The following is a 284,708-nucleotide window of genomic DNA, read 5'->3' as shown; positions in this document are numbered from 1 at the left end:
AGGGACACGGCACCCGCATCTCCCTGGGCCACAGGGCGGGGCCACGAGACGAGAGCAGGGCCGCTCTCTCTCTCACTCCGCTCCCTGCGCACCCTCCCTCCACACGGGTGGGGGGGCTCTGCACCCTGAAAGCAGGCAGCTCCCCATGGGCCGCCTTCTTCCGCACCAGAGAGTGGGGACCCAGCAAGTGTTCCCAGAGCCCATGGGGACGGGAGGTGCAGGTCAAGGAGCAAAGGTCACCGGACGTGCAGGACTCTGAGTCGCTCTGCCTGGGAGCAGTGAGGACACTCGCGAGCAGCAGCGGCAGCACCTGCCCCACCGCAGAGAGGCCACACGCAGCGGGCAGGAGCCACGGGCTCGCAGAGAGGCCACACGCAGCGGGCAGGAGCCACGGGCTCGCAGAGAGGCCACACGCAGCGGGCAGGAGCCACGGGCTCACAGAGGCCACACGCAGCGGGCAGGAGCCACGGGCTCACAGAGAGGCCACACGCAGCGGGCAGGAGCCACGGGCTCACAGAGAGGCCACACGCAGGGGGCAGGAGCCACGGGCTCACAGAGAGGCCACACGCAGTGGGCAGAGAGGCCACACGCAGCGGGCAGGAGCCACGGGCTCACAGAGAGGCCACACGCAGCGGGCAGGAGCCACGGGCTCGCAGAGAGGCCGCACGCAGCGGGCAGGAGCCACGGGCTCGCAGAGAGGCCACACGCAGCGGGCAGGAGCCACGGGCTCACAGAGAGGCCACACGCAGCGGGCAGGAGCCACGGGCTCACGGAGAGGCCACACGCAGCGGGCAGGAGCCACGGGCTCGCAGAGAGGCCGCACACAGTGGGCAGAGAGGCCGCGCACAGTGGGCAGGAGCCACGGGCTCCCAGAGAGGCCGCACACAGCGGGCAGGAGCCACGGGCTCGCAGAGAGGCCGCACGCAGCGGGCAGGAGCCACGGGCTCGCAGAGAGGCCACACGCAGCGGGCAGGAGCCACGGGCTCACAGAGAGGCCGCACGCAGCGGGCAGGAGCCACGGGCTCACAGAGAGGCCGCACGCAGCGGGCAGGAGCCACGGGCTCACAGAGAGGCCACACGCAGCGGGCAGGAGCCACGGGCTCGCAGAGAGGCCGCACGCAGCGGGCAGGAGCCACGGGCTCGCAGAGAGGCCGCGCGCAGCGGGCAGGAGCCACGGGCTCGCAGAGAGGCCGCGCACAGTGGGCAGGAGCCACGGGCTCGCAGAGAGGCCGCACACAGCGGGCAGGAGCCACGGGCTCACAGAGAGGCCGCGCACAGTGGGCAGGAGCCACGGCTCGGAGACCTGCCTGCCGTCTGCTGTGCGTCGTCCCCGCCCTGGTCCCAGCTGGTGTGGCCCGGCACCGGGGACAGGGTTGGGAGGAAGGGAGTCGGGTTCTGTTTCACGGGGTTTGGTGAGACCACGTTTGGAGGCGCCCGGGCCGTGCCAGTCAGTTCCCTGGGAAGGCTGAGTTCGCCCGAGTCCCGAAGCAGCTCCTTGCGGGGGCGGGGGCGGGGGCGCCGCGCGGGTTAGAATCTGCTCCGCTCTGGCGCTATTCACGGCAGGTGCTTTGCATCTGAACTCATTAATCCAGGTGACGCCTCGCGGGAAGGTAGGCGGCGATGACTCACCGGAGGCCACAGGGGCCAGCGGCGGAGGGTGGCAGGTAGAGGCGCGTTGCCGCACTTTCCGGAGAGTTCTTTTCTCGGCTTGCGGCCTGGCCACCGGGAGGGGCAACTGCCGGGCATCCCTGCACAGCCAGGCGCTCCCTGTCCTCCCCCCCACACCCCGCCTCCTGGGTGGCAGCCTCCTCCCCGTCGGGGCTCCCGCAGGAGGCGACCAACAGACGTGTTTCTCTCTGTCTCTCCCTCCCTCCCCCTCTCCCTAAAAACCAGTGGAAAATGTCCTCGGGTGAGGGTTACCAGCAACAACAAGAGATGGAGACCACCCCGCAGCCCCTCAGGTCCGCGAGTGACTGTCACGGGAAGATGGCAGCCGAGGTAGCGCATTAGCATAGGTTCACGCTCTCCCCGCGGAGCGCCGCCTCCCCGAGCTCCCGCAGGATCACAATTATCGGTAATTAGCGTTCCAGCCTCGGCACCGGGGCGGCTTCCCCTTCTGCTCGGCTGTCAGGGTGATGGCTGTGGCTTTGTTCTGAGAGGGCAAAGGGCAGGAGGGCGCGGGCGCGGGCTGGAGGGTGAGGGCGGAACCCCGAGGCGAATGCTAGCTGCGGCGCCCCCTCTGGGGCTGAACCCGCTCGCTCGGCCGCGCTGGGACCGGAAGCTCCTGGGTCCGAGATCAACTGCGGCTCCGCGTCCTCCCTTTCAACTCTGGGCGTTGACGGAGCCCTCACAGCCCGTAGGTCTTTCATTCCCGGAATAGCGGGGACGTGAGCCCCCCGGCCCCCCACCCAGATCCCCGAGGGTCGCCTGCCTCTCGCTACAGTGAGCTGCAGGTTGGGGCAGAGCGGGAAGGCTGGGAGAGGTGTTAGGAGCTTGGAAGGCGGGCCACAGAGCACGCTGTCTAAACCGCGGCGCCCTCTCCCTCTCCCCAGGGTTACCAGGGTCCCCTGGGCACACGCCCTCAGCCAGGCCCCCGGCCAGGAGTCCACTGGGCGCAGACGGTCTGCCCCTGCCGAGGGCTGCGCTCGGACCGCAGGACTCCAAGCAAATTAGTAGAGTGGCCGTCACAAACCCGGTGGCCGGTTTGCTGCGTCTCGGTTTCTGCGGCGGGAAAGGAAGCGCTGGCCGTTCACGTGCACCTGCCTCTCCGTGTGCACAGCCTCTCCGTGTGCACAGCCTCTCCATGTGCAAAGCCTCTCCGTGTGCACCGCCTCTCCGTGTGCACCTACCTCCCCGTGTGCACCACCTCCCCGTGTGCCCAGCCTCTCCGTGTGCACCACCTCCCCGTGTGCACAGCCTCTCCGTGTGTACCGCCTCCCAGTGTGCACCTGCCTCTCCGTGTGCACAGCCTCTCCGTGTGCACAGCCTCTCCGTGTGCACCTGCCTCTCCGTGTGCACAGCCTCTCCGTGTGCACAGCCTCTCCGTGTGCACCTGCCTCTCCGTGTGCACAGCCTCTCCATGTGCACCTGCCTCCCTGTGTGCACCGCCTCCCCGTGTGCACCTGCCTCTCCGTGTGCACAGCCTCCCCGTGTGTACCGCCTCCCCGTGTGCACAGCCTCCCCGTGTGCACCTGCCTCTCCGTGTGCACCTGCCTCCCTGTGTGCACCGCCTCCCCGTGTGCACCTGCCTCTCCGTGTGCACAGCCTCCCCGTGTGCACAGCCTCCCCGTGTGCACAGCCTCCTGCAAATGCGTTTGCCACGTCTGCTCTGGCCTGGCCGGCGCGCTCAGTGGTTGAGCATTGACCTATGAACCAGGAGGTCACGGTTCGATTCCCGGTCAGGGCACAGGCCCAGGTTGTGGGCTCCATCCCCAGTGTGGGGCGTGCTGGAGGCAGCCGGACCATGGTTCCCTCTCATCACTGATGCTTCTATCTCTCTCTCCCTCTCCCTTCCTCTCTGAAATCAATAAAAAATTAAAAAGAGGGCGAGGGGGAAGCCGAGGAACAAAGGGACGTTTAGGGCACCTCACATCTTCCCCCGTCGCCCGACGGGACATCGCGTCTCCTCAGAACAATTCCCGGGGCTACACCGTTTATTCAAGGACTTACTGAGCACCTGCTCTGCCTGGCTGTGTGCGAGCTGCTCCTGACGTGATCCGAATAGGACCCAGGCCTCCCGGGGGCTTCCTGTCGGGGTGTGTGTGTGTGGGTGGGGGGCACGGGACAGAGAAAGGAGCGCCGGTCACGAACAATGTCACAGGGTCGCCCGGGGCGCCTTGGCTCCTAACGGAGCTTCGACAGGGTCCGCGGCGCAGGAAGCCGCTTGCGAAGGAGCTCATTGCAGTTCCGCACGGCGGGGCCGACACGCGTGTTTCATGAGTGTGTGTGTGTGTCATTTGGGGGCAGCTGGCTTCCGTGTGGAATTAATCCTTGGCGCGTCTCCGGAAGCGGGAGAGCTAGGCGTCCCCGGGGCCTGAGCGTGGCTCCCGGGCGCTGACTTCTGATGCAAAGTCGTCAACTGGGCGTGTTCTCTGCCCCGCGCGTCAGGCTTCTCCTGGACGGCGCTTCCGGGGGCGGTGCGTCCTGCACACGGGCCGCCGGCGTTTCCTTGGGCGGCACATCCGAGGGTCCCCTCTGCGGGCGGCACCGAGTCCCGGTGCTTTTCAGTTGCCGAAGCCGAGAGGAGATTTATGGGTGAGCTGACTAGCGCTCCAGCAAGGTGTTGGCCATGTCTGAGCCGTGTCTGAGGTTAGGAGTCGACCGTGCGGTTCACGTGCCTGAAGCCTCGCGGGGACTATTGTCACGGGCATTGCTTTCAGCTTACGGACGGGGCTGCACGATGGATCCTCGCCACTGGCCAGATCGTAGCATTTCCCGGGACCAAGGCCACGGGGCCGCCGCGCCTGCAGCTGTGACTCCCCACCGTTTAATTTCTGAGAAAATCCTCACCCGCGGACTTTCCCACTGACATTGGGGAGAGGGAGAGGGAGAGACAGAGGGAAACATCCATGCGAGAGAAACGCATCGATGGGTTGCCTCCTGCACGCGCCCCGACCAGGGCCCAGGCCAGGGAGGAGCCTGCAACTGAGGTAGGTGCCCTTGACCGGGATCGAACCGGGGACGCTTCGGTCTGCAGGCCGACGCCCTGTCCACGGAGCCACACCGGCCAGGGCAGGCTTTGATTTTTAGAGTTTTGGGTGACAGGAAGCTCAGAGCATCCCCACACACCCTCCCTCCACTCCTGCCCCCACACTTTCCCTGTTACCACCCCGTGTTTGTTACAGTGATGGACCTGAATGGATGCTTTTGCTAATGGAAGTCCACCCTGGGCATCAGGCCCACTCCTGGTGCCGGAGAGACGGCGACCACCACGTAGCGATTGCTTCTTCATCTATCATCTCCTTTATTCAGGATTCCCGCGATTCCTGAGACTTTTCTAGATGCTTTCCCAACTGAGCCCCAGGGGTCAAAGATGAAGCAGGGGCAGCCCAGAGCCGCAGGCGCTCAGAGTGTGGGAATATCATCCCTGGTAGCATCCGACCGTCGGTTCTTCACGCCGATGACCTTCCATTCCCTTTCCTTCCTGCAGAAATGCGGGATTTCCTGACGCTCCCAGCTGCGTCCGCGTCGGCAGGAAGGGTCTTCTTTCACGCGGGTTCCAGGGACGGCTTATTAGTCACTTCATGGTCATCCTGTTTCGCTTGTACTTCCACGCGACGCATTTATTACGTCTTGTCTTGTGTCTTCAAGCAAGAGACCGCTGACATTTTGTTTGTGTTTGGATTTATTATGTCGTCAGCTGTGAGGCCTTCTTCACGAACGTGGAATTGAAGCTATCCATTGAGCGCAAGTTGCGGCTAGAGGAGTGCGTTACTATACACGGATTTAAGAGTAGTTCCTAACGCAGTTGCCATTATTATTGGCTATGGAGATTTGAAGTGAGTAACGTAGTTGGAAATGAAGTCGGATTCGTAGACGTGAAGAACACTTAACGCGGGACGTGTCCACAGCGTCTCGTTGATAGTCAGGCTCAGGGTGCCTCCACTCAGGGTTGCTTTAGTCTCCCCGGTGGGACTGAGAGAAGTCCGTCTTTTTTCTGGTTAGGAGAAGTCGACGTCGGCTGCCCAGGATGTCACTAAACTCAAGGCACAAAGACTCAGGTGCCCCCTGATGAAATCCATCCGCCTCATTAACAGAGAGCGTCTACCGCTGTTTTAGAAGAGCCGCTGTTTTCACCGGCCGCCGTGGCTCAGTGGCTGAGCGTTGACCTAGGAACCAGGAGGTCACGGTTTGATTCCCGGTCAGGGCACATGCCCAGGTTGCAGGCTCCATCCCCGATTGTGGAGGAGGCAGCTGATCCGTGATTCTCTCTCATCTTTGATGTTTCTATCTCTCTCTCCCTCTCCCTTCCTCTCTGAAATAAATTTAAAAAATATATATATATATTTAAAAGCCGTGGTTTCCCATCAGCGACACGTGGAAAACAAGTTTTCTTTATGTGAAGAGAAAGGGCATCTTTATTCCCCACACAAACATGTAAATGACTTTGACGCTCAGTCGGCTCAGTGTTTGCTTTCTGCTCACAGGGAGCCAGTGTTCCGGGAAACGACGTGGCTTTGCCCGGAAACGGGCTTTGGTGCCTGAATCCCTCTTCCCTCTCGCGGGCAGGGCGCGGGAGTGCGGTCACCTCTGTATTGTGCTGGGTCTGCCCTGCCCAGGGCCCCCCTCCTCTGGGCTCACCGCGCAGACCACACGACTGAGAATGAATCGTGATTTAGAAGTAATTACGTGCGAAGCCGTCACTCCCACACATGTGCCCTGTGTTAGAATCCGAGGTTAATCCTTCAACAACGGCTCGCGTCCCTGCCTTCCCGATTCTCAGTGAACTGGTTACCTGGGTTAAGTCATTATTCTGGAGTGCACATCTTTGAGGACTGTGTTTAGGAAGCTGAACATCATTATACATGTTGAAGAAGACCATTCCTGTGAGGGCTATGGTTGCCACTAACTGAAGAGTTAATAAAGCCGTTTTGAAACGAGTATTGAAAAGGGGTGTTTAAACGCGCCGGTCGGAAGCCGTTCTTTCACAGGTGTTCGCTCTGACCTCTATCGGTGGCTCCCAAGTCTGCTTGCACGTCCGAATCACGTTGCTGAGATGTCAGTCACGGTCGGAAGGGGTGTGAGTACATGGTACTGACCCGTGTTCTGAGCGCTCCCAGCGTGACCTAAGGTGCAGCCGGAGTGGGAACCACCGGCCAGGGTGTCGCTTCAGCCTCAGCCTCTCTTCCTTCCTTTAACAAACACCACTGTTTGTGAAGCTGTTGGAAGCACTTTGATGTTGAACGAAATCTCTTTTACCAAGTGCATGACTCTGATGAAAGGTTGTTATGTTCTCATCGGGCAGTGGGTTTAGAGACTGTTACCTATTGATAATACCAAGTGGGTGAGAATCTGGTTTAATACAGAAAGTTATACAACGAGAGCAGCAATACTTTCCATCACTAAAAAGGAAGTCTAATCGTCTTTGCAGGGCATCTGTGATGCTAGCCAAGAACTCCCTTGAGTTAGAATCTAAACTTCATTTGATCAACTGGGTATCAGCATTGACTCAAAGAGAAAGCAGATTTTAAAGTCTCTGCTTTGTCAGAATGTAGGCTCTGAATTTGAAAAAAAAGTGTAGGAGGGAGAGGGAGAAAAAGAAGAGGAAAGGAGGGAGGAGGGAGGGATGGATGGAGGGAGGGAGGGAGGGAGAGAGCGAGCGAGAGAGAATTGCTATTTACACCAGAGTGGCCAGTGTAGGTTAACTTTTGCGTTAGGCATTTAATGTAAATAACCTCCCTCAGTTCTCACAGCGGCACTGGGAGGTAAGCATCATACACCCGTTTTACAGTTAGGAGATTTGCATAGGTCGTCTCACGACGCCTGCTTTGGGGCGGTAAAGCAGGGATGACGGGGTTACGAGTCTGTTTGACCGTCACAGGAAGGTCGGATTCTTCCACGGCGTTTGTCGTTGTGCTTTTTGAATGGATGATAACCACCCTTCTTTCCCCTGGGACTTCCCATAGCAGAAGGGACTGTGGGACTTCGGGAGGTTGAAGGGCACCTGCTCAGGTCTCCCCAGTTACGGCTCCCCGGGGAACTCTCCCTGGTACTGAACAGCCCCAGCCCCAGCCCCAGCCCTGCCGTGTCTTTCTTGATCTTGTCTTAATGGAACCTGACTAAAGCGATTCTAGCACCACAGTTTCCTCTATTGTCTTCAAATCATCTTGTCTGCACACAGTTTCCCGTCTAAATCCTGTTTACAGTTACGGCCACTCAAACTCAAGTCCTCATCTCTGTGCCTCTGGTCACCCCTATATCCATCAACAACACCCCCCTGCCCCACCCCCCACCTCCCCCACACACACCTCACGCACATACCAGCTAGCTTGGCCTTCCTGGACAAGAACAAAATGAAAACAAAGTTATCGGAGACCTTGCGATCCATTAGGAGGTTGTTATCTGAATGGTGATTTTTCCAGTGCACATTTAAATAAGTGATTTTGGCATTGCTTGCTATGTTTTCACATTTAACTCCTGTGAGCTGTTTTGTCTATTATTTCCTACTAGTGGCCTGGTGCATGAAATTCGTGCACATTAAAAGGGAATTAATTGGAGGAAATATTTTAATATTGCTATTTGCCCCTTCTCTATAAGTGTCAGAGATGAAAGAAAATTAGTAAAATGTCTATGAAAATCTCCCTCCTGTCAGAGTCTGGGGCGCGAAACGGAACCTAGAGTCAAGTCCCCGCCTACCCATGAGCGCCTCGAAATTGCGTGAGACCCAGACCCAGCCGTCTCCACCCCCGTGAAGCCCCGCAGGGCGGGGGGCGCAGCCTCAGGTCCCCCGGCCCCAGTGCCTGGGCAGGGAGTGCAGCCTCAGGTCCCCAGGCCTGGCGCGAGGGCGCAAGGGTGCAAGGGTGCGAGGGTGTGATGACCATTTGCACATTAGCTCTTTATTATATAGGAATAGAGGCCTGGTGCACGAAATTCGTGCATGGGGGAGGTCCCTCAGCCTGACCTGCACCCTCTCCAATCCGGGAACAGACAGTTGGACATCCCTCTCGCAATCTGAGACCTCTGGCTCCTAACCGCTCACCTGCCTGCCTGCCCTAACGACTCTGTCTGCCTGATCCCCTTAACTGCCCTCCCCTGCCAGCCTAGTCACCCCTAACTGCCCACCCCTGCTGGCCTGATCTCCCTAACTGCCCTCCCCTGCCGGCCTGATCACCCTAACTGCCCTCCCCTGCTGGCCTGGTCACCCCTAACTGCCCTCCCCTGCTGGCCTGGTCACCCTAACTGCCCTCCCCTGCTGGCCTGGTCACCCCTATTAACTTTTTAAAAAATCCTATCCCCTTCACACACAATTGTATTTGATTTCCTTATTGGCTTCTCCCTCTCACACAATTTTTCTCTCTCCTTCATGTAACACTTTTTCCTACTGACTCATCATTTATAAACTTTTCTTTCCTCCTTATTTCCTCCTTCTGTTCCATCATCCTTCTTCCCATCTTTCTCCTACCCTCCCTCCCTCCCTCCCTCCCCACATTCCTTCTTTCCTTTATCTTTACCCCTCCCCTCCCTCCCCTTTTCCTTCCTTCCCACCTTAATTTTTTTCTTCACTTCCTCCCTCGGACCTGCTTTGCTCCCTCCCGCATTTCTTCCTTCTTCCCATTCTCCTTTTAAGCTCTACCGGCTCCCCTTTAAAACTTTTCTTCCCTCCCTCTTTCTCTCTCATCCTACCTTTCCCATACTTTCTTCTCTACTTACTTCCACTGTTTTAATATCTATCTATCTACCTGCCTAATTATTCACTATCATTTATCTTTTTTCTTTTCTGACTCCTACTTTTAAAATCCGTCCCCAGTACACAACTATACTTGATTTTCATTATAGCTCCTACAGTTCACTCCCACATCCTCTTTCCTTCTTTAACGCTGCTCTCTGCTGACTCCTTTATAAAGTTCTTCCCTCCCTCCCTTCTTAAAGCTTCCGTTCGGGGTGGGGAGGTGTTAACCCCCAGCCCAGGGCTCAGCCCCAGCCAGGTGTTCACTGCCCCCCCTTCCCTGGCCTCCCCACCACCGTCCTGCTCCCATTCCCTGCCTGGGACACCCAGCCCAGCGAGGGTGGCCGAGGCCCGCGCGGCCCGGGCACTGCTACTGCCACGAAGCAGGAGCGCCTCCGCCCAGAAGGCCTTGGACCGTCCACCACTCCATCCCGGACCCGTGGGCACCTCCCTGCCAACAGCCTGCGCTGGGGCCACCGCCCTCCTCCCGCGTCTGGGCGGGGCTCCCACCCCACCCCTCGCCGGGCACACCTGCTCCACACACCCCCCTCCCCGCGGTTGCCACCCCCTCCCGCGTGCAGCCCCGTGTTTCCTTCCCTTTTCCATTCCTGCGTCTTTTCCTTGTTCCCTTTCTGTATTTGTTTCTCCTCTCGGCCTGTCTGCATGCAGGCCTGCCTTCCTCCCCCCTCCTTTCTTATCCCCTCCTGTCCTATCCTGTCCTACCCCGGGCCTTGCAGCTGCCTGAGCAGAGGGCGGGGATGCAGTCTGCTGATCCGGGCGTGACGTGACGCTGTAACGGATAATTTGCATATTTCTCTATTATTAGTGTAGATTCTACCATATTGAAAGTTTGAGTTATTTGCCGAAACTGGTTTGGCTCAGTGGATAGAGTGTCGGCCTGCGGATTGAAAGGTTCCAGGTTCGATTCCGGTCAAGGGCATGTACCTTGGTTTCGGGCACATCCCCAGTAGGGGAGTGTGCAGGAGGCAGCTGATCGATGTTTCTCTCTCATCGATGTTTCTAACTCTCTATATCTCTCTCCCTTCCTCTCTGTAAAAAAACCAATAAAATATATTTTTTAAAAAGAAGAAAAAAAAGAAAGTTTGAGTTATTTAAATTTCTTCAATCGTCCTAACTTCTTTCCCTTTGTAGAAAGGGCTAAAAATTTTTAAAAAAGGAGGGATTCAATTGTCAAGTAGAAAGGTTAGTGTCATATGCAAATGAGCAGGAAGTTCATGGGGAAACGTGGACAGCAGCAGGAATGTGCCGAGAAGGTAGACATGCGGGGTGGGGTGGGTGATCAGTAACCAGGAGGAACCATGGAAGGAGTCTCCTGGAACTCGGAGGCGGAGCATCGAAGCCGATGAGTCAAAGGCCCACATCCCACGTCCATCGCCGCTTCGGGCTGTCTCCGTCCGACACCGTCTCATCCCATCGGCCTGGCTTGCGCTTGGCATTCCAGTTAAGGAAGAGCTGGGACTTGACAGGCCACTTGTCTCCTCTCCTCTTCCCTAAATGGAACAGGGTTAATTCTGTGGATTCTTCTGGCGTTTCCAGATCGCAAGCAATTCTCTCAGTCCGATGCTGCCCTGTCCAGAGCCAGCAAGGGTGTGCAAAGCACCCGTCCTCTGACCCTTCAGGTCCCAGCGGGCGGCTTCTCTAACCCAGTCATCGTACCCTGCTCCGGGGGGTCCCTCCTGTCTGGAGAGGACTCTTCCTCCCTCCTTCGACCAGTGCCCATCACCGCCGGGAACCGGGCTCCCCACGGAATCCCCAGCCACTAGCAAGCCTCCGTCTGAAGGAGTGGCCTCTTTCTGAGGGCACCACCTTGGTGCCTTAACGCTGCCCACCCGTTCTGCAGGAAGGTACGAATGAGAGGAACCGTGCCACGTCCATGCCGGGGAGAGGACGGAACCCTGAGGTCTGCTCCTGACCTTTGAAGAGAACGTGTCCTGGTGCGACGGGTAAGACGCACATGGAAACACGGAGGCGGAAGTCCTGACTGTGGTGGGACCCGCGTTAAACCCGGTCCCAGCTCGGGGCCTGTGCACCCGGCCGGTGAGAGACCCTCTCTCCGGTGCTTTACCGTCAGGACGGGGGCTCGGCATTGGGTCGTCCAAGAAGCACTTGTTCACTCAGCCAAGTGTTGTAAACCGGCCTTCAGACGCCAGGACGCCATCGTGTAGCCCCTGGCCTGGAGGACAACACAATGGTGTGAGTCTGTCAGTCTGTGCTCATGGACTTACAAGGCAAGCCAGTGTGGGGGGCGCGTGGGAGAGGACCACACAGTCTGTGCGGAGGGCTGCCGCCTGTCGCCTGAAGGCGGCGCACAGCCATCTGTATGCCTATGGGTCATTCTGCGCTTCTCTCTGCACGCAGCATCGTTTAAAAACTTGGGCGTCATTCACACACACACACGTGGAACTTGGCTTTGGAAATCTGACCTCAGGACTTCCTGCCCCACACGAGGCCCGTCGGTGGAGTGGGGGGGTGTCTGGGAGGGCGGGTCTGCCAGCCGGGGGTGCGTCGCTGGCTCGCGTGGGATGCTGCTCCGATGTCGCTCCCAGCGGGCGCTCAGTTTCCAAATCGGCGGACGGTGGATGCGACCCACGTGTGGACCCGGACACTGGATGAAGGGAGTAGCAGAGCTCTGGGCTCCACAGGAGATGCCCGGGGAGGGCTGGGCATTGGAGTCCAGCGTTGGTCTCTGAAGGTCAAATGAGAAATAGTGAAGCCACGTGGACCTCTCCCTCTGAGCGGAAGGCTGTGCATGCCGGGGCGCCACAGGGCTCCTGCTCTTTAGGGGTTAACACACTCCCCCCGGCTCCCCCACCTGGACCTGCTCTTTAGGGGTGTAACACACTCCCCCCGGCTCCCCCACCTGGACCTGCTCTTTAGGGGTGTAACACACTCCCCCCCGGCTCCCCCACCTGGGCCTGCTCTTTAGGGGTGTAACACACTCCCCCCGGCTCCCCCACCTGGACCTGCTCTTTAGGGGTGTAACACACTCCCCCCGGCTCCCCCACCTGGACCTGCTCTTTAGGGGTGTAACACACTCCCCCCGGCTCCCCCACCTGGACCTGCTCTTTAGGGGTGTAACACACTCCCCCCCGGCTCCCCCACCAGGCCTGCTCTGCCCGCTGCCTGGGCCACGGGACTTGGGGTAGGACGGCCACCTTCTCTCTGTCACGTGCAGAGGTGGGTGTCACCGGCAGGGCAGCCTTCAGTTCGCGATATGATTTCTCTGAAGCGATAAATCAAATTCGTGAGGAGGATGACAGCGCGTCCCGGAGGACAATTAACTTGTCAGGAGCCCACATGACGGCGTCCTTCCCTGAGCTATATGCTCGCTGGGTGACGAGCTGCTGAATTTGAAGAAACTTTTGATGTACGGGATTCGAGGTGAGCCTACTTTAGTTAGAACTTCAGGTGCCGCCCCGCCTCGGCGGCCAGCCCGCTGTCCCAATTTCTCCTTCAGGGACGTAAGCACAGGTGACCAAGGGTGCTTCAGTTAGTCTTTAAATAGATACTGATACGTACTACCCAAGGTATTTATTTAATATTGACCGAGCATAAGTTACACAGGAGATAGACATGCAATGCACGAATCACACACGGTTTATTTACCAGAGTTCTGGTGGTTTCCAGACCTCGGCAGGCCATCCGGGGATCCGCGCCGACAGACACACACACTGGACGTTGGACGTTGCAGCTGCGGCTCGGCGTTTTGCTTGAGGCCTCAGTTTCCGGCTCACTGTTTGGACTCACAGTCCACGACAGAGCTTGGGCAGATTGCAGGAAAGGGGGTGGAGAGTGACCGTCTGTGGAGGAGCAGAACAAGCCTCTCTGATCTTTCTCTAGTGCTTTCTCTTTTTATGTGCCTAGATGGGCGTCTTCAGTGTGTCTTATTAGCAGGTCCTAAGAGCCTTGCATATCTGGTTTTACATATGGGGAACAGATCACTTTACTTTTTTTTTCTGCATACAGGCCATTCAGGGGTATTTAATCAACTTGTTTACATTATATTTAATACTTCTTAACATCATTTTTTAATATCACACTGTAATTCCACACTTTAATACTTATTCTATATTATTCTTATCATTATTACTATAACACCCGCGGCCTTCGGCCCACAGCCGGTCCCTCCCTCTGGGGCGGCGTTGCCCTTCCTCTGCGGGCAGATGTTCGGGGGGCTGACAGATGTTCGGGGGCGGGCAGATGTTCGGGGGGGCGGGCAGATGTTCGGGGGGCTGACAGATGTTCGGGGGCGGGCAGATGTTCGGGGGCGGGCAGATGTTCGGGGGGCGGGCAGATGTTCGGGGGGCCGGCAGATGTTCGGGGGGCGGGCAGATGTTCGGGGGGCGGGCAGATGTTCGGGGGGCGGGCAGATGTTCGGGGGGCGGGCAGATGTTCGGGGGCGGGCATTCCTGTCCGGCTGCAGAACAAAGAACCAAACGTGGTGGCTGCAGACGACCCAGCGGACCCTCCGACAGCTCTGAGCTCCACGCCCAGCGGCCCGGGGCTGAGACCGGGCGTCCGTCCGTCCGCAGGCCGCACCCCTCCTGGGGCTCCGGGGTCGGGTCCTTGGCCTCCCAGCTCTGAAGGCCGCCAGCCAGCCCTGGCCGAGCCTTTCCCACAGGCACCCCGGCGCCTCCCGCAGCCGCCCGCCCGCGCCCTCCCCGTCCTCTCAGCGTCCCCTCTCCAGGCCCCCGAGAGTCAGGACCCACCTGGGTAACCCAGGGCGGCCCCTCCGTCCCCAGGCCCGTCGCTTAATCACGTTTGAAGTCCCTTCGGCCACGGGAGGCAACGTTCACAGCTTTCAGAAACGAGGACCTTTGGGCATCGCTGGGGCGGGGAGAGGTTTGGGGGGGGGCCTGATTCCGCCGGCCCAGGCTCCTGGCATCATCTGAGCCTCACGGCTGCGCTCTGAGCACCGGCGCGGAAAGCTAAACCGAGACGGTTCCGTTGCTTGAACAAAATGATTTGCTTTCTTTTCAGCCCAAATTGATTTTATGGATTTATTTGTTTTAACTTTATTTTTGTTGTTGACACTATTATAACTGTCCCCCTCCCCCCTCCCGCCGTCCACCTCCACCCAGTCCCGACCCCCTCCCTCGGGCCATCGCCACACGTCGCCCGTGTCCGTGTTCCCAGGGCTGGTCCCCTCCCCTCCCCCGCCCAGGCCCCTCTGCCAGCTGCCAGTCTGCTCCCTGCAGCACAGCGGTCTGTTTCCCAGCAGCTTCCTGCTTCCTGCGAGCCAGCAGCCAGGAGGCCAACGTAGGCGATGAACACGGGGACCCGTTTTCTACTGTCCCCCCAGATGGCATTGCGTTTTCCCGTTTTAAAAAACGCACCAGGTGTGCTAGATCTCCCTCAGCACGTCCAATGTTTTGTCTTTCGTCCGAGGGGTAGGTTTCCCGAGGGGCGGGCGGGCTGGCAGCCCAGCGGAAGGAAGCGGGCGTGTTCCCGCAAGGCCCTTGGGAAGTTCATGACCCGCTCACGTCCATCCCGTTGCCAAAATAACAGGATTTCAAAGCGCCCGGCGAGTCGCTAAGGAAGTGTCACCGAGATGCGATTGTGCGGCCTACGTGGTGGCCGGCCGTGCGGGGAAGGTTAGGAAAACGTGCCCCCTTCCGCGGAGGCTGGGCCTCCCCTGGCCTCTCCCACAGTGGAGGCTGGCCCTCCCCTGGCCTCTCCCACAGTGGAGGCTGGCCCTCCCCTGGCCTCTCTCACAGCGGAGGCTGGTCCTCCCCTGGCCTCGCCCACAGCGGAGGCTGGCCCTCCCCTGGCCTCTCTCACAGCGGAGGCTGGGCCTCTCCCTGGCCTCTCCCACAGCGGAGGCTGGCCCTCCCCTGGCCTCTCTCACAGCGGAGGCTGGGCCTCCCCTGGCCTCCTCACACCCTCGATCGCGTGGACACCGTATGGTAGCAGCAGGCACTCCATGCAGAGGGTTCCAATGGCCGCTTCTGTGTTCGCTCTGACGACGTCCTTGACAGAGTCACTGCGATAAGGAGAAACATGCTTCCTGCTTGGCCCCGCGGGCGGTATTCCCACGCGTGTTGGCTAGACTGCGGGCGTTTCACAGATCACCCGAGTGGCCCAGTTTCCGCACCCGCGGCAGCAGCATCCACGGGTCTGTCTTCTCTAAATGACGACACGGAAGAGGCCCAGTGCAACGCTGCTGGCTCTGGGCGTTCTCGCAGTCGCCCCCTCCAAGCCCCCCCCCCCCCCCTCCTCAGTGCCGTGGCTGCTGGCGCTCTGGGGTTAAGGGTTTTCATAGAAGCTTTTGCTCGCGTTGAGAACGCTCCCATCTGCTTATGGTTTGTTGAGTGTTTTCATCATGAAAGGGTATTGCATTGTGCCCACACTTTTCCTATTTCTCTCTTTTTAAAAAATATGTATCTATTGATTTCAGAGAGGAAGGGAGAGAGAGAGAGAAACACCAATGATAAGAGAGAATCATTGATCGGCTGCCTCCTGCACGCCCCACCCTGGGGATCAAGCCTACAACCCAGGCCTGTGTCCTGACCAGGAATCAAACTGTGACCTCCTGGTTCATAGGTCAAAGCTCAACCACTGAGCCACGCCGGCCAGGCTTTTCCTATATCTCTTTACATGACCACACGTGTTTGTTTTTTTATTATAATAACTAGAGGCCTGATGCATGAAAATTCATGCACTAGAGGGGGGTCCCTCAGCCCGGCCTGCCCCCTCTCACAGTCCAGGAGCCCTCAGCGGCGGGAGGTGACGCTCCCATCACACCTCTGCTGCTGCCACTGCCGGCAGCGCAAGCCTCGGCCGGCCCTGGTTACCTGTGCCTCGGGCCCACCTGGGCGGCTGGGCAGCCGCCATTGGCGGCTTACCTGCATCTTGGGCCATCCCTGGGAGGCTGGGGGGCTTGAGGGGACTGGGGGACTCCAGAGGCAGGCACATGGAGCGGCTGGATCTGCCTGGGGGCAGGCCCGGCTGTGCCACACACCTGCCACCCCGGTGGGGCTGAGGGGACTGGGCGCCGCCATCTTTGAGGGTGTGGTAGTCAATTAGCATATTCCCTCCTTATTGGGTGTGGGTGCCGCCATCTTTGTGAGGGTGTGATGGTCAATTAGCATATTCCCTGTTTATTAGGTAGGATAGGCTGTATTGCATTGATTGAGGTTCAGTTGGGAAATCCACGTTCCCTTCTTGTACACACTCAGGCTTTAACACGTCAAGCACCATGTCAGTCACCGGTGACTGACACTGTACTTTCTGTCCGGACCACGTCAGTCTCCGGCCGCCAGCATATCGGTGAAATCGGGTATCAGGGGCTAAACGGAAAGGAAGACAACACGGGCTTGGGACTTAGCGTGGTAAGCAGAGGTCCTCGGGCGCGGAGCCTGTCCCCAGCAGGAGCCTCTGCCGGGGCCTGGGGAGAACGCGCTGGAAGTGAGCTGGGCCGGGAGCGCGCATCACTCCCCGCACACGAGCGCCATGTTGGCCGCCTTCTGCCTTGGGCATGCTTTGTGCTTGTTCTCACTCACCCCAAAGACTCCCCAAATTCCCCGTTGGATGTCTTCTTTTCCAACCCATTGTTCTTTAGAAGCGTGTTGTTTAGTTTCTATGTATTTGAGAATTTCCCAAACCTCCCTCTTTTACTGATTCCTAAATAAGTTGTATTCTCTTCAGAGAAGAAAAAACGTAAAGAAACAAAAATGCAGAAGAGTAAGGAAGTGAGGGCACCTAGAGCTACCTCCCCGCCAGCCAGAGCTGAGAGGCAGCTCTGTCACCTCCAGGGCCCCCAAGGGCCGTTGGCTTCCGAGAGCTGATCTCCTTCCAGGTCAAGATTGTGCGCAGCAGCGAGGCGTGTCTGACCCGCAGCCCCAGCCTCCTCCCTCTCACACGCAGTGACCTCGGGGTTTGGCGTGTCTGTCTCCAGGCCATTTATGGATTGAGGAACACTGTGTAGCCCTTCCATGTGTGTTTGAAAGATGCACATAAAAGCACATTTGTTTCTGTATGTTTTTTAAAATATATTTTATTTTTTTTACAGAGAGGAAGGGAGAGGGATAGAGAGTTAGAAACATCGATGAGAGAGAAACATCGATCAGCTGCCTCCTGCACACCCCCTACTGGGGATGTGCCCGCAACAAAGGTACATGCCCTTGACCGGAATTGAACCTGAGACCCTTCAGTCCGAAGGCCGATGCTCTACCCACTGAGCCAAACCAGTTAGGGCATGTTTCCGTATGTTATTACGATTTGCTTTCTCCTATCGACATTCTCTTGAAACATAGATGTTTCTAATTTGTATTGTTGCAAATCTATTACGGTGAGTCTTTCTATTTATTTATTTATTTTTAAGATATATTTTTATTTATTTTAGGGAGGAAGGGAGAGGGAGAGAGAGAGAGACATTAATGATGAGAGAGAATCATTGATCCGCTACAGTTCACAGCTCAGACATGTGCCCTGAGTAGGAATCAAACCGTGACCTCCTGGTTCATAGGTCAACGCTCAACCACTGAGCCAGGCAGGCCGGCCGGGCGAGTCTTTCTATTTAATGGTAATTTTCAGAGGAAAATCAAAATGAAAAGAAGGCACAATCGTTAAAGACGATCAAGTCCAAGCCACGTTCATGCCACCTTTGTGTTTGTGGAAGTCCTTTCACGTTGTTACCTTGGCTTTTTACTTTCCTCTGATTTCTTTTCAGCCTTGAGATGGACACAGTGTGTAACTTTGAAAGGCCTCTAATTATTGGGATTCTTGAGAGGTTGGTGTAACCCATGAGTGAATTTCTCAGACGACTGAAATGTCTTTCTGAAATAACATCTTAAACACATCTCAGCCTTAACACACACACACACACACACACACACACGCCAAATACATGGAACATGCTTGTTGAATCCCATGACTGGTTATGCAACAGTGGATTTGAGACCTTCCAGGTGCAGGGCTGTTTCTCCCCGCTGGACGGCTCTGTGTGGTCTGAATTCTCACCTCCAGGTTTCACGGTTTCCCTGTCCATTTACTTGTTGTCTGCGCTCACCCAGTGAAGATTCTGGAAGCGGCTCCTTCCCGCCCAGCCTGCCCCCCGGCGGCCGCTCCCTGGAGATTTTGAGTGGAAACGCGTTGCCAGGCTGGCTGCCTGCGGGGCGCCCTCACCGAGGCCGCCGTGGGGTCAGAGTCTCTTTCTCACGGTTGGTGCTCGGTTATGTCCTGGTCAGGCCTGCAGATCTGAACTTCTCTGAGATCTGATTTGTAAGAAACAGAAAGAAAGATCTGGAAGTTAGGGTTTTTATTTTTTAAAGTTTGTGTTCTCATCGGAGGCTGTGAAAACGTGATGACGCGCTGGGGAGCAGTTGGCATCACACACCACAAGAACTCTTCCAATCGCCTCCCAGGAAGCAGCTGTCTGCGGGCCACCATTTCAGACGCGGAACCTTCCAGAGAGAAGGGGCGCCAGCACGCCCTTCTCGGGGAGAGAAACAGACAAATGGCATTTTCAAGGAAAAAAAGATGATTTCTTCTGCCCGCGGTAGAAAGGACCAGATATGCGTGTGCATGTTTTAAGGTAATCATCTGTGCTGTTGGAGTAGAAATAAGTGAACGTGCGTTGATTGGAGCCAGCAGTAATAGAACATGGCAATTCGGGGGAAGACGCGCTCACAGGCCGCGCTGCCCATCTCAACAGGCGATCGGGCCCAGAAATGAGGAAAACAGAGCGAGGTCGGTTGAGCTTTCACGGGTCCTTCACCCTGTGATTCATTACGGGCCGCCTTGGTCTCCTGGCCACCCAGTAAACCAGGGCGGCAGGATCTGGGGCCACATCTTTCTGGGGGCCCTGGATTGCATTGATTTGGGGTCATGTCTTCCTTGGGGGCCCTGGATTGCATTGATTTGGGGTCACGTCTTCCTTGGGGGCCCTGGATTGCATTGATTTGGGGCCGCGTCTTCCTTGGGGGCCCTGGATTGCACTGATTTGGGGCCCTGTCTTCCTTGGGGGCCCTGGATTGCACTGATTTGGGGCCGCGTATTCTTGGGGGCCCTGGATTGCACTGATTTGGGGCCCTGTCTTCCTTGGGCGGCCTGGATTAAACTGATTTGGGGCCCTTTCTTCCTTGGGGGCCCTGGATTGCACTGATTTGGGGCCCTGTCTTCCTTGGGGGCCCTGGATTGCACTGATTTGGGGCCCTGTCTTCCTTGGGGGCCCTGGATTGCACTGATTTGGGGCCCTGTCTTCCTTGGGGGCCCTGGATTGCACTGATTTGGGGCCGCATCTTCCTTGGGGGCTCTGGATTGCACTGATTTGAGGCCGCATCTTCCTTGGGGGCCCTGGATTGCACTGGGCATGACGAGAAGAGCAGGAACGCATCGTGAGCCCGCCAGCTGCAGGGAGTGTTACTGTAAGAGTTAATCTCTGGGTAAAGAGTGGGCGCACGGGGCGGGAGGACCCTCGCAGGATGAATGGGGGCTTCTAGGTGAGGCCTGGGGCACCTGGCGGGACAGACGGGGTCCCGTGCGCTGCTCCCCCCTTTGCACTTCCTCTTGTGGCTCCAGTGGTGACATCAGATGGTTAGAGATGGGGTGACAGGCCTGTGTGCTGGCGGCTGCCCTGAGAGGGACACGGAGGATGGAGGACGACCTGGAGCCCAGCTTCAAGGTCGATGCACAGTTTCAGAGCGGAGGTGACGAGACTCCAGGGCGACAGTGACACGCCCCGGGAGGACAGGCTGTGTGTGAACGGAGGGCGGGTGGGGGTCCAAGGCAACGCCATGGCTCCTAGGGCGGAAATTCTTTTTAAAATGTATTTTTTATTGATTTCAGAGAGGAAGGGAGAGAGAAAGAGACATCAGTGATGAGAGAGAATCATGGATTGGCTGCCTCCTGCACGCCCCCCACTGGGGACTGAGCCTGCAACCCGGGCCTGTGCCCTGACCGGGAATCGAACCGTGACCTCCTGGTTCATAGGTCGATGCTCAACCACTGAGCCATGCCGGCCGGGCTTCTAGGGCAGAAATTCTGAGCAAGGTCTTCAAGCTCCTGATTCCGACATAACTTCTTGCAGCAGAAGACTGGCTGTTACATGTAAATACTTGCACAGAGAACATTCTGGAAGGATACCAGGAAAAGGGTTTTATCCAGGCAGCGGGTGGGGAGACTGGGCTGAGAGGGAGACTTGCGCTTTTTATTTCAGACCTTCCTGTGTGTTGGCTTTCTTCTGTACTAGAGCGCGTCCTGGGTCCTGGGAAAGCTGGGGTCCCCAGGCGACGGGGGGACTCCCTGCCAGCGGACCGCGTCGAGCCCCGCATCCGTCCCGAGGAGAGAGAAACGGGCATTTCCTGCCGCGTCCGCGGTGAGATCTGCCCGCTTGTCCTCATCGGGTGGCATTGCCGTTGTCAGGCTGCCTGGCTGCGTGCTGCAGAGGAGACAGGAGACCGGGACCGGCCAGGACTCACTTCCGAGTGAAGAACCTGTTCTCTGGGGCTGGGGGTCCCCGTTCATATTTCGGAAATGGCACGACAAGGACCGAGTCTGGCTCACGGCGGGGGTTAGGGGTGGCCTTCTCCTCGGCAGGAGTTGGCGTCCGGCGGCCCTGCCCGTTCTCCGGGCAGGTGCTGCCATCGCCCGTGTTCGTGTTCGACGAGGACGGCCCCTCCCGAGGCTGCGGGCTGAGGACGTGGCCGCGGGCTTTTCTCAGACACGAGCCCCTGGCCGCTCCCTCCCTCCCGGCAGCGCCGACCAGCTCGCGGGCTGCCCACCGTCTGCTCACAGCGCTCCTGTTTGCGTTTCTACCGGAGCGTGGCTTCCACGACCCTGTGCTCCCCGCGGTTCCCACGGCGGACGAAACACGGTGAGCAGCCGGAGGGGTTCTCACTGTAGCTCCACGCGGGGCAGCGCCTGGGGTCTGTGCAGCCAGAACCCCGAGCCCCGCTTCCCTCGCGGAGACGGGCGCGTTCCCAGCGACAGCCTCACTGTGGGGCCCAGCGACACGCCACCGGGGCCAGGCTCCTCCCGTCGGCGACGCTGCCCTCCCCCAGGCGCTCTCCGCTCCGAAACTCCCCGCGGCCTTTCTCAGAGAACATTCTGGAAGGATACAGGAAAAGACACGAGCTGGGAAAGCCACGCTGTCAGCACCGCCGCCACCTGCTCGCTCCCTGTGGCTGTTTAAACGTAACGTAATTAAAATGAGATAATGTAAACCCCAGAGGCCCGATGCATGTAGTGCGTGCAGGGGGCTTGGCCCTCGCAGCCCCGGCTTCCTCCGGAAGGTCGTCCGGAAGGACGTGTGGTCTAATGAGCATGTTAAGCTCCCATTATTGTAGGTGGGCTCTCACTGGGCAAGCCCATGCCAAGCACTCGGCAGCCGCACGTGGCTGATGGCCCCGGTAGGCCCACCCGTCGCCACAGAGGCCCTGTGGGCGGCGCTGGTCTCGGGTGTACCTGTTCCACAGACAGACTTGAAACGGGAGCGTTTCTGTAGTAATTGGTAAAGAGCAGTGACGGTTCATGGATGTTCTTTACAGAATGGAACATGAGACACACATGAAACGTTACCGTTCGCTTTGCGCTGTCTGCGTGCTGGCCGTGGTTCAGCGAGTCATACACGGAGACACCGTGGGACCCGGCCATTCCACTACTAGGACCTGCGGCCGAGGTGCCGGGAAGCTCACCGCCACGCAGAAGCCGCACTGGCGTGTCCCCTGGGGCAGTAGAACGACAGCCCCGAGTGGAAACAACCCAGATGCCCCTCAGCGGAGGGACAGACAAGGGTGTGTTCGTGCCCTGGCACGTCACCCAGTCTTGAAGAGACTGCAGGACTGATACATGTAAGCACCGTGAACCTTGAAAACATCATGCTACGTGACGGAAGCCAGCCGCAGGGGCCTGCGTGTTGTCTGATCCCTTTCTGTGCAGTGCCAGACCCGGCGAGTGCACGGGCAGACAGGAGGCCGGTGGTCCCGGAGCCGCGGTGGGTCCCGTGGGCACGGGGTTTCCCTTGGGGTTAGAGTGTCGTTGACGTAGGCTGTGGTGATGGCTGCATAGCCTGGTGAACATACGAAAACCACGGACCTGTTCACTTTCGCAGAATGAATTTTTTTTTTTATATTTTATCGATTTTTTACAGAGAGGAAGAGAGAGGGATAGAGAGTTAGAAACATCGATGAGAGAGACACATCAATCAGCTGCCTCCTGCACACCTCCTACTGGGGATGTGTCCACAACCAAGGTACATGCCCTTGACCGGAATCGAACCTGGGACCTTTCAGTCCACAGGCCGACACTCTATCCACTGAGCCAAACTGGTTAGGGCTCGCAGAATGAATTGTCTGGCCTATGTTTCATCTTAATAAAATATTTTTGAACAAATACATATTTATAGGAACATAATTCTTGGTTTCTGCGTTTTAACCACCTAATGTAACCAGAAGTGATTGTTCTCAGTGCTGTCTGACCCAGTCTTTTTGGGAACCCAAGGCCCCAAAAAAGAAAAAATGTGATGAGACCAAGTGTCCGAGTGAAATGATTGAGCAACTCCACGTGCGTGTTTTATGTAGAAACACAGGAAGGCCTCTCTTCGCTTAGGCCCGTGTTCGGCAAACTGCGGCTCACGAGCCACATGCGGCTCTTTGCCCCTTGAGTGTGGCTCTTCCACAAAATACCACGGCCTGGGCGAGTCTGTTTTAAAGAAGTGGCGTTAGAAGAAGTTTAAGTTTAAAAAATTTGGCTCTCAAAAGAAATTTCAATCGTTATACTGTTGATATTTGGCTCTGTGGACTAATGAGTTTGCCGACCACTGGCTTAGGCTAAAAGCATGAATCAGAAGGAGGGGGGTGTGATCTGTGAGCCAGCAAATCTCTATTTATAAAAGCCTAAGTGACCCTTATGACTGAACGACCAGAATGACCAATCGACCAGTCGCTATGATGTGCAATGAACACCAGGGGGCAGACGCTCAATGCAGGAGCTGCCCCCTGGTGGTCTGTGTGCTCCCACAGCCAACCTCCCACAGCCCCTCCCATAGCCCGCCAACCTCCTGCGGTCCCTCCCCCCTTCCTCCCCCACCCTGATGCAGGGCGTGGGGGGGCCGGTAGGCCAACCTCCCGTGGCCAGGCCGAGGGACCCCACCCATGCCCAAATTCGTGCACTGAGCCTCTAGTTCTATCATAAAACAACACAGAGGGTGAGCGTAGTTGGCGTGTTTTTCAGTCAAGATTGCGAGTTAGGTAATCGTCCAGCGGCTGCATAAAGAGCGCTCCCCACCCCGCAGCGACTACACGCGTCTCAAAGGTTTATGTGAGGGAGGGTCTCAGAGCGCCGGCAGCTGTTACACACGCCTGTTCCCACCGACGTGTCCCTGCCTCCCGTGTGGGCTGTGTCCCTGCGGCGGCTGCTTCTCTGGGGACGGGGAGGCGCGCCAGGCCGAGCCGGCAGGTCTGGCGGCTCCATTTCCTGGACAGACCGCCTGCAGGAAGCGTGGCCCACAAAACAAACAAACAATAAAAGGGGGGCACGAACGTGTCCGAACTCGCCCCGTCTGCCAAGCAAAACAACCGCACGGAGAACGGAGCCTAATTGGCCACGCTGTCGGATCCTCTGCTACGGTTTCCACTTCAGCGTGGAACGTTCCGTGGCGTTCTGGCCCTGGGTGGCCAGGCCAAGTTAAGAGCGAGGAGAAGACAAATCAAATTTCAACACGTCCTTGCTGAGGCTTTATAAGCAATGTGTAACTAGGTGAGATAAGCATATATAAGGATAACTCATTTAAGACAATTTTTTTGTTGTGTTTGGCTTTTTAAAATAAATGTATTGGGGTGATATCGGTTAGTAAGATTATACGGGTTTCAAGTTCTGTGGTCCATGGTCGCTATTGCACTGTGTGTCCTTCTCCTTCCGTTCCCCTATATTTACCCCCTTCACCCTATGCTGCCCTCACCCCGTCCCTCTGGGAACCGCCGTCCTGCTGTCTGTCCGTGAGATGTTGTTGGTTGGTTTATCTTGCTCGCTCGTTTGTTCCCTCCGTTGCATATCCGACATGTGAGTGACATCATATGGGCCTCGGCTGCTTCTGACGGACTTGCTTTGCTCAGCGTGATGCTCTTACGCTGATGGCATGCAAACTGGTACAGCCGCTGTGGACACAGCATGGCGGTCCCGCCAACGATTGAGAATAGGCTTACCCAGCAACCCCTCTTCTGGGCATCTAGCCGAAAAAGTTGAAAACATTGATTTGCAAAGATATACACGCCCTAGTTCATCGCAGCAGTGTTCACGGCGGCCAAGACATGGAGACAGCCACGGTGTCTCTGAGAGGCGATCGGGTGAAGAAGATGAGGTGACGCACACACACAGTGGGACGCCAGTGAGCCCTGAGAGAGGCAGAGCGCTGCCACTGTGGGTCAGTCTTTCTTCCTTTTTTTTTTTTTTTAATATATTTTATTGATTTCTTAGAGAGAGGAAGGGAGAGGGAGAGGGAGTTAGAAACATCGATGAGAGAGAAACATCCATCAGCTGCCTCCTGCACACCTCCTACTGGGGATGTGCCTGCAACCAAGGTACATGCCCTTGACCGGAATCGAACCAGGACCCTTGAGTCTGCAGGTCAATGCTCTATCCACTGAGCCACACTGGTTAGGGCGGGTCGGTCTTTCTCGATCGCAAACGCTTGCTCTTTCCAGGCTAAACGTACTTCCGGTGCGTAGGCATTAACGCCGACGCCAGGCCACGCAGGATGTGTGAGGCAGCTGGGAATCAGCCCTCGCTCGGGTTCCCGCCCCCGCGGCCCGTCAAGGCTGTCACTCCCGCTTTCTCGCACACCTGCCCTTACCCTCACAGGCGTGTCCCTGTGGGCAGAGGACAGGAGGCGAGTGAGGGCGCCACCAGCTCTCAGGAGGGAGAGGTTTGCCATGTTCACGGAGTGACAGTGTACTGGCTCGGTCCTGCAAGACGCTTTCTTGCAGTTTTAGAGGAAATGTTCCAGAAAACTGCATTCCATAGTTAAAAAATGGAAATCAAGAGTTTTCCACGAATTGCTTATATTCTAGTTGCTCTAGAACAGGGGTCCTCAAACTTTGTAAACAGGGGGCCAGTTCACTGTCCCTCAGACAGTTGGAGGGCCGGACTATAGTTTAAAAAAAAACTATGAACAAACTCCTATGCACACTGCACATATCTTATTTTGAAGTAAAAAAACAAAACGGCAAAAACACCCGCATGTGGCCCGCGGGCCGTAGTGTGAGGACGCCTGCTCTAGAATATGAGCGAGGCCGTCCCTAACTGCAGACTCCCACAAGGGGTGGCCATCAGGGCAGCCTTGTCCCATCTGCCGCCTCTGATCCTCCTGCAAACAGGCTTTTGCCACGAAAATCTATTAAAACCGGTGTGGTTTCTAAATTGGTCCTAATCGTGTCGCTCATTGCTTGGGTGCATGTGAGGAAAGTCCTAATATCAGCTTTACTTTCCAGATGGCAGAGTGGGATTTTTAAAAATATAACTAACACGCCCGAGGCCCACAGCTCAGTATCAGAGCGTGCAGAGCCCAGGTCTTCCCATGGAGGAGCCGAAATGCTGCGGCCGTGAGCCTAAGATCCCCCGGCCAGTGTTCCTGGAGACACCAGCACCAGTGAGCTGGGGGCACCTGGCCTGTGAGCTGGGGGCACCAGGCCTGTGAGCTGGGGGCACCGGGCCTGTGAGCCGGGGGCACCGGGCCTGTGAGCTGGGGGCACCGGGCCTGTGAGCTGGGGGCACCAGGCCTGTGAACCGGGGGTACCGGGCCTGTGAGCTGGGGGTACCAGGCCTGTGAGCTGGGGGGTACCAGGCCTGTGAGCTGGGGGCACCAGGCCTGTGAGCTGGGGGCACCAGGCCTGTGAGCTGGGGGCACCGGGCCTGTGAGCTGGGGGTACCAGGCCTGTGAGCTGGGGGTACCAGGCCTGTGAGCTGGGGGTACCAGGCCTGTGAGCTGGGGGCACCAGGCCTGTGAGCTGGGGGCACCAGGCCTGTGAGCTGGGGGCACCAGGCCTGTGAGCTGGGGGCATTGGGCCTATGAGCCGGGGGCACCGGGCCTGTGAGCTGGGGGCACCGGGCCTGTGAGCTGGGGGCACCAGGCCTGTGAGCTGGGGGCACCCGGCCTGTGAGCTGGGGGCACCCGGCCTGTGAGCTGGGGGCACCGGGCCTGTGAGCTGGGGGGGCACCCGGCCTGTGAGCTGGGGGCACCCGGCCTGTGAGCTGGGGGGTACCGGGCCTGTGAGCTGGGGGCACCGGGCCTGTGAGCTGGGGGCACCGGGCCTGTGAGCTGGGGGCACCGGGCCTGTGAGCCGGGGGGTACCGGGCCTGTGAGCTGGGGGCACCCGGCCTGTGAGCCGGGGGGTACCGGGCCTGTGAGCTGGGGGGCACCGGGCCTGTGAGCTGGGGGCACCAGGCCTGTGAGCTGGGGGCACCGGGCCTGTGAGCCGGGGGGTACCGGGCCTGTGAGCTGGGGGCACCCGGCCTGTGAGCTGGGGGTACCGGGCCTGTGAGCTGGGGGCACCCGGCCTGTGAGCTGGGGGCATTGGGCCTGTGAGATGGGGGCACCCGGCCTGTGAGCTGGGGGCACCGGGCCTGTGAGCCGGGGGGTACGGGGCCTGTGAGCTGGGGGCACCCGGCCTGTGAGCCCGAGCTGCTCCTGCCCCTCCCGCAGTCGCCCGGCCTGGCGTCCTCGGGTGAGGCGGCAGCTCCAGGAGTGAGCAGGCACCTCGCTCCGCCGCTCGCCAGCTGGGGGCCTCGGCTCGGGGTCCTCCGGGGTCCAGTGGGAGCAGTGAAGTGAACGGAACCACCATCTTCCCTCTGACTGTGGTCAGGTTCACGGAGCTGCTGTGGTGCTTTGGCCGGAGCGCAGCTGGTGGGAGGCCTCAGGGAGAGCTGCGGCCACACACGACAGGGCATCCCGGGTCACGCCCTCTGTGCCGGGTCCTGGCAGACGGAGCGGGGGCACAGATGGGAGACGGCCCTTCCACAGGGTCACACGAGCCGCGCCGCCAGCACCAGTGCCGCCGCTCAAAGCCTGCTGTTCCGCTGGACCGCGAGGTCAGCAACGTGAGGAGCGGGAGTGAGAGAGCAGACTCAGAGGGCGTCCCAGGCAGAAGGGACGTCGTCCTGGGTTGCCAGGGGAAGCACATGGTGGCCCCTGTGCCGCCAGGTCACACGCCGCCTGGCGCCTGCCTCGGGAGGAGCTCACACGCGGCCGGAGCAGCTCCGGGCCCAGGGGCAGAGTCCGTGGCAGAGAGAACCGGTGGCCGGTGGGGTCCACGCGTGTCTGTCCACGCCCAGGTCTCCGCTCCTCTCCCAGACTTCTCAGACCTGTTGAATGCGGGTCCCATTGCCGGGCCTGTGGCTGAGGGAGGTGACCCGGGATGCTCTGACCCTGGGATGCCCTGTCGTGACCTCGGGAGCTGCATCTGGCCGGGTGGTGCCCGCTGTCCAGCCTCTCTGAAGGCGCTGGCCTTCCCTCCTCCCTGTCGCGTCTCCCCCGAGCCCCTCACCCGCATCCTCTTCCCGTATCATCTTCGCACACCTAACGGCCGCTCCCTGCGTGAGTCACCGTGAACCTGGCGTTCCCCCGAAGGACCAGGCAAAGAGCAGCTTCGAGGCTCTCATGAAGAGGAGGCACCTGCTGTGGGGCCGGGTTTAAGGGAGAGAGGATTCCAGTCGCACCGTGTTTGCGGGCGGAGGGGCCCGGCGTGGAGGGAGCTTCTGAGAACAGGTGTGACCCGCCTGGGCCGCAGACGCCCGGCTCCTTCCCAGGGAAGCGCTCGTCTTACCCGTCGTGCCGGGATCGGTGAAGCCCCTCCGGGCGGAAACTTGATGGCTGTGGACGGCGTGTTGGAGCCGTCCTTGCTGCGGGCGCTTTCATGGAAAGCACTGTTTCCGGGGAAATGCCGTCGGCTTTGAGGAAGCCAGGGAGACCCAGTCACAGGTCCGGGCCTGAGGGCGGAGGCCAGTCTCATCCGTTTACGTTTCTGTTCTTGTTTTGTTCCTTTACATCCAACGGAGGACACAGCTGCGCCTCAAGAGGAGTTTCCCCGAAAGAGGAAAACCATCTGTGGGTCTTTATTTCTGCTTTGCCGCCTCCCCCCCTCCCCAAACCGCACCCCTGCGGGCGGCGGGCGGTGGGCGGCGGGCGATGGGCGGTGGACGGAGCGGGGCGGCTGTCTTTCACTCGGGACAGCACATCCCGGCCCCACATCTGGGCCTCTCCTCCTGCCACTCCTGACCGCGGGTTCCTGTGAACACGGGAAGTCACACAGGTTTTTCCGTGGGAATTTAATGTTTCTATTTCAATGGGTGATTATCTATATGTGTATTAACATACATTACTTATATGGATAAGTTTTATACCCATTTTACAGATAAGACAAGTTTGAAAAGACCGACGTAGTCATTTTCCCAAGATCCCAAAGCTACTGGACGATGGGTCCAGGCCAGCGGCAGGGTCAGGAGGGCCTGGCCTCACGCAGCGCAGGTCCAGGTGGGATCCCAGGTGGAACCCTCACCAGCCAGGTGTCCTGAGGCCAACGACTCAGACTCACCCTCTGGGTGTCGGCACCTTGAACTGGACAATGAAGACAACACACACACACACACACACACACACACACACACACACGTACATGTGTGCGCATGAGAGCACGGCTTTTATTAAATTAATGCGGGTTCTGTCTCATGGTATCAGGGACAAGGGGACTTACTGTTTGATTTCTGCTATAAGAAAAAGAATGAGCCCGGCCGGCGTGGCTCAGTGGGTGAGCATTGAACTATGAACCAGGAGGTCATGGTTCGATTCCCGGTCAGGGCACTTGCCCAGGTTATGGGCTCCATCACCAGTGTGGGGCCGTGCAGGAGGCAGCTGATCCATGATTCTCTCTCATCATGGATGTTTTTATCGCTCTCTTCCTCTCTGAAATCAACAAGAAATATAAGAAAATAAAATATAAACGAGTCACGAAACCCAGGTAAGCCAGCCTGTGCTGGGCCAGGGTCTCCGTGGCTCTTACGGACCAGCGTGCTCTTGTTGGTGGCCCCGCAGCCCTGGCCACCACTCGGCCCCTCACCCAGTATGAGCAGAGAGCTGGGAAAATCCCTTAGAGAGAAGGAGGCATCCCGCATGCTCCCCAGCGGGAAGGGAACACGTGAACCCTAATCCCATGCAAGATCCTAGGCGTTGCGTATGTGCAGATGCTCTGTGGGGTGTTTCTTGGGGCCAGGCCGTGGGAGACTCGCCCCGGACAGATCGCTGTCCTCACATGTTGACCTCCATGCTCTTTCGCACACATGATGTATACAATGCGTTCGTTCCTGCGCAATGCCTACGTGACATTTCATATTGACAGTGATTTGTGAGACACGGAAGAAGGTGTTAATGAATATTGTATACCGAGAGGCCATTGTTTGATGCCCCATTCTCAGGGACGAAGGCGGTGACGGGCGTGGCTTCATTGTCCTCAGGGGGCCAGATCTGCAATTCCCATCATCGTCACCACCTTCCTTCCCCCCGGAATGGACTCTCAGTGGTCACGCCTCTGAGGAAGCACGTCTCCTGAGAGGGCTGTGAATTCCGATCGCCAGTGATGCTTGTTACGAACTGCTCCGTGGTTTCGTTAGGACGTGGCCTTTACAGAACTTCAAACGTGGTGCATTAGCTATGCATGCCTGTCTCTATACAACTGGGTTTTACTCCTTGGCGCATCTGTTCAATTTTAAAAGCAAACTTTTATGATTGACACAAAAATCTGCTTTCTACACGATGTCCCACTAAAATTCAAGATACGGGCATCTGAGAGCCGCTCATATGTGTCGATGTAAGGAAGGTGCTCAGGTCAGAGTGAAATATTGATTCTTGACCCCAAAGCAGTGACCGCCTGGGTGCGTCCCACGTTTCAGCTAGTTCCTAGAACAACATGCATATTGAATAAGGTCCTTTATGCAGATAGGGAAACGGAGGCTTAGGAGGCTCAGTGACCCGCTCGAGCTCTCGTGGTGCCGAATCCAAAGCGATGAGCTTAGCCACCGAAGTCACATACGTATGAAGTCCCTTTGCTTGTCCATACCTATGGAACTGCTGTGAACGGTTTTTATTGAATTTGTTGGGGTGACGTTGGTTAATAAAATATATGGGTTTCGGGTATACAACTCCATATTACATCATCTGTATTTCGCATTGTGTGTGCACCACCCAAGTCACGTCTCCTTCCATCACCATTTATCCCCCATTTACCTTCTTCCGCTAGTACTTCCCCTCAGCCCCCCGTCCCTCTGGCAATCACCACATGTTGTCTGTGTCCATGAGACTTGAGAAGAGTGAAGGGATTAAGCAAAGAAAAAAATACTTAACCTTTTTTAAAAAACTGCTTCTAAAGCAATAGCATGCGCATTGGCATTAGTCGTATTAGCATGAGGAAGACCAGGTCTTCGTGCCTCCGTAGCAGGAGAATGATCTGTTCTTCTTTGTTTTCCGGGAAGACGTTTCCTATCTGTGCTCTAAACGCATTGGGGTCAGGAATATAGAAAAGAACATGTTTTCAAGCATCAATAAAAGTGTAAAGAAACTAGACTTGGGAGTGACCAGAAGGAATTTGTAAGTGTTCCAGTAGGGAAGTGAGTAAAAAGGTACAGCCAATAGGAAATGTTAGGGACCTGACCAATATTTTAGAAGCTTTGACTATTACCTATTTTGGGTTTATCATTTCTTATAACTTTACTTGAAGAAATAGTCCATGGATGATGATGATGATGATGATGATGATGATGATACAGATGATGAGGATGATGGGGGTGGAGGTGGTGACAATGGTGGTGACAGTGATGATGGTGATTATGAGGGTGTTGGTGATGACTGTGATGATGGTAGTGGTGACAGTGGTGATGGTGGTGGTGATGATGATGATGATGGTGGTGACGATGGTGGTGATGGTGATGGTGATAATGATGATGTTGGTGGTGGTGACAGTGGTGATGATGATGATGATGGTGGTGGTGACGATGGTGGTGATGATGATGGTGGTGGTGATGACAGTGATGATGATGATGGTGATGATGGTGGTGGTGGTGACAGTGGTGATGATGATGATGGTGGTGGTGGTGACAGTGGTGATGATGATGATGGTGGTGGTGATGATGGTGATGATGATGATGTTGGTGGTGGTGACAGTGGTGATGGTGATGATGGTGGTGGTGACAGTGGTGATGGTGATGGTGATGATGGTGGTGACGATGGTGATGATGGTGGTGGTGGTGACAGTGGTGATGGTGATGATGGTGGTGGTGATGACTGTGATGATGATGAAGGTGGTGGTGATGGTGACATTGATGGTAACCATTTTCTTTTTACTGAGCACTTTGTATGCACCAGATTCAGTTCTCATGTGTGTTACTCTAAAGTACATGGACTCATTTCCTTATCAGAGCAGCTTTACAAGATTGGTGCTATGATTACCCTCGTTTTACATGTGAGGAAACGGAGGCAGAGGGGTAAGTAACTTGCCCAAACCCCACAGTAGCCCAGAGCCCATGAGCGGAGCCAGTGCCGCCTTCCCGCTGGCGCTCAGTGGCAGCTCTGGCGCTCTCCTCGGCTGCAGCCGATACGCCGCCCGTTTCTTTTCCAGTTTCACCGCCTGTGGTTGAGCTTCTGGAATCTGTTCTTCGTTTCCCCTCCAGATCTGCCCGTTTCTCCTCCGATGGTGGTTCGGAGCCCTGTCTCAGCCTTTGAACAGGCCATCGATTCTCCTGGCCCCAGCCCCTGCCGTCGGGGAGTGCGCGCCTTGGTGCCGTCGCGAATTCATCTCTTGCGCGTCTTTTCCCTCCGTTTGGTCATTTTACTCTGACGTCGTTTTCTGTGGGACACGAGTTGCCGCGGGCGGTGGCAACTTCCCTCCAGTGGATTCGTCTCTGTTTCTGGCGATCCTGGCTCCAAGCTGATACCCCTCTGAGAGGGTGAGCCCACCTCCCCACCTCCCCAACGTGTGTGGCCCCAAAGCCTCGGCCGCCTCCACGCCCGGGAGGGGATGCCCGGACCCGGGTGCTGCGTTGGGACCCTCCGTCGGCCCTGACGCGGGGTGTGGCTGTCACAAAGGGCCCCGCGTCCCCGCTCCTCCCGGGCCAGGTCGTCTCTTTCGGGCGCGTCTGCACAGTAACCTTTCACACGTGGAACTTTCTCAACTCCGGTGAAAGTTGGGTGCAGGAAGAGATTGTGGGGTACGTAAGTGAAGAAGGAGCATCATGACTTTTGAGACAAGAGAACAGTCTAATTTTCTCCTGTCAAACAACGGGGTGGTTTAATCATCTCAGCCTTTTAAAGCCTCAGACTTTTAAGTTTCCTTCCATCTTTGACATGATTTCTCTCTGCCACGCCGCCCACGCCCGGGAGAATAATAGCGCGCTAATGTTCTATTCTCCCGGAGCTTTTTATGCGGGAACGCCAAGCACTTTGTAGACGCTGCCATTTATCCTGACAACACCTTTGCACGCCCTGGAAACCAACTTGTGAGCGGAAAGTCGGCTTACTGGAAGCGAGGCCCCAGGTACCCGCCTTGGACCACGCGGGAAACCGAAGGGCCGATGGTCCCGGGACCTTGTCCACAGAAGCGCCACCGGCAACACAGGGAGGGCCGGCCCCTGTCCAGCCCAGCGTAGCCGCTGTCTCACCGAAAACGATCGGCAAGAGAGTGGATCGCCGCCCTCGACAGTCCGGAAGGGGCAGGTGTACCACGAGAGCGGCTTGCTCGGCTGTGTTATGTCCTGGGTCTCGAGGCGGCACGGCCGGCGAGGGTCCCTGTGGCGGGAGAGAAGCCAGCGGCCCAGCGCCGCCTGGCAGGGCCTGGGCGTGAAGGGCACGTGTTCCCGGAACGCCCCGCCTCTGCCGGGACCCCTGGGGATGTGGAGCAGGTGGCAGTTAGTCATCCGGGCGACGGCACCCCAAGAACCGTCCCTGGGGCCCCGGGTGGAGGAGCCAGTGCGCCCCCCGGCTCCCGTAAGAGACGGAGACGAGAGGCTGCCCGGCCCGCGTGGCGCTGGCTTAACCCCCTGCTGCCCCTGGCCTTGACTCCGAAGCTTCCGGAACCTTCCTCCCCACGGTCACGGGGCTCCCTCCTTCGCTCCCGTAGCGCCTCTGTTCAGTTGCCCGCTTGGCAACGGGGCTCCCGGCCTCCCCGACCCACCGAGCCTCCCCGGGACCGTGCTGGCAGCACCCACCCCACAGCAGCCACACGCCTCCCGCCTCCCCTCCGCCCGTCCCTCCGGGAGGCCGGTTCGCTGCTCATGTCCTCTGTCGCCAGGACCCAGGGTGGCGGCTCCCCCAGGGGGACACGCGTGGGGACCCCGGCAGCTCTGGGGTGCGGCTGTGTGTCCTGCGCTGGCGTGGGGACAGGGGTCCGCAGTGCTGTCACCTCTGTGAGCCACACGCTTGTCGCACTCTGCAGCCGCCGGAGTCGGGGATACGCAGACTCTGCCGTCAGCGGGAGGACTGTGTGACACGGCCCGGGGCCACGGGAAGGCTTCCGAGAAAAGGCTCGTGAGGGCGGCTGGAGATGGAGGGAGGCCGGGGACCGGGCGGGCGCGGCGTGCACTGCGCTCGCTCTGTGTGCCTGGCTCGGGTCCTGCGGGGTTTCACGGTCTGGAGTTTGGGTGTTTTGTCATCTTTCCACTGGAATGCATCTTCCAGGGATATGTTTCAAGAAACATGCAGGTGGCATATTTACTGAAAACATGCATACATCTATGACTTTCATATGTTCACATGGGTATGTCAGTTGCCTTCAGACAGCGTGGCTGCGGAGATGGTTCTTCCATTACAAACAGCGGACACGTCCCCTGCCTCCGGCGAGTGTGTTACCGGACGCCTGAGGCCTGTCTGTGTGCCCTTCCCAATGGCCTGGGCGCTCTTCCCGCCGAGGAGCACGCAGTAGGGCTCTTTGGGGACAGATACGAGGGCCTCAGACGCAGGGCAGCTCTGCAGTAATCCCTGTGGGCTCCCCCCCCCCCCCGAGCAGGTGGTCTAAGAAACCTAAGTCAGAGCTTTGCTGAGACGCGGGATGATCCGCGGGGACCGGATCCATGCGGTTGGGCCCCCAGGTTACCCATCTGGGCTCCCAAGTCAGCTGAGTCTTGGGTTACTGCCGCCCGTGGTGGGAGCATGTGGGATGATTATTTTATTATTATCTTTATCTTTGAACTAGGGGCCCGGTGCACGAAATTCATGCACGGGTAGGGTCCCTAGGCCTGGCCAGCGATCAGGGCTGATCGGGGCCTTCCTTCATTCCGCGCCGCCCCCTGGTGGTCAGCGCACGTCATAGCGAGCAATCGAACTCCCGGTCTCCTGGTCGAACTCCTGAGGGGACACTTTGCCTATTAGCCTCTTATATATATAGATAGATAGATGCCTCCCAACACAATCCCTTTTTAAAAATAGATCCCCACCCTTCCGTATCTGAGAATACTGTACCAGTAGGCAATTTATCCCAGTATCCCGGTGTTTTTTTCATCTCTCATGTCTGTCAGTTAGAATAAAGTCAGGATGAAAAAACATCCCTGCTGTATTCCCGGGATTTTCCATCTAAAGAAGGTTGCTATTCAGTTTCACTGACATTGACTTTTAACTGGGGGAGGTTTAAATATATCCCCTTTTCTCTAGCCTCTCTTTAATTAGCCTCATTTCAAATGATAATTCTTTTTCTTTATATTAAATGTTCATAACTCTTACATAATATAACTGATGGAGAAAGCGGGGCCAGCTCATGCGCGTGGGTGTCTTTATTTGGCCCCCCAGTGGTTTAAACTTCATCTGGGGACACCAGGGCCTTGGGGGGCCAAGTGTCCCTGAGGCCAGGCCCCTGTCCTCTGCTGTCTCGGTCCAGGCTGTTTGCATTTCCACTATCTCATCCCCATGCTGGTTGGCTTAAAATGCACTTTTGCCCAAAAATGTTACCCTGACACCCCCTCCCTTTAGCCCAGCCTATTCTGTCATGTCACTCTCAGGTCCCCACGCCGGGCGGGGTTGTGTGTGGAGAAAACTGCTGTGGGAACCGCACACAACTGTCTTCAAACCGTCACATTCCTCAGCATGCATGTCACTTCCCGCAGCTCCAAGGGGAGCCGGCAGACTGAGCTTGGCGTCGGGCCAGCGCCCTGCACCCCACGTCCCCCCTGAATTGGGTGGGGCGAGCGCTGTGGGCTGACGGGCGCGCACCTTCCATCCTGCACGCGGTGGGGACGCCGGCCGGCCCTGTGTCAGCAGCCCGGAGCGTGCCCAGGGCGGGGTGCGCATCTGGGTTTGTACGGAACCGAGAGGAATCGTTATTATGTGGAATTCAAACTAATGTGTGGTCCAAATGAAACTTCTGGAGGCAAAACACACGCTTATTCACTTAGGTCAGACTTTGTGCAGCATCCCCGAGGCCGGCGGCTGCTGTCCCCCGGTCGCCTGTGTGTTCAGGGCGCTCGGTGGCAGCACAGACCCCCCCAGGGTCATGTGACCTGGAGCTCTCCTGGCGAGCGTGAGTTAACCTTAACCTCTGACACCGAGTGGGAGTGACACCCGTGGAAGGGTTAGGGGGGAGGGAGGCACCTCGCTCTCCACACAGCAAGGCCATCCCTGTGCTGCTTCCTGTCACGCCGGGCGGGCCCGGGGACCAGCCTTCGCGAACGCTCATCTCATGCCAAGAGGAGACTCTAGAATTATCCGGCACACTCATGGAAGTTATTCTGTTCCACTCAGCAACGTTGGGGAGAGTATATTTGATGAAATATACAAACCTGCGGTTGTTTCGTGCGTCTGCTGACCACCCCGGAGCCCGGGGCGTGGGAAACGGCGCAATTCCTAACCTCTCGTCCCCACACCAGCGATTGGTGCACACGTGACGAGTCCGTGGCTCGCAGGGACTCTCCGCAGCTTTGGGTTTGCTAAGCCTTAGCTCTCCTAGTTTACATGTCGGTGCCGTCCCGTGGGCTGTGCTCACTGTAAGGCGTGAGAAGCGTCACAACGAACCGGTGGATTACTTAAAAAGCGAGCGGACTCGACGAGACGCGGTCCCTGCAGGCGAGTGGGTCACCGGGGGTTGCGTGCTCACCGGCTGCCAAGGCGCAGGGACCGCGTCCGTAATAAGCGTCTCGGGCACCGTGAGTTCCTTCCTGTCCCGCTTGCTTTCCCGACAGAGGACCTGTTTACCAGGAAGGCATCTGGATCCCCGCGCTCTCGTCTCCGCTGTGGACACGGCGGGATCTGGAACCACTTAGGGTGCGGACAGGAAACAGGAGTGACGGGCGGGCTGTCCAGAGCCGCCGAGGAGCGGAGTCCACCTTCCCTCTTAGGGCATTTTCTTGGGTCTTAATTCATAGCTCCACGCGTCACATATCACGAAGCAAATAGGAAGCAACAGAGTGCAGTCCGGCCCGTGTGGCTCAGTGGTTGAGCGTCGACCTATGAACCAGGAGGTCACGGTTCAATTCCCAGTCGGGGCACAGGCCCGGGTTGTGGGTCCGATCCCCAGTGGGGGGTGTGCAGGAGGCGGCCGATCCATGATTCTCTCTCATCACGGATGTTTCTCTCTCTCCCGCTCCCTGCCTCTCTCTGAAATCAGTACTTTTTTTAACTTGTTCTTGCCTAGTGCGGGTCTCCGGGGAAAAGCAGAGATGCATCCGGAGTAAGCCCGTCGTGCCGGAGAGCTGGTCTGCGGCGAGAACACTCTCCCTCCCTCCCCCCCTTCGGTCCCAGGCCGCAGGGGCCGAGCCCAGCAGCGAGGACGCACTTCGTGTCCGAAGGGCCGTGTGAGTCCAACAGCCCCGCTTTGGAGCCAGTCTCCCTCTGCATTGCGCCCTTTCTGACCGCCCCCTCGGGAGGGCTGGCAGGGGCTGTCCTGTGCCCTTTCTGACCGCCCCCCCAGGAGGGCTGGCAGGGGCTGTTCTGTGCCCTTTCTGACCGCCCCCTCAGGAGGGCTGGCAGGGGCTGTTCTGTGCCCTTTCTGACCACCCCCCCAGGAGGGCTGGCAGGGGCTGTCCTGTGGGACGCGCTCATCTATCTCCAAGGCTAGTTTCGGACCACGTCCACACGGTCCATGCGGCTGCCCTTGGTCACGCCTGGGATTCCGCGTGCACACGGTCACTGACCTCCTTGGACCCTGGGCCAGAGGATTTGGGGACCGATTTTATTTCTTAAACCTGGACTTTGGTTTATTCCTCCTCCAATGCATGGCCACACCCTCCCTCTTCGCCATGGATCACGCCATGGGCCCCTCCGCTGCGTCCTTCAGAGGTGCCCGGCCACGCCTTCCCGCAGAGGCAGCCGGCCAGCCAGATCGGTCCCATTCCAGGGCGTCTCTCGGGCTGGTGGATCGATGGGTGCTGCTTCCAGCCACTGTATGTTATTGATTATTGGTATTCACATTCAAGCCGGAAGTTTAAACCAACCTCCCAGGGCAGTTTAGGAGATGAGGCTCCATCATGGGGGCATTTCTGAGGGTTTTCCACATCCCCTTCCCCATCCCTCTTTCACGCGTGGGGACAGTTAGGCCTCGTCCCCAGGCAGGGCTGCTGCTCAGCTCAGGAGGCCGGAAGCGCTGAACTCCGGCCAGCCCGCCCTCGGGAACCACCTGTGCCGCCTCCGCCTCAGGGTGACCCTGACCGTGGGCGTGCTGAGTTCATGGGAGCACGAGTGGGCCAAATAGCTCCCCAAGTGCATGGACCGCGTGCTGGAAGTCACACGATGCTGAGGGGCTTCGAACAAAATACAGACGCTCCCCAGCCCCTCTCGGTCTTGCTTCCAAGAATCCGCGCTTCCGAGCCTCTGCTCCCGCCTTCCAGGCGTTTATTGCCTTTGTTCTAAGTAACACACTGTGATTGCTCGGCGAGCCCTTTGTTTGCCGACTTCAGCTGAGTTTCTGTCGTGGGAATGAGGACTGTTCTGGGCAGGCAGTGGCCCCTGCCTCCCGCTGCCCCGCGCCCTGAGAGCTCAGTGCCCGGGATCAGTGCCGTTGCTGGGCAAAGCGGTGCCTTGGCGTGTTGGTCCCTGTCCATATTCCTGGTGCCTGAGCCAAACAGGGTTCTTGGATTCCGTTTTCCCCTCGTACAGCTCTTCCTTTCCCCGCATCCGTGTTGGCCTTGCTCTCGTGAGCTTCGATTTTCAGCGACACCGTGGTCTTGTCTCCACGTGCCCGCCCAGATGTGTCACCGCTGACCACACGGTTTCCAGACTTATTCCCAACGCGTGTGGGGCGCGCGGTCTCAGCATGCGGGCCCCACCCCTGGAGTGCTCTCCCACCCTCCGCTCTGCCCACCTGCAGGGCTCCCCCCCAGACTCCCAGCGCCTCTGTCCTGTGAGGTCCCTCTGCACCCCCCTCTGGCCTGCTCCCCCTTTCCTCGGCTGACCCCTGTGTTCTGGCACATCATCTGGGAGCTTCCTGGCAAAGGGCCCCTGGCGTGAGCAGTTCGTGGCTGCAGAGGCCTTAGGAGACAATCGAGGGGAAGCGCTTTATGAGCCGGGGCTTGCTAACGGCTTCCTGGATTGACACAGAGAGCCTAGGCACCGAAGAAGAGGGGTCAGTTGGGCTTCATCGGAATGAAAAGCTCGTGTGCACCGAGAACGCAGCAGGCAGAGCAGAACGGCCCCACGGAACGGGAGGAAATACATGGGAACCACAGACCTGATCAGAGGTGGTTGTCCAGATGACAGGTCAACAGCCACAATACCCCACAGCCCAATTCAAAAGCGAGCAAAGGCCCTGGCTGGTGTGGCTCAGTGGATAGAGCGTCGGCCTGCAGATTGTAGGGTCCTGGGTTCAACTCCGGTCAAGGGCACATGCCCAGGTTGTGGGCTCAATCCCCAGTGTGGGGCGTGCAGGAGGCAGCCGGTCAATGATTCTCTCATCATTGATGTTTCTATCTCTCTCTCTCCCTCTCTCTTCTTCTCTGAAATCAATAAAAATTAAAAAAAAAAAGTGAGCAAAGGACTTGAGTAAACATTTCTCCAAAGAAGACAGACAAATGTCGAATGAGCACAGAAAAGATGCTTAGCATCTCTGAACACAGGGAGACACAATCTGAACCACAGTGAAGGCCCACCTACTCTCGCCAGCATGGCTGCTATTTCACAAATAATGAAAAGAAAACGCGTGTTGGTGAGCACATGGGAACACCGGGCCCCTGTGCAGTACTGATGGGAATGGGGTGCAGCAGCTGTGGAGATGGTATGGTGGTTCCTGAAAACGTTCAATGTAGAATTGTCACGTGACCCAGCAACCTGCCTTTGGAGTCTTTTATCCAGAGGTGGGTTGCTGGATCATAAGACTCCAAAGTCAGGGAGGCAGGAGGCCACAGAGAGAACTGTGCATCCATGTTCCTGGTGGTGCAATTCCCAGCCGTCAAAAGGCGGGAGCAGCCCATCAGGGTGAGCGGGTAAGCAAAGGCCATCTGTCCGTCCAGGGGAGTAGGAGGCAGCCTCAGAGAGGAAGGGGTCTGACACGCACTGCCGTGTAGAGGAAGCGTGGGCATGTTGTCACGTGAAATAAGCCAGGCTTCAGGGGCACGTGCTGTGTGAGTTCACGCGTATGAAGTTCCTAGAAGAGTCAGACTCACCGACAGAAAGTGAATTCCAGGTGGCTTCCAGGGCCTGGGGGAGGGGCTGGGGAGCGTGTGTTTAATGGGGACAGAGTTTCAGTTTGGGAAGATGGAAAGTTCTGGAGAGGTACCGTGGCAGTGGCAATGTCTGCACAACTATGTGAATGCATTTAATGCCACAGAACCAACCCCTTTAAAACTGCTGAAATGGTAAATTTCACGTTATACTAGTATGTACACTAGAGGCCCGGTGCACGGAATTCGTGCACGGGGCTTGCCCTGCCGCGACGGCGGCAGCTGCCTCTGCCTCACACAGTGGCCGGGCGCCTCTGCCTGTGCCCCCGCCGCTGCAGCTTCGTCCGGAAGGACGTCCGGTCTAATTAGCATATTATGCTTTTATCATTATAGACTTGCCATGGTTTTCAACGATTTAGAAGTCAGGAGTAGTCAATAGCAGGAAACTATTTGGGTCACAGATGTTGTATTTCATTCAGATGTTCCAGACCATCTTGGCGCCTCCTCTCTTCCTTGTCCTCACGACAGCCCTCTTGCCTCCGTCCATCTCCTCCTTTTCCCAAAACTGCCATCCATGTTCCCCGAGGGGATGCCCTTCACCCCCATCCGGCTCCCTCGGGCGTGGCCGGCTCCGAGCCCCGGGTCGTCTTGTCCGTCAGCCTCAGGTTCCCTCACTCCCGCTCCTTCCTCCGTCATTAAAGGTGTGCGCGGGGCCTCGTTAGCCCCAGGGAGGTCTTCCCCTCCAAACGTCATCATGTTCTCAAACAGACTCACACACACACACACACACATGTGCACACACACACATGCATGCACACACATGTACACATACATGTGCACACACATGTGCACACACATGCACAGACACCCTATCAGAACTGTTCTCACGGGCACCAATGTGTCCGTCTCAAACCCAGGATCCCGCTCTGGCACAGCTTTCGGAAACCCGCTCACAGCTGTGAGCGCAGCGCCCTGCTCCTCACGCCAGGCGGTGGGCACACTCGTGGCTGTTATTTCCTGTGTAGTTTCTGTCTTAAGAGAAGAAAGAGCTGTTACAATAGCAATTGTGTGCTCTTGGCTCAGGATAATTCTTCTGATCTCCCGCGAGTCGTCCCTACGTTTCAGGTTAGGGTTAGAGGCGCCGCACGGGGCAGGCTGACCCGGAACCCGCTTCAGAAACCTCCCACGTGGAGTCTAACTTCAGGCCCTGCAATGGCCGCTCCCAGCGTCCCCGGCGGGTCCGAAGCAGGGGCTGGAGCTGATGCAAGGGCCTGGCCGTCACGGCTCCGGATCCAGAGTGGGGAGCCGTGCGTGTGGGCCTGTGTGGGCCCCACATCGAGGTCAGCTGTGGCCCTGGGCACCATCTGATGTCCTAGAGGGTCTCCCTGGATGGAGACTCCCCCGGGCGTCTCCGGAGCAGCCGGCATTAACCCATGTCCCCTTGTCCCTGCAGGCAGCTGCCTCCCCTTCGCACCGACAAGTGGGAGCCAAGGGCCCGCCCTGCGGACCCTGAGGAGCAGGACCGACGCCCGGGAGCAGATGAGCGATGACCCGGCCGCAGGCAGCCCGGACTCCCGCCACGCCCCAGGTACCCGGCTCGCTGCTGTGACCCCCACCCCTCCCTCCTCCCACGTCTGTCCTCGCTCCGAGATGGAGCCCCGGGCAAGTGCGGACCACGGCCCCCGGTGCGAAGGCTGCGGGCTCCCGTGTTGGGATGGAGCCCAGAGCCGGGAAGGCCGGCACGCGTTCTCTCAGATGCCCGGTGGCTGTTTCTCTTCGGTTTCTTCATTGTTGAGGGCTTGCCTGACTGGTCCACTTTCTTTCACCCGTTGTTTGGTGAGGTGAGGTCACACACCTTCATTAACACCACGGCCGAACGAGTCACTGAGCACAGTGACATGGAACGTCCCGCATCACCACGCCAGGCCCGGTCCACGCCAGCATCTCTCGAACCCTCTACCTGACCGTTTCTGGGGCGAGACACGTATCGAGCAGAAGGGTCCTGTTTTATCGGAAACATTTCCTGTGAAATGAGACCCTGAGAGCCTTGGCCACAGAGCCCCCGAAACAGGGAAGGAGCGTGCGCCTCGCCGTGTCTCAGCTGGAGCGGGCGGGGCCGCCTTCACGGCCATCAGCCTGCGGGTGAGGCGCGTCCATCCCCGGGAACGCAGCTCCTCAGCTGGGCCCAGGACGCACTGTGCCCAGGGCGGGGGGCCGGGGCCACGGGGGGTGGCGCGCACGCCTCCCTCCACCAACATCGTGCGGCTCTGCTGTTTCTCTCTTGGTCCCGGGAACCCACTGAGAACCTCGATCCGGTCCTGTGGCCGCGGCTCCCGTTCGGGGCGGGGAAGGGAAGACACAGAGGCCTCCGTGCGGTGTCGGGCACCATGGGAAGGCGCGGTTCGGGGTCTGGCTGACAGCGTGGCGGGCGCGCACAGGAGAGAGGAGGAGTGGTCCTGCTGGCTGGTCGTTCTGGCTTCGGCCCAGGCCCCCTGTCCAGGCGGCAGACGGGGCTGTGGAGGGAGAAGGAGAGCTGGTCTCTCGTCTCAGGCGTGTTAGGGGTGGAGCCTGTTCGACGGGCCTCTGAAGGGTGCCGAGTGGCCAGGGAGATGGGTGCCCCTGGGCTGAGGGACCCACAGGAGCCAGGAGTCATTCGAGGGTGGCGTTTGCCATCACTGCTCCAGTGGAGACGCCGGAGGAGAGAGCAGTGTTGTGGCAGCTGAGACCCACGCTCGCCCTCCCGCCCGCCCGCCCCTCCAGGGCACTTAGAGTGCAGGGAGCGGGGATGGCGCAGGGAGGGGAGGGGAGGGAGGGGACCGCTGTGCATGGCCCAGAGGCCAAGAGGGGGAGCGGTTCAAGGAGACAGTGAGCAAGTAGGACCCGCCCAGAGGAGGGACGTGGTGACAGGATTGGCCGTGTGGTGCCGTGTGGCCCTGGCCACAGCTGTCCCGTGGCGGGAGGCGAGCCTGCAGCAGAGGTTCCAGGGGAGATGAGGGCGGGGGGACGGCGTGCGCGCAGAGGCCTCCTCCAGGAGTGGCTACAGACTGCGGGGAGCCGGCTGGCAGGTGGGGGCGCCGGGGCTTGTTCCTTGTTCACAGGGGGCAGCGCGGATCGGACAGGCCGAGCCCACAGGCAGCGAATGGGCGTCTCACAGCGAGGGGGGATCTCTCTTTTCTGCAGGAGGATCGACCTCCAAAAAGAGAGCATCTCAATGGGAGAGACCGGCCCGGCCGGCGGGGCTCAGGGGGTGAGCCAGGAGGCCGTGGTTCGAGTCCCGGTCAGGGCACAGGCCCGGGTGGCGGGCTCGTTCCCCTGCGCGGGGCGTGCAGGAGGCAGCCGGTCCGTGATTCTCTCTCATCATTGATGCTTCTCTCTCTCTCTCCCCCTCCCTGAAATTAATAAAAATATATTTAAAATATAGTTTTCACCAGGAAAGGACCGCAGAGCTCTCACCGCGTGCGGGAAGGGTCTCTCAGTGACGGGCTCGGTGTGTGACTTGGGGAAAAGCCCCGTGAGGTTTCAGTATAGAAACATCCTTCACGTCAGGGGAAAGCGTGTTACGGAAATGGGGCCGGAAAAGGAACACGGTTTTCCGCCGGCTTCCTTTTCAGATGAGAGGTTTCTCCGGGAGCTCCCAGGCTGCCCGATGGAGGCTCTGGCGGACGCGGGAAGCGGCCGCGTGTGGAACCGTGCTTCCAGGGATCGGTGTCTCAGTGACAGGTTCTGGTTTTGTTTCCGAGCCTGATTTTGTCCTGACTTTGCACCTCCACTGCCAGCAAGCCCGCCTTCTTCACAGCCTCCATCCCACTCCCACACAGGGGGGACCTGGGCCTGGGACGCGGCCATGATGTGTGCCCAGTGGGGACGGATGGGGCCAGTGAGCCAGGGGGCAGGGCCCAGTGGGGATGGATGGGGCCAGTGAGCCAGGGGGCAGGGCCCAGGGAGCCAGGGGGCAGGGCCCAGTGAGCCAGGGGGCAGGGCCCAGGGACCCAGGGGGCAGGGCCCAGGGACCCAGGGGGCAGGGCCCAGGGACCCAGGGGGCAGGGCCCAGTGAGCCAGGGGGCAGGGCCCAGTGAGCCAGGGGGCAGGGCCCAGGGACCCAGGGGGCAGGGCTCATGCTGGCGGGGCGAGCAGGACTCTGTCAAGGCCCGAGGTGATGGTGAGGGTGACACAGGGCGTGCCCGAGGCTGCATCCTGAATCACGCCTCACCCTCACCCTCACCCACAGAGGCCTGTACCTCTCACGGCGCACCCGTCCTCTATAAAGTGACGCCCCAGAATCTAAGCTAAACCTCGTCCCCACCCCCTCTCTGAATACGAGGAGACCACAGGTGACGGCTCAGGCTCCTTCACAGGCTCCCAGCGCCCCGAGGCTGGGGTTGGTGTCCTCTCTCCTGGAAGCAGGTGGATGGGGTGCGGCTGGCCGTGAATCCTGTCCTCCTGCCCCCAGGGCCCCTGGAGTCACCCTGCACCCCCCCCCCCCCGCCACTTGCACTTTCATATCCGTGGGCTCCGGGATCCGATCTCTATGTCAGGGTGAGTCCTACTATTAAATAGATGCGTTTAAAGACCCCGTCTTTCCACCTGCAATTACTGAGCACAGAGGGACCTGGTCCAGGGGTGACTCATCCTAAGGGCTTCGGGGATGATGCACGCGCCTGCTGATCAGCTCCTCTGGGTGCCTTCAGCCAGCCTAAGGGTGTCATTAAGGTCCATTAATTCCGTGCCTACTTGGCGAGCGCTTGTTTGCAAATCCTGGGACGAAATGGTAAACAAACCCGACTCAGAGGTCACGCCCCACATGGCAGTGGGCCAGGGTGCCGCAGGGCCGCGTGGGGAGGGAGCTGGGGGGTTCGGGCAGGGGGGACAGCGCCCCCTTAGTCCAGGCAGCACTAGCCACCGTCACCGTCAAGGTCCTGACGCCGAGCTTACCTGGCTCCTCCAAAGCCACACGCCGCAGGTGGAGAGGCTCAGTATGAAACCAGGTCTGAGGGATGGAGCGCCGACGGGAAGTCCACATGCACGCCACGCGCCCATGTCCGTAACCCACACGCACCCTGCCCGTCCGTGTGCTGCAGACACGGTGCCGCTGGGGGACGGGTTTTCGTTTAGCATGACTTCAAATCCCAGCAATTTAGCTGAGCTGATTTTAAATAAGAGCAGTACAGACGGGAGTCCTGTGTGACGTGGCCTCCGGCCCGGCCGCCTCCCAGCACTCGCACCGCGTGGGTCTCCCGGGCGCAGGTCTCTGGGCGCAGGTCCCCTCTCCCTGACCCCCCCCCCCCCCCCCCCCCCCCCCCCCGGGCGCGCTGAGATGCAGCCGGGCAGGTGGTGGGCCTGCAGGTCACACTGTGGGAAGGGCCCTCTCCAAGGTCATCCCTTGGTGTCGCTACCACACGTGACCGTCGGCGTTGGGAGTGGCTTCTTGCTGACGGACCTCGTGGGAAAGTCAAGTCGCAGCGACAGGATGCAGAGTCCGTCTCCGTGTCGGGCGCTTGTTCTGAGCAGAAACCTTTTATCCCGCCAACTCCTCCATTTGGCAATTCTTCCTTTTTTTTTTTTTTTTTTTTTTTAGTCCTCACCCTAGGATATGTCTTTCATTGATTCTAGAGAGCCAGGGAGGGAGAGGGAGAGAGAAACATTGATGTGAGAGAGAAACATTGATCGGCTGCCTCACGTACACACCACGACCGGGGATCGAACCCATAACCCTTCCTGCAATGCTCCGACCACTGAGCCACACCGACTGGGCAATTCCTGTGTCCTTATCGGGGGGGGGGGGGGGGGGGGGGAGTCTCCTCTTTATTTTAATGGACCAGCCTGGCCCTCAGGTGGTAACTGACTCCATGGCTCAGAGAGCCTCCGAGTTCCGTGGATGCACAGCTCCCTACAGCGAGCGCGCCCTGCCCGCCGCAGCCTGCCTGAGCGTGGGGAGCTGGTGGGGGGGGAACCTGTGCCGACAGGGCAGGAAGGTGGGGCGGGTGTGGGCACACCTGGGGGCGGGCAGAGGGAAGAGAGGACCTGGGGACCCAGCCGCGCTCGGAGTTATTTTTGGGGTGCTCGACGGCGAGCAGAGAGAATCGTATGACATTTAAAAGAACCGTTGCTCTCGTTCTCATGTCACTCATGTCAGTCTCCTTCACATCAAACTGCTCTGCATTTTCCAAAGCCTGCTGAGCGCACAGAACACACTTCCCGGAGGAGGCGGCTCCGGGGGCCGTGGGGGGGGGGAGAGGGGGGCTGATGTGGGACGAGCCACGCCCGCCTGGAGAAACGGGATGGCCTAGCATCACAGCCGCAGCACTGAGCTTCCATCTGCGTTCCCACCCCAACGGCCAATGGTCTAGGCCCGTGGTCGGCAAACTCATCAGTCAACAGAGCCAAATATCAACAGTACAACGATTGAAATTTCTTTTAAGAGCCCAATTTTTTAAACTTAAACTTCTTCTAATGCCACTTCTTCAAAATAGACTCGCCCAGGCCGTGGTATTTTGTGGAAGAGCCACACTCAAGGGGCCAAAGAGCCGCATGTGGCTCGCGAGCCGCGGTTTGCCGACCACGGGTCTAGCGCACTCTCCAGGCTTTCCTAAAACGCTCTGACCAAATGTGGGAAACAGAGGACACATGACAATATAATGTATGATGTGATTGAAAAACATGGTTGAGTGTCGACCTATGAACCAGGAGGTCACGGTTCGATTCCCGGTCAGGGCACATGCCCGGGTTGTGGGCTTGATCCCCAGTGGGGGGTGTGCAGGAGGCAGCTGATCCATGATTCTCTCTCATCACTGATGTCTCTCTCTCTCTCTCTCTCTCTCTCTCACTCTCTCTCTCTCTTCCTCTCTGAAATAAATTTTAAAGAGAAAAGAAAAGGAAAACATAGCTATTTCTCTTCCTACCAAATGCATTTGACATTACGGCCCTTAGTTTTGAAATGGCTGTGTTCTGCCCTCTTAATTTAAAACGTTGTCCCTGCAAGAATCCAATCCTCACTCGAATGTTTACAGCAGAACCAGCAGCCAGGCCCTGGGGCGTGGCCAGGGAAGGGTGCACGCCCGGCCGGTGAAGACCTCCCGCCGGTGAAGACCTCCGCGGGCTGGTACAGCGGCGAGGGTGAGCGCAGCTCCTGGGGAGCTCACGCCTGGAAACACCTGCCGGCACCCGTGACCCACCAGGCACAGTGAGCAGCACAAGCCCCGAGTGTCACCAGCGCGGCCTCCGTGCTGTCCCAGGCCCGGGCTCAGCGCAGAGCGGGTGGGAAAGGCGGGCTCACGGCTGCTGTGGAGGAGGGCTCCCGCAGACGGACCTCATCTGCACAGAGACACGGGGCGGGGGGGAGGGGGGGGTGCGGCCCTGCGCACTCAGGGCTGAGAGCAACATCTGGTGAGGACCAGGCTCGGTCCTCTGACGGGTCCCCAGCCCCGCCCTCTAAGGAGCCCCCTTACACCAAAAAGGGTGCCTCCCCTGTTCACCGAGGCAACCAGGTCGTGGGTCGGATTGCCCCCTGTCAGCGTGACCCGCTCACGGTTTCCTTCTGAATGGCTTCCTGCCCACCTGCCTCACCCTGAGCCCGGTGTGTCCTGTGGTGGATTCTGCTCTCACATTTTATAGATCACAGTGTGGGCGCCTCCTCGGGGAGCCCTGTGCCCGGGGCTCTTCCCACTGAGCTGAGCCGTGGCTGTGCCCTGCTGGCTGGGCTCTGAGACGGCCCAGCCTCCCTGCTGTCCGGCTGGAGCCCCGCCCCAGGTCCAGCATCCTGGGGGCGTCTTCGGGGGAGGTTGCTCACCCACGTGGGAGTGAGGACCAGGAAGGGCGGGCTGGTGGGAGGCTCCCTGGAACGTGGATTTCCCCAAAGGACAGCCTGGATCCTGCCTGGACCAACGCCACCCCGGCAGGCGCTGCCCGGTTCACGTGCGGTGGGTGAGCGGCAGGCGGTGATGGCTTCAGGTTTAAGATTTGATTACGACGTGACGCTTGGTTGTCAGTCACCTGTGAGAAAACCACCTCAAGTGATTTGAGCAGGATCTCAACTAAGGACACGTGGATGAATCCGCCTGTCACAGAGGCCCACGGCACGTGGACAAAGGTGACGGCGAGCTGGTTCACTGGGGTGGTGTGTGTGTGTGTGAGTGTGTGTGTGTGTGTGCGTGTGTGTGGTCCCTCTCTGCTTCTCCTCCGCATGCTCGTTCCCCGGAGGCTGTGTTGGGGGAGCCCCACCCGAAGTCTTCAGCATGTCCTGGGTCCTGTTTCCTGTCCACACTGCCACCGCCCACCTGTCGCTGGAGACCTGTGTCCTGCTCTGATACTCGATCCCTTTACGATTATTGTCACCACCTGCAGTCTCCCTCCCTCCCTCCCTCCCTCCCTCCCTCCCTCCCTCCCTCCCTCCCTCCCTCCCTTCCTCCCTCCCTCTTTCCCTTCCCTTCATTCCGAAACGTTGCTGAGGATACACACTGTAAGGAGCTGTGCTCCAAGGCAGGCCATGGCCCATGTGGACGGCAATGTGAACCCCGATGGCAGAATGGGGAGAGCTGAGGTGTCTGCAGGAGCAAATCGGAGGGGCGCCTACCCGACCCCGAAGGTGCAGGCACGGCCGGCTGGGGCAGTGGCTTCCTGCTGGCATCAGCCAGGTGCAGACCTCCCTCGCTGTGGCCCTCCCTGGCCCAGGTGACAGTGAGTAAGGTGCTCGGACACGGCTGACGGCTTTAGTGGGTTGCTAGGAGCGCAGCAAATCAAGGACGGAGAGGGATTGCTTCGGCCACATGACATAGGCTTTCCGGAATGACACCCACTGCTCTGTGAGCCACGTTCCCTCCTTTGACGACGATAATTGATTCCGAACAATTAAGCCGATTGCATTGACGCAGAGACACATGGCCACGGGCTGGTGGAGGGCCCAGTGACCCGCCCTCCGCCTCTCACTCCCCACGGCGGCTGTTGGGGCAGAAAGAGCGGGGGTGGCAGACGCCTTTGCAAACCCGCCCGTTGTGTCTGCGGTCGCCATGACGGCGAGGGCCACGCCTTTTATACGGCGCTGCTGCTCAGGCCACTCTGCGTGAATAATGAGCATGTTTCACAACAGTTTCTCACAGATGCTGCCTGTATCCTGTCCGCAATGTGCTCTGTTCAGGAGGGGAGTAGATGAAATCACGATAGGGTCCTTTATTGGCTGAAGAGGTGACAGCGCCCTGGCCGGTGTTTCTCAGTGGTTAGAGCATGGGCCCTTGCTCTGAAGGGTCTCAGGTTCGATTTCCGGTCAAGGGCAGGTACCTGCATTGCAGGTTCCATCTCCAGCCCTGGTCGGGGTGCGTGTAGGAAGCAACCAATCGATGTGTCTCTCTTATATTGACGTTTCTCTCTCCACATACCTCTCTCCTCTCTCCCTCTCTCCCTCCCTCCCTCTCAGAAACTCAGTGGAAATACCCTCAGTGAGGATTAAAAAAGGAAAAGAAGGGGTGGCAGGACGCTGGGCCAGCAGCCTCAGTGTCACTGGGGACTCAGGAGGAACTGGCACCCTCAGCCCCAGCCAGACCCGAATCTGCAGCTCTGGGCGTGGCAGCCCGTTTCTCAAACCCTCAGGATGACTGGCCTGCTGCTTTAAGGGAACATCACACACACACACACACACACACACACACACTTGCACACACACACACACCCCTTTCCAGAACAATTACTGATGTTAGCAGTGATGACTAAAAAATATAAATTTGAACTTTTATTTTAAAACTAGAGGCCCAGTGCACAAAATTCATGCATGGGGTGGGGGGTGTCCCTCAGCCTAGCCTGCACCCTCTCCAATCTAGGACATCCCTCTCACAATGCAGGACTGCTGGCTCCCAACTGCTCACCTGCCTGCCTTCCTGATTGCCCCTAACCACTTCTGCCTGCCAGCCTGATAAGCCCTTAACCACTCCCCTGCAGGCCTGATTGATGCCTAACTGCTCCCCTACCAGCCTGTTTGCCCCTAAATGCCCTCCCCTGCAGGCCTGGTCATCCCTAACTGCCCTCCCCTGCAGGCCCGGTCACCCCCAACTTTCCTCCTCTGCTGGCCTGGTCACCCCTAACTGTCCTCCCCTGCAGGCTTGATTGCCCCCAACTGCCCTTCATTGCAGGCCTGGTCCCTCCCAACTTCCCTCCCCTGCTGGCCATCTTGTGGTGGCCATCTTGTGTCCACATGGGGGCAGGATCTTTGACCACATGGGGGCAGCCATCTTGTGTGTTGGAGTGATGGTCAATCTGCATATTACTCTTTTATTAGATAGGATAGAGGCCTGGTGCATGGGTGGGGGCCAACTGGTTTGCCCTGAAGGGTGTCCCAGATCAGGGTGGAGGTTCCCTTGGAGCATGGGGCAGCCTGGGCGAGGGGCCTGTGGTGGTTTGCAGGCCTGCCACGCCCCCAGGCAACCCAAGCGAAGGCCCTGGTATCTGGGATTGATTTATCTTCTATAATTGAAACTTTGTAGACTGGAGCGGAGCCAAGCCTTCTGCTCGCTCCGTGGCGGCAGCCATTTCTGTTGGGATTTATTTATCTTCTATAATTGAAACTTTGTAGCCTTAAGCGGAGGCCTGGGCTGGCAAGGGCAGGCAGAAAGCTTGGCTTCTTCCATTGCCAGGGAAACCCAAGCCTCCCTCCTGCTCTCTGTGGCCGCAGCCATCTTGGTTGGGTTTATTTGCATATTTTCTCCTGATTGGCTGGTGGGCGTGGCTTGTGGGTGTAGCAGAGGTATGGTCAATTTGCATATTACTCTTTTATTAGATAGGATTGTTCCTCTTTCTATAGACCTTGGACCTACGTGTTGGGAGGTTGACATTTTATTCCTTTTTGAGCAGCAGACGTCACCATCCTCCACTCGGGAACTGATTTCATGATGGAGACTCTGATGTCCGTCACGTGGGCGTGTGGATGAGGCAAACCGACCCCTCTAGTGCTCCACGAATCGGGCGTTGTTGAATGAATGGAGACTCCAAGTCGGGTCTGTCTTATGCTCCCAGGGAGAGTCCCCTGTGTGCTCTCTCTAGGGGCTTTCCCATGTGGTTTAGGAAGGGCCTTGAGAGTCTTCAGAATTATACGGTTCATGGTACCGTAGCGATATGAGCACAGATGTGCACATTCTACACCTTCTGAGACAGGCAGCAGGAAACAGGTGCACTCAGGCAGGAGGCGGGTTCTGGAAGGCCGTGTTTTCACGTGTCTTTGTTGTAGTGGACATTTCTCAAGGTTCCTTTATCTAAAAATCACCTGCAGATTATAACTCAAGTTCAAGGTCAATTTACGTAATCAAGACTCCATTTCTTTTTTTCTCACTGTGCCTGCGGGAAAGCCCCTCGAGCTGTAGCTGGAAGTTGGCCTCCTGGGGAGTGGAGACGGAGTAGCTTTCCCATTTGTTTGCTTCGTGGGCGTTGCTGCAGCTGAACTGTGATCCTTCCTGGCTTGTTTGGTAGCAACTCACTTACGTTTTAGAATTTGCAAAATATTATATTAGGCCTTAAGTCTCACTTTAATATATGACTCCCAAAGCCCCAGAGAAGAAATTTCACTTCTCCCAGTGAGATGTTCTGCTCCTCCAGAGAAAGACCAAAGAACCAACTCTATGATTGCTTTTGTTTCTATCCCAGTACTTAATGGTGCCCCCAACAATACCCACCAGTGCCCATCATAGGCACCAACGACACCCAGCAAGGTACCCAACCGCACCCAACGATACTCGCTGTAGGTATCCAATAGGACTCGACGTATCCACGATGGGTACCCAACAGTACTCAACAGCACCAACCATGGTACCAAACAAGATCCAGTAGTACCCAGCCATCGCCACCAGGGGTACCAATAGCACCTACTAGTAGTCACCATGGGTACTCAGCAGTACCCACTTTGGGGACTAAATAGTACTCAACAGCACCTACCATCGGTCCCAACATGAGCCCTGGTGATTGTAAGATAGAGGCTACTCCCGAAGTGCCACTTCCCATCATCCTCTCTGCATGCTAAACTGGACACATGAAACCTTGTGTCTTAAAAGGAAGCCGAGAGAGGGCCCCGCTGCGTCTGAGGCTGAGCCATGTGACGCCATTTCCATAGGCGGACACAGCTGAGCAGCAGCGATTTCACGGTCCAGCTCCCATGTGCATTTTCTCCGTGAGCACCGCCTGCAGCTCGCAGGGGCTTGTGAAGTGCTCCCGTCCTGGGTGTTGGGGAGCGCTGACAGCTTTGGGGGCCCAGCCTCGCTGGGCTGACAGGCTCTCTAGAGGGTGTCTGTCGGGAGGAGGAGGCGGCCCCCCAGCTCCCCAAGGGCTGGGAGGTCAGACCTGCGTCAGAATCCAGACTTGCCTTTTCCCGGTCGCCGTTCCCGGCCCACAGCCTCCCTAGGAAGGTTCTTCGTGACTTTTCTATGTCAACTTGGATGCTTTCTGCTCGCACCTGAGGCTGGTCCCTGCCGCATAAAGACACGAAGGCCCGGCTCCGGTTACGCAGCGTAAACCGAGAGGCACCTGCCTCGGTGAGATCTTAGGTCGCCGCCCCCCGCTTCAGATCTACCCACCGGGGCGGTGTTCTGAGGGTAAACCGAGGCGATGGACAGGACGGCCCCTTGTACTGGACACCCCGGCCACACTGACCGGGACTGAACACAGGCTGCATGCATGTTGCCAAGACACCGTGGGAAACGGCGGGACCTCCACACCCATCGTTTCAATGGGAGCTTTTCCTGGCCAGCCTCCCATCTCTCCTCTCCTCTGATGGTGTGCCTAGCGGGAGCCGGGGGAGGGCGGGCTGCTGCGCATCTCTTTCCAGAAGGAAGCAGACGGTGTCCGTGTGGGTGACAGTGGATTTGGTGGCTGTTGCTAGGCTAGAGTGTCGGCCTATGTGGTGCTAATTTACCATTCAGAGGGATTTTTTTTCTTTTGGGTAAGAGCTAATGTACAAAAACCGTTAGTAGGAAGAGAGAGAGAGAGGGAGAAGCAGCGAGGGGGCGGGCGAGGCTGTGTGGCACCGAGGATTTCAGAAGCGTGTTGGGAGGGACGCTAGCGGGGGCCGGGCCGGCACAGAATCGCGTCACACAAAACTGTGTCCGGACGGCCAGGAGAGTAGGAAGGGGGCGGGGGGTCACTCTTTAATCACTGTATTCTGGAATCCACAGGAAATGGTTACGGGGGTCTGAGCTTTCACAACTAGAGTTTACATTTCAAAAGGAAATCCCAAAATGTTCTTGATTCTTAAGGGGATCACCGAGGATATTTCTCTCCCAGAAAAATAGAAGAGGAAGGGTTGAACACAAAGGCCGGGGCTTGACCACACAGAAGGAATCCCAGGGAAGGATGCTATTCAGGAGTCTCCAGAGAAACAGAATCAGGAGGAGAGAGAGAGACTTGTCCCTCTTACTCATGTGTTCGTTCATCTGTTGATTCTGGTATGTGCCCTACGTGGGGATTGAACCCACGACCTTGGCGTCTCAGGACAATGTTCCAGCCAATTGAGCTACCGGGCAGGGCCATTGTGCAAAGCTTTTGACTGTGAATCTGTACTTTTACTTTCAGATTGCGATTTACCCGCCCCAAGGAGACCCCCTCTCCTCCCCCCCCCCCGCCCCCGCCCCTCCCAGCACAGCGATCAGGTGCCCAGGAGCTGGAAGGCAATTCCTTCCTTCGCTGGGCGGTGTTTTAGAGTGAAATGGGAATTGTATCAGCCCAATCAACGATTTGAAAAAAAGGTTTCATTTCCCTCATTATATTTTCTTGAGTTATCCTGTGCCTGGTGGCTGGTTTCTGGGTGAGTTGACGTAGCCATGGCTGGGCTGGGACCCGCTGGGCAGCTCATTCCAGCCTAGCGGCTGGGAGCCCTGTGGGCCCGCAGCCCATACTTTATTTTAATCTGTGTGAAGGGTGGGGCGACACTCTTACACCCAATAAAGACGGTGCCTCTCGTGGCCCCGGTGCGCGGCTGGAGGGTGTGAGAAAGTGCGGGCCAAGCTACAAGGCCGTGCTTCACACCCCGGGCCAGCGGGAGGGATGTGAGCTGTGCAGACCTGTGGAACTCATGGCAAACTCTGTGGAAACTTTGATAAACTTAGTGGAAATCTTTTTTTTTTTTTTTTAATAACTAGAATCAGGTTCTAAATGCAGGATTCAAGGGAATATTTTAGTGAGTCTGCTTGCATTATCTCTCTTCTGAAAACGTATTTGTATTGGTTTCTTTAAATCCCAGTGCAAAAACATAAAACCAGACTCTACCTGTATTTCACTGTAACTTAAGAAATAAATGTGGCTGAACACAGATAGATTTCCTGAGCACACATGCTGCCCTGGCGATAAATCGGCTGTGTTGGCGGTAAGCTGCCGCTAGGCGGGCGAGCACTTTAGCTGGTCCTCCACAGTGATCGTGCCTCCTGCCAGCCCAGGGCTGGGTCTGGGAATAGCCAGTGCGGACATCCCGCCTGGAGAGGAGAGCGCGGGCCTGCCTCAAGGGGAGATCAAAAGCCCGGGCTGGCCTTCGCGGCTGTTGCGTCAGGGTTCTAATCCAGGTGTGCAAGGTCTACAAAACGGACCTGAGTTCCAGCCAGAGAGGCCGCCTGGGGGCGCGGGGGCGCCGGGGGCAGCTCTGACAGTGAGTGAAGTCTCCTGGCGGCCACCGGGAGCACACTCCCCGGGAGACACACAGACCCAGGCGGGGGAAGGCGGCGCAGGCGCCAGTACTTTCTCCTCCTGGTTGTCGCATCACCAGGGCTGTGCCGATGGCGTGTGTTCAGCTCCCAGACAAAGGCCAGGAGGACTTGGGCTGTATTTATGCTCTTTAGGGGTTCCACGTGCTCCCCGATCACGCTGGGTCACTGCGGCCATGGAATCCCTGAAAAATGAAGTTTCCAGGCTTAGCAGTCTCAGGCTAAGAGGGTTAGGAAAACGCCATCAAAACAGTCAGAAACAGAAGAGGGCTCTACCCGGAGCGGTCCCTGGATGACAGTCACAGAAACAAGTGGACTCTGGGGGTTCATGACAAGGATGGTTGTTCCCCAAAAAGTGTACACACTGTAGCAGCTGAGAGCTCACGTTTGAAAACGAGTCTTAATTTAGTTAACACTGCCTTTATAATTATTCAAAGTGTGTGTGTACATGTTGGGACACCATATATACATCTTTTATTAAACTTATTGGAGCTATCTTACCTAATAATAGACAAACATGTAAATTGACCGTACCTCCGCTACGCCACCAGCCAATCAGGAGTGATATGCAAATTAACCCAACAAAGATGGCGGTTAATTTGTGTGCACAGGCGCCGAGTGACAGCGACGCAGGCGTTCTGTCCCACCCCCGGTCTCTCAGGGCCTCTGGGCAGCGTGGGAAGGCAGGGCCAGAGCGGGAAAGAGGTGGCTCCGGGGCCTGAGCGGAAAGGGGCTGGGCCAGAGTGGAAAGGTGGTGCTGGCAGCCAGGGAAAGGGAAGCCCATTCTAGCAGGAATCTTTGTGCATCGGGCTTCTAGTTGGTTAATAAAATTGTATATGCTTCAGGTGTATGGTTCTATAACACGTCATTGTATATTGCATCTCGTGTTCACCACCCAAAGTCACGTCTCCTTCCGTCACATATATCCCCCTCACGCTCTTCGACCTGCCCCAGCCCCCTCTCCCTCTGGTCATCAGTGTGCTGTTGTCTGTGTCTATGAGTTTTGTTTTTCTGTTTAATCCCTTTACTTCTTTCACCCAGCCTGGCCTCCCCCCCCCACCAGACTCATAGAGAACACAGCATGGAGGACAGACAGACAGCGGCCAGCGGGAAGGGGGCTTGGGAGCCCGGTGAAACAGGTGAAGAGATTAAGTAAAAATAAGAAAAAGATGGTTTACTCTTTATTCTTCAAGAAACGGTGAACTTCTTGCCCCCAAAGGGCAATTGTACATTGACACATCGAACACCTATGACAGTCATCTCTTCACCTGCCGCCATTTTGAAAGGTGGCTGGGACAGCCACGGGCCATGGGCATGTCCATGGCCACGTGTTTAGGTTCTAGCAGCCAAGGAGAAGGTGACAGAATGGGATCCACAGGCACCTGGCAGCTGTCGGGTAACGTGACCAATGTATCCTGCATACCGGGCGGGGAAAAAGCAGGCCTTACAACTGCAAATACATGAAACAGAGTTTATTCTTGCATTATCACTTATTAATTATTACTTTACTAGTGGCCCTGCACACAAATCCGTGCACGAGTAGCTCTCTGCCGCACTGTAGCTCGCTGCCCTGCTCTCCTGTTACCATCAGGGCGTAATGACTATTTGCATATTACCTCTTTATTATATAGGATTTTCCATGTGAACAACTGCAAACTGACTTTTGCCCCTTTCTGTATTGGGGCTCTATCGTAATTCATCTGAAGGGCCCCCGGTCCACTGTGACTTCTCCATTTGCTCAAATACATTAATCCCCATTCTTGGTCCTCACCTGAAGCATGGATAATGCTTGAAGTTTGGGGCGCTCTGAGACCCCAGACATCGTCAGCCTCTCCATCACCTCCAACCTGACCAGCTTCCCATGAACAACGCTTCCTCTGGGTAACTCCAGAGTTCAGAAGAGGCAATCACAGGAAACATTCGCATTTAAGTGAAGGGAACCATACCGTAACTTATGTGTCAATTATGTAAGACTAAAGGCCCGGTGCACGAATCTGTGCACCAGTGAGGTCCCTCGGCCTGGCCTGCGGGATCGTGCTGAAACCGGCTCTCCAGCATCCCCTGAAGGGTCCTGGATAGCTAGAGGGTGTGGGCCAGGCTGAGGGACCCCACCAGTGCACGATCAGGGCCGGGGAGGGATGTGGGAGGTTGGCCAGCCAGGGAGGGACTGCGGGAGGGCTCCAGGGCATGTCTGGCCCGTCTTGCTCAGTCCCGATCGGCCGGACCCCAGCAGCAAGCTAACCTACCAGTCGGAGCATCTGCCCCCTGGTGGTCAGTGCACATCATAGCGACTGTTCGACCGGTCGACTGTCTGCCCCATGGTGGTCATAGCGAGTGGTTGAACGGCCTTAGCATGTCATTAGCATATTATGCTTTGATTGGTTGAACGGACGACCGGAAGACCGGACACTTAGCATATTAGGCTTTTATTATATAGGATTATTAGATGAGCATCACAGTCATTTTTAGCTTGGTTTAATTGTTCAATGCCAAATGAGTAGGAGAACCTTCAGAATGTGCTTGCCAGCATTTCTCGGCTCCTATTACCAGAGGGGTTGCTCGGAGTTAATGATGCCCCATTTGGTGTCTCAGTGGCCCCGGGGTAAGGCCTTTAGCTGTGGCCCACAAACACCGCTGAATGGTAACGGCTGAATGGTAACGGCTACGTGACTCATGCTAGGAGAATGTCAGTCTACACACCATAAAACACAGGCCCTTGGGCCACATTTCAGGACCCGAGGCCACGCAGAGCCTGTGGAAGGAGAGGGCAGGTGAAGTCGACACAGAAGGTGCAAATTGCTCGCCCACCCGAGGCCTCTCTCTGGTTTCCCACCGTGAGTGTCCACGTGTGGCGGGGTTGTTTTTCGGGTCCCTGCCAGGTGTCCCAGCTTGAGCTAATGCAGATGGTCCCGTCCTGCCCAGTTCGACCACAAGTGGAAAACTTGGGTTTGGGCCAGCTGGGTCCTTTAGAAAGTGACCCATAAGACACGGTGAGCTGAGCCAACCAGTTATTCATGCCACTCAGCTCCGGGGTGTCAGGGCCGCATTAGCCCCGTGTGCCAGGGCCGGGCCCTTCGGCCCGAGGTTGCCCATCCACAGCGGAATCACATCTCACGGCAAGAAAGGAGAAGACTTGTTTCAAGTAGGGCTGACACACTGACTTGATTTCTATCACTGACAGCAGGGAGGGTGGGTTACCTGCGTAGGGCTGCGTCCTCACGTAGGATGAATTTGGATGCCCGTAGGCATAGTGCACGATAATGGGCAGGAGCACAAGTCTCCTGGGTGGAGATTTCTGGAAACTTCCAGGGGAAGCGGCTACCAGAACGAAGGCTGGAGGGAGGTGGAGAAAAGCGAACTTTCTCACAGGCTAGCGGGTCGCAGGGGTCTCACCGGAGACCTGAAGTCAGCGCGGGGACCAGACGGGAGTTCAGGAGGCTGCCCCCGCGTGGCCGGCACCTCCACTCAGGCTGCTGTGTCTGGCACAGGGAGACCCTACCCGACATCTGCTTACACGTCAGGAGCATAATGTGATGCAAATGAGCTCTGTGGGGGGAAATCGCACTTAAAAATATTTTTATTGATCTCAGAGAGGAAGGGAGAGAGAGCGGAACATCAATGATGAGACTCATTGATTGGTTCCCTTCTGCACACCCCCCACTGGGGATCGAGCCCATAACCCGGGCATGTGTCCTTGACCTGAATGGAACCCAGGACCCTTCAGTCCATAGGCCGATGCTCTATCCACTGAGCCACACGGGCTAGGGCGGAAACCCCACTTTTCCGACAATACCTTTGGTGACTACGATGTTACCGAGTGCCACCCTAAACTCATTAAGCCCCAGTGTGTGAACGAGCAGAATGGATGTGGCAGGGAATCATGGGAGAGACGCTGCCTCGGTTTCTCCTTCCTTCCGCTACCTGGTTGATGCTGGCGGGTTTCTCTGGCGCTCGGTCAAGTGGTGATGGCCAACGGGCCGAGAAGCAAGGCTGCCTGCCTTTTGGCGTTGGTGAGCTATTTTTTCTCACCAGGGCCCATTCCATGCACAAAGTTGTAGCTCACATGCAGCGTAGCTTTCACAGCAGGGGGGGGGGGGTAGGGGGGGCGGGGGTGCTTGCCAGCAGGGGGCTGGCCATCTAGACAAGGACTGAAACGTGGGCCCCGCAGCGTGTGGGACACAGCCTGACGGACGTGGGCGCCGGGCGCGGCTCGCTGCGTGGAGCTGTCTGTCCTCTGGGCGCTTCCGTAGAGAAGCACAGGGAGAGCCTGTCTTCCTGAGTCAGGCCTGACGTCAGAGCAGCCCCCCGTGTGCCCGCTGCCCGCCCTTAAGTGCCCGTCCATCCTGGTCCAGACCAGAGCACCCCTGAGTGCCCACCTGTGCCCCGGTTTTTGTGTGTTTTTTTCCAGATGAACAAAAAGGAATACATTCCCCTGATTACATGAGCCATGCTGATCCCCGTTTTTGAGACAAATCTGTGAGACCCAACCACTCTTCTCTTCCCCATAACTGCATCCAACCCCCTCGGGTAAAGGTCAAGGCTCCTTAGGAAGACGTGGCTTTTAGAATAACAGGCTGTTTGAGAGGAAACCATGTCCAAGCCACAGACGAAGCCCTGCTTGTTGCAAACGACGTGAACCCTTCAAACATCACACGCTGCCGTCACGCCTCGCGGTGGGACAGCCTCGGGAGGGATCTGAAGGCAACCTGTCAGGACACGCTACGCTCACAGGTGCCTACGGGGTTCCCAGGGCTCAGGGCACACCCCTGGGGGAATGTAAGCTGTTCCCGGACCCCAGCTTCTTATCCCTAACGCGCCTCTGTGCTCCCTTTCTTTCTTGTTAAAAATATGTTTTTATTGATTTTTAGATAGAGAGGAAGGGAGAGGGAGAGAGAGAGAAACACGGATGAGAGAGACACATCGATGGGCTGCCTCCTGCAGGCTCCCTACTGGGGGTCAAACCTGCAACCTGGACATGTGCCCTGACCGGGAATCGAGCCTGGCACCCCCTGGGCCATGGACAGTGCTCAGTCCACTGAGCCACACCAGCCGGGCGGCGCTCACTGTCTACTCACATGCTTTATGGGGCTCGGACTCTCTTAAAGAAACGTCTCTCTTTCAGGCCTCTTCTCTACAACATCTATGCACACAGTTCTGTCACACAGCGTTTGTTTGACTCTGAAAGCACAGTCTTCCATGAGATGGACGCCCCGGACCTGTAAAAGTTTGGGGAAAGTGCTGGTTAACCAGGTCTCCTGGTTCTCGTCTGATTTGCATGTTTTTGAGAAATGAAAACTGCTTCAGCACTCCACAAGCCTCACGGGGCTTCCAAAGTGATTCCCTATTTTTCTTTAATGGCAACGTCTTCATTGTTTAGTGTTGTGTCCTAACACGGCAGTGTTATGTAAGAGACTCCGTGCTCACATGGTTACCACAAGAATGTAGCATCGATTATGTAACCTGAGCGGCTTCTAACACCAGTGTCCTCGGCTCGGCACAGCCATTAGCAGAGCTTCCTTCCAGGGGGCATGAGATGTTGAGCATTTAATTAATGAGCATTTACCTTTGGATCTTACTATTCATCACCAAACACACCTAACCTCCCCCATTGGAAGGCATGGATACTTCAGGTTTATTTGGAATATTAATGTTTTAACAATCTGCCTATTATCAATATTGTCGTTGACAATTAGACACTACTTTTTAAATGAAGATAGTATCATCTATTCTGACTTTTAGTTGTTTTAGAACATAAAGCAATAATAAAATTGTAGGTTATTTTATAGTTAATTTGTTTGAATTCATAAAAATAGTTTAAGTGAAACTGAAGATCTAGAAATATAGGGGTTCCTGAAGGATTTTTTTTTTTTTAAATCATCTTTGGTCTATTTTCAAGGGTGTCTTATTTAGTAGATTAACTTTATAATATTTTTCTTACTAAAATTTTAAGAGCCCCCTTCCCTTTCAGACTCGACTACAGCAATACTGTAAGAAGGCATCCTCAGTTTACCCAAGATTTTGTTAACATCTACACCAATAGAAATTGTAACCAGTTGGCACGCAGGTGATGGGCAGGCAGCAACCATTGAGTGCCTACTGTGTACTGGCCTTTGTGAAAGGTGACAGGTGGATCGACAAGCCTGCCCCTGACATCCAGCTGTTTAAAATGGAGTCGCCAGTGCAATTTATCGGCGAGAAAAGTTCTCAGGAAGAAGGTCAACGCCACTTGTTCACGTGCACAGATAAGATGCATCAGTTCCAGGAGACGAGGCAGGGCGGCTCTGGTGACGAGGTGAGAAGTATTGCAGGAGGCTTTCTACGGAGACACACATGTGACTAGTAGCCAGGGGTTCCGTGGGTGTGGAAGGGAGAGGGTGGGTGTCTGGCCACTGATCTCCATGTAGAACCTGCCAGAGGAGGGATCCATGCCCTCGTAAGTCTGTGGGACATGACAGACCACGCCTCAGTGACCACACGTTCATCATGTTCTAGCAATTTCATCGAAAAGTCTCACAGGTGAACCCCACCTGTTGCCACTGTGCTGCTTGCTTATGAGTCATTTTGCTCAGATGACTATATTTTAAATAAGTCACACGTCTTAAAATCAATGCAAAGAAAATGTGGCTTTTGTATAGACTTCATCTGTATAAGTAGACGAGTTTACCATTTAATCAAGCTTGGTTTGATATTTTATAAAGTTTACAAGCATTTTTGAAAGAGAACACAGGAGATTCAAGAATCAGCGAGCAATGTGAAATTGACAGCTGGAAGCACTAATAGCCAAGGTTGTAAAGTAAAATCAGTTAAGACACAAACCTGCTTGTTGACCAAAGAGTTCATCAAATGCTAACCGCACTGGTAAACCTCCCTCTTAGGCTACTAACAGGGGTGCGCGGCTAAATGGTAAGGAAATCTCATAACTGGATGAGGAAAATCATCATTTTAAAATGTCTTGGGGATCTACCTTGACCCTTATTTCAAAATGTTTTTAGGAACATAGAATTCAGATTACTAGTAGATCACGATGAGGGATATTGCTTTCTCTATAAATGAATTATTATGCATAAAGTACTAAAACAAATATAGACAGGACCTGATTTAAAAGTAACAATGTCTGGAAGCGTGCTTGGATAATTAGAATGTCCTCATGGCTGCATGGACAGACGAACTGGAAGGTTTCGTTCCCACATCGCACTGTCCGACAAGGCTGAACTACCAGCCAGAGCCACCCCCGTCGTCTTGGCACTTCTTACTGGGGTCGAACTGCCCTCTTCACACTCTCTGCTTTTCCATTCTCTGCAGAGTGGACTGGCCTTTTCTCAGCGGGGAATGAGGAAGGTCATTTATTTCACAAAGAGCCGCCCAGTGGCATCAGTCACCGCCCCATGGAGTTACAACCCTGAATTCCCGAGGCGCTGAAATCCTACAGTAGTCGGATGCCACCTGACCTGAGACCACCTCGCAGACTGTATGGGGACCACCCGAATGCCGAGTTCTCCTGGTTCGGGACCCATGTGTCCATTCATACAAGGCTTGGAGTCACAGATGTGCAGGGGCCACCTCTCCCCTTTTCTGACACACGCCTAGGGGAGGTCAGAGGGAAGGGAGAGAGTCCCAGGAAAGTCCCCGCAGGTGTGGCGGCACCTGAACACGGGGGAGTGGCGCGCGCTTGCGCCTGGGCGCCTGGCGTGGGAACCTCTGGCTGAACCGTGTTTCCGAAGAAGGAAAAGGGGCCCAGCGCCCGCCGCGCTCAGAGCAACAGAAACGGACGCCGGGCTGCAGCGGGCAGCGCGCTGAACAAATGCCATCAACGCGCAGCCCGCACCCGCTCCGGCGGCCCTTTCCCGTTGTCCTGCCTTTTCTCTCCGATTCGTCCAGGCAGCGTGCGCCTTCCCGCCGGCGTGCGGAGAGCGGAAGGACGAAAGGCAGCGGTTTGAGCCCAGGAAAGGGTTAGTGGAGTTCGGTGAAGGCGCGCCCTGGTTGGACAGACCCGCAGGACAGCGTCTGATGGCTTCCTCCCCAGGCACGAGGCTGACATTCAAGCTCGAGGCAAACGTGTTTGTGGCGGGTCAGTCACGTCAGTGACTCCGAAAGGCAGCCAAGGGAACGGGAACGGCAAGAAGAGGCACGTCGCGTGTCAAGGGATGAACAGTGGACACCGGGAGGGGAAACCCGTCCTCCCCAGTCCGGGTGGGCAGCGGCGGAGACGCTGCGCGCGGCCGGCGCAGCCCGCACAGAACCGCGCCTTCCCGGGCAGGGACACGGGACAGGTGAGCGCTGCCCGCCCGGGAGCGCGGCAGCCAGGAGGCCGGGCAGACCAGACCCAGGGGCAGGGTCCTTCCCCGGCTTTCCTTCGCCGCCCTCACCCCCAAAACAAAGCAAAACGGCACAGTCCCCCCTGAGTAAGGTCAGAGCGCCTGGATCCTGTTCTCCAGGCTCAGGGACTTGGGCCCCTGGATGCCGGGCCCGGCGCCCCCCACTCCCTCTCGGCGACCCGCGCAGCGCGCCTGCCCACCGCAGAAACGCCCGCGTCTTCGCCGCGCGAGGAGCGCCTCCTGACGTCCCGGGAGCCCCGCCTGCCCAGTTTGCTTCCGATACCAACACGCCCTTTCCCGCGGCGCGGCGTTTGGGTGGGAGCGGGCAAAGCCTAGCCCAGGGGAGACCCTGCAGCCAACTTCACAAGAGAAACGCCGGAGAACTGGCCGGGGAGACGGAAACTTGGAGGGTGCGCGCGAACCGGCCCGGGGACGGGCGCCTCCCGGGGCCGGCCCGCCCTCCGCGCAGCTGAGGCGCCTTCGCCAACGCCTCTGGCTTAGGTGACAGCCTGCCCTCCGCCCCAGCTGGCCTCTGGCGCGCGCTCCATTCCTGGGAAGGTGACCTGGTGCAGGGAGTCCGGGCAGCCCGCCCGCCGCCCGCACTCTAACCCCGGGCGGTGGTGGCCCCGCCGCGCGCTCACCAGCCCGCGAGCGGACACCTCGCCTCCGTGCGCTCCGGCGGCCCAACTTCCCAACTCCGGCGGCTCCCCGCGCTGAGCGCCCTTTGGACGGCACAGGTCCCGCCAGCAGCACAGGCTGGATTCGAGGCGGGGAAAGGAAGGGCCGGCTCTCGGAGAGACCGGCAGCCTGGTCCTCAGGGCGTTGGGGCCGGGATCGCAGGGGTTTCTCTTTTGAGCCCTGTTTGCCTCTTCCATTCTGTCACCGGGCAAGCCGGGCCGAGCACAGGAATCTCCTTAGGAGGGGGCGGCCGAAAGGGAGCGCCGGGAGGGACTGCCTACACCTTAGTTGGTTGGGAGCGCTGTGTGGTGACTCAACCCCAACCCAACGTCCAGTGTGAACTCGGGGGACCTCAGTGCACAGCTCCGCGGGAGCCGCAGGCCCGCCGCCAGGGGGGCTCGCAGGCGCGGACGAAGGGCCGGCAGAGGTGGCTCGCACAGCTGGGGCCGCTGCCGGGCTGGGTTTAGGGTCCGGAAAGGCAGGCGCAGTGCGACCCCTGCCCCTTGGCCCCCGCCCAGGCGCACACTGTCGGCCTCTGGAGGGTCGCGGGGTGCTGGAGCCTGCGCGCGCGGCGCGCTACGTGGGCGCGGCCCGCGGCGGCGTGGGGAGCGCTCGCTCCGCCAGTGGGCGTCCTCTGCCGCCGCCGCCGCCGCCACCGCCTCCACGGGCAGCGGCACTGCGGCGCTTTCCTCCGCGGCTTTGGAGCAGTGGCCGCGGCTCGGCCGCCGGAACGCGCACACCCCACGCCACGCTCGCAGCGGCCATCCGCACCCGCGCCGGCCAGGAGTACGCGGATCGTGCGCGCCAGCCGCCGGGCGCCGCCGCCCGGGCCCCCTCGCACCCAAAGTGAAACACGATGTGAAGACTGGGCCGCGAGAGGCGCGGAAACGGGCGAGAAGCTCCGGACGACGCTCGGCCGTCTGGCCACGGAGGGCAGGTCCTGCGGGGGCGGAGCCCGCCGAGGCCGGGCGGAGGAGGAGGGCCATGGCCAACCGCGAGGCGCCGCGCGCTCCCCGCCCCCAGGCCCCCCTGCCCGCAGCCGGGGACCCGCCCGGCTCCGGCCCCGGCAAACTCCGCCTGGAGCCCCAGCGCAGCGCGGCCGGCGGGGGGAGCGCAGTCCCCGAGAGTCCGGGCCGGGGCCGGACCGAGCGCGCCCCGCCCACGCGCCCACCCCCCTGCAGCGCCGGCCGCGCCAGGCCCGCGGGGGGCCTCGGTGCCCTGGCTGCGCGCGGCGCCTGGGTCCCAGCCCGCGCTCCCTGCGCGCTCGCCCTCCCCTCCCCTGTCCCCTCCCCCTTTCCATCTTCCTTTTACTTCTGGCCGCCGCCCCCGCTGCCCCCTCCTTCTCTCGTCCCCTCCTCATCTGCCTTCCACCTCCCCGCGCAGCTCCCAGGAAGGGAGGGCGCAGCAGCGGCGGCTGGAAGAGGCGGCGGCGATGCTGGCGGCGGCGGGGGACCGGAGGCAGCTCCCCTGAGCGTCCCCCCCGGCGGCAGTCCCCGCGGCGGCGGCGGCAGCGGCGGGCGGCGGCTCCTCCTCTCCCCGGCGCTCCTGGGTCTGCTGCTCCCGGCCCGCGCCGGGCCCCGCCTGCCGCCGCCGCCCCGGCTCCCGCTCGGCCCCTCCGCCCGCCGCGCGGGCTCCGCGGGCTTCCCGGGCCCCGGCGGGCACCGCTCCGGCCTCGGCCCCAGCGCAGGAGGTGGCGGCCAGACCCCGCGGCGGCCCGGAGGCGCAGGCTTCGCCCTCGCCGCCGCGGCCCCGCTGCGCTTCGGCTCCGACATGGAAGATGGACCTTCTAACCACACGAGCTGCTTCCGAAGGCTGACGGAGTGCTTCCTGAGCCCCAGTAAGTGCGGGGGGCAGGCGGGGCGCCCGCCGGCTTCTCCCGAGGGGCGCGGGCTGGGCGCGCGGGAGCGCCTGCCGGTGCGGGACCCTGGGCTTCCCAGGCTCCGCGCGCGCGTGGGACAGGGTGATGGGAGGCTTTGGGCGTCCAGAACCGGACCTGCCGTCCGCGTGGCCGCCCTGGGCTGTCCCGGCCACAGTCCCCGACACGTCTCCACACTCCCAACTCGGACCGCGTCCGCCGGGCTCCTCCCTCCTCAGCCCGGGACCCCGGGGCTGGAGGAGTGGGCGCGCTTCTTTCCCTGGGGGAGGCGGGGTCCGTGGAGACCCCCGGCTGGGAGAGGGCTGGCCACGGCCCCGAACCCCGCGCGCCCAGAGGTGAAGGCTCTCTCGTGTTCCCCCGGGGTTCAGTGTCCCCGCCCCACCCCTTGACCCCGTTCCACCCCGTGAGGCTGTTCCAGAGCGAGGACTAGCCGGTGGGGACGGCTGCGCCTCCACGCAGAGGGCGCACCCCCACCCAGCACCACTCCGGATCCTGGGGGACAGCTGGCGCTCGCGTTGGTGAAGGCGAGGACAATGGGCTTTGGGGTGGAGGAGGGAGGCGCTGCGGGTTCGGAGCCCGGCCACCTCGCCTCCCAGCCCCGGTGTGAGATGGAGCGCGGGGAGCAGGGGGGCAGAAGGCGTGTCGGGGGGAGGGGGGAGAGGGAGCCGAACGATCCGGCGGAGGTGCGCCAGAAAGCGGGAGGGAGGCGGGAGATGGCAGGGGCAGGGGCGCCCGGCGCGCAGAGGAGGGGACCGCCTTTGTCGCCGATGGAGGGCGAGCGAGGTGAGGTCGGGGTCCGGGGCGCCGGGCCGCGGTTCACCGGTGACTCTGGCGCCGGCAGAGTCGGGCCGCGGCTCCTCCGGGCCCTGCGCGAGGGGCTCGGGCGCAGCATCCACCGCGTGCGCGGAGCCTTTGTCTGCGCCTCCCGAGCCGCGCTTCCGCGGCGCCTTCTCCTCTCCGGGCCGACTCTTCCCGGCGCGGCTGCGGTCTCGGCTTCCTGCTCCCGGTCCGGGCTTCCCGGCACCCTGGGTCCAGCCCCTCCTCGCGGCTGAAACTTGTCCGGGTGCCTTTGGGGTGCAGCCGCGGGGCGTGCAAGCCTGGCCCCTTGGAGACCGGGCTGACCACTCCCCTCCCAGAGAACCTGCCTCCCAGGCTGGGGGTGGGGTGGAGATTCAGGGACAGCGTGGCCCCGTGCTCTCCCTCACACCCCTTGGCCAGCTCTGGTCTCCGCTCCTCCTGGCTGCTTGACCTCATCTGTTGGGCATGGGCCCTGGTCTTGGAGCTGAGCCCTCCGTCCTGTGCCTCCCCTGGTCTGATGGGTGCAGCAGCCCCAGTACCTGCAGCCCCCGCCCCACCTGCAGGGTGGATGCCTTCAGAGAGGTGGCAGTTGAGGAGGGATGGGGTCTGGGCACCAGGGCTGGCCTGCTGCCAGAGGTGCCTTCCGCGTGGACCCTGGCACCTGCTGAGGCAGCCCCGCTGGCTGTGATGGGAGGTCCAGAGCGCCGAGCTGTCAGCTGAACCTGACATGCACAGGGCTGGCCTTCCCCCTCCTCTTGTCAATTCCTTCCTTTAGAAATCCACGTCTACTTCTCACAGCTGTCCGCGTGGGCTGGTTGGAGGCTGCCACCTCTCCCCTGTGACAACGTGGCTCTTGGGAGAGGCGGGTGCTGAGGAGACAGGGGTGCGGGCACCGGATGGGACCCGTCTCCTAAGATGATGAGGTTTTGTTTGCAGGTGGTGGTTCCTGCTGCGGGGTGTGTGTGTGTGTTTGGGGTGGGCCTGTGGTGAGGGGTGTTATGGAGCAGAGAGAAGGTGAGCAGGTCAGTGGGGCGAAGTGGTCCCAGGGGAACCCCAGCCGGCTTCCCCTTTGGAAGGACAGGGGGTCTGGAGGGACAGGGGCCATGGGGGGCCCCCTGCCAAGTCCCAGAGGGAGAAGCCCACGAGGGGACCTTGGGGAGCTGTTGTGCTGCTGCCCTGTTGGCGGCCCAGGCGGCGGGGAGGGTCGCCTGGTGTGTGACCAGGAACAGACCACAGCGTCTGGGACGTGGCTGAGGCAGTGCGTACGAAGGCGCCGTTACGGTCAGTCTGTTACTAGACCACCTCGGGGGGAGGGGGGCCGTGGCTAGGCCGGTGCTTGAAGGACAGAGCCAGTTTCTGATGGGATGCGGTACCCTCCACGTTGGGGTCTTTGTTCCTGTCATTGCTCACAGCCGCGTTGGTCTGAATTGCTGAAGTGTCTCAAGTTGGCAGACTTTTTGGGTACTTGGCAGTTAACATGAGACTTTTGGAAAAAAAATCTGGATACTATGAGAATGTAAAGATGCCCACACGCATGCAGATGTGTCTGTAACTATTTTTAAGTCCTCACCCGAGGGTATTTTTTCCCATTGATTCCTAGAGAGAGTGAGGCGGGGAGGGGGGGAGAAACATCGATGTGAGATGAGAGAGGGACATCAACTAGTTGCCTCCCACTCGAGGCCCGACTGGGGCCAGGGATCCAACCTGCAGCCGAGGTAAGTGCCCTTGACCGGGAATCGAACCTTTGACCCTTTGGTCGGCAGGCCAGCACTCTGGCCACTGAGCCAACCGGCCAGGGCACAGACGTAGGTTAATTGTGTTGACTCCCTCTTCCCTTTCAGTGGGACCTCTTGGTCTGATAAGCAAGTGGTTGTGCAGAGGGCTGTGGTCAGTTACCGGTTAGAGCAGTGGTTCCCACGGCGGGGGGGGGGCAAGCCCCACAGGGGGGCGATTTGATTTTTAAGGGGGGCGATTCGAGAATGAGTTATTCACAGTGAATGTTTTGCATTTCTTATGGCTCTAGTGAGCCATACCGTATATGGCTCATATACGGTATATAAATACACATTGTGACATACTTATGCATTTCAGTTCTCTATTATATGTTTTGAAACTTTATTTGCTATTTTTCATATCACTTTCGTATTATTATTTTTTAACAATTTCTTAGTGATTTCTTCCTCAGTCCTTCAACTGTCCTTTCGTTCTTTTCTTTTTCTCTTTCATGGATGCCATGTTCTTTGGAAGCGTGTTTAGACCAAGTTCATGGCCTTTTAGGCTTCCTCCACGTGACTAGGAGTTCACTTTATGAAGAATAAGGATTATGTGTCACTGGGGGGGGGGGGCATCAGGGTTATAGAGATGCTTGGGGGGGGCATGGCCAAAAACAGGCTGGGAGCCCCTGCGTTGAAGGAATGCCTGTCTGACCTTAGTCGCCACCAGAAAGCGCCTCCTGTCGCAGCTCTGATACCCCAGTTACACTCGCGTCCCCGCGGCCCGCATCGGGTTCTCATCGATTCGCTGCTTCGCTCCGTCACGCACAGAGCAAACGCATTCAGAGCTCCCGCCCGCCCGTGCCAGGCGCTGCCCTGGCCAGGCCTCCATCCCGAGGAACCAACCGCCAACCAGCCAGTGGGAGAGCCCCCCGGAAGCGGGTTCAGCGCTGATGCCCGGCGCTCCCAGGTCAGGGTCCCCCTCCGTCCCCATCAGGCCATTCCTGACTTCATCTCATCCCACCGTCTGCCTGGAATGCCGACCTCTGAACTTTTCAGAAAGCTGCTGGTTGGGATAGAAAATGTCTGCACGGGGACAGCACCAGGCCCTTGGGGGACCGAGCAGCCAACTTTGCAGGGGTGCGTGCGTGTGCGTGCGTGTGTGTGCGTGTGTGTGTGTGTGTGCACGCGCCAGCGAAGCCGAGACGTGCTGCTGTGATAGGCCAGCGGGAGCCTCAAAGACCTTGAACGTGGCTCTCGCTCTCACCGTGCCCACCTCCCTGAGGGTGTGGAGTCCCCGCCGGCTGCTCTGAGTGAGGCGGAGAGCAGCAGAGAAAGGAGGGCGGGCGGGCGGGCACAGAGAGCAGGGACAGCAGGTGATGCAGGCTGCAGGGTTTTGCCTGTTTCTCAAACACTCAGCACAGAAAGGGTGCGCGTTTCCAGGAATTGTGGTTGGAAATGTGCTCTGCGCGCATCACTCCTGCTCTCAGGGCTTCTTGAGGCTACGACACTGTGTGGCCAACCCTTGGACACACGGACGCAAGCAGGGTCCGTCGGGAGAGCCAGAGAGATGAGTGCGTGGACGCTCCCCTGGACTTCACGTCTCACTTATCGCTGTGGGCCTGGTGAGGCTGAGGTCACCGGATGCCGGGGACGCGCGGGGGCCAGGCCAGCCGCGGCAGCAGAGGCGGGTGCAGGCCCACCGACAGTCGCCAGCAGGGAGTGACGAGGCCCGGTGCGGTGCGAGCTGTTGGAGGAGACGGAAGTCATGAGAACGGTGTCCTCGGAGGACCTGGGCTGCAGAGGTGGACACCTGCCCGGCAACAGCAGAGCCAGGCCAGGGCCGGGCTGGGCAGACCAGGTGTCCTGGAGATGCCGGCGACTAGAGTCATCAGAAAGGACTGCCACCCCAGGGCAAGCGTGGAACTACTTAGGGCCGTTAACTTAAATTGCACGACGGTTCTCTCTTTTCTTAAATGCATTCTCTTATTGATTTCAGAGAGGAGGAGAGAGGGAGAAAGAGATAGAAACATCCATGATGAGGGAGAATCATTGATCGGCTGCCTCCTGCACGATCGGGGATTGAGCCCGGATGTGCCCTGACCGGGAGTCCAGCTGTGACTTCCTGGTTCATAGGTCGATGCTCAGCCACTGAGCCATGCTGGCTGGGCACGACATATCTCTTTTAATGAAAAACAACAACAACAACACACACACACACACACACACACACACACACACACCCCTGGGCGAACAAAGAAAATCTGCAAAAATGCGCATGAGAGTGCCACAGGACAAGGTGGTGTCTTCCTTCCTCTCAGCCTGATACCGTCACCTCCGATGACTTACCACACAGCGTCGTCTTCCCCACCAGGAAACAGGCGCAGGCGGGGCCATAACACAAGTCCGCCCCGGGCTGGGGTCGCGTGCAGCGTGGCCAGGGCAGGTCACAGACTGGCTCGCGTATCTGAAAGTTGCTAAGAGACCAGGTCTTAAAAGTTCTCATCGCGAGGGAGAAACGCCTCGCGCCGGGTGACTGAGCAAAGGTGAGGCTGTGTTTACCGGGTGGCAGGTGGAACGCGGGGTGGGAACCTTCCTCCAGTGAATGCCGCGCTAATTGTTTGTTTAAGAACAGCTCGGGGAGTGTGACCCGAAGGAGGAGTCACTTCCACGAGGGGCTGTTTCTCCCTTGAAAGGAGAGCGCTCTCAGGTGTAATTCCTTCAAGAGCTCTTTAATTTCCTTCCAGAGGAGAATGAGCTGCGGGAGCCGATCCCCCTGGGCCGGTGGTCGGCAAACTCATTAGTCAATACAAATAGCCAAATATCCACAGTACGACGATTGAAATTTCTTTGGAGAGCCACATTTTTTAAACTTAAACTTCTTCTAACGCCACTTCTTCAACATAGACTCGCCCAGGCCGTGGTATTTTGTGGAAGAGCCACACTCAAGGGGCCAGAGAGCCGACCATGGCCTTAGGCTAAGGATGGGTGCGGTGCGGTGTGGTGCAGTGGGCTCCCTGAGGCACGCTCTGGAAGCTTCTGGCTCACTGCTGGCCTGCTCGCTCACTTGTGCCTGCCGTGCCCACCCCGTGCGGAGCCGGCCGCGGAGGGCCTGGGGCTGCGGGTGGCCGGCACACGGACGGACGGTGCTCAGATGTTTGTGTTGGAAACTCACCGATGAAGAGGAACAGTTGACAGCGTGGCGCTTGTCTTCAAGGCACGAAGACAGGGCAGGCCGCGCACCAAACGCTCTTGGCCTCCGTGGGGGACCAGGACTCACCCCCGGGAGGCCGTCCATTCCCCAGGCGCCGGCAGCTGCGGGAGACACGGGAGAGGAAGGCAGGGAGCCCAGGCTCTGAGGCGGCCCGCAGAGGTTCCCGTAGGGGCCCGTCCGAGTGTGACGCCAGGTTCTTCCCGCCGCCGCGGGCTTGGAGCGAGCAGCCTGGTGGCCTCTCAGCAGGCCGTGAGGGCACGTCCGCAGGCCACTGGCCGCCATCAGAAACAGCCGGGGCCCGGGAGGGTGGGTGGGGGCCAAGAGAAGATTCTCCGGGGCTGAGGCTCAGGCCCAGTTATCCTGGACCCTGAAGCCTGGAAGGATGCGGAGAGCTCGGGGAGGGAGGTGGCTCAGGTGGGAGGCCACCTCCCTGGGGGGGCAGGCTTCCGTGGGGAGGTGGAGGCTGACGTCTGAGCAGAGGAACCCACCAGGTGAAAGCGGTGGGAGTGAGGGGAGACGGAGGGAGAGGCAGCAGTGATAGGAGTAGGTCTGGGCGATGGGATAAGGCAGAGGCAGGACAGGTGGCTGCTGGGTTTCTGGATGCAAAGTTGGGGGTGTGGGTGGTGGGTCCGCGCTCAGAACGGGAGATGTCGGTATCGGGCACCGACTCTATGGCAGGCACTGTGGTTGGTCCCGGGGATTCCTGCTTGCAGGGTGCCCACCCCTCTGGTGTAAATGCTAACCAAACACACACACACCTCAAACATCGCACACGTCAGCAGTATCAGACGCCGCAGCCTGCAGCGAGCCCAGATGGACGCCCGGCCGTGTGGCTCCTGCCGTCTGGGGGGCTGTGCAGGCCTCCCGGGGAGCGGCAGTGACCCTGGGCTCGGAGTGGCCAGAGGCAGCCAGCTGTGCGGACCCCGAGGAGCAGAGCACCCCGGCGGAGGGAGACTCAGGTCGGAGGGTCAGAATGAAGGGGTGCTGCTGGGACCTGGGAGCCGAGCGGAACGGGGTGGGATGAGGCCCAGGGGCACACTGCCGGGTCGGGGCTGTCAGTCGGGGGGCAGCTGGGTTGCACTGTGGGAGCAGGGGAAGCTCCGGGGGGTGTAACCAGGTGGGTGATACGTGGCTGGTGCTCTCGGCAGCTTGTGGTGGCTGCAGTGTGGTGCGTGGACCTAGGAGACAGCGCACGGAGGCCATCGTGGGAGCCAAGGCAGGAGGCACGGTGACCTGGGTGAGGGCGGCGGTGATGGAGATGAAGTGGCTCCATTACCCATAGGTGTGTGGAGGCAGGTGTATCAGCGTGCAGCGGGGCTGGGTGTGGGGGGTAAAGGGCGGGAAAGGAATCAAGAACTGCGCCTCGCCCTCGCTGGTGTGGCTCAGTGGATAGAGCATGAGCCCGCAGACTGAAGGGTTCTGGGTTCGATTCCCGGTCAGGGAACACGCCTGGGTTGTGGGCTTGATCCCAGTAGGGGGTGTGCAGGAGGCAGCCCTTCAATGATTCTCTCTCAGCGTTAATGTTTCTATCTCTCCATCCCTCTCCCTTCCTCTCTGAAATCAATAAAAAATACTTCTTTTAAAAAGGAGGGGAGCTCTGGGAGGGGGTGCTGCTCGGACCGGGAGGCCTGTCGAGAAGGCCGTGGGCAGATGACGTCTGGGAATCCGAGGGCCGGTGGGTCCGGACGGGAGGAGACTGTAATCACGGCATTGAAAATCATGGGATCGTGCCCCCCGCCTCCCCCCATTGAGGGTAAGGAGAGGTGCCACGGGACTTGGGGTCCCGGAGCTGCAGATGGACCGGCGGCTGGACAGCTGGGGGCAGCGAGGTCCCTGCCGGGTCCGCAGAGAGCTCCGGGCTGTGGCTCTGCAGGTGGTGGGGGGGCCGCAGTCCCGAGGGGACCCTGAGCAGAGCAGGTCGTGGGAAGAGGGAGAGGATGGAGGTGACGGAGAGGCCGGCAGAACCTGGGCTGTGGGGGGGCCTGGAGGGCGGGGGCGGGGGGATGCGGGGGGATGCGTCGCGGAGCTCGGAGGAGGAACCTGAGGACAGACAAGCAGGTGCCCCCGAGCTGGAGTCAGTGACCAGCCGGATGTCCCGTGTGACTGCTGTCCGGGCGCTGGTGGGTGGAGGCCTGCGTTTAGTGGGTCGGGAGCCCATGGGGACACAGGGTGTCCGTTTGGTTCTCAGTGAGGGGAGAGCCACAGCCCCACGGCGACAGCGAGACAGGAGCGGGCCTGCTCCCCAGGCGGGACCCACGGGGATGTTTCTGTGCTGGGGGAGGGACAGGAGTTGGACACAACAGGACGGAGAGAACGGAAGACAGGGGAGCGTGGTGGCACGGGGCGTCTCCTCGGAGAGAACTGAGGACGAAGGGGCTGAGGTGGGCCGGGGAGCGAGGGGAGACATGGGCAGCGATTTCACAGGACCTATCGGAATGGGCGGCGTGTGGTCGGAGAGTGAGCGGCCAGGAGGGCCGGGGCGAGGAGGCGCCGAGGCATGGCGGGGGTCGGGGGGGGGGTGACGAGGGGGACAGGGAATGAGCCTCGGAGCTGAGGGATGGAGAGGGGCTGCGCAGGGAGAGAGCGACGGGTGATCCTAGAGAGTGCTGTGATTGCAGTCTAACTTCGGAAGACTTCCGTTACTGGAGATGGGGGACGGCCTGGGACGGGGGCACAGTGAGTGCAGGGCTCTGCATCAGAAACAAAGAGAACCAGCCCGGCTGGCGGGGCTCAGGGGCGGAGCGTCGACCTGTGAACCAGGACGTGAGGGTTCGATTCCCGGTCAGGGCACAGGCCCGGGCTGCGGGCTCCATCCCCAGTGTGGGGCGTGCAGGAGGCGGCCGATCCATGATCCTCTCTCATCCTTGATGTTTCTCTCTCCCTCCCTCTCTGAAATCAATAAAAACATTTAAAAAAATAAGTGGAACCAGAGAGAATGAACACTCTCGTGCCCTCGACACACATCTTGAGCGCTGCCCGGCAGGAGGCACTGGGGGAGGCCGAGTGTTTGGTGTGAGGAGCGGAGGGAGAGAGCCCCCTGGAAGGAGGGCCCAGGGAGGTGAGAACTCGGAGAACAGCGAGTGGGATGAATGAGCTGATGGCGGCCAGGGCTGCCCCAGAGGACGAGGGCAGGGGGAAGCTGGTGGCGGCCAGGAGGTCTCTGACGCGTTTGTGGGGGCCGGTGGGGTGGGGAGACACAGTGTCCTGAGAGCGTGTCACATGTCCCTGCTCGTGGCCGTGCCAGCTGCTGGCTCACCCCGCCAGAAGTCCGTGCGGACACACCTGCTCCTGGCCGTCACGGAGCCGCTGTCATCGGCGGAGGAGCTGAGGTCAGAGCCCGGCCTCCGCCTGCTGCCGGCCGTGGACAGAGGGAGCGTGTGGGGCGGACGGAACGCTGTCTCGTGGCCTCCACTGCCCACGCGAAGTCTTCGTCCCTCCACCTGCTCCCGCAAAGGTCTCCACGCGGGCACCTCTGCGGCCTCCGCGCGTGCCCCCACGCCCGCCTGGTTCTGGCGTCTCCTCCCCCGGGAGCCTGGCCTCCCGGTTGCCGGTGGGGTCCCCCAAGTCCCCGCCTTCTCCCTCCGGCTCTGGGCCCTCTCCTCTGGGCCTCCCGAAGCCCTGCGCGCAGACCTGTCTGCATTGTGTCTCCCGCCGGCACGTGCTCCTTCCTTCATTGTCTCCACCTCGGTGCCCAGCACGCGTGCCAAGCACAATACTGATCCTTTCCCAAGATCAGTCCTCCCGAAAGGAAGGAAATTATAATGAAGTAAAGTGCTTACTCAGCGTTGCTGGTAACGTGGAACTTGGTTCGATGCGTCGTCGCGGTTATTTTTGATGTAATCCAAGCACATGCTCGGCACCGGGCCGGGCGCGGGGCTGGCAGCGTGTCCCGGGCGGTGATGGCAGGAGCGGGGAGGGTTCAGAGCACGTGGGCGCCTCAGTGTCGTCGCCCGAGGCATCAATGAGACGCTCTTTACTTGGACGGAAACAACTTGTGCGCCAGCAGAGAGAGGTGCGCACGAGGTGTGGGAGCCGTGCCACGTGTTTGGATGCGATGGGTTACTTATAAAAATACACGCACAGTTGGACTTTGTGAAGCTGGCGGGTCTATGTCAGAGCAAGTTTGCACGGAGAGCTGCTCACTGTGCCGGAGCAAAGGCTAGAAGGAACCTTCCAGAATCGCGGGCCAGCCCGGGGAGGAGCCGTCGGGGGAGGAGGCGCCGCACCCGCACCCTGTGTGCGTGCACCGGGTTCAAGTTGTCCTTCCTCGTAGGTGGCGGGACGATGCGTGTCTGAGTTGTGGTTTCAGCAGCTTCCGAGGCAGACGTGGAAGAGGAAGACCGGGGCTCCTGGATGCCGTGATCCGGGTCATTTCATCGCTGCCAGGGTCACGCACCTTCCAGCGTCCCTTTGCCCCGGAGTCAGAAGTCTGCTGCTCACGGCAGTCTCGTCCCGTCGGTCGTCAGGCCTCTTTAGAATAATGCTGGTTGGGTCCCCGATTAATTATAGCCTCTGCTGATTCTGAGGCGGATCGAAGACCTAGTTCTAACACCTCAGCCGCCAAAGCCCTGGGAACTGGCGTGTAACTGACTAGAAGTGCAATCCGCGGGATGGAAGAGTCTTAGAATAGACCGAGCACCCGAGGAATCGGTGTGTTTTTAAAGCGTCGTCCCACCCAGGAGGAGAGGCGGTCGGGAATCGAGTACAGGTGTGTGAGCCGCCTGGTCACCCAGGAAAAACACAGTCAGGGCATACTTTCACCAGATACACAGCACACACTGGGTCCAAACGGACCCGATGTTGACCCAGAGGGTGTGCCCCCAAATGTGTCTGCACACACTTTGAATAGTTCTGGAGGCGGTGTTTATTAAAGTGCATTTCATTTTCATTTCATTTTCTCCGCTGTCTAAGTGTGTGTAGGTTGGGACACCCTGTATATATACCCCTTTAACCTTGCACAACATGGGGGTTAGGGCACCAAGCCCCATGCAGTTGGAAGTCTTTGAACACCTTTTGACCTCCCCAATAACCCGACTACAACCATCCCTTGGTACCCGTGGGGATGGGCTCCGAGACACCCCACCTGTGGGTGCACGCGCACGTCCCTGCTGTGGAATGATGCAGCGCAGCGCGCGGCCGGCCCCATCCGTGGACTCCCAGCTGCCATCAGCGGTATCGCTTTGGATCCACAGCTGTTTGAATCTGCAGATGCAAAACCCGGGGATAAGGAAGGTGGGCTGACTGTGTATTTGTTTAAAAAATTCCGGCCCGGCCGGCACGGCTCAGCGGTTGAGCGTCGACCTATGAACCAGGAGGTCGCAGTTTGATTCCCAGTCAGGGCACAGGCCCGGGTTGCGAGCTCGATCCCCAGTGTGGGGCGTGCAGGAGGCAGCTGAGCGATGATTCTCTCTCAGCATTGATGTTTCTCTCACCCTCTCCCTTCCTCTCTGAAATCAATAATAAAAAAAATCTGTACAAACCTGTGTTGTTTAAGTGTCAACTGTATATAAAAAGAAACCCTAAAAATATAAGGAAATTTCTTTCTAGCCTTGGAGTGGGGAGAGCCTTTACATGTAACTCCAAGTTCAGAAGTATTGAAAGAAAAGCTTGATGTTTATCAACATTGAAAACATTTTTTATGGCCCTGAAGACCGTCCGCCAATTCGACTCTTTCCTGGGAGGCCTGAGCGGTGGCCCTGCCCTCTGCCCGCCCTTGGCCACTTCCTGCCGGGCCTTTGAAGCTCGGGCAGCACAGGCTGCGGGCAGTTCTCGAACGTCTGCCCCAGAAAAGGAAACACTCGGCGCTCAGATCCCAGCGTAGAGCTCCCCTTCCTGGCGCGGAGAGAGCTCCCAGATTCGGCGAGGAGAAAGAACAGCCCGGTGGAAAGGAGGGCAAGGGCACGGGGAGGCCGTTTTTAGAACGTGGACAAAGGAAGGACGCTCACCTCCTTCGCGATGAGAGCAACGCAGTTGAAAATAGCGCCGAGCGCCAGGCTCGCCGGCCCGGGTTGCAGCAGCGAGGAGCCCTGTGCACGCCGTGGGCGGTTCGTGAGGAAGCCGGCACGCGGGTCCACTCCCAGCGGTTGGGCGGTATCGATCGGTATTTAAAAAATGCATGTCTCCATTGGTCCAACAGTTCTGCTTCTGGGAATTTACTGATAGGCTAACACCGTGGTCAGCAAACTGCGGCTCGCGAGCCACATGCAGCTCTTTGGCCCCTTGAGTGTGGCTCTTCCACAAAAGACCACGGCCTGGGCGAGTCTACTTTGAAGAAGTGGCGTTAGAAGAAGTTTAAGTTTAAAAAATTTGGCTCTCAAAAGAAATTTCAATCATTGTCCTGTTGATATTTGGCTCTGTTGGCTCATGAGTTTGCTGACCACTGGACTAACACATAGGCAAAGTGACTTAATGAGGCAATATTGCAGCAAAGGCTGGGAGAGAACACGGGAAACCGTGTAAAGGTCTGTCCGGAGGGAATCTGGCGAAATGAAATGTGCAGATGTACACGGGAAACAGACGTTCTGAAGGTATGACAGACGCATCCCTTCGTAAAGAAAAGCGAAGTGTCAAGCAATGCACTCCGTACCCACACCTCTGTGCTCGGGTCGTATACTTGTACCTGCTTGTGGTTGCCTAAAGAAACTGGCCAGAGCCCGGCTGGCGTGGCTGAGCGTGGATCCATGAACCAGGAGGTGAGGGTTTGATTCCAGTCGGGGCACAGGCCCGGGTTGCAGGCTCGATCCCCAGTGTGGGGCATGCAGGAGGCAGCCGATCCATGATTCTCTCTCACCACTGATGTTTCTCTCTCTCTCTCCCTCTCCCTTCCTCTCTGAAACCAATAAAAATCTATAAAAAATCACACGGAAACTGGGCAGAAACGGCAGAAGCGCTGGGCACCCCTACCTGGCAGTGTGGGGTGGCCATGGGAGTTGGGGGCTGGGGGACAGGGGGTGCGGGGTGCGGGGACGGGTTTAGAGACTCAGGGCACACTTCTTACATGTTGGGGTTTTTGAATCTTGTAACTGGTTACCTTTTCAAAAATTAAGTTTAAAAACGAGAGTTTACTGAGATGCCACGGAAGTAGCCGCAGGCGCTCTGCTTGGGGTGGCGCCGTGTGTCTGGCCGCGGTTTTGTCGTCTTCCTCTTGAGATCAGTTGAGTTCTCAGCCCTGAAGCAGTTTCGCTGATGTCTGCCTTCCTCTAGCCTCCCACTTGCTGCTCCTGCACAAGATCCCCAAATGTCCAACCATGACTGTTAACCCCCCACACGCATCAGTACCCCGATACTTGTCCACGCCTCTCCACGTCACGCCCAGATTTGGAGATGGGAAAGCGAGCACGTCCCCTTTAACGCGATGCCTGACGGACGCCGTCGGCGGGTTCACGCCGGCGCTCCGAGCTGTTGCTGAAACGGCTGGAGGGCTGCCCAGCCTGCCTCCCGGGTGGAAGTCACTACGTTCTGGCAAGACACCGCGCGTGGAAGCGTGGGCTCTGCATTCTCGCACTTGTCAAGCGAGCGGCAACGTGGCCTCAAGGGGTCCTGCCGCTTAAGCCCACGGGACAGGGCCACACCACTCATGGTCACCTCGTCTAATGTCACAGCCCTGGGGCTTTCATCCGGAGCAGGGACTGCGGGCACTCACGCATCCATTCATCCCACGGCGGGTGGACGTGTGCGGGCGGGGGTGGGCGCCGAGCTGGGCGGACGGCACTGACGGAAGACGCCAGGCCTGAGAGGGGGTCCCAGGAGCAGGACGGGCCCTCCCCCTGGCCGCCCCGAAGGGGGATTCTTCAGATCGGCCTTCGATCCGGTGCCTGGTTTATTTTGGGTGTAACGCTAACAGACACGGTTTCTGAGTCGCTGAGGGGGCGTCTCCCCTGGCCCCTCAGTGTGGGTATCACCCTGGTTAGGTTCCGGGTTCTGTGTGCGATGCTGATGGTTTCCTTTGTCTCATCACTTACTGTTATTTCCTCCCGGCCCACCCGATGGTTTTATTTTAGCTGCCGCGTCCTTCCTAGTTCCTGGATTGTGAGAGCCCTTCCCCAGCCGTCCATGTCAGCCTCCAGCGCCCCGACAGACGGCTTTGGCCCGGACACCAGTCCTGCCGGGTCCCCCACGGACAGTGCGCAGCACACGCCCTGGGCCCGGGTGGGCACGTGGGCACACGCACACCCTTAGCCTCGTGCTCGAAGCACGGCTTTCTCGTGGGCCCGGGTTTGGGGACGGCCTGGACGATTCTTGCTCCTGTTTGGGAGGGGGCCGTGGCGAGGGCGTGGGGCAGTGGGCTCGCGGTCCCTTCCCTCCGTGGAGCCCCGCAAACGCCTTTGGCGGCTGTTCAGGCCCCCGGGCTGTGTGGGTGGTCAGGGTGGTTGGTGGTTGCTATCAGCGCTCCTCGGTTTCGCTCCTCACCAGACCGCAGCGCCGCTGGCTGTGGGGCTTGGCACCGCTGTGCATGTGCCTGTCCTTCCGTCACGGGCCGTCGGTAGGGACTGTGCCTTCTCTCCCTCGGTGTTCTCGGAGTTCTTTCTGTTTTGTGTTGATGTGATTTTAGAGGCGTCCTGGCCAGATGTTTGAGAGTCGATCTTGTTGTGATGCCTCGTCTCTGGGTTCCGGCGGGAAGCACCCGTGTTGCTGAGACAGGGAGGCATTCAGCTCGGGGTGGGGGGATGACCTCAGCGTTGCACAAATGCCATTGTTAGAAGCGAGCCTCAGAGCAGTGTGTGTATGTGTGTGTGTGTGTGTGTGTGTGTGTGTGTATGTGTGTGTGCGTGTGCGTGCGTGTGTGTGTGTGTGTGAAGGATACACACAGTGCACTCCTATTCCTTTCCCTTCTTTGCTGGCCCTTGCGGTACTGCCTAGCCCAGTGGTCGGCAAACTCATCAGTCCACAGAGCCAAATACCAACAGGACAACGATTGAAATCTCTTTGGAGAGCCAAGTTTTTTAAACTTAAACTTCTTCTAACGCCACTTCTTCAACATAGACTCACCCAGGCCGTGGTATTTTGTGGAAGAGCCACACTCAAGGGGCCAAAGAGCGGCATGTGGCTTGCGAGCTGCAGTTTGCCAACCACAGGCCTAACCCTTCGGGACTGGCGACTTCTCTGTGAGGAAATGGGGGTGCCCGCGGTGTTGAGAAATGGGTCGGGCGTTAGTTGCCTCCTGAACTTGCCCCCGGCCAGGGCTGGGGATCGACCTATGACCGAGGTGCATGCCCTCGGCCAGGACTCAAACCCCCACCCTGTGGTCTGTGAGCCGACGCTCTAACCACTGAGCAGCCAGCCAGGGCACAGTACCTTTCGTGTGAGCCCTTTACTAGTCATTCGCTCTCTCTGTGCCCGTGAGCAGTTCTCGGGAAGGGCGAGTTCGGCGGCCGCATCTTAACCCCTTCACAGTTCACTCTGGGCCTGGTTTGCGTTTCTCTGAAACCAAAGTACCCCTGTGTGACATTTAACCTGCAACGCCACGCGTCGTCGGAGGGGTTTGCGCTGTCATCTGCCGTGCTCTTTGGAGCGCTTTGAGACCACAGAGAGGACACGCAGGCGTTTTTAAGTTACGAAGTGGATTCCGCTTTTCCGTGGGCTGCGCTTCATAAACCTTAGACGGATTCCAGACGGCGTGGCCGTGGCCCTCCCCTGCCCTCGGCCACGCCGTCAGCCCCTGCCCTCTGCCCCTGCCCTCTGCCCCTGCGCGATGATTGTGTTCGCAGGCCAGAAGCCATCTGTCTTTCTTGGACCCTGTGAGCGCGAGGTCGGCTGAGTTTCTGTTCGCAGAGGGTCCAGTTCGGATCCCTCGCTAAGCAGGGATTGGATGAAGCATTCCCGGGAAGCGGGGGGTGCCTGGAAGCATGAATTTTACTGTCAAATTGGGGCTAAAATCTCAGCCCTGCTACGTTTCTGGGAATTTCCTTTTCTGTAGAATTGGGTGCTCGGTAGATGTTCATTTCCCCTTAATACGTTTCCTTCAAACTGGAACCAGCGCATCTGGTTTAAGTCAAAACCTTTTGGGATTTTCTCACGTTGTAAAAATTTCACGTCTGTACTGTTTCCAGTACGTTAAGAGGCTCACCTGAGTGTTTTCATACAGAAAGAGAAAAGGAAATGCAGAGCAGTTTGCAGAAATCCTTAGCGTGTCGCCGCTGCTTTGCAGAGGAAGCTGTGACCTCCTGGGAGGTGCATGGGGGTGTCCTTGTGCCCGGGGCCGTGTGGGGCTGAGGGCAGGGAGGCCCCTGCCGCCTCCGTCCTGGGGCCGCCGTCCCTGGCCGCTCCCAGTCTGGCCCGCTTCCTGGGAAGACTCAGCAGCTCCTATTTTAGGATCTGACCCGCTGCTCGGCACGCTGGCCCATCTGCCCCCTCTCTCCGTCTCCCAGCTCAGACCCGCGTGTCCTCAGGTGGAGAGCCTGTGGCACTGGTGGATGGTGCTGGCAGCTGTGATGGGCGGAGACGAGGAATTGGTATTGTGGTTAGTGATTCAGAAGTGGTATAAAACCTTAATACTGGACATATAGTATTAATACAGAAACAATGTCGTGCAAGTTCTAAAGGAATTTTTGAAACTTCGGTAAACAAAAGCCACCAGAATGTTTCTTCCTTGAAAGCAATCTTGGCAGTTTGAAAGCATTTTCAACATCTGGAGATTTTGCATTTTCTGCATTTCTTGTATTCTCACGGAAAAGGGGACAGGCATGCAGTTTTGAGAACTTTGACCCATTGGATGTTACGTAGGTTGCTCTTTATGTCTGCCTTTGTTTTGTTTTGTTTTTTAAATATACTTTTATTGATGTCAGAGAGGAAGGGAGAGGGAGAGAGAAACATCATTGATGAGAGAGAATCATTGACCAGCTGCCTCCTGCACACCCCACACTGGGGATCGAGCCCGCAACCCGGGCCTGTGCCCTGACCGGGAATCGCACCCTGACCTCCTGGTTCACGGGTCCACGCTCAGCCACTGAGCCACGCCGGCCGGGCTGTGAAGTGGACAGCGCCTTCCCCTCCCTCTTTTGCTGCAGATGAAGATGAAATGGTGAAAAAAGAGCTTTGTAGGCTGGGAAGTTCCGCACACACGGAGCCTTTGTGAGGGTCCGGGGACACAATGTGAGAGCCAACAGGCCCCTTTGTTATCTGACGTGTGCGGGGCACCGTGCGCGCTCCTCCCTCAGCGTCGCCGCTAACTGGCCGTTGTTACTCCACATTCTGCTTTGGGTCCCAGGTGGGCAGCTGAACACGTACCTGTGGGCGCGTGGGCGCCGCGTGGGCCTCGCCTCGGGAGGACGAGCTCCCCGTGTTCCGCTCTGGACCAGGAGGTCGTTAAAGGATCGCGTTCTAAGGCTTCACGGCCCCAGCTTTTTAAGTGTTGTGTTCTTGTGGCATCCATCCCGGTAGTTGTGTTTACAGCGGAGACTGTGTGATGAGGGAGGTGGTCGCAGGCGCCCGCGGTCACATCAGGAACGCGGACCACGCGCATCCCTGCAGAAGACAGCTCAGCACCGGGATGAGACAGCGGTTACTTTTCTTGAGAGCTAGATGTTGTTTTTGATGTGAAATGACAAAATGACTGAGTCAGCCCTCCCTCCCCCCTCCCTCGCCTCCCCCCTCCCTCCCTCCCTCCTTTGCATTTGGCTTTATTTCCCTCTAGTTTTCACTCCCGCTGAGCCTGAAGTAATGAGAGTCAGGAGTGGAAGTAAAAGGGAAGGTGGGTGTGCTGCCTGTTAGAATCATTTCCAAATAGAAAAGTTCAAATAGCTTTTCTTTTTCTTTTTTTTTTTTCAAAAGTAGGAGCCCTTACACCAGGGATGGGCAACCTTTGGAGCTCGGTGTGTCACACTTCGCCAAAAAACAGCATAACTCGGGTAGTGTGTCACTTTGAGGAAAAAACATGATTTCGCAAATGTTTCATCCTCAGGAGCAGCAAATGTTTCATCCTCGGCATGCGGCCGCGTGTCATCAGAAATGGCTACGCGTGTCAGTGCTGACATGCGTGTCATAGGTTCGCCATCACTGCCTCACACGGAGGTGTTTCTCTAAAGGCCTGACCTCGGTCTGACTGGGTGTCCCCTCGCGTTGGACCCTTCCCCCAGCGGAGAGCCCGGGGCGGTGTTCAGAGGAGACGTCACCCACAGCATCTCCTCCGGCCAGGCCAGTGCGGGAGGGAGGGGGCCGGGAGGAGGCCGGAGCGGGCACCTGGGAGGGGCGTTGGGCAGAATAGGACGGGAAAGCACCTCCTCGCTGCCGGGGGTGGAGACAAGACACGTTTTCAGAAACCGGTTTCCGGCGGTGGGGCCTCCAGCGGGTCTGGCTTCTGCGCGGGGCACCGCCTTGGTTGCACACGCCACGCCCCAGCCCGCGCAGCCAGGATGCTGTAGCGGGTGCCAGCCAGAGCCGGTCCTGCCCGTGACGGGGGGCGGGGGGGGGGAGAAGAGACCCCTGGAACTGCACAAAGCCTTGACGTTCATTAACGACGATCCCTTTGTCTCTGTCGTCCTGCCCGGCTGCCCGACACACAGTAGGTGCTTCACGAAGTGTCACTGAGTGTGGACGGGACGTAGCGTCTGTTTTCTAACTCAGAGGGGGGTCATGTCCGAAGTCTGTGCCTGTGTCACCGCCACCCGCCATCACGCCCCGGAAGCCCGCAGGCCTGGGGGGCAGGGGGTGTGGCCGGCGGCAGTGAGGCGCAGAGCCCTCGGAATCGGCCCCCTGGGCAGAGGCGTGATCCGCTCCGCTGGTTCTCGTGTCGGCTGTGTCCCACACTCTGTGCCACCCTTGCCTGGCACCGAGGTTTAGTGCTCGGGTCCTGGGACCCCCCGCGCCCCCCTCTGGCCTTCCCCACGGGCTGCGACGGAGCCTCCTCACGTCCTTTCGCCTCACTTACCTCGTCTGTAGCACAGAGTGAGAATAACGGCCCCGTGTCCGTAGGGTGATACGTTAGTCACACAGTAGGTGCTCAGGACGGTGCTCGGCGCGTGTTAGGTCCTTTACGGAGCACGGCCACGTGCATCATCCCCGGGAGGTCACGGCGAGCTGGCTGGAGCGGGGCTTCGGGCTGCCAGGTGAGGTCCCCTCATTTCCCTCCGCGGGTGACGGTGGCTGGGACGGAGGCTGGGCTGGGAGGCAGGCAGCGCGTCCAGTAGGGAGGATGACGCCAGATTAAAGCGAGCTCACGCGGGCCATCGAGCAGGTGCGTGTCCGTAGCTCCCCGTCTCTCCCAGCGTCTTCACGGGGCGCCCGGACACACTCTCCAGTTGTTGTTGTTTGTTTTTAACAGAGAGGAAGGGAGAGGGAGAGAGAGAGAGAAACATCCAGGATGAGAGAGAATCATGGATCGGCCGCCTCCTGCATGCCCCTCACTGGGGATGGAGCCCGCAACCCGGGCCTGTGCCCTGACCGGGAATTGAACCCTGACCTCCTGGTTCCTAGGTCAACGCTCAGCCCCTGAGCCCCGCCGGCCGGGCCTCTCTCCAGTTTTTGCAAGATCGTTGCTTGTGCAGCGTTTCCCGCTGGGATAGTGAGCGCTGCCGTTGCCGTGGGGCAGACGGGGGCAGACACCGCTGTCCCTGGGCCCGGGGGGCACGGCCGCCGGGAATGCACGGCTCCGGCACGGCCGCACGACCTGGATTCTCCCCAGGAAGAGTCCCCAAAGCCGTGAATTGTGGTAAAATCAGACGCTCCTTTCCATGATCACGTTTAATCCTCAACATTGCGTGTCAGGGCGAAGACCGGAGACCTCCCGTGTGGGTTATGAAATTACAGTCCCCGTCTCCAGGCCCAATCTGCTGCTCCGGGCCATTCTTTATTTAAAATATATTTTACTGATTTCTTACAGAGAGGAAGGGAGAGGGATAGAGAGTTAGAAACATCGATGAGAGAGAAACATCGATCAGCTGCCTCCTGCACACCCCCTACTGGGGCTGTGCCCGCAACCAAGGTACATGCCCTTGACCAGAATCGAACCCGGGACCTTTCAGTCCGCAGGCCGACGCTCTATCCACTGAGCCACACCGGTTAGGGCAGGGCCATTCTTATAACTTGGTTTTGAGAGGGGGTGTGTGTGTGTGTGTGTGGTGTGTGTCAGCTTTCTCTGGAAGTAGCCGGTGAGCCTGCTTGATGTTGGCTCATGTGATAGACTGTGTGTGGGTAGCGTGTGGGTGGATTTCCCGGGTTTGTCCTGACCGGGGTAAGAAACACGGGACTGCTTTGCTAACCTGCACCACGGGTCCCGGGTAGGGAGAGGTTTTCCGTCGCCACGTGAGCGTAAAGGTCTGTCTGCAGATAAGATGGTGCGTTTGGCATTTGCAGGAGCATGAAGAGCAGAGGCCCGGGGCCTCCCCAGCGGCCACGGGGGCTCCCAGTGGCCCCGGTGCCCAGCGGGAGCACGTGGCCTGTGATGTTGGCGCTGGTGTCGGTGTTGCCCTGGAGACCTGGCCGTCGCGGCTGACTGTACCTGTACGGCAGGCAAACTTTCCTGGTAAAACAGGGCTTTGGCGTTCATTAAATTAACAGGACACCTTCCTGTTTATTTCTCCGTTCGTCATGTTGGCTCGGGGGGCTATTAAAGATGTCTTCTGTCTCGAATGCCCCCAGTTGTACGTCTCACCAGAAACAGACTGCTCTGCTCACGGGGTCTTGGCCATGTTTGCCCGGAGCAGGCCTGTCATTTGTTTGGGCATCAAGGGAGCTGTTCTCTCCAAGGAGCCATTCCAGATCTCCGGGAACGTTTACAAAATGCAGAGGTGCGACAGAGCCGGCCTTGGCACCGACCCCTCTGGAGGAAGTGAAAACACATATCGCTGCTCTACACGCAGCTCCCACTTCCTCCACCGCGGTGCCTGGCCCCAGGCCGGCGGGGCTCTCGTCAGGATAACTGTCTCACGGACAGACCTAAGGATTTTCGCAACTTTCTTGCCCACGAACCGATTACCCGTGCCGTGTCTGAGCGGGCACGCCGCGGGACGCCGGGTGTGTAGAACCCCCTTCCGCCCAGGACGGCGAACGCCACCCCCGCCCCGCACACCGCTCGCCGTGGCAACGAGGACAGACGCAGGGCGACCTCCGTCCCGTCTCACGGAATGGCACACCGCAGCCAGCGCTAGCCTTTGGGGGGCGGGGGGGCTCGTTGGTGCCTTAGGTCAGGCCAGCCCCAGTGCGGGCACTGCCGGCGAGGGAGCCGCGGGGCCTCTGCGTGCGGTCCTGGCTCCTGCTGTAGTGAGGGAGCACCCCTCCCCTCCGCCTCAGCTGGTGACCGAGGCAGGGGGTCTTTGTCTGAGGGGCCCCCTGGGGGGTGTGGTCTTTGTCTGAGGGGTCCCCTGGGGGGTGTGGTCTTTGTCTGAGGGGTCCCCTGGGGGGTGTGGTCTTTGTCTGAGGGGTCCCCTGGGGGGTGTGGTCTTTGAGGGGCCCCCTGGGGGGTGTGGTCTTTGTCTGAGGGGCCCCCTGGGGGGTACGGTCTGGCACTTTTCAGGAGGGATGACAGCGACGCGGCCGCAGGGAAGCTGGGGGTCGGCCAGGCCCGAGGCCCGAGGCCTCACTGGGCCGTGTCACCTTGGCCCGGCGGGGGAGCGGGCCTCTGGTCTGGGGACAGTTAGGCTGTGTCTGCAGAAAGTTCCTTGTGAAAGAGCGGCAGCTGGGGGACACACTCATTCTGTTTTTTTATAAAATGTATTGATTTCAGAGAGGCAGGGAGAGAGACAGACACATCATGATGAGACAGTCATTGCCTGGCTGCCTCTTGCACGGCCCCTCCTGGGGATCGAACCCGCGACCCGGGCGTGTGCCCTGACCTGACCGGGAATGGAACCATGACCTCCTGGTTCATAGGCCGCGACCACTGAGCACCGCGCTGGGCTCCCTCCTCTGCACAGCAGGGGTGCTGTGTGTTTCTCCAGAATCGGGGTGCCTTTATCCCCGCTGTGCCCTGGACGTGAGCGACTCGCAGCTTCACCCTGGCGGCGTCTCCTGGCTTCTCTGGGCGGCGTGTGGTTTCTGTGGGTGTGTGGTGTGGCACCCCCTTTCCCGCTGTTTTATCCCCTGTTCTTTCCCCTTCATGTCTGTGTCTGGTGTGCGTGGCCGTGTCTGCTGCCGTGCTGCCGGGCGCCTGACGCGGACACCCCGAAACATGCCACGGCCAACGGTCTGCGTGGGTTCACCACCGGCTGCGATCCCGTCCGCGGGCTCTCGTGTGCACGGAGGACCCCCAGTTCACGGTCACGCAGCGAATGAATTCCGAGGCGTGACCTCTCCCCGGAAGCCCGGGCTCGTGCTGCCCGCCACGCGGTTCCCCGGCAGGACGAGCAGCGCCCCCGCGGCAGCCGGGGCTCCTCCGAGCGCAGGCCTGTCCCTGGCCACTGCGGGCACCGCGCACCCCGCTGCCGTCGGGTGGACGAAGCTCACGGGAGGCGGTTCCCATGGCGCGCCTGCCCCCCCTCCCCCCCCGGGCCCCCAACCAGACTCGGGGCCCAGGGCACCCACTCTTCACTGTGGGAAGCACGTAGAGTGTTCATTTCGGGGAACAATCACTGTTTCGTGGATGGGATTTGCTTAAAGGGCCCCCTTCCGGTCTCTCGTGAGGCCTCGGTGGATAAGGGTTCGGGTTGCACCTGCAGCTTTAGGGAAGCATCTCGCTGGGAAAGCGGACTTTTATGAAGTGGAGGCGGCCCAGGCTCTCTCCATCCCCCTCGCCCGCAGGCGCCTGCTTCCCGGGGAGTGAGCGCGGTGCCCTCGGTTGGCGGTTTCTTCTCTCCACGCCCGTCCTCTCTCTCTGCCCAGCGGGTGGCTCTGCGTTGTTCCAGCCGCGTGTCTGTACCTGGAGGGACGTGACCCCGGGAGGGTTTTGCTGGAGGAGACGCCCTTCGGGAGGGGCCGGGCCAGCGCAGCCCGCGGTGGGCGTGGAGCGGACTCCCCCGGGCTCCGTGGGCTCCGGCCTTGCCCCGCGGGAGGGCTGGGCAGCTTCACTTTCCCACGCGGGTCGCTCGGATCCTCCCTGTGTTCTAGAAGCCTCTGCCGGGCAGGAGCGCGCAGTCCCGGCGTGGAGAGGCTGCTCAGCCGTATTTGAGGAGCGTTAACCTGATGGCGCGGGCCCCCGCCGGCCTTTCCGGTGAATTCTTCTCCTCCCTGCGGGGTGAGGCTGCAGGAGGCCGGGGCTCCCCAGCGGTTGTGCTGTGGCGGCGAGAAGCGCGTCAGCGTCTCGCAGATGCCGGAACCCGAGGCCCGTGCTGTGTTCTGCAGGTTAACACCCGGTCGAGACCAAAACCTCTTTTTCTACAGTGACTTTCTTTATTCTCAGAAACAGGTATGGGCCCGGCTGGCGGGGCTCAGCGGTTGAGCGTCAACCTGTGAACCAGGAGAGGTCAGGGTTCGATTCCCGTCAGGGCACAGGCCCGGCTGCGGGCTCCATCCCCAGTGGGGGCGTGCAGGAGGCAGCCGGTCCGTGCTTCTCTCTCATCACTGATGTTTCTCTCCCTCTCCCTCTCCCTCCCTCTCTGACATCAATAATACATACATAAATAAGTAAACAAGAAAGAAACGGGCCTGGTATGCCCCTCAGCGAGGCCGGGGATGATCTCCAGCCCGTTGGCCGACGGGAAGGTGCGCACAGCGCGGGGGATGCCCCTCTGCCCTGGGCGTCTGCGCAGAGACGGTCTCAGCCTCGGCATTCCTGTGCGGTTATGCGTGTGCAGCACCGAGGCCCGTGTCTCACAGAGGCAGGCGGATGGCCCGGCGCTGTGTTCACAGCCCATCAGGCCTGTTTCTGTTTGGTTCACGGGCCCAGAGGGACACTCACTCCCATGTTTGTGACGGGGGCTGTTGGACGCACCCATCTGTCCCGCTCTGACGTGTGTCCTCAGACAGGCCTCTTCCCCCAGAGGCGCATCATCGGGGCTGAAATCTCTGACCGGTATTTACCGAGATGCTTGGATCGAGGTCAGAGTCAGTCCATTATGTTTTGTTCTTAATTTGAAATCACAAAATTATTATTGAAAGACTAGTGGCCCGCTGCACGAATTCGTGCACATTGAAAGGGAATTAATTAGAAGAAATATTTTAATATCACTATTTGCTCTTTCTCTATGATAGAAGTGTCAGAGATGATAGAAAATTAGTAAAATGTACATGAAAATAATATCTAAATTGATTAACAACAAACAATAACAACATGACATAACAATAACAAAGACATGACATAAAAACATGATGTAAAAACAAAAACATGGTTGGTATAAAAACAACACTGATAAAAACAATGACTGATACAGTGATTAACCTTATTCTAATGTCTCCCCGTACACCACATTAGAGTAAAAACACTCTCAGAGTACTTGACTAATTTCCCGTGTGATGAAGTATTTACAACTTTAACCTCACACGCTCTTCAAACTCGAGAGAAAGCAACATATAACTGACCCTGTCCGAAAACGGGTTCAGGTAGGAATATTCCTACTCTGTCTAGAGTTTGTCCTGGTGATTTATTAATGGTCGTCACCAATGCCGGCCTCACGGGAAACTGTCTTTGAATCAATCTAAATGGGAGGCCAGTGTCAGACGGGGACGCTGGCTTCTCTCGGCCTCAGAGGCACGTTGTGCCAGTAGTTGGTCTTCAGACACATCCTGTCGCCACTGCCGCCGCCGCCTTTCAGCTTCACAATGTCAACAAAAAAACCAAATTCAGATCGAAACACACGCGTGCGATTGGCGCCAGCGAGAGCTTTATGTGTATCAAACATGCACGAGTCAACTTTTATTTTTAAATTGCCGGTGTGCGTCCTGTGTACCGGCCGGTCAGTCGGTCGGCCGGTTGGACGTAGAATGGCCGGTCACTTAGCCTTTTATATATATAGATGGTGGTGCGCGTCCTATGTACCGGCCGGTCAGTCGGTCGGCCGGTTGGACGTATGGCCGGTCACTTAGCCTTTTATATATATAGATGGTGGTGCGCGTCCTATGTACCGGCCGGTCAGTCGGTCGGCCGGTTGGACGTATGGCCGGTCACTTAGCCTTTTATATATATAGATGCCGGTGCGCGTCCTATGTACTGGCCGGTCGGTTGGTCGGCCGGTCGGTCGGCCGGTTGGACGTAGAATGGCCGGTCACTTAGCCTTTTATATATATAGATGGCGGTGCGCGTCCTATGTACCGGCCGGTCAGTCGGTCGGCCGGTTGGACGTATGGCCGGTCACTTAGCCTTTTATATACGTAGACGGTGGTGAGCCCTTTTCTGCTGCTGCTTGTTCACTGGTAGGATTCAGAACACAGTCCAGTTTTTGTCGCATTCGTTTCAGGATTCCCTGAAGCCTGAGAAATCCGATAAAATTACTTTATGAAGACGGTTCTCCCTGGAGAGGAGGCCCCCCGTTCTCTGTCCCGGGCATTCTGACGATCTTTGACCTTCACCCTCGCAGTCTCCTGGCTGAACTCTCTCATGAGCTGTGAACGTGAACTGGATTTCCATTTCCTTCGATTCAGAAGCAGCAGAGTTCCCTGCTCAGGTGGGGGTGGCATCCCCTTCACCCCCGGCCTCTGTAACCTCAGCCTCAAATAGCCCTTTAGAAACAACATTCAGCCCGGCTGGTGTGGCTCAGTGGGTTGCACATTGTCCCATGGACCAAGAGGGTCCCGGATTTGATTCCCGGTCAGGGCACAGGCCCGGGTTGCAGGCTCGATCCCCAGTAGGGTGCGTGCAGGAGGCAGCCGATCCATGATTCTCTCTCATCATTGATGTTTCTATCTCTCTCCCTCTCCCTTCCTCTCTGAAATCAATGACAATATATCAAGAACAAAACAAAACAGACCCGTTCAGTTAAGTCCCTGCCACCTTGGGTCTTAGGCACGGTCTTCATTTCTAGGCGTCTAAGGGTGCTTTTGTGAGTTTAGGTTTTGTGTGAGATATGCTACCTGGCAGACACGTGTAGGATGGCAGACACGTGTAGGATGCTACCTGGGTCACACGTGCACTGCTCAGGGGGACGGGCTCGTTCCTCCCTCTTCACTCGGACATACTCACAGTTCTTACGATGTGTGTAATGTCAGCGCTCACTCGTGGCGTTACAGCGGCGAGTGCAGCCAGGCAACAGAAAACAGGCAGAGGATGATCGCATGCAGACGTGCTCTAGATGGTAGATCTGGAGCCACCGAGGCGGCCAACGCAGCGGTCACCTGGGAAGGCAGGCACTGATGAGGGTTCACTTCTGTCCAGATGGTCTCCCTTAGACGACGCGGAGGGGAGTGACTCTGCTTCCCCCCTGCAGCCAGGTGGATGTTAAGGGTGGTGGGCACATTTGTGAACTGCCACGTGGTTGAGTTGAAATTAAGCCTTCCTTCATCTCATTAAAAAAAATAGTACACGCTGCACGGGAAAACAGCAGTTTCAGTGACTTTGATGCCCCCGTTTACGTGATGCTAACATTCATGGTGGCGGCCCGATTCGCAGGAGCGCTCGGCGGGCAGACCTGGGGCGCGGGGCAGGCGACAGCTCTGTCCAGCCGGCTCTGGAGGAGCCGGCCCTGTTGTCCGGTCTCTCCCAGGTTTGCCTGTTCTTCACCTTCTCTCCTCAGAAAACGTGCTGTGAGTGGGGAGCCTTTGTCTGGGCCGCTTCTCATGCTTTTCTGAGATGACATCAACACCCCCCCCCCCCCCCCCGTGCGGATTTAAAACGGGATCGTCAGGTTACAGGTTTCTTTAAGTAGAAACGTACCCCTACATTTGCATTTCTAAGCAGAAATGGTTTTCTTTTCCAAAGGTACTCTGTCCTTGTGTCCTACCGTGTCAGTCGTGGTGGTAGGAAGCATGTTCTATGTGCATAATGAAGAATCTATCTATGTCGATAAAAGCCTAAGCGACCGTTACAATCGAACGACCGTTACAATCGAACGACCGTTACAATCAAGTGACCGTTACAATGGAATGACCGGAACGACCAGAACCACCGGTCAACTAGTTGCTATGATGCACACTGACCACCAGGTGGGGGCAGACACTCAACGCAGGAGCTGCCCCCTGGTGGTCAGTACGCTCCCACAGGGGGAGTGCCACTCAGCCAGAAGCCGGGCTCATGGCTGGCGAGTGCAGCTGCAGTGGCGGGGGCAGGCACAGGGGGCCGGGATGAGCGTGAGCGGCGTGGCGCCCGGCCCTGGCTCAGGCTCCTCCCTGGCTGTGTGCCACTTGGCGCACTGCTACATCCCTCGGGGGATGTCCGACTGTAGGTTTAGGCCCAATCCCAGGCGGCTTGTGGGGATCGGGCCTAAACCGGCAGTCAGACATCCCCTGAGGGGTCCTGGATTGCAAGAGGGCTCAGGCCAGGCTGAGGGACACCCCCCCCACCCCGCCCTGCATGATTCCGTGCACTGGGCCTCTAGTAAGAAATAGGAAGAGGGATGAAAAGGAAACACTGCCTTCAAACACAGTTACTGGTGTCCTCCATTATTCCAAAAGTAGAAACCTAATGGAGAAGTTTTGAGGGTTCCCAGACCCCAAATTCTCGGCACCCCCAGCATCGTCATCTCACTGGCCACCATCACATGGCTTAATTACACCCAGTTGTATGCCGAGCTTCATGCCCTTCTGAGCTCTTAGGCTCCTCTGCTGCCTAGGACACCTCATGCCAACGGACGTGCATACATGGAGAGAAAGCCCGGTGCCCCCAGACGCCGCGCACAGCGGGGGCCGGGCTTGGGGGGTGAGCGGGTCCAGGAAGGGGCGGGGCGGGGCCGCTCTCCAGGCCCAGGTGCCGCGGCCTTGAACGCTCTTTGCGAAACAAAGCCTGGACACTGTGTTCACTTTCCTCTTTTGTGAAAGCAAAAATCCCTTCTGAGTTTCTGACGTGAAAACCATACCGATGTAGGTCGTCCCTAAAAGCCCAGTGGAGTAAAGAGAAACTTTCAAAAAGTGGGGGGACCATGACGTGGGCAGTGGATTCTGTACATGACACAGAAGCGCAAGCAACCAAAGGAACGATGGGTTTCATGAAAATTAAACTCCTGTGTAAGGGACACCAGCAAGAACGTGAAGACCAGACCACAGGGTGGGAGAATATGCACTGAGTGGCCAGATTATTATGATCTCTAAACGCATAATAGTCTGGCCACTCAGTGTGTGTGTGTGAGTGTATAAATAAATAAGTAAATATATATATATATAAGTATATATATAAATATATATATATATATATATATATATATATATATATATTTATTTATATATATTTTAGAGGCCCGGTGCATGAATTCGTGCATGGGTGATGTCCAGCCAGCCTGGCCAGGGGGTGGGAACATGGGCGGTTGGCTGGCCTGCCTGCTGGTCGAACTCCTGGTCGAGGGGACAATTTGCATATTAGCCTTTTATTATATAGGATATACACTGAGTGGCCCGATTATTATGCGTTCAGACATCATCATAATCTGGCCACTCAGTATATTTGCAAATCATATATCTGTTAAGGATTTAATATCCAGAATATATACAGAACTCCTACAGCACAACAACAAAAGACAGACACCTCAATTAAAACATGGGCTAAGGACTTGAGTAGACATTTCTCCAAAGAAGACATACGGCCGGCCTACAGACACATGGAAGGGTGCTCAGCGTCATTAGCCCTTGGGGGAAGGCAAATCAGAACCATTACGAGGCACCATCACACCTCCTACCCTAGCTGTAATTTTATTTTATTTACTTAAGTATGTTTTTATTGATTTCAGAGAGGAAGGGAGAGGGGAGAGAGAGAGAGAAACGTCAATGATGAGAGAGAATCATGGATCGGCTGCCTCCTGCATGCCCCCCACTGGGGATCGAGCCCGCAACCCAGGCCTGTGCCCTGACCGGGAATCAAACCGTCACCTCCTGGTTCATAGGTCAGTGCTCAGCCACTGAGCCATGCCAGCCGGGCAATAGCTGTAATTTTAAAAAATGAAAAATGAGAGTTGGTGAGGATGCAGAGAAATTAGAACATGGTACATGACTGATGGGGGAACAGCCAGAGGGAAGTCTAAACATAGAATTACCATGTGATTTGACAGTTCCACTCCTGGGGGTATGTCCCAAGCAGTTGTAATCAGAAGTCTCACAAACACGTGTCGATTCGAGTTTATTGCAGCATTTCTTCACAACGCAGGGTGAGAACAACCCAAGTGCCCACCAGCAGGTGGATGGGCAAATAAAATACGGCATCTAACACACTGAAATAGTATTTAACCGTAAGGAAGGAAACTCTGAAACATGCCACAACGTGCATGCATCTTGAGGCTGTTACGCCAGATAGCAAAGGGCAAATATTGTATGGTTCCACTCATGAGGTATTTAGGCAAATTGATCAAGACAGAAAGGGGGGCAGAGATGATCAGGGGCTGGGGAGAGGGGAGAGTGGGGAGTTAGTACTTAGTTGTAACAGAGTTTCTGTTTGGGGTGATGGAGAAGTTTTGGAACTAAATGGTGGTGATGGTTGAATAGTGCTGTTTTTTTTTTCCACATTCACTGCCATTGAATTGTACACCTAAAAATAGTTAAAAAGGCAAAATCCATGTTCCATATCTTTATCACAAGAAAAAATGTTATATACCAAAAAGCATTGAGCTGTACACTTTACGCAGATAATTGTGTGGTATGCGAATTGTATCTCAACCTAGCTTTACAAAGAAACACGCAAATAGCCCTGGCTGGTGTGGCTCAGTGGGTTGGGCACGGTCCTGTGCAGCGAAAGGTCTCCAGTTCAACTCCCGGTCAGGGCACCTGTCCGGGTTTCAGGCTTGACCCCCGGTAGGGGGCGTGCAGGAGGCAGCCCGTCGGTCTCTCTTCAGTCTCTCTCCCTCTCCCTTCCTCCCTCTCTAAAAACCAATTTAAAAAATCTTAAAAAGCTCGTGCACACAGTACGAACATTTCACGAGACTCGGTTGACCTGATGACATTCAGCTGTGAAAGGAAAGTCATGACACCCTCCCGCTGTCAGGAGAGCGGATGCCGCTGCCCGCCCTCACGCCGCCCCCCGCCGGGGCGCCGGCCGATGTTCACCGCACAGAGGGGCCGGCAGGACGTCCCGTTTCTTTCCAACACGCCTCCCTTAATAGCGTGTTTAACGGATCGGGCGGGGGAGGGGCCGGGGGAGGGGAGGGAGGAGGAGTCTGAAGGGTTCCCGCAGGGCCCTGTGCTTTATTTACTTGTGTACGTCGATCGGGGTGAACTGGCTAATAAGGTTCTATGGTTCCGCGTGCACAATTCTGTGCGACATCATCTGGGTCCTGCCCTGTGTGCCACCGCCCCAAGTCGGAGCTCCTTCCGTCCCCATATACTTGACCCCAAACCCTTTACTGCCCTCCACCCCCGCCCTCTGGGGACCACCTGACGGCTGTCTGTGGCCACGAGGGTTTGCCTGTTCGATTTTCTTGTTCACTTGTTGCTTTCCGTGTGACGTCCCCGTGTGAGTGAAGTGAAGTCGTGTGGTCCCTGACTTTCTCTGTGCGACTTACTGAAATCGGGCAGGGTCCCTGAAGCCCATCCCCACGTCCTCAGCCCGTCGGCGCCCGGTGGGTGCGGGAGCAGCCACGCTCGGCTTCGCGCTTTTACGCCGGCGCTGTGGAGCCCTCGGGAGCTGCCGGCGCTGTTTCCGATGGCGAATGTGTCCCTAAGGTTTTCCTGATTGTGGCTGGATCTTTATATCGGCGATGGTGTTTAATTGGAACCAAAATGAAGTGTGTACCGTGCGAATGATTCAATACGATAACAATTTATTCTGGTTAGTGTTTAAATGGAAAGCAATTGCTACTCCTCGGCTCATTAAAATTCTCTCGTGGGCTTTAATTTAAAACAACGCAGGACTCAACGAGGCTAATTGAAAGTAGATTTTAATATATTTTTTTCATGCTGTACTTGGGTAGCTTGTACACTCATTTATATCAGATTAAAAAAGAAAAAGTTTAGATTTGGAAATGTCATCAAACGGCTTGTTTTCTGAATTTCTGAATGTGGTGACATGCTTTTTAAAAATTCTAGGCCCAGCCAGCATGGCTCGGTGGCTGAGCGTCGACCTATGAGCCGGGAGGTCAGGGTTCGATTCTGGGTCAGGGCACAGGCCCGGGTTGCGGGCTGGATTCCCAGTGTGGGGCGTGCAGGAGGCAGCCGGCCCATGATTCTCCTCATCAGTGATGCTTCTCTCTCTCCCTCTCCCTCTCCTTCCTCTCTGAAATCAGTTAAAATACATTTGAAAGAATAAATAAGAATTGTAGGTCAGGGGAAGCTGTTTCTCTGGAACCTTAACCACAGGCTGTTCACGTCCTGCCTCGTGCCGGCTCCCAGCACACAGCTTTCTGGAACTCTCCTTCCCCAGTTCTGTCCTCACCTTGGGATCTAAGGAGAAGGAAGAGCCCACGTTATGCAGCGGACAGTGTATATACGTTTCCTCCCGATTGCAGTTGACTTGGTCTTTGAGGAGCTGCCGCTAAGCTGTCTAATCTTCTCACACTCCGCAGCCTAATTCCCCCAGCTCTCAGGAGCTCTCCAGAAGTTTCTTCAACACTTAGTCATCACACCCTCCCACCCGCCGGCCCCCTCGCACATTAGAGATCCCGAAATAGTGCCGAGTCCCTCATCTCTGTTCTCGGCATCGGCGCAGCCGGGACGCTCCTGCCCAGGGACGCTGGGCGGTGGCAGAGGCCGGCTCCCCGCCCCGGCCCGGCGGCCCCCCGAGGTCAGGGCCTCCGCAGTATCTGCATGCTGGCAAGTGCAGCACTTGTGCGTTCAGAGCGGTTCAGTCCTGTTTGCTGAGGGAGATGCATGGCCACACCCCCCGACCCGCCGTTCTGGGGGCTCGACCCGACGTGGGGGGACTGGTGACTTTCACCTCCATTGGAAGCCGCACTTGGAAAAGTAATCCTTTTCGAGGGAAAAATCTTCCAAACTTTGCTTCAAAAGGGATGCGTGCTTCTCCGGCTTCCAGATCAGAGCAGCCTGGTCGCACTCACGCGTGTCCTGGTGGAAGTGCCGGACGTGAGCGGCATTGCCTGCCGGGCGGGCGCTGTGCCGGAGCCGTGGCCTGGATCATTGTCACAGCCCCAGCCCCTCCCGTGTGGGGGTGACCCTGCCTCAGTGCACACAGCAGGAGCGAGGGTCAGGGAGGGAGCACCGGTGCGTCAGACCCAGGCGGCTGGTCCCCGGGTGGCACGCGTGCTGTGCTCTTAATTTCTGAGGGTATACACTGTACTAGAGGCCCGGTGCACGGATTCGTGCACATTGAAAGGAAATTAATTGGAAGAAATATTTTAATTTCGCTATTCGCCCTTTCTCTATAATAGAAGTGCCAACCAAATTCACGATCAACAATGACAGATCGAAACACACGTGTGCAACTGGCACCAGCAAGAGCTTTATATGTATCATGCATGCGTGAGTCAACTTAGCCTTTTATAGATATAGAATAAACTTGCTTAATTAGACCTGCTTTCTGATGTAGCTAAACTTTTCCCAGCCCAGTGAAGCACCCCAACTTCTCTTTCAGGTAATTGTCAGCCACACAGCAGTAAATACCAACACGAAGCAGATTGTTATTGTAGATCACACAGCGAGGGCAAAGGGTAAAATATTTAACGGCAGCAGTGTTTGCCTATATTCTGCAGTGAGAACACCTGAAGTCATTCTCAAGGTCCACCATTTCTTACTTCTTTTCAGTCGGGTCAAGCTTCTAATGAACAGAAAATAGGATTCCACCGAGTCTCCTGTCTACCTACTCCAGGACTTCTGTGAGGATCAAATGAGATGAGGCAGGGAAAACGCTTCACAGACATTTGGTTAAACTGTGAAATGTTTCCACCTGGCGATAAAGCAAGTCATGTTTCTGGGCTGAAGAAACTCCAAGGAGGCTAGTTGTTAGGGAGAGGAAGCCGGGTGTTGCTACGTGATGTCATTACCCAGCGCCCACAGCCACCGTTTCCGGGCTGGGCTGGGCTGTGGGCTGCATTTTGCGCCATGAGGTCTCGGCAGCATTGGCTGCGATTTGGTGGGCTGTCGCTCCGGGTGGTGGCGGGCCTGTGCCCCATTTGGGGGAAGCAGAGTGTTGGTTTATGGGTGCCAGGTCCGCGGTGCCGTTTCTCTGTAAACGGCCAGTGTGCGTCACGGCAGCTCCTGTGTTGAGCATCTGCCCCCTGGTGGTCAGTGCCTGTCCTAGCGACCAGTCAGACAGTCGGACACTTAGCATATTAGCCTTTTATGTATATAGATAGTACATATTACTCATTACATGTGTATCTATATAATAAAAGGCTAAGCAACCATTACGGCAGAATGACCAGAACAACTGGTCGCTATGATGTGCACTGACCAACAGGGGGCAGACACTCAACACAGGAGCTGCCCCCTGGTGGTCAGTGCACTACCACAGGGGGAGCACTGCTCAGCCAGAAGCTGGGCTCACGGCTGATGAGTGTAGCGGTGATGGCGGGAGCCTCTCCCGCCTCTGTGGCAGCGCTAAGGAGCAGCGAGCCGAGCAGCAAGGAGCTGTGAGCAGGCGAGTGGTAAGGACTGAGGGCTCCTGGATTGTGAGAGGGATGTCCCACTGCTGGCTTAGGCCCGGTCCCTGTGGGAAGCGGGCCTAAGCCAGTAGGCGGACATCCCCCGAGGGGTCCTGGACTGAGAGAGGGTGCAGGCCAGGCTGAGGGACTCCCCCACAGTGCACAATTTCGTGCCCCAGGCCTCTAGTATAATATACTAGTATAGTGACTAGAGGCCCGGGGCACGAAATTTCATGCAAGAGCCTTGGCCCTGGCCCCTGCCCGCTGCGGCTGCGACCAGGGGCCTCTGCCGCCTCTGCCGCGGCCCCCGCCTGCTGCGGCTTTGTCTGGAAGGAAGGACGTCCGGTCTAATTGGCATATTACCCGTCTATTATTATAGATGATACTTATTTTTGCTATCAGAGAAGCAGGTCGCCGTATTCTTCTCGGACGGTTATCGGCCCGTTCTTCTCGGACTTGACTGATCTGTGTGGTTTCCTGGGGACAGAGCAGTCTCCATCCGGTGATGATTCCACTGCTGGCGTTGACTTCCCCCCTGAGAACCGGTGAGGAGACGGAGTCCTTAAGGCCACTGGTGGGGGGTCTTCTCTGCTCTGCACCTCCATTCTGTGTTTGGCTGACCCTGCAGCTACCTTTGTGCTGGGCAGGCGGACCCCCTGACCATAGGGGCTGGCCTGGGACTGCCCCGGGTTCAGGAAGGACCCCCACATCCTGGGAAACCCTCAGCCCCAGAAACCCTCTGTTCCGAAGGCTAGGAGGCCCTGTTCACCCCGGTGCCCTTTCACCCCGGTGCCCTTTCACCCTGGTACCTGTTCACACCGGTGCCCTCTCACCCCGATGCCCTTTCACCCCGGTGCCCTTTCACCCTGGTGCCTGTTCACACCGGTGCCCTTTCACCCCGGTGCCCTTTCACCCCGGTGCCCTTTCACCCCGGTGCCCTTTCACCCTGGTGCCTGTTCACACCGGTGCCCTTTCACCCCGGTGCCAGATGCTGGGAGGAGCGCAGGTCTGGTTGGCCCACCCCCGCGCTGGCTGCCCAGAGGCCAAGGCTCTGTGAGTGACTGGGGGTGGCCTGCAGCACCTGTGAGTCCTACAGCTGACCCCATGCTGACTTCCAGGCCCTGCGCTCCCAGGTATGTGTTTGGCTTTTTAAAAGTACATTTTTATTGATTTCCGAGAGGAAGGGAGAGGGAGAGAGAGTGAAACATCCATGATGAGAGAGAATCACCCATCGGCTGCCTCCTGCACGCCCCACACCGGGGGGATGGAGCCCACAACCCGGGCCTGTGCCCTGACCGGGAATCACACCATGACCTCCTGGTTCAGAGGCCGACGCCCAACCAGCCGGCTTTACTTGGCTTTTTGCTGGGGGTCCACCTGCCGTGGAGCCGGAGGCAGGAAGGGACTCTCTGCTGTGGTGGTTGTCCCGAGCGTGGCCTCCAGCCCAGGACGCGATCTGGGTCCTTGGTCGTTGCGAGCGTCTCTGGTCACGTCGCTGTTCTTGAAGTTGTGCCCGCAGTTTTCACTGTAGGCATCCGAGACGGGAGGAGCATTGACTCATCGCAGACACTCAGGAGGCGGCTGCCAGCAGAACTAAACAGAAAATATTTACTCTCGGTAAAACACCTCGGAAAAAAACACGACCTGTTCACAAATGTTTGTATATAAAGAGGTTTAGTTTTTCTCAGAAAACACTGGTCGTTACAGCATCACGTGGGCCCGTTGCTCTGGTTTGCAGATCACTCCATTCTCCTCTTATTTGTCCAGGAAACGCGAGTGCACGTCCAAGTGTGAGCCTCGCGAGGGGCTGGCTGTCGTCCGCTGTCTGCTGGCCGGGTGGTTTGGCTGGAAGGAAGCTGGCAAGCAGAGGCCGTGGAGGGACAGGCTGGTAGGACACGCACTGGGCCTCCACGCCGAGTGCACGAGGCAGCGGCATGGACAGCGGCCAACACAGAGAAACCTTAGAAAAGTCACAGCATCTCCGCCTCCTTCAGGCCCTCTGCCTGCAGAACATGTTTCTCCAAAGGAGGGGAAGCTACTTGGGGGAAAACATCATTAAGTTTTTCATTCATTAATTAGTTAATTAATTTGAAGACTTTAAAGTTATGTTTTTATTGATTTCAGAAAGAGGAAGGGAGGGGGAGAGAGAGAGAGAGAAACATCAATGATGAGAGAGAATCATTGATCAACTGCCTCCTGCAAGTTTTACACTGGGGATCGAGCCCACAAGCAGATCATGTGCCCTGACCGGGAATAGGACAGTGATCTCCTGGTTCATAGGTTGATGCTCAACCACTGAGCCACACCAGCCGGGCTGTAATTGCATTTTAAAGTGTGTTTGCTACTGCCTGCCATGGAGCTGCCACTGCAGGGCCTCAGGCCACAGCTCGTGAGGGTTGCCTGGGGACCTTACGCTGTTTCCTTGCTGAAGATGGGAAGGGAGTCTTGCCCGTTCCAAACCAGGCTCTGTCGCCTGGCCAGCGTGGCTCAGTGGCTGAGCGTCAGCCTAGGAACCAGGAGGTCATAGTTCGATTCCTGGTCCAGGGCACATGCCTGGTTGTGGGCTCCATCCCCAGTGTGGGGCGTGCAGGAGGCAGCCGGTCCATGATGTCCCTCTCTCTCTCTCTCTCTCTCTCCCTTCCTCTCTGAAATCAATAATAAGAACATATTTAAAAATAAAATACACATAAAGCCAGGCTCTGCGCTTCATCTGAGGACACTGTTGTTACAGTCTGGTTCCTCCGAGGGCTCTGGGTGAGGACCGCGAACTGGGAACCAGTGGCTGCTTCCATTGAGCTCTGTTCACGTGCGTGCTGTGTCCGTGCTCAGGGCCGGGGGGACCGGCAGCCCTCTGACCTGGAAAGACCTTGGGGTAACTTGGAAAGAAAAACAGAGGCAAGGAAGCCCCAGGGCTCACCCGACAGCCAGGCCGTCCACGCTGCCGGCCGGGGTCAGGCCTCGGGAAGGAAGTCCACGCTGTGGGCAGAGCGGAGGGCGGGCGGTTCCTGACAGGCATCAGTGGACACAGCCGGGGCTGCTCCCGGGCTGGGCCTGCAGGGTGTGGGCCCCGCATTCCCGGGCGGTGAGCGCTGCACAGCGGAGGGTGCGGCTCGGGGCACGGGAAGCAGAAAACGAAAGTGACCGCAGCAGGGGCGTGTGTCCGCGCTGTGGCGCCGGGAGGTGCCGGGGGAGGCGGCCGGGATGCGCAGAGGTTCTTGGATTTTAGCACAGGGAACCTGGTCGTGACCTAATCAGCTTCCTCTACGCTGACCACATGAGCTCCGAGGCAGGCAGTCCCCGGCCAGAGGAGTTTTAAAATAAAACTCGCTTTATGCGTTTGGATACACGCCATAGTTTAAAGGACGTTAGACCCACACACGGGAGGTTTCCTCGCCTTTTGACAAAAGTTCTGTTAAGAAGGTAACCCAGTGGCGCTGTCTCCTCGTCTCCTCGGAGCCTGGTCCTCCCGCCTTTGGCTCCTGCGTGTCTCCCGTGGAAACAGCCCAGCCCCGTGATCATCGCTGTGGAATCAGAGGCATGCGGCAGGGCTGGTGGGGAGCATCCAAAGGACACGTGTCTTCGGAAAGGGATGTCTACGGTGACAGTCTTAGGTCACTGTGTGGCTTGGTTACCGTATCCATTTTGTTTTTCTTGACGTGAGGCACAGAATTAAACGCTTCACGCGCATGCTGTGCGCTCTGTCCCCGGAGTCTCACCCTTGGCCTGGATGAAGATTTTATCGGATTCTCCACGGCGAGCAGCGCCCCGTGGTGAATGCTTGGGTTCATTAGGAAGGTCACTGACCCCGTTCAGGGCTGTGTCTCCATTTGGATGTGTTTAGTCCGACATTCGAACGTTACTAAACGCCTCCTGTGTGCCAGGTCTCGGCTAGGCTCAGACACACAACAGTGAGCAACATCGAACCAGTCTTCATCGCCCGGCCGGCGTGGCCCAGGGGCTGAGCGTCGACCTAGGAACCAGGAGGTCACAGTTCAGTTCCCGGTCAGGGCACAGGCCCAGGTTGCGGGCTTGACCCCCAGTGCGGGGTGCAGGAGGCAGCTGGTCAGTGATTCTCTCTCATCCTTGGTGTTTCTCTCTCTCTCTCCCTCCCTCCCTGAAACCAATAAACATCTGTTAGAAAAGAAGACACCCCTTTCCCCCCGATGAGGTTACCTGGTCTGGCAGCCTCACTTTGCAGAGGGCTCGTCCGCGCCGTTTTCTTAGATGCCGGCTCCTGGCAGGGCCCGTCTGGCCGTTGCCCCTGCGATGGGGAGAGCTGCTGGGGAGGCTGGGCCTCGGGGCCATGCATCCCAGCAGGTGGTACTGGAGACCCAGCGGGTCCTCCCCGGGGCCCCTGAGGAGTGAAGGTGATGGATGGCGAGGTGTCACCTCCTCATTCGGGGAGGGAGTGCTGACTGAGAGACGGAGCCTCTGGCTGAGGGGGCTGTGGGAGGTGCGGGGGTGCGGGTTCCGGGGTCACTGTGATGTCAGCGGCGCAGGGCCCAGGCTGTCCCCAGCCTGGCAGTTGGAATCTGTTGGAGGCAGTTGGTGGGTCCTGGGCCGGAGAGAGTGGGGCAGCAGAGGGCGCCCCCCCTCCCCCGGGCCCAGCTCTGCCTCGGGTAGGAGGTGACTGGGCCAGCCCCGGGCCAGGGCCGTCTGCATGCCTGATGCCAGCGCTGGGGCTCGGGTGCCCGCCGGGCCACGGGTGCCTGCATAGAGGCTTCGTGCTGCGGGGGGGACAGGTGCTCCTGCTTCTGCCTGCGCCCCTGGCCCGTCCATGGCGACCCCCCGTTCTACGACCAGGATATACGGTGAGGAGGGTGCTTGTTTGAGTGACACGGCGGTGAATGCTTGTGAACCAGCGGCTCTGCTGAGCCTCTTTAAAGGCCCTGGGAGCCCGGCCGGCGGGGCTCGGGGGCTGAGCGTCGACCTCTGAACCAGGAGGTCACGGTTGGATCCCGGGTCAGGGCACAGGCCCGGGTTGTGAGCTCGATCCCCAGTGTGGGGTGTGCAGGAGGCGGCCGATCAATGATTCGCTCTCATCCTTGATGTTTCTACCCCTCTCTCCCTCCCCCTCTCTCTCTGAAAGTCAATAAAGACATTTAAAAAGAAATAAGTAAAGACCACGGGGAAGTAGCTGTTTATAACACCCCCATGTAAGGGAGGCCCCCCGATATTACTGATGGGTGGGGTTAGCTGATGGAAGCAGAGGCTTGCGCGGTCCCCTGACTTCCATTATGGCTGGAGCTCAGGGCGACGCCGAGGAAACAAACACAGACCTGGTTGGCTTGTGCGTTATTGGGGAGAAGCCGGCGGAGAGGTGGGACCAGGGCGACGGGAAGCCGTGGGGGCCGAGCACTGGAGGGCCGAACCGCACCCGGGGCCCCGGAGGGTTTGCCGCCTCGGGAAGGTGGCCCGGTTTTGTGGTTCTGTGGCCTCCGCCTGCTGTCTGTTTCCTTGTTGTGGCTGCCTTTGTTTCCAGCGGAGCCTGTAGGACCTGCCCAAAGCTCCGTCCCGGTCCCGGTGGGGGAGTTGGCCTGACATGCGTCCTGATGGTTTGTATTCCTTACCCCTCCATCGTTCCTGTGGCCTGGCCTCCGGAAGGGGGACAGAGCGCAGGAGGTGCTGGGATCTGTGAGAATGGGGAGCAGCGTTCAGCTCACCCTGGGCTGCTGCCCGGCAGGGCTGTTCTACGGCTTTGGGAGGGTTGGGGGCACACATCCGGGGGAGGGGGGGGGATGAGAATCAGGAGGGAGCGCTTCCCTGGTCACCTGGGGTCCCTCGGGAGACCGAGGGTGAAGCCACGCCCAGGCAGCCACGCATGCTGGCCCGGTCACCATACTTCACATGACCAAGTCCATGGCCACCCCCCGAGGTGGCAGCAAAACCACTTCCTGACTCTGAGTCCAGGAGTTAGGCGTTAACATTTTCCCAATTTACTTGAAAAGGGATAGGGATAATGGAATTTTTTTCTTTAAAAATCGATTTGTGATTCTACCTATTGTATGGGCTTAATAGAAAATACAAGAACCCAAGGAACCAGGTTTTTTTTTTAATTTTTTTATTTTAATTTTTTTACTAATTATCATGTTCTAGACCAGCGGTCGCCAACCTTCAGGACCTCACAGACCACCAGTTGGCGACCGCTGTTCTAGCGGTATATGGAGACTTCTCCATGCATCATCTTCACCTGTCTTCACAGTCATTCCTATAAAATGGTAGTTATCACCACCTTACCGGTCGGAACGTTAGGATAGACCCTTTCCCAGGGGCACACAGCAGGGACCCTGCCATTGGGACCCGGATTATCAATGAGAGGCAGACCTCCCCTGTCCATGCTGTGGAACAGCTCTGCACCAGTGTCTTCAGTTTGTAAAAATTTAAGCCAAGTTTTTGGTAAAAAATACATTTTTCATTTATTTTTCCTGTTTCAAAAGATACTTTTGACAGTGAGTTGCCAATGCATTTGCGTGTCACTCTTAAAAGCTGTATTTTTGAGGTCTCTCTGATATTGTTAGTCTTCTGGGGCGCGCTCTCCATGACCTGGAAACAGGGAAAACAGAAATTGAGGAGGAGTTGGAAAGTTTCTTTCAAAGTTGTGCAAACAATACGTGTCGCCATTCCCAGGAGTGATTAGGTAATGGCTAAAGTGTGTGTTGGTATTTTAAGGTCTACCCAGCAAATGAGTAGGTTTGGGGTTTTTCTATAACAGAAAGTACGCGGGGAAAGTCGCCTCTTAAATCAGACTCTTGGGTGGTGTGCCGGTCCGGCTCGCGGCCTTGAGCGGCGAGGAGGCGGAGTGCTGGCTGCCATCGTGCCTGTTCCCCGCCGGGACACCTGCCACTCGCTGTGCCACGTGGGCCGCACAGCACATTTCTGTGGCCCTTCTTCCTCTCCTCCATCCACTCGCCTCACAGTCTTCTTTCTGTCAGCTTCTAATTACCGTCCGTTAGATGTCGGTGGGATGTACACGGGCAGAGGCACAGCCAGGGCTGTCAGGGAACCCGACACCATCCTGATTCCCCTTGTCTCCCGCCCTGGCCGTGGCCGTGGCCGTGGCCGTGGCCGTGAGGCTCTGGGACGTGGGATGTGGGCATTGTGTGTGGAACCCGGGCTTGTTCCTGTAGCATTGCCCCAGGTCTCTCAGGGTGGGGACTTCTTCCTGCCGAGGGCCCTGGGTATTCATAACGTCATGCGTGGGCCATACAAGATGGTCAGCTTAAACATGAGCCCTGCTCCCTCTGGTCAGACATTTAATTAACTCACCCTCCTGCCTCGGCAGGGCCAGACCACATGATTTCACGGCCTTAATGTGGCCCGAGGGCTGGGCGTTCCCCACCCCTGGATTATGTGCTACCTTAGGACTTACCTGAGGGACTCTTTCCTCCTATTAATCTGTCACCTGTAATATACAAAAGCTGCTTTAACACTGTTTGAGGCCTTAAAATACAGCTTTTAAGAGTGACACGCAAATGTATTGGCGACTCACTGTCAAAGTATCTTTTGAAACAGGAAAAATAAATGAAAAATATATTTTTTAGCAAAACTTCGCTTAAAATTTTACAAACTGAAGACACTGGTGCAGAGCTGTTCCACAGCAGGGAAAGGGGAGGTCTGCCTTCCGTTGATAATCCGGGTACAAATGGTAGTCCACTCAGATAGCCAACAGGGAGGAAGCGTTTTGTGCCGGAATCCTGGTTCTGGAGAGGAAAGCGCTTGGGTGCAAATCCAACCGTGCTGTGGGGGGGCGGGCGCTCCTGCTCCTGCCTGCGCCCCTGGCCCGTCCAGGGCGACCCTGTTGGCTGACTTTCCTCCACGCAGTGTCTCAGGACCTGCGGTAACTGACTGCAGGACTAGTTCAGCGTTCCAGCCGGGCCGGGATTTAGCTCTCTATGTTAGAAGAAAGTGGCTCAAACACCAACCCACAAGGATACTTTCCTGGATTCGTGCTCTGTGTGTCTGGGTTTGTCAGAGACTCATTTATTTCTTCATTTACGCCACAGGTATTCGGTGCTGCTCTTTTTAAAACTGGGAGTTCGGCAGTGAGCAAGCAGATTAAGAAGAAAACTTCTGCCTCCTGGGGGCGGCATGGGGTGGAGGGGGAGGTGGTCGATAGAAATCTATAATAATAAAAGTGTAATATGCTAATTAGACTGGATATCCTTCTGGACGAAGCCCCGGCGGTGAGGGGGCCGAGGCGGAGGCAGCAGCGGGGGTGGGGATGGCGGGCAGGGGGGCCGAGCCCCTTGCACGGATTGTGTGCATCGGGCCTCTAGTAAACACATAAGCACAGGTATGGTGCCTGAAGCTGGGGGTACTTTCCAGGGAGAAAAGGCAGGGCGAAGGGGTACGGAGTGTAGTTAGACTCTGATTGGGGAAGGCAGGGAAGGCCGCTCCAAGCAGGTGAGATCTGAGCGAGGCCTTCTCGCAGGAAGCGGGGAGCCGTGCAGACCGCGGTGACAAGGCCTCACGCCGAGGGACAAGCAGCAGGTGCAGGGCCCTCACCTGAGAGCACGTCTAGGTGCTCAGGACCCCGTCACCGAGCTCCTCTGTCCTCTCAGCAACACGGGAAGCCGGCAGGGATTTAAGCAGGGGAGTGGCCTGATCTGCTGAATAAAGTCACCCCGGCTGCTGCGCTGAGGACCGAGGCCAGGAGAGGAAGGGCAGAAACGGGGGGACCAGTCAGGAGGCCAGTGACCGACCCCGACAAGGTTGGTGGTGGCCGGGACCACGGTGCGGGCGGCATGCTGGATGAGAAGCCGTGGGATTGTGAGTGTATTTTAAAGGTACAGCCAATCTGTGGGTGAGAGACGGAGACTGGGTGGGGGATACGATGCCGCACACAGATGACGGATCATAGCCTTGTATACTTGAAGCCCATACAGTCTTACTAACCACTGTCACCCAATACATGCAATAAAAAAAGAAAAAGTGTTGGCCACGCTCTGTTGTTTTTCCTCAAGTCTGTAAAATGGAGGGTCTATAGTGTATGAAAATCAGGTGTTCGTTGTTGGACAGGTTAACTTCAGGTACTGACTAGGCTTTTGGCTGTGTTATGCTAGAGGTCTGGGTGTTGGTGTTAAAATTTGATTAAGATAAGTGTTGATTTTCATTTGAGGCTGTTATAATGGATCCCAGGCAAGCGTTTCATGGATATGTCTCATGGTTGATTTTATTCAGTCATTTCATTGGACTAGAACAATCCTATATAATAAAGAGCTAATATGCTGATTAGACCAAACAGTAGAACGACCGACCATTTGGATGACCTTCTGGACGAAGCTGGGGCTGCGAGGCACAAGGCAGCCGGGGCTGCGAGGGCCGAGCCCCTTGCACGAATTTCGTGTATCGGGCCTCTAGTAAGATGATAATACCCCTTCAATTTGGGGTGTTCTGTAGGCTTATCTCTATTACCTTTGCAGGCATCCATCCTTATGGTAGTTGAGCCAGTTTTCCTGACTCTGACACAGCCAAGGATTCCCAGCCTTGACTCCACAGTGCTGTTGTGAACTTGAGGGGGTGCTCTCGTTGACGCTCACAAGGACTGAAGTAGAAACGACTGGTTTAGGGGAACAGGACGGAGGCTAGGGCTGGCCCCTGGAGGAGTTGGCCAGGGTTTAAGGGAGCCATCCACACTTGGCCGGACCCAGACTTTCGATGGGAGGGTGGTTGGGGAGGCCAGCCTCCTGTAGTCTGTGGAATCGGAGTTTCAGAATCAGACAGAGCTGGTCCCAAGTCCCGCTTTGCCACTCACAAGAGAACTTGACTTTGAGAAAGTCATCTAGCTTTCCTGAATTTCAGTTTCTTCACCCACAGATCGAAGGCAAACCTAGCGACGTGACCTGGGTCTTGTTGATTGTCCTGCCACCCCTTTCCGCTGCGTTCCCTTTTAGACTCTCTCACTGCGTCATTCAACGTCAGTTCTGTTTGTGGCGACGGGACATTTGCTCACTGGGTTCAGATGGCGGCCGCTGGATGTCTCCACTGTGAAGGTATCTTTTCTGCTTTGTGACGCGTCCTCAGTGGATGGTAGTTGGCGATGGCGTGAAGAACGTGTTTCTGGTTTGGCATTCATTGCTTGCTTTGCCTGGATTAATTATTTGGGGGCTGGGAGCTTACAGGATGATGGTGTTTGAAAAAGTCTACTCTTCCTTCTACATCTAAACCTTGAATTATCCTGTAAAGAGCTCCTCTCACCTTCCCCTCCCATCTCCTTGTTTTCCTCTGCTTTGGGTATGAGCATGGACTCGTGGATCCCTTGGGTATTTTATGTTACAATAATACAAGCCCGTATTTGTTCTTTTTCCTTTTACATGTAGTGTGTGACATACAGCCCACTGCTGTATTTATTCGTTCTGATCCTCACTGGCCCAGACTTGGCCGGTACGGACTCGTTCAGAACATTCCCTTGGCCCATTTCGCATCGTCTCCATTAGCCTGAGGTGCCCGCTTGCCCTGCTGGGACAGAATGGCCCGTACCTACTTGAAGCTTTCCTACCTCCGACATGGAGTCGGCCTTTTCTGCAAGGACCCCGGTCCTGCTCATGGGAATGGCTTTAGTAATTCAGACCTCAACCCTCCGTGCTCTCATTGCTTCGGGCCCTATCTGTTTATAAAGGCAGGGGATGTGCACTCAGATACACCCCCAGTGCTTGCTCCAGTTGAACTCCAATACCGTGGGCTTCTTCTCACTAGCAAATGGCATTTTAAAAATTATTACATAATCAGCACAGAAAGCAATTATTAGAAAGCTTATGTGTTATGGGCTTCTATGATTCAATCTGAATCTCAGCTTATGGTAAAAGTATTCCTGTTGGTGGTTTCGTTCACTTAGAACACGTCCCTTCGTGTGGTGTGCTAGAACGAAAAGTCCGGGCAGTTCTGGTTCTCTCTGGACTTTTGACTTGTTACTATCTGAACCCCGTTACTCAGAATGGCCTGTGTGATGGATGATAACAGGAGGGCCCTGCCCAGGTGGGGAGTCTAGGAGCACATGTATCCTGTAAAACGTCGTTATAATAAAAAGCTCTTCACCGAAGCCAATGTTTACTGCTAAATATTTAAAGACACTATAATGTGACGAATGCAATGTCTTCACAGAAGTTGGCGTCCGTTTTGCTGATGTAAATTCTGAATTACGCGATTCGTGTTCTCTTATTGCAGGAGCCCACATGCGGGCCGCTTTGCTCACTTTAGAATGTTCTCATATTATCAGCTTTCCTCCTTAGGGCATTTCGGACTCGATCATTTGGCTGTGAGGATTTGAATGAAAACTTAAAAATGGTTTTTCCTCCTAGTATTGTAAAATACTTTGTCTGCTGGTATTGTAAAACAGATCCTTCATTATGAACTCGTAATGCTATCTCTGCAGTGGGCAGCACGGATGGACGGACGGGCCAGCTTCATGGGTTAAGCTCCTTTCTTCCGCGAGCAGCCGACAGCCCCTGCCTGCAATCTCAGGCGGGCGGTCTTCACGTACGTCAGGGGGATGTCTGTTCAGCAGCCACTTACACTTTTCGTTTATGTCTTTTGAGGAGCCTTGTTTGTGTGTCTCAGGTTTGAGGTGAACTTGACATCGCCCTTTGGCCCAGATTGCAGAGCAGGGCTGGGCCAGATGAGTGATGGGTGTGCGCTCGCAGCTCTGGCAGGGCCGCCGGACAGCTGTGCTGCTTGCTGCTTGGAAAGCCGGGCTTTGAAGGAGGGACGGCAGCCGGGACTGGCAGGTCCACCCTAACGGAGTAGAGTGGAGCAAACACTGCCGCAGACGGCGACTCTCACACGGACGCCAGTGACAGCGCACTGTTTCACGTCAAGTGCGGAACCTGAGCCTCGGTCCAGGCTGAGCCTTCAAAGAATAGCAAAGGCAGGCAGAAATCCTCGTCGGGGCACAGGCTCCAAGTCTCTTCCACTATCTGGGGCAATGCAAACAGCTCCCCTCGTGCGGACCACCAGGAATTGGACGGGAAGGTTGGACGGGACCCCTTTGGACCACGCCAACTAATCGACAATGAATTGTGTCTATTTTAATTTTCCCTCCTTTCCTTCCACCCTCTGCTCCTCTTCTCGTGCCTTTAGGATCCAGATGACTGATACGATGTGATGCGAGAGTATCTGGGCAAAGCAACTCTTTCCCATTTTGGGATTTATTTTGATTTAAGCACTTGGTTATTTGAGGGGAAATAACTCTACAAACCTGTGATTTCATTATGGTTGTTTTAATTGAGTTAAATGTCCACACTATTTATTAAAATAGATACTTGATGCTTTCATTATAAACTGGAATACTGATTTCATTATAAAATGGAATACTGATCTTCCTTTAGCCTGGCCGGCGTGGCTCAGCGGCTGACCATTGACCTATGAACCAGGAGGTCACGGTCTGATTCCCGGTCAGGGCACGTGCCTGGGTTGTGGGCTCGATCCCCAGTGTGGGGCATGCAGGAGGCAGCCGATCGATGATTCTTTCTCATCATTGATGTTTCTCTCCTCTCTCCCTCTCCTTTCCTCTATGAAATCAATAAAAATATATTTTGTCATAATGATCTTTAACGTAAGTCATACTTTAGTCTCTACTTCAAAACATCGTACACGTGTGCAATAAGAAGGAAAAAGGAGGCTATGGGTTGTTGCTGGCATGTTGGAAGCACTCAGGAAGCTTCGGGGTGACGAACGTGAAGGTCTGTGTCTGGCGGCCCCTTGCACGTGGGTTGGTTTGAGTCAGCAGGTGCCCCCCGTGACTGAGAGTGGGACTCCGGAGGCTCAGGCCTGGCTCTGGCACTGCCAGCTGTGTGACCACCTGTCTCAACGTTCTCTGCTTCCGCTTCCTCATCTGTAAAATGGAGGGAATAATGACTTACCTGACAGATTCGTCATGAAGAATAAATGAGTTAAAACAGCTTCAGCCCTAGTTATTGTGACTACTTTCGTGGAAGTCGGTGTTGCCTGGTTCTGAATTGTAAAATGGAGGGGAAAAGCCCCAGGATCCAAGGTTTGCTTGAATACTGGTGGTGTTAACAATGGAAAGGAAGTCATTAAAGGATAGTCAGTATTATCCCATTTCTGGACCTCTGCTAGTCTTTATAAATATCTCTGAAACACAGTCACAGATAATCCAAAAATTTATCTCAATCTCATATGGAAATCCAAATTCTTCAAGTAACCTTCAGAATACTATTTGTTATACTTTTTAAAAAAATCTTAGTTTGTCATATAAAATGAACATAGTAAGCATATTTAAACTTAAAATTTTGATATTTGAAGTTTTTCTTAACACCTTAAATTTAAAAAATTACATGTATACGTTGATGCAGTTTTAAATACAAATGAAAAATGTTAATGTACCTAGATGGCTGGGCTGTTGAAAACCTATTCGCTTGCTTTCTAGTTTGACATTAAAGTTGCAATTTGTTTCACGTTGCAGAGAAGTTAATTAGCCTGAGCACATAGAACACTCAGTTATGGCTTTTCCCCCCACCCATTTGGCTTCCCATTATCTGCCTGTCTGTCCATCTGTCTAGTAACCAACATCCTCTATGCCAGGCACTGGTATGTGTCTGGGATAAATGCAATTACTTTAAAATATGAGGATAAAATGAAGAACCACGCACTCACAAACCAGTGTAAGAAATACTAACTTGATTTTCAAAGAAAAAAAAAAGGTTGTGTTCATTTTCTTTAGTTTGTGATTAAGTCTTCATTTTACTGAAAGCTAATATAAGGAAGTAAAATATCTTTCTTAAATTACAAACTATTTTTAATGCAGAGTAGTAGAGGATAATTAAAAGAGGGAAAATGTGATGTCATCTACTCACAGACATGTGCAGGTCGTGTGTGCTGGGCTCTGTAGGGAACCCGGCCGAACAGAGCTTGGACTGACCGGAGAGTCATTGTCATTTCAGTTTTACCCAGTTTGCTGTTCTCCGGTGCCGTGTCCAGTAAACAGAATTAGAAGCCGATAAAGACCTGCAGTATTTTAATGGCACTGCTCTGTGTGTTTGCAATTGATTAAATTTTTATCTTTTTACTTTATGGACTTCAGCAATTTGCAGAGAAGTATACAAGCGAGTTGATAAATGTTGGCAATATATTAATCTGTCTTAAATATATTAGTTTTCTGGTCATGGCTGATTTAAAAGGAACTTTATAATTATGCTTTCTTAACGATTTAATTGCATATGAGAATATTTTTTCAAAAGGACAAATATTTAAATATTTGTGCTGCGTGTTCCATCCTATATGACTTTAATTCCCAAATCTAATTTTCTTCGGTTAGGGAAGGACTTTACTGAGGTTGGTGGTAAAACGATGAATGTAATAGATGCAGAGACAAACTTCAGAACCCAGAAACTAGAGTCTGTTTATTGTCATTGATGTCTGTATTCTATGTGTATTTTACCTGTATGCACTCTCCCAACCTCTGGGGAAGATGTCATGTGTGATATTGTGTTTATTTCAGTACATGAGTTTGTGTTATTACCAGAAATTGCTGTAGTGAATAGTAAACCATTACTGTATATTTTTAAATTTTCTAATATTTTTCATGGAATAGTGACTGGGAACATGCAAATACGGCATTTTATTTTCCTTAGAGACAGAACTTGCGAAAAGTTAGGTTTTATTAGAGAAGTTATACAGACTCATTTTCCTATTTACGAAAGGATTGTAATCCCTCCTCCCTCCCCCCCCCCCCAGATGCCTTCTAACAGATGAGAAAATGTAACTTAAATAAAGGTCATTTACTTTGGAATATATTTGAAAGTACTGACTTGAGGGCAGGGAACCCAGTGAAATCATAAAGCTCATTCCCCAATAATTCAGTGCCACCGAGATATTTCTCTAACATTAAGCTGGGTTTGGGGCGGGGAGCTATTTCCCCCTAGTGTCTATTGTACTGAGAGTAATACAGCTTGAAACGGTCGGACAAGATGTTAAAAATCCATTTTTATAGTAGTATTTAGCAACGTTATAAATTACCTTCAGGGCTGAAGATAACTTTCCGGTTGATGATCAGAAAAAACATATAAAGGCTGATCCTCGTGAGAAGAGAATGGAGTCCCAGCAAAAAGGGAACTCCGAGGAGGCCGGGGCTGGGGGCGCGGGCCCTTGGTTTGGGTGCTGGTCTCGGAGCCGCCCAGACTGGGCGTTGGCACCAGCCGTGCTTTCGGGGTGCCCTCCGTACAGACACCTTAGGAGATGCTTACCCTGCAACCTGGAATTCTAAAAAGGCAGAAACAATTGTCCTCTTCCCGGGGAACGTGTGAAAATGTAGCTTGCATTTCGTTTAACAGTCCTTGATGCCTTAGGTCTCTCATCACGTGGAAGAAAGAATTCACCGGTTACGTTTGGAGAAACCTGCAGGGAGGGCACGGGGGTCCGAGGTCGGCTTTGGCCGAACAAGGTCCTCCCGGAAACGGGCGGAGGGGGTCCGGGGAGCCGGGGTGCTGGGCCCGAGGGTCCCATGGCACTCGGTGCTGGGGGAGCGACCCCATCTTCTAGGTGTCATTTCTAAGAGTCAGCATCGCTGGGCTCTGTATCCGGTGGTGAACGCCGTTTGTAAAACCTAGAAACCGAGACGCGGACTCTGCGCTGGCGGCTGGCGTTTCTGTTTCCGGTGTGCGCGTGACGTCACCGGAAGTGCTGGGCGCTGGGCGCCCAGTGCCGCGTGGCGGCGCGGGGCGAAGGCCCCTGAGGGCCTGTCCCTGTCCGGAGGCTGCGGGGCGGCCTCCGCGGGGCGGGGCTGGGGCTGGAAGGGCCCGGAGACCTGGAGCGGCCCCCAGAGGTGCGCCTGAGGTGGGTGCTGCTGGGGGGACGCGGGGGGGCGGCCCTGCCCCGGCGCCGGTCAGAGCCGTGGGCGGGCTCGCGGGCGGCCTTGCTGGGGCCCAGGTGTGGGGTCTCCCAGGCCCAGGTGCAGGGCGGGCAGGACGGCGGCGGGACTCACCCGCTGGAGGCCCGCGTGGTGCCCGAGGCCGTGGAGGACTTGCTGAGTGGGAGGCGTGGGGTGTGGGCCGGGCGGCCGGCTGCCCCCAGGGCCTGTGAAGCGACCGCGCAGGCGCCGCCCCGTGGTCCGCAGGCTCCAGGCCCGGCGGCCCTCCCGCCGGAAGTGCCCTCCTGCGCGTGCGCGGAGGGACTGGCCTGCGGCCTGGAGCGGGAGCCTGGCTGGCGCGGGGACTGCCCCGGTGCCCTTCGGCTGAGGCGGGGAAACCGGCCCCGACGGCCTGCACCGGGGAAGGGGAGGCCCCGGGGTGCACTGGGGGCCGCGCTAACCTCAGGGCCCCACGCCGTCCTCTCCCCCTGCCCTGCGGTCGGTCCGTGTGTCCCGCGGGCCGCAGCGTCGGCGGGAGCCCCGGGTGTGGCGGACACGTTGGCAGGAGCGTGGCCTTGCCCGTGCGATGGCCACACAGTGACCCGTCCTCACACAGGACGTTGTCCCCGTGACTGTCCAGCGAGGCTGTTCTGAGCCGGAGATGGGGACCTGCCCTGACCTTGGGGGAGGAAGTGGCCGCCGCCCGTGTCCTGAGCAGAGGCAGTGCCGGGGGGTGGACGGGGCCCAGCGGGGGCAGCAGGCGGTGCAGGTGGCACGCGCGGGACCCCGCAGGCATTGCACGTGTTCGAGGATGGGAGGAGACGGTGATTCGGAGGGTGGCTGGGGGTTTGGCCTTGGTGACCGGGAGGAGGAGGATTTGACCTAAAAAGAGATGGGGTACAGGAGAGGGAGGAGTCCGGATGGAAGAAGTGGGGGTGTCAGTTACCTGGTAGCTATTGGATTTTTTTCCTTTAGAAGCTAGGAGGATGGATGTAGAAGGCATCCACAGGGACGTTACAGTGGAAGACCAGGGGGAGAGAAGACTTGGAAAAGGATGCCGGTGAGGATGGAAGAGGAAATCTCGGATTGAACAGGCGCGGGGCGTCTCTGAGTCAGAGAAAGGGACCTGGGAGGGCGATTAGGCGGACAGCACATGACTGCTGTGTAGCTCGGTTGTAATCTGCCAGTTTATTAAAAATAGCAATTGACTAAAATATCTTTCATTCACGCATTGAAAGCCTTGGACATCCACCCTTGCTGGAAGGGTTTTATTGTGTTAAAAAGCGCGCAGCTTTTAAACGGGAGGGGTTCGCTTTAACAGCTTTTGGAGATGTCTGTAAGTTCTGGTTGGCTGTTTCTCATTTTAGATTTTATAGAGTGATTGCTCTGTTTAAAAACATTTGCTTTAGGCAAACGGACTGTTGGGTAAACCGGCCTCCTTAGCTATGTTGTGGGAGAAATTCTCGAAGCCAGGGGCTGGTTAGCAATATCTGACATTGCTGAGGCCAACGAAGATGAAGATTGAGATCATCCTAAAAGCGAGATAATGATGCTTATCTGTTTAGGGGAGCGGCTTCTCTTGGCAAAAGCCGTTTCCGAGCAGTGCTGGCGGCTGACCTCGGAGCGGGCTGATCCAGGCGTTAATCGGAATGAAGGACAGTCAAGCACACAGCGGACTGCTGTTTCAACTCGGTGACAGGAAGAAGTGGATGGCTGATGAGTTCACCGGGCTTGCGGGAGATTGTTGTTTCAGGATTGTTGGGAGCCTGAGCACGTTAGAAACCTGTGAGAGGAGACGAAGAGAGCTTGGCGCTAAGGAGAGCTGAAGGAGATGAGGGGTTAATTGAAGGAGGACATTGAAGGCGGAGAAAGAATCTCCCTCTGAGAGGCAGAGCTGGCTGCGTTAGGAGAGAAGATAGAAAACAAGGGAAAGTTCAGAGAAACGTGGAAGAGGGAAAACGAGGTCAAGTCACGTGTCAGGGAGATAACGAGGTGTGAATGCTTTATTAACGGGATGGTCTGGACTCCGCTCCTCGGGATTGGGAGTCTCGGGGGAGAAAGAATCGGCATGACTGCATTTTTCTCAAACAGTTAGAAATGTCAGGAAGGGAATCGGACACTTGTGTTGACGTACTGCTGGGGATAAGCAAGGGGTTCCGTGGTGGCAGCTGAGGCATTATTGTAGTAATTGGCCAAGATTTTCGGAATCAATAGGGAGGCAAGGTTTAGGCAGAGAAACCAGGTGATCAGGTGCCAAAGTTGAGGGCAAAGGTCAGACTGTGGAATGGAATGAGGCGGGAGGACAGGAAAAGAGTCTTGGCCTGCGGGGCTTGCTCTGTGATAAAAGACCACAGGCTGTGGGCTTACCCAGCAGACATTATTCCTCACAGTTCTCAGGGCTGACAGGCCCAAGAGCCAGGGGCAGGGTGACTCACTTCCTGGTAAGAATTCCTCCCTGGCCCGCAGGTAGCTCTCTTCTCGCTGGGTTCTCACCTGGTGGAGGGACATGGTAGCTCTTCTTATAAATGGCATCTCTCCCATCACGAGGGCCCCGCTCCCAGTACCTGTTAGCTGCAAAGGCCCCGTTTCCGAGGGCCATCCCCTTGAGGGGTAGAGCTGCATCATAGACTGTTGTGGGGAAATACAGTATTTCGGTCCAGAGTGGAAGGTTGTGGGCTGGGAAGAAAATTTTGTTATGGGAGAAAACAGTTTTTCCCATCCTACCTAATAATAGAGTAATATGCAAATTGACCGTACCTTCGCTACACCCACAAGCCACGCCCACCAGCCACGCCCACCAGGAAACCGTTGCAGGGACGCTGGGGTTCAGCCGAGCCCAAGGCCGGGAAAGCCTCAGGCGGAGGCTTTCCCGGCCTTGGGCACCAGCGGGGAGCCTGCACAGATCGAAGGAAACCACTGGGGGTCGGCTCCTTCGATCCTTAGCAGGGATGTTGGGTGCGGCTGAGCCCAAGGCCACCGCCCGGGGCCAAGCCCCGACCCTGAAAGAAGGCAGAAGGCGGTGGCCACAACCAAGGCCTGGGTCCCCGGTGCCGGCAGAAAACTGGTGCAGGCAGCCAGGTGAATGAAGGTCTATTGCACGAATCTTCGTGCAAACGGGCTGCTAGTATGGTTTATAAGAGCATGACCGCCAACCCATGTAGAAGAGTATCTGGGTTCAAATTAATTGTATGTATTCTAATTTAACGGGTAAGCTTGAAGGAATAGGAAGTGGTGGGTTTAAATGTACTTTCAAAAATCTCTTGTTAGCTGTATAACCAGCGTTGTGAGGAATTGTAAATCATGTTGTTTTTAGTAGAGGACTATTTAACATGCACACTTTGAGTTGACAGTATTAAATGATTTTTGTTTTGGATATTAAAAGTACTAGTTTATGACATCAGAAAATTAATTTTTACTTAGCAAGTGTGATGTCTAAATACTTAAAATTTCTTCTAAAGTGATTTTAAAATCATTTAAAAATGTTAATTTCTGGGTAGTTCTTCTCAGGCCCTTTTCTCTTCAGGAAACTCTCAGTCTGGGTTTGAGTGACGGATTGGGCCGCACCAGGTCCCCGAGTATCCCTCTCCGCCGTCCAGACCTGATCTTTGGAGATGCACACGGTAGCAAACATTTGAAGCTGTTTTCATTTTATTCACAACCCCAAGAACTGCTCTACTGGAGCTAACGTGAGAGCTATGTGTACGTTTTCTAAGGAATTGCCTTTTCTTTAGCTCTGCCAGGGGGAATCTAATGGACTCACTCTTCCCCAAGTCTAATTTTGACACACGTTTGCGTGGCTAGGAGAGCGGTGGTCACAGAGCTGGAGCGCCTCGTCGTAAACTCTCTTTTCAGGTTGGGTTCGAGGCCAGGAACTTCCGTCACCGTGGCTGTGCGGGCCTGTTTGTTTTGCGAACAAGCGGCAGTCTGCTGAGCGCACAGCCCTCACCTACACCCTCACAGGCACACACCTTCCTTCCTCTCAGGTTCACGCACCGGGGGAAGTGCCAGACACCGTAACTGATAAGATAAGGAACACATGGTCCGTGGCCACGGCCAGGGGCCCTCCTGGCGCTGACGCACGCAGGCCCGCTCTGATGTCAGCCCGCTGATAAGGAGCCTTGGCACCCTGCCCACATTCTGTGCCGAGCGAGCGGGAAAGGCTTTGTCTGAAAGCGCAGCTCTATTGAAGTGCTGTTTAAAATACATGATTGCTTTTCTTGACTGGAGGCCAGATTCCTGTCTGTTTAAATGGTTCAGTATTATTTCTGAATTGTTTGGCGGAAATAAATGTTTGTTGGCACAAATGTGTTTAATTCATCAGGAATGATATTCTATGATATGTTTGTTACCGCTTACAAGTCTCCACGTTTGTGGATTCATTTTGTGTGTGTGAAGAAATAAGCGTGGCAGCTTGAGGACAGGGGTCATAAACTCTCCCGGGCTTGCTCTGTCTGATTCTGATAAACCTCGAGGAGGGGAAACGGAGGAGGGACCAGGACCAGTTCGGCAACACTTAGCACCGGAGAGGCTGTTGGTCTCGACACACTCACTGGCGTTTCCACGGAAATGTGGAGAGGGACTAGGTTCATGAGATTGGACTCGCCGAGACCGGTGGTAGTCCACGCATGTGCCCACCTTAGTCTCTCTCCTGATTAAAAAGAATGCAGACAGAACAGAGCATGCTCTAGAGCCAACCTGTCTTCGTATGGACAGTCTGAGCAGAATCGCGTCCGGTATGGTGTGTGCTTCGCTGTCTTCGTGGTTCATTGTGAAACCCTAAAGCAGGGGCGGGGACATCCGGCCCTCGGGCTGTAGAAAGCCCTCGAAATCATTGGGTCTGGCCCTGCCAAGGCATTAGGGGGGGGGGGGGGGTTAATTAAATGTTTGGCCAGATAGAGCAGGCTCATGTTTAAGTTGATAATTTTGTATGGCCTGAGAATGATGTTATAAATATCCCAATGGCCCTTGGCAGGAAAAGGTCCCCCCCCATCCTAAAGGATAAGGATAACTTCACCCTGTGGCTCTGTGCTTGCTCGCTAGAAAGGGGAGCCCGAGGTGCCGGCCGCAAAGCCAACGCTCTAAACGCCTAAACAGCTCGCACCTTCTATGTCAAAGTGATCAGTTACTGTTTCTTAAGACCAGCTCAGGTTAGTGAGACTCACGTTTGCATCATCATGTAAACTACATTTCAGAATACACACAGGTTAAATAAAATGAGCAGTGAGAACTGTTGATTACAAAAATAAACTCATAGCCACTTAAAGCCATGAAGAAGGGTGAAATGCACATGTAGACATTGAAAAATCTGAGCATGACTGTTCAGTATCTAATTTTTTGTCACCGAGGAAGCTGAAAAGAAGTGGTTGGAGTTTAGCGATCCCTCTGCATTCCTCAAGTTCCATTTCTAGGCTGTGATGTCCTCCCGAGGCCGCTTTTCTGACAGCAGTCCTCTTTTGTTGACTGTTCCACAAACTAACATCATATTTATTGTTAGCAATAAATAACGTACTGAGCACTGTTTTAAGCAGTTTTTATCTGTTATTATTTAATCCTCAAAACAAACCTATGAGGTATAGGTACTATTATTATCTCCATTTTACAGATGGAAATCGAGGCCCAGAAAGGTTAGCTAACTTGCTGGGTAGGTCAGCATGAGGCGGAGTCAGAGGCTGTCTTTGACAGGCAGAGTCTTAGCTCTAATTAGGTGATGCCGTTGTGCCCAGAAAAACAGCGCCCCTTCTGTTGAGCTGCTAACTTTCTATCATTAAGTGATTCAGTACTGAGTTAGCGAGTTGGAGTTTTAAAGGTAACATGTGACATTCAAGAAAAGATGTGCTTTGTTTTTATTTAACCATTTCTCTGCTGGAAAGAGAAACGGCCCAGCTCTGTGCGTTCCTGCTTCTGTGCGGTGCGTGTACGTTAGTTGTGTGCGGCATGATGCGTGTATGCCCAGACGTGGGTTTATTTCTGAGTCGCTGGAGGATCTGGCGCACTGATGGTGAAGGAAGAGCTGCGGCTGCCATGAGTTGGGCGAGCTGGGTGACAGCGAGGCAGCAGGCCGAGGCCGCGGAAGTGTCTGCATGCGAAACGGTAGGACGCCAGCGAGCAATGGCTTGAAACTTTTGTATGTTTTTGTGGCACAACTTGAAACAGTGGAGAATGCCTGTGGCTTGTGGGAAATAAACATCACAGGCGACCAACGGGCTGAACACCAGCGAATGGGAATTTTTGTTGTTAATCCTCACCCAAGGACATCTTTCCATTGATTTTTAGGGAGAGAGGGGGAAAGACAGGGAGAAACATCGATGTGAGAGAAACACATGGGTTGGTTGCCTCCTGCATGAGCCCTGAGTAGGGCCCGGCAGGGGAGGAGCCTGCAACCGAGGTACGTGCTGTTGATCGGAATCAAACCCAGGACCGTTTCGTCCATAGGCCGATGCTCTATCCACCTAGCCAAACCGGCACTGGGTCTGAATAGAAACTTAAAGAGCAGAATCAGTTTGCCCATGAGGGAGGTGTGGCACTCCCCCAGGGTGTCACATGTTTTCAGATGGTTCCCACCAGTGAGAACTGGCTTTCCAAGAACACCATGTGACCGCTCGCGGGCAGCCCGCAGCTGGCCCCTCTCCCTCGGAGAGAGCTTTATCCGCAGCGGAGACTGACCGAGCACAGGAATGTTTTACTGCCCCGCGCTGGGCCCGAGGGTGGGTAATTTCTTGTTCCAGCTGGTGGAGGGACTAAGTGAAGTCTGTAGGTTTCCCAGCAGAATTGGATGACACTTGTTTTAGAAGTTTCTTACTTAGCAGCCAAGAGCGGTGGATAAACAAAGCGATAGCCTGTGCGCTAGGCAGGGCAGGGCCTAGTTCCCAGGTCCGCCTGGGCCACGGTGAGAGCAGCGGTCGCTGGTGGGTCCATGTCACGTGGCCGTGTCTCAGTCGATCAACATGATGATTGTTGCTGGGGGTCACGGGAGCACCTGATTATGCTAATGACCTCATTCACTCCCCCTTCCATCCCTGCGCATTCCTCAGATGCCTGCTGGGTGAACATAGAGTCGGTCCTCATGGCGTGTGGGTTCTGTCCTTGCGAGTCCGTCTGCTCACTAAGATGTATGTGTAGCCTAGAAGCGGGGCTCTGGTGCTCTCGCCGTCACTGAAGCACATGTGTGTGGGCAGAGCCGTGGGAGGCGGGGTCATCCACGGAGCAGCACTCTGCCTTTTGGTCCCAGCTCTCATGCTGGAAACAAGAATCCTGTTTGCTGTGGATTTGTACTATGTTTTTTCCCATTTCTCTGCATTTAAAAAATATTTTTACTAACTTCAGAGCGGAAGGGAGAGGGAGAGAGAGAGAAACATCAAGGATGAGAGAGAGTCCTAACCGGCTTCGCTCAGTGGATAGAGCTGCCTGCGGACTGGAGGGTCCCAGGTTCGATTCCGGTCAAGGGCATGTACCTTGGTTGTGGGCACATCTCCAGTAGGGCCTGTGCAGGAGGCAGCTGATTGATGTTTCTAACTCTTCCTCTCCCTTCCTCTCTGTAAAAAATCAATAAAATATATTAAAAAAAAAAAAAAAAGGATGAGAGAATCATTGATCAGCTGCCTCCTGCACGCCCCAGACTGGGGATCGAACCTGCAACCCAGGCATATACCCTGACTGGGAATTAAACTGTGACCTCCTGGTTCATAGGTCGACACTCAACCACTTAGCCTCACTGGCTGGGTTCTTAGCCACACCGGCTGGGTTCTTAGCCACACCGGCTGGGTTCTGTGCATTGTTTTGGGGACCTTGCTGTGTAAAGTGGCCAGGCCTAGTGCTGTTGCTCTGTCTGGGGTCCTGATAGGCACGAGGAGGCACCGGTGAGCCTCGTGGAGACAGTGTGTGTGAGAAGCGTCGTGAGGCCTGAGTGAGGGTGCAGTGCTCATGAACCCACAGTGTAGACCAGTGATGGGCAACCTTTGGAGCTCGGTGTGTCAAACTTCACCAAAAAACTGAGCATAACTCGGGTAGTGTGTCACTTTGAGGAAAAAACATGATTTCGCAAATGTTTCATCCTCAGGAGCAGCAAATGTTTCATCCTCGGCATGCGGCCGCCTCAGCGGCCGCGTGTCATCAGAAATGGCTACGCGTGTCAGTGCTGACACGCATGTCATAGGTTCACCATCACTGGTGTAGACTAAAAAAGGTCTTTGAAGAGAAACACACGTAAAACACGTTACGTAGTGATCGGTGGATGGGAATGTGACCAGAAGTTCACAGGAGCCTGACCGTGGTCCCTGGGGGCATGGCTCCCTGTCAGCTAACTCGGTGGTGTGTCGGCTGGATAGACCATGAACCCGCTCCTGACAAGACTTGGCGGTCATTGCGCTCTGGGGATGCGATGAGGAATGCGGTGTCGTTCCTGCCTTTGAAAACCACGCGGAAGGTGGAGAGAGACTTAATGTTTGAAATGGATTTACTAAAAATGCCACCTCGCATACATCTTTCACCAAATACTTGGAAGATGTTTTTTAGTTGAGATGCTAGTTTGTTACTTTATTAAAGAAAATTAAGTTGTTTCTATTTTAAAATTAAGTAGTACTTGAGAAAATTGGTTTTGATTCTGAAAACATCATAAACAAAATATGCTCTCTTTTTGATATTAATATACTAAAATAACCTGAATTGCCATAATTTCCCGCTTGTGTTTGTGAAAGCAGATGGTAAAACACATTATTATATGCATTGCATTAATTCTCACTAAAGGACTCTCATTTATCTTGATTGTTTCTCCTGGTGGAAGCAACTAAATGTGAGCATTAGGAAGATTGTAGGCATACATTTGCAAGTTATACATATCAGAGCAGATTAATAGTCTGTTTTTGCATGTTTATTATTTCTTCACACAATGCAGTTGTTAGAAGATCAGTTCTGTCTTTGAACGTATTTTAGAAAGAAGTGTAAGATGGTCAGCAAGGAGGGCTGTTAGTTTGCCAGGGCTGCTGCCGGGACGCAGTCCCCGGGATAATCCCGTCACATCCTTCACACCATCTGCCGTTCCTTCTCAGTGCTTTTCCGCGTGTGAAATGCAGTCCCAAGGCGGTGACTTCCCATTAATTTCTTGAGCCGAATTGCCTGGAAGGCCGACCGTCCTCCGGACGGCACTTCCCTGCGTTAGTGAGTATTTTAAGGACGTGTGAGCCAAAAATACCTTAAGACCAATAGCCACTCCAGAGACCTGTCAGCATCCGCATGTAAACGTCACCCACGCGCGAGCGAGGGCGTGCGGCCCGTTGAGCGCGCATCTCTGTGAGCGTGGGGTCCCGGCGAGGCGAGCCCGACGGGCTGTCTGCTTGTGGCGCAGTGACGGCAGGAGCCGGGCTTTCTGCGGGAGAGACCACAGCTTTGCTCGCTGGCCGCCATGGGCTCCTCCTCACGAAGCGTTTGTCAGGCAGGCGACGCAGGGCGAGCCGTCTTGCTCGGGGCGCGGGCTGGGTGCTTCGGGTCGGCCGCCCTGGAGTTGTGTGTGCCGCACGAGAGCCTCTTGCAGCCGCGCGTGACAGCCTGCGCGACACGGGGTTACTCACTGCCAGCAGGGGTGTGCTCGCTCACTGGGGGGCGGGGGGGGGGGGGAGGCCGGGTTTCATCGGATTGAGGCATCGTCTGAGGAAGGACGAGGCCCAGGAGCCTGCCTTTTATTATTGAACTGATCATAAAAGCCCATGCGACCGGTGTATGTACTTTCATCAAAATAAAACCGAGGCCCAGGGACTTAAGTACTTTATCCAAAATCACAGTTACCACCTGTTAGAGACCCTTTTTGGGTCCAGGTCTGCCCGACTCGACTCCAAAACCTCACCTTTTCTCTAATCAATCATAGTTTTCACTATTTCCGGGGATACCAACCAGGGCCTGCGAACTGGAGGACAGAGCCATGCTCCCCCCGTGCCCCCCCACTCCCCAGCTCTCTACCCTCGACCTAACTACAGAGTCTGTGGCTATGACCTTATTTGGAGAAAGTCTTTGCAGATGTGATGAAGTTAATGATCTTGAAATAAGTTCATTCTGGATGACTTGGTTGGGCACTAAATCTGATGACAAGTGTCTTTGTAGGAGAGGCAGAGAGAGAGATGGCACACCCCGAGGGGAGGAGGCAGTGGGACCTGGGGTCCAGAGGTGCCTACCCACCGAGACAGGTTCTCCCCCGAGGCCCCGGAGTTTCTGTGGGTGAAGCCCCGGTTGTGGAGATGGTCGTGGCAGCCACAGGACGCGGGTAGAGAGCAGCTGCTTGCTCGGGAAGCACTGAGGAGGGTCTGGGATCCGACCCAAGTCTGCTCTGCCAGAGACTAGTCCTGTGTTCCTGGCACATGGCTTCCCCTGGGCCAGGTGCGCCGTCACGGCAGGGCCAGCAGCCCGCCCAGTGCTCTCCCATCCTGCGTGAACTGATGTCCTGGGTGAGCCGCCTCGCTTTCCGGGTAGTGACGACCCTTACTCGGTGTGAATCAAGAGAGCTTCATTTGTTGTACATGCGACGTTCAATTAAATAGCTCAAATGTTTATCTGAAAGTTATCTGGAAGAACAGCTAATGCTAGTGTTTTCATATAAAACTAGAGGCCCGATGCACAGAATTCGTGCAAGAGTTGGCCTTCTTCCCCTGGCTGCTGGCACCGGCTTCCCTCTGGCACCCGGGACCCGGGCTTCCCTCGCAGTCCCGCTTCGTCCGGCAGGTTGTCCAGAAGGACATCCGGTCTAATTAGCATATTATGCTTTTATTATAGATTTTTATAGATAGGTGAAGAATTGAGACCTTTCATGTTGACTTAAGAAGGTCAAATTCATTACTTTCCCAGGCTTGTGGCATTAATAAGGAAGTATGTTCTAAAGAAACTCACCCTGTGAATGGACATTTGGTTTCTCTCTCTTGAACTATTTTAAATGTTACAATTTTTAGTGTTAAAATAAGGAACGAGGACAGAGGTCCAGTAAAGTAGCGACAGCCATGCCGAGCCAGGCTGGGCTTCGGGAGACGCGCTGCCTTTCCTGCAGCCTCAGAGGGCCCGGTCGGCGCCGTTTATTCCCTCTTTAACGCGGTCACGTTCGGAAGTAGGTGTTCTTACTGCCAGTCTTTCCGACGTCATTAAATTTCATTATAACACTCAAATCGTTCCCAGTTCTGACGTTGGAATTTTGAAACACACAATGGCACTAAAAATCAATGGAAAGGACTTCCTACATGATCCAGAAAAACCAATTTTAATGCTTCATAAAACTGTACATTTTGGGGTCTAAATATAGAATTGAAGTTAATATGATTAACCTGTTATGTGTTCCTGTTGGTTAATTATTGGCCTAGTTTCGTTTATCAGCTGTGACCATGACGTTGGAGGAGACCTCGTTATACAGAAGTAGAGGGAGGCAGAGGGCGACCTTACCCCCGGTGCCCACCTTCTGTGCCCGGACTTGCCACTCCTTCGCGGACGTCACGGTCTGGGCTCCTGGACTGCCGGCTCCGTCCTCACCAGCAGGGAGTGTGGGAAGGTGTGGCCTTGGGAGCAGGGACAGCCTGGGTCTGGGTTTGCTAATGGGGCCAAGACTTGCCCAGGAACTTTCTAGAAAGTTAAGATGTGGAGACAAAGGATAAAGAAACAATCTTGTCAGAATGTAGTCTTGGATGAACTCCTTTGATGTATGTATGGAAGACAAAAGCTAAGAGCTTTTGCTAGTATTTCTTAGAGTTTTTCTCCTGTTTTCTTTTGACAACATGAAGGAGAGTTGCTGCGGTCTCTCCCTCCTTAGGGAGGGAGCCTTCCCCTCTCTGTGCTGAGACGCAGGGACCACTGTGCAGCGGCGTGAGATGTAGCTTCAGTGTCTTTTCTCTCAAAATGCGTTCTTTTAATTTATGATCAGAGACCAACTCATCGACTTTCATTGGATTTCTTTTTGTCTGTAATTCTGAGTCTCGATGATTTGAATAAAGAGGTGAATGATCAAAGGATTTATTATATAATCCAATTGAAAAATATACATGCATGATTTTTATTTTCCTAGAAGGACTTAATCTTTCTAATGAGACTGTGTTTACTATGATTTTCTTCCATAATTTAAAAAAATCATGTAAGGTGAAGATGGGAATTAACATTTTATTTTGCCATATGGGATGCACTGCAGTATTCCTGGGCAACCTGATGTGTTTGTAAATCGATAATCAATATGGGTGACTTCTGAGCCGCAGATTAATTAGTATTTCCTGCTGGCTCCTTGACGTCACCATCTAGGTGGCCCAACAGTCACCTGCAGCTCAGCAGGTCCGAGACTCAAGCCAGCTTCTTTTCCAGGAACCTTTCCTGCTCTCTGCCTTCCATATTCCCGCCAGTCACCTGAGCTGGCAACGCTGGGTCACCTTCCACACTGCCTGCTGCCTCGTTAATTTGTGACTAGTTTCTGTTGGCGAGCCTTACCCGGCATTAAAGATAATTTCCCAAAATTCCACAAGGTTAAGGATGTGGTTTCCTATATATCAACCACAGAGATAAGTCTGGTTCATAGAGCACTCAACAAACATTTATTGAGTGAATCAAGGAATCTCAGTGTTTAGAGTTGATCGTGTCCGACACACTTTATGTTCATTTATGCACCTTATTAACCTTTCAGCTTAGTTAGGTGTCTGACTACTCATCTTCCTACTATTTCTTGAGTTCCCTGATTTAAGACATGATAAAATGCCCGACACTAAGAACTCAATAATATTTTTAAATGAGTTACTGCATTGACTGGAGAAGTATAGATAGTGATACACTTCTATAGAGGAAGTCCAGGAAATGCTCTTTCTCGGTCAACTTGTAATAAAATCTTAAGAAGGTAAGCTTTGTAGCAAAGAAAGAAAATGTATGACTTTTACATTTTTTTGAGTAAACTATTTTTTATTTTCTTTGTTTCAAATTTCTTTATGAATATTATGGTTTTTTAAAAATCTCATTGAACAAGCAATAAAAATAAATGGTTCCTAGAAATTGCCAACATGTGGGATTGCATGCATTCACCTTTAGGGTCTAATTCCTTTACACTTAGATGAATGAAAATACTGATGGAAATACTTAAAAAAGTATTTCACCAGGGTATTAAATCACCATTAAAAATTACAGTTGTTATTCTGCTGTCTTATCTAAATCCAAGTTTTAAACCACTGAGGTTATGAATTAAAAATCTGCCTATGTATTATTATTCCCCTTCTTTTTTGCCTCTCTTTTCTCCATTTTTATCTTCTTTTTATTTCACTAGATTAAATTGTACCACATGAAACTTATACTCTTTCTATTTTAAACCTTTCTTAAAATATTGTATGCTATGAAAGGTTTATTTCTATGGCGCTATTTATCATTCGTTTTATTTTTGTTTTTTTAACATTTTATTCAACACTTCCTGAAAATCTCAGCATAGCGTGGCAGATTGAGGTTCTCTGGTTACTGCTCCTTTACCTGGCAGGCTGTGCTTGCTTTTCGGCAGCGGCAGGTTGCCACGGGTTCAGTGTATTCGCCGCGCTGAGGCGCAGGACGTACGCAGGGTCAAGGCTTGTCTGCCTGTCGTGCTGTTGTCCAACATTTGAGCCATCACGTTCGGCTCCAGGTGGCAGAGTTTGACGTTAGTCTTTGGTTATGGTTACCAGCTGGTTTGTGCTAATAACATTGATTCTATCTGCATTTTTCAAAGTCAGTGATTACTCAGTCCTTGTGCCTTTAATCCACATCAGTTGCTCTGGCCAGGGCACCATCATCCAAGGAGAGCCTTGTCCATCCCGCTGTCTTCACGGCCAAAGCCTCCAGCTTCTTTGGAGACCTGCTGCCCTTCTTGCTCCTTTCCTCCTCTTTCCCATCTCCCGGGCCCGGACTGCTGCCTCCAGGGCAGCTCTTCGGGCCCTTACAGGCCTGCTGATCTCCTCACCCTCCGACTTTGGGGGCCGTTTTGGGTGGGCCCTTGGGCTCCGTGGTCTTCGCATGTGCCGTAACCCTGCAAGCATTGGCCCGGCCTTTTCGGGGTGATGAGAGCAGAAGGCCAAGAGGGTGCAGTGACATCCTCAGAGAACACAGCCTGTAGTTGAGCGTGCATCTGGTGACCTCCAACCCGGGGACCAGGCTAGCTGTCTCCCCCCGGGGACCTGGGGTGCCAGGCAGAGTGCTGAGAGTATGAAGTCTTTTAAAAATATATTTTATTGATTTTTTTACAGAGAGGAAGGGAGAGGGATAGAGAGTTAGAAACATAGATGAGAGAGAAACATCTATCAGCTGCCTCCTGCACACCTCCTACTGGGGATGTGCCCGCAACCAAGGTACATGCCCTTGACTGGAATCGAACCTGGGACCCTTCAGTCCGCAAGCCAGTGCTCTGTCCACTGAGCCACACTGGTTAGGGCGAGTAGGGAGTTCTTTATGCTGCAGGGCATCATCCCGTTGGAGTCCTGGGAGGATGGGTTTTGGGGTACTTAAGCTTACCCCTGCAGCTCTACTCACAACCGTTGCTGTCGTCATTCTCCTGTCACTTTGAGGGCGTCAGTGTTCATCTGGCTTTCTCAGCTCCAGGAGCGGGCGTGGCGGGCCTGGCCAGGGGGAAGCCCATCTCGCGCTGGTGCCGAAGGGCTGTGGGGGCGCCTTCTGATCCATGCGTGTGAGGCATGTTGGAGGCGTGTGGAGTGGGAGTCAGTGATGTAGGTCAGAACCCTGGCAGGGTATTCAGCGGGGCTCAGTAAGGGACTGCTTTTTAGGTCATAGACACACCTGGTTTCAATAGGAATGGATAATTAGAAGACAACACTTTTTCAGTTTTATTGAAATGATTGACTTGATAGGTAAGCTTAAGGTGTACAACTTGATGATTCATACACGTGTATTGAGAAAGGATGACCCCAATAAGGTTAGTTAACACCCCATCCCCTCACATAACTACCTCTTTTGCGGGGTGATAACTTTTAAGATCAGTTCTGTTCACTTTCAAGTATACTGTATAATGCAGCAATGTTGATTCCAGTCACCCTGATGTATGTGAATTAGGTCTTCAGAACTTACTTAACTTATGGCTGGAAGGCTGTACCCTGTGACCAACCCCCCCACCCCCCACCCCGTGCTCCACCCATTCGGCCTTCCTCCCTCCCCGTTGAATACCTGGCAACCAGTGATCCCGCCCCCCTCCCCCCCTCTCGTTTTGCTTTGCCCAGGATGTTGTATGATTGGGGTTTGATAGTACACAGCCTTTTCAGACTGCCCTCAGTGTGTGCATTTTAGAGGACTCATCTCTTTTCAAGGCTGGTTAGCTGCTCTCTTTTTATTGCTAAATCATATCTGATGCCATGGACATGCCACAGCACCTGGGTACTTGCTGTTTGGGTGAAGGATCATGAGTAGAGTTGCTATCAACAGTCACATGCAGGCTTTGTTCGGACATAAGCCTTCATGCCAGTGAGGTGACTCCCTAGTGGTGAGCCCCCTGGACCGCGTGGTGAGACCATACTGAGCTTTAGGAGAAGCTGCCAAGAAGGCTTCCAGGCGGCCACTGCTCTGCCTTCTTACCAGCAGCGTGAGCGTCCTTGTTACGCTGCAGCCTCACCACCACCTGGTCCTCGGTGACTGGGCTATAGCCATTCCAATAGGGATGGTACGAAATCTCACTTCTTTCTTTACCTCCAGTTCATTGATGACAGTTGAGCATCTTTTCTTAGGCTTGTTTGCCACCCATGTATCATCTTCGGTGAAGTATCTGTTTAGATATTGGATTCACTTTTAATTGGTTCGTTTTTCTTGCCGAGTTTTAAGCATTCTTGGTTTATCTTGTCAGATATGTAATTTTGTAACTTGGCAAATAAGACTTGAATCATAATGCCCTAACATGAAATGAGATGACAGGAGGGATGAGTCAGTTACGGCTTTTTATTTCCCACCTGGGTTTCTGAGAAAAGGGAGAGGAACAGGAAAGGGGAAGTGGGAGTTAAAATCACTTTGAGAAGAAATAGGAAGGACAAGGATCATTGAGTTTTGCATCAAGAGGGAGCTCGTGGTGGTGGAAGAACAAGGACTAGAGATCAAACACATATTCAGACTCCTGGTTAGATCTCACTGCCGTCAGCATCGCTTATTGAAGAGAAAGCAGAAGGGCACACACACAGGCAGTTAGGGGAAGAACTTGGAAAGCTGAGCCACAAGAGTGAGGGGAGGAAGCGTGAAGCGGGAATCAGGCATCAGCTCCCTGCTGTGTTGTGGGGAGAAGCTCAAGAGCACGCACTGTGCATTGTCTGTCTTCTTGAAGGTCAAGTCAGAGGTCATCTCCCTTAGCACCCTGTCTCTTCTGTGTCTGGGACGGCAACTTGCTCCGTCAGGGGAGCTCTCTCTCTGATGAGTCTTATGTGTAACCCCTTGTAGAATTTCTTAAATAGAACTTGACATCACTGGGCTCTTTTGCAGGGTGAACATAGGTTCTCATTGAAAAAAATCTGTTACCAATATCCATCTCTGTATAAATCTATATTTCTATATCTCTACCTTTATCTCTAGCCCTCTCTATAAATCTGTTGTTTAAGTTGCCTAAGTACTAATCCACTGAAAGAAATCATCTACCTTCTCAGTGACACGGTCCTGTTGTAGAGTCGTCAGAGTCGTGACTTCCGTCCCCTGAGAATCACACCCATGAGTCCTGGCCTGTCTGGTGGGGTCAGACAGATTTACTTTTTTCTTTTTTAAAATATATTTTAATTGATTTCAGAGAGGAAGGGAGAGGGAGAGATAGAAACATCAATGATGAGGGAGAATCATTGACCGGCTGCCTCCTGCACGGCCCACACTGGGGACCGAGCCCACAGCCTGGTCATGTGCCCTTGACCAGTATCGAACCCAGGACCCTTCAGTTCACAGGCCAGCGCTCTGTCCACTGAGCCAAACTGGTTAGGGCTAGTTTTTTCTTTACAAAGTAGAATCTGTCTATTGTCTTTTTCACCTAACCATCCCTTAGGATGGCAATTCTATTGACTAATTTACAGTGAGGCTACAGTAGTAGAAACAACTACCGTTACTGAGTAATAATTGAGGGTAACCTGTTTGGGATTTGAAGTTCGCAAAATGACACAGCAACAGGAAGCACCAAATGCAAAACATGATTTTATGGATTCAGTATGGAAACATGTGAAAGTGCTTTGAAAATCCTGGGTGTAGTAAGGGGCAGCTATCATTAGACGAGGAAATTATTTCGGTGAAGCAGACGACGGACGTAGAATCTCTGCGAACACGTTTCACGATGACTGCACCTACAGATTCATTTCCCCAAGCAAGGGTCCAGTTTGTGTTGTAAGCAATAACTGGTAAGAACGTACTCATGGGACCTGTCGGGGACCTGTTGGCACTGTTACTAGCGCTTCCTTTGCCTTGAGTATTAAGCCCAGGGTAGCTGCTGACACACCACAGGTGAGTACTCTGTAGGGCGTGACTGCGCAGTTGGGACACGGCCTCAGTTCAAGTATAACATTGCCATGGGCCGTCGGAACACAGCTGTTTCGTGATGTAATGTCTGTAGTTTTAAATCACTGAGGCTCTAATTTTACTTTTTCTGTTTTTTATGGTGCTAACATATATAACAGCAAATTGCCACTTTTGCCATTTCCAGTGTGCCATTCAGGGGCATTCATTAGACTCAATGTGTGCACTGAGTCTGTCTACTTCTAGAACATGCCTTCACTCAAAGTAGAAACTGTACCTGCTAAGCTATACTTCCCATCCTCCGCTTCCCAAGCGCCAAACCCCCTTCAATGCCCCGTCTCTGTGCGTCTGCCTACCTAGGCACGTCGTGTGAATGGACACGTAGGGCGAATGTCTGTCCTTCGGACTGGCTTATTTGACTTGTTTTTAAGGCTCCTTCATGGGGTACGTGTATCAGAACATCTTCCCTTTTCATGCTGGATATTATTCCATTGTATGCATACACATCTTTGTATTCTTCTTGTACTTATTATATTTTAAATCAGTCAGTATTCTTACATCTTTTATGTATATGAAGATGTCATATGGGTTAATTTTATTCTTTTCAATTCCTTTACAGGTTTGACAGATGAAAAAGTGAAGGCATATCTTTCTCTTCACCCTCAGATATTAGATGAATTTGTATCTGAAAGTGTTAGTACAGAGACGGTAGAGAAATGGCTGAGGAGGAAGAATAACAAAGCAGAAGGTGAGATCTCATTCAGACTGAATGTGGCTTATTTTCCACTTGATAGTGACACAGGACAGGCATTTGACACGCGCTGGAAAGGAAACGCGGGGCAGGCAGTGCCATGTTAGCTTTGTGATCGTTTTACTCTAAAGAGAGAACTTGACGTTAGAGTGAGGGGGCTAGACAGAAAAGAAAGACCCTTGACTAAGAAGAAAGACCTTGACAGGTAATTCCTGAAAATTTATTTAGATGTGAACACACTGAAAAATGCAGTGTTAGACTTGGTTTTGTTTAATGATGATTATTAATGATTCTAAAATATTATTTGTATTGCAAAGCTATATTTGTTAATATATTTTGCCAAAAGAAGTTTTCACGCAGTTTTTACCTGTGCCCAGTAGGAAAACTGATGACTTGGCATTAGATTTTCATTCAGATCTGTCCACGGAAGAAGCAGCTCTGATGAAAAAACAAATGTGGGCTTAGGAGGGATGTGTAGTTCATTTCCTGCCAGATTGAATGCACATATTAATGTGTAGGATCTGAATAATGTCATATAATTTTGGTTTTTTATGAATTGCATTTGGCCAAATATTCATTTCTAAGAATATTGTTTCAGAGTGGAAATTAATTTTAAATATGATTTTAAATAAACGAAGACCTTTTATATTAAAAACACCAAAATAAATACTGTTCTTCTGGAAATGTGTTTAGTGTAGCAAAAGTGCTATATTTAAAGTTAAAGGGGTCATTGTTGAAATGTTGTGTTGTTAGGAGGGTGCTACCAGCATGTTGCTCAGAGCTGATTCTCCTTACTCTGGTTTTGAAAGTTTTTGCATTTGGTACTCAAGAGGGTGATTGATTGAACTCAAATGATCTAAAAATTATGAGCAGCGGAGATTAAAAATGGTGGCAGAGTAAGCGGATGCTGCATGGACATGCTCCCAGGAACAAACTGGTATTACAACTAAAATACAGAAAAACTTCCTAAATAATCAATGGAAAACTCGCAGGAGAGAACCCTGATACCTGAGGACCGGAAGTGGAGACCGCATAGAGACTGATTTATTTTGTATATTGTAAAAAAAAAAAAAAAAAAAGAGAGAGAGAAAGAAAGAAAAAATTCTGCAATAAAAAATAAAAATTATGGCCGAAACCGGTTTGGCTCAGTGGATAGAGCGTCGGTCTGCGGACTGAAAGGTCCCAGGTTCGATTCCGGTCAAGGGCATGTACATTGATTGCGGGCACATCCCCGGTAGGGGGTGTGCAGGAGGCAGCTGGTCGATGTTTTATGGCCAATACTTTTTATTATAATTCTATGTCTATTCAGCAGCAGACCATGTAGCTATTGGTGTATTTATAAATGTCAAATAATTAATGTTAGAAATACTGGTATTTTCAGTTGCCTTAAATATTTTTCATAAAATACATGAAGTTGCTTTCTTTTCTTTTTTTTTTTTTTTTACTCAAAGAATGTATCTACTATGTATTTGTCTGTCCATCATTCTAGAAATAAGATTTAATGTTCATTCAAATATTTCATGCTTGGAAGGAGTGAGATTTCAATTATGCTCCTAAATTGCAGATTAAACAGCATTTGTTCTGCTTTGTATGTGACAGATGTCTTCTATGCTTGTGTGTGCATCGTAGGCGATTCAGTGAACAGGGCATGAACCAGTTTGCAGTGTTAGATGGTCTTAGCGAGTAGGACACTGATGAATGGGGCAGTGCTTATTAGTACACATCACAAGTAAGGAAAGCACAGGTCGTTGAAATGGTTTACTTGGAACTTCATTTGGTGTGCTCTCTCCTTTCTCTGAAAAACCTTCTCTCAGATACTGAAACTGCACTTTCACTTAAATACAACTTCCATATCATTTTTTTGTGTAATACAAAACCAGAAGATGTGTCAAATGCCTTCATCTGAGCTAAAAGCAAATGAGTTCACCATCTATTCCTTAAAAGCTTCCTGGAGATTTAACATTGGCCTGGATTATTTAACCAAAGGTTGGATAATAATTTCTAGAAACATTTATCGGAGTGGTGACTATAGCAGGAATGTGACCAGGTTCTCCTCATTGCTCTGGCTTGCCATTCCGTGTGTCAACAAACATATTTATTGAGCACCTGGGTATGTAATTGTAGAATAAGCAATATATAAACTCGATCCCCTCAAGGTCATTTTCTTATAGGGAAGATAGATGATAAACAATAAAAAAGATTACTTCAGATTTGTTGACTGTGTATTTGATAGACATTTTTAAAAATTTTTATTTTTATTGATTTCAGAGAGGAAGGGAGAAGGGAAGAGAGATAGAAACCTCAATGATGAGAGAGAATCACTGATTGGCTGCTTCTTGCACGCCCCACACTGGGGATCGAGCCCACAACCCGAGCGTGTGCCCTGACTGGGAATCAAACCGTGACCTCCTGGTTCATAGGTCGACGCTCAACCACTGAGCCATGCTGGTCAAGTACTTGCAGATGTCTTAACACAGTAGTTTTAAAATCAAAGCACAAACCGTCTCTCTCCCGTGTTTGTGAAATATCAAGGAGTAAAGTTTTGCCGGAAACTTTTCACAGAACGTCCGTGCCGTCTTTCCGAGTGGCGTCAATAACTGCTCCCCGTGGCTGTGGCACGAGGTGGAACACTGACTGTGTTGGGAAAGGCGTGTTGAGGGAACGAGACTCAGCAAGGGAAGCCCCCGTGCCAGTCTGCGTACGTGGGGGGAGAGGATCCCGAGCGACGCGTGCAGCCGGGCAGTGAGCAGACAGGCCCGGCCAGGGCTGCTCCCCCACTTCGCACCCTCGGGTCTGCCTTCAGGAAATCAGAAATGTTTTTGAAATCGATCTCAGGCTCAGGGTTTTAAAAGTCCAGGGTCCTTGGATCGGTCATAGCCCAAACTCCTCATTTGAGAATGTATCTGATGCTTTTCTTTGAGAGAGTTCGTCTAAAACATAGATGAACAACCATACTTACTTCCCTAATTCAACATGTGTGAGCATTACCTGAGATGGGCTTGTTAAGAATACCTCTCCCAGCCTTACCACTTCAGTAAGAAAATGTTTTTGATTCCGGTGATGTATTTTTGTCACTTTATTTATGCTCTCTATTTACTCTCAATAGTTTGCTCTGCTCCCGTACCGTGATTTTTAGAAGACAGTGTTTTCTAGCAATATTATAACGTTCGGTAAAACTATTTGGGACCAGACAACTCTACGCTGAAATGTGGGGTGCATCCACCTCTGAATCCTTAGCAGAATGGGGCTGCGCGGATCACTTGTGTGTTCCCTGGTGCTGCTGAGCGATATTCACCCACTTCTCTGCTGAAGCACATTCAGTGACTTCCAGCTCCAGAGCATTCTGAGTGACAGTCATGCTGTCTTAAGTAACACCCTAGAATGAGAAATGCTGGCGTTAATTGCTTTTACTGGAGTGTTTTTACGTGTTGACCACTTACCTCATGTTTTTGTCTCTTTGGTGCGATTGGAGTTTCACTCTGATAGATAGAGGCCTGTGGGTCTTCTGAGTCTGTCTGAGACTTTGTTAATGCGTGTGAAAAGTGCCCCTGTCTCATACTGCCCTCCTTCGCTTCCGTTTCATAGATACTTTGTGTACTAGTTTTTACATTTTGGGAAGGAATCATTTAATCCCTTTTAGTAACAGAGCTCTCCATGCATTGGCTGAGTCTCTAATATCTTTTGCAGCGTTTGACATAATGGGCCACATTAAATCTCACTTAATGAATAAAAGATTGAATGAGTGAATAAATAATTTAAAAGCATTCATGTCTATTAGATTAATTTTGACACAGGGTTGATAGCAAGATAAGGTTGTATTTCTTAGCATAGTATGTTAAAAATATAGGCTTTATATTAATTGGAAACTATGGTCTTTAGACTAATTTATTTATTGCTTACCACAGAAAATGAGCCATTCTTTGTTACCTAAGGATACATTACCTAAAGGTAGCTGTAAATTTATTCTGCTATGGCCTTGTTGCTGTTGAACATGGTAAAGGGACTAATTATGTATGTAATTTAAAGAGAAATACTGTATTATCATGATTATTTTATTATTTTTTAAAATATTATTGATTTTTTACAGAGAGGAAGGGAGAGGGATAGAGAGTTAGAAACATCGATGAGAGAGAAACATCGATCAGCTGCCTCCCGAAAATACCCCCTACTGGGGATGTGCCCGCAACCAAGGTACATGCCCTTGACCGGAATCCAACCTGGGACCCTTCAGTCTACAGGCCGACGCTCTATCCACTGAGCCAAACCAGTCAGGGCTATCATTATTTTAAATATTATTTTCAATTGCTAGAGGTTCCCCTGAGGATTTCTCGATAAATGATAGTGATGCTTGTGACCCATTACAATATTTCCTTCTAGCCCATGACTGTGGGCTGTGCTTTCATTATGTTTCCTTTACCTCTTCCACCAATATTTTGTAGATTTTATTGTACAAGTCTTTCATCTCTTTGGTTAATTCCTAAGTATTGTATTATTTTTGGAGCTACTGTAAATGGAATTTTCTCTTAGTTTCCTTTTTGAATTGTTTATTGTTAGTGTACAGAAATGCAACTGATTTTTGTGTGCTTGCTTTTTTATCTTGCTACTTTGTTGAATTCTAAGTGTGTGTTTTTTGTGTGTGAAATATTCAGGTTTTTACCTATGAGATCATATCACCTACAAACAGATCAATTTACTACTTCTTTCAATTTGATGTCTTTTATTTACTTTTCTTGCTTAATGCCTCTGCCTAGAACTTCTGTGCTCTGTGGTGAGTGGAAGTGGGCATCCTGGCCCTTTCCTGATGGCTCCACAACCTGGAGAGCCGCAGTGGAGACAAGAGGCTGCCTCCATGCGGGCCTGCAGAGGCCACACGCACGCTTCCTCTGTGTGAGAGCCAGGGACCTGGGCTGGGCACTCAGAACCCGTGGCTTCAGTGGGGTCTGGGCCAGCTTGTTTCTTGTGTCCTGTTGGTCACACAGTATGTTCTGGCCATGTAGGCAGCCCCGCAGGGAGATCCCTCCTGCCACATGGGTGCCTCTCCTAGTCACACACCCTTTTCTGTGCCCATATTTGAACAAGCCACAGTGTAGCCATGTTTGCAGGTACAGCCATTTATAGGTGATCGTGAAACGACAAGCAAGTTGGGTCATTTCAGGTCCCTCCAAAATTCATATGCACATCTAGCTCTAAAGTTGTATGTTTGACACTTATTTAAAGGTTTTAAAACCCAGGTTGTTAGATTTCATACGAGGAAGCATTGCAGTGACGCCTTCTGTTTATTGAATGACGTGTTGCATGTTCCAGACCCTGCGCCGAGTTCTAATTGTGCTTCCCTTCCTTCTCCCTCCCCAGATGAGTCGGTGCCTAAGGAAGTCAGCAGGGTAAGTGCGGGGAGCCTCACTCCCACCCCCGGATGGGAAAGGCGTCCTTTGTGTGCTTCCTCGGAGCTCTCCGTGCTGAAGGATCAGGGGCTGAGGATAAGGGGCCAGAGAGCTGAGTGCACGGGGAGCCGGTAGTGACAGAATTTCGTCTTGTTTTTCAAGTTCACCTTGGCTGGTGTTAGGAGAAGGGGCCTCGGGGGGCGAGCTGGAGCGCAGGGAAGCTGCTGTTTGGAGCCTGCTCTCAGTGGTTTTACAGAAGACCCGGCATGGCTTGTGGTGGGGGCAGCGCAGATTCGGCTGCCACCTTCTCCCAGGCCCCACCTACCTGCCGTGGGGCCCAGGGCCCGTGGGACGGCCCTGAACGCAGTGGCCGTGAAGGTGGAAGAGGGGGGGCGGGACTGGGTGGCAGCCACAGTGATGCAGAGGCCGGACGGCGATGCTCTGGGCTTCCCCCGGTGGTGCATGAGGGTGGCTTTTCTTACGATGCTTCACTCACTTGGCAGACTTGGATCGTTTTCACTGAGGAAGTTGCCGGCAACATTATATGTAAAACCTGAGAGAGACAGCTGCGATGTGTGACATTGGATATTTGAATAAATAGACATGCATGGGCTCTATGCTAATTCTAAATAGCTCATGGCAGTTTTACTTTGTCCCCTATTTTATTGTAGAATATATTAAACCATGCTGTGTAAAAGTATATAAAGTCATACAGAGTGAGTATGCTTTATGAACAAAGGAATTTTTATTATATTTAATTGTGCCGTTTATGTTTTTATTAAAGTACCAAGATACGAACATGCAGGGAGTCGTGTATGAACTGAACAGCTACATCGAGCAGCGGCTGGACACAGGCGGGGACAACCAGCTGCTGCTGTACGAGCTGAGCAGCATCATCAGAACAGGTGAGACCGCGTGGCTCGCACGGCGGACGGCTGGCTCCCACTGCCTGGCCGAGAAGGGCGCCACCCTGTGCTCACGGAGAGGCAGAGGGCGCCATGCGCTTCCTTCTGTTCTTGGGCTAACGTTTGAAGTGAAAGTATTTTATTCTGAGACCATCAGAATCCCAAAAACAGCATCTGCCTGAATTTAAATGGAATGTACTATGCCTTCTCATTCAAACCTGGCTTTCTTTGTATAGTTTTATTGAACGAAGTCACATTTATACAAGAAATCGCTAATTTTAAGGAAGAAGCAGCACTTTAAATTTATTTGGGCAGGTGACAACTTTATGTACTATTATGACCACCTGACTGCTGAGAACGCTGCGGTAGAGACAGGCCACACGCATGGCGGAAAGGAGGTAAATTCGGGGCATTGCTCTGAGCCGTACTCTCACTGCTGTGGGAGCTGCCGCCAGCCGACCCTGAAGCAGTGTTAGAAGAGTCCAGTCATGTCCTCTTCAGTGACGATACGCAGATGCGAGCAGAATTCTTTTTGGCCGATGCTTATATTGGTTATTCAATATTATGAAAACCAATTCTAGTATTTTTTAATACTTTGAAAATTAAATACAACTCTCAGATTTTAAAAATATTTTTCAATAATTCTGATTTTCAAGTTTGCCAAGTACGTTATTATACAGTACACTGCCTGCTCTGTGGGTTGAGGATGTCACATCTTAAACTTGGCAATGGCTGATGAAAGTAAACGGAACGCTCCACTTACGTGAATGAGTAAAGCCCTAGGCCGTTGTGTGCCGTTTGCCGCACGACGGGTGACCGTCAGAAGCCCGCTGACCGTCTGGGTGCTGAGGCCTCGCCGCGAGGCTCCCGTGCTGTGTCTTCTGTCCCATCAGTCTCTTCCTCTCTCATTGCCTTGGCAGCCACAAAAGCGGATGGATTTGCACTGTATTTCCTTGGCGAGTGCAATAATGTAAGTATCTACATTTAGATTTTGGCGCCCTAGTTAAGAAAATGTCATAAGCTTTTTAGAAAGTAAACTGTTACGTTAACATCGTCATAGACGTATGGGAATGAAGTGCTTTAAGTTCACCTTACTGTTTGTTTCTACATGGGGTGTTACCAGCCGAGAATTTTACCAGCATGGCGACAGTGCGGGGTAAAGTCTTATAATTTATCGCTGGCTCTGGTTTTGGTGTGTGGTGTTCTACCTCACCAACGACATTTCTAGACTACGGTTTTGTGAAGAAGTTACTCACCCTGTGGACAGCCCTTTCTACACACTGTCTGCAGCAGAACCAAGGGAGAACAGAAGCTCAGCATCGCCAAGTGTGAGGTGGTTTTCTGCCCGGCCGGTGTGGCTCAGTGGAGGGCAGAGCCCCCGCCCTGGAAGGCTGCTGGTCGATTCAGGGCAGGCACCTCCTTGGTGGTGGGCTCGGTCCCCAGTGGGCGAGTCCAGGAGGCAGCCAATCAGTGCTCCCTCTCACATTGACGATTCTCCTCTCCCTCTCGCTCTAAAAGCCAATAAAGAACCTTTTTTAAGAAGTAAAATGAAATGTGACTTTTAGATTGTTGAAGACAACTCAGAGTTTTGGGAGAGAGTTTCTAGGAAGTGACTCCCTGAGCTGCATGGCCCTGCTTCGGCCCTCCCAGGGGGCCCTGCGTGGCTGCTCTGCCCTCCTCCAGGGGGCACACTGGCCGTGTCGCTGGTTTACCTGGCGTCCTGCAGAGAATCTCACGGTGTTCACTTCCCGGCCTCTCAGTGTTGTTGCGGCATTAAACACACACACACGTTTTAGGAGGATGTTCTGAGCCGACGATACTTACACTCATAGCTTAAATATGTGCACCTCAGTTATACATTGATTTGGCACGCTCCTGCTGTGCATGTGGTGCTGTGGTTTGAGATTGGGCTGTGTTTTTGCGTGTGATACTCGGGGACTGGGCTGTTTGTGTGATGTGAATGGGAAGGGGAGTGGAGACGCAGTACTCCGAGGTTGGTTGTGGTCTCGGGAGTACGCAGCAGGGCAGGCAGGAAAGTGAGGTGCAGGCAGTGCCGACGGGCTGAACTCCCTAACTCGTAGGGGACCCCGCACCTCCTCAGCCCTGTGTTCTCTGCTTTGCAGTCACTGTTACGGGACGGGAAGGTCTTTAGGGACCTTTTCTCAGTCATTTCTGTGTTCACCCAGCATGTCTTTCGGTGCCGCTCATACAAACAGCCACCGAGAGTGCTTATTAAGGGACATTATCCGGATGTCCCTGCGACTTCCACCTACTTCTCAGTTCCCGTGCTGGTGGGACTTGAAGGTGGCTAAGGTACTAAAGTAACAAACGGATCTCACTGTTTTCTGTTCATTCTAAAAAGTTATTTCTAAATTTTGGGATTTTTATTAAAAAGTAAGAATTTCTTTTAGAAAATTCTGGTATGATTGCATTTATTCTTGTTTACTGCCGGGCTTATGAGCTCAGGGTGAAAGGGAGTCCGCCTGTCTCCACTCCTTCCCTGGGATCTCCACCCGCAGGGCTAGCCACGCTGGCCTGTTGTCCCCATGTCACCTGTCCTTCAGTCACAGCTGTTTGTGACCCAAACTGGGACCTTTCAGACTCTCTGCTGAAACCTGGACCTGGGACTCAGCATTCCAGGCTGTTTACCTGAAAAGAAGTAATGGGAACCCCAAAACTGGGGCCGTTGCTCTAGGAGGCCTCTTCTGCTCAGGGGAAGGACAATGGGGAGACCTAGTTGGCAGAGGGGGGTAGGGCAGTCCCAGAGGCCAGGGGTTCACAGTGTGTGGGAGCCCCAAGAAGGGCTGGGCTCTCAGAGCAGGGATCGAGATTCCAGACCCATGTTCTTTTTTTATTTTATTTTTTTTTTAAAGTATATTTTTACTTATTTCAGAGAGGAAGGGAGAGAGAGAGAGAAACATCCATGATGAGAGAGAATCACTGACCAGCTGCCTCCTGCACACCCCCCACTGGGATCGAGCCTGCACCTGGGCATGTGCCCTGACCGGGAATTGAACTCTGACCTCCTGGTTCATAGGTTGATGCTCAATCACTGAGCCACGCCGGTTGGCCAGAAAGTGCAAACACAGCTGAGTGACGTTCGCCGTGTTTGTGCTTCCTGGTCTGTAGACGCCTTTCTACGTTGCGTTCAGGGCAGTAGCCTCCTCTGCTGTGTGATTAGAAAGCGCTTTGCATTTGTAGTGACACAGCGCAGGTCGGCATTCTCTCACTGCTGCTCACCACCCACGTTTTAGCTTGGTCGAGGGTGACCTCACACCCTCTCTGCATTCCTCTGGCTCCTTGCCCTGAACTCCTCAGGTCAGCTGATGGGCTCTGTTCTCTCTTGGTCCCGGGCCTTGCACCTCTGCCGTCCCCACGCCTGAGGGACAGCTACGTTGTGTGCCACGGTGGACCCCTGGGGTGGCAGCAGGGGCCACAGCAAACGGCAGCTTTTTCTGGCCCTCCTGGGTCACACCCCCTGTTACACTCTCCTAATGGCACCTGCTTCCTCGCAGAACTCAGTGAGGCTGTAATTGCCCAAGTATCTGTGATTTGTGTTAGTAATTTGCTTATCTGGCTTTTTCACTAGAACTGTGGTCGGCAAACGGCGGCTCGCGAGCCACATGTGGCTCTTTGGCCCCTTGAGTGTGGCTCTTCCACAAAATACCACGGCCTGGGCGAGTCTATGTTGAAGAAGTGGCGTTAGAAGAAGTTTAAGTTAAAAAAATTTGGCTCTCAAAAGAAATTTCAATCGTTGTACTGTTGATATTTGGCTCTGTTGACTAATGAGTTTGCTGACCACTGCACTAAAACATAAGCTGCGTGGAGGCAGAGAGCTGATCTGGGAGGTGAATCTTGGGGTGGTTGCTGTATTTTGTTGACTGTATTTTCTCGTTTGTGTAATCGACGGGGCGAGGCGTTTCTGTGGGTGGAGACACTATGACGTTCCCCTAAGTGTCTCCTTAGCTGTGTCCGCAGCTGCCCTTCTCTCTCACGCCTTGCATCTCTGCTCTCCATCTGGAGTCCTCCTTCCTCAGGCCCCTGGGATTTCCCCAGACAAGGACCTGTGATGGAAACCAGTGTTTGCCTCTGAGTATGTCTGTCACCACGTTCTGTAACGATGCTTTGGCTGCATAAAGGGCTCAGGTGGGTATATGTCATCTCTCTGTAGATTGACTAGAAGAAGACAGGTACTTTTTGGTTGTTTTCCATTTGTCTCAGTCCTTCATTACAGTGTTTATCCCCTGCACTTATCTTTTATTTCTTGAAATAGATGGATTATACCTTTTTTATATTCTTCCTGAATTTACCGTTTCCTTTCTTTCATTTCTTCCATCTTTCATAGAAGGTGACTTATTTCCTTATGTGTTTTGTTTTCCATTTTTCAACTATGAATCATATTATTCCTTGGGCCTTTTACAACGAGTATTATTTTTTAAAAATATACTTTCATTGATTTTTTACAGAGAGGAAGGGAGAGGGATAGAGAGTTAGAAACATCAATGAGAGAGAAACATCAATCAGCTACCTCCTGCATGACCCCTACTGGGGATGTGCCCGCAACCAAGGTACATGGCCTTGGTCGGAATTGAAACTGGGACCCAGTCAACAGGCCATGCTCTATCCACTGAGCCAAACAGGTTAGGGCTACAGTGGGTATTCTTTAAGCTCATGTTGCAGTTTCTTTCCTAGAGACAGATTATGTGTTTGTTTCTGTCTATCACCCGCAGAAGGCCTGGCCAATTCAAGACCATTAAACTAAGTTATCTGATTGAGTTGTTTTCAGCCTACAATTGATATTCTGGTCTCCAACCACGTGACGCACAGTTACGTTTCTCAGAGGAGAGTTCCATTCTCGCTCCGGCAGTAAATGCAAGAGGCTCTGGTTTCCGTGTGGTGCCCTTGTGGCTGTGAGTGCGTTTGCCTTCAGGCTCAGCGGGGGCAGCCCTTGGCAGGTCCTGGCCCCGGCAGGGTCTCCCGCGAGCCTTCCCTGGAGAGGACCAGGCTTTCTCTCGCCTTCGGGTCACCAGGCGGCTTTCCCGAGGGAACGTCTCGATGTCGTGGCTTTGGTTGCTACTTCCCAGTTTGGTAATTTGCTTATCTGGCTTTTTCACTAGAAAAGTGAAAAGGGAAGAATTCTTACCCGAAGAAGCCCTGTCTACCCTTCCTTCTCGATGTTTGTGGGTCCTCCTTGCTCTTCGGTCCAGCACTGTGTTATAAAAGATTTGCAAATGATACTACACCCACCTTTACATACTTTTAAAGTTGTTTTTTTCAGGAGTGTCAAATGATCTAATCTGCCATATTGCTTACAACAGATGTTGACATACTTCTGCAATGTAAGCTAATACCCCCATGAAATAAAATGAAACACTTCTTTGCACAGATGAGCAGATGCATGTATATTTCCTTACATTCCTTCCTTTTGCACATGAAAGTTACCATTTATACAAGTTTATCAATGTTTTTAAAGATTGCGTATGGATTTTGAATCATAGTTAGAAAGCTTTTCTTAAATAACTTACTTTCAAAACAAAATGTATATGCTTTGGTGACAAAATTACAATATGCAACCTAAATAGACTGAGATAAAAATTTTAAGTGTAGGTCAATAAATACTATGGATTGAGATAGAGATAGAAGGAATTATAAAATTCTTATACTTATAAAAGTATTCTTTTTTTCATGAATGAGAATGAGTAGAAATAGTTAATTTTCTGGAATTGATGCATTGAGAAACATAATTTTAAGTAATATTTGAATATATCAAAAGTTTCAGTAGTATAATTAAATATCGGCATTAATATTATGAGAGGAAAATGTAAAGAAAACACAAAGTTACTAGTATAGCAAACAAGCTAAATAGCATTAAAACACTAAGAATAAAACATCAAGTCTGATTATGAAACTCATCGTAAAAATATGTCACAACAAAATTACAAGTAGAATAGGTCCACCTATTAAAAGAAAGAAAAAAAGTCAGGCTAAAGCCCCCCAGCTTCCTTCTGCTTTCTAGAGGGACGTGGAGACACAGAGGCGTGGGGAAAAGGACACTCAGCTGGAGCAAACCTGCTCCCCAAGATGCCGGCCAGAGAGCACGTGCAGGAGAGCAAGAGCAGAAAGGGTTCGGTTGGAAGGGAGGGCGCCTGATTTGTGGAGGTCAGTCTGCAGTGAAGGTCGAGCTCCCCAAAGTTTACACAATAAATATTGGAACATTGAAATTTATAACGCAAAACAATCACACAGAAAATGGGCAGAAAATGCAGTAGTGTTTTTAGTTATTGACAGATCAAAAAAGTTGTATCTTTAATTCACTATCTTATTTTAGGATTTACCAACTCGGGGTTCCCTTTCTTTAAATCATATTCTATATTGATGTATTTAGCTCCTATTTAAGGAATTCAGATCCCGTAATGGCTGAAAACAAGGAAATTTAACCTTTATATGTAAATGTAAACAATAAGCCAGTTACTCTTTGAACAAAGAAAAAAACCAAATACAGTGAGTGGAATATTTAGAGAACAATGGTGATCAAACTGAATTACAATATTGCTAAAGTTGTGAACAAACTTAGTTCACAGTGGAAAATCCACATCCTTAAAGTATTAAACATTTTTGGAACATTAATAAGAGAAGAAGAGTAAGTGGATGTATTGCTCGGACACGTTTTTACTGGGCTCGATCACATGACCCTGTCCTGGATACCAGAAGCACTGTCGTCAATTAAAATCCCTGCCTCTTGGGATTGAGCAATTTAACCTATGGACGCAGGAAAAGGAAATCTGTGTCCCCGAGGAACTCCAGGTCCTTTAAAGATAAGCCACTGTTAAACGTATTGACAAGGAGGAGAAAACCATCATATACGCCTAAGGATTTAAAAATAAAACAATGGTTACAGCGAAAACGACAAATATGAGAGGGTCTTGGACTGATAAAAGTGAAAGTCTAAATGAAATGGACAGTTTTCGAGGAAACTGTAAGTTACTTTAAGCAAACAGTGATAGAAACCCTATAGACCAATAAGTGGAAGACACTGAAGATAGTGCTAAAGTAATGCTTTTCTGAAAACCAGTAGGGCATTGATTGAGCATACTGTTTGAGTAGCTTTTCACAGGAGTTGGATTCTGGAGGCAGATTTGTGAGTGCAGTTCACTACTTGGTGACTTTGACAAGAGTCTTACATTTTCTCAGAGTTCATTTAACCTGCATTCTTAAAGGTTATGTCATGAGAACGTTACTCATTCAACAAGCCATTTTAAATGCCTGCACCGTACCAGAAACGGTGCTACATTGCAGAGCATACAAAGGCAAAGAACAAGTCCTTTCTGTTGTCAAGGAGTGTGCAGCCAGAGGGGAAATGGAGAAATCCACATAAATCACAGCACGTGGCATGGAAGTGATCAGGGAGGAGCCCACGGTGCTCCGAGTCCCGGCATTGGATGGGGTGCTGGGGTGGGTCCCATTGAAAGCAGCTTGGCGGATTGGCTCTGTTGAGCAGAGCTTGGAAGACCGTGCTCAGGAGATAAGAAGGGAAAATAAAGGCCTTTTTGGGTAGAAGAAGTGAACCTGTGAGAGCTGGGAGCTGGGAGAGGAAGCGGGTGCCGCTGAGTTCCGGCCAGAGCAGCGCCTGGCACGTGACTGGCAGGTGCTCTAGAGCCGCTGTGGGACAACACCAATGCTTCCACAACGAAGACTGGGCTCAGTTCAACCCTCAGGGTTCTTACAGTTCTTCTCTTCATGCCTGCTCACCCCCCAGCTAGTTGGCACCCGGCATACTTCATGGTGTTATCATTAGTGTTCCTGTGTTATCCATGAGAGCTCTTTGTAAAAGCTGAGCACCTTGTAGAGTCTAATAACACATTAATAGTTTTTAATACATCAAGTAAGTTCCTAGATAGCTGTTCGCCTGTTGGTTTGAGCAGCCAGTTTGGAGCCAGTAGTTTACAGTAAGTGTGTGGCTTTTCCAGTCGTGTAATAAACTTTAGTGGGTTTATTTGTAAGGAATGTGCAAACAAAGTCACCTATCTCCTTCCAGTTCCAGGTGGGTGTGGCTCATGCCATCTTCATGCACCTAGGTTCATTTGCCACCTGGCGCCATCTAGTGTCTCCGAGGAGAATAACGGCACACCTAAATAACTTCATCTTAAAAAGTGTTTCTGAAGTTGAACTGGGTGTGAGTTAAAGCCTTCCCATAAAATGAAGTTTCATGAATAAAGTGACCTTTGAATTGCATATAGAAGGAAAAATGAGAACAAGTGTTTACCAAAGGAAGTAGAATTGTCGATTTAGTTGATGGTAATGAATCACACATTCCCATTTCATTTAAAAATTAGGTGTTTAAAATAAGTTGTGAGAGTATTCTGTCCCCCACTAAATCATTTTTTCAAACTTGCTTTTTTATAATGCTCTAAGTATAACGTGAAGATGTTATTAAATCCATTCTTAACGCGCATAGAGCAAAGTCATCCAAAACGACAAGCAGCAGTCAGCACGGCGGTGATGAGTAAGAGCTGCTGCTGGGTGCTGCTCGGAACGGACCTGTCATCCGGCGCGGGAAGCTCCTCAAGAGCCGTCTGCGCCTCGCGGTTCGCCTGCAGTTCATTTCCTGAGCCTGTCTGGTGGAGACGGGAACACTGCCCGGCATCTCCTCATGAGGAACTTCCCCAGGGCTTGGGAAAATCATCATCAATTCCGATTTGTCTTCAAGCCAAATATACCGCATCCTGTAAATTTCTGTCTTGAAATCATCTCTCTTCCTGTTCTTGACTCATTTTTCTACGCTCCGCCCAGTCTCGCACACGGAATTATTGCGACGAGAGGTGGTACATCTTGCCGCCGCTGTGCCATATGCACATAGAATGATAGCAACTTCACACACAGGGATTCTGACTTCTGGCCTCTTTAAAAATGAATGAGGTGAAATGGTCATTCATCATCTTGTATGTAACAGTGTAAATGTTTATATTCTTTAAAGTGTGTAACTTGTATTTAAATACTTTAAAATAGAAGCACTTAAAATGTATTTCCACAGGCACGCACTCAATAGCCAGTGCTACGCGAGCACTGCCCTGGCTGAGGCAGGTGCGCTTGTGACTGGAGCGGAGCTGCCCCTCCTTCCGGGACGGTGATGTGTAAGGCAGCCGGGCCTCACCACTCCTCTCCCAGTTCGTTCCCGCGGTGGGAGGGGCCAAGTGTAGACAGCTCACTGTCTTGTGATTGTAGATGAGATTTTATGTGAAAAAGGGGTCTCTGACCTTACAAAGCTTGCAAGCCACTCAACTAAGAAGTTAATAAACACACCCAACTCCTGCCTTTCCCTAGAGCCCGCGTAGGGATGGCCTGGGCTCAGAGGGACATGTTTGGCGTGAGAGGTGGTCTAATGCTTGTTGCTCCAGGCCTTCCACCTGGAAGCCCCAGCAGTCCCGTGGAAGATGGCAGTCGGCTGGGACACAGCACCGAGCCTCAGTGGTTTTCACGTTGGGTGTGTCGTCATGGAGTCATGTCAGAGCGCTGCCCAGCGCCCAGGGGATGCCCATAGGCGAGCCATTCTGGTTTAGTAGATCTTTGAAATAGGATTTGATTTAGCCAAAATAATGGATCATATTTTTAAAAACATTTATTTGAAAATGATTTCAGAACTGGACCCTCCCACCCAGTCACCTGACGGGCAGGTGCCCCAGACATGTCCAGAACTTGCGCGCAGAGCCGGGTCTTGACTGCTGTCCTGCGCGGCCTTCACAGCGTGCGGCAGGCGGCCCGCTCCCAGAGTGGAGGGACTGCGTGTGCGGAGCAGACAGGGCTCTCTCTGAGAAGGAAGGGTTCCAGGAAAGGACAGAGCCGCACCCTTGGACGTTGTCACTGACCCGCTGCAGGTCGGAGGCCCAGTCTGCAGGGAGGGCGGGTCTGGCTCTTGTCAGACACCATCTTGAGCCCAAGGGCAGCTTCCTTTCCTTTCATGTCATTATTGTGGAGACAGCAAAATCGGCGATTGTAAGAGCCTTTCTGTGCACATTCACTCAAGTCCTGCATCTCGCCTGTGTCTGTGTGTGAGGGTGTGAGTTTCGGCTCAGATGCTCCAGGCTGGCCCCTGAGCCTTCCCTCGTGTCTGCTCTTCCCCCGCACAGCCTTCTCGGGACTGTCAGCAAACGCCAGGAGTCTGCCCCGTGCCACGGCGCACGGAGGCCCACAAACCTGTTCTTTCTCCTCCCAGAGCCTGTGCGTGTTCACGCCCCCTGGCATCAAGGAGGGCAAACCCCGGCTCATCCCCGCGGGGCCCATTGCCCAGGGCACCACCACCTCCGCCTACGTGGCCAAGTCCCGGAGGACGCTGCTCGTGGACGACATCCTTGGGGTACGTGGCTCGGCGCTCTGTGCCGCCCCCCGGGAGGTGGGGGAGGTGTGACCTAATGGAGAGAGAAGACTTAGCACGCTGACGGTATGATTTAAGCACTTTATTAAAGCATCAAAGCAAGACACAGGTCAGTCATGACTTGGTATGTGAACAGAGTTTTGTACTGAGAAATCCATGTCTTCCATGCTCACTGAGTGCTAGATTTGAATAGTTTTTATTCGAACGTATGCCAGTATAGCTAATCGTGAAAATGTGTATTTATCCTCATGCAAACTAAGTGGTAACTGTCTGTATGTCACATCCTAGCAGGATATGCATGAATGGATAGCCATCGCTGGGGAACCCCGAATTTGGGTGTCACACAACCACCACCTGCTATTCCCTTGAGTCTGGACGGGCCCTCCTGCTGGTCTGGGCTGGGCCTGGCTGGGTTGCTTACACAGCTGCCATCAGCTGGCCACCACCTCGGAGCTGGCTGGCCTGAGAGGGCCTCGGCTCTCCACGTGTGTCTTCCCTCCGCCTGGAGGGTGGCCTGGCACGCTCTATGGTGGCGGCCGGGGTCCTAGAGAGGAAGTCAGACATGCCTGTGAGGTTCCGAGTCTGTGCTCCCATCACATGTTCTGCCCTGTCGTTAGCCAGAGCAGACCCCGGGGGCAGGCGCACTTTTAGGGAACCGATGAAGCACGGGTGCAGAGACCGTGATACAAAGTGGAGTTCTCTGAGTGACGAGGGCACCAACAGGTTTCTGGGTGCAATCCATTTGCTCTGGAAAACTACCGAATGAGACTCAGAAATGTGGGTTTTAATTGTGGTTCCGTCTCTGACTATCTGTATGACCTTGAACAAATCAGGTAACTAGTTATTTTATTTAGAAAAAGAAAGAAAACGGAAAGTAGATTTCACTTTTAAAAAGTATTAAAAGTAGACACTGTATAAGTTGTCATCTGAAAATGCTCTATTGTATATGCAAACTTTCAAAAGGTTTGTAAATTATACTAGTAAGTGTAGATTTGTGCTGTTCTAGATTCATGAAAAGCATCCCACAGACAACAGAAATTGAACAAGTAGAATTAGTGTCTTGATATTAATTCATTTGAGAGATTTGGCTAAGCTAGAAAATTATTAAATTCAAAGAACCAATTTTTCTTTTGATAAAAAATTGACAATTATTGGATGACTTGAATATTTAATAACAGTCTTTGAGGTTCAGGTAAAATGACTATCATGATCATCCACTTTTGTGTTATTTTAACCTTCAAAATAAAAGAGAAACATGTAATTTATAATTTCCTTCATATGATATTTACATTTGAATTTTCACTTGTGACATTATACTTAACACACCATTATAAAAGTTCTAGAACAGTAGCAGGTGGTGAATAACAGATGTCAGCCATCAGCATTTCTTTGATTACTGCGTGAAATTAATGTGTGAGGGGGTGAAGCCCCGCTACACAGCGCTAAGGCTCAGAGCCGCTTGGTCCGGGAGCCACGCTGCTGACGACCAGCGTTTCCTTAAGCACTGCCGATGGTGGCCACGTCACTTGGCTTTTCCTTGAAAAGGGCTGCTTGTTATTGGTTGTAAGTATGAGGTGATTTCTTACAGAAATAAGGGTCATAAGTGCATTATTCCATTTATTTTACTGAACTTCTACATTTTCCCATTTAACTTTCCAGGATGAACGATTTCCAGGCGGTACTGGACTGGAATCAGGGACGCGGATCAAGTCCGTTCTCTGTTTGCCGATCGTCACGGCGATTGGCGACCTGGTAGGCATCCTGGAGCTGTACCGGCACTGGGGCAAGGACGCCTTCTCTCTGCGCCAGCAGGAGGTGAGGCGGCAGGGCTGGGCTGGGCTGGCCTCGGAGGCGCTCAGTCAGAGTCGCAGTGAATGAATGAATGAAGAATAAAGCCACAGTTTGCTTTTGGTACTATACTAATGATTTTTAAAAACTTTTTTTGTGGTTATTTAGAGAGGGGACTGATTAAACTGGAAATTAGGCATTTTAAAGTGAGAATCCATTGAAACAATAAAAGTAAGAGTACTTCCTATTGTAAATCAGACAAAGCAGTAGGTGACTCCAGACAGTTCCCCCATTCTGGGGGTCCTCACGTTTTCCTAAAAATGTCAGCTTCCTCGAGTCCGTCGTGCGTGAGGTGCCAGCACTAGATCCACGCGGAGGACAGTGCACTGTCTCTCTTCCCTGAGCGGGAATTGGCTCATTGATACATTAGTAAACATTGCAGCATGCCTGCCCACCCGGGTGGGCAGCCTCCCTCAGTGGCTGCACCTGTCCACTGCCCCGGATGGCACACCCTGTGCCCACCTTCCCCTCCTGCACTAGCCCCTGGAGCAAGGCTGCAGGGCTCCCAGTCAGAGCCTGTGTGTGTCCTCATCCTTCCCAGCTCCAGCCCCTTCTGCAGGGGTGGCCTCCAGTGTGGCCCCTCCGGCGGCCTCCTGGAGCATGCGCACACCGAGGCTCCCGTCGCTCCTGTCCCCGCTCCCGGTCCTCTGCGGCCTCCATTGCCAGCTGATGCGCTGTGCTCGCACTCGCTCTTTCTTGCCTTTTCTTTTTTTTTCAATTATATTTTTACTAGAGGCCAATGCACGAAAATTCGTGTAAGAGTAGGCCTCCCCCCGCACCCCTACCCCCCGCCCCGGGCTGCCGGCACCAGCTTCCCTCCAGTACCCGGGACCCAGGCTGCTTCCCTCCAGCCACCACCCAGCATCCGGGACCCGGGTGGCTTCTTCGCCTGGAAGGTCATCAGGTTTAATTAGCATATTACCCTTTTATTATTATAGATTGATTTCAGAGAGGAAGGGAGAAGAAGAGAGAGAGAGAGAAACATCAGTGATGAGAGAGAATCATTGATCGGCTGCCTCCTGCACGCCCCACACTGGGGATCGAGCCTGCAACCTGAGCATGTGCCCTGACCGAGAATTGAACCATGACCTCCTGGTTCATAGGTCGACATTCAGCCACTGAGCCACGCCGGCTGGGCTCTCTCTCCTTTTCTGTCCCCACAGTCAGCCATTCTGTGTCCCTGTGCCCTGTCTTCAGCACCGAGGACAGTGCCCGGCACCTGGTAGACACCAGGTAAATACTCGCTAGGTGAATGGGTAGCAGCAGAAGTAGGATAGTGAGTAATGTGAGCACTCGTCGACAAAAGTTTAGAAATGCTTCCTCATTGTAGAGTTGCTGTTGGAGGCCTTTTTAATAGTATTGTTATTACACTAAAATTATTTTATATTGAAGTCCTTGGACTCTAGCTCTTTTAATCCATTTATGTTCCTTTCTATCCAAAATGAAGGGGAACAAGGAAGCACTTGGTTCCATTGTAAAGGAAGGCGGAATGTAAGAGAAGTCCTGTCCATGTTTGATGCTTTGTGTTTGGCACCTCAGACAGTGTTCCTCCACGCGGTGGGGCTGCGCACCTGGCTAACCTCGGTTCTCTCACCTTCGTAGGTGGCAACAGCGAACCTCGCCTGGGCGTCTGTCGCCATTCACCAGGTGCAGGTGGGTCCCTGTCCCGGGCTTTCTGTTTGCATCTTAGCGATGTTGTTTCTAAAACCTTACTCGCTAGCTTAACTATGTGGCGGTTATTTTTATATACTTATATACAGTTGCCCATCGTTTATGCAATAAAGGGTATGTGTCCTATTAGGATTTTTGTTCCCTCCCCCCCCCGAAAGCCCAGGATCAGTCTCCTACTGGTAGGAACATTGATATTTCTCTGACTCCGTTTCCTAAGTTAAGGCATCCTCTCCACCAAATGGTGTATGGAAACATAAACATTGAATTTCAGACCCTGGTTCTCCAGAAAAAATGCCCTCATTTACACACTGCACAGCTTTCAAGGGGGTAGACTTGTGAAGCTCAGGGAACGCGGGTACAGTTCTGCGTTGTATCTTCCGCTGCTCCTCCTCGTGTTTTGCTTTTCTGAGTCCCCTCGGCCAGCTCGGGTCAAGGAGGGACTAGGTGATGCAGAGAAAAGTCCTAAGTGTGGGAAAGGGGGCTTAGGAGCAGGACTTGGGAGCTGACACGAGAGAGTGGATGGAAGATGTGCCCACGTCAGTTCCCCAAGTGGGAAGGGTTTTGAAGAGCGAGCAGCTCTGGAGGCCGAGCGCCTGGACCAGATGCTGGCTCCGCCCCGCGCCCCGCGCCCCACACCGCTCTGGGGTCTGAGCAAGGCTCTGAGCTCCTCCCACCTCAGTTACACAGTCAGTCCCTCCCCGGCAGTGTTTGTGGTGATCAGATGAGGTCCTAAGTATGAAGTGCTTGTTAGCACATTTAAGCCTTCAAGAAAAATGAACTGGGGTTGATGGTATTACGGCATTATAAGCCAGCGGTTGTGTTCCACCTTTACGTTACACAAGGTCAGTGGTGTCTGGAATGTTGACTTGTAAAGAAGCAAACCTCTGTTATCCTTAATGGCCTTTGTTTCCTATGGCAGCTCTGCAGAGGCCTCGCCAAACAGACGGAGCTGAATGACTTCCTACTGGACGTGTCAAAGTGAGTGTGCGCTTTGGGGGTGGGTGGCTGCTGCTGCTGGTGACTGCACTGGGCAGGTGGGTGGGCCGAGAGGGTTGGGGGCACTCTCACCCTCGCTCACTCATTCACGCTGCCGGGGAAGGGCGGAGACAGGCAGGCGATGGTTCTCATTTGCAGTTTGCTGTGCATTTCTTTCAATGTATCTTTATTGTTGAAAGTATTATAAAAGTCCCCTTTTTCCCCCCATTGACACCCTCAACCCTACTCCTGCCCCCCCATGTGTCCATGGGTTATGCATATGGTACAGACACGGGGTGTCTGTCTGTGGGAGAAAACTAACAGCAGTAGAGAGGAAATGTTCTAGTTAGTTCCTTTCAAAAAGACCTCTCCGGCATTTTCTGTAAACGTCAGTCAGCGAAATGCTATTATTACTATTTAACTTTCCCGTGTACAGTAGCTGAGACAGGATTTTAGAGAAAAGGCCCATCGCCCGAGACTGGACCTGAGAAACTCCCGGGCGGGGGTGGCCGCAGGTCCAGGAACTTGATGGAACCCCAGGTGCACAGGGGTCCCGCTTGTGCTTGCCCTTGAGACCTGAGGCTGCCGCAGGTGCGGTCGGGGTCAAGGCCTCCGGGCTCACACGGGAGAGCAGCTGCCTTCCAGGCCTGCCTGCTCTACCCGCCCACGCTCTCCTAGCGTCCGTGACTAGTTAGTCTGAAGTCGCTGCTTTGTGTTACACTTAGTTTCTTAAATATAAAGTTAGAGAAACAGGGAATTGAGGGAGATCCTCTTTGACCCCCTAATCTTTGAGATAAAGTGAAATAATAGCTGTGGGGCACCTGATATTATTTCAAAACACATTGAAAGCGAAGTTGTTCAGCATCTCTTGTCCATGGGCTTGAATCTCTTGTAAATTTTCCGAAGCCCCGTTCATTCCCGCCTGTGACATGTCACTTTGCTCGGTGGGGTAACCAGTTTGCCATGCGTTCCTCAGTGTGCGGGGCCCTGAGCCTAAGTCTTAGTGTGTTCCAGCTAACAACGTCTTTAAAAGAAAGGCACGGTTTACTTACACGCTGTCCTCATTACGAGGACATGGCTGGATGTACGCAGACCTGTGCTGAAAGCATGCCTCGCCACACAGCCCACGCTGAGAAGCCTTCTTTGCGGGACTGTTCCACCCCTACACTCCGTGCCCCCTGACAGGTCCTCTGTTCATCAGGTGTATATTTTTGTGGGTGTACCAGCCACCTCCAAAACACTCCCTTCCACTCCTCCTCCTGAACGTATGTTCACTGTGTGTGCCCCCGGCCCTCACCAGCGTGTGTATCTGGTGTTTCTTCTCAGTGAGGGATGTTGCTGCCTCAGTACAGCTCAGCTACGTTCGAACTTGCCGGGTTTTCAGCGGTAAATTTACCTCTTACCGTGTTAATGAGGTGTGGCACATTTAGAAGTTTTTCATTTCAGATCAAAATTACTAATGACAGTATTACATGTAGTGAACCTAGTTTTATTCCTTCCTACTTTTAGTTAAACGCTACAGACTTCCTGCATCAGTACTTATCAATGAAAGAATTCCTTAATGCTCCCTCTGAAACGAGAATCCGCAGGCCAAAGTCGGTGATAACGTTCCATGAAGCTCTTTAAAATAATATTAAGGATTGTTCCAGAAATGGCAGGAATCAGACATATATCGTTATGCTTTCATTTCAGTGAGGACACAACTGGGGGATGTGCTCAGTGCCCCACGCTCTGTCTCACTAAGATCGCTCACCGTTTCCTGTCCTCTTTTGCAGAACGTATTTTGATAACATAGTCGCCATAGATTCTCTACTTGAACACATAATGGTAGGTTGCCGCTTGTTTTGGCAATGCTTTTACTTACTTAGAGTCCTGCCTAGTGTATGGTGGGGTGTGTAATGTACCGGACATGTGCACGTCTAACGGGGTGAGAAGGGGTCTGGAGGTGTTGTCTGGGTTTTTGGGTCACTTCTGTGTATTTGGAGGGCGTAAAACAACATTTTGAAAAATACCTCCGAGTTTTTCATTACTTAGTGGTGAGCATGGAAAACATTTATACCTTGAAAACATTGAGTTTCTTTTTGTGGTCTTCAAAGGCCTTTGTACATGTGCTGGTTGGGGAATTCCCAGCCAAGTCTTCCTGACATGGAGGTCCCTGCTACTTCACCTCCGCCGTTATCTCATTTGTAGGCTCTTGGTCCTACCCCCATCCATCTCTCTTCCTTCCTCAAGGACAGTCTCACACTATCTGGGTTACTGTTGTTTTGTAGGAAGTTTTGAAAATGGGAAGTGAGAGTCCTCCAAATTTGTTCTTCTTTTTCGATAATTTTTGGTTCCTTGCAATTTTGTATAACTTTTAGAAATCTACTTGTCAGTTTATACAAAGAATTCAGATGGGATTCTGATAGGGATTGTGTTGAATTCATAGATCACTTTGGCATCTTAACAACATTAAGTATTCCAGCATGAACATGGGGTCTTTTTTATTTGCTTACATTATCTTTACTTTTAGAGCAACGTTTGTAATTTTCAAAGCATAACTATTGTTCTTATTTTGGTAAAGTTATTTCTAAATATTTTATTTTTAATGCTATTATAGGAATTATTTTCTTAAATTTATTTTCAGATTTTTATTAAAAATGTATAGAAGTAAAATTGGTTTTTGTATATTGATCTTGTATCCTTCAAACTTGATGAGATCATTATTCCCAATAGTTTCTTAAGTCGATTCTTTAGGGTTTTCTGTAGGCAGAGTTATGTCATCTAGAATTAATGGTAGTTTTACTTTCTCCTGTCCCAGCTGGATGCCCTTTATTTTCCCGTGTAATTGTCCTGTGTGGAACTCCAGTACAATGTTGAATAGAGGTTGAGAGTGTGTACATCCTTGTCTTATTGCTGATTTTAGAGGAGAAGTATCCAGTCTTTCACTGTGAAGTATATTTGTTGTTGTTGTTTTTGTAGATGGCCTTTATCAGATTGAGGAAGTTCCTGGTTTTTTAAAATCATAATTGGGTTTCAACCTCCACTTTCTCTGCATTCATTGAGATAATCATGTGTTTTTTACTTTATTTTATTGCTATAACTGAACTGAAGATGTATTTCTGATGCGAAATTGATGCCTTTCTCGTCGGCTTACCAGTGCTTTATCGTCTGCCCTTAGATTTATGCCAAGAACCTGGTGAACGCCGACCGCTGCGCCCTCTTCCAGGTGGACCACAAGAACCAGGAGCTGTACTCCGACCTCTTCGACATCGGGGAGGTGAAGGAGGGCAGGCCCGTCTTCAAGAAGACCAAGGAGATCAGGTACACAGGCGCGGCTGCGTGCGGAGTGCAGCCGCAGGTCCTGCCACCACTGCTCTGTGCCCCGCAGGTGCGCTGACCGCTTGTCACACTGTGGTATCATTCCCACCAGGACCCGCCTCCTGAAGGCAGTGCTTCTGGGAATGGCATTGCAGTGCCGGCCAAACCGCGCCGAGAAGCGTTAGCGTCCCCCGGAAACGCCGTCTTCGGAGGCGGTCCTTTTGGAAATCATGTTGGAAAAACTGACTAGTGCTCCCAGGTAGGTAAAGGCGCTCCCGCCTGGATGGAGGCGGCAGGTTTCCCGTGACTAGGGGCAGGCGAGCTGAAAGAGGGGGCGCCCCCCTCCGCACCAGTGGCCATCGGTCTCAAAGTCCAGCCGCAGTGGGCGCTGACCTGCAGGGTTGATGACTTCAGCTCGCTGTTCTGTAACTGAGCAGGCGGTGTGATCAGTCATGTGACACTCCTGTTGCCTCTTGACACCAAAGCCGCCTTCGTGCTGTAAGTGGCAGCTTTTGTCACGGAGCAGAGCGGGGTCTGTGTGGCTGGCGGTGGCTCCGTCCTGTCACAGTCCAAACGCCTGCAGGGAGCACTGTCAGGATGTGTGGGAATCAAACTGAACAGTCAAAACTTGGATTTTTTTTTTTTACGTTTTCTTTTTTTTCCTTTATGTGCTTTGTTTAACGGCTCTCCACATAGCCCTCTCAATGCTCTGGTGGTCACAGCAGCCCAGTAAAGCAGTGTCCTTGTTCACTAGGAATCGCTGTTCATTTGAGCCATTGTCTGTCCCACGGGGGCACTAACCAGGTGTGAAGAGGACCACGTGATCCTGCAGGTGATCACCACTGCCCCCCAGTGGGCAGTCCTGCTCCAGGCCGTAGGCCTGTGGTCGGCAAACTCATTAGTCAACAGAGCCAAATATCAACAGCACAACGATTGAAATTCCTTTTGAGAGCCAAATTTTTTAAACTTCTTCTAACGCCACTTCTTCAAAATAGACTCGCCCAGGCCGTGATATTTTGTGGAAGAGCCACACTCAAGGGGCCAAAGAGCCGCATGTGGCTCGCGAGCCGCAGTTTGCCGACCACGGCCCTAGGGGACAGTGCTATATTCCACTCACGTGACTGGCTGACAGGCACTCTCTAGGTTTTTAATGGTGATATTTAGGCTGGTTGTTTTTAGGTCAGTCAGCCTGGATCTAGTCTGTGGGCGAAGTCCTTTCTCTTGCGGGAGGTCCTTTCCCTCCCGGAAGCACTGGTGCCCTCACGTGCGAGATCAGGCCCTTGTGGAGCGTGTTCGCAGGGCTGGGAGCAGTGAGGGGCCAGCCAACGGGGATGTGTTTGCAGGGCAGCCGCCTGAAGTGGGAATAAAGGGGCAGTCAGGCCACCCCTGACCAAGCCGTCCCGCACAGATCCCACAGTGCATTCTGACCCCTGCTCAGGGCGTCAGCGTTGCCATGGCCACGCGGGTCACAGTCCAGGAAAACGCAACCTTGAAGCGACCTCGTTTCAGGCAGCGTTGGGCTCACCTTTCAGTGCCTTCAGTGTCATACCCACTTCCTTTGGAATATTTTCAGGGACAGTCATCAGGGTGGAGCTTTATTTCAATAATGCTTTTCTCCTGTAAAGCGGAAACTAGGATGAAAGTTCTGTCCACCATAGAAGTACGACGATGTGTGCATTGCAGACACCTTTGCTAACCACATTTCAAAATAAGTGCATGACTGATGATAATATTGTATCAGAAAACTATATATGAGAGAATTTGTTTATAATAGAAAATGTTGATATTAAATATCAAAACCTAAGTATAGACAATGCTTGTGTTTTGACTATTTTTAAATTTAACAAATTAGAGAAATAAAAACATGAGCAGTGTTAAAGTGTGTTATTTTTATAGCATGCTGTATTGCAAATGCCTTAGCATTCCAGTCGTGTCCTCTCTCAGATATCCGTAGCTTGTGGTTCTGGTTATATGTGTGGCAGGGCGTGCACGGCTATAGAGCTGTGTTCTTGCTTTCCTTGTACCATTGACATGTTACATATTTTAGCAAATTACGGAACCCATATGGGCCTCAGTTCCCACCACAGTGAGAATTAACGCAAAAAATGTAGGTTGAAGCGTATTGTAAATGATAATGTACATTGTCAATATGAAGGATTGCTATTGGTCAGTGCAGGAGAGTGCTAGTTAATTTCTTCAATTTCAATTTGTGCTTCAGTATAAGTTCACATATTTTGAATTATATCTTAAAATCAAGGTCTCAAGTGATTACTGTGTAACGTTTTTCTGCTTTATCTTTGCACAGTTTATAATAATATGGTTTAGAATGTGTAAATGTAAAGTGGACCCAAGCATTTAAAGTGCTTTTCTGTTCCGTGTTTGGTGGCAGTAAGCGGTTTCAAAGTGGGTCACAGCATCTGTGCTTAGTGAGCATGCTCCTCTCTTGTATTTGCAGGTTCTCCATTGAGAAAGGGATTGCTGGCCAGGTAGCGAGGACGGGGGAAGTGCTAAACATTCCGGATGCCTACGCAGACCCGCGCTTCAACAGGTGCAGCAGGCAGCTCTTGTTCCCTTGACTTCTGCCCTCCTGCCCCCTGGGCTGAGACCCCTGGGCCGAGACCCCTGGCCGAGACCCCTGGGCTGAGACCCCTGGGCCGAGACCCCTGGGCCGAGACCCCTGGCCGAGACCCCTGGCCGAGACCCCTGGCCGAGACCCCTGGGCTGAGACCCCTGGGCCGAGACCCCTGGGCTGAGATCCCTGGGCTGAGACGCCTGGCCGAGACCCCTGGGCCGAGACCCCTGGGCCGAGACCCCTGGGCCGAGACCCCTGGGCTGAGACCCCTGGGCCGAGACCCCTGGCCGAGACCCCTGGGCTGAGACCCCTGGGCTGAGACCCCTGGACCGAGACCCCTGGGCCGAGACCCCTGGGCCGAGATCCCTGGGCCGAGACCCCTTGGCTGAGATCCCTGGGCTGAGACCCCTGGCCGAGACCCCTGGGCTGAGATCCCTGGGCTGAGACCCCTGGCCGAGACCCCTGGGCCGAGACCCCTGGGCTGAGACCCCTGGGCCGAGACCCCTGGGCCGAGACCCCTGGACCGAGACTCCTGGGCCGAGACCCCTGGGCCGAGACCCCTGGGCCGAGACCCCTGGGCCGAGATCCCTGGGCCGAGACCCCTGGGCCGAGACCCCTGGGCCGAGATCCCTGGGCCGAGACCCCTGGACTGAGGCCCCTGCCGAGACCCCTGGACCGAGACCCCTGGGCCGAGACCCTTGGACCGAGACCCCTGGGCCTAGACCCCTTGGCTGAGGTCGCTGTGCAGCCCAAGCTCACACCCCATTGCAGTCTCTCCTTTCCTCTCAGCTCTGGGAACTCTCTGCAGCGACCCTGTTATCAGGAGTCAGTGCTTTCAGATATTTCAAATGATGGGCACCAGACCATTAGTGATTCCCAGCTAACGGGGTTTAAAACACTGTAAAAGCAACAAAAAGCAAAAGTGTGCCGTCACAAAGCTGCTTGTTTCTGCGGTGCCAGCACTCTGTCCGCCCGCTCTGGTAGCACCCGGGCGTAAGGGCCACTTTAGGGTGACTGTCCTGTCGCTTAGAGCTCTGGGGTGACCTGGTAAGTCCCTTCATCTCTGAGCCTTAGTTTCCTCCTCTTTAAATTGGGCACGACCATGCCTCTCTTGGTTCTGTTTTTATTTTACAATGAGAGGAAATACTTAGAAATGTCTGTCGGCTGTGCCTGACACGCTGAGTGGGCCGGGGCCGGTTGCTGCTGCTGTCAGAGCTGTGAGAGTCGGAGCAGGAGGACGTAGAGGGTTTTGTCTGTCTGTCCTGTGTTTCTTTGGAGAACTAGAAACCCAATCATGTAATAATAATTTTAATAAATCTCTAGAAATTGAGTCTTAAGATTGATGCTATGATTATTAGGGAGTAATAGTTCAGATATTTTGACCAGAGTGTTCAGTTAAATCAAGCATTCAGTTTATTTTAAGAGACACTTAAATAAACAGTAGGAAGTTCTATCAGGTATTTTTTTATTAATGTCAAACATACACAACTTGGATATAAACACAGGTTGTATCTATTCTGGTGATGTGTTTTATCAATAAAGAGTATGCCGAGTGTCTGCTTTTTCAAAAACAACGCAAACTCTGTTTGCTAAATAGGGCGCAGGTCTGAGCAGGCACCGCACAAAGAAGCGGTGAAGGGCCGGTAAACGCAGGACTTTTGAGGTGAGGGAGCATGAACTTAATTGAGGGTGAGATCCCACTGCACACCGACGTGAAGGGCTGAGGCTTTTAAAGACGGGCGTTAGCGAGGGCTGGCGGGCGAGGGACCGGACGCTCCGCTTTGCGGATGGGCTGTGTGATGCCCAGCACTTCGGAAAGCCGTCTGGATTCTCGTCAGGACAAGCAGATGCTGACTCTTCTCAGTCAGCTCTGCTCGGGTGTGTCTGCAAGAAAAACGGTAACCCCGTCCACAAAGCGGTGGAAGCCAGTCTTGAGCGCGGCATGGTTCGTGCTGCCACACACTGGGTCACCCATTGGCCATGCCCATGAACTGGTGACCGGGTAAAGAATCGGTGACACATCCTGACCATTGGATCCCCCTCAGCGATCAGAGGGCTGCACCCTGCCCCACACAGCCACGTGGCCGTGTCTCAGAAACACTGGCCTCTGGGAGAAGCCAGGCACACAGCCCCATCCCACCGGTTGCCTAACTTCATGGCTGCCTCTGTGGAACGGAGTCTTACTTTCAGAAAGTATTTCCTCGACATCAAAGTCGGCAAACTTCTGAGAATCAGAGAGCAGTGCTCTGGGCTTTGCAGGCCAAGGCGTCTCTGCTAGGGGCTGGGCGCAGTGCCTTAGTGGGCGGTGTGGTCTAGTCCTCGAGAGCTCTGTACAGACAGGAGCGCTGTGCGGGCCCGCTCTGCACGCCCATGTATGCTTGCTCAGCAAGTTCCCCTCATAATGTAGCCAAGGCCAAAGGCACATGCTCGCTTATCACATTGATTCTAGTTTCCTCTGGATGGACAGTGGGTGTTTTCCCAGTAATGCTGGGTCCTTCAAGCTGAGCAATAAGCCGAAGGCCTCTGGATCCTGTTCTGAAAAGCCCTTGAGAACAAAAGAACAAACTGGTTAGAATGTTTTTAAAAAGGTTTAAGTAGAACACTTCCAAACGCCACGGGATCCTTGACTTTGGAAGCTGACGGCTCCATTAGAGATTTGTAATAGGAGCATGTAACTTGCAGAGTTGAGGTTTATGGTAGAATAAGTCGTTTACTTTCTGTTTTGTGTGTGTGTGTGTGTGGTTGCTTGCCCCCCCCCCCCCCCCCCCCAGGGAGGTGGACCTGTACACGGGCTACACCACGCGCAACATCCTGTGCATGCCCATCGTGAGCCGCGGCAGCGTGATCGGCGTGGTGCAGATGGTGAACAAGATCAGCGGCAGCGCCTTCTCCAAGACGGACGAGAACAACTTCAAGATGTTCGCCGTCTTCTGTGCGTTAGCCTTGCACTGTGCCAACGTGAGCCATGCTTTTAAATACCTTTCTCACTACGCAATAGTAACTTTAAAACAAGGCAATAAAGTAGTGGGAGGGTGTTTTTTTTTCCATTTAAGATTCCTTCATTAAACCACTTCCTGGTGGCTCAAATTTAGAAAAAGCCAGGCCTTGGGGGAAAAAAAAAATCCCCTAGTATTTTGCATTTATTTCAAGGTGAGAATCTGTTCTTTAAAAAAATGAAGTTGCCCTAGCCAGTTTGGCTCAGTGGACAGAGCATCGGCCTGAGGACTGAAGGGTCCCGGGTTTGGTTCTGGTCAGGGCACATCCCCAGGTTGCAGGCTCAGTCCCCAGTAGGGGGCGTGCAGGAGGCAGCCGATCGATGATTCTCAAAGATTGCCTCTCATCATTGATGTTTCTGTCTCTCCCTCTCCCTTCCTCTCTCAAATCAATAAAAATACATTGCGGGGGGAGGGAGAAGTTAAACAAGGTGAGCTGTTCAAGCCTCACGTCCACGGAGATGAGGGAGGAGGCGCTTTCGGAGCCTCACTGTCTGGCCTTGCCGCCGTGGCGTGAGGAGGGCGGTGCCAGGAGCAGGAAGCTCCCCGTCCTGCCTGCTTGCCCACTGCAGGTGCTTCCGCTCCCCTGTGCCGTCTCACTTAGAGTAGTTGAGTTTACCATCTTTTCCATTTTCAATGAGTTGGACATTTAGTCTGTTATAAACTCTAGGATTCCTTTCGTGACAGGACTGGGATTTTGAAGTTAGGGAACATTTTATTAACTTTTTGATAAAGTGCAATCAGTAGAAATGGAAGTTACCACCTTAATAATTTAGAGAAATTGCCTTTTTGGAAATGGAACCACGTTCCACAGGATTAATTTGGTAACTAATGGAAACCGCTTAAGGAGGACTAGGACCCCCAATGGGAGAAAGAGTACTTCAGGGGCGGAGGAAACCAGCTCAGTGCTCCTTCCTGAGAGCCCAGCTTCCTTTGTGGTGCCAGGGCGCCCTCTGCTGGGAACACTGAGTGTTGCGTGGCTCATTGGAAAGAAACAGGATATCAGCTATCTTTTTCTTCAGGTTCGGTCTCCGCCGTAAATAAAACAGTGACAGCTTGCATTTGTTTAGCTTCAGAGTTGCAGAGAATGTAATTTCCAGTATATTCTGAATATTACTGTTAGCTTTTACATGAATCCAGTGGAATCCAAGCGCTGTAGCAACTTGGTACCTACGCAGCCCATTTAAAAAACAGTGGCAAGCGCCAGTGACTGGAAAGGCAGCATCAGCCTCCTCCCTCTCTCACCTGTTTCCGTTGCCCACCCACGGTTATTCTAATGCAACGTGTGTGCCCCTCCCCGGTCTTCCCTGGGCCTGCGGTTCCTGTCTGTGTGTAAGCTCCTCTCCTTACAAGGACTCTAGTTGTATTGGATCAGGGCCCACCCTGCTGACCTCATTTTGCTTTAATCACCTCTTTAAAGACCCAGTCTATAAACACGAGCACATTCGAAGGGCTAGGGTTTCAACGTCTGAATTGTGGGGACATATCCAGCCCCTGTGCTAGGTACTGGAGCTGACCCCGGGCCTGTCCCCTCCTCTCCGTCCTGCAGGCCGGGGGCTGTGAAGCATGCAGCCCAGTTACTGTGAGGAGTTCTTAATTTGCTTCGGCCGATGTTTCCTCTTGCTTTGCTCTGAGGTTATAACTTTGACGGGAATATCACAGAGTGATGTGCTCTCGCACCCTGCAGGCAGGAACCTCCCGTTCCTGTTGATGGTGACCTCTCAGTTGAGGTCTTTCCACTGGGACGTGCCCCTGTGTCTCATTGTTTCAGCAGAGAGTTTACCCAGAAGCCTCTGCGTCCATTTCTCTCTGTTTCTCTGGTTGTATGTTGGCAGCTCTAGTCTGACCCACAGAGCCCCTTCGAGCCGTCTCACTTTCGTCTCCGGAACCTCGCTCTGCGGCATGGGAAGGTCGGGCCACGGTGCAGCGTCACTGGTGTGCCTGGTGGTCCCTTTGGGGTTCAGGGGCCCAGAGAATTGCTCTCACTCACGAGAAGGTGGAAGCATGGAGCGTTTCACTGAAGTAGTTTCTCTGACATTGACTCCAGATGAGCTGAGGAAAGAGGACACGGGAAGCTTAAGGAGTTTGCTCACAGCCACACAGCCCGCGGCATTAACACCGAAAGTAATGGCTTTCCCAATCAACTCCCGTCCCGGAGAGGGCACTCGGAAGACAGATGTTGGCCGTCGTTTCCTTGGCCTGAGCCTGTTGGATGGTACAGGGTGGGCAGAAGTTGGAGGGCAGTTGTGCATACGGACAGTAGTAAGTGATCAACTAGAACACAAGAACAAACTCTCTGCCACTCCTCACCGCTGTGAACCGACGCTTATATGGAAATTCAGCTGTTTAGCTTTCAGGATTAACTGATTGAGTTCCTGAAAACAGAAATGTATCTGAGTTTCAACCAAAATATTAGCTGTTAGGGAACGAAGCTACAAGTGGCTGTTTAAGAACAGGCAGGACAGTGTCGTTCCATTGGGACCCACATGCTTTCTGGCACAGCTTCCAGCTTTCTGAACATCAGCATGGAAATAGGTGAAACTGAGCCAGACATCATGTCACCACCCCACCAAGGAGTAAAAAAGAACATGCCGACTGATAACAGGCATTTAGTTACATTACAGTGTTTTTATTGTAATGTCTCTCATTGTTTAGTAAGAACAAAAGGCTGTGTTCAGTAAGCATGAACATATGTACGTTTAAAAATGTCTACTTCAGTGTGTTCTTATAAAACACATGACCTGTCAGCGCAGTGCGTGTGCACACAGTTGCTAAAGGAATGTCCACGTACGGGGCCCGAGTCTCCAACGTGCTTGACTAATGAAGGCCCTTGCAGTCAAGCATCTGAGACTCCTGGACGGGAGGACCGAGAGCACCCAGGATGAAGCTCAGCATTTTAAACGGAGACAGAAAAAACACCTTCATTCTTGACTCACTCAGCTCTGCCCATCTCCATCCAGGCTTTATAATAATCCCACCGTCAGGCCTGGAACAGCAGACCGCATGGCTTTTAGACGGCAGGTGTGAGTGTTACGTGCCTGTAGCTGCGAGTCCAAGGATGAGGTGCCGGCCGGGGAATAGCCAGCAGGCTCCCTCCCGGAGAGGAGGCCTGGCAAAGACAGCTGGCCCTGGCCGGTGTGGCTCAGGGGATAGAGTGTCGGCCTGCAGACTGAGGGTCCCGGGTTCAATTCCGGTCAAGGACACATACCTTGGTTGCAGGCTGCTTCCCGGGCCCTGGTCGGGGCGTGTGCAGGAGGCCACCAATCGATGTGTTTCTCTCACATCAATGTTTCTCTCTGCCTTTCCTTCTCTCTTTCATGCTCTAAAAAATTAATGGAAAAAAGTGACATTAGGATTAACAACAACAAGACAGCTGTTCCAGGCTTACTCAGCCTCTCACACACGCGTCGTCCTGTATTGTCCCCGCCAGGCCGCATGTGTGGGGCGCTCCAGGGTTCGTGGAGGTAGACACAGGAATAGGTTCAGGGGTGGTGGTGGTGCCAGTCGCTGTTCGCCAGGCCCGGAACTGTAATGACGCACGTCCCCTTCCCTGTCTGCCTGCAGATGTACCACCGGATCCGCCACTCGGAGTGCATCTACCGCGTGACCATGGAGAAGCTGTCCTACCACAGCATCTGCACGGCCGAGGAGTGGCAGGGCCTCATGCGCTTCACGCTGCCCGGGCGCCTCTGCAAGGAGGTGGAGCTGTGAGTCCCCGCCTGGCGCTCGGGCGTGGTCTGGTCCCCCTGGAGGGGAACCGGGCACAGGATTAGGGGCACAGACACCGCAGTGCCGGTGCAGCTGCACGCTGCCATTTCTCCCTCGCGAGGGGATTCCAGGTCTCAGGGTACAGCTTGTCCGGGTCTCATATTAAAAAAAAACACTGAACGCAGTTTTGAAACGAGTTAACCTAAATGTTAGCTGTTCTCTTTAGTCTTTTGTACAGTTTACACTATATAATATTTAATATTTAAATGGCATTTGATATCAGATTGTAACAGTTTTCTGTATAATTTCAAATTTACAAATTGGAAAAGCTCATAATTCAACTTTCACAATTTGTTTTCCAATCCTATGCTCTATATGCTAATATATGCAATTGCTGGTGGTAGAACCTCTGGTAATTTGTACACCCATTGTAAGTACAAGCCAACACTAACGGCATAGAAACTACCCAGAAGTGACCCAGCGCTGATAGTTGCTTTATAATGGGGCATACAGTGGCGGTAATTAAACAAGGAGGCCCTGAAATGAGGCGGCCTCACTGTCCTGGGGGCCTAGGTAACAGGTGGAAACACGGGACAGCCCATCCCCAAAGAGCCAGCCACTTCACCTGCAGCCAATCAGTGAGCGCCTCTCTCTGCTGCAGCCAATCAGTGAGCACCTCTCTCTTACTGCCCCTTCTCTGTGGTCTCCCCTCCCCTGGATGCAGCCCTCCTCACCACCTCGGGGCTAACACTTCTGGTGGAATTGATGTTTGGTCAGATTAGCTCATAAAATGTCAGCTATGCCTTAGTTTATCTTTTAATGGTATATATAGTATACATCTGTCTGTAATAATAAAAGCATAATATGCTAATTAGACCAGACAGCCAGAAGACCTTCTGGACAAAGCTGGGGCTGTGAGAGCCAAGGCAGCTGCGTGGGCTGCCTCGGCTGCCAGGGCTGAGCCCTGTGCATGAATTGTGTGCATCGGGCCTCTAGTATATATGTAAAAGCCTAAGTGACCATCCGACCGTCTGACCAGTAGCCATGACGTGCACTGACCACCAGGGGGCAGATGCTCCGACCGGTAGCTATGATGCACACTGACCACCAGGGGGCAGATGCTCAACAGAGGAACTGCTGAGCTGCAGTGACTTGGCAGCTGCGGTTCTCGGGTGACACACCTAGAGCCAGACAGGAGGGAGCCTAATTCTGGGGTCCGTCACCCAAAAACCACCCTCTCACAATCTGGGACCCCTCGGGGGATGTCGGAGAGCCGGTTTCGGCCTGATCCCCGCAGGCCAGGCCGAGGGACCCCACTGGTGCATGAATCTGTGCGCCGGGCCTCTGGTTGTGCTATAATAAGGAATGTGTACACTTGGTCTTGTAGTTGTTTCCTGGCAGGAGCTCCTACACCCTGTGATGTGGGTAAAGGGGTGTCCTTCCTTATTCGTAATAAGACTCAACCGTACAAGGGTTTATGCCAAGGACGAACCCTTAGCGGGTGAGGTCTGGGTGCCAGGAACAAGCCATGTGATTAGGACTTTGGGGGTGCAGGAGGTGGGGATGAGGTCATCATCAAAGGCCATCATCAACTTAGTCATGCCTTGGGGGTAAGGCCTCCTGAAGGAGGAAACCCTGAATAGGGGTTCGAGAGATGTCCGCACACGCATCACATCCTGGGGAGGGGGAGCCTGAGAGAGCACGGAGCCGGTGCCCCTGCCCACAGCTTGCCTGTGCCTCCCTCTCCCCCCCCCCCCCCCCCGGTCTCCTCCTGACGTGCTTCCTTCCTAGTGAACCCCAAGTAGTAAGCAAACTGCTCCCGCAGTCTGGGAGCTGTGGTCGCACGTCACCGAACCTCGGCTTCTTGCTGCTTGGCCAGAAACAGGGCGGCCGGACTCGCAGTTGTTGTGTGAAGTGAGGGGCAGTCTGCCGGCCGAGGACTGAGCCTGGGGCTCTGCTACTCCCAGGCGGCTCAGGATGGAGCTGCGCTGTGGAACAGCACTTGGTGTAGGAAACGCACCCCTTTGGTGTCAGGAATGTGATGACTGGAGGATAATGTTTTTTAAATACTATACCACATACCACTCTGTTTAATTGGGTTAAATGTCAGTAAGTTAGCAAATGAAAAATAGGTAAAAACTTCGGATGTGTGTTTATATTTATGAATTTTTTCCTGTGGATTTAAATAGAAGATAGGATAATCTTTAGCTCTAAAAATTTTTTTAAGTTTTTTTTACTCCCTTATCTATGAGTTATGTAATGTCTGTGCATTTTTCATAATATAACTTTTTTACTTTTTCATTGTTCTGATAGTAACCACAGCATTCCTTTTTTACAGACTGTTTGATAGGAAATTAAGCAATGACAATTAAGCACATATTGCACTAAGTTCCTGAGGGCGTGAGTGGCGTTTCCTTCTGGAAACCTGTACCTACAGCAGAGACGTGACTGAGAGGCAGGAGAGAGGCTGACTCCGTGTCTCTCAGTTCCTCAGGAGACAGCAGTTACCCTGCTTTCTTTCTCGTTAGTATGTGTGAACTGATGTAGGAATAAACAGCCTTCTCTGCATTTCTTTTCAGATTCCACTTTGACATTGGTCCCTTTGAGAACATGTGGCCTGGGATTTTTGTCTACATGATCCATCGTTCCTGTGGGACGTCCTGGTACGAAGGGCCTGGAGACATCCTTTTCAGACTGTGGAGTGACATGGCCCCTCCCTCCCTTACCTGGACGCCCTGTCACTTTCGGGGAGGGGGGGTTATTAACACATACTCTATGTAAATTGCCTTTTCTAAAGATTTAACGTTAAAAAGGCTAGTAGACTTGGACAGAGCCGCAGCCCTCTCATTTTCCCCATAGCGGCTATGAGCTCTCTGTCCCTCGGCTCAGCATGGATAGAACCAGGTGGCCATCAAAATGTGGGGGAGTGAACTTAGGCTGTCTAACTGAAAGAGGTAGGAGTCCCCGGCACATACTTGCACACTGTTGGAAGTGTGCTTGGCATATACACGTACCTTTGTGTCAGCCTTCAACTTCCATTGTGTACCAGGCAGAACAGGTAGAAGGAAACAGGTGTCCCCTTCCCAGCCTAGACCTGTGTCAGGCACTCCCTGGGGCTGCTGCTCGCACTGCAGGCCCCTCGCCGCGCGGCCCAGAGGAGCGCCCGCCTTCGCTCCCCTCTCCCCGCGGAGTGGCTGGGAGCCTGAGCTGCTCCAGGGCCGCTGAAGCCCGTGTGTTCCGTCCAGCGGTGACTAAGTTACTCCTTAAAATGGACGCACACAGGTGGCCACTCCACTTAATTCTCATGTATGTCAACGGAGGGTTGACCGTTCGGAATTCTTAAAATGGCTTCCGTACACTTCAAGGACATTTGAAAACTTTCAGTGGAGAAAATATAGGTTACATATTTTTAGAAGCTTTTTGAACCCTCATTTCTTTGGTATTTCAAAAAGCCCTGTTTTGTCTTGTGCTTTTGATTTAAGCGGCCTTAAAATCCACTGAGAACATTGGTAAGCCCTTAAGTAGGTATGAATACATGTTAGGTTATAAAATAACATACGATAACCATATTTTATAACGAAATGCCATTTCTACCATGTACTGTGCCAGGATAGAGTCATGGCGACTAATAGTTGAGGATCATTTAATTTGGATTCGTTTTGAAAAGATACCACTCATCTAGAAAATTCCCATGGTATACGTATTTGTAGTTTGCGAATCTGAATATGCTTTTGGGAAATGATGAGCAGAATGCTCGTCAGCAGATGGTCATAGGTTGTCTGCTGAGCTCTGGGGTCGGGATTTCTGCCAGGTGAGGAGGCGATGGGTGGAGTTATGGGGAGCCGCAGGCGGTCAGTCCTGCTCCCTGGTGGGCGGCTAGCACCTCAGAGAGGAGCTCTTACAGAGCCCTCGCTCCGCATTGGCCGGAGCATCGGGGAAGCGTGAGTGAGGGTCCTGGGTGCCGGGATGCGTCCCCAGACCCTCACGGTCACGCGCATTCAGTACAGACGTGCGTGCGGTACAGACCAGAGGCCTCTCCTGGGTGTATTGACTGCCGGCTCCTGTCTTTTCCCCCCCACAGCTTTGATTTTGAGAAGCTGTGCCGCTTCATCATGTCCGTGAAGAAGAACTACCGGCGGGTGCCCTACCACAACTGGAAGCACGCGGTGACCGTGGCGCACTGCATGTACGCCATCCTGCAGAACAACCTGGGGCTCTTCTCCGACCTGGAGGTGCGCGCCACGGGCTCCCTCCCCGGGACCCGTGTTCCTGTCCCCCTCGGAGTCGGGCACGCGGGTGGCGTGGATGTGTGACAGGCTCCGGGACAGACCCTGGCTCTGTGACTCACAGGAGCACGTTGTATAGACGGCCACACCAGGTTTGTGCCGTAGGGTTTTGAGTAAGAAGTGCAGATGCGCAGACTCCAGCCTCACTGAACGATGCCCAGGGAAGAGGGGTGTCTGCAGCCTTGGCTCCTCCCTTCAGTGGTTGCCCGTGTCCTCGTGCTCTGGGTACATGGACACACCACTGAGGGGCCACCGATCCCGACCTTAGTGCCATGCGATCCCCTCGCAGGGAAGTGGGCCCTGGGGTGTGTCACTGCCTCCCCTGCCTTCCCACACCTGGCGTGGGTCCCCGGGAAGCTTTCCAGTTCGGAGCCGGGAGGTTCTGGAACGGCTCGTCCATTCTCGCCCCGCTGTGCACTGGGCCCACTGTGCGCTGGGCCCACTGTGTGTTGGGGGGTCAGAGCTTAGCCTCTTGCAAGCATTCCAGATCTGGAGCTGCCTGATGCCCCACACCCCCTCTCCACCTGGCCCCTGTGCAGCCCTCACCGTGGTCCCCTCTCTCCATCACCGGTGTCCTGCTCCAGGAGACCCCTAGCCATGGAGGGAAGGGAGCCCTCATCTCTGATGATGAAGTTGTCTTGTCGCGTTCCCTGGCTCATGCAGGGTACAAGGCCTATGAGGTCCTCAGCCTCCCCGCCTCCGTCTCTCCGTCGTCCTCTCCCCGCGGTCCCCGAGCCACAGCCTCCCTGACCCGCTGGCTTTCAGGGAGGGCCCACCCGCAGCAGGTGTCTACCCACTGCGCGCCCACCCGCCTCCCAGGGCCGCCTGCGCCCCTCCTTGTCTTCAGGCCCTTCTCACCTGTGCCCCTCCCTGCGCTGCAGCCTGCTCTCCTCTCTGGAATGTGCCACGTCGCACAGGTCCTGTGACTTAGCTGTCACCCTCCTAGTTTACAATGACGGACGTGTTGGGCTCTAACATGAGCAGGTTGCTCATGGAGGACGAGGCTGCCCTCTCCCGGCACATCGGCTTCTCTCGCGGGGGCCTTGGCTTTCTTGGACCCCACCTACCCTCTGCCCAGAGCTGAGGAGGGGTCCTTTGACTCAAGTTCATGAGCAGGAAAGCCCAGAGGTGTCGAAGCAGTTAGTCTCGGGATCAGAGCTTGCTGAGGAGCTGCCGGTGGCGGGCGGCAGAGGCGGTGTGGCAGGAGTGACGGCCGGGGGCCTCCCTGGCCCGCGCTTGGTTTTCAACGCCTGTGCCCTGTGTGGTGTTTACAGCGCAAAGGACTGCTCATCGCGTGTCTGTGCCACGACCTGGACCACAGGGGCTTCAGCAACAGCTACCTGCAGAAGTTCGACCACCCGCTGGCCGCGCTCTACTCCACGTCCACCATGGAGCAGCACCACTTCTCCCAGACCGTGTCCATCCTGCAGGTGGGCTGGGCGGCGCTCGGGCAGGGCTGGGCAGGGGCTTCATTCCGGAGCCTGGCACACAGCGCTAGTGACCGGGTGCAGGTCAAGAACCTTTGTGACAACTTGGAGTGCACTTGAGTTGCATTTGTTGTTTTAGTACACAGCACCTACACTTTGTAGTCAGACATTTCGTCATACTGGGCCTTGGACACAGCAGGTCCTGAGCTGCTGCCATCCACACGGAGGGAACCCCGCGGACTGAGCACCTGCGGACCAAGCACCGGTGTCCCTCATTTGTGAGGGAAGATATGGCTGAGGCAGGAAGGTGTGCTCCAGCAGGCGGGGGCGCTGCGTTCTAGCACCCCCATGGCTAGGGCTGGAGGCCTCTCGGCTCTGGGCGGGTCTCAGCTGCGGGCAGGTCTCAACACCAGGCAGGTGTAGCACCGGGCAGGTCTCAGCACCGGGCAGGTCTCAGCACTGGGCAGGTGTAGTACCGGGCAGGTGTACCATTGGGCAGGTGTAGCACCGGGCAGGTGTACCATCGGGCAGGTGTAGCACTGGGCAGGTCTCAGCACCGGGCAGGTGTAGCACCGGGCAGGTGTAGCACTGGGCAGGAATCAGCACTGGGCAGGTGTAGCACTGGGCAGGTCTCAGCACCTGGCAGGTGTCAGCACCGGGCAGGTCTCAGCACCGGGCAGGTGAAGCACCGGGCAGGTGAAGCAATGGGCAGGTGTAGCACCGGGCAGGTGTAGTCCTGGGCAGGTGTAGTACCGGGCAGGTGTAGTCCTGGGCAGGTGTAGCACCGGGCAGGTGTAGCACTGGGCAGGTGTAGCACTGGGCAGATGTAGTCCTGGGCAGGTGTAGTACCGGGCAGGTGTAGCACTGGGCAGGTGTAGCACCGGGCAGATGTAGTCCTGGGCAGGTGTAGTACCAGGCAGGTGTAGCACCGGGCAGGTGTAGCACCGGGCAGGTGTAGTCCTGGGCAGGTGTAGCACCGGGCAGGTGTAGCACCGGGCAGGTGTAGCACCGGGCAGGTGTAGTACCGGGCAGGTGTAGTCCTGGGCAGGTGTAGCACCGGGCAGGTGTAGCACCGGGCAGGTGTAGCACCGGGCAGGTGTAGTACCGGGCAGGTGTAGTCCTGGGCAGGTGTAGTCCTGGGCAGGTGTAGTACCGGGCAGGTGTAGCACCAGGCAGGTCTCAGCACCGGGCAGGTCTCAGCACCGGGCAGGTGTAGCACCGGGCAGGTGTAGTCCTGGGCAGGTGTAGTACCGGGCAGGTGTAGCACCGGGCAGGTGTAGCACCGGGCAGGTGTAGCACCGGGCAGGTGTAGTACCGGGCAGGTGTAGTCCTGGGCAGGTGTAGCACCGGGCAGGTGTAGCACCGGGCAGGTGTAGCACCGGGCAGGTGTAGTACCGGGCAGGTGTAGTCCTGGGCAGGTGTAGTCCTGGGCAGGTGTAGTACCGGGCAGGTGTAGCACCGGGCAGGTCTCAGCACTGGGCAGGTCTCAGCACCGGGCATGTGTAGCACCGGGCAGGTGTAGCACTGGGCAGGTCTCAGCACTGGGCAGGTCTCAGCACCGGGCATGTGTAGCACCGGGCTGGTGTAGTACTGGGCAGGTCTCAGCACCGGGTGGACTCCCTGGTGTCTCTGACCTTAGGATCTGGAGTACCTACAGAACCCACTCACCTGCTTCCATGGAGATAAGAATGTATGGCTGCTCACCCATTCGGCGGCTTTAGAAACATTCTTGGGTTTACAGTTCTTTACCAATTGGGATATAAACCCATTGTATTCATGAGGCTTTAAGTTATTAACTAATGTGAAATTGGAGCTTTAAACATATTTTCGTATCCAATAATTATTTATGGATACAAAAATTAGAATTTCATAGATACTCTTCTTTTTAAATTATCATTTTAGTTAAACTTATTGGGGTGACATTGGTTAATAGAATTATAGGTTTCAAGTGAACAATTCTATGCTGCATCATCTGTATATTCCACTGTGTGCCCATCACCCAGAGTCCTGTCCCTTCCATCCCCATATATTTGACCCTCTTTACCCTTGACTGCCTACCCCTTCCCTCTGGGAACCCTTCCCTCTGGGAACCCCTCCCTCACGTGTTCCCCCCCATACACACACCTGGTGGTTTGTATGCCAGATGCCATTGCTTGTGCCTATGAGTTTTGTCAGCTTATTTGTCTTGTTTGTTCACTTATGCCTTTCAGTTTTATCTCTCAGATAAGAGTGCGATCATATGGCTCTTCAGTGTTTCTGTCTGACTTATTTCACTTAGCATGATGGTGATTCATCACACACACAGTATTTCGTTTTTCCTTATGGCTGAGTAGCATTCCATTGTGTATATGTGCCATATCTTTATCCAGTCATCTATTGAAGGGTGCTTTAAGCTGTTTATCTGGTGTATCTGGTTGCATATATCCCCTTTATTTTCCTGTGTTTTTGTAGCAAAATATTGAGAATATATTTATTCTAGAGTCTCTTGAAGGGAAGGGGGCATTTTTGTTTATTTATTAACTTCCTTTACTCTCATAAAATTAAAGGAGGAAGCAAAAGGGTCCCGGATACCACTTTGCATTCTGAAGGTCCTGTCCTGAACTCTTCCTCTTTCAACATTGAAAAGTAGTAAAAGAAATAGTGAATCCGAAGTAACTGGCAGAACATGCAGACCTTTGAAATGGGTCCTCCTTTGTCTTAGACCAGGGACACTTAGAATGGGATGAACACATGGTCACGAATGACACACTAACATAGTTGCAATGGTTATAGCTACAACAAGTGAAAACACTTGCAGACCACTGATAAGGAAATCATTAAAACGTAAGTGATGAACCCACACATTTAATGCATCTTAATTATCTCAACCTCTTCTGTGTGAACAAAAACAGTCCCTTTTTATCTTAATTACAAATAAAGACCTAAAATTCTTGGAGGGGGGAATTATTGTGGGAGTTTTAGAAGATTCCCATGAGGAAGAAGACTGCTGGGGCAGTAGCAGCCAGACGGCGACTGTCGGGGCCGTGGTGGGAGAGGCCGCCTGAGGACAAAGAGAGGGCCCTGCGGCTGTGCACCTCGGCCACGTGTGCTTGTGTGGGAGTTCCTCCTGTGGGAGCCGTGGACGTGCTGAATTTATTTTGAGCTTGTGGGACGGGTTCTTCTTGGATAAGGCCAAGGAGGCTGGTACTCATTAGGCTGGAGGGGACAAGGATATAGATGACTTTTACGCCATTGATTTTCAGTATAATCTACAAATTACTACTGTTTCTGATTTAAGAAGAAATTATTTACTTAGATATTTTACACTTTCCAGTCCTTTAATAACTTATGAGAAATATCCAAAAACTTGGTTTATCATTAAATCACTGGGGTTTGGTGATAGCAAATGACATTACTGTAGTTTCACAGTTCATTTAACTGATAGCTTTATGGTTATAGCTTAAAGAGAAACCAAAACCTTCATGCCATTCGTCGTTTCAGTGCCATTGGCTGATGATACTGGGTGTGGCTTAAGTAGGGTTACAGTTGTCCTATGGGAAATACACAGTGATGAACAAATAGCACAAGAATAAGCTCTGTGACTGTAACCCTGCTCTCCTTGGAGGAACGGAAAACGCCGCGGGTTCGAGCAGGTGCCTGTCACTGTGCGCTTGTCTCCACAGCTGGAAGGGCACAACATCTTCTCCACCCTGAGCTCCAGCGAGTACGAGCAGGTGCTCGAGATCATCCGCAAAGCCATCATCGCCACGGACCTCGCCCTCTACTTCGGCAACAGGAAGCAGCTGGAGGAGATGCACCAGACGGGCTCGCTGAACCTCAACAACCAGTCCCACAGGTGCACGTCCTGTGCAGTGTGTGGGAGCCCGGGAGTGCTTGGTGCTCTGGGGGGATCCATTTGGAGTGTCACTGGTCCTTTCAAATGTCCTCGCCCATCTGTTGTTCATTCCAGCCAATGTTTTATTTTATACTAGAGGCCCGGTGCATGAAAATTCATGCACTGGAGCAGGGGGTCCCTCAGCCTGGCCTGCCCCCTCTCACAGTCCAGGAGCCCTCAGGGGCGGGAGGCAACCCGGCGATCAGGGGAAGGCAATGCCCCCATCACACCTCTGCTGCTGCCACTGCCGGCAGCGCAAGCCTCGGTCGGCCCTGGTTACCTGAGCCTCGGGCGGCCCTGGGCAGCTGGGGGGCTGAGGGAACTGGGGGACTCTGGAGGCAGGCACAAGGAGCAGCCAGACCCACCTAGGGACGGGCGTGGCCATGTGACGTGCCTGCTGCCCCGGCGGGGCTGAGGGGACTGGACGCTGCCATCTTGTGGCTGTGGGTGCCGCCATCTTTGAGGGTGTGGCAGTCAATTAGCATATTTCCTCCTTATTGGCTGTGGGCACCACCATCTTTGTGAGGGCATGATGGTCAATTAGCATATTCCCTCTTTATTAGGTAGTATACTCGAGGCCTGGTGCACGAAATTTGTGCACTGGTAGGGTCCCTAGCTGTTGCTGCTGCGAGCTGGGGCCTCTCTCCCTTCCCCCGACTGCCTGCTGCCACCGCTGCTTCCAGCCAGGGCCTCCCTCTCTGGTCGAACTCCCGGACGAAATCCTGGTTGAGGGGACAATTTGCATACTATGCTTTTATTATATAGGATTGAGATTCCTTTTTGGCTCATTTTTATAGCTTCTGTATCTCTTATAAAATTTCCAATTTCTTTACCCATTGTAGCCAAATATATATTTCCCTAAAGGTTCCCTAACACATTTGTCAGTTATATTAAGTCCTCGTCTGTGAACAGAGTGGTCGTGCCTTCCCGGTGTGCTGTCCAGAGGGCCTGGAGCCGTCAAGGCAGCTCTGACAAAGCAAAAGCCAAACTGGCAGACCTTGACCTGACGTGAGCTTCCCTGTACAGGAACGGTCGTCAGACGGCTGTGCCAGTGTTGTGTGGACAGAGGCGAATGATTGCGGGAGGCTCACGCTAGACTCACGTTTGTTCTAGAAAGTGGCTGCGGGCTGAGGTCCTAATTCCCAGAACGTTACCATTGGAGATAGGACTTTTAAGAAGAAGTTAAGGTAAAATGAGGCCATACAGGTAGGCCTTACCCAACATGAGTGGTGCTGACCGCTCTGTGTCCTCTGTTCTAGAGACCGCGTCATTGGCTTGATGATGACTGCCTGTGACCTTTGTTCTGTGACGAAACTGTGGCCAGTTACAAAGTTGACGGCCAACGACATTTATGCAGAGTTCTGGGCTGAGGTAGGTCGTTGGTTTTCATGTGACTTCATAATGTCAAGAAACGGGGAAAACGAAGAGAAAGTAAGCATATGGGTGACGTAGTAGCACTAAGTTAGCTGCTCGTGTTGCAAGTTATTCCAAAAGGCTGCAGTCGGTCACACACCGACGGGCTTAGCGTTGGCACAGAAGGTGCGCGCAGGGGTTGCTGCGTCTGACGAGTGTGGCCAGCTCTGACCCACCGGAAGGGCCTGCTTCCGAACAGCGCCGGTCTTCCTCGTAGAGCAGTGGTGCCCGCGCTCAGGAGTGAGCACGCTCATCTGTCGGGACAGGCCCTGTCCAGGCCCCCGGGGGGCCGCAGTCGTGGGCAGTGCAGGCAGAAATGTGAGGGGGTCGCACTGCCCCACAGACCTGGGGGCTGTCCGTGCACCTGTCCACAGTGCATGCACAGCACTCCCCGCCTGGGAGCCAGCATGGGAGGCACTTGGTTTGTGAACACCTGTCCTGCCTGAGACCTGAATGGTCAGAAATGTGTGTCTTACTCCTGAGTTTTCCTTCTGAATTGTCCCCGAGTGAGTGGGATGCCTTCTCTTGTTCCCGTTGCTCCTGAATGCCGAGGGCCCCGCCCGTGTGCAGGTTGCTCCCACTCGTGCTGTTTGACGGCAGGCGAGTGGCATCCTGATTGCAGGCTGCTGGGCCCAGAGCTGGCAGCCACACCTGTAGTGAGCCTCTGGCTGCGGCCTCCGCACGGCACCGTCTGGACCCTGTTCCCCTCCTGGCCCAGCTTCCCCGCTCAGCACGGGAACACCAGGGAAACACCAGGGAAGGGCTGGGGGTTGCTCCATGTTTCTCCTCACTCGTGGCTCTATCTCCTCTATGAAACGCCTGCCTCCTGCAGAGGGAGCAGAGGCAGCTGGGTCTGGGCAGCGAGTGCAGAGGGGCCTCAGGATAGAGACCACAGCGACGCTGAGGTGTTCATTGTCTGGGCTTTGTCCTGTCAGTCACCACAGCAGGGTTCATTGTGAAGAAAGTGAGTGGCTGGAGGGGAGAACCCTGAGGACTGCGCCTGTTTGTAAGTGAGAAGCATGACTGTCCCCGCTCCTTTCAGGGCGACGAGATGAAGAAGCTGGGAATACAGCCCATTCCTATGATGGACCGGGACAAGAGGGATGAGGTCCCACAAGGCCAGGTATGATGCTGTGACGTCTGCGAGTGTGAGGCGGTCGTGCCGTCGGACATGGATAAAGCACATGCCGTCTGTGTTCCATGTGCACAGGTGCCTCCTTCCGGTCTGGCAGCTCACAGAAGAGCTTTAGTGCTTTATCTGAGAGCGGCCGACAAGCATCCTCTCTCTGCCCCTGACTCCCTGCCCCGAGCCGAGCCTGCCGGGCTCAGAGCTCAGGCGCCGCCCTCGCAGTGGACGCTGCCGAGTCTGCATTGCCAGGCCGGTGCTTCTGTCCTCTGTTTAGTTCCCAGGCTGCCTGCGACTTTGGAGGCTGAGGGCAGGGCAGCGGTGTGGACGGGGTGAGGTGTGGGGGTGGTCTTGTTCAGAAGGCAGAACCGTGAGCCACGGGAGCTCCTCGGGGAGCGTAAGGCCACAGCCGGGAACCCCGAGTCCACGCCCACCTCATCGGCAGCCCCTCCCGCAGACGCTGTGCTGTGGACAGACTTCTTTCCTGGCCTGAGACACAGGGGCTGGAGGAGTGTGAGTTGTTAATATTTTTTTAACACGCAGAAAGTATTTTGTCTTTGAATAAACAGATACTTTTTTGGAGGTTAGCATTATAGATTTTGATTAGGCCCACTTTTTCTAACAAATAATGCATAGACTTTTAGTTTTATCTTGCCATAAATGGACAGCCATTCCCTGTCCAGGGAACATACATAAAATACTTAACTAACACTAACTTTTTATGTCTTGAGAGTTCTTGTGCCTTGTTAACTTTCCATGTGCACATGTGTGGTGTGATGACTTTTTAACTCCCCATCCTCTAATGCCACAATTAGGAAGTTAGTTATGGACAAATAGTTATCTTATGGAATTCAGGGTAGAAATAATTTCAGAGAATTTACAGGCTGATGGTGTTTTTAAAGTATATATTTTTATTGATTGCAGAAAGGAAGGGAGAGAGAGAAACATCAATGATGAGAGAGAGTCATTGATTGGTTGCCTCCAGCCCCACCCTGGGATCCAGACCACAACCCGGGCCTGTGCCCTGACCGGGAATCGAACCGTGACCTCCTGGTTCATAGGTTGACGCTCAACCACTGAGCCACGCGGCCGGGCCGCAGGATGATGGTTCTGACTCAGTTCTCCAGTTTTCCTACTCGGCCTGAAGGTGATTGGTTGACTGCTCATCCCGGCATCTGTGCGTGGAGGGCGCCAGCCCGGCGGGAGCGGCAGGCTCCTGCGTCTCCCGGCCTCTGCGAGCAGCAGCCCGTTGCTTAGCGGCTCCTAACGGGCTGCTCCCTCTCCTCCGCGCGATGCGCCGCACGCCTGGCACGCACGCTGCGTGGGCACTTGGAGTTGAGTGGCTCTTTCCGTTGTTTATGGCCCTTTCCCGGTGGGGCCAGTCTCTCCAGCCTGGTGTGTGTCTGTGAGCCTCCCACGCAGGGCCCACGGGAAAGGCTTTGCATCCTGAGATTGTGCCACTCGTGCCACGGGGTCTGTCCACGCGTTGTGTCATCCCTGTACACGTGTGGGTAGTTGGTTTAAGGCCGGGACCTGACGATGCTTTTCTTTCTGGAGAGCTGAGCGGTCATCCCAGCAGCACGCACAGGGCGGCTGCCCATGTCACCAAGACCGGGCTGAGTTCTCGTGTTACTGAAGTAAGAGAATAGTTGGTTTTTTCCAAATGTCACAGGCTCATTACAGGGTGAGAGTGTTTTAGATAAAGCACTTCTGTGGTCACCTGACACTCGACCAACTGCATTGCTTCTAATGACGATTGCTGCGCAGTGCTTCTCTGCTACAGGATGGCATGCCTGTCTCCAGCCCCCCGTCATGTTCCCCCATCTTGTGCTCCCCCATCTTGTGAGGTCTGCTCCATGTTAGAGAGGCAGGTCTCCGCCTGGCCACGGCGGAGGGCGGAAATGCGTGGGCAGAGCTAGTGAGGGGCGGGGCGGGCAGACTGTCCGGCAGGAGCACGCGCAAGGACCAGTCGCTCCGAACCTCTCTCCCCGTTGGCACATCCCATAGAAGGCCGTTTTCTTGAAAGACGTTGGGAAGCCATGGGAAACGGTGGGGTTTGACGAGTTGAGGGAACTGGGATCCAGTCCCTGGGATTTGTAGTGGGTCAGGAAAGGGAGGGGGGCTGAGTGTAACATCAGGAGAGCGAACTAGGCACCAGAGCAGCAGGCTAACAAGCAAAGACCCGGCTTGGTCCTGGGGTCGGGGGGGGGGGGGGCGCTCTTAGAGCAGGTGCTTGACCTGGACACGCCTTGGGGAACTCCAGATCTTACCAGAGGTAAGCATGGCACCTGGATCACAGTTGCTTCATCCAAAGCAGGTCCCACGGAAGGTGGTGCTGGGGTTACAGTAACGGATGTGCTTTAGGCTTCCTCGTGCTTCCCTTCGGGAGAGTGACGCCCGGTCTCCCGTAGCTCAGTGAGACCTTCTATGTGGCAGGCAGGCTTAGGGACAGGCGTCGCCCGGAGGACACGTGCTGCGGGGTGGCTAACATGCGTGTGTTTCTTGCCGGTGGCTCCACGGGCAGCTCGGCTTCTACAACGCGGTGGCCATCCCCTGCTACACCACCCTCACCCGGATCTTCCCGCCCACGGAGCCGCTCCTCAAAGCCTGCAGGTGCGTACAGCCTTGGGGGGACTCAGACTGCGCAGGGCTCTTCCTGTTGACACGGTCACACATGGCCCCTTTGCCGAGCCCCTCCCCACCCACCACCACCTCTGACCCCACACTGGCATGTGTGTCCGCGAGCTGTGCACAGACGGTCGGCTCCCTCCTTTCATCCAGGGCCCCAGCCCTGCGCTGACGTGTCCATCCTGGGACCCAGGCCTCTGGTTCTTTTGTTCATCAGCTTATTTTGTTCATTAGATTCCACACCTAAGTGAGATCGTGTGATACTTGTCTTTCTCTGCCTGGCTGATTCACTTAGGCACATCCCCACGTTGCCACCCCTTCTAACTGGGTGACATGGTCTGTCCTGAGCCTCACTGGCCTCCTGCCCTTGCCATCTGGGACCCGGGCCCCTCCCCCAGGCTTAGGTGGCTTCAGGCTCTTCTGGGGACACTGAGCTGTGGTGTCCAGTCAGGGAGGCAAATGGGAGCCTGCCTGGCCTAGCAAGTGAGTGACCATCAGTCAGAACAGCACCCAAAGCCCTGGTGTGTGGCAGTGCCGCAGGAGGGTGGGGTCCGCGCCGAGGCGCAGCCCAGGACCCCAGTAAACAGCCCGTGTCGCTGGTCGTCTGTCCAGGAACAACCTCAGCCAGTGGGAGAAGGTGATCCGCGGGGAGGAGAACCCATCCTGGATCTCGTCCCAGCCGGCGGCCCCGGGCCCCTCGGAGAAGCTGCCTGTGAAGATGGACGACTGATGGCCGGGGGGGGGGGGGTGCCCACCACAGACGCTCGTCTCGCTTCTTTGACTTTTCTGCCTTTTGTTTTCGTGGGGAAACCTATACCTGGCGACCGGGACGCCAGCCTCGTGCAGAAGGTGCCATCAAGTGACTCCGCCCACAGCTGACCTGCCAGGCTCACCCGCACGCGTCGCAGACAGCGACCCGCGGGGCCACGGGCCGGCGAGCCGGCCTGGCCTTACGGCTGACATTGCTGAGGCCTTACTGGGGACGACAGACGTTCTTCACAAAGGGTGCTTTGCCCTGGTCTTTCCAGCGAGGGTTGGAACTGGTACTATTACGATAGTGTACTTGGGCTCTCACACCGTCGCTTCGATGTTGTTGGCTATAAACAGGAGTTTTATGCATTCGATTGTGGGTGTTCATGTGTGGCCTGCCTGTGATGGGCGTGGGCGCAGCAGGCAGCCGCAGGACCGAGGCCACCCAGGTTCCCGCGGATGTGTCAACACCGCCGGGGGAGGCGTGTGGGCTCTGGAGCGCGTCTGCTGGTGCCCAGGGCTCCGGTGGCCGGGGCAGCCCCGCCGCAGGAAGCAGCTTCTCTCCTGGGGAGGAGCTGCGCCAGGATGAGGGCAGGCGTCAGGCCCCGTGCAGGGGTGCAGAGGGCATTTAAGATGGTTTCTTTTCGGCCTTGGCACAGTCACATCATTTTGCAAAGAGAACAAAATAAAGCAAGGCATGTGCATTTTTTCAGCCGACAGGCTTTTATGGGTGTAAAATGTGAATTTCGAATGATGATTTCTTTATAGTTTCACTTTGTGTCATGGCACATTCACGTTGAAAGGCTTCTTCAAATTATTTCATTGCCATTGATTTCTCCCAAAATCACATTAAACCTAGAACTTGAGTCTTCTCTACGTTTCCAGCCTCCTGCTGCCCTCGTCCTGCCTGAGCTGCGTGTCAGGACGGGAAGGAGCCAGAGCGAGGGCCGGAGTGGATTTCTTTTTTAAAATATATTTTTATTGGTTTCAGAGAGGAAAGGAGAGGGAAAGAGAGAAACATCAATGAGGAGAGAGAATCACTGATCAGCTGCCTCCTGCACGCCGCCTGTTGGGAATCGAGCCTGCAACCTGGGTACTTGCCCTGAATAGGAATGGAACCGTGACCTCCTGGTTCATAGGTCGACACTCAACCACTGAGCCACCCGGCCAGGCTGGAGCTGACTCCTGTCTTCTCTGCTCAACGCCCAACATCCACAGAGTCAGTCCTGTGGTGTGAGTTCCTTCTGCATAATCTCTGGCGGACTCCCATCATGCCATAATGTAAATGTTTGTGAAAAATACACAGAAGTAACAGCCTGGACCCCGCACAGGGATGACAAGCTGAGCAGTTTACCTCTGGGGCACGTGATGCTGCCGTGGCTTTCAGCACACGGACGCTGTCGGGTCGGAACCTGTGACCCGGTCGTCCTGACCTGCAGGAATTAGCTGGGGGCTCACAGTGTGACAGGCTGGTCCGTGCCAAATAGCGAGTCCACTGTTCCCGGGCAGGAAGCTGGACTGAGGCCGTTACTAACGTAGATTTTTAAAATACTCGTCTACATACGCTGTACTGTGCACACGGTGGTTCATAGGAGCCTGGTTCTTGCAAAGATAAATCAGTTGTTTCTACAGCATGGTTTGTTTACGTGGGGCAGGGAGCTGTGCATAAACATTGTTCTTTAAAATTAACACTATGTGTTCAATTTCCTCACGGCGGGGGGTGGGGAGGCTTCTGGACGTGGCCGCCTCCCCTCCACGGAGCCCCGTCTGCTATTGTAATTCTACAATATGAGGTAGGGCGAAGCAGCTGGAGAGAGAAGTGCCACTCTGGCTAGATACACAGATGTATGTAGCTTTACACTCATGTACATATGTAGATACACACTTGTATGTAGACACACGTGTGAGAGCGAGACAGAAGCAAACACACGAAAAATAAAAAACAGCCACATTCTTCAAAGACTGATTTTTCACGTTGAAACTGTGTGTCGTTTGCTAAGAGCTGATTGGAGCGGCCCTTGCCCGTGCTCGTGGAAGTGAGTGGAACAGCGGCTCGTGGTTTGTGGCCTCCACGTTCTGAGCCTCCCCCACCGGATCCACCTGCAGCCACAAAAGTGGACTTGGTCATCCGATGAACTTGGAGACCCAGTTGCACGGCGGGGGGGGTGGGGGGGGGTGGCTCTCACTTCAGATCGCTGCCTGATTGGCTGGTGGTGAAGGGCGGCACGGGCTCTGCTGCTTTCACAGGTCCGGCCGGCGGCTGGCGTGCGTGGCAGGGCTGCTGTGCTGATAGGCTGTTACGGAGCGTCCTCGTATCTGGACGCAGCAGGTGTATTATGTGATCTCTCCAGTTTCCCAAAGAAATGCGTGTGATTTATGGGTGAAACTGCTGTGAACTGTTGTCAGGGTAGAAAGGAGGTGTGAGCGCAGGGCCGTGTTCTAATGGGGACGAGTGACGCTGCTCCCCCACGGGTGAGACCTACTTAGGGTCAGAGATTTGCCCAGAGTGCGAGGTTCCAGGGGCAGTCACATGTAGTTAACAATCCGTTTTTGAAAAGGAACATGTAGTTGGGAGTATTTTTTCTATGTTGGCAGATCTATAGGGTGCCCCAGAACAAAGTCTGTACACACTGAGTGATTGTGAAGGCGGCATTTATTAAAATCCATTTCATTTTCAAAATCCAGCCACCAGCTGTTAAAGTGCGGGTACTTTTTTTGGGGGGGGCGGGTCACCCTGTATTTAGCAGACAACCTTGAGAGTTCTGTTCTCACCTTTTCCCCAAATCCTGTTTTAAAAGGGAAGATGGTTTTCATCACTGGAAGTTCTGACGAGTTTCTCATTAAGGTGGTGTTTGATTTGGGGCCAGATTTCCCTGTTGGTAGGAATCTGGTGACAGCTGTGAGGAGAGGGAGACCGGATGATCCGCAGGCGTGTCCTGCCGCGCTGGGTCGCAGCAGACAGTTCTGCTGTCAGACACGTTGTCCCTCTTCCCTCCACGCCGGGATGTGTGCCGATTGGAGATCCTGTAGGAGGTGGAAACAGCCTGGATGTGGACCCGGGCTCTGGGGTCCGTTCTAGAAATGCCAGCCCTGTAGTGCTCAGTAGTGGGCGGTGGCTCGTGAATTAGGAAACTTCAAAGAAATACATTGGCTTGGAAAGTAATTCTCAAAAACGGCCCTTTTCCTGGGCGGGATGGGGCTGGTTCCCAGGCCGGTTACCTCTAAGACGCGGGCGGGGAACCTTGTTCTCTCACTCCCGACCCTTCCCCTCAGGCCGAGCGCCTGTGCCGGTGGCCACGGTGCCCTGGGGCTGTGCCGGCAGCGCGGGCAGCGCCTTGGAAATGAGGCCGCTTCGTGTAGGTTTCCTCCTGCATGCTTCTTAGTTTGCTCTTTAATGGTGTGCAGCCCATCTCAGTGAATTTTGCTTTCTTGGAATGTTCACATACACAAGACCTGTGGCGACATCAATCCTTATAGCTACCTGGGTATTTTTAATATGTTTAGTTTTGAGTATTATCTTCTAGTCTCTGAACTCAAAATTAACGTTTGAGCTTTAAATAGGACTAAATTATTCACCATTCCTTGGTCCCTACCATTTTTTTAATACTGTAATTTTTCTTTTACATGCATATATTTATTTTGCTTTTCTTAACTGCAATTGGAGACATGTAAAGGGACGCATCCATGGCTAACCTCACTAAGTTGAATAGCTAGAACCATTCCCTCCTCACCGATTTCTGCCTTTTATTCGATTTTATTCGCATACACCCTGGCGACTGCCACCAGTGAGCTGTGCACCCCTGTTTGCGCTCCCAGCCGTGGCTCTGACTGTGATGTGCGATGTGGTTTTGTTGGGTTCCAGGCACGCATGCATGATCTGGATTTTGAAAAGCTCTTCTGTCTTTACATATTTCCAACATGCTTTCTACACTTTGCTGAGTTAGCGTTTACTTCTTTAAAGACATTAATTAGTCACATGAGTGTATGCCTTCTATTGTGAGAGTTGGTCTGACTTTCCAGTCACTGTGCAATGTACCTTGGCCGGGCGCTGTCGGTCCCTCCGCCGTGCCTGCCGGCTTGTTCTAGGTTCGCGTTGCATAAACCTGTCCGGATCCACGTTTCGCCGATTGCTTTAAAGTCTCATCCTGAGTTTGAATTCGTGATGCTCAGTCCAGCACACTTTTCCTTCCTTTTTCAGCGGGACATTTTGGTTGTGTGAAGTATTAAGTTAGATGCATTTCTGTGATGATAAAAATAGCAAAAAGGAAAGACAGAAGTTTCCATGCTGTTCTGGTTTAAATTGTTAGAAGATGGAACCAAGAGAAAGACATGGGTGTTTCCCGAGAAGCACGTTTGCAACCCCAGGCAGCCTGCCCCCACTGGACACTCAGCTTCCACCTGCACTGTCAGTGCGCAGCCGTGCGCGGAAGGCGACCAGGGCCTCGCTTCACTGCCAGGGCGGGTGCTGACAGCCCCGCTGCGGCCGGCCGCTCCCCTCCCCCGACACAGGTCAGGCCACCCAGGGGCTGGGCAGAGACTCCGCCGGATCCAGGCAGCAGAGCCGAGCGGTTGGTTTTCAGCTGATGTGTGTGAGGGGCTGTGTGTTTGCAGAAGTTTCGATGGACAGTTTTCATTGCTGCTGTAAGCCCAGTTTTAAGGGTGTATTCTCCAGTACTCCAGCCCTCCCACGGTGCCGCGTGGGCTGGGCGCGGCAGTCCTCTGCGCCTCTCAAATAGCCGGCGAGGGTGGCACGCGGGGTGTTACTTCCCACGTGACCCGCTGCACGGTGTGCATTCTGTGAGCACGTTACTGGAGGCGTGGCTACAGCAGGCCCTGAACCCGTGCCGAGAACCGCTGCCCCAAACACTGTGAACAGGTGCCACCATTTGAAGAAATGCAGCATTTTGGATCTTTCTGAAAAGAAAAGGTGACTTTCTTTACAAGTCCTAGGTCCCCACCTCGCTGAGAGTCTGGGCGACCCTCCCTGCTGACCACGCCACGGAGCGCAGCGCGGTCACACGGCACCAGACCCCACGTGCCCCACGCCCGTCTCCCGCCCCTGGATCTGTACCCGAGGCCGACGGGCTGTCTTTAGATTAAGGAGAAGGAATTTCAGATGAACAATATCCAGCTGCGTGTAACTGAGTAAATTTCCAGTCATTATTTGTACGCATCACGGGAATCTTTGTAAAATGCACAAGGCCAATGACCTGATGAGGCCCGGCCTCTGCGTCTGTAAGTGACACGCGCTGTACACGTGTGTACCTTCTTCCGTGCTCACTTGCCGTCTTTGTATGTAAGAGAACCCCCTCCTGTCACGTTTGTACGATGAACAGCAACTGTTCATTATAACCCGAGGCGAGTTGTACACACACTCGGCATCCCAGCCGCCGGCCGCGCGTCTAGATGGGTGCCACCTGCAGAACCCGCCTTCGGTCCACGGCACCGCTTCGGAGCAGCGCGCAGTCCTTTGTCGATATGTAACTAGACATACGAAGTATATATATGTATGATACATGAACTACATTCAGAGCTGTTCATAATTTTAACAGATACCCTGCGGTGTGAATAATTGAATACAGTTTTTAAACACCTCCTCTATCCTGTGCTGTCATTTGTGGGGATGGTAAGCAGCCTCGCGTGGGTGCGTGGAGGGGTGCCTGGGGGAGGCGCCTGGGGGGTGTGCGTGGAGGATGTGCGTGGAGGGGTGCCTGGGGAAGGAGCCTGGGGTGTGTGCTTGGGGGGTGTGCGTGGAGGGTGTGCGTGGAGGGTGTGCGTGGAGGGGTGCCTGGGGGAGGCGCCTGGGGGGTGTGCGTGGAGGGTGTGCCTGGGGGAGGCGCCTGGGGGGTGTGCGTGAAGGGTGTGCGTGAAGGGTGTGCGTGGAGGGTGTGCGTGGGGGGTGTGCGTGGAGGATGTGCGTGGAGGGTGTGTGTGGAGGGTGTGCGTGGAGGGTGTGCGTGGAGGGGGTGTAGCGGTTCAGCCTCGGATGCGCCAGACCTTGTTGCTAGGAGACGTTGAGTTGGGGCAGGGATGCAGGTGTTTGCTTCGCTGTTTGCCAGCAGGAAGGCCGAGAGGAATGGGAATTTTACGAGATGACCATGAGCTCCCTGGTGCGGCGTGGCGGGTCGGCACTCTGGGGGAGGACGGCTCAGGCCACAGAGCTGACCTCGAGCGCCAGCGCCCGGCTCCTGAACAGCCTCCCGCGTGGGGCCCAGTGACCGTTCCCCTCCCCGGCTTGGCTGGCGGGAAGGAGTCCCGGGTGCGTGGTGTGCGTGTGTGAGGTGGAGTCCTGCTGTGGTGGAGAAGGTTCCACCTTCTGACCTCCCTGTGCGCCCTCACAGCACTGACCTCCCTGTGCGCCCTCACGGCTTTCCCCGGGGAGCTGTGCTGACGGGTGAGTCTGGTGGCCTCTCGCTGACCCGAGGCGGGCAGCACGTGAGCGATTCTAGGCCGCAGTTCCAGGCCCGCTGTCCCCCGTCGTACCCCCCCCCCCCCCCCCCCCCCCCGGCGTAGCCAGGAGCACACCAGAGCTGAGCCTGCGAGTGAAGAGAACCCGGGTGTAGCCTTAGACAGTGTCCACACCTCGGGACACCCAGGCCCGCGGCCCTCCAAGCAGCTCCGGCCCCTCCTCCCGCCCTGGCCTGTGCGCGCAGCCCCGGGCGCGGGTTTGGCTCAGCCCTCACTTCCTGTGAAACCGCCTGAGACGCTGACGGTGTTAGGGTGAAGGTCACGCGCTGGTGTGTCCACGGGCCTGTGGTGACCAGGGCAGGTCGGCTCTGTCCGGCGGTCTGAGTTGGACCCCTCGGTTAACGGTGCCCGGTGGGCTTCTCCGTCAGCCTCACGCGGGCTGTGCTTGACGGGGCCCTGGAGTTTTCCCGCGGCTGCCTGTGGGCCCCACCTTGCTGCAGAGTAAGTAAGAGTTCACAGGCGGACCCTCGGGGACCCCCCGGCTCCCCTGCTCAGCTGCAGGAGGCCCGTGGGCGCCCGAGCTGTCCACGTCCTCCCCCGAATGGCCACGCTGTGCTCTGAGCCCCGCCTGTAGAGCTTCCTCCCAGAGGAGACGCGGGCAGCCCCGGAAAGAGCACGTCCTTCTCTACCCCCCTGCGCCCCCCCCCCCCCAGCTGGTCTTGGCCGGTCCTCCACCTGCGGCCCCCTCTTCCCCAGCGGGAATTCCTGGGTCAGCGCGCTGCACGGCACCTGCTGGGGGCTGTGCACTGGGAACAAGACACCAGCAAAGACCACCCCTGTGGTTGCTCCCAGGCTTTGGAGAGGAGGTAGAAAGTGCCAGGGCCCGGCCGGCGTGGCTCAGGGGCTGAGCGTCCACCTATGAACCAGGAGGTCCCAGTTCCATTCCCGGTCAGGGCACAGGCCCAGGTTGCGGGCTCGATCCCAGTGTGGGGCGTGCAGGAGGCAGCCGATCCGTGATTCTCTCTCCTCATTGATGTCTCTCTTTCTCCCTCTCCCTTCCTCTCTGACATCAATACAAATATATTTAAAAAAAGAAAGTGCCAGGGTATGTGGATGTTTTCTCACATTATGTAGTGTTTATTTTTAAAGCTAAAACAGACAAGCAGACCTAGTGCTCCTCGGAGGAAGGCAGAGGCCCTAGAGAGGGCGGTCCGAGGGAGAGAGTCCCTGGGGGCTGCGTGGCCGGGTGCTGGTTGCCGGGCAGCAGAGGACCTGGAGGGGGAGGGACTTAGAATGTTTGTCCGTCTCCTCGGTAACCAGCCCAGCCCTGAGCCGGTGGGGAGGAGGATGGCCGAGGACTCGGATTCTGAGTGTGAGTGCACTGAGCGCTTGCGCCGCTCCGGGAGGCCCATCTCTGAGCCCCGGGTGGGAAATGACCTTCGTGGGGGCTGCAGCTCAGCTCCGGGGTCCCATTGGGAGTGGGTCTGCGAGTGAGTTGCCAACACAGAAAACCTACCGACAACACACAGAGGAGACCAGAGGGAGCGGTTCGGGGTGTGTGTGTGTGTGTGTGTGTGTGTGTGTGTGTCTCCGTGGAAGGCGGGACGTGGGAAGTTTGGGAAGTGCTCTGAGGTGGAGGGGCTGTGAGTCTGGGGAAGGGGTTCCCCCAGGAGCTCAGTCACCCCACCAACAGCGGGCGTGGGGCGAGCCGGTCCACAACAGCAGGAGCAGGGCCATGTCAGCAACAGGGCAGCCTGGAAGCGACGGCCCCCAAAGCCCCCAGCACCCGCCAAGCCCACCCCTTCATCTCCGGTGTCACCGAGCCGAGACCCAGCCCCCAGGCTGCGGTTCTGACCGGACCTGCAGCTGCTGCCCTGTTCGGGGGGCTGTGTGTGCGGTCACTTGTCAGACGGCGGGGGGCGCTCTCACTCATTCCTTGGAGCCTCGCTTCCCTGCTGAGGAACCCCGTGTCCTGCTTTAGGGCGGTTGCTTCTGGGCAGAGCTGGCCTGACAAACGGGTTTACTGTTTTCCTCGCACCGAGCGCTCCTCCTCCGGGCACGGGGCGCGGCCGCGGGGCAGCGGGGAGCGAGTGGCATGAGCCCGTCTCCCCTGTGCAGTCGGCCTGCCGTGGAGACGCCGTGAGGCCATGGGGGTGGACGCTCTGTGGAACCTCAGGAGACTCCTGCAGAGACTCGAGAAAGGCTACCACCATGACATCTCCCTCTACACCTCCGGACACCTGAACCCCAACAATCTCTACCGGCCCCCCGAGAAGATCGTGCATCACTGGCGCAACGCCCACCGGCCCGCGGTGCGGAGACGCGCGGAGAGCCCGTCGGCGAAGAAGGCGGCCGCGATGAAGGACGCGCTGGCCCACTTCGCCATCCACACGGCGCTGCGCCCCAGCGAGGCCCCGGGCACGCCGCTCTTCCGGTACCTGCACCCCCAGGCAGGGGCCTCGCACTCCTCCCAGGAGGATGTCGCCCCGCAGCCGCGTGGGGGGGCAGGGGGCTCCCCCCCGCAGCGCAGGAAGGAGGAGCTCACGTGGCCGGAGGTGAAGGTGCTGAAGCCCAAGGCGGCGCGGTCCAGCCGGCAGTGCGTGCTCTCGCCCCCGGGCCGGGACGAGTACCGCTACGTGGCCTCCTACCTGGCGGGCCTGACCAGGGCGGACAAGTACACGAAGTTCCTGCATTTCCAGAGGCACGTGCTGGCCACGCAGGACCTCCTGGAGAGCGACTTCACGGGGGCCCAGGCGGCGCTGCGCCACGAAAAGAAGCTGGAGCAGGTAAGGGGGGGCTGGGAGGGCTGGGGGGGCTGGGGGCACAGGCGCCTGGCTCCCGGGGCTCCTGCTGAGGGCCGAGAAGCACCCTCCAACGCCTCCGTACATCCCCAGGCAGAGTGACAGCTGCCCGTTCCGGGGAGCATCACCGGGATGTAGACGGTGACTGACAGGCAGGGTAGGGTGAGAGGGTGACAGGCAGGGTGAGCAGGTAACCGCAGGTTCTCGGCTCCGGTTAGAGGGCATCAGGTGCACTGTGGTGTGTCCCTGGCTGATCCTTGAACGTGGGAGCTGTCAGTCACCCTCTGATGGAAGCCCGGCTCTGACTCCTCAGCCCCAGGGGTGGTCGGGGAGGGGAGCAGGAGGGCCTGAGCGGAAGGTCGGGGAGGGGAGCCTGAGCGGAAGGTCGGGGAGGGGAGCCTGAGCGGAAGGTCGGGGAGGGGAGCCTGAGCGGACGGTCGGAAGGCGGTGGGAGGCGGGCAGAGGTGCTGAGCGCCCCGCTCCCCAGGAGCTCCGGGAGGTGTGCGCGTGCGACCCGCAGGAGCTGCACCGGCTGCAGGTGTTCAGCCGGGCCTTCGAGGACGTCTGCAGCAGCTCCTTGCTGTTCGGCGGCATCCTGAAAGAAGTGAAGGTGAGCGGCACACGTCCCGCCTCCTGGGCGCCCGCGGCCACCTCCGTCTTCACGGCCCTGGAGTCCGCGCCCGCCAGCTCCGCCCCGAGCCCCGAGCCCCGAGCCCCGAGCCCGTCTCCCTGGAGCGTCCCGCTCCCAGGTGGCTGTAAACAGGGGCGTGTGCCCCCTGCGTCCCCAGTGCTGCCTGGTCATGTTTGTGGACCCTTCGAGGGTAGGCCTGCTGGGCCCCGGGCGTGTGCCCTTGGTGGTGAAGCCGCGCGGAGGGGGGTGGTGCCACAGCCGCCGCCTTTAGGCCCTGAGCGGCGCTGAGTACCTACCCCCAGCCCTCCCGCTGGCCAGCCGGACCCACCCAGGGGCTTCCGTGTGGCAGGAGGTCCCGTGTGGACGCCTGCAGGCAGTTTATGACCCTATCCTGAGGGGACCGATGGCTCACACTCAAATAGGCTGCACAGATGGCGAGGGCGTATGCATTCAGTGTGTGCCTGTTGAGGAGAACGCTAAAATACTTGGTATTTTTTACAATGATTGAAACTGACGTCCTTAACCTCCATGTTACTTGTACCTGCAAAACCCCACCTTGTGCTGTGAGCTCAGAGCAGTCTCCGCAGCCCCTCTCCCTCCCCTCCGTGTAGGATGAATACGAGCTCTACATGGCCCTCCTGCTGAGCACGCAGCCCTCGGAGCAGTACCAGGTAACCCTCCTCACGCAGGTGCCCGCAGAGCCTGACTTCCTCACTCACCAGCAGCGGGAAACACCTGGAACCCAAGAAGACCCATTCATGCCTACATAATCTAAACAATGATACATATAGTTGATTTCAGAGAGCAAGGGAGTGGAAGAGAGAGAAACAGCAATGATGAGAGAATCATGGATTAGCTGCCTCCTGCACGCCCCCTACTGGAGATCAAGCCTGCAGCCCTGGCATGTGCCCTTGACTGCCGTAGAACCCGGGATCCTTCAGTCCTCAGGCCGATGGTCTATTCCAGGTGTCCTCAAACTACGGCCCGCGGGCCACATGTGGCCCGCCAAGGACATTTATCCGGCCCGCCGGGTGTTTTTGCCGTTTTGTTTTTTTACTTCAAAATAAGATATGTGCAGTGTGCACAGAAATTTGTTCATAGTTTTTTTTTAAACTATAGTCCGGCCCTCCCACGGCCTGAGGGACAGTGAACTGGCCCCTGTTTACAAAGTTTGAGGACCCCTGGTCTATCCACTGAGCCCAAACAGCTAGAGCTGTGCCTACACAATTTAGAATAGCTACACCTTGGACTAGCTGAAGGGCATTATGGGTAAAGAATTCACTTTTCACCTTCTGCTCATGGCGAGGGGCCAGGGCGGGTGGGACCCACAGCCACCCTCTCTCCCTGGGCATGATGTCTGCTCTCGAGCTGGGCCGGGGCGGCCATGCTTCTGGGCCAACCTGTGTAAACGTTTCTCTCTTTTCCGCGTCCAGCGCGGCTAGAGAGCGGTCCGGTTCCTGAGCAGGGGCGGCTGGGGATTGAGAAAAATGAAAGAGACAAGACACAGAGATGGAAGGAAAAGGCTGGGGCCGGGTGGACCGCTGCCCTCTTCTGACGGAGAGACCGTGACCCAGAGCGATGCAGCGCGTTTGTTTTCTAGCCCCAATACCAGGGACCTTTCCTGTCCGTTCCTGGCGCTCGGCTGGATTTCCATAAAACCCACCCCGGCACCTGGGCTGAAAGGAAGGTCCGGCGGACAGCACTTCTGCCTTTTGGCTTTGCCGACCGCCCTGGATTCAGCTCACAGTTTAAAGACGTGCCGTGTGCCTTCCCGGGCGCTCGCTGCAGCCTGATTCACAAGACGGGCACAGGGCTGGGACGGAGGCCTGGGGTCCTGACGCGCTCCTGGCCCCGCTGCGGGCTAAGCGCCACGAAGAGGGTGGCAGGAAGGGCCCAGGTGCCTCCACGTGGACCCGGTGGCTCCCCTCCCGGGAGATGCCGCAGCCGTCACGGTGACTGCCCGGAAGCGTGTCACTGCGGGGCGGGGAGGGAGGCCCGGATGCTGCTGGCGCTGGGGCTGGGCCTGCTCGAAGCATCTGACCAGCACGTCCTGCCCACGCAAGCCAGCAGTAAACCCTGCCGTTAAAACATTTCCTAGTAAACCAAAACCTTACATAGCGAGACATGTTTTCTGGATCTTCACGGGACTAGCTGTCCCTCCTCCGGGGTTTCCCCACACCCCCCAGGCCTCCCCACTTACGAGTTCCACTTGAATTTAAATATTTTTTTAAATGGATGTCAGAGAGGAAGCGAGAGGGAGAGAGAGAGAGAAACATCACGATGAGAGAGAATCATGGCTCGGCTGCCTCCTGCACGCCCCCCACTGGGGATGAAGCCTGCCACCCAGGCCTGTGCCCTGACCGGGCATCAAACCCTGACCCCCTGAGCCCCGCCGGCCGGGCCGATTTTCCCTTGTTCCCTTGAATTGATGCCTGGGCTCAGGACAGCCTGGTTGCACTGGACCAGCCAGAAAAGGGACCCTCCTCCCCCGTGTGTCCCGCGTAGACTCTGCTGGAGGAGGCCCAGGGGCTGGCGAGGAGCTCGGTGAAGACGGCGGACGTCACCCGGGCCCGGGAGGAGCTGAGGGAGCTCGTGGCGGCCACCAACGCGGCCCTGGAGCACAATGACAGGTGAGGCCACCACCTCACTCGCCTGCAGGGGCTCTCACCATTTTACAGTGTTTACACACGCGACACAAGTATGTTACTCTCATCGTTTACAGTGTTTACACATGTGACACGTATGTTACGCTCACAGTTTACATTGTTTACACACATGACATGCCTGTCACTCACTGTTTACACGTGACACACGCTACCCTCACAGTTTACACTGTTTACACAATGACATGCATGTTACTCTCACTGTTTACACTGATTACACATGTGATACACATATGTTACTCTCACGGTTTACAGTGTATGACATGTTACCATTTCATAGTATTACACACATGACACACATACGTTACTATCACCATTTACGCTGTTTACACATGTGACACACATGTTACTCTGTTTACAGTGTTTACACACAACACACGTTATGCTCATCGTTTTACAGTGTCTACAACACATGACACACATATGTTACTCTCACTGTTTAAAGTGTTTATAGCACATGACAGGTGTATGTTACGTCCTTCCTGCATCCCCAGGTGAGACACCGCCTGTCCCCGCCTCTTCACAAGCCGCTCCGTGTGCCCAGGACCTCGAAGGCCTGGCCTTGCTCTGGGAGGGGGTGTCGCTGCGGTTCTCACGTCTTCTCTGGGGATCCCCGAGGACGGACGGCATTGGGTGGGCGGGAGCTGCAAAGGCAGCACGCCCTGACGGACGCCCTGATGGTGTCTTTCACCTAAAACATCCCCTAACCTCTTGGGTACTCGTCTTTCTGGAGGAAATGACTTGTAAACGATTAAAAAAAATAGGCAAATGCGACACTCCCAGAATTCCCTCAAGAAAACAAAACAAGAAACAGAAAAACTCAACACACCTGTAGCTTCAGTGACGAGAGACGACAGCCTTTTGAAGTCAAAATCCCGGAACACAGAAAACCAGCGCCCAGTGCCACGAGGTCACGTCGCCCCCTCTGCTCAGCTGGCGAGAGCAAGGGTGTGGGGGGCGGAGCATGAGCCCTGAGCCGCAGGCTCGCACACCAGGGCCCGGGGGAGGGATGTGCCCAGGGAGGAGGCCCGGGGGTCGCTGGGGACTTCCCAGAGCACCCACAGAGGTGAGTGTGGGAGAGAGACGATTCCGGAATGACAACGATAGAGGTTAGGGGGGCGATCGGGACCCTGTGAAACTGCCGGGAGGAGAAAGCCGCAGGGAAGGGGGAGCCAGGGCCCCATCACAGAAGAAAGCCGAAGGGCACCCCACGCCTTCAGCTACCGACCCTCCTTCCTCCAAAAAGATGCTACCCGCCCGGCTGGCGTGGCTCGGGTTGAGTGTTGACCTATGAACCTGGAAGTCACAGTTTGACTCCTGGTCAGGGCAGATGCCTGGGTTGCGGGCTCAATCAAAAGGGGCGTGCAGGAGGCAACTGATGAATGATTCTCATCATTGATGCTTCCCTCCCCCCTCCCTTCCTCTCTGAATCAATAAAAATAGATGTGTGTTGTTGTTTTTTCCCCCCATAAAAGCGGGTATAGAGCTAAAGATCAACACAAAAGAAAAAGCCCCAAACAACATCGCGGGACTATTTGCTCCTCTGAGAGGTCAGGTGCTCTGAATTAGGAATCCACACCCGCCCCCACACCACGCGCCCTGCCCAGAATGCAGAGCTGGAGAGGGTCTTGTCTGCACAGTCTGTCACCAGGAGACAGAAGCTGAGAACCGGTCCATGCAGCTGATGGAGCCCCACCATGGACAGCCAGCAGCTGCCCCGCACCCACACCAGGCACCCAGCACCCACACCGGGCACACAGCACCCACACCAGGCCAGGCACCCACACCGGGCCAGGCACCCTCAGAGGAGCAGTTCAGGATATGGAAACAACATGGGCCAGAAACTTACACCTCAGCACCGACATCAACAACAACGAACAGAGAAGACACAGAGCAGAGTTTGACAAAGGAGCGGGAGGCTACGCATCAGAGTGATCGGTCCAGACAGAATGACGGCCCCAGGGAGGAAGCGTGGATGAAAGGGCAGTCACGGCGTTAGGGAAAGTAGAAAAGCCAGAGAAGGAAAATGAGATAAACAGAGAACACGTGACTGAGGAGGAAGACAGGCAGAGGACATCCAGTTCACATGTGATTCAAGTCCCTGAAGGAGAAAGCGCAAAGGGGTAGAGACATAATATTTAAAACTACCGCATTCAAATCTATAGAAACGAAACACTCTGGTTTACGTGTTGGAAAAGCTGTTGCCTTTATTATCAACCCACGTGGCCTCAGCCTCTGAGGGTCAGGGGTCAGAGGAAATGAGCGCATGCGTGTGGAAGTCGCCGACTTGGAGTATTAGGTCGGCTGTGGCGTGGGGGTGGTGGCCCATCACAGGGTCTCCCTCAGAGTCCATTTCTTCTCCCTCTGAACCCGTAAGAAATAAGGCAGTCCCTTTAGTTTAGTTGGAGCCAGGAAGAGGATGCAGAGAGATGACAAAGGTTTTTATTTAAACACTAGAGGACTGGTGCACGAAATTCATGCACTCAGGGAGGGGTCCCTCAGCCCAGCCTGCACCCTCTCTCAGTCCGGGAGCCCTTGGGGGATGCCTGACTGGTGGCTTAGCGCTGCCGTGGAGGCGGGAGAGGCTCACCAGCCTTGAGCCCAGCTTCTGGCTGAGTGGCACTCCCCCTGTGGGAGCGCACTGACCACCAGGGGGCAGCTCCTATGTTGAGCGTTTGCCCCCTGGTGGTCAGTGCGCGTCATAGCGACCGGTCATTTCACCGTTCGGTCGATTTGCATATTAGCCTTTTATTATGTAGGATTTTAAAAAACCTCTTGCATTTTATTTCTAGTTGAAACAGTGGGATGTGTCGGCTATTTCTGTGGGTGAGCTGTACTCAGAGGGGAGGTGCAGTCTTCCAACCTCGGGGAGACTCTCCGTGGCTCTGATGTGCTGTTTGCCCCAGAATCTAAAATGCGAGGTTTTGCCTCGTTTTTAGGAGTTCAAGGTGTAAAATCATATCGATAATCGTTGTGGCAAATAATTTATTCTCCTCTCAGCAGCTCCTTACGCAGCGGGCTCCGCAGTCTCGGCACAACAGCTCTTTGGTGTCTTTAGCGGGGCTGACCACACTCTCACTCGATAGACATCTTTGAACGCCCCTTTTTGTTGCAAACAAAGAAGATTAGTGTTTATTTCTCAGTTTTAAAAAAGACATGAAACAGGAGGAGGAGGGCAGGGAGGGGCTCTAACCGCGCTGTGTTGTCATCACCGCAGGCTCAGGAGCGAGCTGGCGGAGGAGCGGCGGCGGCTGAGATGCGCGCAGGAGCAGGCAGGCGAGTCCCCGATGTCCTCCTTCCCAGCACGTCCCCCGACCTCCCGTGCGGCTCCCCCGACCTGGTCCGCTGTCCAGGGCCTCCTGCCATTCGTTATGTCAAAGGGTATTTTTTTTTCAGAGAAGTGATCACATTTTACTAATTTTCCCATCAAGTTCTTTAGAAACACAGTGAGTTTAATTTTATTTGAAGTGTCTTTTTAAATATATTTTTATTGATTCCAGTGAGAACTAGAAACATCAGTGATGAGAGAATCATTGATCGGCTGCCTCCTGCATGCCCCCTGCTCAGGATGGAGCCTGCAACCCAGGCATGTGCCCTGACCAGGAATGGAACTGTGACCTCCTGGCTCATAGGGCGACGCGCAGCCACGGAGCCCCGCCGGCGGGCGTATTGGAAGTGATTAGCTGAGATCCTTTGGACACGGGCCGTGGTTGACCTGAGAGCCTCCGGCAGGGTGCGGACGCTCTCCCAGCTCCCGTGGCTCTGGGCAGGCTGGTTGGCTCATGTCCCCAGAAACAGGGAAAACGGGCCCCCTATTTCCTATTCTCTAAGGTCTGTGTAGTTTCCAGGGGACTCAGTGGGGACCTTGTGTACAGAGTCAGGTCAAGTTTGACCAAGACACTGGGAGCAGATCCCGAGGGGCCTGACCGGTGACACAGACTCGGGAATCCGGCCCCAGGAGGACGGCTGGAGGACTAAAGGTGTCTGCCCTACAGCGGGGCCATAATACACGACAGACGCGAGCGCCCGGGAGCTGTTGTTCAGAGCTGCCACGTGGGGATGACAGGGAGGGGGCTGTGGTCTCCTGTGGTGGTCAGGGTCGCGGCAATGAAGACAGTCCATTCTGGTTTCCAGAACCTTCTCATTCTTAGTCCCGGCTCAGAGAAGCCAGCTTTCCAGACTGCGAGGAGTTTCTAAGGCTGTCCACGCTGGCGACGCCCTCTGCCTTGCACACACATTTCCATCTCTGCCCATTGCTGGGGAACCCCTCCCAGGGCGCCTCCATGGTGGCAGTGTGGCCGGCAGCATGGCCCGGCAGCGTGGCTGGCGATGTGGCCAGGCCGTGGCCTGGTGATGTGGCCTGGCAGTGTGGCCCGGTGACGTGGCCAGGCTGTGGCCCGGTGATGTGGCCTGGCAGCGTGGCCGGCGACGTGGCTGTGGCCCCCCGGGTTCCGAGCTTTGTTATTTCAGCCTCAGGAGCCTCCGCTGTGAGTCTCAGTCGGTGAGTCGGGAGCAGGAGTGCTTCCCCCTCAGGTGGTTGAGGAGGAAACGTGGTGACGGACCCACGGGAGGCCGAGTCTGGGGCAGTGGGGTCACCGCCCACTCATCTTCTTGTGTCCTTGTTTCTGGGGAGGAAAAACACACAGTTCGTGGCAAATGGGTTACCTTTTACCAATATTGATGCATTACATACATATTGAAATTTACCATACGATTAGATGCACAGTTTAACATGATTAGGTCATCAAACACAGCTCCATGAGGGGTCTCGCTCATTAACCTTCACTGTTTACCTCGATTCTGTCCATGCCCTTTCCCTCCACGTGTGTTACACGCTACTCGTGACTCACATGGGACCACGCTTCCTCTGGGCCCGGGAAGGGTGTCCTCACAGACCTGACCTGCATTGAGCTCCAAGCAGACTCGCCCTGAGGCTCCAGCCAGAGTCCCTGGTCTTCCTGCTCCTCGTCCCTCCCAGAGCAATGCTTCACCTGCTGTCTGTCTGTCTGTCTGTCTGTCCCCCCTTTCCCAGCGTCATCTCTCGATGTTGCGCCCTGGTGCTCAGCCCCCGCCCCACGGGGTAACCTTTTAGTGCCAGTGCCAGGTCCCGCTCCTCTTTCGCTTGTTTAACCTTTTGCACTCGGATGTCGAGATTGAAATTACTCTTTGAATGTAGCAATAATTTGAAATATTAAAAAATCCAAATAAATAAGTTTGTATGAAAAGAAACTCCAGTTTTTTATTCTACTGCTGCGCTTTGTAAAATCTGGGGTATTTAAGAAATTAAATCCCGAGTAGAATAAAGGAATCGAGAAAAAAGCAAGCGAGTGCAAAGGGTTAACTCCTGTCTGTCTGTCGAGTCTCAGTGGAGTCACTCTCCTCTGGCTACGACACCCTGTGCTTCCCCACGCGGCCTTACTGCTCCCATGAGCCACTCGAGAAACACCTATTGGCACGTGAAGGGATTAAAGGAGCAGCACCCCATTCCTCAATCCCATCATTTTTGTTGGCGTGCTTGGCGTTTGGGCTACATTATATTTTACAGCTATAACGTATTAGCGGTGTAAGACATAATGCTGTTAATAATACATAATGTTATCACTAGGGGCCGTGCTGGTAAATACAGTAACGCTTTGCTTTTAAAAAACATCTCCAGAATCTTCTGAGAAACACGTAAGGGAGGAGGAGGAGGAGGAGCTCACGCTCATCGACAAGGTGGAGAGGAAGAGATGCGAAGTCCTCCAGAAGCTGGACGAGATCCGAGCTCTGGAGCGAGAAATGAAAACCACTCTGGTCCACACGGGGGGTTTACAGATCACGGAGAGCAGGGTCAAGAGCATCGAGGTATGCGGCTGACTGACTTCCATGTCGGCATTGTTCTTCCTCTTGCCGACCATAGCAAACACGTGAAGTGACCTCATTTGCAATGGGATAAACAATTACATAAAATTCGGTGCAAATATATTTTTATTGCAAAACTAGAGGCCTGGTGCACGAATTTGTGCTCAGGTGGGGTCTGGCCGGCCCTTCTCCAGTCGGGACCAATCCAGGCCAGGCTGGCTGGGGGGAGGGGCTGCGGGAGGTTGGCCGACTGTCCCGTCCCCCGCAGTGCACGGCATAGGGACGGGTTATTCCGGTCATTCTGGTCATTCTGGTCATTCTGGTTGCTTAAGGTTTTATACATATAGACATTTGTAGCCAATGATGAAGAAATGCTCAGAATAATTAAGAGATCTAAACAAACAAAACAAAATGAAGGTGATAAAAAATTCTGTAGAGTTCGGTTAAGGGTCAAATCTCTTTCAGGTCTGTTGAAAAATTTAGTATTTTGTATAGAAAATGCTTGTGACAGAATTAGCGGTCATCATTTAGTGTGGAGTATGTACTAAGCAGTGTAAGCGCGGTTCAGAGCAGTTAGGTGGCCCGCGCACTATGAAACCGGGTAGAGGTGACAAAGTTGGGTTCAAGCTTAATTCTTTGGGGGCTCCAGCCTTTGTAATTGCTGCGACATGTTGGCCTCAGGGTTAGACTTTGAGTTGGTTGTGCAGTTCTGCTGGCAAAGAGGACTGAGTGACGGCCACTGAAGAGTCCACTGAATTAAAAGCAGTTTTTACAATGACTGTATCAACTTTGTTGATGAACAATACATTGTACATGATAGTCTGTTTTAAAACGCTATGATGCCTATGTTATCTCCTCACTTTTATTTGGGCAGAATCTGACTCAATTTAACCTCTAGTTACAGAATTTATAATTGACACTAGAGGCCCGGTACATGAAATTTGTGTGCTGGGGAGGCGGTGTCCCTCAGCCCAGCCTGCACCCTCTCTAATCTGGACCCCTCGAGGGATGTCCAACTGCCTGTTTAGGCCTGATCCTACCGGGATCCTAAATGGGCAGTCGGACATCCCTCTCACAACCCAGGACTGCTGGATCCCAACTGCTCGCCTGCCTGCCATCCTGATCACCCCCTAACCACTCCCCTGCCAGCCTGATCAACACCTAACTGCTCCCCTGCCAGCCCAATTGCCCCTAACTGCCCTCCTCTGCAGGCCTGATCCTTCCCAGCTGCCCTCCACTGCTGGCCATCTTTGAACACAGGGTGGCGGCCATCTTGTGTGTCGGAGTGATGGTCAATTTGCATATTACTCTTTTATTAGACAGGATGGGATTATTCTTTCTTATTGTGATTATATGGTTACATATATTTTGCCAGCACCACTTTTTCTTCCTTTTATGTAGAATATAAAGTATATGGGAAGGTGGTAGTGGTCCAAACTGGCTTTGATTTCTCTCTCTTTCTCTCTTAAAATCATATGTTCAGATCTCCTTCTGTGTTTTCCTTTAGAATCTTCCCTCTTTTCTAAAAAAAATAAATAATGTCCTGAGAACAGACACTAATTTATAGTTGAATTTTTAAACTGAAAATAATAAAGAGTTATAGCTTTACATATTATAAACACGATGCCAAAATCATATAAACTCTTCTTTCATAATTAACATCTCTTTAAATGGGTTGAATCAATGAAATAGAAGACGTCCTATAATGAATCCATATCATGAACTTATATTAGTTTTTTTTTAAATTATTTATACTTGGCTCCTTAATTCAAATAATGGCAGATAAATAAAATTGCATCTATTGTCCTATTAAGTCATTGATTTCTGGTTATGCATATGAAATACATTGTTTCCAACCCAATGAAAAATAACTAAATGCATCAATGATGAACAATGCACCAGATACTGCTGCGAACATTTAAAAATGCATTTCATTTAATTTTCAGCAGCCCGTAGAGATAGTAAGAGACAGCTGCTGCTATTAACCTCCTTTTCCCGGTGAGGAAACCAAGGCACAGACAGACTATGTAACTTGATTCGGGGCACAGGGAGTGGGTAGTAGTGTGAGGATTTACACGCAGCCCAGGGTCTTAATTATATACTGTGCAGCCTCGCTGATGCAATTGCCAATCCTTGTCAAGCTGGATATCTGGAAGAGAAGTCTTTACAACCCCTGCTCATCATTATTTGCTCACAATTATGTTGGATATTTTAATTCATAGTGTTGACTACATTTTTAAGTCTCAATAGTAGTACTCTTGGCATCTTGATTGGGTTTCCAATGAATTTCTAGATTCACTAGAGGCCCGAATTCGTGCACCAGTGGGGTCCCTCCCCCTGGCCTGCAGGATGGGGCTGAAACTGGCTCTCTGACATCCCTCAAGGGGTCCCAGATTGGGAGAAGGCACAGGCCAGGCCGAGGGACCCCACCGGTGCATGATCAGGGCAGGAGAGGGACGCGGGAGGTTGGCCAGCTGGGGAGGGACCGTGGGAGGGCTCCAGGGCGTGTCCAGCCTGTCTCGCTCAGTCCCGATTGGCCAGACTCCAGCAGCAAGCTAACCTACCGGTCAGAGCATCTGCCTGCGGGTGGTCAGTGAGGAACATCATAAAAACTGGTCGACTGGTCGATGTGTCTGGTGGTCAGTGCACATCATAGTGAGCAGTTGAGTGGCCTTAGCATATCATTAGCATATTACACTTGGATTGGTTGAACGGATGACCGGACCACTGGACACTTAGCATATTAGGCTTTCATTATATAGGATTTGGGACCAGGTGACAGCTTTATAACGTTAACATTCCCATCAAGGATCATCTTATGTTAATTTAATTTTATGCATTGCTTTTAAATATTTTTTGTTGTTTATTTTTGTGACTTTATGGCATCTGTTACTATTGTGTATGAAAACTTTAACAAACATTACATTACAGTTTATAAACAGTTATTGCTGGTATATGTGTGACTTGTTGATATTTGTATTTTTATATTGTATCCAGTCACCTTAACAAATTCTATTATTAGTTCTGAAAAGTGAGGGAATCTTCTATTCTGAAATTTCCCTAAAATTCTCTAGTCTTTTCCAACACCAATCTCCACCTCTTCTAGCTTATTACCCAGGGGGCCAGGCTCTGTCTGTCTTACTCCAGACCCCAGTCATGCTTTTTCATTCATCTGTTTTAAGTGGTGTGCAATTCATATTTTTGAAATCAGAATAACAGTATAACACATTTTGTTCCATAAATGGGGAAACTATTTTATTATATATTATTTTATATTTATTATATTAATTGATATTATTATATTATTAACCAGGTATCTTTCTCTTATAATCATTTTTCCCTACAGACTAAAACTATAAAATTAGAAAGAGCAAATATTATTTTGAAGAAGAAAATAAATGTAAGTTTTTGTGAATCAATGCTTTTCAATAGAACCATTTTTCTCTAGTGCCTTCTTGTACTATGTCAAAAATCAAATTAGAATACATGCATTAGCTTTCTAAATGATAACTTTCTGTGATGCCAGGAATAGCTGGCTATGCAGCTATTAGCTCCACATTAGAGAGGTGTAAGCTAATGTATTATACAATCTTTCTAAACAGTTGAATGTGTCTGTCAGAATTTACTGTTTCTCTAACCCTTCTGCACGTAACCATCACTTTTAATGAGCTGACTTGGTTACAGGAAATATAATGGGCTGGCACCTGAACAACTTTCAGGTTGCCCTTCCAAAGTGCCTGCTCACCATTTCCTGCTTCACAGAGTGTACCTGTTTCTGTCGTGTGTGTCTCTGCGTTACACACAGTAGGAAGCAGAGTGCTGTGCCCGCTTCTGGAGGCGGCAGGCTATTTGGGTGCCGCGTCATTGCCCGCCCACGTGACCCGATGACTTCATTCTTGGCAGGTTATCAACAACCAGGTGAAGCAGTGCCTGGGGAAGAGCAGGCTGAGTGGGGAGGAGCAGCGGTGAGTCCGACGCTGGGAAAAGCACTGGCACCATCGCATGCTGTTCTCCAAACCGCGTGTTTAAAATTCGATTAGACCAGACAATGCTGTGCAGCATTTATATTCCTGAGTCTTAACTTTCCATAGAAATGTTACCACCTCCCCCCGATGCTTAGGGATGATCAGCACAAGATTTAAATCTCTCTCTCTCTCCATCTATCTCATCTCTGTCTGTCATCTACATCTTCTATTTATCTATCATCTATCTCTTTCTGTCTTTCTATCTATCTATCTATATCTATCTATCTATCATCTATTTCTATCTATACCGATCTATGTCTATCATATATCATCTATCTATCTATCTATCATCTATCTATTTATCTATATCTATCTATCTATCTATCTATCTATCTCTATCTATATCTATCTATCTATCTATCTATCATCTATTTCTATCTATACATATCTATATCATCTATCTATTTATCATTTATCTATTTATCTCTATCATCTATATCTATCTATCATCTATCTATCTATCTCTATCATCTATATCTATCTATCTATCTATCATCTATCTATCTATCTATCTATCTATCTATCATCTATTTCTATACCTATCTATATCTATAAAATATCATCTATCTATCATTTATCTATTTATCTCTGTCATCTATCTCTATCATCCATCTATCTATCTATCTATCATCTATCTCTATCATCTATCTATCTATCTATCATCTATCTCTATCGATCATCTATGTAAAAATAAATTCTTTGGAAAAAGCTGAAGAGTCAGGGGTTGATTCTCCTGGGCAGGGATCAGGAAGGTAGGGAGACTTGTGGCTGTGGGTGGCTTTCCCCCCTCAATTATAGGTGCTTATTGATATTAAACCTTTGAAAAACTCTATACATCCATTACTCTAAAGCTTTAAATTGAAAAATAAAATGGCTGGTTTATATTATCTGTCACATAAGTTAAGACTTCATATAGTTAACGTCCTTAGAGTTTGTAATACGGTTCAAATCTTACAATTTGGTAAGGCTGGGAGCAACGGAAAGCCGTTGAGGACTCAGAGATGAAAGAGCATATTTGTATCAACAGTCAAAAGGCATCTCGGATGTGGGCTGGGTTCAGCGTATCAGACACCAGGTTCTCCCATCTTTCTTCCGCGTTTTCCTCGAGGATAGCTCTCCTCAGAGCCTCTCAGGATGACGGCCTCAGGCGGGGGGCCGTGTGCCCTGGAGGGAGACGGGAGAGGAAGGACAGTGGCCAAAAGCTTCTCCCCGGGAGGCTTGTTTCATTGAGGAAGAAAAGCCCTGCCTACACATCTCAGGGTCAGCACCCGTCCCGTCCCGAGGCCCATCCTTGGCTGCAAAGGGGTCCGGCAAACGGAACATTTCCCTCCCAGTTCACATGGCAGAGAGAGGCACGGGCAGCGGTGCCAGAGCAGGTGCTGAGTGAGCCACACAGGTGGGTCCCGGCTTCACCACACGGCAGGGATCCTCAGAGGAGAAGGACGGTATAGAATCACAGAGAGAGGGCCGGGCAGGCTCCTTCCATGGCCTTGGATCTGAAACGGAAGTAGCCTCTGCTCGGCCGCCCTCCCCTTGCTGCAGGAGCGGCCTCTCCGGGGAGCATCTTCGCTGGTTCTAGGCCAGAGCGCTCCGGGGAGCACTCTCTGAAGTGAAAGCGGAGCGTTGCAGAGACTCAGTTTGTGCTTTTGAGTAAACGTACCCTGAAGTAGATGTTTACGTTGAAATTTTCTTTTATGCTTAATGTCCTTTTGCTCATCTATGATATGTATTTCTTATGTGTTTTAAGGAACCTTTGGGAATTTATTAAAGAATATGTAGGACTGAAAGACACAGATAGCAACTCGGAGGTGGCCGAACAAAACGACCCGTGAGCATCCAGAGCATCGTATAGATCGAGGCTGTTCGCATGGGTGTACATTAATGAAGATGCATCTCCTTTCGTCACTTTTAATTTCCAATAAATTAACGTGTATCTTACTCAAGATACTGAAATAAACACGTGTGCGTTTGACTAGTTTTACTTTTGTTAACATATTTATAGCACTCGTTCTTAGAGTATGTTTTACTTTCATGGATGGGAAAGTACATTCGGTTATTCGATGGGAATAAGAAATTCAGCGCTGTTGCAGTAGAGATCAAACCTGTCTTTATTGACGAATGTCAGCGTGGATAGGCATTTAATAACATGGCATCCTCTAGTTAATACCCATTTGGTTATGATCTTTGCCGATTGTCACCGGTGCCATGCTCCGCCATGCGACACGGCCAGCAGGGAGCTTGCTCTGTGCGCATGTCTAAGTGGGCAGAGAGCCTCCTGACGGCACGCGGCAAGGTGTGCAAGGTGACATTGGCCCCTGGAGGAAGGGACCCCCAACCATGGCGTTCCGATTTCTTTTTTTTAAAAACAAGAACGCCAATGAGAACGTGCCAAGGATATGGAAAGCTCAATCTACTTGGTCCCTTTCTGTGATCTCCTGCTACAAGGCCCGCCACCAGAGTAATTTCTTATGGATCCATGAAGTACTGATATGCATTTAAAAAGAACAGATTAAATTAAGCATATTGTACACATCATTTTGTCCTGTCATCAAAGCCATTCGGGTATCAGAAATGTTTGCTGCCAAGTCCCTGTCGGAATATGCTGTGGGTCAACATGACAATTGTCGTCAGCGGGAAAGGCAGGAACGTACTTATTTTTAGGAACAAGACTTTCACGTAAAGATGGGAACCTCACTAGGAGGGCTCTGGAGAACTTGTATTCCGGGCTCCCCCATGCCCTGGTGAGCTTACAGGTGCAGAGAGCCTCCGGCCCGGCCAGTGGCGCTCCCCTCTGACCGGCCTGCGGAGGTGACGCTGTAGAGAAGAAGGTGACCCGTCTCAGCATGAATGCCAGCAATGCGAGCAGACCCAGGCGTGACAGGGACCTCACCAGAGCTGCGAGAACATTGTAAACATGCCCATGGGATTGAAGAAAACACCAGCCCACGGAGGAGGAAATCGAACACCGAAGGACCCAGCGTTGCCTCTAAATTTAAAGAATACCACCTCAGTGGGTGGAATGACAGCGTTGCAGAGAAAAGCAAGCACCAGTGAACTCGAAGACAGAGAAATAGAAATATTCAAACTGAAGCACAGAGAGAAAAAAGCTTGGAAAATTTAATAGGACCTCAATGACATGAGGAAATTCAAGTAATCTAACACACATGGAATTGGAGTGCCAGAAGAAATAACGGAAGAAAGGATATTTGTTGAGGATGTAATGGTAAAAAATCGTCAAGTTTGATGAAAACTGCAAACACGTATTTAAGGAGGTAGGAAAAAACTCACGAAGGATTAGAAAAGGCACATCATAATGAAATTGCTTAAAATAAGTTATGGAAAGAAAATCTAGTAAGAAGCTGTAAGAAAAAAGACATATGAACAGCCACCAAAACAAGTATTACAGACTTATCAATAGAAATTCTGCGAGGCAGAAGACAATGGGCAATCTTAAATGCTGATAATGCTAGGGGGCGGGGCGGGGCAGGCAAAAACACTGCCAATCTAGTATCTACATAAAGTAAAAATATTTTTGGAAAAATTATTTTCATACAAAAGTATCTAAGGATACTAGTTGTCTGATAGCTATACTACAAGAAATGTTGAAGGAAATTTTTTAGGACGAAGAAAGTGACACTATATTAAAATTTGGATCTACTCAGAAGAACAAAGAACATGAAATAGTAAACATTTTTGTAAATAAAAAGCGTTGGTTTTTAATTTATTTTAACCTTTTGCACTCGGATGTCGAGTGTGACTCGACACGGTTAGCATTAGAATAAAGGAATCGAGAGAAAAAGCAAGTGAGTGCAAAGGGTTAAAATGATTGATTTTTAAAGCATAAATAAAGACAGTGCACATGGAGTTTATGGCATATGCAAAATTCAAAGAAACGAGAGCACAGAGAATAGAGGGGAAATGGAAGCGTATTGCTTTAAGGTGTTTACCCTGAGAGGGAAGTGGTGGGAGAGGTCTTGAAGGTAGACCATGATCACATCAAGATACAGATTGTAAACTCCAGAGCACCCTCGAGAAGTGTAAGACATAACGGTAAACGTGAATCTTCGAGGAAACTTGCAAAAGGGCAAAGCAGGGTCAAGAGACACACGGGACCGTGAATACACGTGGTGTTTCTATCCGACGCAATGCTACTCGGCAGCGAGGAGGGTTCAGGTACTCGTACCTGCGACCTGGATGGAGCTCGAGAGCCCTGCCCTCCGCGGAGAAGTCAGGAAACAGAGCAGACAGCGTCTGGTGCAGGTACTGAGGGTCCTGGCGCAGGCTCACAGGGAGGCAGGCAGAGGGGCGCTTAGGGCGGCCGGGGGGTGGGGGGTGGGGGACGGGGGGTGGTGATTTGCACAAAGTCACGAGGGATATTTTGGGGGTGATGGAAATTTGTGTATGTTGGGGTGATAGTAACATTTTGTCTACGTTGGTCAAAACACTTTGAACTGTAAACTCGAAATACGTGACTCGTTTAGCAAAATGCTCCTCATGAATTTTGACTGAGAGTTTCAAATGTCCCATAAACACATGGGGCGGTCAAGGTTGGGCCCAGGTGATGGCCCCGCCGTCTTCTCTTCTAGTTCAGTTTTCTGGAACGTTCCGTTCGGAATGGGGTTCTGTGCGTCCATCAGGAATAGGGAGCTGTTGGTGTGTCAGCCACCAGGTGGCAGAGCAGCCCGCTCGGTGACAGGTGAGCACCGGATGCAGCTTCGCCTGCAGACATGGTTCCTGAGAGAGTGTTGGCCTTAGGACGGCAGACTCCTCTGGGGGACAGGCTGCGGAGGGCTGTGGGTCAGCACCCCCCTTCTTCCCTCCCTCCCCCCTCCCACCCCGCGTGAAGCGCGTGCGCAGAGACCTGCTGCTGCAGGTGCCTTTTCATTCACCTCAAAGGCTAGGCCAGTGACGGGCAACCTTTGGAGCTCGGTGTGTCAAACTTCGCCAGAAAACTGAGCAGAACTCGGGTAGTGTGTCACTTTGAGGAAAAAACATGATTTCGCAAACGTTTCATCCTCAGGAGCAGCAAATGTTTCATCCTCGGCATGCGGCCGCGTGTCATCAGAAATGGCTACGCGTGTCAGTGCTGACACGCGTGTCATAGGTTCGCCATCACTGGCTAAGGAGTGGCTCAGGGGGGTCGGCGTGGAGACAGGCGGACCGTCGTGGCCGCAGCCGGCAGCCCGGAGCGGAGCGGGCATCTGCTGGGTGCAGCCAGCACCTCTGGGAGGCGGGGCGGCATGTGGTGCTCACGCTGAGCTGGGGCGGGTCCCAGCGGCAGCCCCGGAGCTGCGTTACGGTGGGAACACGGCGGGCTGTCCCCCCCTTTGCAGGTGCCAGCCCCTGTGGGGGATGGGGAGGGGGCAGCAGGGGGAGGAAGGGGCAGCAGGGAGGGGGCGGGGAGGGGGCAGCAGGGAGGGGGTGGGGAGGGGGCAGCAGGGAGGGGGCAGGAGGGGGCAGCAGCGGTGCCTTCCTCCTCTGACACCAGAACAGACTCTGTCTCCTCCGTGGCCGGGCGCTCTGTCCCTCACAGGAGCTGCTTCCTCGGTGGCAGGCCGGTCCCCGCAGCTGCGAGGGAGGGAATGGATGTTTCTCCGGAAAAGCACGCAGCCAGGGCTGCCAGGAACGATGGCAGCGAAACAGCCGCCGGCCGCCCGGAAGGTGCGGTGAGTGCCGGACTCGCAGCTCCGATCAGAGGCAACAACTTTCATAGTCAACTAAGAAGGTACCTTTTTAAAATATACTTTTACTGATGTCAGAGAGGAAGGGAGGGAGAGACATCAGTGAGGAGAGAGAATCATGGACCGGCCGCCTCCTGCACGCCCCGCACTGGGGATGGAGCCGCAGCCCGGCCTGTGCCCCGACCGGGGATCGGACCCTAACCTCCTGGGTCATAGGTCAGCGCTCACCCCCCGAGCCCCGGGGCCCGGCAGAAGTGACTCGTTTTGTCACCTGAAGTCGGGGGGGGGGGGGAGGGGGGGGTGAACAACCGGAACAGCCGCTGCCCAGCGCCCGTGGCCGTAGGCAGCCTCAGGGCGTTTCCTGCGGGGTCGTCCAGCCCCACGAGGCCCGGTTGCACGTGTGAGCAGCACGGGAGCCGGACCAGCGGGAAAGGCAGTCGCTGTCGGGAGGGTGCGGTGCCGTCCGGGCCCCCGGCTGACCTGCGTTTCTCTTCCGGGCGGAGGCCCTGCGGTCCTCGTGTCGGGCGTCCCCAGGCGTGACAGGACGGTTTTCCTGGGGGCGGGAGGGGCGGGAGGGCCGTCGCTGCTGCCGGGAGGGAAGGGGAGCAGCAGCTACTGTTTCCGAGGATTTGGAGGGAAACTCTCTGGGAAGACGTGTCCGGTGTCCGGAGAGGAGAGGACGCGGTTGGCCCTGGGAGGGGGGGCCCTCCAGGCCGAGCCTTCCTCCCGGCGGCTTCCCTCTGAGAAATCCCCGGAGCGGAACCAGAAACATCCTTGCCAGGGCCGTGCCAGGGCCCCCGGGCAGGCCTGAGGTCGGGGTCTCAGGATGCCCTCCATCCCCGAGGAGCCACAGGGCCGAGCCGGCCTCCCAGCTGGACGAGCTGTGGGGAGGGCGCGTCTGACTTGAGCAGCGAGAGCACCGTGAGTGTCAGCGGAGGCTTGTCCCGGCCGCACCCCCCTCTGCCCGCCCTGCCCGCCCTGCCCCGGCCCCGGGCGGAATGGGTGCCTGGGGCTCAGGACATGGGGAGCGGGAGCCGACCAGCCCTCTGCCAGGAGGACAGGCAGTGCTCCATAACCCAGTGCGCCGCCTCCTAAGGACAGACACGGATATGCATTAGACACACACAGCCAGTGTGGTGCATACGGTGCGTAATACATGTACATGCACATGCAAACTAGAGGCCCGGTGCACGAATTTGTGCATGGGTGGGGTCTGGCCAGTCCCGCCCCGATTGGGGCTGATTGGGGGCCGGGCCGGCCATAAGGAGGGGCTGCGGGAAGTTGGCTGGCCAGCCTGCCCCCTGGTCAAACTCCCGGTCAAACTCCAGGTGGAGGGGGCAATTTGCATATTAGCCTTTTATTATATAGGAGGCTAGTGTAGTCTGCTTCCCAGTCTGTCTGTCTGTCCAGCAGGAGATGTACCTCCCACAGCTGACTGTTAAGGGAAAGTCCTGGAGAGGAGGAGGGGCCAGGCAGGCACAGGGTGGGCCTCCAGCCACACACGGGTGCCCAGGTATTGCATTCCCATCTCCTGCGCGGGCCTCGTGTGGTGTCCACACACAGGGGCCAAACTCGGGGAGCTGGCGATGCGGCATGTTCCCAGGTCTGGGTCCTCGGCCCCGTCCTGGGCGCAGTCTAATGCCAGCGGGCGGGGTGGTCGCTGTGCGGGAGCAGTTTCTCCAGAGAGAGCACCGGTCGGGAAGTCACTGCAGCTGAACACTCACCTCTCAGCCTAGGCTGCCGCCAGGAGGCCGGGTCTGTGGGGGGCACCATAGTGAACCCTGAGATCACAGGGCCCAGGGAAGGGGTGGGGCATGCGGGGGGCGGGGGGCGGAGTGGGCTCAGGGGCCCGGGGGAGGCGGCTCCGTTCATGCTCAGACTCTCCGCAGCCCGTCTCTGGCGGGGGGTGGGGGGGGGTGGGGTGCGTGGTCAGTGCTGGGGAGGAGCCAGTCCTGGGCAGCCGGGGGCTCGGCCCTGGGCACCGGTTCTCCCCGGGAGTGGCTGCTGCAGAGCTGCCTCGAGGAGGGATTGGCGGCAAGTCCAGCTCAGCAGCAGAGGATTCTGTGTGTGTGTGCATGTGCGTGTGTGCGTGTGAGGATGTATGAGTGTGTGTGCACACGTGTGCGTGTGAGCGACTGTGTGTGTATGTCTGTGCATGCGTGCGTGTGTGAGCATGTGTGAGTGTGTGTGCACACGTGTGCGTGTGAGCATATGTGTGAGTGACTGTGTGTGTGTATGTCTGTGCATGCGTGCGTGTGTGAGCGTGTGTGTGAGTGTGTGTGTGTGCGTGCACTTGGTCAGGAGTGTCTTGCTTCAGCAGTGAGATGGAGAAGGGCACGCGTGGGGCGGATTTGCCATTCCGAGCACGGATAGAAATGTATTTAGCTCGGAGCAGAGCAGACAGAAGCAGAAAAGGCACTATATTAAGCATACTGGTAGGGAGCTTAAAAAGAGCATGCCCGGATGTTGCTGGTAACCATGTGAATTAGTCCAAATATTCCGAAGAGCAATTTGCAGTGTGTTCAAGGCTTACACGGTGCACGGTGCACGCAGTTTCAACTCAGCAAGTTCCCGGCCAGGGAGGCCTCCCGGGAAAATAGTCAGAGCCCTGGGCGTGGGTGTGGGTGAGGGTGTGGGTGAGGGTGTGGGTGTGGGTGTGGGTGAGGGTGAGGGTGTGGGTGTGGGTGTGGGTGAGGGTGTGGGTGAGGGTGTGGGTGTGGGTGTGGGTGAGGGTGAGGGTGTGGGTGTGGGTGTGGGTGAGGGTGTGGGTGAGGGTGTGGGTGTGGGTGAGGGTGAGGGTGTGGGTGTGGGTGTGGGTGAGGGTGTGGGTGAGGGTGTGGGTGTGGGTGTGGGTGTGGGTGAGGGTGTGGGTGTGGGTGTGGGTGAGGGTGAGGGTGTGGGTGAGGGTGTGGGTGTGGGTGTGGGTGAGGGTGTGGGTGAGGGTGAGGGTGAGGGTGTGGGTGTGGGTGAGGGTGCGGGTGCGGGTGAGGGTGTGGGTGCGGGTGAGGGTGGGGGTGGGGGTGGGGGTGTGGGTGAGGGTGAGGGTGTGGGTGTGAGTGAGGGTGTGGGTGTGGGTGAGGGTGTGGGTGAGGGTGTGGGTGAGGGTGTGGAGCCCTGGGCATGGGCGTTTGTCACGAGGGTCAGTATCCCTCCACCTCTGACCTTCCCGGTTCAGCGTGGAGTCTGTTCCTCTTCTCAGATATTTTATTTTTCTCACAAGGGCTTGTATTCGGCCTTTGACACATCCTCATGTGCAGGAGGGAAGAAAAGTGGGGAAAACCAGCATTTGGGCCTTTCGAACACATGTACTGATTTACCTTAACTCTTTGCTGTGAAATCATTTTAAAGTTTGAAAGGTAACACACGCTCACACACACACACAGTCAATGCTCACACACACACATACCCACACACATGCTCACACACAGACTCACACATACACACAAACTCACATTCACATGCTCACACACACTCACACGCTCACACGCAAACTCACATTCACATGCTCACACACGCTCACATGCCCACACACTCACACACATGCTCACATGCTCACACACGCTCACATGCTCACACACATGCTCACACATGTTCACACACACTCTTCAGCATGGAAAGATCTGGGTAAACCTGGCGGGCGGAGGCCAGGCCGGGAGGCGCGGGCTGAGCTGCGCGGGGGCCTGCCAGGCGCTCCTTTGTCCCGAGCTGCCCGTCACCGGCCCCGGGGCGGCGGGAAGTGGGAGCCCAGGGCTCACCTGAGCGGTGGCTCCAGGAAACGCCGTCGGGCCTGGTCCATGAGTGACCTAGTGTCTTCCCGTCTGAAGGGCCGTGGATGTGGCGGCCTGAGAATGAGCCGCCCTCCAGGCGAATGAAGGGCTCCGTTCGGGGTCTGTTCCGAGTGGGACGATGTGGAGCCGGACACAGGAGGCAGCGGCCAGGCCAGGCTAGCAGCCGTCTGGGCGCCGGGCAGGGGCCTGGGCCGCACCTCGCTGACCGCACCCCTGGGGCCAGGTCCCAGGATTCCCACTGGCAGGGGCTGGGCCGCTTCCATTTGCTAATAAGCCCGTCCGCTGTGGCGTTAAGTGGACACATAACGGGTAAATCTTTGTGGATCAGAGAAAACGCCGGTTAGACCGGGAGAGCATCAGCGTGAGGATGCAGGCGGCCAGCAGGTGGCAGTGTCGGGCCGCGCAGAGCATCTCCCCGGGGCTTGGGGCGGGTGCAGACCCTGTGGGGTGCACAGAGGTGAGGGGAAGGTTTGCAGGGCCCTCTGCGTGCTGGAAAGGCCGCTTGTGGGCAGCAGCGGGGACCGACCCGTCCCAGGGGCGGCCGGCAGGAGGTCGCGCGAGGGGCCTGCGCAGGGGCCGGCTGGTCGCCTCGGAGGAAGTAGGGAGCGGATTCGCGTTCACCCGGACAAAGTGCATTTCAGTGCACAAGAGACAGAGCCGGTTCGCGATCGGTGCCATGCAGCGTGCGGCTCAGAAGGGTACGTCTGGGTGGTGTCTGTGGGCCTGGCCTCTCTGCCGCCCCTCCCTCCGGCCCCGCCGAGGCCGGTCAGGCCCGGAACACGGCCTCGCAGGTCAGGCTGGTGTGTGATTACAGCGCCCGACGGGGACTGTTCCTGCCAGCGCTTCTCACGTGGGCCCTGCCTTCATCCGGGCCCCAATGGACTCACCTGATGGGCCGCCATGCGCCGGGCAGCGTCCCCACGGTCCCCGCCGTGAGCAGCTCAGGAGGGCATCGCTTCAGATGGGATGGAGGCGACATAGCGACATTCGAAGGCTGACTGAGCTCCAAAGAGACTGTGGGGACTCCCCCAGGACAGGATGAGCTCCACCCAAAGGTACCCTGACCCGAGGGCCTGCCCTGGGGGAGTGAGGGGCGGGTGGGCGACCTGTGGACGGAGGCTGCCACTTCCCTTCTTTAATCCTCGCCGGAGGATGCGTCTTTCTTGTTTTAGAGAGCGAGGAGGGAACATCCATGTGAGAGAAAAGCACCCAGCAGCTGCCTCCAGTGTGTGCCCCAACCCACAGCCTCGGTACGTGCCCGAAATGGGACGTGACCGTGACCTTTCCGTGCAGGGGACGATGTGCCCATCAGCTGAGCCCCCGTCAGGTTCGGACTCGCTCAGAAAGGTGTTTTGCTCAAACGTCTTTCCTGAGCCCGTTTATTCTCCTTCTGAGAGGGCATCGCTCACACGGAGGGAACCCCTTTCTGCCCAGGCCGCTGGAGCTCGGGCCACGGGGTGCCGTCAGGTGGCAGGTGTGCTGTGTTCTAGAACAGGCCTCACGAGGCCACGTGGCATCTGGCTTCTCTCCGAGACAGGCCTGGTTCTGGTTTGTCGGGGGAAGTGACGTTGGGGACAGAAAGGTGAGGAAGGGGCTTGGGAGATGGCTGAGAGTGGGGCTCGGAGTCCACGTGGGGAGACCAGCAGCCCAGCCTGCAGCACAGCGTGCAGCCCCCTGTTCTGCGTGGCTTGGCTTCCTGCCAGAGTAACCACCTGCTCCCCACACCGGAGGCCCCCGGGGCAACTCGGGGAGTCTTCTGGGGGGAATTTTGGTTTGGTCAATTTCACCACCTCCAGCAGCCAAATTCCCCATCATTGCTTCTATGGCTCCTCAAACAAACACTCCGACATTTGCAAATAGCTCCAACTCCACTCAGTCCCGGTGCACGCAATCACTGCTCCACAGACACTCACACCTGGCGTTCTCCTTCCGGAAATGTCTGGACTTGGAGGGAGGGCTCGGAAGCGCTAGTTTTGGGCTCCTCCCCCAACGCCCCTCCCTCCGCCCCCTCTGTGGCCCCCACGCTCACTTCTCTTTCTGGAGCGTCTCTCTCTTGGAGCGGCTCCATATCTTGGATGCACTAGAAAAGGAGAGGAATTGCCAGGCTCTTTGCTCTCCCGTGCTTCTAGAAGCTTATCCCACCACGATTCCTCAACAACCCCTTTTCTTTTCAACCCTCACCATCTGATCCTCTTCAAACCCCCGAGGGTGCTGGTCCCTGGACCGGCAGGGGACTTGGGCACCTCTTGTCCTCTCTACCTTGTCCAGGGCCAGTCGGATGTGGATAGGGAACGGCCTGGAACAGGACAGTCACGCGTTCTGCTTCCTGGATGTGCCACAAACTCGGGCCTTCTCCCTCGGCCAGTTATCTGTCTTCCTTTCCGCGCGTCTTATAGTGAGAAGGAGGCTCATTTCCAAGGCTAACCCTTCCAACTGGCCTCTTTGTGTCCCTCAAGACTTTTTCTTCTAATTGTTCTTTTGTCTCCCTTTTATCTCAGCGTTCTTCCTCCCACTGCTGCTGTGCGCCGACAGACATAGATAGTTCCCGTGAGAGTGAGCGTGGCTGAGCACTGCCCTGGAATGTTGTCAAGAATCCCTCTAACACCAACATGATGGCCCTCTCTCTGAAAATCCCCTTACAACGTCGGCATCTTTCCTCTGGAACCTGGCCGTAGTCACATAATTGGTTTCTTGTCTTCCATTCAGGCCCCCTCCGTTCTATTCCTCGTGCATCGGCAGGAATGATTTCTTTTAAACAAACTCATATGTCAATTTCTGCCTAAAATACTCCAATATGTTCCAGTTGCTCTTAGAATAAACACCAGGCTTCTTACCATGTTGGGCAAACCCATCGCCATAGACGCCGGGCTCTGCTTCACTGCGCACTCACTTTGTTCTACTTTAACCCTTGTGTGTCCACCTGGGCCACTCCACCTACTGTTGACATCAGATCCCACGGGGTCTTTGTCTGCCTGTAGTCACACCATCCACTGTTATGATCAGATCCCGTTGAGTTCTTGACACCACAAAGCCTTCACACTTGCTGTTCCCTCTACTGGAATGGTCTTCCCCACCACTCAGTCTTACAGTGTTATTAATCCTGAGCCCTCCCACTTTTGAGAAAAAAGATTCCCTGTTGTTTTAACTGCTCAGATAGTGTTGGGAGCTACGTACCCAAGAAAATCAACGAGGAAATTCAGGTAGGGAACCAGACTGTTGTCAGTTTTGGGTCAAAAGAGGTTCTCAAATGGGTATTCAGGCAGCAATGTACAGCACCGTCTACGCACAGCGGTGGGGGGCGGGTAGTAGTGAAAAAGGAGTTCATGATATTGCACTCATACCAAGGTGTGGTCATGGCGAAGGCACGCTTAAAATCAGTTCAGGGCCACCCCCTGTTGGAGAAAAACGTTCTGACACAGATCAAAACAGCTTTGTGCTCTGATTCAACTGGGTAGAGGATACCAACCACCTCCTACCACTCGAGTGCTCAGAAGGCTGTGAAACTCCTTCCAATTAAGATGCCCTGGAGCAAGGTATCAAAGGCCAGGCTCACAGGTTAATATAGAAGGTAATGTAGGAGGAGACATTTGGGATGAGTTAGGAGTTGAGGTATAAGAATAGAAACTATAATTTTCAGAAAGCCACAGCATTGATTGTCACTCAAGTATGAATAAATAGCAAACAGATACCTGGGAGACAGTTGAGTTAAAGCCAGGCGGTCGAACGAGAGTTGGAAGCAAATGTTAAGTCAGAAGAAGGGACCCGGCGAGGAAGGGTGTGGAGACCCGCCTTCCTACGTCCTCTGGGAGAAGAGAATGCAGGAGTCTGAGTTGGTCTGTTTCTTCGCTCTCCTCCAAACTGCTTGCCTGTTGGGAGGAATCCAATTCATTCATTTGACAACCACTTGATGGAGTACCAATTGTGTTCCAGACATCGGCTTGGCACTTGTGATTCATCGGGGAGAAAAGCAGACAAAGATTCTTGCACTCTGGAGTTTATATTCCAGTGGAATCGGTGGAGGTTTGAAGACAGAAAGCAATAAAAACATGATAGTCTTAAATTGTAATTTGTTATGAGATGATGAGGACTATGAGAAAAAATACATGAAAAGTAGAGCAGGGTGTGGGGAAAAGAGAGAGCAGTCAGGGTGACTAGGTTTTTATGAACAAATCAGTAAAATGTGCCTGTGACACGAATATATTTTTCTCATCATTTTTCCTTTTCAGGGGGTCAACTATTTGGGCACAGAATGTGGACTAACATAACCATGGTGGGCAGTCTGCATCTAACACGGGCCAGCTTGTTTCTCATAGAGAAAAAAGCCCATATCTAATCCATCTAAAGAAACGATGAGCTGATTACAAAAGAAGGCAGTAAGAGGAATGGATGAAGTACCAAAGGCTACCGTCTGCTGGAAACAAGTATATTATTGATTTTCTGAGCCTCCCTCCCCCCACCCAGTGGGAAGCTTGACAGAGCTGATCTGGTGGTTATAGGTCTCAGTGGACCTGCATGCGTGGGAAGAATGTCTTTGACCCTCAGACTTATATTTGTGACCCAGAGGGACATTGACTTTGAATTAACCTTGTTGTGGGCTGGCATCGATCACCTGGGGACTATTTCCAAACAGACGGCCAAGCAATCTGAGTCTGGGCTTGCTCACAGTGTAGAGTGCCAAGAACTCTCACAGGCGTGGTGACAGCAAGAGAAATGGGACAGAAGGGGCATCTGGTCAACCCCAGACATAGGGAGCAGTCCTGGCATGTGGCGTGGCCCTGAGAGGGAGTCTCCAGCCTTCTCTGATGTATCCTGGGTGGTGCATTTATAGGTGTTTGTCTCTTTGAGACATCGTCCACATTACAACTATCCACTGGAATGGCTGGCTCTTCTGGGACTCCAGCCGGTTTAATTGAATTTCTCCAGCTCCCCAGCTGCTCATCCAAGACACCATCAAATATTGCCTGTATTACTGCAATTACGTTTAAAAGACCACTCTGCTTCTGCTCCTTCCCTTTGCAACCTGTTACCTATACAGGATCCCTAAGTCATATTTCACACAAGCGTCCAGTGATGCATGCTGCACCTGGAAAAAAGACTGCGTCTCTTTCCCGTGACCAGCTCTTTACTCTGGCCCTGCCCAGCCCTCTCATTGCTTTTACTGCACCACCATGGTATAAATGGCAAGGGTAGCCAAATGGTACCTTCCCTGGATCCGTGGCTCACGGCAAACATGACTTTGAATCTTCTCCCATCTGACATGTTTATTTCTCTATATCATGCATCTGGGTTGGCCTTCTTGGCCTCGTTTATTGAAAGAAATGCAGCAGAACTGAGGTTGTCTGTCCCCAGTCCAGGCATCAGCAGGCCTCATGTGCTTCACCTCGCATTCTGGGTTATTGCCCAGCCGCCGCGAGGGCTGCCTGCTGGAGGATGAGAGAGCGTGTGGAGCAGAGACGCGCTATCGCAGTCGAGGCAGTCCCCCCCACTCCACCACCGACCCGGCCACTGACCTCTGACGCGTGAGGGAGTCCAGTTGAGACCACATCTCTGACTCATAGAAAGGTGAGTCAAATTAATGGCCGCTGATTAAAACATTAAAATTTCAGGGTGCTCTGATATACAGCAATAGCAGCCTTCTTTCTGTGCCTTTAATAGGCAAAACCAGTTCCTTCATCTGGATGGTGGTGCCCGCTGTTCCCTCTACCTGGATGGGGGCAGAGGGCACATACAAGTTTTCCACTTCAAATTCACCCTTTTGCAAAGTGGAAAGCCTGAAAACTCTCTCCAAGAAAACCCTCAGTCTGTCTCTTCCTGCCCAGTGTCCTTCCAGAGCTGGGAGAACCCCACAGAGCTTTCCCGCCTTTACGTGGCCTGTTTGTGTTGGCTCGGATTTCTCCGTAGAAGACGGGGATGCTTAAAGCCAACAGTCCTCAGTAGAAGTTAGGAATGGGAAAGTCTACTTTAATGCACTTAGTAACTTAGCTCCTCTAAAGGTAGCTTAGATCTGATCTCTGAGCAAACCAGTGTCAGGAGAGGTTGCGAGGTTGGCCGACCCCCAGGGCTAGGCAGGGTGCTCGCCTGAAGTTCTCAGAACGTGGGCAGAGGATGCTGCCTGCTGGCAGAGGCGAGGCAAAGACGGCTCATCACGGGGCACTGTGGGTGTGCCCAGCGTAAGTGTAGTTAGTGTAACTTCCATGACAATGATCCGTCATTTCGTTACCCGCATTTTACAGACGGAGGAGCACACGTTTACATCAGTTACATGACTTTCTCTGTTTTCTAGGCAAAAGAGAGCAAATATTTCGATCGGTCCCATTGACGAGAATATCACCCAGTGACACTGTGTTTTATTTCCTGTGTTCCATTTGATAAATAATTTCAGTTTCATTGCTTTGTTCATTATCAACCCTCTAAGGAGTAGAATGGTAATCAGCTCGAACTTCCCATGTGTTCCTTTAACTTTCATGTTTTATTTCACATTAAAATCTCGTCAACCCTGGGATGGACGCATCTTTTCAGCATTGATGGGAGTTGACCACACTAGTTAATTCTTTTTTTTTTTTTAAATATATATTTTATTGATTTTTTTACAGAGAGGAAGGGAGAGGGATAGAGAGTTAGAAACATCAATCAGCTGCCTCTTGCACACCCCCCACTGGGGACGTGCCCACAACCAAGGTACATGCCCTTGACTGGACTCGAACCTGGGACCCTCCAGTCCGCAGGCCAACGCTCTATCCACTGAGCCAAACCAGTTAGGGCCACACTAGTTAATTCTTATTCTGATTTCTTTAATGACTCTGGACCGTGAACAGTAACAGTTCATAAGAACATCCAAGTGTGCACGGTTTCTCCCAGTCCTTCTCGGTGCTTCCACAATGACCGCATCCTTGTCACCACCACCACCTTCTCTCCACGCGTGCTCCAGTGTCGGTCTGCAGGGTCTGGACCAGGGGTCCTCAAACTTTTTAAACAGGGGCCAGTTCACTGTCCCTCAGACCGTTGGAGGGCCGGACTATAGTTAAAAAAAACTATGAACAAATTCCTATGCACACTGCACATACCTTATTTTGAAGTAAAAAAACAAAACGGCAAAAACACCCGCCTGTGGCCCGCGGGCCGTGGTGTGAGGACGCCTGGCCTGGACTCTCTGAACCCGTCTTCAATGAGAAGAAGGCAGAAGCACTCAGCATAAGATCCCAGGGAGCCTGGTTGTGCCCCCTTATCTGCGCGCACAGAGAATGTAGGAATAGTTGTCAAGTACCTGTTAGCCTCCGTAGAGATAAGAGACTCCTCTGCACCTTCCCATTTATCACCGCCCATTGGCATGCGTATCCAGCCTCAGGAGAACAACCCCAGGCATTCCGTGTCTACTCTAAGTCCCTGGCCAGACACACAGACCCAGGAGGCTCTTGTGTGTGCAGATATGCTCATTGTCATTACCTTCGCTGTCCACTGATCGGGTATTCCTGACATAACAAACTTACAACACACAGCATGGCATGACAAGGGGCTAGGTGTGTGATAATTCGGACGAGCGGTGTTGGGTTCTGGCATGGCTGACCAGACTGCGACGTCTCTCGGTGGGAGAATGTGAATTCATCGGTCACACGACCAGCCTTTGCTGTCAAAGCTAATGGGATGCAGAATTTAAACCAAAAAAATGATCCCAGCAGCTCTGTCAGCGTTCCTATCAGAGAAGCAGCTGTGCCCACACACTGTCCCCCTCTCTCCCCAAACCCATCTACGCGTGAGATGTCAAAGGTCACTGTTGCTTACAGCTGCGATTCCCCGAGATCCTTCATCAGGATAACTAGCTTCTGGGTGAGGCCATGTGTCTTCATTCATCTCTGCAGAATGTCCAGTTTGGAAAGAGGAAATGTCTCTATGAGTTTAAGGTTTTCCGCTAGGGGAAGCCAAGTCGACATCTCCATCAATTAGTTGATTGGTTTTCCCTGCGATTGTCTGATCGACTTTAATGCAGTAATGGCAGGCACACAAATACAGACACAATGGAAGACGAAGGCACAGAACATTTTTTTGGCTTGGGGGTAGACTGAATTGAATTTTTATGGGGGCGATCGTGAATACTTCCCGTTTGCATGACTTGCAAGAAAGCACTGGTGAGCCTTGGCCGGATGCCCCCTGCCGGCGGCCGCAGTCGCGAAGGCCAGCCCCGTCCCTGGGGAAGAGGGCCAGCGGGTGTCAGCAGTGTGACGCGCGGTCGGTTATGATTCTCCTCAAGGCGAGGATGCCAAGAGTAAATACTGACACTGAGATGGCATCCGAAATATTAGGTCCACAAAATGTAATTACTCGGACTGAAGACTGACCTGGTCACAAGAACAAATGCTCCGTGTGGCACCGAAGAGTCACAGGAGGTCTCAGAATGTCCCTCCCGCGAGCTCACTGCACAGCCGTGGCTCGCTGGCCGCAGAGCCCTGCTCACCCTCTTTATTGCAGATAATAATTCCGACTCAATCTCTTTACAGCTATTGTCAGAGACACATATTAAAAAGTTCCTTGTAGCCCTAACCGGTTTGGCTCAGTGGATAGAGCATCGGCCTGAAGACTGAAGAGTCCCAGGTTCGATTCCGGTCAAGGGCATGTACCTTAGTTGCAGGCACATCCCCAGTAGGAGGTGTGCAGGAGGCAGCTGATCGATGTTTCTCTCTCATTGATGTTTATAACTCTCTATCCCTCTCCCTTCCTCTCTGTAAAAAATCAATAAAATATATTAAAAAAAACACTCTTAAAAAAAAGTTCCTTATAGCCACCACTGATAGAAGCAGACGTAAACAATGGGAAGGGAGTGGACAGTGGCCTGGGCTAAGCAAGGATTCAAGAGGAGCAAATCATTGACGAGTGTCCTCATGCTGCACTCCATGTCTCCGCGACTGTTCTGTAACTGCAATGAGCGCTTCTTACTCCCGCCAACAAGATTGTGCGAACTGTGCGGGGGCCAGGTGGGTACCGGAACTCTCGCCGGGATCCTTCCGTAAAGTGCGTGATTGTCTAACCCTATGCGGCATTCCTGAAACAATGCAAGGCAGTGCTGCATATGAACTCTAATTGAAAAATAAAAGCAAAAAGAGAAGAGTATATGAGGCAGTCCTCCTCAGAGCATTCCCCTGCCTTTAGGATTTCTAGTCTTTTCCCTTCGCTGTTGGACCGATACCCAAGGAGGGAGGATGCCTGTGGTTTCAGGCGGAGCTTCCAGACTGTTCCCACTGTGGGCGTGGTCACGAGGACTCCCGCTATCTCATGGGTTCTGCACAGAACACGTCACAGGTGAACCATCCTTCTCGAAAGGCAGCTTAGTGCAGACAGCGAGTTAGCCGTCGCTCTGGAGGCACAGCGGTCCTAGAAGGTCCCAGAGCTGCGACAGGAGCAGGAAGTGTGAACGAAGAATGGAGGCCAAAGCTTGCACGCACGTTGGAGGCCCGCGAGAGGAGGCCAGTGCGGGGCGGCCCCGTGTGGCTGCTTCTCACCGTCTGCTCACTGTCATTCGGCAAACAGTTAGCACTCATCGGGGCCAGTGTGTCAGGAATGTGAATGGGACCGGCGTAATGATGGCGTGTAAGGAAGAAGAATGACAACTGTGGATGAGAACAAGAGCCCTCAGTCGATGTCAAGGCCGCCTGCATCGCAAAGGAACAGGAAGTTGCATTTCAAAATAAATAGATAATAGACTAAGTTTTTAAGAAAAAACACACAACTAAAAACGAGGAAAAGATTGAGGACCCTCCATGAAGGAATGACTAAGGAAGATATTTCTTCCTCAGTTTTGTTCTTTTTCTCAAGTGGTCCCTTTTCCTTATGTGGAAGTCTGGGCAAAGAGAGATTTGAGATCTAAGGAGTCACGCTTGCGTCACTGGAGAGTGGGTCACTGCTCAGGCCACATTACAGATGCTGGCTCTGTGCACGCTTTTTAAAAAGTATTCGTATTGGTTTCAGAGAGGAAGGGAGAGGGAGAGGGAGGGAGACATCAATGATGGGAGAGAATCATGGGTCGGCTGCCTCCTGCACGGCCCCCACTGACCGGGAGTTGGGCCGTGAGTAGTTCATAGGTCCATGCTCAGCCACTGAGACACACCAGCCAGGCTCCATGCGTACTTTTAAACATCAACTTCATTTGCAATACGAAACACTCGTTTCAGTGTATATTTTGTTGTGTTTGACAAACTGGTGATGCCTACATTTTTTGGAGGTTGCAGGGCAAAGACATTTCCACGAAAAGGGAATTTTATGGGGAAAGATTTCAAAGGGAGGCCATCACTTCCCTTGAAAATACGTTGCTTGTGAGACTCCTGTAGACTCTCAGGTGCGAATGCCCGAAAGGTTTCTATTCTGGGGAGCTACACTCGGACTCATGCACCTCGGGAGCGGAGAACGGAGAGCGAGTGATTGTCAGATGATGGTGTGGAGAGCAGAGCTCAGTGTTGTGTTTTGATTTTGACAGACAATCAGAACTCTTGAGATGAAGCGCACTGTGGTGTGTGGAAAACGTCTCCTGGACGTATTGCCTGTCAGGGTATATTCGCTTTATGAGGTAAAGCCGGTATTTATTTATTTAGCATCTCACCTCGTTATTAAAACATTCCAGGTGGCTTTCAGGGGTGGATAAGACGTGAGACTCAGGGATTTGATGATGGCAACAACCAACTACAAAGAAAGAGGGGGAGGCCAGGGAGGAGGGCAAGAAGAAAAGAGATGGAGCAGAAGCAGAACCAGAAGGAGGAGAAAGAACAGGAAGAGGAGGAAAAGGCAGAGGAGGGGAGGGGAGGAGAAGAGAGGAGAGAAGAGGAGAGGAGAGAGAGGAGAGGAAGGGAGATGGAAACAAGTTGCAGACAAGGAGAATATTAAACAGGTGTGCTAGTAAGGCCTGCATCTATTACATAGCATATACACTGAGTGGCCAGATTGTTATGATCTCTGAACGCATAATAATCTGGCCACTCAGTGTATATCCTGTATAATAAAAGGCTAATATGCAAATTGTCCCCTCGACCAGGAGTTCGACCAGCAGGCAGGCCAGCCAACCGCCCTTGTCCCCTCCACCTGGCCAGGCTGGCCAGACCCCACCCATGCACGAATTCATGCACCGGGCCTCTAATGTATGTATACACACACACACACACACACACACACACACACACTGAGTGGCCAGATTATTATGCGTTCAGAGATCATAATAATCTGGCCACTCAGGGTATACATGTGTGAATATATATGGGCTGATCTGGGGCTAACATCAGGTAAAACGCATTCAGAGGTTCTAATAAAGAATTGCATTCATGCAGCACCAAATGGAAGCCTCAGTAACAGCTTTCAGGGGCACGGGTTACTTTTAGGATCTAGGAAGAAAAGCTGTTGCCCCCGACTCCTGAAGTCTCCTTCCAAGTAGAGGATGCTTTCTTACAGAGCCCCTCCTGGCCCCTCCCCCATTCCTCACTTCCTGTGTGAGTTCTTGGGGAGCAGATCCTGGCAGGAGTAGCACACCCCGGCAGGAGTAGCACAGCTGTACCTCCCTCTGCCGAGATGGAGGCACCTGCGGGGACACGGGCTCTTCTTTGCTCCCTAGGCTACTGCCAGCTCTTCCATGGGAACTCTAGTGCCATGGACACAGTGGGAAGGGCGCCTGCTACTGGTTAGACTCGCCTCCCGATTCCGTGAATGGAGCTAAGTAGTTCTGTCGCCTGAACATTCTTCCATGCTGGTTTGTCATCTGAAGATGTTACGTTGGCTTTCCACCATGTCGCCTTGTTTGCTTAGTTCTCAGTTGTCTCAGCTCTTGAATGGGGACGAGAGGCCCACTCACTGGCCTCCAAGAATGCCATCCTTTTCACAGAGTCTTATTCTCGAGATAAGGGAAGTGAGCTGATGTCATAAAAAGAGAACATAATTTAGCGTAAGTAATTCCACGCTGCACTGATTTGATGTTGGTCTCATGTTTGCTGGGTATTCTAGCTCTGGAAGTATAGGATATCTGGGACAATGGGACGGTCTGCACAACCTTGAGGTCACTGTTTGCTGAAAATACTAAGAAGAGCTTGTTTGAAAACCGGGAAACCCTTATTATAGCTCTACCTCTGCGTCTCGATTAATAATATCGGGCAAATCAAATAACATCTTGGGAACTCACACCCCCTCTTCTCGGCAGCTCTGCTTCCCACCCTGCAGCCCCCCCGGCCCGCCCCCCGCCGCCTCCACCTCAGGAGCTTGTCCTGCACTGTGCCCCGAAGATCCTGGGGCAGGAAGTGCTGTGTGCTCAGTGCTGGCCCTGAACTTTCCCACCGACGGAGGACGGTTTCTGCCTCGTCCTCTGCAGGTCACCAACCGGAGCACAGCCAGCATCCTCTTCACGATGCTCCGTGTGGCAGACTTTCCTCGCCGACTGCCGACTTGCACCGGAGGAGCTTGCACACATCGCAGTCTCCCGGGACGTGGGGCAGGAACCCATCCATGTTGCTCTGCCTGGGAGTGACGCGCCGTCCACAGTCCCAGCTGCGGGCTGACAGATCCAGGTCGCTGCAAACATGACCCCACCCGGTCCTCTTCAGATCGCTCATTACTCACCCGCGCGTGATGCTTCACGGGGAAGCAGGAGCTGCCCGCACCTGGCAGCCGGGGCCGCGCCGCAGAGCCCCGACAACGCGTCCTGTCAGCCGGCTGCTCCCAGGCACGAATCGGGGTGTTTCAGACAGCGGGTCTTGTCAATCGCCGTCTGCAGATGTGCACAGAGAGGGTGTCCGATGGGACGCCTCGGAGCAGCCCGCATCGGCGCTCTCCGTGTCTGGGCAGGTCTGCGGGGACCTGTCCTGGTGTGGTCATGCTCTGGGCCAGGCCCGGCTCAGCCCTGGATGGGGCAGAGTGAGGGACACGCGGGGTGCGGGGCGGGGGGCCCTGATGAGTGAGGAGAAGTCCTGCTTTTGGCTTTTGTTGTGACAGGACTTGGGCTGGATCACCCGTCGCTTGTCAGCAGTCAGAGCCGCTCACACAATTCAGAGAAACGTGGGCTGGGCAGTTTGTCTGGTCGCATCGGCTCACTGCAAACAGGAATAAGACGATCTTCGGGGCTGGGAAGCGATTCTTCCAGGACGACCAGCTGCCTGCTAATGGGCCCGGAAACGCAGGCGCTTAGCGTGTGACAACAGCGGTGCGAGGCAGGCCCCGGCCAGCTTCCTGCGGCTGTGACAGGCCCCTTCTCCTCGCTGCCACAGGGACGCACTCTCCGATGGCCCCTGACTTACCCAGGAAGTGCCCTCCCCCCCGGGTGCCACCTCCTGCCAGCTCACCCAACGCGGCCTCCTGCCTGCAACCCGTGGGTTTCTGAACCGAAGGTGAGTGGCATGCACCCTGCAAAACGTGGGTGACAGGGAACCACCAGGGATTTGCAGGCCAGGCAAGTCCTGAAGCCTGAAGAAACTGCCCAGAGGTCATGCCAGCCTGCATTTCTGGAGTGGCCCTGGGCTCGCCCCGTGGGAAGAGGGCGCCTTTGAAGACGCAGACGGAGATGGAGACGGAGTCGGGAGCTCTTGCTTGGTCCACCGAACAGCACACGAGCAGCTGGGTTAGGACAGTTAACAGATGCCGAGGCCCCATCGCGTTGCGGACTCCCAGTCAGACGGGGGCTCTGCAGGCCCAGCCGGAGTCACTGCGGAGGACAGAGGGGCCGCACACGTGCTCCTGAGATTTCCTCTCCAGGAGGCTCCGGGGTCGGACAGGCCGCAGTGAAAGGACCCTTCCCCACCTTCTCATCCACGTGTCACGTGCTCTTCGCTCACGGAGAAGACAGGCGTCTGGGACGGAACCTGAATGAACTTGACATCACCCCACACTCGGCTTCAGTCTTGTCTCTGAAGGAGGGAAGGGGTGCTGTTGGGTCACGGCGTCGGACCCAGTGATGACTGTGCTGGATCTGAGGCGCGGGGGGACATGGCAGGCGGGATGGTGGCCCTCTGTGGTTTCCTGACGAGAGCCCTTTTTCCCTCCCAGACTCTTCACACCGACCTGTTTGGTCCGTAGTGTGATATCCCCAAGAGAAACAGAGAGCACGGGACGAGTGAGGAGAGTCCATGCCCTCTCGCAGGGACGATGAGCAGGGCTGTGTGCGGGGCGCTCTGGGCGGAGCTGCGGGGAGTGCCCGGGTGTGGCAGGGGTGTAGGGGCTCGGCACCTAGGAACAGGGAGAGGCCCCAAGGCGGTCTGAAAACACCAAACAGTGACCTCCCGTTCCTTTCCCCACTCGCTGCATTAAAACATTTAGATGGTGTCAGGATATGCAGAAAAATGTATTTTCTTCCATCACACCATGGGGTCACCTCTGAAAGTATTGGTTTTCAAACTTGGAAGCTCCAGGACTTATGAAAATAATGATTCTCTCCCCCCATCTGCCCCCACAAAAAAACAAAAACAAAACCTCACTTCCTCAAACAAGGCACTCTTGTGTGCTGGAATGTGGCTCAAGAATATGGTTTTGAAGTTGGCCATCGTATTCTGAGAAGGAAACCCTATCCTATCTAATAATAGACAAATATGCAAATTGACCATACCTCTGGCACATCCACAAGCCACGCCCACCATCCAATCAGAGCAAGTATGCAAATTAACCCAACCAAGATGGCTACAGCCACAGAGAGCAAGGTTTCCTAGGTAACAGAGGAAGCCAAGCTTTCTGCCTGCCCTTGCAAGGCCTAAGCCTCCACTCAAGCTACAAAGTTTCAATTATAGAAGGTAAACAAATTCAAACAGAAATGGCGGCAGAATGGAGCTTGAGAGAGCAGGCCAGGGTTGTCCCCAGCAACAGGGGAAGCAAAGCTTTCCACACACCATGGCCGGGCTCACCCACTTAAGGTTACAAAGTTTCAATTATAACCCCAACAGAAATGGCTGCCGGCCACGGAGGGAGCCCTAGGCTTGGCTCCGCTCCAGGTTACAAAGTTTCAATTGTAGAAGGAAAATAAATTCCAGATACCAGGGCCTCTGCTTGGGTTGCCAGGGGGCATGGCCGGCCTGCAAACCACCACAGGCCCCTCGCTCAGGCCGCCCCACGCCCCAAGGGAACCCCACCCTGATCAGGGACACCCTTCAGGGCAAACCAGCTGGCCCCCACCCCTGTACCAGGCCTCTATCCTATCTAATAAAAGAGTAATATGCAGATTGACCATCACTGCAACACACAATATAGCTGCCCCCATGTGGTCAAAGATCCTGCCCCCATGTGGACACAATATGGCCACCACAAGATGGCCAGCAGGAGAGGGCAGTTGGGAGGCACCCAGCCTGCAAGGGAGGGCAGTTGAGAGGGACCAGGCTTGCAAGGGAGGGCAGTTGGAGGTGATCAACCCTGCAGGAGAGGGCAGTTAGGGGTGACCAGGCCGGCAGAGGAGGGAAGTTGGGGGCAAACAGGCTGGCAGCGGAGTGGTTAGGGGGTGATCAGGCTGGCAGGCAGAAACGGTTAGGGGCAATCAGGAAGGCAGGCAGGCAAGCAGTTGGGAGCCAGCAGTCTTGGATTGTGAGAGGGCAGTCAGACATCCCTTGAGGGGTTCCAGATTGGATAGGGTACAGGCTGGGTTGAGGGACAACCCCCTTCATGCACGAATTTCATGCACCGGGCCTCTAGTCTTAGAATAATATACTAACCCTTGTTTCTAATCTAGGCATAAAATTGAAAAACATTTCTTAAAAATCATGTGGTCACTCTATGACCTCCGTAAAAGCACCATTGTTACCCTAGGTTTTATATGCGCCCAATGTTAGAACAGTTGCTGAGACTGTGTCTGTGAGCATCGCTATGGGGTTGACAAGGCTCCAAGAACATCTCACAGCTTCTGTGAGCAATAAGCTGGAGACCTGGACCTGACCGCTCTGCTGCGACAGGAGAAGGTGCGTGCCAGGAGGGCAGGTCTATAGACACTGACCTAGACAGGAGTCACAATTAGGAAGCAGACCCGCACCTGATGCAAGGAGGCGGCAAAGTGTCATTTTACTGTCCTCACCTCCTACTGGTCACCTGGACCAACCCTAGTGCAACGGGGTGGGATCACGGGGACCATCCTAGAGCGACCATGACTGCAAGTGGAACAAATAGGCTTGAAGACCCTTTCGTCCTCCTACTGATGCATGGATTTATTTGGAAAATGAGACCCATTGTGCTGCCCGACGTGGCCCCATGAAGTGAAAGTAGGAAAGGTTCTAATCCACTTCTCTTTTGTAATAAATGGGGATGCCCCCCATGCCTTGCAATACTTACATGAAATAATTATACTTTTGTAATCGTGGATCTCTTTGTGGCCTTGTCGCCAGCTGAATGTGACGAGCTGGAGCTTGGACAGTTACAGATTTACTAGAGGCCTGTTGCATGAAGATTTGTGCAATAGGCCTTCCTTCCCCTGACTGCCAGCACTGCTTTTCCTCAGGCACCCGGGACCCAGGCCTTCACTCCGGCTGCAGCGGGGAAGCCAAGCCTCTTCAGTCTTCAGTCATCTTCAGACTTCAGTTTTCAGTCTTCACTCTGCACCTGCATATGCAAATTACCCCTCCATCTTTATTGGGTTAATTTGCATCTGCACTCCTGATTGGCTGGTGAGCATCGCGGAGGTACAGTCTATTTGCATCTTTCTCTTTTATTAGTGTAGATGCCTCTGAACTGAGGCTGGGATGGGGCACCTGTGAGACCAGGCAGGAGAGGGTAATGATCAGACCACAGTCCTGTGCGGTGTTGAGGCCTGAGTCCTGGACTATACAGATGGTGGAGTCACCACGCAGGAAGACTCTTGGGTGGAAAAGTCTAGAGGGTTTACAAGTGAGTCACAGAGAAAATGTGTCCGAATTAAGCCCTTTAGCAAATCAGCATGTCCCATGTGAGGGAGCCTTGGTAGAAGTCCAGGGCGTGCTCTCTTTGAGCACCTTTTCTCCAGTTTAAAACATTCCCACTCGGCTGTCTCCTGGCACCGCTCTCGGGCTTCTGCCATGTCTAATGTAGGGCAACTGCATCTAATGAGATGGAGGCCGTTGTGGATAAGACGAGCCATCACGCAAGATTATGGGCCGTCCCCGGGCTGTAAGAGGCTTACCCCACGGTGGCGATTTGCGCCAATGTTATTAACTGCAGCTAATTAGGCCCCCCTCACCCCCAGGAACCTGGACTCCAGACGCAGCCATGGAAACTCTTGGCCCCGTTTACCGAATTACACAGCAGCTTACGTGGGCCTGTGGCCGGTGCTTGTTCAAATCCCTGAGCAGAAAGGGTTTAGCTGAGGACATTCTGTGTGGCCTGAACAGAGAGCTGTCTACGGAGACCGGGCTTATCCACTGGGGTCACCAGGGTTTGGACTGTAATTGTTCGATGGTGCCCCCCTGCCCTTCCCGCACCGTCCAGAATATTTAGAAAATGTGTTAAGGCCGCTTCCCCTGAGAAGAGAGGAAGGCGCTCATTGGACCTGAGGCTGTTTGGTGGGTGAGGGGGTGAGCCGTGTCTCCAGGTGGGAGATGCCCGAGCGCCGGCTGCGAGTCAGGTGGGAGGGCCTTGCTTTTCTTCAGGTCCCACCTGGCCGGAGGCTGGTGCTGGACTCACACCAGGAATTGCCTCTTCTCGTCCTGTTCTGCCATCCTGGGTTCTGCCCGAAGCCTGAAGCCTGCATGTGTCCAGGCCTCAGATGGCCACGGCCTCCGGCTTTGCCCACGTTCACGCTTCCTTCAACGTGCAGGACTAACCCCTGGTTGTGTCAAGGTTTGCATCTTCCAATACGTGCTGAACAGTCGAGCTCATGCACAACCCTGGGGGCAGCTCCTCTGGGTGCTGCTCCGGCCCCTCTCTGCCCCGAAGTCTCTCCCCACGGGGCTCTTGGGAACATGTCCTGCAAACCGGCCTTGGCTTTGAACCCCTGGACACTGCCTGCGGGACCACATTCCACACTTCTGTCCAGACGTCTCCCTTCTCCCTCCATCCAGCGCCAGCAAGTGCGTGTGCCGGGCACACACTGGAGCTGCAGGGCTGGCTCCAGGTGCTAACTTGTCCGGCCCTGGGCCGCCCCCAGCTCGTTTGATTGGAAATCTGGAGAGGGGCTAAGATCTCCGGCTCCGGGGTCACACTCCCTGTGTCGGAGGCTGCCTCTCCCCTGGTGTGACCTTGAGTGAGTTCCTCTCCTCTGGGTGTGACCTTCAGTGAGTTCCTCATTTGAAAGTGGAACCTACCTACCTACCTACCTACCTACCTACCTACCTACTTGCCTACCTGCCTGCCTACCTACCTACCTACCTGCCTACCTACCTACCTACCTACCTACCTGCCTGCCTGCCTACCTACCTACCTACCTACCTACCTACCTGCCTGCCTGCCTGCCTACCTACCTGCCTACCTACCTACCTACCTACCTACCTACCTACCTACTTGCCTACCTGCCTACCTGCCTACCTACCTACCTACCTACCTGCCTACCTGCCTACCTGCCTACCTGCCTACCTATCTACCTACCTACCTACCTGCCTGCCTGCCTGCCTACCTACCTACCTGCCTACCTGCCTACCTGCCTACCTATCTACCTACCTACCTGCCTACCTACCTACCTACCAACCTACCTACCAACCTACCTACCTATCTACCTACCAACCTACCTACCTACCTACCTGCCTGCCTATCTGCCTACCTACCTGCCTGCCTACCTACCTACCTGCCTACCTACCTACCTACCTACCTACCTACCTACCTACCTGCCTACCTACCTACCTACCTACCTACCTACCTACCTGCCTACCTACCTGCCTACCTACCTACCTGCCTACCTACCTACCTATGTCACATAGGTCGCTGTGAGGATTAGACAGGTTACTGATGCAGTGTCATAGACAGTCCCTGGCACATAGTAGGTGTTGAATAAGTGTGAGCTCTGACACTGTCTCAGTGCCTTACATGGCCCCTCTGCACACCAGCCAGAGCTTTCCCTCCATTTTCTTATCTGCACAGGCGCCCTGTGGCCTTGTGTGGGCATCCCTGTCGCCCTGAAGGGCGTGAGAGGAAGTTAGGTGCGCTGGGAAGGGTTGAGTCTGGCTCAGTAAGTAGCAAAATCTATTGACTTAGCAACATTTGGAACTGGACGAGACTTTCAAGTTCACAATGTCAAAGTGCGTGCGAATGAAGATATTTTTATAAATGACTCATAGGGCCCTTTGCCATGTGAGACGTGGCGTTGGTCGCCCACGGTGGGTTCATCGGAAGGGGTCGCACTGCGAGGGGTATGTTCACGTAAGTAAAGATAAAGGCTGCACCAGCGGGAGGAAGGGCTGGTTACCGTGCCCACAGGGAGCCTGACGTGCCCGCGGGCAGCCGCTTCCCACCGAGGCCGAGGCTGGTCTCTGCCATGGGCTGTGCTTTACCCACCACTGAGGCCAGAGCTCCGTCTCCGAGGGACCACGCAGAAGTACACGAGGGCATCTCCGTGTCCTGCGGGCCAGGAAGCTGGCGCTGGAGGGTGTACCAGTTCGAGCAGGTGCATAGCATCGACCTAGACATCCCTGAGCAAGGAGGCGCGCTAACGGGTCCGAGGGAAGGGTCAGACCTGAGCAGCTCACTCAGTCAGGAGCCCGCCGCGCTCATCCTGTCGGTCCAGGCGTCCCGGAGGGAAGCCAGCTCCGGGGGCTCAAAGGCCGCCCGTCCCCATGCTCCCCGACGGCTGTGCGCCTGCGGCATTCAGAACAACGTGGGCTGGAGAACCTCTGGATGGAAGTGAGGAGGGAATGCATATTAACGTTGTTATTCAAATCAGCGAGGAGAGGACCAAGTACTGATAAACTCCACTTCCCCGGGACGGGGGCACCTGCTGGTTTCCGGAGCGTCGTCGCTTCTGCTTTAGGGTACAAGGGACCTTCCGTGTTCTGTGCTGGCAGCCCCGGGACTCTCTGGTCACGTCGCAGGAGATACACGGGGTCGTGCATGGACCGGGGAGCGCAGTGCGGTGCTCGGCAGCTTGCAGAACTGCGGCTGCCACATGCCGCCGGCGGGGGAGGCGGAGACGAAGATGGAGAAGTCGGACCAAGAAGCCCAGGTGTTTGTGTTATTTTAATTTTTACTGGAAGTCTTTACATTTCCCAGGAGCCTCTTTTTAATTGACTTTTGGGGATTTTCTTTTTAAATACGAGCCAGATGCACGTGAAGACTGATGTTTCTCACATTTTCTCTTTATACAGCCAAGTGTTCCTAAGCAAGCTTAAACATCCCCTGTAAACTGGAAGTGTGTCTGTTTATCATCTTCCACAACACGTGTGAGTGACGCCTGCGCTTGCTGAGGAGTGCGCTCCGTCCGCAGGCTGCTCCCGGGCAGGGGGTCCTGCGACCAGGGCACACGTGCTCCTCATCAGACATCGGCTTCTCTCCCAGGGCGGTGATCTGCGACTTCGCATCCTGCGTGGCGCCTGCTGGCCTGGCCCGGGGAGGCCGCGTTAGTATAAATCCGTGGTCGGCAAACTGCAGCTCGCGAGCCACATGCGGCTCTTTGGCCCCTTGAGTGTGGCTCTTCCACAAAATACCACGGCCTGGGCGAGTCTATTTTGAAAAAGTGGTGTCAGAAGAAGTTTAAGTTTAAAAAATTTGGCTCTCAAAAGAAATTTCAGTCGTTGTGCTGTTGGTATTTGGCTCTGTGGACTGATGAGTCTGCCGACCCCGGGTGTAAATCAGTTCCCTGCACCTGCTGTCAGGTGGCCTCCATCCCGGAGAACCGAGAAGGAGAAAGAGGTTGGAGGCAGATCCCACTACACGATGACCCGGGTGGGTGGGTGGGTGCCTGTGGAGGCAGCAATGAACCGCCCTCAGGGCCACTGCTGGTCAGAAACGTCTAAGATTCACAGAAACTGCGCTCATGAGGTCACAGTCATCTGATAACACTGCCCTGTTTTGCTTCCTCTATCTTCTAGTTCACAGGAGTGACTCATTCTCAGCCCCACACACTTCATACATTTTACTTGTCAAGACACATGTGCAGCAGCGGAGTGTTGTCTGTGGGTGGCGGCCAGCAAGGGCTGAAAGGCGTCCGGCAGCGCAAACGCCTCTCCCTCTGCCCCGTGTGAACGAGAACGCGTCGCCAGCGATTGCCTCAAATTACAGGCTCCGCATCAGCCACCGCGCGGCCGTCTAATTACCCAGTACTTACCGGTGGCCCACTAATTTTCCATTTGAAATGTGTCCGTTTTGGAGCGAGCGGAGGACCGCACGCGAGATTCGGATGTGAGAAGAGGAACAGTGATGGGCACGTTGAGTGTCCTGGTGAACGGGAATAAGCTGCTCAATTTATTCCCGCCTCATCTCCGTGCCTACGTCACAGTCTCCCTTGAAGCTGCCAGGGCAGCTGGGACCTTTACAGAATGATGATGCTCCAAAGAAAAGCATGGGTTTGGCAGCAACCCTGAGTCTGAGATAAGAAGAAATGAATCCATACACCCTCAAATGGGAGTGGACCGCTGTTAGCTCCCCTCTTTGCTTGAAGCTAATTACACAAGAACCCGCTGCTAATGCGAATGAAACTCCCTAACTTTGTGTGTGAACATGTGTAGTATATATGGGACTGTTAGTGTACATTTAACTCTAGAAATTAAGCATGTATAGATGTTCCTTGTATTAATTTCATAAAGCAGAAGACAATAACTGGAGACTGAAAATGAAGGGTATTTAAAATAAACAGCAAACATAGAAAACCCAGTTTAAAATGCCAGGTCTTTAGGGGCGCACAAGTTCTGAGCCCGCGGATCACGTGAGGTGGGGGATGGGAACACTGGAAGGAAGCGGGGAGGCCTGGGCTCCCTGTAGTCTCCGCCCCCCACTTCTCCTGTTCCTCCTGAGAAGCCAGTGTGTTGGGTTGTTGGTGAGATGATGTCAGACGCTGCGTTCTAACGTGACCTTGTGTTTGCAGATCTCGGTGTCACCCGGAGCGTGAGGACGTGAAAGGTCTGACGAACCAGAGGAGGAGAACCCGCCGAACCTCTGCTCACCTTTGCCCGATGCGGGGTTCAGGGCAAAGCCCCGTCTGCTGGGGATCTGTGTGGACACGTGCCCTGTGTATTCAAAGGAAAACCTCAAGAGAGGCATTGCCCAAGGACAAGCACAAATAACTCACAACAAAAAACACAACAGGCTAGTAATTTCAATAAAGACAAAGGCCACCCTGACTAGTGTTCAAAGACATGAAAAATTAAAACAGCATTTTCAAGGATCAGCTTGGAAACTACTTTAAAAGCATTGCTACTGCCCTAGCTGGTGTGGCTCAGTGGATAGAGCGTCGGGCCTGCGGACCAAAGGGCCCCGGGTTGGATTCCGATCAAGGAGGGCACGTACCTTGGTTGCAGGCTCCTCCCCGGCCTGGACCCTGGTCAGGTGCATTCAGGAGGCCACCAATCGATGCGTTTCTCTCACATCGATGTTTCTCTCTGTCTTTCCCTCTCTCTCCCACTCTCCCTAAAAACCAATGGAAACACCCTCGGTGAGGCGGAGCAGGGGTTGCTGGTAGAGACAGTCACTCTCTCCTAGGTATGTGGTGCCTCTGTCACACGGACACTTCTCCAAGGGAGAAGGGGAGGTGTTGTGCCTGAGCAGAGGTCACAGGGCACTTCATTCACTGATGATGAACCTTCTGGACTCGTTATTGATTAACATTAGCGGGTTAATTGTTCTGAAGTGTCTCGTGTAATACGAGCCCATAGAGACTAACAGAGAATGAATTTTCAGAAATTCTAATTCCGGGTTCTCTTTCCAGTACAGAGAGAATAATTGTGATAGTGAATCAATCAAATGTGCAAATAAAACTTCCACCTTGAACTCTATTCCCTTTCTAGTTGTGCTATTTTTTTGTATTTATACTAGAGGCCCTGTGCACGGATTTGTGCACCGGTGGGGTGCCTTGGCCTGGCCTGCACCCTCTCGCAATATGGGACCCCTCAGGGAATGTTGGACTGCCGGTTTTGGCTTGATCCCCGCAGGCCAGCCCAAGGGACCCCACGAATCCGTGCACCGGGCCTCTAGTATGCATATAAACTCTCTGGTTAATCTCTTCGCACCCTCCCTGCTTCCCTCTGAGATTCATTAGTCTGTTCCATGTTTCCATGCCTGTGTGTTGAGCATCTGCCCCCTGGTGGTTAGTGCATGTCATAGCTACTGGTCCACCAGTCACTTAGGCTTTTATATATATAGATTATTTATATTTTATCTACAATCTACCTAGCTTCTATTTATCATTTATCTATCTACTATCTACTTTCTATTTACTATCGATCTATCTCTCATCTATCTATCTACCTATCTACCTATCTATCTATCTATCATTTATCTATCTACTATCTACTTTCTATTTACTATCGATCTATCTCTCATCTATCTATCTATCTATCATCTATCATCTATCTATCTATCTATCTATCTATCTATCATCTATCTATCTATTATCTACCTAACATCTACTTATCATCTATCTACTATATCTATCTATCTACCTACCACCTATCTTTGATTTCAGTAAATGTGGGAAGCGCTGTTCCTTTCTAACCCATGCACTGTAGACTGCTTGATGCAGCGCTTCCCTGAGCATTGTCAACGGCTGCACACCATCTTCTGTTAAGTCTGCTCACATCACACTGAGGGTGCTGGCTCAGAGCAGTTTCTAACTATAACTCACTCTTGGAGTAAATCAATTGTCCTATCAGGATTGGGTTGCCTCTATGCTAATGTGGTAACGAGGTTATGCCTAAGTCCGTGCTATGCATTCCATCGCATTTCGAGGTCTCAGCAACAATTAGAAGCAAGCCAAAAGTACCAATTTGTATGAGGGTATTAACTCATTAGCTTCTTTTGCAGTAATAACAATACATTTATGCTGTTACTCCTTTCTGTTCTAATTTTAAAAGCTTAATCTCATAGTAGAGTCTATTAGACATAAGAATAATTAAGGAAACAATTATAAATTGTTACAAGAAAACAATTACTAATACAGTTTTGTATTTATATCTAGTAGTTTCTATGCAAATACACATAAATAAACTTATGTTTATATAATGAAAAAATGTGCTATACAAATATATACATAGAGAACAAAATTGGGGTAACCCTGTAATATACAATATACATGACATTGTATATTACAGAACTACAAATATGTTTTAAATTAAAATGATAAATAAGAATTCCTAAATATTATTTATTAAATTAAATATTTAAAAAGTTACCTAACAGAACTGCATAAAACTTCATTATAGATGTGCATTTTAACCATTCTCTTTTATTGGTGCTTTGTTTTCTGTTATAAATAATGCTGTTAATGATATATATTATTATAGTTTCTTTCAAATAAATTCTTGGGAATCTACTGACTTAAGGGCACACTGTTTTTTTTAAACCTGCAATGATTTACACTCACACCAATAATGCACATTTGTAAAATCAGTACTTTCGCTTTAACATCTTTAGGATGAGCTATGAATGCATGGATCCGGTCACGTGGTCTTCCTGCCGTCCCTGGAGGCGGGGCCTTCGCCCTATTTGCATCAGGCATTTGTGCTTCTTCCCTGACCTGCCTTTGCTCGCCCTCTGCCGCTGAGGTCACTGGTCTCAGGCATGAAAAATAGCGCCGTTCCCATGAAAACAAGGCGTCCCATTATTTCCCGGCGCTGATTTCTGCCTCAAAGTGCCTTCCCCACCCCCTGTGTGTTTTGACCTTGATCACTTATTTTGAAAACTCACCCTGAAGAAAGAACAAGCATAAAGGACCGGGCTTGGGGGGTGGGGAGGCCTGGTGGCCGCAGGTGGACTTCATGAGTCAGGGAGGCAGGGTTGGAGGGCATGGTAATCAGGGCCAATCAGCCGCAGGGCATGCTGGGATTGATGGCCAGGGCCAATCAGCCGCAGGGCATGCTGGGGTTGATGGCCAGGCTCCCTTCTCATCCAGTGGGAGCGTTGGGAGGTCCCTCCTGGCCCGACAGAGCCCACCCAGATGGCCGTCTCCTGAGCACCGGGCAGTGGGCAGGAGAGATGCCCGTGGCTGCCCTGCTCTGAGGATGGGGAGAGGGACCTGGATGGTGATCCAAGGTAAGGGCGCTGGTTGAGGAGACTGGTTAGCGGGAAAGCTGCTGGAGATGGAGCTCTCCTGGAGGCCACTGGGCAGGGCTGGGGGGAAGGGCCTGGGGAGGAGGCAGCCGCTGCAGGCCGCGAAAGGGGGTCGGGAGGTGGATGACAGAGTATGTTGCAGTCAGATGTCAAAGGCCTTCGGGACGAGGGGAGCAGCTCAGCTCTCCCAGCAAAGGCGCCTGGTGGGGGGCCTGTCTCCCCCCCGGAGTGAGGCGCCATCCCTTCACCCACCTCAGCATTGCTTTAAGGTGAGGGCCGCACACCGGTGTCCCGGCTGCCAGCCCGCAGCTGTCCGGGGGAGAGAGGAGCCCCGATCTCAGTTTCCCCATCGCTGCTCCGGACACAGGGGAGCATGGCCAGCAAGGAAAATGGAAAACCCATCCCGGCCTTGATACACCCCCCCCCCCCCTTCGAGAAATGCCGGGGCTCCCAGCAGCTGCTCCCGGGTGAGGGCGCCGACCGGGAAGGGCCAGGCCGCAGGTGGGATGACGGAAGGAACACGCCTAAGAGATTGCATTCCCGTTCTTCCCGCTTAGCAGACATCGTTTCACAGTCTCTCCACCGTCACCTCACAGGTTCTTAGAGCAAAGCAACCCATTGCCAGGGCTTAGCGTTGGTTTTTTGGTAGAAGCTCTAACACTTACAAATGGAAAAGACAGGAACGGCCTGCCTTTGTGCCCTGAGGAATTGGGAAAACAGATCTTGGGAAGAGCTGACGTGAACAGGTCAGCCGTCACCGCTGCTAAGCTTACTCAGGACACACACAGCAGCCACTGGGAGCTCCCCAGACAAGAACTGCTAATTAGCTGGAGTTTAGCTTTATGTTTCATGCACACAAGGCCCTCGTAAAGCATGCCATTTTTACGTTATGGACATTCCTGGCCATGAACTTACTGAAACTGAGAATCAGCAAAGACACGTTCCCCTGCTGTTGGGAGCATAGCTTACTTCCTAGGAATATATTTTAAAAAGAGAAAGAAAAATGGCTGCTGGGAGTTGATTTCTTGGCTCTGTGGACAGGAAGGTTGATGTTCGAGGGCAGAGCAATTCCCGCCAAAACCTGCCCTAGCCGCTGCTTCCCCTCGCCGCCGCCGGCTCCTTTGTTTATTTATTTGCTTGTTTGTTAATCCTCGCCCAAGGATATTTTCCATTGATTTTTTGGGGAGAGTGGAAGGGAGAGGGAAAGACAGAAACATCGATGTGAGAGAAACACATCGATGGGCTGCCTCCTGCACATGCCCCGACCGAGCCCTGGTCTGGGAGGAGCCTGTAACTGAGGTCCGTGCCCTTGACCAGAATAGAACCCCGGACCCTTTGGTCCACAGGCTGACGCTCTATCCACTGAGCCAAGCTGGCGAGGTGACGCCCTCCTGCTTAATCGGCTCACACGTCAGACCGTCTCCTCCGGCTTTTGTCAGAGCGCAGGACAGAAACGCTTACTGTCCCTGAGTCCCTGAGTCCCTGCCTCGTGTTCTGACCAAGAACCTCCTAAAACACTCACTTCTCTCACTAAAAACCTGAAATGATGAAAGCATTTCATTCCCATCACCCAGCCTCCACGAACGCAGCTGCTAAGTAGGTCTGCTGCCTTCGGTATGGGTCTAGGCCAGTGGTCGGCAAACTCATCAGTCAGCAGAGCCAAATATCCACAGTACAACGATTGAAATTTCTTTGGAGAGCCAAATTTTTTAAACTGAAACTTCTTCTAACGCCACTTCTTCAACATAGACTCGCCCAGGCCGTGGTATTTTGTGGAAGAGCCACACTCAAGGGGCCAAAGAGCCGCATGTGGCTCGCGAGCCGCAGTTTGCCGACCACGGGTCTAGGCAAAAAGGAGAATTAATATACTTTTCCATTTGAAGCTGAAAAAATGTGCTTTCCTTGTGATTTTATTTTTTCTATTTTTAATGTATGTATTTTATTGTTGCTAGTATTACAGATGTCTCTCATTTCTCCCCCCCACCCCCCTCCTCCCAGCCCCTACCCACCCACTCCAGGTCTTCACCACCCTGCTGCCAGTGTCCCTGGACTATGCATGTAAGTACATACATTCTTTGGTTTATCTCTTCTCGTCCCCCCGACTCCACATCGAGGCATGTCAGTCTGTTCCATGCCTCTCTGCTTGGGTGTTATTTTGTTGGTCAATTCATTTTGCTCATTGGATTCCACAAATAAGTGAGATAATATGATATTTGTCTTTCTCTGACTGGTTTATTTCACTTAGCATAATATTCTCCAGGTCCATCATGCTGACCCAAAAGGTAAGAGATCCCTCTTATTTACAGATGCATAGTATTCCATGGTGTAAATGTATCACAGCTTTTTGTCCACTCATCTGCTGATGGGCACTTGGGCTGTTTCCAGATCTCAGCTATTGTACATTGTGATGCTGTGAACATAGGGGTGCATATCTTCTTTCTGATGGTGTTTTGGGGGTTTTGGGATATATTCCCAGGAGTGGGATCGCTGGGTTAGAAGGAAGTCCCATTTTTAATTCTTTGAGGAAACTCCCTACTGTTCTCCACAGTGGCTGCACCTGTCTGCATTCCCACCAGCAGTGCACGAGGGCTCCCTTTTCTCCGCATCCTCGCCAGCACCTGCTGTTTGTTGATTTGTTGATGGCAGCCATTCTGACCGGTGTGAGGTGATACCTCATTGCGGTTATAATTTGCATCTCTCTGATGATCAGTGACTTTGAGCATTTTTTCACATGTCTCTTGGCCATCTGTATGTCCTCTTTGGAGAAATGTCTGTTTAGGTCCTCTGCCATTTTTAAATTGGATTGTTTGTCTTCCTTTTGTTGAGTTGTATGAGTTTCCTATACATTTTGGAGGTCAACCCATTATCAGATGTCTCACTGGCAAATGTGTCCTCTCATACAGTGGGCTCCCTTTTCATTTTGATGGCGGTTATTTTGCTGTGCAGAAGAATTTTTTGGATGTGGTCCCATTTGTTTATTTTTTTCCTTTGTTTCGATGAATTGGCAAAAATTCTGCTACGTGAGATGTCTAAGACTTTCCTGCGTGTGTTTTCTTCTAAGGTTTTTACGGTGATTTCAGTTTATTGTTGCTCAGTAGAACTTCCCACAGTGCCCACCGACACTGGACATGTGGTTGGTGCGGCCGAGGAACTTGTAGTTTCCCTGTCAATTAATTATTGAATTATTTAAAATTTATCTTTATTGTTGAAATTATTACAGATGTTCCCCCCCCCCCAGTAACCCCCTCTGCCCTCCTCCCCACCCCCAGGCCTTCACCACACTATTATCTGTGTTTATAGGTTATATATGAACTTATATACACATATAAGTCCCCCAGTTCATCTCTTCCCACCCAACCCCTGACCCTGACCCCGCCTTCCCTCTGAAGTTCATGAGTCTGTTCCATGCTTCCAGGTCTCTGGATCTATTTTGTTCATCAGTTTATTTTGTTCATTAGATTCCACATATGAGTGAGGTCATGTGATACTTGTCTTTTTTTGACTGGCTTATTTCACTTAGCATGATACTCTTCAGGTCCTTTAAAGAGCAAAATTTTTAATTTTGAGGAAGTTCAAATTTTTTTAAAGAATAGTTTAATGAATATTAGAGAGAGGAAGGGGGGAGAGAGAGAGAGAGAGAGAGAGAGAGAGAGAGAGAGAGAGAGAGAGAGAAACATCAATGTGAGAGTGAAACATTATTGGTCGGTTGCCTCCTGCACACCCCCCACCAGGGTGGAGCCAGCAACTCGGCAGGTGCCCTGACCGCAACCCTCCGGTGCTCAGGATGATGCCACCAGCCAGGGCAAGGGAGTTCAACTGGCAATTTTTGCTTTATGGCTTGTGTTTTCTTGTGTGCTTTCTTAGAAACCTATCATCACCCCACAGTCGTATTTTCAATTCAAAATATAGACGTAGCTTTATTTTTAGTTCCATGAGGCTTTAACTGTTGCTTCCAGCCTGAGGTGAGGATTGAGGCGTCCTGGTGTGTGTGAGCCATTACTCGGCTCCTCCGCCAGCAGGTGAGCCGCCTCCTGTGACTCAGGGAAGCCTGGCCTGTGCCCTCTGCAGTGGGGTTTGACATTATTAAGCTACTTAAACCGACAACGCTTAGAGAAATAACCTTTAGAACTGTTCACATCCTTAGTTTCACTAAAACCTTAGGAAAAAATTTTAGTAATCCTTTTGGGAGAGATTAAAATTTAGGTTAAAGTTAACCAGTTAAAAACAAGCAAGAATTCTGAGGGGTTTTGCAGAGGAAATGCGCCTCTGACAGCTCGTGGTGCCTTCTTTGTTGTCAGAAAACACTGAAAACCCACATCCGGGGAGCCCCTCTGCCTCCTGAACATTGTTCCCCAAGTTCCGTCTCGTACGGAAACAATTCGAACCTGCCACCCCTTCCCTCACATCTCATCAGGCCTGGGCGTTGGGGCCTTAGGCGTTGGTAGAACCGGCCTGGAATTGGCTCTGTCCGTCGACAGTCTTTTGTTTAGGGACTCACAGTGTAGACCTTGGCCTGCCGCATCCTTCCCATTGACCGTTAGGTGCTCAGCAACGAGGGGACCAGCTCAATAGTTTAAAACTTAGATATGAATGAAGACACACGGGCGGCCGCTTACTTGCCTCTGTCTTGCATCCATTTTACAAGTGTATCAATCTTCTCTTTCTAGCAGATCTAAATGATTAACAGGTTGTTGTGATAATGACTAACCGAGGTTGGGGAGCTGCCCGTGGGAACCGGGAGAAGTGGGAGTTAGAGGAACCCAAGATAACAAGCCACAGCCCTGAGTGGATCTTCATGCCCGTGCTGAGTTTAGGCCTAACGTTCTCTCCCCTCGGAGCTCCGTTGCTTAGTATTTGAAGAGTCACGCGGTGTATCCTCATCTGTGATGGTTCAGCTCCTTGTTCTCTCTACCTTTCAGCATCCTTTGTGGTGCTTCGGTTTTCTCAGCTGGAGATGACAGCGACCTCGGATGCCGCGAAGGTTAGAGGGTGGCCCTCCCAGCCTGTGTGGCTCAGTGGTTGAGTGTTGATGAAAAGGGTGCTTGTTGGGAAGTGCTTAGCTGGGCTGAGTGTTCCATAAAGGCGAGCAATGCTACTCTTCTGTGATGGTATTTGAACTCCTCACCCCACTCCAGCCTCCTCCCCAAGCCTCTGGGAAAAGTTGACCTAATACTCCTCGTTCTAAAGCCTTCCATGTTATCTTCTTACATAATGAAATTCTCATATCTGGATTTCCTGACTGTTTTTTTTTTTATTTTTATAATCTGGTATTTGCTATGTCATTTCTTATAAAAATCCTCATCCACAGGCCCTAGTTTCTGAACACTTTCAGAAAGTAGAATATTTTATGACAAAACATATAGAGAATAGATAAAATAGAGCAATCCTGTTACACTGGAACATCGTCACATCCCTGCTTAGGACCTGCTGTTTTTCTCTTCCTGGCTTTTTATCTGTAATACCTTTGCCTACAATCCTACGTGAGCTGGAAGGCCTAGCTCACGAGTAGGGTCTGCGGGAGCCTTCCTTAATTTCCTTCCACAGTGACTCTGCTGTGCAAATCCTCACAGACGCCTGAGATATGACCCTCCCGCACATCTACTCTTCGCGCTGTGTGCACTTCCACCGCAGCATGCGCTGCATTTGTCTGCTATTCTAGGAATTTGTAAAAATTGCCCTGAGGGAAGAGAGCTAATTTTTGTAGAAATTTTCCTCAAAGCATTTATAGGGTAAAGCATATACCAGGTCCTTATCAAGTCTTTGATGAGTAAGCTCAAGCTATAATACAGAAAGCATTAAGATTTCACAATAGAGTAATGAAGACAAAAGTAATAAAAATTATTTGAATTTTCCTGTTACTGTTCTCAGTCATCCACTCGATATATATGGTTCAAACGGGGTCATTTCCTAATGTAAGAGATGTATCGAAATAGCAGGTCTCATCTTCATCCCTCTCCTTAGCATCTATCAGTAGCAATGATCTATTTCTATATCCATTATACACATACTTCTTTTCACATTACATGTAAAACTCAAACACTGTTTGTGTGTGCTAATGCCTCAAAGTAGGAAATGAATCTTAAGGACATGCACCTTGAAATAAACACAAAAACTATAAAGTTAATCATATAAATAATAAAAACATTTTAATAGGTCTTTTCTATATAACATTGTATGTAACAAAATTTATACATACATATTTTTGTACATTTAGGATATTTTGGTCTTATGGCTACACACACACACACACACACACACAGACACACAGACACACACATACTGTACACATATAGCCAATTCCCCCAATGCATTAAAATCGAGCCTTTAAATTGAGTGCCATTCCTCCCACTTTAAGACACTGAGGTTTTGTTGTTTGCTAAGTTCTCATTAGAGTTAGTTTCTCCAGGCTTTCTTCATGTCCTGTGTTACTGTACACTAACCTAGACTTGTGTGTTGTTGCGAGGATCTTTCATGCTTTAGGTACGAAGTTAAGAATTACCTTGGCTTCCCATGGCCCATGAACTCATGAGAGATGTGAGTAATTTCTAGTTAAAAACAAACAAACAAGAAGAAAGGTAGTGCTAAATGGAACTGTTCCTAAGAAATAATCCACTTACACTTATTACACACGACTCATATAATTTAATAAATAGATCATACAAGGGGACAAATTAAAACCTGAAAAAACTTTGAATGTTTGACTAGCAATACATGTTGTTACAGTAATTATACTTCATCATGACACATTGTGAAAGCCACAGCATCACACTGGTGGCCGTGAGGATGAGGTGGGATTGGAGAGGGTTCTTTTCGAAGGCTGTGTTGAAGAAGGTCATTAGAAGAAAGCACCAACTAAGCTAAAAAAACAAAACAAAAACAAATGGTTCCACAAATATTGAAGCTCAGTCTGGGCGACAGTTGGGAGTTAGGCTATAAAAAGCATGCCTGAAGATTTAACGCCTCTTGAATGGATGAAGAAGTATCTCTTGGTGATAAGATTTCCTCTATGTAAACAAGAGAGCATGGTCTAAAGCCTAGAAGAATTAACTAATTCGGATTAGATTTTGCCTTTAATTGTTAGAGACAGCATATTGAAAACGAAAGGTGAAACACAGGTTTTGGTGATATGAGTAGCCGAATGTTTTGTATGCTGTAATAAAAAAAATGTTCCTATGTTTACCCTTTATTACCATTTTTACAATAAAACTCAAAAGGAGCATCTGAATGTGGCGAGGGTGGGGGGAGGGGGTATTGCTATATGGAATGTGCTTTGGACTAAATAGTGGATTTACTGGGGACAAAACTCATGTGGTAGTGGAACATGAGTCTCGGTTTGCACTTTTAATATGTCTTATTGTTATTTTCTATCTCGGTAACATTTTTAATTCTTACACTTTTGTAGAACAAATGCAATAGTTACTTGCATTTTATAACATACAGAACTGATTTCATATACTACCATATTTCTGCTCTGTCATATTTTAATAAATGAACACAACCTCTCCTATGTATTTATATTTAAGTTGCAGTGCAAAGTTGGGGGTAGGGAAATATACTGTACTGTCCCCGCCGTTTCCAGTCCTGCCCTAGGCAGTATATATTCAGGACCACGGACAGCACGCCAAGGGCTGTTGCTGATTTCTAAGCTCTCTTCCAACCATAGTTTTCTTGGGGTTTTCTATTTTAATTATGCCTTTACTGGAGGTCATTTGACATCCTATTAAAACTGCAAATCCTCAAACCTGACCTGTAGCTTTAATTCTACCTTAGCACAAATAAAAATAAAAACACTGATTTTAGTCTGACTTTATTGCATTTGACCCTTCCAACCATACTCAGAGCACCCTTCCATTCAGGTTGAGGAATTTAAACACCATTTCCTGCTGCAATAAATAGAATTACTTAGAGAAATGGCTCATTTTAGGTCCGGGGCAGTACAAGCTTTGGGCATTTTGTTGTGCAGAAAGCAAGAAAGCTACCCGAGATGACTAGAGTACCTCTGTTGAGGTTTTCCATCGTAGAAATTAGATTCTGCGCTTGGCCTTTAGCTCTGTTTGCCTCTGGCTGCAGGATATGAGCATCCATTTAAATATTATCAAAGACGTGCACTGACCTTCACATGAGCTCTAAATTGCGATTAATGGGTGTGAGCCTGTCATTTTTCTCTTCACGGTGTCTGTGGCACTCAGAAACACCCACCCAGATCTGCAGTCCTCATCATTCCTCCTTTCCCCATGGATTCCCCCCCCAAGGTCTGAGGTATTGAAAGCGCCAATTTACCCCGTTTCCATTCACCACAGCTGCAGGCCTCAGCAATCAAACATCTGCGGGCTCGGTCCTTCCAGACTCCATGTGCCACCATCACTGGAACTTCGTTGCCTTTGCCTGGGCCCGCACCCAACCCTCAAATCCCAATTTCCTAAGAGGCTGCTTCTTAGGACCTCGATTGTCACCACCTGCCTTAGGTTGAGTTCCCGCAAAGCAGTTCCTAACCCGGTATTTGGTGCACGTGACTCTGAGAGGCAGCTCCTCCGGACAAGGCTGTAGGCCATGAAGCCTGAGAGGCAGGAGCAGGGCTGAGCAGCTGGGCTCAGGGGAGTCCAGCGTTGGCCTGACCCACAGCGGATCCACTGGAGCATACACCACCCAGAGAGCTGACCCCCACACTTTACACCTCCGTGTCAGTCAGCCTTGGTTTGGGGCCGTCAGTTATGAGATGGGGGAGTAATTCCAGGCAAGTCACCTTCCGTCAGGTGTGGGAGTTCTCCAGAGACAGGGACACGTGTGAGCGTCTGGCAGCCTTTACCCAGGTTCCCTGGTGATAGGCTTGCTAGTCCAGTGGAGGTGACCTGAACAGGCCACTCAGCATCGCCGACAACTAGTTAACTAAAGATATGGGGCCTAGAGAGGCATGTTAAAGCCAAAATGCAGGCTGTTGGTTAGTTAGGGCTGCATAACAAAACCCAGGGTGACAAACGCAGAACTCGATCTCACAGTTCTGGAGGTTGGACGTCCAAGAGTGAGGTGGCGGCTGGCTTGGTGTCTCCTGAAACTCTCTCCTGGCTTGCAGGCAGCTGTGCCCTCACAGGGGCACCCCTCTCCGTGCCTGGTCCTAACGTCCTCTTCCTATGCAGACACCAGTCAGAGTGGACGAGAGCCCACCCCCCTGTATTTTTCCCATGTGTTTACATTGAAGTTGTCATATTGTACTGGTGCCCCGGTGCACAGATTCGTGCACATTGAAAGGAAATTCATTAGAAGGTGGCTGGCGGGGCGGGACTGGGCAACGCGCCCTGGAGCCAACCTCCCGCGGTCCCTCCCAGGCCGGCTGCACCTGGGGTGGCGCTGCGGCTCAAAGGGCATCTGTGGAGTGAGTGGGGTCCCTCCAGCAGGTGGGGTCTCTCGGCCTGGCCTGCGGGGATCAGGCAGATATTGGCTCTCTGACATCCCCCGCGGGGTTCTGGATTCCGAGAGGGCGGTTCTTGGGTGACACCCGCCGGAATCAGGCTCCCTCCTCCCTGGTTTTGGGGTGCGTCACCCGAGAACCGGCTGCTGCAAAGTTATGGCAGCTCCTGCATTGAGTGTCTGCCCCCTGGTGGTCAGTGTGCATCATACCTACCGGCCATTCAGATGGTTGGATGGTCACGTAGGCTTTTATATATATAGATTAACATGAAGACACCATCTTTACGTTAAACACCCGATCTCAAAATATAGCTACGTTCTCAGGTCTGTGGAGTTAGAGCCTCAAAATGTGCATTTTGGGGAACACAGTGCAGCCCCTAGCAGTGGGACACTCAACAGGGAGGCCACCCATCTCCACACCTGTCTCAGGTCTCGCTGTGGCCCTGCGAGTTTTTATCAGATTCTGTCTCTGACTCAGTTTCCCATTTTCACTCACCCTCTGCTCAGCACACCCCTTGCTTACTATATTCTGCCCCATGTTACGGTTATTAAAGTATTTGTTTTATATTCCCCATTTGTTTTATATTCCCCATTACCAAGTGGGTTCCTAAGGACAGAGAATACGTTTTACTTACCTTGTTATGGCTATCATATTTTCCCCAGGGTCTTGCAAAAATAAATCCCCAATAAATATATGAATTGGCTACAGATTAGGACATTGGGTTCATATTAGTTTTTAGTTCCTGTTAAATGTCACACATTAAAATTGCTTTGCATGTATTGCTTTATATCCCAATTAATTTGGGTAATTTACCCAGAATATTTTTTTCTGATTAATTTAGACTTCTAAATATTTCATATCCTGTAATTTGTGTCAATAGGGACACGGGAAAGATTCAGATAATAACTATCATACAAAATTTAATAGGCAAAGGGGGAAGGATGATGTGACGATTGAAATTCCTTCTGAACACTCTCAAACGCTCTCTTATTATGAAGAGTTGTGGTCTCCATACTGATTGATGGCCCATATGTGAAGTGCTCAAAACAACATTTATGGATTCAATTAATATCTACTCAAGACCTCTGCTTTGTAAGGACCTCCCCAGTGATTCCATAGGAGGTAGTGTTGAAAGCTTTAACTTCCTGCGGACTGAAGGCCAGTGAGATGCTTGGGTCTCTCCCGGTCTTTCACTCTCTCTCTCTCTCTGTCTCTCTCTCTCCCTGTCTCTGTCTCTCTATCTCTGTCTCTCCCTCTCTGTCTCTCTTGCTATAAACCTGGCCACAGTCACAGAGCTTGGAAGCTAAGGGGCAGGTGAGGTGGAGCGGCTGAAGGGTTGGCGTCTTGTCTGCGTTGTGAACCGGCAGTGTCCCTCCGTCCCAGTCACCCACCACGTGCTGACACACAGCCTCTTGCCCGCATGTGCCCGGCCCACCAGCTGCCGGCGAGAGGCACAGTGGCCCCTGACTTCGGTCGGCCATGGAGCTCACATCCACTTGAGGGAAGACGGATGGTCTTGCCCGTTTGACCCCTTCTAGAACCCAGAGAACAAACCCAGAGCCCAGGGTGTCCCGCGGCCGCTGCTGACTTCCCTCTGGGCCTGGCTCTCCCGAGACCGGCTGGCCTCCTGCTCTCGGCGCCCCTCCGGCCGCCGGACTGCGGGCCGCGGCTCCAACGGATGGCACAGCCGAGCCCGGGGAGGAGGCCCCGGCGGCCCCGTGCTTCACTGTGGGCGTGTTCGTCATTGTCACAGTCTCTGCTCCTCTGTCCGCCTCGGTCTTATTTATTCAGTGGTGGCCTCACGCAGCTGGCCTGGCCGGGCAGTGTTATTTTCTGGAAAGAATAACCCATAAATAACTTGTATTCATGGGCAACAGATTGGATTTTTAAATCTTTGCTAAATAAAGAGTCCTTTCAACCGAAGGGGTCTCTTTCTGAGATTTCGACTGAAGGGCCCAGCGTTTAAATCGGCGCCATCTTATCCCTGTTCTGTCCACGATCTGTCTGTCCCTTTGCCAAGCAGACGGGCGGCTCAGCAAGAGCCCCCACCGCGGGGCGAGGGCTTCCGCATGCCCGGCGCAGGGACGCTTCCGCCACCTTTCTTGGCCTGGCATTTCCTTTTCTTGCCCATTTTCTATGTGGCTCCACTTGTTCCAAAGAAGCAACGCGAACAACATGAAACAGAAGCCGCCTCATTGCTCCCCAGCTGGGACCGCACCGACCGCACGCAGCTGCCGAGGCCGGTGCTGAGCCCGCGGGCCGCCCCCCAGAGGGGAGGCTGACGGAGGGGCCTCGGGCCGGGGGGACGTTCCCATGCAAAACACGCGCCCCTGAAAGGATCAGGAGAGACACTCACCACGGGGCGGCCCGTCCTCGCCGCAGCCTCCGTCCCTCCCGTAATTTCCCCCACGTGGGGGTTTCACAGACACGCGGGAGGGAAGGAAACACCACTTTCCGTGGAAACGGGCGTGGCGGCGACGGGTCAGTGAGCTCCAGACCCCGTGCCGGCTCCCTCAGTACATGCCACGTGCCGGCTCCCCTCAGTACATGCCACGTGCCGGCTCCCCTCAGTACATGCCACGTGCCGGCTCCCTCAGTACATGCCACGTGCCGGCCCCCCTCAGTACATGCCACGTGCCGGCCCCCCTCAGTACATGCCACGTGCCGGCTGCCTCAGTACATGCCACGTGCCGGCTCCCTCAGTACATGCCACGTGCCGGCTGCCTCAGTACATGCCACGTGCCGGCTCCCTCAGTACATGCCACGTGCCGGCTGCCTCAGTACATGCCACGTGCCGGCTCCCTCAGTACATGCCACGTGCCGGCTCCCTCAGTACATGCCACGTGCCGGCTCCCTCAGTACATGCCACGTGCCGGCCCCCCTCAGTACATGCCACGTGCCGGCTCCCTCAGTACATGCCACGTGCCGGCTCCCCTCAGTACATGCCACGTGCCGGCCCCCCTCAGTACATGCCACGTGCCGGCTGCCTCAGTACATGCCACGTGCCAGCTCCCTCAGTACATGCCACGTGCCGGCTCCCCTCAGTACATGCCACGTGCCGGCTCCCTCAGTACATGCCACGTGCCGGCTCCCCTCAGTACATGCCACGTGCTGGCTCCCCTCAGTACATGCCACGTGCTGGCTCCCCTCAGTACATGCCACGGGACACACCTACATGTGCTCTCAGGGCTTCCGATGGTGGAGCAAGGAACTAGGAAATGAAGGCATGTATATGGCACTTTTTTCCAGATTAGGAAGAGATTCCATTCTCTTCCTCCTCCAAAATATGAATAAAATACACACTTGCGTGCGCACACACACATGTACCCACACCAGTGGCCAGAGTGGTGCTGCTGTGACAGCCCAGACGCGTTCACGGCGGAATCAGAGGGCACCGCGTGGGCCCGTCCCGCCAGTGGGACCAGGTGGGGGGGGATGTGTCCCTGAGGCAGCGGCCGCTCTTCCGCAGGGTCGTGAGGATAACGGAATCGCCACCGCCATGAGCGGGCTCATTGCCCTCACCGCTTGGTGGGAGCACCCTGCGTGTTGTTGTCGGTGGTCCTGGCGGAGCAGAGAGGCCTCGCCTCCGTGTTTTAGAGACGATTCCATGTTGTGGTGAAAAGGGGTTTGTGCGGTGAGGGGGAGGGGGGGTAAGGGGGACGGTACAGACACGTTGGAAAATATGTGTCTTCCCAGGTCTCATTGGACTGTATGTCAGAATGCCACAAACGCAGCTGAGGGCCAAGTTTCCTGTCATTTAGAAAACCTGGAGTCTCTGGGTTCTACACGAAGGCCGCTCTGACCGGCTCATGTCAGAACAAGATCACCGTCATGACTGCCCTTTCGGATGCTGTGGCAGGTCACTGTGGGGCGGCGGGGGGTGCCTTCGCCCAGAGGTTAGCCTGTGCCCCGACGTCCTTCCTTTGCTGGTTTTGTTTTTAAGGCCGGCAGAGAGGAGAGTAGCCACATCCCCCAAAATGAAAATGCAAGCCTCTATCTGAACGCAGATTTCTCATCTGGAGGAGCGTCCCTCCGCGGTGCTGGCACGCCGTGTGTGGGTAATAAATGGAGGTTCGTGCCTGGTGTGGTGGAGGGCAGGTCACAGAAAGGTCTCTGGTCCCCGGGGATCGAGATGAAGCAGGAGAGCTCAATTAGCAGCTAATGGGAGCCCCAGAGAGGCATAAAGCCTGCACAGAAGTGCACGCATTTTTCTTCTGCGCGGATTTCCAGAGAACTAAACAAAGAAGGATAGGAAAGTGGCGGGATAATGGCTTCTTTTATATGTCTTCCCGGGTAACAGTGTTCCTTATCTGTGTAAAAAACGTTCATTAAACAACCTCTAATGGCACGCCGAAGGGTAATAATACTAATTCCATATTTGAGCCCAGAAATCATTTACAAAAGTTGTTCGTGTGATAAAATTCTCCTTGGCTCTAAAAAATGTGCCGGAACGAGAATTCCATCAGTTCCAAGCAGTGCGTGCCACTCTTCTAGGGGAAGGAGACTGACACTCTTTGTGGAGTTTGGTGATATTTTCATTGTCTCTTAAAATCATTTATTTTTCTGAATTTCAAAGATATTAATCTAATTTTGAGATCATTGAACCACCTCAGCGTGCTCCTGCCACAGCTGGGACGAGCAGTGATGTCATAAAGCCAGCTTGGAATCGCTGACCAGGGGAAGAAGTCATATGCCCAGTTATTTTTATAAATTTTTAAGACTATGACATTCACAGTAACAATGCTTTAATTTTTTTGTTTGCTTTTTAAATATATTTTTATTGATTTCAGAGAGGAAGGGAGAAAGAGAGATAGCAACATCAATAATGAGAGAGGATCATTGATTGGTTGCCTCCTGCACACCCCCTACTGGGGGTCAAGCCATGCCCGGGAATCGAACCGTGACCCCTGGTTCTTAGGTGGATGCTCCGTCATGGAGCCACGCTGGCTGGGCACAGTGTTCTGATTTTGTATTGTCATATAATCCATTTGCAACGTGACAAGGCATAAGCATATAGCGGAATGCCTAACCACGGGGTCCAGACCTGTGGACCCACTCTCCAGGGCTTGAAGTTGAATGGTCCGCGCACCTCAGAGGCCCTGATGTTTTCAGGAGTCACTGCTCCCCCTCCACTCTCTCCCACAGATAACCATGATGCTGACCTCTAACACGATGGACCGGTACTACTTGCTTTGAATCTTACACAAAAGGATTCATGTATGTGTATTCTTTGTATCTTCTTTCGTTCACCCTGTAGGTTTCATCCACATTGTTCATTTTCATTACTCTGTAATATTCCCGGGTACCCCACAATTTGTTACCAAACACCACCATTTATTTGTCATGAGGAAAGACCAGGTAAATCCAGCTCGAGGAGCGTTCTACACGCCTTGTCTGAGACTCTTGGTTTCAAGTCCATGCATTTGGGTTGGGTGTGTCCATTGGAGAGAAGCCTCTGTTTAAATGTAAGAGAGAAGGCCCGTTTCCCAGTGGGTTTCCACTTCCTGCCTGCAGAGCAGGAAGGTCCCTGCTGCTCCAAGTCCTGGCTACTGTCCCATGTTAGTCTTCTGAATTTTAGTCATTTCTGTGGGTGTGTAGTGATAGCTTGTGATCTTTTTACTATAAGTTTCTTGGTGATTCATGACACCCAGTTATTTCCTTGGCTATCTCTTTGTGAAGTATTTGTTCAAGCCATTTGTTGTTTTTTTTGGGGTAATTTTCTCACTGATTTATGGGAGGCGTTTGCAGATTCTGGATTTGAGGACTTGACAGCTACATGTGTGCAATCCTTTCCCCAACTCTTCAGCTCGCCTTTGACCTGCTCAGCAGTGTCATTTGATGGATAAAAGTCCTTAATTTACATTCAGGCTCATCCGTCTTTTCCTTTATGGAGAACACTATTTTGTGTTCTACTAAAGCATCTTCCTACCCCAAGGTCATACAGTCACTTTCTTTTTTTTTTTTTTGAATTAAAAATATATTTTATTGATTTTTTACAGAGAGGAAGGGAGAGGGATAGTTAGAAACATCGATGAGAGAGAAACATCCATCAGCTGCCTCCTGCACACCTCCTACTGGGGATGTGCCCGCAACCAAGGCACATGCTCTTGACCGGAATCGAACCTGGGACCCTTCAGTCCGCAGGCCGACGCTCTATCCACTGAGCCAAACCAGTCAGGGCATTTTCTTATGTTGTCATCTAGGATGGTGACGTCCATCCAGTAGCCATAGCCACAGGAGGAGATTTAAATGAAGTAAAACAAAGTAAAAATAAAAATGAAGGTGTTTAGTTGCATGAGTCATATTTCAAGTTGCTCAAAATCAGTGTGTGGCCAGCGGCTCCCAGGTTCAAGGTGCAGGCCTGAAGTACTTCCATTACGGAGGGGCGTTCTGTGGGCCTTCGGAGCTCTCCTGTGTGACCTTCCCATTTCGAACTGCAGTCAGAAAGCAGGGAGTCTGTGGGTGTGGTGTGAGACGGAGGTCATCTCAATCTTCCCTGTGTTGATAGCCAATTGACCCAGCACGATCTTGAGAAAATACCATTTATCTCCACTGCTCCGTGGGTCAGACTTGGTCATAGCGGAGTGTCCGCTGCGGGAGGCTCTGCGTCTGGGTGCTCAGCGCGTTATTTCTGTTGGTGTGTCCTTGCGTCACCAACACACGCTCTTCATCGCCGTGGCTTTACATCATTCTTCAGATCCAGTAAATTATCTAAAGGAACCGCGACTTTCTGTTTCTGTGTCAGTGTTGGAGACATCTTAGGAATTTCTACCAGGATGTTAACTTTATGAGGATTTTATTATGGTTTCATGAGATCTGCATAAGGATGTGGTGGAGAAGGAGAGATGTGGTGTATCTTTCCCCTTTAATTTATGTCTCTGAAGTTGTATGTTTTTCTGTCTAGAAAAACTGATTGCATAACAGTGATGTACATTTTTGATAGAAATGTACATGAGTTTTAAAGATGTTATATCAAGCAGTAAAGTACTTCTTTTCATTAAAAAAAAATCACAAAGTGATAGAAAAGTTGTGGAACAGTTCAAGACCTTTGTCCCCTGAATGATATGAGAGCCGTTGCCTCGCCTAAGTGTCTTGTTGTGGGTTTCACATGAACGGTCATGTTCTCCTGCCGAACAGCCATCAGCACCAGGACGTCCACATTGGCGTGTAATGCCAGGTACCCACAGACTTCTCTCAAATTTCTCTGATTCTCCCCATGACATCCGATAGCAAGAGAGCGCAACTCGGGATTAGATGCTGTGTTTATTTGTCACGTGCTTCAATGTTTGATTTATAAGAACTTGGCCCTTTTGAAGATTACAGGCCCGTTATTTCATGGAATGTTCTTCGCTCGGATCTGTCTGCTGTTTCCTCAGGTCTAGACTGGAATTTGGATTTTCGGTGTGACGGTTAATTTTATGCATGAACCCGATGTGGCCGAAGGTGCCCAGACAGCTGGCAAACACTACCCCAGGGTGTGGCTTGAGGGTAGGCACCCTCCAATCAGCTGGAGGCCCACATGGAACAGGAAGTGAGGAAGGAAGGGCAACTTCTTCTCGACTTGAGCTGGACGCCCACCTTCTCCTGCCCTTGGACATGGGAGCTTCCGGTCCACGGGCCTTCAGACTCTGGCTGCCCCTGCCCAGTTCTCAGGCCTCTGGCCTTGGTCTGAATCTCACCGCCAGCTTCCCTGTTCTCCACCTGGCAGGTCAGGAAACTTCCAGATCTCATGACCCTGCAAGCCAATGCTTGTTCTAAGTCTCCTCTCCTCTCTGCATCTGTCCTGTGGGTTCTGCTCCTCTGGGCACCCGGACGAGGGCGCTCAGGAACGCGACCGGGCAAGTCTCTGTCTTCTCCACATCCCGTGAGGAGCCCGGAGCGAGCCGGTCTTACCACTGCGAGCGATGCTGTGCCGGCCTGGGCAGCGCAGTGTGTGCCCCTGGGAGTCATTGCTGTGTTTTTATGGGGAAGTATTTTCAAACGATGTACATGGCCTGTCTCTCACGTATGTGGTATGGATGTATGTTGTTAGGGGCTCATGGTTTCCGATTTCATCCCAGGAGTGAAAACCCGATTTGCTTGTTTAGTTTGCTTAGGTGCTCAGATTGCCCCAGGCGTGGCCGCCAGGAGTGCTTTCTAGATGTTCCCCCCCACCCCCCCCACCCCCGACCTCGGCAAGTCTGTGTGTGTGAGCTGCCTGCCCTCAGGAGCCACCCGGTGTCCGGGCACCTGCCTGGCGTCCTCTGCCCGGCCTGGATCAGCCCTTCCCCAGCCCAGCAGCGGGCTCCGCCGCCCAGCAGGGGGGAGCGCGGCCTGTCCGCGTGGAGGTGGGTGCTGAGCCCCGGGCGGGGCTGCTCCGGCCTCGCAGCAGGGGCAGAGGGGTGACACATGTACACGTGTGTGCACAGGAGTGCGTGTGCGCTTACATGTCCTCCTGTGTCCTCCTGTCGCTCCTGAGCTAGGTCAGTCACACCGACACAGCTGAGTCTCCCCGGGCCCTGGGCTCATCCTGGCGTTGCTCTCCCTTCCCACACTCCTCGGCCGTTTTCTGACGAGAGAAGCCTGTTCCCGGCTTCTGGCTTCTTTTCTGCTTTGTTTATTGATTAGAGATGGGGGAGGGGTGTGGGAGGGAGAGACACAGCCATCTGCCTCCCGCGGGGATGGAGCCAGCAGCCAGGGCGTGCGCCTGGGAACCGAACCGCGACCTTTGGGTCCTTCTGGTGCGCGGGACTAGCCACCCAGGGAGCCGCCCGGCCAGGGCCGCGCGCGCCTTTTCCGGAACTTACCCACTTATTTGGACAATTGGCAACTTCAGCTCACCCTGTTTCTCCTGCTTGTCCTCCGCCACCCTGTCCCTTTCCTGGACGCTCTCCGCTGGGATTCGCTGCGTGGCCTGCTCCCCTCACTCAGGCTCTGAGCTCCGGGCGGTTTCACCCCAATTCTGGGCCTCCCTCCGCCTGCTGTTCTGATGCTGCACCGCGGGCCTGCCCTCCGCCCGGGGAGACCCTGGGAAGCTGCTGTTCACGTGAGGGCGCCTCTCCTGGTCCCTGGCTCCCAAACCGCAGGCCCGGCCCGGCCTGCAGAGCGATGCTTGGCTCCCCTCCTTACTGTGCGAGGACCGCATGGCCAGGAGGGAGGGCGGGGAGAGGGCAGCCACCTCTCTGTAGCTTGCTCTCTGTTTGCTGCTGCTGCTATAGAAAGTGTTAGAATTTTTATTTTTATTTATTTTGTATTTATAGCAAGGTTACTAGATAGATCAACCATTTAAACACACCTATTAATTCTAATAAATTATTTATAGATTCTATTAAAAATTTAGCACATAGTTATGTCTCTCATAAATAATTTCATATTTAATTTCTCCTTTCCATCCATACACCTTCCCTTCTCTCTCCCCTGACTGCATTGCTGCGGGTCTGCGTGTAATGATGATGGCAGGTATGTCTGCGGCTCCCCCATCCCAGAAGGAAAGATTGCAATTTCACTGCTGACTGTGTTTGCTTGTGTGTACAGATGCACTTTATCAGACTAATTGATTGCATTCCATTTCTAGTTTTCTGGAGGATTTTTATCAGTAATAGATACATTACAAAAATGTTGTCTGTATTTATTGATTTAATTATATGATTTTTTCACTTATTCTATTGATTTGGGGAATTGCGTTGCCTGTTGATATGATAACTACTTGCTTTTGAAAGCAGTTCGGTCTATCTCAGCATGTTATCCTTTTCGTTTGCCACTTGATTCCATTTCCTTGTAGTTCGGGATGTTTGTGTCTCTTTGAGAGATTGGCCGGAGCTGCCTTCCTCTTCCCCTAAGTGTGCTGTGCGGCTCCTGCCCTTTCACCCGCTCCGGGTGCGTGTGCACACGCTTGTCAGCTTCTCCCTCGGGTGTGAAGAGTTTGTACTGAGGCCCTGGGCTGGCTGCCGTCCTCTTCCTGGGAGATGAGCTACAGGGTTACTCACTGCAATCAAAACAGCGCAGTTCAGATGCGGTCATTGTACGGGTGTGGAAAAGTTGTGCTTTTTAAGGCATTTGCTAATTTTGTGTAAAATTGCAAAGCTCTTGCTTACCACTAACATAACAGTCAGCTCTGGGCAACGTCTCGTTTTCTCAGACTGTCATTTCCGTTGAGGCCAGCAAGCGTCTGGGTGGATCTTAAAAGAAAACCTGGACAATGAAAAGGAATCTGAAAAACTCAGATATATATATTTTGAGAGCTGAAAGGCTGCCGCATGTGCAAAGGTGCATGGCCAGGGGAGGCAGTGGGAAGCGGGTGGTGCCAGCCCATCACCTCTGCCCGACCTTGGGTCTGCGCACAGCTGGGAGCAGAAATGAAGGCAGCAGGGAGCCTGCCTGAGGTTTGGAGTCAGCAGTCTCGCACAGACCCACGTGGCTGAGGGCATGGATGCAGGGAAAGCAGAGCCATCTCCCCCTACATTACACTGACCCAGGGGAGACCCACGGGAAGCCGGTTTTCAAAATGAAAGTAAGGACGAAGAAAAAGGTTAGCAGAGAACTCAGTGGGCACCAGTTCCACTGGACAGAATCTACAGAATTAACCCTTTGCACTCGCTTGCTTTTTTCTCGATTCCTTTATTCTAATGCTAACCGTGTCGAGTCACACTCGACATCCGAGTGCAAAAGGTTTAATACAGGAAAGTAGCTAGACAAGTGAGCTGCAAGAGGAGAAAATAAAACCAGCACATAAGCAACCTTCGTAGGGGGAGTGGTGAAGGAATCTAACACTAGAGTTGTCCAAACAGACCGCTGACCATCCTTCCTGTCCAGGTGCCGTCGCTGTGCCACAGCCCATGTGTGTCTGAGGAGGGGCGTTCCAGGTAGGAAATGCCATTCCTGTCCGAGGGCAGCACGCAGGGAGGGAGGAGCGCGGGGAAGACTGAGGCTGGAGGGAGGGAAGATGCCGGAGGGGGACAGTCCCTGGGGAATCCTGGGCGGGTGTTCTGTGCCTGTTCTCACTGAACCCGAGGACCATCCTGTGGTTGGAGGGTGAGGTGATGTGATCGGGGCACCGGGCTCTGCCCACACCGCCCGCCACAGGCACAGCTCTGCCCCCACCCGCCCGCCCGTGCCCTCTGGGCCCTCTTCCCTCCGCTCTGAGTCGCTCTGTAAAAGGAGGGGCTTAAGCCATGGAGCTGGGATGTACAAGGCACTTCTGTTCCACACCAGGGAGCGGGCTCAGGAAAGCGCTCACTAAACCACCACCGAGACCAGCTCGGAGCAGTGCTCAGGCCGGGCAGGTGCGCCTCCGCCTCCGCCTCTCGCTGGGGAGGCCATGTCTCCAGAGAGCCTGGATGGCCCCCCCTCCAGCGATGCCTCAGGGCCACTCAGGAGGGTGAGGAGAAGGGGCTGAGCCCTCCATTCCTTCTGCGGGTGCAGGGTGTGGAGGGACAGGATGGAGGCTATTCCTCTTGCCCCGCCCCCTGACCCTCTGACCCTTCCCCCCCCATTGTGCACAGGACTGATGCACCACTTGGCACCTGCCACGGTGTCAAAAAGTGTGACCTAGTATTAGGGTATTTGGCTTATGTCTCCCCCGTTTGGAACTTCCTGAGTAACTCTCAGTTGTTTAAGGCCATTTCCTACCTGTGGGGGCGCACTCCCCTCTCCTCTGGGGGGCCTCAGCTGCCAGGGCGCTCCCTGTGCAGGGAAGTTCTGTTTGGGGACGCACCGCAGCTGGCTTAATGCGATTCGCAAGGGCTGCAGGCGATGCTGGCCGGCAGAGAAGAATATCTGCAATCACTTGCGATTATTGTGCCTCAACTTCTCAAAACTGGGCGCTGATTGCCAATTGCAGCCAGTGCGGCGCCTCAGTGCCATCACCCGCCGGCTGCCCCTGAAAACCTGAGCGCCCACCCTTTCTAGCAAAGGGAACCCTGCGCCTTTTCTTCCCCGGATCCAAGAACTCATGCTGTTCTACTTTCAATGGCCCCGCGGATACAGTGCGTCCGCTCATTGTGCCCACCTGCGCTGCGCCTCCCGAAGGTAACCTTCTCTTTGGAAGGAGAGAACGCCTCCCGCTGGGCTTGCTCAGGGAAGCAGCTTAGACGGGGCTGGAAGTCCTGTTGTTTTCTGAGTTTCCTTGTGAAAAGGGATTTAAAATGAGCTCAGGACACGTTAAGGCGGGGGCTGACTCATTGGTATCCATTTAGAAACCCCTTTTGACCTGGAGGCCCCTGGAGAGGAGTCATTGCCTAGGAAATGCACTAAGATAGCGCGTCCATCTCCACCAGCAGGGCTATCCCAGACCTGACGTACGTTCTGTGGGTCACATACATGTCTTTGAAAGACCCCAACAGGCTGCTTCCTTAACCTAAAGTATTTACTTACCTCATCAAGCCAGTTCAGTTAGAATTTAGATACCGATGTTCACAGATGCTGATGATGCTCTGGCCTTGAAAATGTGCTCATTCTAGTATACAAGGAATTTAAATATCTTCAAACTTATAGGAGTTTATTGGGAGAAACAGCAATGGCTCTTTGTCTTCTCCAGGAAAATGTCTGTCTGACCCTGAGGATTGTTGCAGACCTCTCAAAGGGGAATTAGCACTGACAGCCACCTGCGTTAGAAGTTTATTTTAAGCCATTACTTATTTTCAAAAGGGAAATAGTGCTGGATTGTCCAATGTCTGTGACAATCAACATTCCAATGGGTCAGGCAGCATATTGTGGTGATTTCATGCATGCATGCATCCATTTATTTATCCATCCATTATTCCATCCATCCATTCATCCATCTCTCCATCCATCCCTCCTTCCATCCCTCCACCCATTAATCCATCTACCCATCCATTCGTCCATTCATCCATCCATCCTTTCATCCCTCCACCCATTCATCCATCCACTCATCCATTCGTCCGTCCATTTGTCCATCCATCCATCCATCCATCCATCCATCCATCCATCCATCCATCCTTTTATCCATCTATCCATTATTTTACCTACTCAACAAGTATTTATGAAAGTTCTCTATGCACAGAATTTTTTGTTAGTTTCTGGATGCAAAGAAAACACATGTCTTAGTCATAGTTTGATAGAAACAAATAATTATAATGCAGTTTAATTCTAGAAACTTATGGGAAGTGCCCAATTCAACTCCATGTGAACTTCAGTATGCCTTACTTTGCCTTCTCCCAAAAAATGATAGATGAATCCTTTGTTCTCCTGAGGAGAAAATCAAGTATGCCTGTAGGACATAGTCAGTTACTATATTTATAGATCTAGGGGTTTGGGACACTGTGTACACCAATTGAGAAGTCTGCAATGACTGGAGGGCTTTAATTCAAATTTTAGATCACCATTATTATAAATGAGAATAATAACAACCTTGTAAAGCACCTTGTAGATTTAGAAATAGATTCAATGTTTAGCCTTAGAAACTCGGGCCTTGTACAAAATCTTATTTATGGTGACTGGCTTTTTCAGACAGTGATTTTAATTGAGGATTTGTGGTGTCAGGAAGTAAAACTGTCAATCTTGCCATCATAAGAGAGCAACATTCAAAGCTATGCCTTTAGAAAAAAAATTATATTCCCAAAGCAAAAATTTACAACTTTGAAATATGTTCGATATTAGAAAACACTCCATAAAAGAAAGCTCCGTATTTCAAGCAGCATATTGTACCTGACGGCTGTTAACAGTGAAATGTGCAGAAAATCCCTTTTAGTCTAAACACATGTTGTTTTTCAGCATCCAATCTCGCCACCTTGTAGACATTCCTGCCATTTTGGAGGCTTTGGGGAAGAAGGCATAAAAATTCATTGTAAAACGGCAGTTCCAGACGGAGCCTCAAGTCCTGTGGTTTTTGTTCTGAGTATTTATGGTGAGGCACCATTGATTATGCCTCATAAAACAGTCATATTACCCACAGAAAATTCAGTCTGTGATCTGGTTCCAGTGTACATTCACACTGCTGGTCTATGGTCTATAGGAAGTACCGTATACCCTTCTTGCTAGAACATTACAGAATTTGGAAGTGTTATGGAAACTACACTCACGTGGTGAATTCACCTAAAAGAATCACGTCTCAAGTCAGCAATTCAGCTGTCACATGAGCATTCACGAAACACAAGTGTCACCATTTTTTCCAATTGTTTTTACATCAAATACACTCCCACGGAGAAGAACATAACCCAGGTTACCTTGTATTTTCTACAGCAGGAAAACTTTAATTAGTTGCAAATGAGTTTGATAAATGAACAATTAACTTCTATTAAAGTTTAAGGAGGTTGGCTGACCTGGCCCCTCTATTCGAAATTTAATCTGGAACAGGCTGGATAATTAGTGTTAAAGGAATTGACGCCAGAGGCTGTCCTCCCTCTTCTCACTGCACAGAGTTGAGTCAGCCAAAAAGTTAATTTTAGAGTCAACTTCTCAGCAGGCCACAGTGTGCAACCTTACCACGAAGCATGACCTGCAAGAGGCTGAGCATCCTGTGTGCCCTGGGGGGCTGCCGACCCTGTGGATCCTTGGTCACGCTGTCTGACTACCTGTGGGTCTATAATTCTCGCATCTCAAATATTAGAGCACTCTTTCGAGTTTCACTAAGCAAACATGCCCCCATTTGTTCATCGACTCATCGACCTTCTATTTCCTACTTAGGATGGGTGGGCAATGTGTTGGTTGCTGGGGATAAAAATTTAAACCAAACCTAGTCCCAGGTCTTAGGAAACGTAAAGTACTATGAGCGAGTCAGAGACGTACACGAGTTTGCCGACCACTGACTTATGCTCCTTCCCACATTATGAACCTTTTCCCACATTTGTATTTATAACCTATGTTTCCCTTCTCCAAATGCATTTCCTTCTTCTCCTTCTCAACACACACACACACACACACACACACACATACACACTACATACATCACATATACACACAGGATCTCTCAAGATGTGGTTACTGACCAAAGACTTTGGAAAAAGTACTTGATCTTAGCATTTAGTGGACTTAGCATTCTGTTTTTTTAAATAGTTCAAATGCCACGGAACGGGTGCTCTTGAAGGTTCACCATGTGGGAAGGAGCACAGAGAACGGAAGCCCCAACTCCACCTGGTGACCAGCAACGAGCAAGCTGAGCCTTTGTTCCGGCTGTTCAGTCACGTGGAAGGAAGAGCGAGAGCCAGCGCGGGATCCCAGGGCAGTGCCGTGAATCCTCGCCTCTGTTGAACCCTGTAAATGAGTCTTTATTCCAGTCAGTGTGTGCTTAATTTCTGACTCGTCCTTTTTCGTGTCTTTGACGTTCTCACTGAGATCCTTGAAAGTCTCACTAAGTCCCCTGAATTTCCCATTAAGATCCTTGAGCAACCTTATAACCTTGTTTTGAACTCTGTATCCAGTAGTTTGCTTGCTTCCATTTCATTTAGTTCTTTTTCTGGATATTTCTTCTCTTCTTTCATTTGCGACCTATTTCTTTGTCTCTGCATTTTGGATGCTTCCCTGTGTTTGTTTCTATGTATTGGGTAGAGCTGCTATGTCTTCTGGAATTGGTAGAGTGGCCTTGAGTAGTAGGTGTCCTGTAGGGCCCAGTGGCTCAGCCTCCCCAGTCACCTGAGCTGGGCACTCTAGGTGCGCCCCTGTGTGGGCTGTGTGCACAGACTTGTAATTGAGCCTTGATGGATGTTGGTGTCACTGGGAGGAATGGACCTCCAGGCCAATTGGCTGTGAGGACCAGCTGTGACTACAGTGGGAGAGCTGCTGTGCAGGAGACACCCCTGTGGAGCAGGACTTGCTTCAGTGGGGCTTTGGTGCTCACTGGGGCTGCCCCTTGAGGGTGTCACTGATGGATGTGTAGAGCTGTAATCTGGTGTGGTCTGAAGCTGTCCACCTGGCGGGGTAGGGGGTGGGGAGTGGAATTAAGTAAGAGAGGTGAGGACAGATTCGAGAACGTAGGGAGCAGAAATCAGATGGCTTTGTAAAGCCCATGAGGTCAGTGAAAGGTCAAGGAAAATGTGTAAGAAAAGAATTGATGGAACTTTCGAACAATCCAGGAGGAATGACATATATAAATAGGAAATAAAGTTTAGATGGGGGACTCGCACTAAACAAGCTCTTTACCTGAGGGAACGATAAATAATAAGCAGAGCGCAGAGAATGATGGGGTCAAACGACATTATTAACATCAAGGCTGCGGAATCTAAGGGCAGAGATGGCGACTCTGAAAACAATAAAGGCTCTATATTGTTCTCCCGTCCACATTCGACCCCGAGCCTAAGAGAATGATGTGAAATGCCAGAATGAGTAGGATTGAATGAATTTCGTGGGCGATTTTTTATGAGTAATTTATATGCGGCTGCCACCAACTGGGAGCCCGGTCTCCCAGCTGCGGTTTTTCTATTGCTTTTTGGAACAACGTTATTTAGAATCATCCCTTGACCCTTCATCATCTCTAGGCTCTTCCAGTCACCGTTCTCTATGTAATCTTGATCATTTTTGTGTAATTGTTCTGTCATTTCACGTCGTGGCTCCCTGAAGATACTTTAAGTTCTTTGAGGTTAGAGCCTGTAACCTCTTTGTATTTATAACCTATGTTTCCCTTCTCCAAATGCATTTCCTTCTTCCCCTTCTCAACACACACACACACACACACACACACACACACACACACACTACATACATCAAATACACACATTACATATATCACATACACACACATGATCTCTCAAGACATGGTTACTAACCAAAGACTTTGGAAAAAGTACTTGATCTTAGCATTTAATGGACTTAGCATTCTATTATTTTAAAGTTATGGATAGTGGTACTTTTGAATTATCAGCTAAAAACTCTCAACATTTTAAAACTGGTTGAGTATTTACTTACACTGCATTTGGAAGGAGCAGTATTTACCCTGTGTTGGAAGTTAGCCTACACGGAATTTAATTTTGACTTTGTCTTACTCAGTGACGTTGGTGACCTATGTAATCTCCTCTGAAGTCAGTTTTCTCATCTATAAAATGTGAAGTTTTGTTAGATGACCTCTGAAATTTTCCCACTTTTTTAAAGTCTGTGAAATAAATAGCTTGTTTTTCAAAAAAAGAAATAGAGAATAGATAAATGACAGATCGAAAGAAGGCAATTGATGCTAGCGATGGAGTAGAAATTGGAAAATGAAAACAAGAAAATGGGACACTATGATCACTTTTTAGCTCTCCATCTTCAGGCAGTTCTCAAGGGCCTCATGAATTTCTTTTCTGTCTTCGTCACTCCCACCCCTTGCTTCTTACCTCCAGTGAACTATTAATCTGTCTAATCCTCCCAACCAACCACTCTTCTTAAAAGAGACTTTATTATTTCCCTGCCCTGCCTAACGCATAGCTGGATCACCACCAGGAGGATTATTTCACTGTTGGCTGTTGTGGCTTTCTCATCACTGCTCTTTTCTCACATACTTATTTTTTTCTTCGTGTAAAATTTATAATTGTGGTAAGATACACATAACAGAACCCATCATGTTCACTATTTAAAGTGGACCGTTCGTTCAGTAGTGTTAGATACCTTCACGATGTTGTGCAGCCAGTCTCCATGTGTCAGTGTGTGTTGGTACTGGGCGCTGCTGAAGAAGGAGAAGGGCGAAGGGACACTTTGGTCAGCAAGACGTCAACAGAAGCATCAACCTCTGCATCTTCACTGAGAGGTGGCAGAGCCAGTGTCTTTGGAGGCTACAGCTGTGAGAAGCCTGAGAAGCAAATCGTTCCGTTCAGGCTTGCTTACTTGGTCAAGACGTTGGGGGAAGGCCATCATTCCAGACTTTAGCTAACTTCTCTGAGGGCACTGAGCACCCCTTCTCTCACCCTCGCAAATGGACCTGGACATCGTTGGAACAATGCCGGGAACCTTGCTGTCCGCTAACCCCACCTTGCTCAGACCAACATTTCCCCAGTCAGCACCCAGCTCTCTCCCCTCTCCCCTATTTCAGTTGCTATTCCTTTGCTTCCTGATCCCTTCTTCAGTGCGCTGTTGCCAACACCACTCAAAACAACCCTCTACTCCCACAAATCCAACCAGCATGCCGAATAAGCTAGATTGTGACTTCATGTTTCCTTCGGTCACTGGCCTCCGCTGTCCATGGTGGCCCTGTCCCGTGGGTTGCTCACTGCACGCCACTTACATCTCTGTCGAGTTCCGAAGGAGAGGTTGACATTTACCTTCAGCTCAATGTCTACTTTCAGACTATCCCTCCACCTTGCATTAAACAAACAAACAAATGAAAGAAAAAAACAGAGCTACCGCCCAAAGACAATAAACTCAATGTTCATGAATTACGTTGGTCTATAGTTTTCATTTATTACAAGTCTTTCTCTGGTTTGTGTTGGTCAATGCTGGACTTGTAACATGAGTGGGTGTGTGTTTCCTCCTCGAAGTTCTAAAACGTGGCAGTGCTTAGTTTCTAATCTTTGAAGTAATTTACCCACGAAGCAGTCCAGGCCTAGACTCTTCATTGTGAAAACGTTCTCAATAAGTAATTCAGTTCCTTTCACAGGTAAAGGGCTGTTCAGATTTTTATACTCCTCTTCAGTCAATTTTGTTAAGTTGCATTTTTCAAAAATCTATGTTGTTCAATTTATTCTCATAAAGCTTTTCATTTCGTTCTCTCGCTTACCTTTTAGCTCTTGTACATTTTCAGTGAATGCACGAGGAAACAGAGAGCATTCCGCCTCTGCCTCTTACCGACACTGTAAACAAAGCAAGTTATCTAACCCCCGGAGCCTCAGTGTATATAAAGTAGGGACAATAACAATATACTTATTTAATGTCTACTACTGTCCAGTAATACTACTCCACCCTAATATATTATATAATATAACATGTAAGGCACAGCATATATCAGTGGCATATCGTGATAACCAACATTAAGAATTTCTACTAATATTCATTATTTTCCGTATCTTTATTTTATTACAACTCCAATACTTTGTCTTTTGAAAAATCTCCCAGTAGTTCCATAAGCAGTCTCCAGGAGAAAGTACTCAGATATATCATTTGCAGCTGCTCACTGAACCGCCTCTCAACCCCCTTTTATGCTTTCTGACCTATCAAATCTGCTTGGTACCGGTAACATCTTAATTCGTTCTACACTGAAGATTCAACTTTAGATTCACAGCGAAGCATAACTCATGAAGAAAAATCAATGCGTCCATGCCGAGCGTTAAGCAGACCAGGTTTCTCGTCGTGTGCTGGACCCATTGAGTGCTAAGATCAGGGCATCAGTGGCCCCCGTGTTCAACTCTTAATTGATAACGGCATCCAGAGCCAATGATTCGGCTTTGCAAGTGAACGTGTACGTTTTCTTGAGTTACCTCTTGGTCCAGGGGCATGGTTAGCAGAACTGCCTGCACTCGGGTGAAAGATGGGGCGATCCATAGTTCACGGAGCGTCACCTATTTAACAGGAAGGCATCACTGTAAGCACAGGCGTGACGCAGACAACGGGGCTTTGTCATGGGAAAGGGTGACCGGCTATTGGACCACAGCGCTGGCTGTGAACGTAGATCAACTACGGACAGTTTGTATTTGTTTTCCACCCTCCAGCCTGGGTTAGGCGGTAGGATCAGCTCGCGGGCAGGTCACTCTGGGGGTCAGTGCACCCTGTGCTTAGTTAGCACTGCCTTTGATCTCGCGAATCACAGCTTCATGTCTCAGAAATATGCCAGGTAACTTAAGTGCCTTCACTCCCTGGGACAATGATCTAAGAGGCTATTACAATAGATGCCCTAAGTAAATAAAGAATGTGGCCCAAAACAATTCTGGGAGGAGACCTGGGTTCTAGAAAGGGATTCTGTTGGCGCCCACTCTTCTTCAGCGGTAGCCCCACTGCCCACTGACACCACTGGTGTTCTCGCTGCTAAGCCAGCCTCTCGAGAGTTGTCATCATGAGCCCTTTTGCCTGAACTCGGTCGCTGTGCTGAGCCGATGAACCTGAGTTAGAGCCTGCAGAGCTGCCGCACGCAGCCAGGGGCAGGGGCTCGGGGCAGTGACACCCGCATTGCCACGATGATCGACTGCATTCCTATGGGGCTGGCTCCTGCCAGCGTCCCGGCGGGGCGCACTCTCCACCTCCCTGGAGGCTGGGCGGCAGAGGGCCCCGCTGGCTCCTCTCCAGGGCCTGGCAGGGCAGGCTGTCCCTTGAAGGGCTTTATTTAGAGCCAACGAGCCAGATGCAAGCTTTACCCGCGCTAGGAGGTCCAGGCGGACACTCCACCGAGTTCTCCGGAGAGAAGTCCGTTACGTTGGTCTCCGCCGTTGTTGAACGCCTTAAGCAGGTCACCGTGGCAGGCGCCCCTTGGCTCAGGAGAGGCACTAGGAGACGGTGCGGTTTGTAGGCCAATGTGCTCACTTCCTGTTCAAAGACATCGTAGAAACAGAAGTCCCTTTTTCCATTCCAAAAATAAGCGTCCCCCCGCCGGTGCGTGCTGGCGGCATGGGAGCCCGCGGCGCTGCCCGGGAGCGAATGCGTGCAGGCGTGTGGCACTGAAGCCTCCTGAGTTAGCGTGTTGAGCGAGGAGCCCCCTGGCACGGGTGGAGACGTGTCCTCACGCTCCTGCCGCCACCACACCCGCCAGGTGGGAGGGGAGCTCCGCCGCTTAGTTTAGGAGGCCACCCGGCGCCCACCGTATGCAGTGGCCTCTGCAGAGACGCGTGGCTGGCAGGCACCTCAGCCGGACATGGCAGCCACACTTCACAAATGCGTGGGCATAAATGTCCTGCTTTAGGGTGGATGCCCTTATTTGCCATTTGGGCCACTCTTGTCACATGAAGAGGGTGGCACAGACTTGTCACAAACACCCCACCTTTTATCCCTTCGACAATTACTTACTGAACCTACCCTGGGCCGGATAATCCGCTGGGCCCTAGAAATAAATGACTGCGGGGGAGAGAGCGGGCAGGAGAGGGCGGGGCGCGTGATGAGGAGCAGTGTGCGGGCGGCAGGACAGGTCCCGTGAGCTAGCGGGCAGGGATTGATTCTCCGAGCAGGTGACATTCGCGTAGAGAGCATGTTAAACATGTAAGTGCACATGTACTCCATGGCGAATCCACACCTTCATTCAGGCTCATGGAGGCCTTCGCCACCTGATTCCTGCTGCTCTTCCTTCCAGACTTGTCAACAACTCTCAAGGTTTCAAATTTCCTTTGATCTCTTCCCAAAGCACTGGCCGGAGATCTCCGTTTAGCACTGATCATTCTGTGTCATGATTGACTAGGGTACCAGGCACTGTCATTTAAAAAACCATCAGTATTGATAACCAAGAACACTGCAGAGCGCATTCCTGTGCAGGCAGAGAGAAAACATCGACCTCGAGCAGCCCTGGGGGTGTGCGCAGTGGTTAGACCAGCGGCCTGCGGATGAAGGGTCTCGGGTTTGAGTCAGGCAAATCTTGAAATTCTATAAATTGAAAATAAGAGACGTTTGGTTTTAGGGTGATTTCCTTCTTTTTTACCTCCTGCATTAAAATAGTAAGTGCTATACAACTTTATGGATGGTGTTCAAGAAGTCTTCAAGACTTGTGGCTCCTACAGATTTACACAATGTGGTGGTCTATTTTCAGAAATAAAATGCGTGCCGCATTGCAAAGGTGTTCAGTTCATTCTTCCCCGCACCCACGGTCAGGCTTGGGAGGGCAAAAAGGAGGAGAACGTGTTGGAAAATCACTGGGGGTTGCGTTCTATCTGTGTGCATTGGGATCCTCCAAAAACACAGAATGTTTCACTAAGTTTGGAGTTTGTCTTCAACCTCTTATTTATTTCTCTCATCTTTTCCAGGCAATCCTCAGGAAGACGAATGGTGTTGGTTTAATTATCTTTTAAGCTGCTCTAGACTATAACTGCATGCATCCTTATTTCTGAGAGTGAATGATTGAGCAGTTCTATTACTGAAACTATTAGATTTAGAGAGTGTATTGATTCCAAGTCTTGGAAGAAGAAAGGTCAATACACTGGTTTGGTACTTTAGCTCATTTAGATTCAAAAATTCCTAGAGATAGTGGGGACCGAGGTTGTGCCTGTGAATTAAAGATTACAAAGGCTGAGCGATTTCAAAAACCCCGAGCCTCCCCTTCGTGGAGTTCAGGAGATAACGTCAGCAGATGAGTCTGCGCGTGCGATGTTAAGCACACATGCAGAAGCTCATCGACAGCAGCCCTGTGGAGCGAGCGTGGACCTGGGTAGCACTTGGGTCTTGAGAAATTGTGCCTCCTGCGAATTGACTCCTTTCCTTGAATGATCTTGGCAATATTTTACCCAGCCTCATAAACTTGGTGTATTCTCTGGTTAGATTTAAAATTGATCATCCAACCATCATTAGTAGAAGAACTGATGATATATTTTTAGAAAAAAAAAATCAATCAACATTTATTGAATTTTTACGAGAAGCAGAGAGCTCTCGTCAGAATCACCTCGCTTTGCTGTAAATCAGGTTCTATGTATAAATGATTCTGCAAGATATAAAATTAAATTGGAATTGCTAATCTCCATCCAAAATGGAAATGACTTTTGGCTTGGCGGCGCCGGACACCTGGCCCTCGTTTTTAGGATTTGGACCGAGGCCAGCCATCTGGAGGGCGGCCGCCTGCTGAGTGCTGGAGAGAGCCCGGGCCGCCGAGGGCTCTCAGTCTCTCATTTACGGAGCTCTGCTGTCCTCGCTTCCTCTCAGCCCCTTGACACTTCCACACGCCCCCCAGCAGGCTGCTGCGGCCCGTCGGCCGGCCCCCGCATTGAGGTTGGTTAGCGCATAAGCCTGCGTCCACGGTGACTTCGGGGACGGCCCTTGGGAGGGAGGAAAGGACTGTGCAGCCAGGAGACCTCTCCGGGGTGCACACACCCTCTCTGTCCTACAGGCACTTGGAGGCACCGATAGGGGTCCTAGGCTAATGCCGGTCATCTTCAGTGATGAGGGATTCCTAAATACACAGGGAGAAATTTGGACATTTTTATCGGAAACTTGAATCTCTCCAGGGAAATACGATTACCCACTGGGTTTCTGCAGAGAGGAACCCACAGCCTCCTGTCGGGGGGTGACAGAAACCGGGACCCGATTTTGTAGTTTAACTCTGCATAGAGGCTGCACAGAGCAGAGAAGCAATAGGGTTTGTAACGAACGGAAGATCGGACCACGGCTGGAGAAGCCACACTTCTGCTGCGACTCTAAAGAGCGCTCATCATCGATGTCAAGAGCCCTCGTTGGCCTGTGAGCCAGCCCTGTGCGCCTATGTGACATATATGAGTGTCTGAGTGTCTGCTCAGATATGCAGCTCACATGTGTGCGTGTGTGTGTGGGGGTGTATGAGGGGAGAGAGAGCACGCACTATTCCAGTGATATTCTGATTTATTCGGATTCGGTAAAATGGACTTGGGTTTTAAAGGCACGTAGTTCCTTCTCTGTCACTCGAGTGCACGCATAATCTTACACTTGAATATTTGACTGTGACTTCAGCAGAAGTTCATAAAGCTTAAAGTTCAACTCCAGAGCACTGGGAACAGGGAGTAAAATCTCTATGAATAAAATTTCATGTCTTGAAGTCTTAAAGGGGCAGCTGAAACTTCTTTTCATTAAATTGAGATCATAATTTTCAAAGTACTTTTTTGTTTTAATTAATCTTTATTGTTGAAAGTATTACATGGTCCCCTTCCCCCCATTAACCTCTTCCAGGCGCTCCCACCCCCCACCCAGGCCCTCACCACCCCATGGTCTTTTAGTGAGAGTCTTTCCCTCTCTCTTCTCTCCAGGACAATGTGGTTAGTATTCTACCAACAGAGATGGTCCTTCAGAAAACGTGTCTGATAGAGGTACATTTCAGTTACCCTTTTAAATAAATACAGGCTATTGGATCAGTACAATATAGCAAAGTTAGAATATGCACACATTTCTCTTTATCTTCGTCCAATTTGATTTCTCAAACTTCTTGACGTAGCTTTCTTGATAGTCTCGTCGCCTGGAGACAGGTTCCTGGGCTGGGCGCCCTGAGTGTCCCAGGGCCTGTCCCACCTCCCGCCCCGCCTGTCTGAGAAGCGCTCCGGGTGCGGAAGCGGCCTCTCACTGCTCATGCTGCACACCCGCCCCCCTCCTCTGCCGGAGGTGCGATCACACTTGCGTGGAGGTTAATAGCCAGGGCTCGTGGGCCGGGGCCAGCGGCGTCTCGCACCTGAATTCTGATTTCCTGCGCCAGGACCTGCATTTCAGCAGCCGCCGCGGATCTTGCAGGTGCGCGCATCCTTGGGCAGTGGCCGAGAAAATGGGTTCTTCGGATTTCATCTTGTCTTCCTGCCCACCGCACCAAGTTCAGCTGCAGTCTGAGCTGAATCTGTCAGGAGTCCGGGGCCGTGGCCAGTGAGGCTGAAGCCAGGCCGTCCTGCGCTTCCTCACAGGAGGCGGGAGCTCTGGACGGGATGGGAGTTTCAGACAAAGCGGAGGTTTCGGCTGCGGCATTCTGTCCCCTTACGTGGACAACAAAAACGGAACTAAACGAGGATGGGGAACAATGGCAAGTAAGCACCATTGTAGAACCTACAGAGCAGTTACCCCTCCCCCAAACCCTCCGTGCTCTGCTCACCCTGCTCCTGGCACCCGCTGGTCCTTTCACCATCTCTGTTGTCTGCCCTCTCCCGAAGGCCATGCGGTTGCAATCACAGTATGTGGCCTTCTGAGCTTGGCTTCTTGCACATTTTCTCAGGTTTGACGGCTCATTTCTTCTTTGTGCTGAATTATCTTCCATCGTCTGCATGGACCACAGTGTGTCCGCCACCTACCGAGGGCCTTCTGGCTGCTCCCGTGTTTGGGCGAGTGTGAACACGGCTGCTACACATGTGTGTGTAGGTGTTGGTGTGGACAGCAGCTTGTCATTCATTTGGGGAGAACTAAGCTGAGTGACTGCTGGGTTGTCTGGCAAGCATCTATTTTGTTTTGTAAGAAACTTCTAGACCATCTTGCCTGCCCGCCAGCAACGAACGAGTGTGCTTGTCACTTCACATCCCCTCACCTTGGTGTCAGGGTTCCAGATTTGGGCCATTCGGACAGGCGTGTTGGAGAATCTCATTGTTGTTCTGGTTTCCATTCCCCTGATGACAGATGACTTAGACATCGGTCCAAGTGCTTACTGGCCCGTACATGCCTTCTTTGGTGAGGTGACAGTTCATGTATTCTGCCCATTTAAAAAACCTAGCTGTGTATTTTCTTACTGTTGAGTTTTATTAATCCTTTGTATATTTTGGCTAGCAGTCCATTGTCAGGCGTGTCTTTGTAAACATTTTTTCTTGGTCTTTAGTTTGTCTTCTCATACATTTTACTTAATGTTAAAAACGCATACGTATATAACTGCAGGTTAACATACACAATAAAGGCGCACAAATCGTAAGTGCACAGCTCAGCACATGAGCACATGGTGAATGCAAGCTCGTAACCCGTGCCGCGGACGGGCTGGGGCCAGTCCACACATCACTCCAGGGAAACTCTCCACGAGCCTGTTAGCGCGGATTCGCTCGGCCTGTTTTAGAAGTTCAGCGAGATGGGTTCATTCCGGGCCTGGCTTCTTTCATTGAAGGGTTCACGTCCACATTCCATCAGTTTTGACGGGTGGTGGTGAGTCGTTCATTCTCGTGCCGCATTTCATCGTATAAACGCAGTGCTCAGCAGCTACCGTTTCCGGCTGCTGAACATCTAGGTTGTCTCCAGGGTTTAGTTTTTGTAATTAGAATTGTGATACATGGTCTTGGACACATATTTTGAGGGCAACGTTTTAATTTCTTTTGTGTAGCGCCTAGGGATAATGTTAGTGGTTACCCTGTAGGTGTAAGTTTAACTTTGTAAGAAAAGCAAAATACTCTTTCAAGTTTGCCGAGACATTTCACGTCACTGTCAGCAACACGCGGAAGTTCCTGCTTCCGTTTCTGCGTACGCCCTTCTCGTCGCGCGGATTGTCGTCTTTCTCCGCGGCCACTCCGGCGGGTGTGGCGCACTGTGGAGAGTGGCGCCGAGCATTGCTCTGGCGACTAACGACGAGTGCACCCTTTCACATGCGTCCTGGCAACTCACATGTCTTCTTTCGTTAAGCATGTGTTCAAGTCATATGCCAATTTCTAGTGAGTTCTTTGTCTTTTTATTGTTGAATTGTAGACATTTTTAATATATTCTGGATGGAAGTCATTGGTCAGCTCCATGTGAGGGGAATCTTTTTTTCCAGTTACGGCTGTCCTGTTCATTATTTTACTCAGGTCTTTTATTGAACAGAAGGGGGTAACTGTGGAACATGAAACCACGGATAAGGGGGCCTACTGTCTATTTGTACACGCTCTTATTAGGAAATGTGGGGAACACACTACAACTACACAGGAAAAGGCACAGCTCTGTCTGACATCCAGTTTACCAAATTAGCCCTTGGAGCTAAAAACAAAGGATATAGGACTTGTAGGTAGAATAACAAAGTGTCTATGAGACCATGGTAAAAAGCACTCACAGTGCAAACAAATGGGCATGTTGGTAATGCTTAGTGTAAAATCATGCCAGAATCTTCTGTGGTCACAAGACTCTGTCTGCTTGTGAAAACGTACTTGTCCCAGTGACTTACACGGAGTGACCGTTTGTGTAAGTTCCAGTTTGAGGCACCCTCTTCTCCAATTTAGACACCAAGTGTTTGGACACCGCTTGTTGGAGAAACTTTCATTTCCCTATTTAATTGTTCCACGTTTTGTTGAAAATTAACTTTCCATTCAAATGTGCGAGTAACTCTGAACTCTGTATCTGTTCCATCGTATATTCGTCTGTCCTCATTCAGATCCCACACTGTCCTGATGCCTTTAGAAAAAGGGAGGAAATGACTGGTGCAAATCACTCACTATCCTGGCTTCTTCAGTTTATAATCATACTCTATACACATCACTTCATTCAGGATTTCTGTAATTTTGCATAATGAAGTTTTGTAATTTTCTGGGAAGAGATCTTGAACATCTCTTTGTAGATTTATTCACAATTATTTTAATTGTTTGGTATTATTGAAATAATATTACTTTTAAATTGTACTTTCAAATTGTTGGTTGCTTACACATAAAATTACAACTGACTTTGGTGTATTGGCTTTGTAGCCTGCTACCTTGTCAAGTTCACTTACTCGGTTTATTTGTTTGTAAGCTCCTCTGGGTTTCCTACTTACACACACATGTTATGTGCGAACGCGGACCAGCATCCTCGCACGCCAGCTCTGTGAGTCGCGGTGAACACTTCCCACAGGGACCCGCCTGCGGGTTAGGAAGGGAAGTGCTGTCAGGTTCGGATAGAGTGGGCCCTTCTGCCTAGAAAACATCACTTGGTTCTCCTCACCCAGGAGGCTGTCCTGTGGAGCGCCTCCTCCATTTTCCACGTGAATAAGCGGCGGGAGGGGGGTAGGCAGCGTGGCCAGCCACGGGGATGTGGAGTTCTGAGCTGGGAACAGACGGGCTCTCTCTGTGGTCCCAGCCTGAGCGTTAGCACCGTGATGAGCATGGGATCTGCCTTTGTCGTCACGGCAGTTTTTTAAAGCTGTGTGCATCACAGGTGCATTTGCCGACTTCTGTATCATTGCTAAAAACTGAGAAAACAGAAATGCCTTCTATCACTGGCGAGTGCGTGATATTCAGGTAGCTGCGAACCCACCCTCGGCCTCAACATGCCGTCCGAGCCTCTTCTTCAAATTCCTGGCCCAGTGCTGTGACACGGCGGAGCAGTTCTCAGGGGCTCTGTGCACGGGGAGGCATCTGGACCCTCAGCTCCCACTTCAGTGTCGGGGACGCGCTGCGCAGGTTGTGGGCTGAGAGTGATGGTGGCCACGGGAGTCCGAGGGGCTCCGGGGAAAGCTTCGCCCACCCACTTATTCTTTGATTTATGAGAGGCACTTATCCAGCGCCCTCTGGGCATCTACTCAGCAGGGAACATAAATTTAAAATACAAAAAACTCTTCTCCATAACGTTTTCCCCCTAACAGACTGAGAAAAGAAAATGCTACAGGGAAACAATTTAGCAGAGGAAACCATATGAGCATTAAGCAGAGTCATTAACAGTTGTGTGCTGGGAAATATAAATTGGTTTCGCTGAATATTTAATCAAAATTAATTAAAAAGAAATCTCTCACAGACCTATTTCCCTGTGTATGTCTAGGCAGCAATAGATCCTACGGCCAAACAAGGCTTCATCGGGATCTCTAAGTAATGCATGCATCCCTCTTGCTATCATATGTCATGTGTGTGAACTATGGGGATGAATTGCGTGTGCATATAAAAGTGCAGCTGATAATAGAAACCCTGTGTAGTCACTGCAAATATTACAAAAATGTTCTTGTGACTTTGGTTTATATTTTTTTCTATTTCAATAGCCATGACCCATAAATGGGTCTATAGATACTTAGATTGCCCTCGATGGGAAGGAGTCGGGGATGAGGAGGGACAGGGATTTGACCACTGCCACTCTCTAGACCACAGAGCGTATGACAAACCTATGGTTAGTGAGATGCTGGGCACAGAGATGGAAGGGAAGAAGAGGGTGTGTTAGGGGAGCTGTTGAGTGTCAAGGGTGATACTTGGGTTTATTTTACCCCAGGTTTTCCTAAACATACAAACAATAAAAAAATATAGACAGAAATAGAGATAGAAATCACACTGGTGTAGACAGATAGAACTAAATACAACTGTGGGTTTTATTTACATCTTCCCATCTCATCTACTCATAAACACAGTTCTTAGTGGCTCAAATCTAATGAATGTCTATAATTTACTTCACCACATCTGTGTGCATGGATTCCCTGGAAGCTCAAATACGAAGTAATGTCAGACCTGCAGCCGGAGAGTTCCGATTATGAAAGCAGGTTTTAGAGGCCTACTGAGGAAATTGGGACATAATCATCCACCTGTCAATTTCTAACAAAAATAAGTCACATCACCCAGTAGTTGGTGGCCTCTGACATTGGAAACTATGAAATAATTTATTGTTAGACACATGCATTTTATTGAAAAGCCTTGGATCTGGTTGGTAAAATAAGACTTGCTTTTGTATTTTGTATCCTTTGAGTGGGAGATTAAGATTGCTCAAAGATTGTAGAGTATACAACCTAGTTATAAACTCAGAAATTACCCAGTACTGCTCTCCACTGCCATATTTACCAAGGCAGTCCCTTGAGGCTAAAAAAATAAAGGATGTACAGTTTGCAGTGCATAGAGAATAAGAAAATAATTATAAAATCATTTTGCAAAAAAAAGAAAAGGGAATGTAGTTGATGTTTAATCCGCAATCATAGGAGGGTCCTGCCTGTGGTAACAACACATCTCTTTCTGGAAAATGTATTTATTTTCATTATTTACACTAAGAGAAAAAATAAATCTCTTTAAGAAAGGAGCTACCTGGGGACGATTTTTGCTTTTTATAATGCAGAGGCTACTCCTTGCCTTTCGCAGGCAGAGACCAAGGATGTTGATAACAACCTACAGCCCATAGCACAGGCCCCACCCTGTCCCCACAACAGAGAACCATCCGGTCCCAAATGCTGAGCTGAGAACTCTGATCTACAGGAAAGTGAGCCTTTTCCTAATTGGCCTAAGGCTCTGGGTGGACCAGCAATGTGCCCCTGGGCCTTATGTGGCTAACTTCATCAAGAGAGGTTGAAGGTCATTCAACACGCATCTCTGAGAACTTGTAACAGTACTTCCACAAGCTTCTTTAGATGCTAGGCTTGGTGAGCATTTCTTGTCAGGCAGTAAGATGGGATGAAGGGAAATTTATTTAGGCAACACATAGTGTTATCTGTGGGGAGCTCTCCGCGTCTCCACCGGCTGCCAGGGGAAGTGGGCTTCTTGCGGGGTCATGAGAAAAGGGATTTTCCGAGACGTGCACGGGAGCATGAGTGGCATTTATTTGCGTGGAGTTAAGTCCCTGAGTTTCCAAGGTTCCATCTCCCGCCGAGGAAGAAGTCCAGCGGTGCCCTCAGCAGGGCCAGGATGAAAGGCCTTGCCCAGAGTCTCCCTTCCATGTCTGCACCGACTACTCCAGCGCCAGGCCAGCTGAGACTGTGTCCCCTGCTGCGGTCCTCAGGCCATTGCGTGGGGGTCGGCATGGCTGTGGACATGCGGCTGCTAGGGCCACGTGGCCATGGAGGAAACAAAAGTGAATGCGAGAGAGCCACAGAGTCAAGAGCCAAGAGAGCAAGCTCCTTTGTCTAGGGCCGTGGTCGGCAAACTGCGGCTCGCGAGCCACATGTGGCTCTTTGGCTCCTTGAGTGTGGCTCTTCCACTAACTACCACGGCCGGGGCAAGTCTATTTTGAAGAAGTGGCATTAGAAGAAGTTTAAGTTTAAAAAATTTGGCTCTCAAAAGAAATTTCAATTGTTGTCCTGTTGATATTTGGCTCTGTTGACTCATGAGTTTGCCGACCACTGGTCTAGGGGATTATGTATTCCCAAATTTTCATGGGCTTGTAGTGGCCCCACTCCCTCTGGCCAATCCATGGTCCCCAGGCTGGACTGACAAACAAGTACCTTCCCTACCTCACCCAACTTCACTGTCCCTGCATCCATCTCTGCTGTGTCCCATCCTCGCCCCCACAGATCTGCAGGGGATGGACCGGTGGTTGCCTGTGGAGCATAGCATTGCGGCGTCCTGGTGAAGCTGCCCAGATGGCCATGCTTAAAATGATTGGTCTCTTTTTTGCCTCTTCCTATTATTAATAACTAATTCCAATGGTATCTGTAGGAAGTTATCTTCTTCAGGGTTAATACAAAGACCACTCTAAAATATTTGCACAATCTAGCATTCAACCACATCGTGTTCCTTGTACAGCTCATTTTAATCACGAACACATGCTGACATTTAATTATAATCACTAACGCACGCTAACATTTTCTTGTTGATGGTGCTACTGAGAAACAGACAAACTCACGTTGCCCAGCTGCCTCTCGAAAGTTTCTTGCTGGAAATAAACTCCCACCTGAAGAAGATGAGTCACTGTCTCTGTGTGAAAACAGGCATTTCTCCTTAAAATACCAGTTTGCGTGGGAATGGAAATATTTCACCTCTTTCAGAGAGAAATGTTCAAAAATCAAGAGAATTCATCACCCATTTCTTCAATCTAATTTCCAACATGAGGTTTGCCTTTTGGCTTTGAGGGGAGAGTTGAGACTAAGTTCATAGTGTGTCCAGAGACGAGAAATTCATTTTCATAAGGATTCCATAGCCAGGGGTGAGTGTGTGTGTGTGTGTGTGTGTGTGTGTGTGAGAGAGAGAGAGAGAGAGAGAGACATTGTGTGTGTGCACACATGTTGGGTGTGTGTGTAGTGTGTCAGTGTGTGTGTGTGTGTGTGTGTGTGTGTGTGTGTATTCATCTGAGTGTGTGCCCCTGTGCATGTACATGTGTGCCCGTAGAGTGCTATGGAGCTTCTCCAAAGGAGGCCGTCCACTGTGCCCTGAAAGCAGATGCTTTCTGCAAGTGCCTTCGGAGAACACGCCCGTCACAGAGGGAAGAGGCAGTCAGTGTGCTGAGCATGACTCCTGCGCCAGCACATTGGGTTCCGTGATCCTTTTCCTTTCTCATCCCGGAGTGGACATGGAGCAGCGTGGGTCCCTGTGAGGGAGGGTGCCTGCACGCTTGTCTGCGGGCTCCTCTGAGCAGCGAGATTAATCCCTCTATTGCCGGGCAGATGTCTGCCGTCTATGCGGCACGTACTGACGGTGTAGCTCGAAGTCGCTGGCAAGCTGTTCGAGAGCAAGGGCACCTTCTCTTCTGCCTCTTTCCTTCTCCGCTCCGTCCTCCTCCATCACACAAGAGAAGCTTGCGGTGACCTCCTCCCTCAGTCACCGTCCACTGCAGGCCAGTCGGTCTGCTAAGACCTGGGGTCCTCGGGATGAGAAAGCCTGAGCTGCCGTGTGGCACGCGGGTTATGACGAAGACACGCAGCGTGGTGACAGCCTCTGCCCTTGTGAACAGTCCTGTGGGGCGGCGGAGGCTCAGACACCGGGGAATCTTTTTGGAAGACAGAGCGCTCTGGAGGAATCCGAGGAAAGAAAGGCCAGGAGGTGATTGATGGAGGCAAGAAAAGAATTTGCTTGTTTCGAAAGAATTGGCTTGTTTTTGGTACGTGTGTGTCACCATGAAATGCCTGCCTGTCCATCTGTATCTATTGGTCTGTCTTAGTCTGCTTGGACTCCCCTAACAAAATCCCACAGACTGGTGGCTTCCGCATTCAAGGCAGTTATTGCTCATTTAATATGTGAAAAGCACACTCAGCAAGAACTGGCCCAGGAGCTGTGCTGTTGGAAGCCATGGCATTTTCTGGAGTATAGCTCCACAAGTTGCTCATGCTTCCCTCTTTATAGGTGCTTCGGGTGACTCTTATTCTGTGTTCATTTAAACCGGAACATCATCCTGCAGTAGGACTGAGTGAGAATTTAATCAGGACTCCTCCTGGCCTGGCTGTGTGAACCTGTGATGTGAGAACGCACTGGGAGGGCTGCCAGGTGTCCCTGGGTCCGCGGTACAGAGGACGGCCATCTGTGCCGTGTGAGCTGGGAGACAGATGCTGGCTTTGCCAGGACGGCCCGTTACTCCCCCCGCCCCCCAGCCTATACAAAGGAGTCCACTGGTACATCGGCAATAGCGTTCCCTGGAGTGAGCTTTTTGCAATATTAATGAAAGAAATTAAACCACAGATCCAGGAAGCATAGGACCACGTCTACCCCCTCGAAAAATAACCACATACAGAGAAGCTCTAAAACCAGGCACAACATAGGGAAGTTCCAGGAAACCAAGCCGACGGTAAAAGACAGAGCACAGAGGAGCATTCCGACAACGGGGGAGAGAGGACTACACAGTCTTCTCATCAGACCCACGGGTGGCCGAGAACACGAAGATACACCCGAAACGGACCCAAAGGAGAGAACACGGAAACGTCAACTCAACAATCTGTGCCACCCAAACAGGATGTAAAATAGAAGCTCTCCATGACGAGAAAACGAAACCCTGAAGGAATTAATAGCAGGGACACTTTCAGTACAAGAAATATAAAGAAAATTCCTCAGTGCAGGATCGAGGTAGCAGATGGAAGTTTGGATCTACATAGAAATGAAGAACACTGGAAGCAGGAAAGGGGGGATAGATAGAAACTAGAGTTTGTATTGTTTTAAACTGCTTGAAGAGATAATCTTTTAAAGAAAGTAGTAACCACGATTGTAGAGTTCATGACACAGAGAAGTGAAATGTGTGAGAGCAGCAGCATGGAGAATGGGGTAAAATTCCTGTATTCTGTGAAGCTGTATGACTTTACCTGGTCTGCTTCAACCAGTCTAAACACGTGTCATTATTATGTTTGTACCCTCTTACAATTTACTCCATTACAGGTGCTCTTGTTAACTTGTGTTACAGAAAAAATAAGCATACATCCATGTCCTAAAAAAGTTACTTGGAATTAGATTGCAATAAGTTATCTTTTATGTCCTGTATCAGCCAGTAGAGACAAAATGAAATTATAGAAATATTTAGTCAAAAATGAATATTGGTAAAGAGGGCAAAGTAACAAAGAATAGATCAGGAAATAGAAAACTCATGGTGAAATGGAACATTTTATTCTAATCACATTAATAGTTACATTAAATATAACTGACTCATCCATTTTACTCCTCATGATTTACCTGGGAGAAATGGAAACATATCCAGGTGAATACATGCACACGCGTGTGCACAGGGTCATTGTGAAGCTCTGTATCTTTTTTGTGATGGTTGTCATACAACTTTGCACATTTATCTGTCAATACATTTCAAGCTGTAAAACTTTAATGGGGAATTTTTATCAACTATAAAAATATACTACGTTCAGCCTCATTTAAAATCTCCAATTGGCAAAATGTTTCTCCAAAAGCTATATAACAAAAAAATATCAAAAGTTACTTTTGCCCATTAAAATGGTATAACTTTATGGCATTTGGCTATTATTTATTCAAGATTTATCAATACTTGTCTGTGTTTGTGAGAAAATGTTATACATTTTAAAAGAAACTATTTCCTAGAAGTTGCATATTTACCATTAACAAATTAATGTTACTTTTAGGACAAATGAAGGAAAAATAATTGAGATGACATTTTGACAATTTGAAATATTTTTTTATATTTTCTCAAATTTTACAATCATTTTTCTTTAAAATGAATGAAATCTAGATATATACCTTTTTAATTTATTTTTTATTATCTTTATTGTTAACAGTATTACAGTTGTCCCCTTTTCTCCCCATTGACCCTTTCTAGCCCTCCCCCACCCCCAGGCCTTCACCACACTGTTGTCTGTGTCCATGGGTTATGCATATCGGATATTTACTTTTAATGTGGCAATTCCCTGCTTCCCCATAAAGCTATAATCAAATCAACGATATTTATAATGTATGGCGTTTTAGACATGAGGAAACGAGGCGGTAATTCAAGAATGCAGTGCCCCCTATTAGACCCTCTCAGTGTGCCCTGATAAATCGGCACATTGGACAACTGACCACTAACTGACCACGCTGGACAATGGAACAACCATAAAGCGCGGGGCTGTGTGCGCCTGGGCGTGGTCTTTCACCCCAATTCCCTGTGTGAGGGGCGCTGTTTGTTTCAGGCGTTTACCTGGGTTCCTCTTATTCCTGCCATCGCTCTAAGCCTCCAAGACATAATCATTGAGTTTACTTGCCTTAGATTTTTAAACTTTTATTATATTTTTATTGACTTCAGAGAGGAAGTGAGAGGGGAGAGAGAGAGAGAGAAATATCAATGATGAGAGAGAATCATGGATCAGCTGCCTCCTGCACGTCCCCCGCCGGGGATCAAGCCCACAACCCGGGCATGTGCCCTGACTGGGAATTGAACCGCAACCTCCTGGTTCATAGGTCGACACTCAACCACTGAGCCATGCCAGCTGGGCTACTTGCCTTAGCGTTTATCACACATCCGTATCACACTCTAAGAATGCAGGCCAGGGTTCTGTTTGGTGGGCATGACCAGCCCACAGTCAGGTTAACACCGAGCCGTCCTGACTAGATGCCGTGCTTGCATTTCAGAACATGAATGATCCCGGTGGTCGGAAAGGCCACCGAGGCAGCTCTGGGACAAGGGCTGCCCAGTGGTTTTGCTTTTGGAGATTGCCTCTGTCTTTGCCACCATTGGCAGACCACGCGGTCAGCTCCGCGGACCTGGCTATGACACCCGGCTCCTTCTCTCACAAGCCTCTAACGGGCAATAATGTTCTCCAGGCACACACGTCTCATTGCTCCTTTGAAAAGCAATGGGTCACATATTGCATCTTGAAAAGGTCATACGACATGGGCTCCAGGTTCATGTTACCCAATGAGATGAGGTAGGTGAAGGTTAGAGGTAGACAATAACACCATGTGGGATGGGGCGTGTGGGAATCATCGCACTAAAGCCTGCAATTGTCTCAGAGCTAAATGCATGGGGACACACCCTCAGGAGGCGAGCACAACTCCTCAACGGCACGCTGTGCACGTGACTTCCTTCCAGAGGGGGCAAGCGCACCCTCGCAGTGGAGAAACCTGACCAGCACTACGTCAGCCAGGGGAGCAGCATCGACCCTGAGAAGTCATGCGAGAGCACGCGCACTTGATATAATGTGATAAAATGGCCTTCATCTCTGTGGTCTTGTTCCTCCAGACCCATAACCCCAGTTTATGGATGAGAAAAACATCACACAAATCCCGCTTGAAGGACCTTCTACAAAACATTTGACCAGTACTCCTCAAAGTTGTCAAAATATAAGGAAAGTCCGAGAAACTGGCATAACCAAGACTAGCCCACGGAGACGTGATGACTGAATGTCCCGTGCTCCCCTGGGTGGGGACCGGGAATGGGGAAGGCACACACTAGACGATACTAAGAAAACCCGAGGACTGCGTGAATTTTAGTTCATAATAATGTGTCAGTGTTGGTTCATTAATCGTGACAGATGTACCACATTAATGTAAGATGTTATAAATAGTGGAAACTGGGTATGGGGTATATGGAAGATCTCTGTGGATTTTCTCAATTTGCTGTAAAACTATTCTAAAATATAAATTTGATTTTAAAAAGACTTTGGAAATACAGTCCTGAAGTACATTACTTTTTCATTCTATTTCAGTTAGCGTTGCTCTGTTTGAGCCTTCAATGACGTAATTGATTAATGGAGACTTTTATTCTTCAGTATTTTTAAACTCCTTTGATGTTTCCCACGTTGTCTTATATTTCCGCGGACACACTCATTGTTTCCCATCAGCTGTGGGCTGAGACTACGCTCTGATGGGCCATGATTTCAGCTCAGTATTAAGCATGAGGCCTGAGGACCGTAGGTACTTGACTTAGTTCATTTGACCTAGAATCATTTGAGTCAAAATGCATTTTAAAGGAGGCTGAATACAGCAAGTCCGTGCGAGATTCAGAATTATTTTTTAAATAAATATTTCTTGTTGAAGGTATTACATATGTCCCCTTTTCCTCATTGCCCTCTTCAGGCCTCCCCCACCCCA

General features: G+C 53.1%; 2 protein-coding genes and 1 non-coding gene across 6 annotated transcripts; all 3 read left to right on the top strand.

Annotated features, from left to right (window-relative positions):
• Positions 1–64,592: 64,592 nt before the first annotated feature.
• Positions 64,593–182,253, top strand: PDE10A (phosphodiesterase 10A). 2 transcript variants are annotated; one of them, XM_008156675.3, is made up of 22 exons: positions 64,593–65,445; positions 132,527–132,655; positions 138,011–138,039; positions 138,824–138,944; positions 139,865–139,914; positions 149,155–149,295; positions 150,973–151,128; positions 152,764–152,814; positions 153,752–153,810; positions 155,583–155,634; positions 156,968–157,110; positions 159,563–159,655; positions 162,451–162,637; positions 166,237–166,379; positions 168,960–169,043; positions 170,462–170,612; positions 171,941–172,096; positions 175,756–175,928; positions 177,227–177,338; positions 178,423–178,503; positions 181,031–181,119; positions 181,747–182,253. In XM_008156675.3, the coding sequence occupies exons 1-22, from the start codon at positions 64,593–64,595 to the stop codon at positions 181,862–181,864; spliced, it is 3,171 nt and encodes a 1,056-aa protein (XP_008154897.2). In that variant the 3' UTR covers positions 181,865–182,253. The 2 variants fall into 2 exon arrangements, with proteins under 2 accessions (XP_008154897.2, XP_027988729.1); XM_028132928.2 differs by lacking the exon at positions 64,593–65,445 and adding an exon at positions 103,209–103,489.
• Positions 182,254–184,073: 1,820 nt separating this feature from the next.
• On the top strand, positions 184,074–184,149 carry MIR9352 (microRNA mir-9352). Its single transcript, NR_129217.2, is given in 1 exon segment — positions 184,074–184,149. It is a non-coding gene; the product is annotated as a microRNA mir-9352 (primary transcript).
• A 5,476-nt stretch (positions 184,150–189,625) lies between these two features.
• C10H6orf118 (chromosome 10 C6orf118 homolog) lies at positions 189,626–206,205 on the top strand. 3 transcript variants are annotated; one of them, XM_054722293.1, is made up of 11 exons: positions 189,626–189,664; positions 190,411–190,853; positions 190,992–191,078; positions 191,581–191,703; positions 192,336–192,395; positions 194,230–194,354; positions 197,605–197,663; positions 200,044–200,231; positions 203,575–203,628; positions 204,132–204,193; positions 206,001–206,205. In XM_054722293.1, exons 1-11 carry the CDS (start codon positions 189,640–189,642, stop codon positions 206,083–206,085), a joined length of 1,311 nt encoding a protein of 436 aa, XP_054578268.1. In that variant the 5' UTR covers positions 189,626–189,639; the 3' UTR covers positions 206,086–206,205. The 3 variants fall into 3 exon arrangements, with proteins under 3 accessions (XP_054578268.1, XP_054578266.1, XP_054578267.1); XM_054722291.1 differs by having other exon boundaries at positions 190,411–191,078; XM_054722292.1 differs by lacking the exon at positions 191,581–191,703 and having other exon boundaries at positions 190,411–191,078.
• Positions 206,206–284,708: the final 78,503 nt, after the last annotated feature.

Source organism: Eptesicus fuscus, chromosome 10, assembly GCF_027574615.1.
Source record: "Eptesicus fuscus isolate TK198812 chromosome 10, DD_ASM_mEF_20220401, whole genome shotgun sequence".
Taxonomy (NCBI): domain Eukaryota; kingdom Metazoa; phylum Chordata; class Mammalia; order Chiroptera; family Vespertilionidae; genus Eptesicus; species Eptesicus fuscus.
This window is presented reverse-complemented; position numbering and strand designations above follow the sequence as displayed.

Bases quoted from the DNA above. Each gene is read 5' to 3' on its own strand.
- PDE10A (XM_008156675.3), top strand. From the start codon at position 64,593: ATGGCCAACCGCGAGGCGCCGCGCGCTCCCCGCCCCCAGGCCCCCCTG. The intron at 132,656-138,010 runs GTGAGATCTCAT...CTCCCTCCCCAG, and splicing joins GAAGAATAACAAAGCAGAAG to ATGAGTCGGTGCCTAAGGAA. The intron at 175,929-177,226 runs GTGCACGTCCTG...CCTCTGTTCTAG, and splicing joins CTCAACAACCAGTCCCACAG to AGACCGCGTCATTGGCTTGA.
- C10H6orf118 (XM_054722291.1), top strand. From the start codon at position 189,640: ATGGCCGAGGACTCGGATTCTGAGT. The intron at 191,079-191,580 runs GTAAGGGGGGGC...CCCGCTCCCCAG, and splicing joins ACGAAAAGAAGCTGGAGCAG to GAGCTCCGGGAGGTGTGCGC. The intron at 191,704-192,335 runs GTGAGCGGCACA...CCCTCCGTGTAG, and splicing joins GCATCCTGAAAGAAGTGAAG to GATGAATACGAGCTCTACAT.